The sequence below is a fragment of the Phocoena phocoena genome, chromosome 3 (genome assembly GCF_963924675.1).
Source record: "Phocoena phocoena chromosome 3, mPhoPho1.1, whole genome shotgun sequence".
In the NCBI taxonomy this organism is placed as follows: domain Eukaryota; kingdom Metazoa; phylum Chordata; class Mammalia; order Artiodactyla; family Phocoenidae; genus Phocoena; species Phocoena phocoena.
In genome coordinates, this window is record NC_089221.1 from 94,933,831 (window position 1) to 95,222,188 (window position 288,358).

At 39.6% G+C, this 288,358-nt stretch overlaps 2 protein-coding genes and 1 pseudogene across 3 annotated transcripts; 1 reads left to right on the forward strand and 2 right to left on the reverse strand.

Moving 5' to 3' along the window:
- Nucleotides 1-32,634: 32,634 nt before the first annotated feature.
- Nucleotides 32,635-88,206, reverse strand: PGGT1B (protein geranylgeranyltransferase type I subunit beta). The gene is made up of 9 exons (XM_065874550.1): nt 88,057-88,206; nt 80,056-80,174; nt 68,585-68,652; nt 64,688-64,839; nt 62,974-63,106; nt 50,004-50,049; nt 42,311-42,495; nt 36,693-36,801; nt 32,635-33,107 (listed from the first exon to the last, which is right to left on the reverse strand). The coding sequence occupies exons 1-9, from the start codon at nt 88,194-88,196 to the stop codon at nt 32,926-32,928; spliced, it is 1,134 nt and encodes a 377-aa protein (XP_065730622.1). The 5' UTR covers nt 88,197-88,206; the 3' UTR covers nt 32,635-32,925.
- A 3,410-nt stretch (nt 88,207-91,616) lies between these two features.
- CCDC112 (coiled-coil domain containing 112) lies at nt 91,617-122,032 on the reverse strand. Of its 2 annotated transcripts, XM_065874702.1 has the most exons (10): nt 121,764-122,032; nt 108,530-108,651; nt 104,801-104,922; nt 101,890-101,979; nt 99,314-99,389; nt 98,526-98,916; nt 94,980-95,393; nt 93,443-93,538; nt 92,441-92,559; nt 91,617-92,227 (listed from the first exon to the last, which is right to left on the reverse strand). In XM_065874702.1, the coding sequence occupies exons 1-10, from the start codon at nt 121,878-121,880 to the stop codon at nt 92,197-92,199; spliced, it is 1,578 nt and encodes a 525-aa protein (XP_065730774.1). In that variant the 5' UTR covers nt 121,881-122,032; the 3' UTR covers nt 91,617-92,196. The 2 variants fall into 2 exon arrangements, with proteins under 2 accessions (XP_065730774.1, XP_065730775.1); XM_065874703.1 differs by lacking the exons at nt 93,443-93,538; nt 108,530-108,651; nt 121,764-122,032 and having other exon boundaries at nt 92,197-92,227; nt 104,801-104,849.
- A 1,258-nt stretch (nt 122,033-123,290) lies between these two features.
- On the forward strand, nt 123,291-213,586 carry LOC136120218 (GTP:AMP phosphotransferase AK3, mitochondrial-like; annotated as a pseudogene).
- The last annotated feature ends 74,772 nt before the right edge of the window (nt 213,587-288,358 follow it).

A 288,358-nucleotide genomic window follows, 5' to 3' on the forward strand; every position in this document is an offset into this window, starting at 1 on the left:
CTTCTCTTGAGAAGAAAACTTGGCGGAACAAAGTCAGGACTACTCTATTCCTCCACTATAGGCAGTCTCTTATCTTTCTTGAAAAGGAGGAAAGTGATAAGGGCATGACCTTTTCTTTAAAAAAAAAAAAAGAGAGAGAGAGAGAAAGAAGAAAAGAAAAGAAATGCCAGCTATGATTAGATTAGACACAACTATAAGATTTACTGCAAGAATGAAACCATTTCCCTTAGGGGTTTTTCTTGTTTGCCTTTTCTTTGGGTCATTTTCTGATTTCTCTTCTCTGGTCCAGAAATCCAAAAGTATATAATGATTTCTTTCTTCTTTTTCCTGCACGTAAAGCTCCAATAATGTTGCTCCTTGACTCTTCTTCCACTAGAACTTTGCTCCTTCTTCAGTGTGTTACTTTTCTAAGTTGGTGCCGATCGCCTCTTAGAGCAAGCAGCAAAAGTTAATGTGTTGGGTGTTCACAGTTGGGCTCAGTAGGAGATAAGACAAAATCATAATGCTTCCTGTTTAGAAGCTTCTTGTCCTTCTCAAGTTCTCCAGAACCTTGTGTATGCCCTTTGCTTCCATAAGGAAAACTAAACAGAATTCAAGTAAGGTCTGTAGCATCCATGAATGCATTCCTCCCCAATATTAGCAATACTTGACAGATTGCCAGAAAGAGGTATTGCTTTAAAAGAGAGTTTTTCACACCCAGAAAGTATTTGGGCACATAATAAAAATCACGATGTTAGAGCCAAACTAGTCTTAAGTCAGGCATGACAAGCAGGAAGGAGGGAGAGACAAAGGAACAAAAAAAGCCAAATGTTTCCCCTTAAAAAGCTTACCCCCAAAACCCCATCCAATGACCTCCACTTACATCTCCCGTATGAGAACAAGGACATATGTCCACCCATAGTTACAAGGAAGGCTGGGAAGGTGATTATTTTACTCTGGGAACATTGCCACTCTAAACAAAATCAAGGATTTATTAGTGAGGAAGAAGAAGAAAGAGATACTGAGTAGGAAACTGTTGGTTTCTGCTACCCCTGGGGTAAGTCCATTCAGTTTCCTGAGTTTCTTTCTTCTTTATTTTCACTTTTTTGCCAGCACCACGCGGCATGTGGGATCTTAGTTCCCCGACCAGGGACTGAACCCGCCAGGGAAGTCCCAGTTTGCTGAGTTTCAATTTTCTCTTCTGTAAAATGACTGGTTTTGAACTAAATGGTCTCTAACCTCTTCCTCCTCTTAATGCTCATGTCTCCAATCTAAGGATCCCTTTACCATCCGGCAGCACTAGCTGCTCCTCTTTTCCCTGAATAAGTTGCTATTATAAAAGCTCTGTCCACCCGATCACTTGCTATTAGGAAATACTCCAGGCAAAATATGCTTAACAGTTGCCTGGATTCCCACCCAAGGCCAAGATGGGGCTGGGGGCAAGGGTCTTAGAATCAGCTGCTGTAGTGGCAAGAAGTGGAACTGCCCATAAGAGTCCAGATTGGTGCCCACAAGTTGGACACCGAACATTTACTCAGATGCCTGGTGGTATTTACCACTCTTTATTTAGTCACTGAGCGAATAGCACTATGGAACATTAAGAACCTTTCAAAGATGACAGGCATACAAAATGAAGACTGCATTAACATTTCCCTTGAAATTCTCTGTACAGACTTCAAAGACACAGGATCAGTCAGTAGGTGCCAAACAAAATTTGCTTTATTATTTCTCTTACTTCTAAGAACAAAATAAGATTAATATCATACAGATTAATATCTAACTTCATTCCCCATAGGAACCAAAATTAAGAAAAAAGTTAATTCACATTTCTCAAAAATAATAAAAGTAGCATGACAGATGCTGCTTCACAGGGAAATTCCCCACCTAAAAGAAAGATATTTAATAGAGGGATTACATGACGTGTGAATTTTTCACACTGAGAAGTCTAGCAATATTAAAGAGTCCCTCGCTGTGGGAAATCTAATTGTCAGTTTCCATCTAATGGAGAAAACTTTTCAATATAACTGCTTAATTGCCATGCGGATTCCTGAAATGACTCTAACCTATAGACAGCCACAGCTTTTGGCTTCATTTTCATCCATGACACCCTACTTTCTCCTCCTTATAGTAAACAACGTAACACAATAGTTTTAACAAATAACACAAAAAATACACATTCCAAGTTTTTCTTAGCTGTGGACACAAATAAATAATTGTACAAATTTAGAAGTTGAAAATCTATGATGATGAATGTTTAGCAGTTTAGGAGTTAGAGACTGGAATTAGTAATATAAAAATATCCTGGTTTTAATAAACCCTCATATTTACTTCAACAGTCTTTATTTCAAAAGTGGAAACATACAATGTAGCTTTCTGACACAAATGCATCCTAGCACCTATACGTAGAAAGGTCATTTAAAAAACCAAAAATTTTAACAGCTTTATTGAGGTATGATTTACATACCATAAAATTCACCAATTGTAAGTGTACAGTTTAGTAATTTTTATTAAATGATGGAGTTATGCAATCATCTCATAATCCAGTTCTAAAACATTGGAATATCTCTCCATTTATTGAGATTTTCTCTAATTTCTTTTAGCTGTGCTCTATAGTGTTCAGATATATTGCACTGCTTTTGTTAAATGCATTGCTAAGTATCATTATTGTGAATGGACTTGATTTCTTAATTTCATTTTTGGGCTGTTTATTGCTTGTACAGAGAAATGCAACTAATAATTGCATAATAAACTGTATCTTGCAATGTTGTAAAATTCATTAATCTGTAATTAAAGAAAGTTTTACTTTTTCCTTTCTAGTCTGTATGCCTTTATTTTTCTTGCCTTATAACTCTAGTTAGAACCTCCATTATAATACTGAATATAAGTGACAGGAGTTGACATCCTTGCCTCATTCCAATAGTAGCAGAGAAACAGTCCATCTTTAACCATTAAATATTGGTTTAACTACATTCCATAAATTTTGACACATTGTGGGTTTGTTTTTATTCATTTAGAAATATTTTCTAATTTTTCCTTGTGACAGGCTATCTAGAAATATGTTGTTTAATTTCCAAATTATTCCAAATTTCTAAATAGTTTTCCCATATTTCTTCCTGTTGATTTCTAATCTAATTCAGTTTTAAACAAATACCATTTTTAAAAATTATTTCAATGTTTTTAAAATATATCGAGGCTTTTTTATGGGCTAACATGGGAGTTAGCAAACCTTCTCTTACTGGGTGAGATATTAGTTAAACATTTAACACTTGCGGCAATACAGTCTTTTTGATGAAAGCACAGTCAACAATAGATAAACAAGCGGGTGAAGCTATGTTCCAATAAACATTTATTTACAAAACTAGGCAACTGAATAAGCACATGAAAAGGTGCTCAACCATCATCGGTCATTAGGGAAATGCAACCCAATACCACCTCATACCTACTGGGATGCTTATAATTTAAAAGAAATGGAAAATAAGTCTTCGTGATGATGTGGAGAAATTGGAAGCCTTGTACATAGCCGATGGGAATATAAAATGATGCAGTGCGAAACAGTTTAGTGGTACCTGAAGAAGTTAAACATAAGACTACCAGCAATTCCACTTCTAGGTAGATACTCAAAAGAACTGGAAGCAGGGACTCAAAGAGATACTTGTTTGTACACAAGTGTTCACTGCTGCATTTTTCACAATAAACAAAAGATATAAACAACCCAAGTGTTGATCAACACATGACTGGATAAACAAAATGTAATGGAATTTTTTTTCTACAATATGGAATGAACTTCTGATATATGGTACAATAGACCTTGAAAACATTAGGCTAAGTGAAATAAGCTAGACACAGAAGGACAAATACTATATAATTTTACTTATATAAGATGTCTACGATAGGCAACTTCATAGGGACAGAAAGTAGATTAGACAGACGGGAGGGAGAGGGGAATGGGGAGTTACTGTTTAATGGGTACAGAGATTATGCTGTGGATGATGAAAAATCTGGGGTATAGTTAATGGTGGCGGTTGCCCAACATTTTACAAATGTAAATAATGCCACTGAGCTGTACACTTAAACATGGTCTTAAAAAATTAAGTGTCTGGCTCTTGAGTTGTAGTTTACTGATTGTTTCCTAAAATATTATCTGTTTTGGGTAATATTCCATGTATGCTTAAAAGGCATGTGTATTCTTCTGTTGGGTGCAGCATTCCAGGGATCAGCGAGGTAAAGTTGGTTTTCCATGTCTTAGGTCTTTGTTCTTCTTCTGTTCCTCCTCTACTATATTCTTTTGTGTTAAACTTTTTTTAGTGAACCTATTTCATTCTTCTGTTGATTTTAACAAAATTACTACTTCTAAATAGTTACTCTAGGAATTATGATATAAATATTAACTGAGCACAATCTACTTTGGGTTAATACTGACTTAATACCAGTAAAATACAGCAACTTAACAATATAGTTCCAATCCTCCTCCTTCCACTGCCATACATATTATGTATGTATAACACCTATGTATGTTATAAACCCAAGAATACATTCTTATAATTATTGCTTTACACAATCTAAGACAAGATTGCTGTGTTTTTAAAGAAATTGAGAGGAGGAAAAAATATATGTACACAATTTATTTATTCACAGGTTATCATTTCTGGTACCTATCATTTCCTGCTATCTGTAGTCATTTCCTTTCATTCTGAAGACCTCCTTTAGTATATTTGTAAGACAATGTGTTAGCAATGTTTCTTCAGTCTTTTAATTAATCTGTAAATCCAAAATAATCACAATAAAATTACTTTCAGGATTTTCTAGAAACATGTCAAGTTACTTCTAAAATTAATTCAAAAGACCAGTGGGTACCACTCTGTACTCCAATGCAGGGGGCCCAGGTTTGATCTGTGGTCAGGGAACTAGATCCCACAGGCATGCCGCAACTAAGAGTTTGCATGCTGCAACCAAGAAGTCCGCATGCCACAACTAAACATGCCACAACAAAGATCCCACGTGCCACAACTAAGACCCGGTGCAGCCAAAATAAATAAATAATTTTTTTTTTAAAAAGAGAGAAATGCCAAGAGAGAGATTGGCCAAGACAATTTATAAAAGTACAATGCTGTAGCAAATACAAAAATGAAGCCATAATAATTAGAACAACTGGTATAAGAATAGATGAGTAGGTCAATAACACAGAATAGAAAATCTAGATTAAAACTTATGATTAGATTTTACATGATTTCTGTTGATTTACTAAGTAATAAAGGTGATATTTCAAATCAGTGATGAAAGGGAGGAGGTCGAGATGGCAGAGTAGGAGGATGTGGAACTCACCTTCCCCCACGAACACATCAAAAATACAACTACATGTGGAACAATTCTCACTGAAAACTAACTGGAGACTGGCAGAAGGACTGCTGTACAACCAAGCCTGTAAGAAAGCTACACACAGAATCAGATAGAAAGGGAAGAGAAAGAATCAGGTTGGGACCTGCACTCCTGGGAGAGGTCTCAGAGGAAAAAGGAGATTACACAGGTGGAGACTTGCCCTGGGAGTGAGTGGTTCAAGCCACATATTGGGCGCCTTGGCCCTGGGGTCCAACACAGGGAAGACAAGCCCCGTTGCCTGGTTGGAGGGCTGGTGGCACTAACAGGAGGGCTGTGGGAAGCCTGGACTCCACTTGTGAAGAGTGCGCGAACACTTGCTTGCTCTTGAAGCAGGGCAGAGACAGTAGATTGAGACGGCATACCACTGCCCCCGCATGTACCCCAGCCTGAGATGAGTGATAGCTCCAGCCACTTGCATCATGACACAGCTCTACACTAGGGCAAGGTCTGCCAAGGCCCAAGGAGAGAGCTCTGCAGTGAGACAAAAATGTGGCTGATGTGACGTCTGAGCAGGGTGGGGGCAGCCATTACTGGTGCTTACATAGGCAGCATATCAGAAGCAGTCTGGGTCTCTGACCCCAGCCGGACTGCCACAGGCCACACCCTGACTCATGCCAAGTGCCCACACTAGCCCCTCTTGCTCCAGCACTGCTTCCCTCTGGGGTGAGGGTACTGGTGCTGGGAGGGGCGAGAGCACACACTTAAAGGGGACAGAACCAGCTCAGACCCAACTCTCAAGATTTCTGTTCCAGTAACTTGGGACCAACCCCACCGCTGATAGGGTGATGATGGTCACAGAAAAGATGGGAAGACCTAGCTCACACCTGGCTCCAGCCCTAGCCGCTCCATCTCAAGCCCCACCTCCTACCATGGTGATAGCTACCAGCACACCCTGGGGAAAGATGTGACTCATGATCACATGAGATTCAGCTCCCCCCACCAAAGCCACTGGGCACACACAGACTGAGTGAGGATGCTCCCACATAAGGACACTCCTTCAAGACCACAATAGGTAACTGTTTCACCCAATTTCAGAGTGACAAAGTCAAACAAAATGAGAAGACAAAGGAGTTTGTCCCAATTGAAAGAGCAAGAGAAAATCCCTGGGAAAAAACAAAAAATGAAGCAGAAATAAACAATTTACCAGACAAAGAATTCAAAGAATTAGGAATAAAAATGCTAACTGAAGTATGGAAAAGGATAGATGAACACAATGAGAATTTTAACTAGGAACTAGAAAACATAAAGAAGTATAGGTCAGAGCTGAAGAATACAATAACTGAAATGAAAAACATACTAAAAGGAATTAACAGCAGACTAGGTGATACAGAAGAACTCATAAGTGATCTGGAAGACAGAATAATGGAAATCACCCAATCAACCACCAAAAGGAAAAACAAATTAAAAAAATGAGAACAGTTTAAGAGGCCCCTGGGACAACATCAAGTGTACCAACAATTGCATTATAGGGGTCCCAGAAGGAGAAGAGAAAGAGAAGGGAATTGAAAATGTATTTGATGAAACTATGGCTGAAAACTTCCCAAACGTGAAGAAGGAAAAAAATATCCAGGTATAGGAAACAGAGTGTCCCAAACTAGATGAACTCAACAGACCCACACCAAAACATATCATAATTAAAATGGCAAAAGTAAAAGAAAAGAGAGAATTCTAAAGGCAGCAAGAGAAAAACAAAGAATCACATACAAGGGAAACTCCAAAAGGCTATCAGCTGATTTTTCGGCAGGAAACGTTGCAGACCAGAAGGGAGTGGCATGATGTATTCAAAGAACTGAAAGGGAAAAATCTGCAACCTAGGATACCTTACCCAGCGAGATTATTATTTAGAATTGAAGGAGAGATAAAGAACTTCTCCGACAAGCAAAAACTAAAAGAGTTCATCAATGCTAAACCTACTCTAAAAGAAGTCTTAAAGGGTCTTCTATAGGAAAGGCAAATACATAGTAAAGGCTGAAGATCAACCACTTAAATAAGCTAGTATGAAAATTAAAAGCCAAAAAAATTATAAAATCAACTATAACTACAATAATTATTAAAAAGATAAACATGAAATTGTTAAATATGACATCAAAAACACAAAATGTTGGGGAGGGGAGTAAAAAAATGTAGATCTTTTAGAATGTTTGAACCTGAAGGACTACTTGTTTGAAACAAGTAGACATAGTTATAGGTCAACGTATATGAACCTCATGGTAACCACAAATCAAAAACCTACAACAGATACACAAAAACAGAGAGAAAGGAACACCAGCACACCACTAAAGAAAATCATCGAAACACAAAAGAAGAAACTAAAAGAAGAAAAAGAGAAGAAATACAGAAACAACCAGAAAGCAAGTAACAAAACAGCAATAAGTATGTAGCTATCAATAATTACTTTAAATATCAATGGACTAAATGCTCCAATCAAAAGATATTAGGTGGCTGATTGGATAAAAAAACAAGACCCATTTATATGCTGCTTGCAAGAGATTCACTTCAGAGCTAAATACATACACAGACTGAAAGTGAGGGGATGGAAAAAGATATTTCATGCAAATAGAAATGACAAGAAAGCAGGGGTAGCAATACTCATATCAGACTTTAAAACAAAGTTTATAACAAAAGAAAAGGAAAGGCATTAGGATCAATACAAAAAGAGGATATTACACTTGTTAACATATATGCACCTAGTACAGGAGCACCTAAATATGTAAAGCAAATATTAACAGACATAAAGGGAGAAAGTGACAATAATCCAATAACAGTGGACTATTAACACCCCACTTATATCAATGGTCAGATCATCCAGACAGAAACAGTGGTCTTGATACAATAGAACAGTTGGGCTTAAGAGCTATCTATCGGACATTCCATCCCCAAATGGCAGAATACACATTCTTTCAAAGTGCATATGGAACACTCTCCAGGATGGATCACATGCTAGGCCACAAAACAAGTCTCAACAAATTTAAGGTGAGAGAAATTATATCAAGCATTTTTTCAGACCACAACAGTCTTAAACTAGAAATCAATTACAGGGAGAAAAATGGGGAAAGCACAAACACCTGGAGACCAAACAACATGCTACTAAAAAAACCAATGGAACAATGAAGAAATCAAAGAGGAAATCCGAAAATGCCCCAAGACAAATGAAAATGGAAACACAATTTTCTAAAATCTATGGGATACAGTAAAAGCAGTTCTAAGAGGGAAGTTTATAGTGACATAGGCCTACCTCAAGAAATACCAAAAATCTCAAATAAACAGCCTAACCTAATTACAAAAAGAAGAACAAAGTCCAAAGTCCGCAGAAGGGAGGAAATAATAAAGATAAGAGAAGAAATAAATAGAATAGAGAACAACAACAACAAAAAAACAATTGAAAAGACCAATGAAATCAAGAACTAGTTTTGTGAAAGGATAAACAAAATTAATAAACCTTTAGCCAGGCTCATTAAGAAAAAGAGAGGATCCAAATAAACAAAATAAGAAATGAAAGAGGAGAAATAACGACAGATATCACAGAGATACAAAGAATATGAGAGACTACTACAAACAGCTCTATGTCCAAAAACTGGAAAACATAGAAGAAACACATGAAATGAACACATTTCTAGAAACATTCAGTTCTGAGACTGAATCAGAAAGAAAAAGAAATAGACAATCTGAACAGACAGATCATTAGCAGTGAAAATGAATTTGTAATTAAGAAAAAAAATCCCAGCAAACAAAAGCCAGGACCCGACAACTTCATAGGGGAATTCTATCAAACATATAAAGAAGAGCTAATGCCTAACCTTCTCAAACTATTCCAAAAAATTAAAGAGGATGGAACACTCCTAAATTCATTCTACAAGGTCACCATTACTTAATACCAAAACCAGACAAAAATGCTACCAAAAAAAAATTTACAAGCCAATATCTCCGATGAATAGAGATGCAGTAAATCTCAACAAAATATTAGCAAACCAAATTCAGCAATATATAAAAAGGATTATACATCATGATCCCACCAAAAAACTACTAGAGTTCATCAAGGAATTCAGTAAAGCTGCAGGATACAAAACTGATATACAGAAATCCATTGCTATTCTATACACTAAAAATGAACTATCAGAAAGAGAAAGCAAGAAAAAAATCCCATTTAAAATAGCATCAAAAAGAATAAAATACCTAGGAATAAACTTAACCAAGGAGATGAAAGACCTGAACTCTGAAAACTATAAAACACTGATGAAGGAAATTGAAGATGACACAGAGAAATGGAAAGATATCCCATGTTCTTGGATTAGAAGATTAATGTTGTTAAAATGTCCATTCTACCCAAACCAATCTACAGACTTAATGTAATCCCTATCAAAATACCCATGACATTTTTCGTGAAAGAAAAATATCTCTTTCATAGATGCCACTAATCTCATTCTTGAGGTCCTATCTTCTAATACCAAAGGTCACCAAAGGTCCTATCTTCTAACACCATCACACTGGGGTTTAGGATTTCAATATAAGAAGTTTTGAAGGGACACATACATTCAGTCTAAGGCTGAAGATTTTGTCTATTGATCTTGTTTCTGGTCACATTGTTGGGCTCTGTTACTATTTCTAATAGTTTGTTAGTTGATTCTCCTGGAATTAAAAAAAAATTATCTGAATACACATAGGTCATTTTTCTTATTTGTTGCCAATATTTAGAGATTTTTTTTTTCTTATTTTGTTATAACTTTCATTATAATGTTGGATAGCAGAAATGAAAACAATCATTCTAGATTTATTTCTGACTTTAATGGAAACCATTCAAATAATTCACCTTTGTAGCTGAGGATCTTGGGGGTTGAGGATTTGGGGTTAATAACACCCTTTATTGGGTTAAGAAGGTTTTTTCTATTCCTACTATGCTAAAAAGAATTTTTTTATTAGATATACATGTTGAAATTTATCAAATTCTTTTATGAGGCATCTATATATATGAATGTATGATTTTCATTTTTAATCTAGTAATAGAGTGAATTATATTAATTTTTTTCCAGTGTTGAACCTCTTCTGGGATAAATCCTGCTTGGTTATGATACATAAATCTATTAATACATTACTCAATCTGATGTACCAACATGTTCTTCAGCATTTTTGCTTTAATGTCCACATTTGTCCCAACTGTCACTTTCTGGTGGCCTAGGATTCTTCCTGTTCCCTTTATCTGCCCTGAGTCAGTAGCACATTTGAAGTCATTTCCGTTTTTAGGTAGTAGCTTTTCTCTGTTAACATTATTCCATCTGCTTTGCATATTTCAGGATTCCTTATAATAATTTCTGGCCCGCCCAGTGTATTCATTTCTGTTTTCTAGTACTACTATGAATTTAAAAAAAAAAAAAAGATCTGTCATTTCCACGAATTTGGAATGGGAGGGACAGAAGCCTTTGCATGGCTCTATCTTCTATCTTGTTCAAAACTCAAAATTGATGCCATTTTTATTTTTTATTTATTTATTTTTTTTGCGGTACGCGGGCCTCTCACTGTTGTGGCCTCTCCCGTTGCGGAGCACAGGCTCTGGACTCGCAGGCTCAGTGGCCATCCATGGCTCACAGGCCCAGCCGCTCCGTGGCATGTGGGATCTTCCTGGACCAGGGCACGAACCCATGTCCCCTGCATCGGCAGGCGGACTCTCAACCACTGCGCCACCAGGGAAGCCTTGATGCCATTTTTAGATTCTTGCTGGAACCTGATTATTTCTAGTACTTTTCAATCAGTTTAAATATCACCAGAAAACTAAGCACATCTACCTAACATTTTCTTCCCTTTCCATAATATGCTTTTTGGTTTAATTCCATAAAATGTTAACTGTTAGGAAGAAAGGCAGTAATACATTAGCCAGAGTTGTCTGTTATAGAGATATGTCACAATATGCCTTTCCTATGTGACTTTTCAACACCCATTTGGGATAATTTTTTTTTTTTACCATACAAATGCTATGGTTTATTTTCAGTATAGATCTGTATTAACCCTGAGAATGTGGGGCAATAGATCTCCATTTTTTTTTTTTAAGTTACAGCTACCTGAGATTTTATTTTTTTTATTTTGGGGGATAAATCCTTTAAATTTCTTCTTAGAATGAACCAACTTGGTCAGCTACCAACATTTGTTTTCTCCTCTGCATCAGAATAAGGATTTTTTTTTTTCTCCAAATGAAATGCTGGTTACCTCAGCAACATTAAGAAGAGTTTTCTTTTTAAGTCCCCTTTCCCTTGAGGTGAAAAGGATATTGTACTTTCTAGCAGTTTCTTTTCTTCAGAAGTTTATCACAGACAATCTTTGGCCCAAAGAGGGGGGCAAACTGCTTTGGGGTGGTTTGTTTAAGGACAGAGGATCAATTCTTGTCTCAGAGTTTCCCAAATTGCAAAGTTGGAACTGCGTGCACATATCCTAAATTCGTCCTCGGAGGACACTGTTATTTCTCTAGCAAGCAAGACTTGGCCCAGGAGGAAGCCTAGGATGGCCAACTCAGGCTATCTTAGGAGACTGCGGTCGTACAAGACATGCTGCTGGGCAGAGGCTGCACTGCCTGCATCCCACGTCCATTCACTGAGTCTTGATATGTATACCAACAACATTCATTCATTCATTAAATATGACTGACCGCCTACTGTGTGCCTGGCAGTGTTCTGGCAGTGCAGGTTCAGCAGTGAACAAGATAAACAAGATTCTTAAAATATAAATGTCCTTTTAATACCATGCTGTGTTTTGAAAGCTTCAATTTTGTATTAGATTTTTTGATGCTGAGGTAATATGATCTTGATAGGGAGGGCAGAACCTTTTTTTCCTGCAAGGTACACTGTGAAATGATATACCATTTCTTTCCTAGGAAATGAGATATGCAAAGAGATCATTGGTTTGTTTGTCATTAGATATGCTAGAACTATATTGGATAACCAGGTTTCTCTTAACTAAGGTCCTAACCACTAACCCCACCCCTATCCCCCAACCTGCTCACATTGGGGCATAATTCTTTGGCGGATGACACCTTCTATAGGTACGGGGAAGGAAGGGTTAAGAGAGAAAACTGCCTCTGATCAATACAGCTGCATCGTCATCATAAATAATTTAACCACATACTCCGTTTTTAGTTTCTTTGATCTGCTTCTATCATGATGCCTGGTTGTGTTACTGCCACAGAAGTTTGCTCTTTGCGAGGCTAAAGAATCTCCTTGCAGGACCTCAGTCATCCTCCTGGGGCAAAGGTCCACTTTGTATTATTCCTCCTGCCTCACAGCTCAGCATCGATGTTTTTTAACCATCCTGAAGGATCCTGAGTGCATTGTTTCTTTGAGATGTTACAAGCCAGGGATAAAGGGAGTTACTTATCAGTGTTGGAAATAAGATAAATGGGCTGGTTCTCATGACCATCTTCCTCTAATTCCTTGTTTATTTTAGAGGGTTGTTTGTTTTGTGAGAGTTAGGGGAGTGAAGATATAGGAGGAAGGAGAAGGGACCATTTTCAGGACCTGATATTCAGATCTGGTATTGGTTTTGGTGGCAGTGAGTGAGAAGATGGGGGTGTATTCTGAGGAAGAAATTAGTGTAAGATTATCATATAGCAGAGTTCATTGGCTCTGGCAAAAGTGATAAAGTGTGTCTTTGTTTTATTTTGCCACAAAGACATATTTTAAAAATCTCCTTCTTGTGTTACTGGTCCTCAACAAAGAACACAGCTCATATCTCCATTAATTTGAAGTTAAAAATGTTAACAACATCAATATTGGCCACTGGCTTATTGCTTAATCTAAGTATTTGCTAGGGCTTCGAGCACTGCTATTCTATTACAGAGGGGAGAAATATCTGGGAAGGAATTTGCAAAGTAGAAGAAAATGCTAAGAAAGGGATTCTATAAGCATCATACTATAAAAATAGTGTCGACTTTGAGCAGTAGGAAGGACAAGCTTTTGGCCAAGAAGCAGCCACATTTTCACCTACAAACTGGCCAGCCAAGGCAGAGGGAAGCTATGGTGTATGCTTAAAAGCCTTAAAAGAGCACCTTTTTCTGAATAAGATTAATGGCACAACGGGAAAGCACACTGATAATTGTATTTATTGACCTGTCTGCTGCTTTTCTGTAACTACGATATGTACTCCCTTCCCACAGAACATCTCCTTCAGAGTCTGGCTCTTCTTGCTACCTCAGTTCTCCTCAATGACTCGGCTTTACTTCAATCTGCTTCTTATTTGAATCCATAATTGAAATGGAGGGATCTGAGTCTTTTGTGATGTGAAACAGATATACTCTCTTTTAAGGGCTCAAACCACTTTTGCGGCCCCTTTCCTAATGCCCACACGTCTTCAACTACGTCCCAAAGCTCCCAGGAGCTCCGAGGTTCCCCCACAGACACTGCTGCCCATGTACTCTGGCAAAAGAAAACGGGGAATTCCATAGTTTGACTGGTGTGGCCCGTGTCAGAAGGTAATTACAATCAGTAACAAACTGAGAATAAACCGCAGCACCCCAAGCACAGCCTCACGCTCTGACTCTGAACTCCTATCTCTTCATTTACTGAGACATGCACAATTTTGAATTCTATCAGGGGAAACATTATTATGACATTTCCCATTATAGAAGATTCTACTATGATTTTCTTTCTAACATAATTTCTGGAACACAGTGACACTATAAGTACTTCCCTAGAGAAGTAGCAATATAGCTACATTAATATAAATGAGAAGAATATTTGCTGCAAATATATCTATTTTAGAATTCCGGCAGCTTGCTAGTGGGGAGCGCTGTATTTCACACAGGCATTTCATAGTATATTGTTTACTCTTAAAAAGGAAAATTGTTAATATTTATCTTCTAGTATCCTTTCATGTAAAGATTCACAGTACGCGTTTTACTATGTGTAATGTGTACCTAGCTGAAATCTTTCTATCTCATGATTCCAGAAGGAGTTTTAAGTTTCTTTTTTCAATATTCCAAATTTGGTTTACCTGTATGAAAAGAAGTACTTTCTGTTTAACTGTAAAAGTACTCACTGAGTAACAAACTCTGAATAATTTGTTACGTTACCCCATTATTTTGTTAACAATGAGACAAAAATGACTATCATATATAAAGTATCCAACACCTACTAAGCCCACAAATATATATTCAATGAATGAATGAACATATCTACCTTACAAATGGAGAAACTGAAGTCAAAAGAAAGGTTTTAGCCATAATCATGTATAACTCAAGAAATCCCCTGAAAATCTGATTCAAATATTCTTTTCCCTTCTTTTCTTAAAAGACAAGTGAAAGATCTAATAATGGACATTTACTCTTTGAAAGGGAAATCTGAGAGTAATGTTTTTTTGTGTGTGTGTGTGGTACGCGGGCCTCTCACTGTTGTGGCCTCTCCCGTTGTGGAGCACAGGCTCCGGACGCACAGGCTCAGCGGCCATGGCTCACGGGCCCAGCCGCTCCGCGGCATGTGGGATCTTCCTGGACCGGGCACGAACCCGTGTCCCCTGCATCGGCAGGCGGACTCTCAACCACTGCACCACCAGGGAAGCCCAGAGAGTAATGTTTTGTAGATAAAAAACCTTCAGATTAAAATTTCAAAATAAAAATAAGGAAGAAAATTATTTCATCTAAACACCACTTTTGTCTTTCTTTTAATTGTAAAATACTGAAAAGACCATTTAAATACTATGAAGTTACAGAGTCTCATCAATTATAACTCGAAATTGTGGATAAGAAAAAGCTGGAAATCTTCGTAAAGTTCTAACTTTTTAAAAATTGCATGTATCACCTTGTCTTTTCTAAATGACTACTGCAAGTGGGAAATAAAACCAGAAATACAGCCTTGTCTTCACCTGCTACCAGCACCACAGTTCTAGTCTGAAAAACTATTTTATGGCACTTCAGTCCAAAATTTATTTTCTCCCCCTTCTTTGTTACAAAACCTTGATTAATGTACTCAACTTAACAAACAAATGAACAAATAAAAAACAAGCAAAAACACAGCCTTCTTTGTAGCTAGGGGTAGCCAATGAGATGTCACTGGAAGTTGTTAGGTGGGGCTTCTGGGAAAGCCCTCTGCCCCCTCCTTCCTTCTCTTCTAACTGAAACACAGTTCTGAGGCCTGGCATTCCAATCCCCATCTTGGACTCCTGAGGAGAACCTGAGGATAGAAGTCACGCACTAGGACGGCTAGAGAAGAGAAAGAGATGAGCCCAAGTCTCTAGGAATCGTGGGGCTTCCATTCTAGCCTTGGACTACCTACCACCCACCTTCTTTCACTCAAGAGAAAATAAAACTCTAACTTGTTTAAACCATGTTATTTGAGTTTTCTGTTACATGCAACCAAATCTAGTCCCAACTGATAAAGCCACATTATAGCTATTTGACCTTTAGCTATTCATTTAACTTCTCTGTATTTCAGTTTATTCATCTATAAAAATGGGCACAATAATAGTCCTGGCTCAGAGAGTTGTTATAAGGATTAAATGAATTAACACATGTAAAGTGATTAGAATTGTAACCAGAGCAGACTGACCACTCAATGAATCCCATCTGTTACTATTATTCACTTGCACCATCTATAATATCATACCTGGAGTATAAATGTGAAGGGAGAGGGTGTGTGAAGAAACGAAATCACTGCATTTGTTTCTTGCCCCATTCTTCAGGGATGGAGACCTGAGCAAAGAGCAGAACAGAACCCTGATAATACGATAATGCACGCTTCTCAATTAAAATCACTTTACAGATTACCAAGCACCTTCACATAACTGAGCTCCTCTAAGCCTTACCAGAGCTCTGAGATGAGGGTGAACGTTGAAGCGTGTTTGTGTTGGCAGGTCATTAGCTGACTGGCTCGGTGGCCAGCGTCCAAGTTCACTGTTCCGGTGAGGGCCAGTTGGCTGGATTCCATTTCATAGCCCTCGATTGTACAGCATACTTAGCCGTGGTTAACTGCTCTCTGAACATGATTCCAAGTTTAAATCGTGTGGGAGAAGACATGAGGGAGTATAACTCAGCCATGCTGGAGAAACTGAAACTAAGTGTCTGCCTTCTCCACCAGCCAGCAGGTACATGTGGGTTGTAAGTGAGGCTTTTTTTTAAAAGAGAGATTTCCTGAATCTTTTGCAGAAATCTGACGTTTTTTTCAGCTAGTTTATTTAGAAAGCTTCTGAGCCTTAGGGTTTTTTTTTTTAAAGAATTTATTTATTTATTTATTTATTATTTTTGGCTGTGTTGGGTCTTCATTGCTACGCGCGGGCTTTCTCTAGTGACGGCGAGCGGGAGCTACTCTTCCTTGCAGTGCACGGGCTTCTCATCGCGGTGGATTCTTTTGTTGCAGAGCACAGGCTCTGGGCACGTGGGCTTCAGTAGTTGTGGCATGCGGGCTCAGTAGTTGTGGCTCGTGGGCTCTAGAGTGCTGGCTCAGTAGTTGTGGTGCACGGGCTTAGCTGCTCTGTGGCATGTGGGATCTTCCCAGACCAGGGCTCGAACCCATGTCCCCTGCATTTGGCAGGCAGATTCTTAACCACTGCACCACCAGGGAAGCCCGAGCCTTAGGGTTTTAACTTGAGAATGCCTCTCAGATTAGCTCCACTCTAATCTTAATATAATAATGGTAACAGCTGATATGTACTAAGGCACTCACTCTGAGTCAGCACTATTGTAAGCGCTTACTCCTACCATCCCATTTGATTCTCACAAAACTCTACAAGGTAGGTACTATTATATCCGCCCTTCAGAGAAGGTCATCCTAAGCCACAAACAGTGGAGTGACTTGCCCAGCATCACCGGGAGAGGCAGTGGCAGAGCCGGGAGAGGCAGTGGCAGAGCCAGGAGAGAGCCCATGCTCTTCGCCAGCACCTTTTATCTGTCTTAGAGTCATAAACTCTCCACTTTCTGTCTTTACACTCCAAGCTTCAGTCCCTGCGGAAGGAGGGCAGAGGTGTGATTCTTTGACCAAGTGCCTTTGATCGTGGCCATATTTTTATCACTTGTCATTCCGTATTCCACTCTCTCTCTCCTCACAAAGGATGGTAAACTCTCTCAGGCAGTGCTTCTACCAGATCAAATACCAGGATTGTACTGTTTTCTGTGCTGGGGGCACTTACTGCCTTTGGTTGGCCCTTCATCTGAGCTCACTATGAAAAGCCCATGAGAACCTCTGGTCTGCGGCTCCAAGTCAACTTCTCCAGGGAGATTTTTTTCTGAAGAGTCCATTCCTGCTAGTGATACCCAGTTGGGGAGAAGTATTTCCTGTAACACATGCAAGAACAGAACCTATTTCCTTGATCCTAATTGGCACTATCAATGTAATAACAGCGTTTTGGCACAGTCAGGGGGTGATAGGGAGGAAGTGACACAGAATTTTTAAAAATCAGAAAAGTATAAAAATGTACTTTACTTCTGTGATCTTCCTCCCAAAACCCATAACCCCAGTCTAATAATGAGAAAAACATCAAACAAATCCCAAAGGAAGAACATTCTACAAAATACCTGACCAGTACTCCTCAAAACTGTCAATGTTATGAAGAAAAGTCTGAAAAACTGTCACAGCCAAGAGGTGACATGATAACTAAATGTAATGTGGTATCTTGGATAGGATCCTGGAACAGAAAAACGACACCAGGCAAAACCTAATGAAATCTGAATAGAGTTAATAATGATAAGAATGCATTAATATTGGTTAATTAATTGTAGCAAATATACCCTGCTAATGTAAGATGTTAATAATATGGGGAACTGGGTGCAGAGTGTTTGGGAACTCTCTGTATTTATCTTTGCAATTTTTCTGTAAATCTAAAACTTCTAAAATAAAGTTTATTAAAAAACAAACATGGACAGTGTTGTCAAGTCCTATTGTATATGTAAAATTCTACTGGGCTGGCTGACATACTGTCCTCACATTTATAGAAACCCTGAACCCAACACTCCTCCTCTCCTCTGAAGAGCTTTGGGCAGTTTATAGAAAGAGACAACTCAGTTTTTGTACCAATCTACATGGCACATTTTATGATCCCCGTGTTATAGAGTAATGAGATCTGGCACATGCAATGGCTTGCTCAAGGTCACCAGGATGGGGGCACAGCTGGGTGTGGAGCCCTGTTTACCTTTCCTGGTACCACTGCAGGCTGGGCAGGGAAACCGGCTTAGATGAATTCAATTCCATTCAATTCAACCGACGTTAGCTAACACCTACTAGTATTGTGAGCACTGGGAATTTTAAACTGAATGAAATTCAGCTCCCTGCTCAAGGGCCATGTTGTGGTGCAGTGGGGAGAGACAAATACATCAAGAGTTATTTTCAATACAAGAAGCTAAGTGCCAAGCAGACATGTGGAGAGTGTTGAGGGAGCTGGGAGGAAAGGCTCCCCCAGACAGGAGGTGGCTATTTAGCCCTAGGAAAAATCTCAGCCTGAAGTGCAGGTGAGCCCTGATTAGGGAAAACGTGTTTCTTGGTTCCTTACGGCCCCTGCTGCATCCGATTTCTAACATCCCAAAGGCTCTTCTGAAAGTTCACTTAGTGGCAGGAGTGGGACTGCAACACTGAAGCCCATTTTCTGGCAGGGCATAAATCTTACATTCAGTGGCCCAGATCTTGTGAGAACATGAAAGGGCTTTGATATACACGAATAGCAAAATAGCAAAAAGAAGAAAAAAGGCAAAAAAAGTTACAGTCCAATTTACTCAGCTTCCTCCTGTGTCTGTGAGGTATAAATGAAGGGAGATCCGTGCAGGATTTTCTGGACTGTGAGGTATGTTGGCATTCCTAAGAGAGTGTGACAGCCTGAATTTTCTGTTTGTGCTTTTAGTGACTGATTAGCTAGTCGGGACGACCTAAATTAATGCTATTTTCTTATAACCTTTGATAGTGGGGCATAGGCATTTCTTCTGTAGGTTGTGAACCACTTCCTGGGCCCATTTCCCCCCTGTGGGAGATTTGAGGAGCCATGGTAACTCGTCACCAGTCCCCTAGGCCATGATCTGAGGCATTGTACAAAGCCCACTGGGCAAATGCAAGAGATTTTTTTCTTTCTTTTTAATAGTGAGTGTCTGAATTAAAGAAGCAATTTCCTAAACTGGAGGCTCCAAATCAGTTGTTTCTGCTAGTTTTATTCTGTATATTTTTGAAATTATTTGTTCCCTTTCCATGTTTTCTGAAGACGGCGAGCAGCCAGCTGTTGGGTCCTCTTCTGTCATTGCTTGGCCCTCTCTGGTGTCCTAGAAGTTCCTGCTCTCAAAGACGATGCCCACGTCATATCCTGAGAGAGTTAACATCCTTCCCCTCACACTCATTTTCCTAAACTCAGAAGAGAAGAGAAAAGAAACTCTATATGCTTGGCTTTGTTCAGCGGCTGGTGTGGTCTCACAGGCTGAAATTCCTTGGTAAATTACCCCAATGATTCTTCAGCCATCAGGGGGAAATTCGTCTTTTATAACATCTTCCTTTAATGAGTCTTCCTAACACCGTGAAATGACCTTAACACCCAGAAGAGGATTTTAAAAATGGTGCGTACGTGCCGCGGAGCGGCTGGGCCCGTGAGCCATGGCCACTGAGCCTGTGCATCCGGAGCCTGTGCTCCGCAATGGGAGAGGCCACAACAGTGAGAGGCTTGCGTACCGCAATAAATAAATAAATAAATAAATAAATTTAAAATGGTGTGTAGAAAAGGCTGGCTGAGGATGTGTGTGGACGTAAGTTCACCATACTTGGGGAAGAAAAAGGATACAAGAATGTGATTTTTAAAGTGGATGCAGACCAACTAGGAGTCAGGATTTTTTAGTGTTTTTAAGGAAAAAGTGATCAGTCTTTAGTGTTACATTTTTGGAAAATAAGCAATGAACAGTGATTTAGTAGACAGTAGTCATATCAGAAGATGTTTTTTATCTATAACTTATTTGATATGATTTAATTTCTCTTTTCAATAACTTTGTTGCATTTAAAGTATATTAAATTGTGCAAAGATAGAACATAATTTTACATCTGGCCTGAGGGATAAGAAATGGGTTTACATGCTATCCTGCATTTCATGAAACTGGCCACAAATCAGAGGAATAAAAACAGAAATATTTTGAAATGATTTATATATATAATATACACTACTGTTTTAGGAAAATTACTTTCCAGTAAAAATGGCCAAGATTCGCGGATTGATTTTTCCAATAAGCATGACTTTCATACCTACCATGTGCTGTGTCACAACTTAGAAATTCAAAAAAAAAAAAAGATGAATAAACCAAAGCTGCTGACAGCAAGCACTCACGGTCTGCCTGAGACAATGGACAGTAAACAGGTAATTACTGCCCAGCGTGCGAAGTTCTCTAGCAGAAGCCCATAAGCAGAACCAGGGAGCAACAGGGTGGGAGAAAGACAATAATGGGCCAGTGTCTTGCTTTGTCTAATTCAGCTGGGCAGGTGAAACTGGACTTTTAAGTTGACAGTTGAAGGATAAGAGTTCAGAAGGGCAGGTAGAGGACGTTCTAGGCTGAGAGGCGGTCTGCGCAAAGTCAAGAACGGAGAGAGCAGAGTGCCTTCAGGTATCACGGGTTGGGCAGAGGGGAATGACCAAAGGTGAGGCTGGAAAGGGAGGCAGGGCTTAGGTCTCCAGGGCCTGACACAGCATTATGCTAAGGAGATACATGTTACCCCGTGGACAGCACTTCTCAAACTTTAACGTTCACAAGACTCACTGGGGAGCTCATTAAAACAGATGCTGATTCTATGGGTCCGAGCGTTACCTTTTCTAACAAGTGCTAGGTGATGCTGCTGCTGCCGCAGTGAAGTGGTTTTCAGGCCTCACCGAGGTAGCAGATATTTGCCAATTCCAATAGCTGAAATGGATCACCTGTGTGCTAAGATATGCCACCTTTAATCCTTTGAGAGGAAGGGTTTGGGGTGGGACCTGGGCCAACAGAGCCTCTAGGATTGTGCCCATAAGCTGCCTCCTGGGCTGACTGTGGGTGCCCTATCATCTTTTCTATGTGTTCTATGATGTGAGGAGGGTGGAGAAGGCAAGCCAGTCCAAACAAGCAGCTCTACACTGTAAGAACCACGATCTGGTTTTCCACGGAGAAAACACAGTGCTGCAACAAATAGCCTGTTACCCGAAGCAGCTGAGACTGGTTGTCGGCGTGGCCCAGAGCCTTCCCTCCTCAAGCATTAAGTGTTAGGAGATTGAAATCTTGGTTCTAGTTCACCTCTGCAGGGGACTCAGTTCATCCAGGCTGTGGTGGTGTCTGCGGCAGCCCAGCTCTACCAAGCTCAACGTTTCCACAATGCAGGGGCAACAAAGAAGTGGTGGAAATGAGAATCTTGTTCTATGACTTTCCAGATATAATCGTTTATTTTTTATAAGTTATTTTAAGTCATTCCTTAGTCCTTTCTCAAATTATAACAGAGATGATTAAATTGGCCATTTTTCCTAATAACCGGTAACAGAATTCTGGAAAAGGAAAATGCCAGGCTGCGTAAAATAAATGAAAACTTGAATTTCTGCTGAGTTGATTGGTCTTGAGGTCACCATCATATGTAAGCGTGTGAATATAAACACATTCACACATATGTGGTTGCATGTGCAGGTCCTTTTATAGAAGCTGGTCACACATGTTGCCTCTGCAGAGGGCTGCAGAATGGGGGTTGGTGTGGGAGGAGAGTTCCTCATCAACAGTACCCTTTTTGTCCTGTTTAAAGTTTTTCTGATATAACTGCTTACCTTTAAAAAAAAAAGAGAAGACAGATGTCTCAGTGGTTGAAAAGCATGATGACACTTGCAGCACCCTTTAGTCTGCTGGTTTGGGCAGTAACACTTTCCTCCTGGGCCACCTCGTCTTGAAGCTCCTTTTGTTCTGTGTGTTTAAGGGGAAAAGATGAAAGTCATCAGGTCTCCTGAAGCTAAATTACCCAGAGCCTGAGTAATTTATTAAGGAACTAAACCTTTGAAATAAATTCCCCATAAGTCAGAATTTATTTCAATTGTGTCCACAGTTGACAGTTTCTGCCCTCTCTTCAGAAAACGGTGAAACATCATAGAAGTGAGATGTAAGATTACAAAATAAAAATGAACTGGAAGGAAAGACACATCTTTTTAACACAGGGAAACATCTTCATCGATGCCCTTCCTACCACCTTCTCTTTCCCAAACACACTATGACAGATCTCTGGGGAAAAGCATATTCCAGGTAGATGCCATACTGACTATTAACATTTAATGGATAACTTTCATTATGGTATTATATATTTATAAGCAGAGAAGAAGCATCGTGTCTTCCATAAACACTATGAGTATTAAACATACAAGTTATAACCCAGTTTGCAACCTGCTCTGACTTAAAATCTCATTTTAGTGAACTGGAGTGAGCTCTCTGAAGTCATTTAGACACTAAGGTAATACTGGTACATGCCTGTTGTAGAAATGAAAGCTGAAATAATTTGGTTTGGAGCTCTATGTTCTGTAATCTGTATTTCCTCTCCTCATAGAAGGTAGTACAATGTTTGGAAAAAACTTAGAAGTAGTGCTTCCTGAAACTCATTTGTCTACTTACATATTAATAGGCCTTCCACTTAGAAATTCTCCCTGCATTTTTAGGTTTCATCTAGGAGGGATTTAGAGATAAAATCTAAATATTTCAACGTAGTAATTAACATTGAGCCAGTCCCCACTTCCTCAATGTTTTCAATAAAAACATCTTCCTTCTCCAGTGTTGGACATAACCGCATCGAGCTAGGTCTGACAGAGAAAATCCAAGAGCTGCTGGGATCCTTACCTCTTTTGTTCTCTTCCAAATCTTCAGGCTTCTTAGTACTGAGGAACTTCTGGTGTTGGGCAGGGTGGGGCGGGGCCGCGTGGGGCGGGGCCGCGTGGGGAGGTACATACATATACTTTGCCTCCTAAAGACCCTGCTCCCAACCACCATTTAAGAGACATACATTTGTCAACCTGAAGTCACCTTAACCTCATCTACTCTCCATGTTAGAATGGACCTTTTGAGTTATTTAATACAGTGATTCTTAAACCTGGCTTCTCTTCAGAATTACCTGTGGAACTTAAAAAGATTCCTGTCTCTACCATAACCTCCTGAATGAAAAGCTTTGGAGGTGAGTCTCACCTTTTTAAAGTGCAGTTCTGAATTTGTTAATCCAAATTCTGAATGTATCTCTATAATATGAGAAAAAAATTTTGTATAACACAAACCATTATCACAACTAATAAAATTTAAAATAATTATTTAATATCACTAAATATCTAGTTCATATCAAATTTCCCTAGTCCTCTCAAAAACGTCTTTTGAAAGTTAGTTTGCTTAAATTAGGATCCAAGCCCAAGTCAGGTCCATGTGTTCCTATGTCTCTTACATTTCTTTTAATCTAGAACAGTCTACCTTATCCCTCTCCTTCCACTTCCTTATGCCATCGGCTTGTTGAAGAAACCAGATTTATCTTTAGGATGTGCTACCTCTGACACAGTTGGATGCTTCCTCGTGGTGCCATTTTATTTTTCCCATTTCACTGGTGAGATCTAGACATTAGCTCTAGCAGATTGATTAGCTTCAGTCTCTGCTGTTTTGGGCAAGGATACTTTGTAGCTAGTACTGTGTACCCCTCTCTGCATTAATCAGGAGGCTCTTACTGATTGCTCTCCTTTTAGAGACAGCAGAGTTGATTAGTGGATTCAGGTGCTGGCAGCATGAGCCTTCCTTATTTTTTTTTTTTTTTAGCGGTACTCGGGCCTCTCACTGTTGTGGCCTCTCCTGTTGCGGAGCACAGGCTCCCGACGTGCAGGCTCAGCGGCCATGGCTCACGGGCCCAGCCGCTCCGCGGCATGTGGGATCTTCCCGGACCGGGCCACGAACCCGTGTCCCCTGCATCAGCAGGCGGACTCTCAACCACTGTGCCACCAGGGAAGCCCAAGCCTTCCATTTTAACATTCTCCATCAACTTTTCTCCTAATGGTTTCTGTATCCACTGATGGTTTTAGCCTAGAATCTATGAGCATTTGCAAAATTATTCTTTTCTGCCATCATTCCTTTTACATTTAAACTGAGAATTTTTCTGAAAACTGGAACTTTCCCTCATCAACTAGGATGATTTGTTTACTCTGAAAATGCAGGTTGTTCAAGAACAGGCAATAGGAATGCTGACTTTTAGAGAAATGAGGTAATGCTCTAAAATAATGGTGTCTGTTTTCCTGTTTGACACTTCCCTGTCCAAACTGACTGTCATCTGAAAGTGAGTCTAGCTATGCACTGCCAGCCTGCAGTCCTCTGCTTCCTCCCTGGCTCCCAGCTGAGCTTACCTTCTCCAGGGCAGGGAGCTTACTGGTTCCATTCCAGCTTCACACAGCTCTGACGTTGCAGTCCTTTATCTTTCTCACATATGGATTCATTTATCAATTCCACTATTCGAAAAATATTATTTGTTGTGCATGTTTAAAGTTTTAAGCAGTCCAGTTACTGGTGGAGCCAGAATGTGACTAAGGAGATGTATATGTTAAGATTAACCCCTAATCCTCACATGCTCTAAAGCCAGCTCAAATGATCACACAATAAAGAGTTCGGTGATATGCAAATCAACTTCAAGGCAAGTCCCCTAGGCCTCACCTTCTTAAGATGGCCACCCCCTAAGCCCCCACTAAACAGAAATTCTAGAGTTGGCACTGAATCTAAACCTTATTCCACAGAACGGCTCTTCATCTATTTGAATATGATAAATATGGCCCATTTCTCCTTGCCCCCCTAGAAAGCCTGATCTTCCCACTTCTGACCTTTTTAATATGTAGTACCTTGAAACCAACAGTACACAGTGGTGTCATCACCTCCTTCATTTTAGCTGCCCTACTTCTATTAAAATGATACTTTGACAGGCAGGGATAGTAACTTTGAAAAACTGTTGATTTTTTTTGCCTTTGCATTTCTTGTTCCACCAGAGGCACTCATTTACCTTGAGAAGTTTAGCATATTACAGCAATGAGGAAGGGAGGGAATAAGCAGCTTTAGAGTTTGTAGCAAAATAAGAATCATAAAGCTAGCCTTTGTCATTTGAGAAAGGATTTTATAAATTAAACTGCAGTTTAAGGACTTCCCTGGTGGGGCAGTGGTTAAGAATCTGCCTGCCAATGCAGGGGACACAGGTTCCAGCCCTGCTCTGGGAGGATCCCACATGCCAATGAGCAACTAAGCCCGTGTGTCACAACTACTAAGCCTGCACTCTAGAGGCCGCGAGCCACAACTACTGAGCCTGTGTGCCACAGCTACTGAAGCCCATGCGCCTAGAGCCCGTGCTCCGCAACAAGAGAAGCCACCACAATGAGAAGCCCACGCACAGCAACAAAGACCCAATGCAGCCAAAAATAGATAAAAAACAAAAACAAAAAAAACCCCTCCAGTTAACATGTCAAGGCAATGGTAGAGAGAACTCAGAAAATGAAGAAAGTCCCTGCCACAAACAAAGGGGAGAAATCTTATTTACTCCCAGCCCTGGGAAAGTGTGGAAAGGATGAAAGAGATGGGCAGAGGAGAGGAGGTGCGTGGAATGCCTACTTGCAAGGTCTAGACAGGTGTGAAGGAAACTAAGGACATAGGGCCTGGTAGTCTGTCAGTACTGCCCTTAGATCCAGGCAAGAGCACCCCATTCCAATGCTCCCCATAAGACTGGTGGGTCCCCTTTCTAGAGCATGCCCCCAGCTACCAGAGATCATGGAATTCCCGTGTGAGCCCACTTCCAGGGCCTCCATGGGGTTCTCTTGGGTCCCTTTTGGACTGTGCTGCCAGGGTGTGTGTTCACACTTGGGTCCAAGGTGTGATGATGGAGCAGCTGCCTGGGGGAGGTGGAGATGACACAGAGCTTGTCAAGGTGTGAGAGGGGGCCTAGGGTGGGGAAAGAGGGCTGGCTACGCGCTGGGAACCCTGAGGAGGCCAAGATTTCTAGATCTGAGCCTGAGTTTCCTTTGAGATGCTTGATAGGGTGATGTTGGTAGGGTAGGAGGCTGGACACGTATGTGGGCGAAGATCACCTGACTCAGACTGTGTGGGGTAAAGAGAAGCTTGTGCTCAGATGGAGGAGGTGCAGGGGGGTGGAGAGAGATCAAGTGGGTGTGAAAGAGCCACCCCCTACACTCCCTCCAAGAAGAAGAATTGAATGTGGAATCTGTGGATCTCTCTAATGACTGCAGGGAGCCAGGGCTGGCAGGCTAGCAAATCAGGGAGAAATCCTTCCCCTTTGCCTGCTCTGCTCCAGCCCAGCAACACCGACTGCCAAATCATGGCCTGGGGTGGAAAATGAAGTTAATTGTGCATTTATGCTATTCACAATTATTTGGTATGACTTGCTTCCCCCCCCACCAAATCTGTTATATTTGTCAGTCTAGGAGGATAGAACATAATTTTCTGGTGTGATTTGTAACTCTTAAATATTTAGACATGTGGTACGTGAAGTGGCCTTCTGACCTGCTTCTCCAGGCTTCCTAGAAGAGGCTGCAGTCCTAGGAGAAATAGTTTTAGCTTACCTCTACACCCAGGGTGGCTCAGTACCATCAAGTGGAAGGGGAGGTTACTAGATAAATGAAATGACAGTGTTTCAGGAATAAAGACCTAGGAGCTTCTGCATAGGCCAAAGAGATGGGGTGGGGTGTGCGTGTGTGTGTGTGTGTGTGTGTGTGTGTGTGTGAAGGGGACAGGAGGGTGCAGATACAGTGTCACTAAAATCAGGGAGATTGGCGGTGGCCTGGGATTAGAGCAAAAAGGCCATAGCGCTGGGACTGTGCAACTGGTGGCAAATGGCAGCAACCCACCTGCAAAGGCCACACTAGACTGGCGGCAGACACCTTAGTAGACACCAGATCAGAGCAGCAACCTGCAACAGAGGCCCCCACGAACTGCCAGGAGGCACATATACTCAGCCATCAAGGAGCAAGAGAGAGAGAAAAAAACACTGATATCAGAAGAGACTGAGATTGTTAGCTGACAAATTTAAATGGCCCCGCTCCTTAGCCTCCGCTACCTCTTGATAGACGAAGATACGGGCAAATGAAGATTGGGTCCATTTGAGAAAATAAATGTCATATTTTCTTTGCATAGCTGAGCATTTATTACATTTCAACCCTATTACCACAGACTAAGGTCACATTAGCTTTTTTGGGGTGGGAGCAAAGAGCACACTGTTGAATCGCACTCAGCTTACTGTTAACTAAAACTTTAAAAAATTTACATTTCCAAATAACTATGGGGTTCTTACTTGCTTCTCCTGCCCAAGCTGCTTTTTCTAAATCAGTGATTAGTTCTCAAATTTCAGTGTGCATCAGAGCCATGTGAGGGCTTTCAAGAGTTTTAAGATTTTCTCATACAGGTTTTGGACCTCAAGTTTACATATACGTTTCTTGTTTTTTTTTTTCTTTTTTTGCAATCATAAAAGGGATCTTCTCTTCAAGAACATCTTCTAACTAGTTTAGGTTTATATACATATATAGTCTTTTATTCTTTTTAGTAAACATTTTTATTGAACTGTAATTATACGTACAGAAAAGTGCACAAATCATAAGTGTACAGCTTGATAAATATTCATAAAGTGAATGCACCTATGTAACCAGCACCTAAATTATGAAACAGAACATCGCCAGCACCACAGACTCTGCCTTGTACTCTTCCAGTCCCTGTGGAGCAAAAGAAACCAGTTGAAAACTAATGCGTCGATTATGATTCCACTTAAAGAAAGTTCAAAACCAGACATAACTGATGGTGATTTAAGTCATGATGGTGCTTACCTTTGAGGAGGGAGGTAGTGATTGAATGAGGGCACTAATTTCTGACACCATAGACAATTTTGCCCATTTTGAACTTCATCTAAATGGAATCAGAGTATGCACTCTTCTGTGTCTGGTGAAGGCTACTGATAGTTGTATGTTAGTTGTATGCAATTGCTACTTTACTAAGTTCTCTTATAGCTTTTCAACAAATTCCTTTGTGCTTTCCAGATATAAAATCATATTTTAAAAGTTTTCCTCTTCCTTTTCAATTCACGTCTTTGTTTTCTTTTGTCTCATTGACTAAATCCCCCAACACAAAGTTAAATAGTAGAGGAGATAGTGGGCCTTGTTCCTGACTTTAGTATCGACATTAAGATGCTGGCTTTTGGGCACAGGTACACTGTCAATGAATTACTCATCAATTTCTACTTATTGAGTGTATTTAACATAAATGTTAAATTTTGTCAAGTGTCTTTTCTGCAAAGATGGAGATAATCATATGATTTTTCTCCTTAACTCTTTTAATATGATATTAATGGATTGTCTAATAATATTCTTGCATTCCTATAATAAATCCAACTTACTCATGACTTAATATTTTTTGAAAGTGCTGTTGAATTGTTTGCTAATGTACTGTTAACATTTATGTACTGATATATTCATAAGTGAGAGCGGTCTATAATTTTCTCTTTGGTACAAACTTTGTCAGGTTTTAGAAACAATGCGTATCATGTTCACTTTACAAAATGAATTTAGAAGCCTTTTTTGTGTTTTTTGCCCTCAAGAGTCTCTTTATAGCCCCTGGAAATGTTTAAACAACATTAGGATTATTTAATCATGACAGTTTGGTAGAAATACCCTTGAAACAATCTGGGCCTGATTTTTTTTTTGTAAAGAGTCCATTTGTTTTGAATTTCTGTATCTACTTTGGTAATCTTGGCAATTGGCATTTTTCTAAGAAAGGTTATTATTTTCTAATTTATTATATAAAATTACTCAAAGTAGTGTTATAATTTTGAAAAATTTCCTGTTTTATGTTATCTCTCTCGTCATTTAAACTTTTGTGTTTTTGCTTCCTCCCTTTTTTTCTTGAAAAGATTGTCTGGTGGTTTGTCTATCTTGTCTTCCCTCCTTCCCCCTTTTAATTAATCCCTTCCTTCTACTTCCTTTTGGTTTGCTTTTTCCTCCAGTTTTTAAGACTCGATTGTGTAATTCTTAGTTTTTCTCATTTTTATTGATATTGCTCTAAAATTATAAATTTCCTGTCATAATGGCTTTTTTTTAAGTCAATAAATACTAGGTTTTCATCAGTCTTGTGGTCATGTCCTGCTGGTGTGCTTCCAATGTCTGTGGGGATATTGGGCTGCTTATTCTTTTATTCCTTAAAACAACTTTGAATGGGCTTTGACTGTAATCCTTCTCAGGTTTTGTTGTTTTTGGGTGAAATGAGTTTTCCTGTACTTTTAGGAGGAAGGGGTGCCCTAGGACGACTTTTCTTTGCTCTATGGCCCTAAAGTTCCTCTTTCATTTTCACAGTGATTTAAAAGATTATCTATGTCCACATATAATGTCTAGGTATATTGACTTTCCTTCCCAACATTTATCTGGACTCTCTCTTCTCTTTGTCCTATTGTACCTATCCTGTCCAATTTGGATTCTAATTCTAGCTAGGCTTTATCTCATTAGTCTTAAGATGTATACAGGACAGGGCCCAGACTGCTTTAGCACAATCATCAGACCATATCATATTGCTCTAACACTTACCTGCAAATGGGGACCTGTAGAACCCCTCCCAGTTTCAGCTTTTGTTCTCAGACTGGCCCACTGTACTTTCTAGTGAGAAACTGGGGGCAATGCTACAGTTCTATTCTCAAGGCTGTCAGAAACCAGCTGCCTGCCTTTCACTTCCTCCCACACAGATGCTGAAACTATGTTGGTCAGTGGTTTGTCCTTAAAAAACTGTATTCTAAAGTTCATGGGGACACCCTGTCATCTAGTTTTGTAGAATAGCTATTCTAGTTACTCTGGATTCGAATGGGGAGATTCAGAAACTACAGTGCTGCCATCATCTTCCTCGAGTTTAAACTGTGTGGGATCTCTATTACAGAAAAGAGAGGTTTTAAAAACAATTTTATGATGGTTATGACAAATTATAATTAGGAATTTACTTTATTTACTTAGTACTATGCTAAGTACTTTATATGTATTACCTCATTTGATCTTCAAACAATCTTGTGAGTTAGATTTTTCCCCCCTCATTTTATCAAAGGGGAAGTTAGGGTCCAAGATTACACTGGTGAACTGGCAGATCTAGGATTTAAACCCAAGTCATCTGACTCCAGAGCACCTCCTTACTATACTGACTCTCAAATATTATCAGGCCCAACAGTTTCAAACTATGTACCACTGTCGGCAAAACTTCTATTTGAATTTGAATATTTATAAATAATTATTTAAAGATCTAATTAAAATGTACACATATTATAGGTCAAATCTAAAAGCACTGTAGATGATAAATAGGTTGAATTGTGTTATACGACCTGATGAACCTTGTTTTCATGCATATGCTCAAAACAAGGCCTCTCCAACCATAGTCTAAAAAATACCATACTGGAGTTGGCCGTAGAGCATAGGGAACAGAGTTACTGAGACTTCATATTCCCCTTCTTATTCTATCACCACTGCTAAAGAACCAAGTATATATATGAAATAGTGCTTATAATTTATTTTATTAATACTTTCCTTGTAGGTAACTATTTAGAAAAAGTTGGGAATAGTTTCTCCACAATTCACAATGAGCTGGTATTCTTTTGGTCAATATGCTGCTGTGGAATGTGAACGTTCACTGGCCCATAAAGTTTCACAAGGAGGTCTCTCACGAGTATATCAATTAGAATCATATTATAATATATAATCTTATGCTATTAAATTACACAAGGAGTTAGAAAGTATTTAGTAGTTTTTTGAAATACTTTGATCTTGGAATTCTCGTTCATATGAATATGGTTACTATTACTAACTTTTTAAGCTTCCAACCACTAATGGCAATTCAGGAAAAAAAAAATGGGGGCTTTTTGAATAGTTCTAAAGCCATTAATATATGTCATTTTAACTCCTGATGTCTACGAAATGAGTTAGTTTGAGATGTAGATGTCTTAATTTGTCAGAATTTAAACTGGTACAAACTGGAATAACTCATGGAAGGATGACATCTATTGTTAGGCTTATTTTATCCCCACCATTAGAAAACTGATTTTATTTCTAATTAAAAAAAAAATTTTTTTTTGACTTTGGCAAATTGAGGTTTAAAACTAAGCATGCCAATAATAAATGAATCATTTCTCCAAGTATATACTAGGTCTCCTTTGGGAAGGACCATTGTTTAAGGATATTTTTTCTCCACTCTAGGAAAGAAATTAAAATAAAAATTTAAATATTACAATACCTAAACAGTGATATTAGTAACTTAGTTTTTATACTGATACTTGTAAAACTAACAGTCCAACATTTATTATCACCAAGACTTTAAATGAAACCCAGTCCCTCTGGTGAAGAGACTTCCTTCTCCATTTCAGCACTACTCTCATAACTTTGAACGTCATAGAGCAACAGTGACAGATGTAATTTATTGATAAATTGATTACTAATAAAAATGAGTTTTTATACTAATTCCTTTACAATTAGCTAGGTCACAGAATGAAGAAAACAAAACAAAGAAAAGCAAAACCCCAGTCCTTAACCCCTAAATGGTACATTTCCTTCCCACTTACCTGAAAATACAAAAATATGAATGACCGTGTATGGAGCTACACCATTAACTTTACTTGAGTGGTGCTATTTTTTTAACTTAAATGTTTACTTATTTCATTTGAAAAAATTAGAAAATCATCGGTTTGAAATTTGAGCAGCTAACACACTGGGGCAACAAACTAAAAATAAGAATCCAAATGGCTAAAAATAACTCAGTTATAAAAGTACAAGTATAATTTACAGTATCACATATCTCAGAAAAAGAAACAAAACCATTAAATGGCTTTCCTTCTAGATAAGACTGTTTTCTCTGCAGAAAGGAAACAAAAGGAACTAACGATTTGAGATTAAAATCAAACATAACTGTTATTTACCCCAGCAACATCTAAAATAAATGACATGCACAGCACAAAACTTCCCCATTCACAATCACATAGAGTTATATTACTTGTCCCTCAGTTACATAATAGTCTTCTTAAAACAATCTCCCTTTAGAAAATTATTGTATTAGTTAAGCCTATTCATTCTTGCTATGAAGTTAATTTCATTTGTATAGGCCACAAAAGTTTAATTGGCACATTTTACTTAAGTCAAAATAAGTCTTCTTTTTAAAAATTATGGGATCATCTGTTTTCAAAGAATAATCCCAGATACTTAATTCATTAAAGCAATGTTCTACCATCAGCAGTCAAGCTTTTTAAATGATCACTAAGTGTTCACCTGAAGATTATCAACGCTATGTGAACTGTAAACTTCTTTTGAAGATTTGTATTTATGATACAATTTTGTACTGAAGAGCTTTTTAAAAAGATAACCTTCATACATACAGTCAGTTTGCCTCAGAGAACTTAGAAATACAGTATATAAACATTTAAGAACCACAACAGAGTCCACTGTGGTTCAAACTTCAACAAAGATTTCCTTGAAACCTAGTACGAAGGTTACTGGCTCAAGACCATATACCAAAGTGACATCAGCACAAGATTCGATTGTAAGACTCTACCTCTCAAAAAAAAGAGCACACTTGGTTATACATGGCTTTTAACCTTGAGCTACAGTTAGGCTACAAATCCCCCCACCCTCCCAATCTAAAGTTAGTCATGTAGAGATGTGTACATTCTCTGAGCACTGTTTAGAGTCCTTGGTTTTCCAGCTCTGATGTAGATCTCGAAGGCGCTCAGAAGTCCGTGTGCTTACGTTCAGGGCAGGATGAACTTTACAAATGCCACTTTCCTCCATTAGTGACAGGCCACAAATTCCAAAGTATGCATGCAAAGCATCTGAAAATAAGGCAGTTTTATCACAACAGGCATTCTTATTTGTACAAAATATTTTAGCTACTTATCAGCCCATCACTACATTAAAAATAAATTTAGAAAAATACTAAATACAGTTTTTGAAATATTTGCTGTCTCAAACCCCAAATTTTAAAAAACCAGGTGATCAAAATCAGATGATACATTATTCAAGAAAACATCACTAACAAAGGAGAACAGTTCCTAGCTGAAGGAGTGACATTACCAACATCCTCTGTGATTAAAGAACAAAAAGGAAGAGTACCAGTGATATAAAAGACTTCTCACTCTAATGGGTTTTCCCTTTTGCTTACTATAGAATATGGAAACAAGGAGCTTTATATCATAAACAGAAATTTTTTCTTAAAAGTGAAAATAAACCTCAGAATCTAAGTAGCATTAGCCCTCCCCCCTAAGTTTTACCTCTGACAGTTCCTAAACCATATATGATGACAATACTATGTTAAATGAAAGAAGCTTAGGCAAAATAATCCATTCTGGAATGCTGTACCATATTTAATTTCCCTATTTCAGGTAATGTCAGTCATTCTAAAAATATATGACCTGACAATAAAAACAAACTCACACATTCTATTTGGTCATAATAATGTGAGTGTTCATACCATAACAATTCTTCTACAGTGGCCTCACTACTGTTTCCCATCTTTCAGGGGGGCAGCAACTTTCTTCCATTAAATGGCCACTGAAATCACAAGGCTGTTGCTTGCCTGAGAGCCTTATATGACTTCTGAAAGGGCTCAGAGCTCTGCAGTTATGGGAACGCTACAAAATGCAGATTTTGTAGCAGTCAAAATTTTTTTCTGTTTTTGAGTTCGTCATCATTTATGGTCTCATGAGCTATTAAAGTTCAAAACATCTTTTGTGTCAAAAGAATTAAAGAGAAAATTTTACTCACAGAAGTATCATTTATTTTTCAAAAAAGGAATGACAGATAGTTGTGCTTACTCAATGTTATTTGTGAAAAAGTTATTTCACCAATGAAGGTCCATGTTAATCCCCTTTTATGTCTTTTTCAGAGAATACTTAGGTTTCTTCTAGCTCATTTTCCTCTAATTTTCAGACCACAAAAAATAAACTTGATTTTTCCTATACTATTATAGTTTTCTTGCAGTTTTTCTAAAATTAAAAAGCAACATTAAATTTTATTGTACAAAAATAAGGAAACTTTTCTAGGAAAAGAATGCAACAGAAAATACACTTAGCATAAATAAAATAGGATCTTACACTTTCCAGTAATGTAAGAATAAATTTTTTTCCCAAAAGGATGTTTTGTAAAAGCTAATGAAATAGAAGTTAAATGTTTCAATCCTCAAAAACAAACAAAAAACCCTCTTTGTCTGTAGGTGATGACGTATTCAAGCACTTTAGAGTTGAAATATATATTTTCCTCATCATAAAACTTCATTTTTTCATAAGTTCTTCCTATAAATGTATATAAAATCTCTGTGTGTCAAATCTGCTACTAGATTGATTTATTAGAACCAAGAATAAGCTAATTTAAAAAACTCTTACTAAAATGATTTTTATAACAGCTCTGGGAACAGATCTTTTCCACATAAATTCAATTTATCATACAAAGACTTCCTATGCTCTGTAATGTACAGGAACTGAAGACATTGTAACATATCTATAAAAAATATTACATCCAAGTATTTACTCAAATGTTAAACAACTGATCTCTCTAGAAAAAAGCTCCAAGAATTTTCTTTTAAAAAAGCTACTGTAAAAAATCAAAATGTATCTCAATATGTTTATATAACAAATGCTTTTCAAGAGACTGTCATTTCCCTATTCCCATTATTTGTTAAAACAGTACATTATTTTTTAAAATAGTACCATGTACTGATTGAAAACAATGGAATCAATACCAAAAGAACTGTTATCTTGAGGCACTTTTCAAACATATTTATAGCTATGTGTTATAGATATCAAAATTTTAAAGTATTATTTTGCTTTAAAATTAAAAGCATTGTACATTTTTTAAAAAGAAGCATAGTTTGCATGAAAATACACGTAAATATGGATGTCAGGAAATATTCCTGCTCACTTCAGGTAAAAAAACATGATTCCATGAGCCCCTTATTTATACTTCAATTCAGGTACATATTCTGACCGTAACTGTTCTATGACAAGAGAGGAGGTGAAGAGGTTCTAGACTAATAATAAAAACCATGACACTACTGCAATGCTGCAAAAACAATCATTCCTTAAATCTAGTGTCATATATTTATAGCTAATACTTGGTCAATTTGCTTATCAAAAGTGTCAGTGTTCTGACTTATTTTTAACAAAGTCTTGAATTGAGTTTTTTGGAAGCTATAAATAGATTCATTTTGTTGGAGGTGAAACCTAAGGGGGAAGGGCAAGCAGCTTGGAGAACGATGCTAACGGTGGGAGAGGAGCCAAATCCTGGGAGGGCCTTGTGTGCAGTGCCAACTGACTCTGAGTGCTAAGAAAGTTTTTCAACAATTGTAACAGACTTAACAGAAGAGTTTAGATTAGAGCTTCTCTTTTGCATCAGAGATCCCTTTGGGAGTCTGAAAAGAGCTTTGGTCCCTTTCCTCTCATTTAAGCAAATGTACATACACACACACAGTGTCACTAGGAGGGGCACTGGACTAGAGGAAGACTGGTAAGACACTTTCAGAATCCTAGGCCTGAACTTGGGCCTAGTGCCACCAAAGTTTTGGGGCAGGGCAGAGCACAGAGATGATGAGCTGTGTTGGCAGGCTAGGCCTGAGGGGTCTGTAGACGGCATCCATGTAGTTACTGACTTTCTTATATTAGAGCATACAGCTTAGACTATGGCCTGTCTAGGTTTGGAAAATAGCAGAATTATCCACATATTTTGAAGAAATGTCATTATTTCTGAAGAACCCTTTTAAAAGTACTTATGAAATACAAGAATCCTCTGTTCTTCACATCTATACCTTTCCTGAGCTGGGAAAGCATGGAATATTGTATTGTCTGAATCTATTTGGTTCCTGAGTTTTAGAGAGTGAATGGTTTGAGAGTTCATATAGCAAAAGTATTCATCTAAAAAAATAACCTGAATCTGCCAAAATTCAGAGAATAAGAGTATGGACAGTAAGCGGCACCTGTATTCAGGATTTGAGATTTCTGATTTAATGACTTATGAAAAGAGTAAGAACTAGCTCCCTTTTGGATTTAAGAGTAATTTATTCTGCAGAGCTCAAGTGATAGCTAGTAATCCTAAAGATCTTGGATGAACCAATTCTATTTTGGACAGGGACCATTCAGACCATCTGCCTTACTGCTCGCAACAAGATGAAACACTGCTAAGTGAAATATATGGAAAAAAGGGCAAACTATACCAATACATCTTGATAATCAAATCCTTCCTTTACACCCCAAAGACCCTAAATCTACCGTAAACTTAAACAATTTACCTTTTTAAAAACATTATTTAAAGTAAGTTTACAACTGTGCCTATATTTTCTACCATATGCCCTTTCTGACAAAGATGCTTGAAGATCTACTCAAAAAATAAACAAAAGTTGCTCTGGATTTATACAAAAAGTAAATTACCTGGATGACTATCTGGCCACTTGGCAAATCCCCCTACGAGGCGATCTTGAGTTGATAAGATATAATTTCTATTTTTCTCGAAGTTAGTATACTGGAAAATTTTCAGAAGCTGAAATGACATTACAAATATAAATTTATTGACATAAAACTTTCATATTGACCTTTGGCTCAATTTTCAGATATATGTAATTTAAATATGCTTTTCTCTAATTAAGTAAGGCTCTCAGAGCAAGCCTAGGGGGCTTGAGCATTTAAAATTCTCAACCACATTAACTTTTTTTTTATCATCTTATCAAATATACTCTCCTTTTCTTGACCCACTCACTATTTCCTTCTTTTGAACCATACCCAACTGACTTCTCTGCATCACATTTAGCTACATTCAAAACACAACTTCCCAGTATGTTCAACTTCACCAGCTATTTTTAAAAGGGCAATTTAATTAACCTATATTCTAACTCTTATGACAGGCTTTTGAACTATTAGTTACAAATTGCTGGTAATGAAAACTAAAAATATTTCAAAAAAGAGCAACAAAAATTATTAACCACGTGCTAGAGACAGTTTTGTTTGAGAATAGTAAAAAATTAAAGCTCTTTAATTAGGAAAGATACAAGGTGAGACAAATACAATTTTAGCATAAAATAATTATGTAGCTTAAAGATTTAGGACATGTATTTGTCCTTTCTCTGAAGATCCCATTCAATAGAAAAAAATAAAGGATTGTCAAACTGTGAAGAGAACGGGGTCGGGGAGTGGTGAACAGTAGATAAGAAAGTTCAAGAAGTGTCACAAAGCAGCTGAAAGTGTGTCAATAAATCAGAGAGCCACGAAAGGTATTAATGATTAATAAAGAAGCATTATTTCTCAAAAAGAGAAACAAGACCAATAATAAGGTTATGGTACGAATAAGAAACCAACTTATTCATTCATTTGGTTTAATTAATAGAATATAAGCAGAGACTCTTTAGACTCCTGATGCTAGAAACATTTTTCATCAAGTGGCACATAGGTCATTACATAGAAAGAAAGAACAATAATCTTAACACTGTACTTGGTTTAGCAATAAAAAGTATTTATACAGCCCTAATATGTGATTACTGGTTTTCAAATTTTAAAATCAACCTAAAGGCAAAGCATAAAATATTTGATCACTGTTACTGAACAAAATATGAATGTCACCTAAGTTGATGTTGTAAAAGTAAAGGTAAACTGAAAGGTTTAGAAGGGAGAGGAAGAGAAATGGTTCAGAACTAAAAAAAATATATACCAGTAACAATATGCTGGAAAAAGGGGAGGCCAAATCTTCATTTTTTCATAGTTGGGAATATGTTTTCATAGCTGGGATAATGCCTGAAGGTGTTAAGTCAAGAAATCAGCATATTTAAAGTTATCCATAAGAATTAAAAATTTTAAAAAGGTTTAAAAGTAGTTGCCTTTAGAAAGTTGTCAAAGACCACCAAGGTCATATCAAAAAGACTCAAGAAACAACTTGAAGGGGCTCCTACTGGCTAAAGATGGGACAATTTGAGCATTAAAAAGAACAATGTAATGGACTAAAATGGATAAAATATATTAAAATCTATGAGTTCACAGTGATACTCAAAGGGTAAAAAAGAAAAAACCCTAAAACCCAATTATTTTATTGGAAAACTTTAGAGGATGCTAGGGAACCAACTCACTGACTGAATGAACATTATTAAAATTAAGAGAAAGAATCATCTGCCTTTCTCTGTATAACCATACCTTAAGTTAAAGTGAAATTCTTCTTTATAAAAGAATCCTAGTTAATAAATTTAGAGGGAATGATAGAATATCACCATACAGCAACCCCCAATGACATAATGGACCTAAGTAATGATCCTCAACAGCTGCTAAAACCATTCCGTAAGAAGATGATGAAGCTTTTATACATCGGCAACAAACAATCCAAAAGAAAACTAAGAAAGCAATTCCACTCATAACAGCTTCCAAAAGAATTTAAATACTTAGGAATAAACCTATCTAAGCAGGTGAAAGATCTGTATGCAAAAAACTACCAAACACTGGTGAAAGATTAAAGATCTGAATAAATGGATAAACATTCCATCATCATGGATAGGAAGATCTGACATTGTTAAGATGTCAACACTACTCAAAGCAATCTACAGATTCAATGTAAACTCTATCAAAATTTCAACAGCCTTTTCCCTAAGAAATGGTAAAGCCAATCCTTGAATTCACATGAAATTGCAAGGGGCCCTGAAGAGCCAAAACAATCTTTAAAAAGAAAAATGTCAAGAACTCATACTTCCTGACGTTGAAACTTATTACAAAGCTACAGTAATTAAAACAGTAAGGACCAATGCAATAGAATGGAGAGCCCAGAAATAAACAGATGATTTTCGACAAAGGTGCCAAGACAATTTAATGGGTAAAGAACTGTCTTTACAACAAATGGCATTGGGAAAGCTGGATGTCCACATGTAAAAGGATGAAGCCGAAGCTCTTGCTTTATACCATATACAAAAATCAGCTCAAAGTGGATCAAAGACCTAAGTTCAAGAACTAAAACTATAAAACCGTTGGAATAAAACATCGGGGAAAATCTTCGTAACATTGGATTTGGCAATGATTTCATGGAATAACAACCAAAAGCACGGGCAACAAAAGAAAAAATAGATAAATTGGACATTTCTCCAAAGAAGATACACAGGATGGCCAATAAGCACATCAAAAGGTGCTCGATATCACTAATCATTAGGGAAATGCAAATCAAAACCACAATGAGATGTCACCACATAGCCATTAGGATGGTATTATAAAAAAAAAAAAAAAAGAAAAAACAGGTATTGGTGAGAATGTAGAGAAATTGGAACCCTTATACATTGCTAGTGGGAATGTAAAATGGTGCAGCCACTGTGGAAAATAGTTTGGTGGTTTCTCAAAAAGTTGAACACGTAATTACCATGTAATACACTGATTCCACTCCTAGGTAATTATCCAGAAACAGATATTTATTTTACACCAGTGCTCACTGCCACCATATTTACAAGAGCCAAAATGTGAAAACAATCCAAGTGTCTATCAACAGATGAACAGAAAAACAAAATGTGGTATATACATAAAACAGGTATATTTACTCAACCATAAGAAGGAACGAAATTTTGATATATGTGACAAAATGGATGGAGCTTGAGAAATACAAGCCAGACACAGGACACAGTAGATTATATGATTCTACTTATATGATGTACCTAGAATAAGTAAATTCAGAGACAAAAAGTAGAATAGAGGTTAGCAGGGGCTGGAGGGATGGGAGAATGGGGAGTTACTGTTTAATGAGCACAGTTTATGTTTAGGATGATGAAAATGTTTGGGGTATAGACAGTGGTACTGGTTACACAACACTGTGCTTTGTACACTTATAAATAAACTTTATTACATTACGTATCTTTTAACACCATAAAAAAAAGTGAACAAAGAAGGCTCATGGGAAACTTTATAATGGATGAATCAGTTTTGACAACTCTGGAGCCCTTTGATCAAAAGGAGAGACAGCCAGAGATTATATTATATGCCTCTTGATGTGATGCAATAGGAAATATGTATCATCCTGACTTGATATTTAATGATAAGGAACTATGGCTGATTTCTTAGAAGTGATATTACAGTTCCATTTTTTAAAAAGCTCTTTTTGTTTAGCGATTATACTGAAAATTTTCCAGATAATATAAAAAATGGTATCTGGGATTTGCTTTAAAATATTAGTCAGTGAGGGTGAGGGAAGTGGATAAGTATATGGATGAATGAAGGCTGGCTTTGGGATGACAAGTGTTGAGATTGGTTGATGAACATATTAAGGGTTCATTATACACTATTCTCTCTTCTTTTGGGTATGTTTGAAATTTTTCATAATTATAAAAATTAATATGGTGCACCTGAGGAATGGCACTAGAAGTGAGGAGACAGAGACTACTGCCTTCATTTTAAATTGTTCTATTTTCCCAATTCATTTCAACCACATGTATGAATTTTGTTTAAGAGAAAAAATTAGGATATTATAGTAAGTCCCCACATACGAACCTTTAAGTTGTGAACATTCAAAGATGCGAACGTGCATTCACATGTCCAATCGCGTAAGTCAGTTCACATGTCTGGCGTACATTGTCACATGCGTGCATCCTCTACAAGTGGTTGTGCTTTTTGTGTACTCTACTGTACAGTACTGTATAGAGTACAGTAGTACAGTATCTTTATTTCAAGCTAGATCTGCAAGAGGACGACTTCATTGAATTCCTTGCTGTGCAACAGGAGAAATTTACTAATGAAGACCTGATGGAACTGGAGGCCCAGAGAAAGGATGAAGAGAAAGAGGAAGAAGTAGTAACTGAAGAACCGAAGAGATTCATGATGCAGGAAATGGCAAGGGGATTTTCTTTATTTGAGGAGACACTGTTAGTTTTTGAGGCACAGGACCCGAATGCAGAACGGTACACGAAGGTTGCAGCAGCCATTCAGAATGCAATCCAGTGCTAGCGTGTCATCTATGACGAGAAAAAAAGAGCTACTAACCAGACATCACTGGATCGTTTTTTCAAGAGGTTAGATAGAACTGAATCCAGCAAGGAACCAGAACCTGTGCCATCCACGTCAGGCATGAGTGAAATTGCAGCTTGCCCTCCATCTCCTGTTGCTGACGATCCTTTGGCTCTACCATCTCCCACCTCCTCTCCCTCCTCCAGTCAGTAACTCTTCTTGCCTGTTCACTTGATGCCAGCCCCTGTATGCCAGCTGTGGTACTGCACTATAGTACTTTTCAAAGTACTATACTGTAGGATTAAAAATGTTTTACTTTTTGTGTTTGTTTTTTACATATTATTTGTGTGAAAAGTATTATAAACCTATTACAGTACAGTACTATACAGCCGATTGTGTTAGTTGGGTACCTAGGCTAACTCTGTTTGACTTACAAACGCACTCTCGGAACGCAACCTGTTCATATGCAGGGGACTTACTGTGTATAGATGATGAACATAGACTTTTGTTAGATTCCTGAATATCAGGCCTAGGTGATATGTTTTAAAGGCAAAAAGGGCAATTTTAAGGTATTGAAAACTTGTGGGTACGCAATGGCTAATAAGCTTATGTATTTAGGTACATCAAAAGGTAGTAGAGATGGGGAAAATGTATGAACATATTAATCAGTACATTTCAGAAGGCTTATACAAATAAATTAATACAAAATAGAAAACCTTAGATGGTTTCTAAAGGAATGACCCATGGTTTACCTTTTAAGATTAAATTTTCCCCATAAACCCTTTACTGGTATGTTCAGACAGATCTCCTCACTAGACAGACCACCGATCAGTTTCAGGTAAAAGTTTTTTATGACATTACACCTACTTTCTTACATAGGTTCTGGGACACTTTATAAGAATAGAAATTTCTAAGTAGTACAACAGATAACTGAATTCTGTGGAAAAACCATACAGAGACTAGCTTTGCCAGAGCAACAGGAAAAACCTTTTGCCCTAAACCTAACAATATTTAATGAACATTACAAAGACCAAACCCTTTACGCACAGTTTTTTTATTAACAAAGAGTAAAGGTTTCTCATTTTTATTATTTCTCTTACCTTTAGAGTTGCTCCCACCCAAAAAGAATAACAGGTGTCAACAGGCTTATTAGGTCTTCCATGATAACCATTTTGTTGTCTCATTATACACCACCTCTTTATCCTGTTCAATTCTTTTTCTGAAAAAACTTCTTCTAGTTTACCCATCAGGCACAGTGATGCAATGCCACAAAAAGTTGATCCTCCTGTTAATTAAAACCACACAATACTTTAAACTTATTAGATGTCTAGGAAACTAATATGAAATGATTGAAGAAAAAAAGGGTTAAATAACTCTAGAAAATAGTGAAATAAAATTAAAAGACAATTAATTTTACTTTTATTTCACTATTTTATTTACCTTAATTTCACTATTTAAAATAACCACTAAGCACTGGAGTCTTCAATATGAACTTGATGAAATAGAAAAAAAATTAAAATAACTTAAGGCCGTAAGAACAATTTTTTAAATGAAAAAAGATTTAGAAAGTAGTTCAAAATTATATGGTTAATGGGAAAGTTGAAACTAAAATCTAGAACTCCTACTCCCTGTCTACTACTCTATCACCTGCGTCTGATTTTAATTCCCTTAAAGACAGTGTATTGATTATGGATTGAGGTTCCATCTGCCTAAAGCTACAGACTGATTTTCACATATAACATAAACTAGAAGCTTATATGTCAGCTTAAGAAATTTAAGGAAGAAAAGTTTCAGCCAAGGGCAAGAGTGTGTGTGTGTGTGTGTGTGTGTGTGTGTGTGTGTGTGTGTGTGTGTTGGGGATGGGGGTAGTATGGAGAAGAAAACTGTATCTGGAAGTAGATGCACAATACAGGTCCATGCTCACTATGGTAGACTGAGTAATGCCTCCCAGTGATATCCAGGTCCTAATCCCTGAACATGGGCATGCTACCTTATATGGCAAAAAGGACTCTGCAAATGTGATGTAAGTTAAGGATCTTGAGACGGGGAGATCATCCTGGATGGGGTGTACCCCAAGTGTAACCACAAGTGTCCCTATAAAAGGGGGGCAGAGGGAGATTAAACTACAATCAAAGAGGAGGCATTGTGACTATGGAAGCAGAGACTAAAGTGATGAGACAAGAAGTCAAAGAATGTCAGCAGCCACCAGAAGCTGAAAGAGACAAAGGAACAGATTATCCCCTGGAGCCTCCAGAAAAAACCTGCTCTGCTGACATCTTGATTTGAAGCCCTGTAAGATGCAGTTCAGACTTCTGGCCTCTGGAACTGTAAGAGAATAAATTTGTGTTGTTTTATACCCCTAAGTTTATTAAAATGTTATAGCATCAATAGAACCAATATAGTCACAAAGGTAATTACTTTCCTCGGGAAATGAAAAGTCAGTATTTTTCCATAAAGGAAAAAACAACAACAAAAAAACCCCCGCCACTTTCCATTGGCGTTTTCTGCTGTCAACTCCAAACAATTTGAAAATACTTATATTTCCAACTTATTACAACTTGACCTAGTGATTTTTATTAATTCCATCTCTTTAAATAGATTGTTCCTAATATGCCTCATCCTGTAACTTTCCTTCTGGTGTTACAAATCTTGGCTGTATTCTCTGGCAAAGGAAAAGTGAGCATTTTCTCTAGAAAATGCAAGGCAGCTATCACATTAAAAGAGTCACTGTCAAAAAATAAAAATAAATAAATAAAACGGTCACACTGTAAGAACTATTTAGTCTTCAGAATTTTTCCCAATGGAAAAAAAAAGGGAGATCTATGTTAGTCATGAGTGAATTAAAATAAAAGTAAAACAAATTTATCATAACCTTTTAGAATAATTTCTATTCAGCAACTATCAATCTTATTTCCCCTTCAATGACCTACTAGTTTCAATTTCTCTTTCATGAGAAGCTGGCCATGACTTCAGGTATTATTACATCATTAAATATAAAGCCTCTAAGAGAAAGTACATAATCTTTAAAACTATCTACCAAGAAATAAAGACACACTTAATTGTTACTCTCCAAAATAACTGTTTGGATTTTTTAAAGCAAACTGGCACAATTCAAAATAAAAATACTCTTTACTTTGCCCAAATGACCAGATTTTGAAAATGACAATTTCTGAAGTAAGCCTGGTCTCTGAGTAGCCAAACACAGTCATTACAAAGTCTATTCTTTAAGCTAAAATCCACTTATCAACATTTACAGAGGTTCCTGTGTAAACAATTTTAGAACACCAGTTCTAAAAATCTGGATTAAAAGTAGGATGTTAGAAGAGTGTTAGAGGCAGACAAAAACAGCAAGAAAAGACAGGTAACATTATGACAATAAGTACAGTAAGAAAAAGCAGGCACAAGAACTCAACTAGAATATCCTTTTGGGGCTAAATAGGATTAGGTCAATGATTCCTACAAGCTTCAAAAAACTTTGAGAATGTTACATCACTATATATATTAAAGTACAATTTAAGAATTCCTTCTCATAATAATGATCTGAATTCATCAAGAAAAGATGAAATTCTGTTCATTATGCTCTGGTTGAAGAAGGTTATGAAAATAACCTTCTGTATCGAAGGCATGTAAGAGTACGAGAATATTAAGGCACATACAAATAAGAGAAAGATTTCCACCTGAAATTGCTGAAAGTTTGCCACCTAAAGTGGAATGCTTCAGTTATATGGATAATTAATGTACACAGAATACCACTGTCATAAAAAAATCACAGCTGGGAGGGACTGGTTCTCTCTTTACAACCTACCCCAGTTCTTCCAGTTGCAGGGTAAAGGAGATGTTACTGACTCTGGTTCTGTTTGCTATGCTTTACTTATGTTTTAACTTATTGTTCCCATAAGGTTTTAAAGCTCGTTTTTAAGCATTCTCTTAGTATCTATTTGTATATACCAAATAATTTGAAAGAATCTATGTGCTCTGAAATGTGTAATTTAAGATGGTCAACAAACATACAGCTAAAGTAGAAAGCTAAGTAAACAGGTACACAAATAAGTACATCATTTTACTCTTAAACACCACATGAAAAAGGTAAAGTGAGGTAGATTCAAGGGAGTTGAATGCTTAGACGAAATCAGGCCAAGTAAAGTTTAATACTTCTCTTCTGGATTAAGGAGTAGAGATATTCTAAAAGAATCATGGAATCAAATGAATATATGTGAACTTTTACATTATGAATCTCAAGAGGAAAAGTAGTTTCAATCCTAGCGAAGTAGGAAAATCTAATTCTTCCAAAACACATGAACATTTTCCCCTAAAACTGTACTATCATAAAAGAATCACTAGGATAAACAGAATCACAACATTTGATAATCATGGCCTAGAAGGGTACAATGTGCCTATTTAGTTCTCGTGACAAATGGACTCCAGGCTAAGCAGGTGTTGGAGAACAGCAGTTGAGTTAAAAAGAAAAAGAAAACAGTATATTAAGTAGCATTTAGACTGCAGAATTAGGACAAAGAACACATGAAAAAACTTGATTAACATCAAACTGTAGCAGAAGTACATATTCTAAATTCAGCCTTCCCAGCTTTCGGACGCAGAGTGGAATACAGCATAACTAACTCATCGAATATGTACTGGACAACTACAATATTCAAGGGCATATGGAGTATGACATAAATAAGACACGATCAGCTTACAACCTAGCAGAGAAGGTAAACAGAAGTAAATGCTACGAACCAAGTATTACGGGAATACAGAAAAGGGAGAAATTGCTTAGGGCTGGGGGGACAAGAAACAATGAAAGATTTTACAAAGAATGTGACAGTGAAACTAAGCATAGAAAGATGGGTAAAATTTGAAGTTTAAGAAAAGGGAAATGAAGAGAAGTAAAGGGGAAGCATTTCAAGTATAGGAAAAAGAACATTAGTAAAGTCCAGGGGTGAGAAGGCATGTAAGAACATTTGGAGAATACATTTTCTCTGCAACCTAGAGCACATGGAAGGGATCTCTCACATTACAAAGCTAGGCTGGCACTGGACCACGGAGAACTACACGAAGAGATTTAAATATGGGCAGAATGGTACTGCTGAACAAGCATAGGGTTTCAGGACACTTACCTGATATGTGAGCCTAGGAGTTAAGTTACTTACCTTCTCTGGGTAAAACGACAATAATCACTGTAGTGGTTTTATACTGTGTTAACTTGGCTAAGCGAGAACTGTTTCCCAGAATCCCCTTCTTTATATGGTCTGAAGCTAGAGAAATCTGTGTGAGATCTCTAAGGTGGAAGTGAAGCAGTAGCCATTGCCCTGGTTGTGGGCACAGAAGGTAAGAGACAAGGGTAGAGGTGCTGTGAGAGTCTAGCTTGCCCTTATTCTCCCATATACTTGGAATCCAAGTTCTTTCTACTTCTTGCTCTAGTGACACCAGGCCCACGAATGGATATACAAACAACAGCCTTCCAGTTACATTCTGGCAGCTGGATGCACCTGGCTCTCCAGATTCCCCAACTTGTCCACCTGTGCCAGTGCCACAGGAGAGCTTGTCAGTGACTCTTTCCTGATCTACCTACTACCCCTTTCAGGGCCGTACTTCTCCATCTTCTTCCACAACCATGTAAAATCTTACTCCTATAATAAATTCCTAGTCTTTAATATTCATAGTGATTTTGCTTCTGATTGAATCTAACTAATACAAAGATGTCCACTCTCGGAGGGCTAGTGTGAGGATTAAGTGAGAATAACTGTTAGCTGGCACAGAGCAGCTGCTTAATAAATAAATTCTTTTCCTTTTAAGTCCGTAAAAGGTTATAAACTGGTGACTAATGGAGGACTGGTGTGACTGGCAAGTTAAGAACAACAACAAAAAACAGAACAGGAGATTAAACACCCCAAATTCTGGATTTCTGGCTCTGTGAAAAATCAGTAGATCAGAATAGTTCCACATTCCTGAGTAGCAAAAACAGACTTGGAAGGAAGGAAAGAGCAGAATGATGGTTTTTAAAAATGTGCAGCTTGAGAGATATAAAGGTGGCTAGCTCTGCCTGGCAGGCACACAGAAAGGCAGTATGCAGCTCAGAAGCAACAGTATAGATTTGGAAACAAAGTGTGGGTGCCATCACCCCAGGGATGATTGACAGGGAACCATCTGTTAGTTCATTTAACTATGTGCCACATGTTACAAGTGTGGGAGATAAAACAGTGAATAAAACAGGCCAAAACCTCTGATCTCATGAGGCATATATTATGTGGAGACAGACAATAAACAAATAAATAAAATAAAAGTGATATGGAGAAAAATAAAGCCAGAAAGGGGGACAGAGAATGGGGTATGTATCTGTGGTTGGTTTGCAATTCTAAACAGGAGGTGTGTTTGTGGGTGGTTTGCAATTTTAAAAAGGGGGCTTTTCCAAAAATATCATTTGAGCCAATACCTGAAGGATGTGAAGTGAAGCCAGGTGTTTGCTAGGGATGGGAGTGGAGGATTCTATATCGAAGGAAAAGCAAGTATAAGAGTCCTGATATTTAGAAAGATGAATGATCCAAAGAAAAGAAGAAAGTTGGACTAAGATAAAGAGGTGAGAGGAAGAAACAAAAATAGTGAAGGAGCCAGAAACAACTTGTCAGGAAGAAGAACAAGAGGAATTGATACTTCAAGAAAGAAGGGGGCGAGGCTAACAGCTTCATTTGCTTCAATAAATAGAAGATGAGGAATGAGAAAAAAACACTGGATTTGAAATGTAGACCATTCATGACTTTAAAAGAAATATTTCATTTAAGTTGCTGAATCTTACACAGAAAAATTAAAGAACAAGCCATTTGTGTAGAAGGGCAAATAGTATACCTGGACCACTATTCTAAAAAGATTAATAAAAGGAGAAAAAGGGAGAACACCATGACTTCAGAGTGCCCAATCTGCAAGACTATTTTTTAGAAAGAGGTTTCTCTTGCCAGTGTAGACAGTGATAAGATAGGGAAGGGAGGCTATACCAAAGCCTTCTAGAGTAGTACTTCTCAGCTTATCTAACCTCACAGCACACAAGAACATTAAAACGTCTGACATTTGCAGAACACACAGCGGTGACCTGAGGAGCGAGCTCCTGACACCTAAACGGGAGCTCTAGACACCTAGGTCTTGGCTGCTCCAAAGGCTCAGGCAGCAATAGCTTGGCATGCCTATAGCCCATTTGCAGCACACCCTGTACTGTGGCACCCGGAGTAGGAAGCCCTCCTCTCAGGCTTTAGACCTTAAATCTACCAAGACAAAAAGAGTGTAAAAGGAAGATGTAAGCTTTTTGGCATGAACCACAGCCCATCAATGATGATCTTGCTGGGTGTGATCCTACTCGAGTCATACTGACTCCAAATCACTACTTGTGTGACTCAGCAAGACTTCTTTTTCCATCAGAGAGTATCATGTTTGAGCGGCCCTCTCTGTTTCATATCCCAGAGAACGTAATCCCATCTTCTGGGGAACAACAGTGTTTGTTCCACAGGTCTCCTGCACTGCAAAGTATCTCCTCCGCCTGAGTGCCCATTAACATCCTTTACGATAGTAAGCCCAGACCTCGTCTTCTCAGAAATTCTTATAGATGCCAGATTTCCTCTTTGTGCAACTACAAGTATACCCCTCCTTACCAAGTGGTGATGACCAGTGACATAATTGCTACTGCCACCCCCAATCTCATATAGACATACACAAGAATTATGATGTCCTAATTATAGTATGGCTTCAGAGGAAAATCCAAGACAGTTTTCTATACGCCCCTTAGTGACACATATACTCTACAAATACCACCGAAGGAGGGAGTGAAAATGTCAGAGAGGGAAGAGATACCTGATAGGACAGGTCCTAGGGAAAGCACAAGGAATGTGTTTTAAAAAAATGTTTATACATGGTTTACAGTTTACAAACCAGTTTCCCTCATATCTCTAAAAATAATTTTAAAGAAAGATATAATTATTTCTACTCTGTTGATGAGGAAATCCTCAGAGAGATTAAGTAAGGGGCCTAAGCCACATAGCTAGTGTTAGGGCTGAGACCTGAATATTGACGTGTTCTTTCTACTCTATCGTGCTAGCAGAGGGATGGACACACAGGTGAGCACAAAAACACTGCTGTGATGAAGAGGAAACAAGGATTTCACTCAGAGAGCCTCCCGGATCTGGGCTCTTTTTAAAAAAAAAAAAAAAGGAGCAAGGAAGTACATTTACTTCTATACGATATATTCCACTTGAAAGAGTTCAGGCTATTGATGTTTTGACAAACTAAGTGACTATCACTCACTCTGGTTCTGCCAAAATTGAGGAAAAGTGTGAAAGGAGAGACTGTATTAAAGTACGTAGTGAACATATGCTATGTGGCAAAATGTTTTATCACTATGACTTAGGACAATTATATTAAGGAAGGTAAAAAAAATTTTTTCTTCACAAATTCATTGATTCATGTTTAATATTCTGTATCTAGCTTTTTAGTATTACACCAAAGAAGAAAACGTGCTGTTTTCTAACAATATTCTAAATCATCCCAAGATGTTTTCATGCAACTAACAGCTGAAATGATCACCAGAAAGTGCTGTTTGAACATTCTGGTCTGAATAATCTCTGAATGGTTACTGACCTAGGAGAGGCTCGAGTTGGCACAGCAGTGTCAATAGAGAGAAGTAGGAAAGAAGACAGTCAGGCTGCACCAAGAGTTGAGACAGACTTCTGAGGTCCTACATGTTGAAGATACCATGATGTTATTTGAAGGAACAAAAGAAACTACATGTCCATTTATTTTAAGATGCCTTACCATGAGATTCAAGTCCAGCTCCCTGTGCCAACCCATTGTCATAGGACTGAAAAAGAAAAATATGTTCAGTTTAATAGGGAAATAATAATAAATAAATAAGTTGTCATTATGCTAATTTTTTGCCTCTTGATCTAATTTTAGTTCTCCTTTATATTTTTCAAAATATGCACTCTTTCCCACAATGAAATAGATCTAGGCATTTTCAAGTACCTGCTCTTGTCTTATTCACCAAGCCAAATCAGTAAATGTATGCACTAGGCATATTCTGAGAATAGACTGTTCAAAGATGGCACCTACATATTTAATTTCTACCCAATAAGAAGCCCCAACCTTTATTCCTCTCCCACTTTCAAGAATATATAAATTTAAGGAAAATGTAAGGATTTTATACTCCTATAACATTATAAACACAAATCTATTTTGAGGCTTTTAGGTAGCCAATGATAATGGTGCCTGCCTAAATTTGAATCTCCCCACATATCCCACAAAATCAAAACAGGATAAGAACAATACAACTACATAAAACTGAAACCTTGTCAAAGCTAGAAGACATGCTCAAGCTTCAAATTTCCTGTCTATAGAAGAGAAACATCAAATCCCACACTCCTGACGTACTTTTGCAGAGAGCAAGGGCAATCTATGAAAACTTGAGAGGAAGAGAGAGGAGGGGTGCTAATGGCAGGTCTGAGATTACCTAAAATCACTAGCTTAAATCACTAGGAAAAGCCTGAGTGTGAAATACAGGCAATCCTTGCTTTGCACAGTTCCAATATACACAGATTCCAGGTACCCCCGCTTAGTTAGGTAACATAGTATGGTTCAAATTTCAGTAATAACAATATATTAACAGCTAGCAACTGCATAAAGTACAAACTTGCTGCTAGCTCCTCAGTCCACAAACCATTACGTACATAATAGATGTGTATCACAATCGGTGACCAATCACGTCACCTTTTTCAAAGTCTGTAGTAATTGGTCACTGCACATGTTTTTCAGTTCACACAGACAGCAAGGTATGTGGCTGTGCTGTCTCGTTGTCTTTTAGTGATAAACCCACATGATGTTTTAAAAACATAATCAAAAAAGGAGACTGGCTACCAAAGATGAAAGTGCAGTAAAGAAATGAAAAGCAGTTAACACTGAAAGTGAAATTGAGATCAAACAGAGTAATATAAGAAACAGCTATCATGACAGTGCTGGCTGATTGAGACTAGACATGCAGTCAGAAAAATCAAGTGAAGGCGAAATACCTACATAAATGAGGAAAGTGGCTCTGATGAAAAAGATGGAGATGTTCTAGAGAAGAGATGCTGGCAAAAACTTCACATAAAAGGAACTCTCAGATATTTCACAACAATGAAAATGCAAAGGACAGAATGTTGGAAGCTGATACAAACTTAGAAAGGAGTATGATCATTTACCAAGACAGAAAAGATGCCTGCTCCATATTATAAATTATATAACGAGAAGACAAACAGTGCTGTTCAAGCTACTATTGATGAATGTTTTTACACAGAAAACACTTTAATATTCAATATTGCTAATGTTTTAAATTATAATGTACTAATAAATAAACATTGGTTTTACCATTTAAAAATTCTGTGTACATTTATAACAGTAATAGTTTTTAATGTTTTGGCAAAAAATTATAAAGGTCACAGAACAACTGTCATTTTTCCCACTGATGATTAAAATCACTGTGCATCATTTCAGCCTGCAAGACCATCATTACAGTCTGGCACTACCAGGCAAAGTGAGGATGCCTGTACTGTAGGAGCTCTGGTAACACTGAACAGTGACTACAGAGAAAAGACTGAGGAGAGTGTGCAAGTCAAGATGGCAGCATTCAATGGGCATAAGTCTGGTGAAGATAGTTAAAAAAGGAAGGGAGAAGGGCCCACTGAAGACCAAATAAATGAAAACTCCAAAGAGCAAAATGCAAAAACCTGGGAAACAAAAGAGAACCTTTCTCCTACCAGAAAATCACAGAACTCACAAACCTTCCCCAATCACTAAACAAACAAAAAGACACTCTAAATTAAAGAAATCATACTTTGTTTCTCTGCACTGAAAAGAGGGCACTCTTAAACTAGGAATTCTTGTAAGAAAAAAAAAATCCACTAATGACTAAACAGAAAAAAACAAATCTACACAAAGTAACTCTGAGATGAAAACACAACAGTCAGAATGAAAACATCCCAGTATAGGAAAATCTGCCTTCACCTCCAAAAAATGGTGATAAAGCAAAGGAAAACTGTAATACAGCACCCCAAACTCAATTGCATATCCTCAAATAAGCATTCGGGAATATGAAAAGAGATTTACCGTTAAAAAATGAAAAGGATAAACAGTAGGAAGAAATAAAAATTAAATGATTTCAGGAAAACATAGTAAGGAACATTTAAGAAAGGCTGAAAACAGCAAAGAGAATACAAATGAGATAAAGAAGTAAAAAGGGTCAGAGAGAAAGTGGTTGAAATGAAAGATAAGCAAAGAAAGAAAACACACTAAACTGGAATACCTAAAGAAAAAGGAAAAATAATGGACTACAAGTAGGTGTCAGCAAACTGGGGACTACAGGTTAAATTTGGCCTGTGGCCTGGTTTTGTACAGTCCTAAAGTTAAGAAAATGGTCAAACTCATTCCTAATAAAATAAATGCAAATTAAAAACACTGAGATACCATTTTTCACCCATCACATTGGTAAAAATAAAAACTGTGTGAAAACACATTCTATTGGTGACACTGTGTGGACACAGGCACTCTCATACACTGGTGGGAATATAAATTGGTTCATACCTTTTGTAGAGAAAATGGGCAATATCTGATAAACTTTATGTATGCATTTACTTTTTTTATACAGCAGGTTCTTATTAGTTATCTATTTTATACATATTGGTGTATATATGTCATTTCCAATCTCCCAATTCACCATACCCTCCGCTTTCCCCCCTTGGTGTCCATACTTTTGTTCTCTACATCTGTATCCCTATTTCTGCCTTGCAAACTGGTTCATCTGTACCATTTTTCTAGATTCCACATATACGCGTTAATATACACTATTTGTTTTTCTCTTTCTGACTTCACTCTGCATGACAGTCTCTAGGTCCATCCATGTCTCTGCAAATGACCCAATTTCGTTCCTTTTTTATGGCTGAGTAATATTCCATTGTATGCATGTACCACATCTTCTTTATCCATTCGTCTGTCGATGGGCATTTAGGCTGCTTCCATAACCTGGCTATTGTAAACAGTGCTGCAATGAACACTGGGATGCATGTGTCTTTTTGAATTATAGCTATCTCTGGGTATATGCCCAGCAGTGGGATTGCTATGTCATATGGTAATTCTTTTTTTTTCCTTTATGTTTATTTTTTCATTTTGAAAAAAGCATAACATATGCTTTTTAAAAATTATTAAAATAAAACCCTAGAAAAGTATAACATATTTTTTAAAATTTATTTCATCAAAGGTATATACATTCATCATTTAGAAAGTTAAATGGTACTGAAAAATTTATAACAAAAATTTATAACAAAACAGTGATTCCCTGCATCATTCCTCACACTCCTCCAGTACCCTTTTCCAGAGGCAACCACTTTTCAGTATTTGGCCATTTCTTCTGGAGTATACATCTTGGTGCTTCCAAATAATATGCCTAGATCATACTGTTTTAAATTGTGACTTTTAGACATATTCTATCATTTATTATGGTAGATGAGCATCCAACTCTCTTACACCCCATTCCCCTCTGTTCCTGTGCCCCATGCTCCGAGGATACTACACTTTGCTTAAATCAACTTCTGTGATTATGTAACCTGTCTACGAAAATACAATTCACAGTTGAGCATTGTGGAGTATGGTTGTTTATTTTCTTATTTTTCCTAAAATTAACTGTTTCCTTTTCCCCCCATTTGTGTGTTTTACTTTGTAATGAGCATCTAATAGACACAGCTTCTGAGAGACACAGTCAACCACCATTAGACACCTACCAGTGTCTGCCTTTCTCTTGAACAGAGCCCCCCACTCCTCCATCCTTGTCCTATCTGGGTTGAGTGCTCTCCACACTGTTGCGGAGCTGTCATCTGGGGACTTTCCTTCACTATCAACCTTGGAACTTCCTATGTTTTTCACCTGACTTGGATTTCTTATCTCTTCTTCTTTCTTGGTTTACTCTTTTGTTTTGGTGGAGAACATCCTCTAGGAGTCAAGGTAAAGAAGGATCTTTCCTTTGTCCCAGTGTTATGAAATTTCACAGTAATGTTCCTGGGTTTTGAGCCTATTTTCATCCATTATAATGGGCCCTCAGTGGTCCTTTAAGGATATCTGGAAACTCAGATCTTTCCCTTCTGAGAAATCTTCTTGAACTTTTTTTTAACATCTTTATTGGAGTATAACTGCTTTACAATGTTGTGTTAGTTTCCGCTGTATAACAAAGTGAATCAGCTATACGTATACATATATCACCATATCTCCTCCCTCTAGAGTCTCCCTCCCACCCTCCCTATTCCACCCCTCTAGGTGGTCACAAAGCACTGACCTGCTCTCGCTGTGCTATGCAGCTGCTTCCCACTAGCTATTTTACATTTGGTAGTGTATATATGTCAATGCTACTCTCTCACGTCGACCTAGCTTACCCTTCCCCCTACCCGTGTCCTCAACTCAATTCTCTATATCTGCATCTTTTTTCCTGTCCTGCCCCTAGGGTCATAAGAAACATTTTTTTTTTTAGATTCCATATATATGTGTTAGCATACGGTAGTTGTTTTTCTCTTTCTTACTTCACTCTGTATGACAGACTCTAGGTCCATCTACCTCACTACAAATAACTCTATTTCATTTCCTTTTATGGCTGAGTAATATTCCATTGTATATATGTGCAACATCTGCTTCATCCATTCATCGGCTGATGGACACTTAGGTTGCTTCCATGTCCTGGCTATTGTAAATAGTGCGGCAATGAACATTGGGGTATGTCTCTTTTTGAATTATGGTTTTCTCAGGGTATATGCCCAGTAGTGGGACTGCTGGATCATATGGTAGTTCTATTTTTAGTTTTCTAAGGAACCTCCATACTGTTCTCCATAGCGGCTGTATCAATTTACATTCCCACCAACAGTGCAAGAGGGTTCCCTTTTCTCCACACCCTCTCCAGCACTTATTGTTTGTAGACTTTTTCATGATGGCCATTCTGACCGGTGTGAGGTGATACCTCATTGTAGTTTTGATTTGCATTTCTCTAATGATTAATGATGTTGATCAGCTTTTCATGTGCCTCTTGGCCATCTGTATGTCTTCCATGGAGAAATGTCTATTTAGGTCTTATGCCCATTTTTTGATTGGGGTGTTTGTTTTTTTAATATTGAGCTGCATGAGCTGTTTATATATTTTGCAGATTAATCGTCTGTCCATTGCTTCATTTGCAAATATGTTCTCCCATTCTGAGGGTTGTCTTTTCGTCTTGTTTATAGTTTCCTTTGCTGTGCAAAAGCTTTTAAGTTTCATTAGGTCCCATTTGTTTATTTTTGTTTTTATTTCCATTACTCTAGGAGGTGGGTGATAAAAGATCTTGCTGTGATTTATGTCGAAGTGTTCTTCCTATGTTTTCCTCTAAGAGTTTGATTGTGTCTGGCCTTACATTTAGGTCTTTAATCCATTTTGATTTTATTTTTGTGTATGGTGTTAGGGAGTGTTCTAATTTTATTTTTTTACATGTAGCTGTCCAGTTTCCCCAGCACCACTTACTGAAGGAATTGTCTCTTCTCCATTGTATAGCCTTGCTTCCTTTGTCATAGATTAGTTGACCATAGGTGCGTGGGTTAATCTCTGGGCTTTCTATCCTGTTCCATTGATCTATATTTCTGTTTTTGTGCCAGTACCATATTGTCTTCATTACTGTACCTCTGTGGTATAGTCTGAAGTCAGGGAGTCTGATTCCTCCAGCTTCGTTTATTTCCCTTGAGATTGCTTTGGCTGTTCGGGGTCTTTTTTGTCTCCATACAAATTTTAAGATTTTTTGTTCTAGTTCCACAAAAAATGCCATTGGTAGTTTGATAGGGATTGCATTGAATCTGTAGATTGCTTTGGGTAGTATAGTCATTTTCACAATATTGATTCTTCCAATCCAAGAACATGGTATCTCTCCATCTGCCTGTGTCATCTTTGATTCCTTTCATCACTGTCTTATTGTTTTCTGAGTACAGGTCTTTTACCTCCTTAGGTAGGTTTATTCCTAGGTATTTAATTTTTTTTGTGGCAATGATGAATGGGATCGCTTCCTTAATTTCTCTTTCTGATCTTTCGTTTTAGTGTCTAGGAATGCAAGAGATTTCTGTGCATTAATTTTGTACCTTGCAATTCCACCAAATTCATTGATTAGCTCTAGCAGTTTTCTGCTGGCATCTTCAGGATTTTCTGTGTATAGTATCATGTCATCTGCAAACAGTGACAGTTTTACTTCTTCTTTTCCAATTTGGATTCCTTTTATTTCTTTTTCTTCTCTGATTGCCGTGGCTAGGACTTCCAAAACTATGTTGAATAATAGTTGGCAAGAGTGGACATCCTTATCTTGTTCCTGATCTTAGAGGAAACGCTTTCAGTTTTTCACCATTGAGAATAATATTTGCTGCGGGTTTGTCGTATATGGCCTTTATTATGTTGAGGTATGTTCCCTCTATAACCACTTTCTAAAGAGTTTTTATCCTAAATGGTGTTGAATTTTGTCAAAAACTTTTTCTGCATCTATTGAGATGATCATATGGCTTTTATTCTTCAATCTGTTAACATGGCGTATCACATTGATTGATTTGCGTATGCTGAAGAATCCTTGCATCCCTGGGATAAATCCCACTGGATCATGGTGTATGATCCTTTTAATGTGTTGTTGGATTCTGTTTGCCAGTATTTTGTTGAGTGTTTTGCATCTATATTCCTCAGTGATATTGGTCTGTAATTTTTTTTGGTAGATCTCTGTCTAGTTTTGGTATCAGGGTGATGGTGGCCTAGTAGAATGAGTTTGGGAGTGCTCCTTCCTCTGCAATTTTTTGGAAGAGTTTGAGAAGGATGGGTGTTAGCTCTTCTCTAAATGTTTGATAGAATTCACCTGTGAAGCCATCTGGTCCTGGACTTTTGTTTGTTGGAAGATTTTTAATCACAGTTTCAATTTCATTACTTGTGATTGGTCTGTTCATATTTTCTATTTCTTCCTGGTTCAGTCTTGAAAGGTTGTACCTTTTGAAGAATTTGTCCATTTCTTCCAGATTGTCCATTTTATCGGCACAGAGTTGGTTGTAGCAGTCTTTTATGATGCTTTGTATTTCTGCAGTGTCCGTTGTAACTTCTTTTTCATTTCTAATTTTATTGATTTGCATCCTCTCCCTCTGTTTCTTTATGAGTCTGGCTGAAGTTTTATTAATTTTGTTTACCTTCTCAAAGAACCAGCTTTCAGATTTATTGATCTTTGCTACTGTTTTCTTTGTTTCAATTCCATGTATTTCTGCTCTGATGTTTATGATTTCTTTCCTTCTACTAACTTTGGGTTTTGTTTGTTCTTCTTTCTCTAGTTCCTTTAGGTGTAAGGTTAGATTGTTTATAGGTTTTGGATCATCGTGTTTTTGTTGTCATTTGTGTCTAAGTATTTTCTGATTTCTTCTTTGATTTCTTCAGTGATCTCTTGGTTATTTAGTACATATTGTTTAGCCTCCCTGTGTTTGTTTTTTATGGGTTTTTTTCCCTGTAATTTATTTCTAATCTCATAGCGTTGTGGTTGGAAAAGATGCTTGATATGATTTCAATTTTCTTAAATTTACCAAGGCTTTATTTGTGACCCAAGATGTGATCTATCCTTGAGAATGTTCCATGTGCACTTGAGAAGAAAGTGTAACCTGCTGTTTTCAGATGGAATGTCCTAAAGATATCAATGAAATCTATCTGGTATATTTTGTCACTTCAAGCTTGCGTTTCCCTATTAATTTTCTGTCTGGATGATCTGTCCATTAGTGTAACTGAGGTGTTAAAGTCCCCCACTATTATTGTGTTACTGTCGATTTCCTCTTTTATAGCTTTTAGCATCTACCTTATGTATTGAGGTGCTCCTATGTTGGGTACATATATGTTTATAATTGTTATTGTCTTCTTCTTGGATTTTGGTCCCTTGATCATTAGGTAGTGTCCTTTCTTGTCTTTTGTAACATTCATCAATTTAAAGTCTATTTTATGTGATATAAATATTGCTACTCCAGCTTTCTATTGATTTCCACTGCACGCAATATCTTTTTCCATCCTCTCACTTTCAGTCTGAATGTGTCCCTAGGTCTGATGTGAGTCTTTTGTAGACAGCATATATATGGATCTTGTTTTTCTATCCATTCAGTGAACCTGTGTCTTTTGGTTGGAGTATTTAATCCATTCACATTTAAGGTAATTATCAATGTGTATATTCCTATTTTCTTAATTGTTTTGGGTTTGTTTTTGTATGTCCCTTTTTTCTCTTGTGTTTCCCACTTAGAGAAGTTCCTTTAGCATTTGTTGTAGAGCTGGTTTGGTGGTGCTGAATTCTCTTAGCTTTTGCTTGTCTGTAAAGCTTTTGATTTCTCTGTCGAATCTGAATGAGATCTTTGCCAGGTAGAGTAATCTTGATTGTTGGTTGTTCCCTTTCATCACTTTAAAATATCCATGCCACTCCCTTCTGCCTTGTAGAGTTTCTGCTGAGAAATAAGCTGTTAATAACCTTATGGGAGTTCCCTTGTATGTTATTTGTCGTTTCTCCCTTGCTGCTTTTAATAGTTTTTGTTTGTCTTTAATTTATGGCAATTTGATTACTATGTGTCTCGGCATGTTTCTCTTTGGGTTTATCCTGCCTGGGACTCTGCGCTTCCCGGACTTGGGTGGCTATTTCCTTTCCCACATTAGGGAAGTTCTAGACTATAATCTCTTCAAATATTTTCGTGGGTCCTTTCTCTCTCTCTTCTCCTTCTGGGACCCCTATAATGCAAATATTGGTGCATTTAATGTTGTTCCAGAGGTCTCTTAGGCTGTCTTCATTTATTTTCATTCCTTTTTCTTTATTGTGTTCCGTGGCAATGAATTCCACCATTCTGTCTTCCAGGTCACTTATCCGTTCTTCTGCCTCAGTTATTCTGCTATTGATTCCTTCTAGTGTATTTTTCATTTCAGTTATTGTATTGCTCATCTCTGTTTGTTCTTTAATTCTTCTAGGTTGTTGTTAAACATTTCTTGCATCTTCTCGATCTTTGCCACCATCCTTTTTCTGAGGTCCTGGATCATCTTCACTCTCATTATTCTGAATTCTTTTTCTGGAAGGTTGCCTATCTCCACTTCATTTAATTGTTTTTCTGGGGTTTTATCTTGTTCCTTCATCTGGTACATAGTCCTCTGCCTTTTCATTTTGTCCATCTTTCTGTGTATGTGGTTTTTCGTTCCACAGGATGCAGGATTGTAGTTCTTGCTTCTGCTGTCTGACCTGTGGTGGATGAGGCTATCTAAGAGACTTGTGCAGGCTTCCTGATGGGAGGGATTGGTGGTGGGTAGAGGTGGGTTTTGCTCTGATGAGCAGAGCTCAGTTAAAACTTCAATCCACTTGTCTGCTGATGGGTGAGGCTGAGTTCCCTCCCTGTTGGTTGTTCAGCCTGAGGTGACCCTGCACTGGAGCCTACAGGCTCTTTGGTGGGGCTAATGGTGGACTCTGGGAGGGCTCATGCCAAGGAGTACTTCCCAGAACTTCTGCTGCCAGTGTCCTTGTCCCCACGGTGAGCCACAGCCTCCCCCCACCTCTGCAGGAGACCCTCCAACACTAGCAGGTAGGTCTGGTTCAGTCTCCTATGGGTCACTGCCCCTTCCCCCTGGGTCCTGATGTGCACACTACTTTGTGTGTGCCCTCCATGAGTGGAGTCTCTGTTACCCCCAGTCCTGTCAAAGTCCTGGCATCAAATCCCACTAGCCTTCAAAGTCTGATTCTCTGTGAATTCCTCCTCCCATTGCTGGACCCGTATGTTGGGAAGTCTGACATGGGGCTCAGAACCTTCACTCCAGTGGGTGGACTTCTGTGGTGTAATTGTTTTCCAGTTTGTGAGTCACCCACCCAGCAGTTATGGGATTTGATTTTACTGTGATTGTGCCCCTACCGTCTCGTTGCAGTTTCTCCTTTGTCTTTAGACGTGGGGTATCTTTTTTGGTGAGTTCCAGTGTCTTCCTGTCGATGACTGTTCAGCAGTTAGTTGTGATTCTGGTGCTCTCGCAAGAGGGAGTGAGTGCATGTCCTTCTATTCCGCCACCTTGAACCAATCCCTCCGTATGCATTTACTTTTTGATTAAGCAATTCCACTGCTAGGAATTTATTCTGAAGTTATATCCCCAACAATACATAAGTACACATGTATAAGGTATGAATTTCAACACTGTTCCCATTTGGAAAATACGTAGCCTATATACAGAAGAGTTGGAAAAAGCTATGACATGTGCACATGATGGAGTACTACAAAACTGTTAAAAAAGAAATGAGGAAAATTTCTATGACCTGATATAGAGTGGTTTTCAAGCTATATTGTTAAATGTAAAAAGCAAACTGAAAAAAGTACTCTTTTGAGTAAGAAAGCAGAAATAAAAATGTACATATCTGTTCATCAAAAAGAAGTACAGGGAGGCCTAACCAAAAACTAATGAGAACGTTTACCTACAGAGTGAATGGGAACAAGGTGGTAAACATGGGAGTTAGGAAGGGGGTGGAGATAGAAGGAACAGGAAGCCCTGTGAGTTACACATCTCTGAATATAACTTTTTGTATAGTTATGACTTTCAAAACCGAGTTAATATTTCACATATTAAAGAAATAAAATCAACAAAGTTGGGGGGAATCCTAAAATAGAATCCAAACAGAAACAAATAAACAACTTTATTTCAAATAAATTAACATAAACAAACTAAAGGTTGGGGGTGGAGGGAATAAAAGAAGTAACTCAAGTGTTTCTTAAATATAACATTTTGACTATATACCTTCAGGCGCTAAACAAAAAGAACCAATGCATTCTGGATAATAGTAGACAGGTTTGTCACTCTCTGAGAAGGGAGTTACAAATGAAAAAAGGAAGGTTAAAATGAACCTAGTGGTATTGGATTAAAATTTGAGGTATTAGTGTGAACTCACGGTTTTTGATTGATAGAGAAAAAGATATAGATGTGTATAAGTGTGTAAGGGGGATGTCTGCGTATACATATATACATTTCCTACCTCTGAGAGAGGGGCTAGAAGCAGTGATATCAATAAGTATCAATAAGCACATTTTGTGCCCAAATCGTGGTTTCTAAACATCACCCTCCAATAAGAACTAGAACTCCTTGAAGAAATGACCAATTTCAGAACTGAGGCTGGGAAATTAAACTATGAACCTGGAATATCTTGTACCAGAAGACAAGGAGGTGCTCAAAGAATGAAGGGGACATACCAAAAGGGCACAAGGGGTTTTTGCTGGCTGACAGGGTGAAGGGGTTTTTGCTGGCTGAATCTGGGACAGCATCAAAATAAATAATGATAGTTACAGATAATAACCCATTGAGTAAAACAAGAATCTAGAGTGCCTGTTTAAATTAAATAAATAAATTAAGTCGATAAAGGTGAAGGGAAAGCTTTCCATAACTGTAGAATTTTAACTGATAATTACAGAATGAATGATGGAGTTGGAAAATATCAATGCATACTAATACTAGTGGAAAAGTTTGATGAGGGACAGGATATTTATACAGTCTCCAAGTATCTCACCATGAGATACTAAATAATTACAAAGGGAAAAATGCTAACTTTACAGAGGAAAATCTGGCATACACCACCTTAACCAAGTGATTAAAGTTAACATCACCAATAATAGAGCAAATCAACATGTTGTATCTCCAAATACAATGCACTGAGAAGAACATGGTGTTATTTCTGCAATATTCATGCCAAAATGTATATCTCCCACTTTTGTCTATAACATAAATCTCCTTTCCTCTTAAAACTCCTTTTATAAAGCAGAAACTAACACACCACTGTAAAGCAATTATACTCCAATAAAGATGTTAAAACTCCTTTAAAGGTTTCGTCTTTCTGCCTCCACAGGCTTTTAAAAACCTGTGCTATTATAGATTCTATAAAATCTGATTCACATTCACACATTCAATTAAAAATAACTCCATTCCTCTAAGAACTTACATTTTTGTTCTGAAATATGGACTAGTAAAAGTTGAATTAACAGCCTAAAATATTCTAATCTATAAAAATTTCATATTTAGGAAGTAAAATAGACCTGGGAAGCAGCACTTCTATTTCTCTGGTTGTATATGAGAGACTAAAAAGTAGAGCAAAGGATAGTTCTGGCTGAGACTAAACTAAGTTTTCCTTACTATTGTTGATAAAAAGACTAAATTGTATTGTGTGAAAGAATAAAATTTCTACTTGATATTCTCCTTAAAATAAACCTTAGAGTAAAAAAAAAACCCACATAAAAGTATTAAGAAACCAAAAGTGATCCAAAAATCTACTGTCAGCCCAGTCAATCTTGCTAGTCAAAATAGCTTAAGGAACTCACACCTCACACCCAATACAGGAATAATCTCACCAAGGGCACTGTAATTCTCCTTTATGCTTGGCTGCGACTTCCCAATGATCCCTATTAAGATAGGTTATCAACATTTGCCTTTGAGATTTTACTATTTTTTGCTTCTAAGGCTGACTAATCTCTTTCTGCTAAAGACAGTTTCTTTGGACACAATCAGATTACATTTAAAATTTAATGGCTAAAGAGTCAAACTTCCCTTGAATATTATTCTTAAATGGCTATTCTGATATATGATGTACCCAGAAAGCAATCTTATTATCCTTATTTCCAAATTATTGCTAGAAGAGATGAGGCATGCCCCAGCCCCCATATATCAGCAGTAATAACTTAAAACAAAGAGTCAATTTATCAACATAACTCACCATACTTCTTCTAATATAGTTGATGGCTTTTTTCATATCCATGCCAGACCAGTTGTTGAGCATATAGCAAATACAGGAAGCACAGTATACAAATCGCATGTCATTTTCACTGCCTTCAGGTACTGCACAAAAACTGAAAATAATAACCATATGATTTACTGTACTATAATTTATTTTTTTGTAGGGGGGTTAGTTAGAAACACCTACTTCATGTCTTCACTCACAGAAAAAGCTATCACTAAATACAGATTTAAAAACCATATACTACTTGTATTATTCAATAAAGGACTATTAATTTGAATAATATAAAACTATCTCTAAATCAACACTGTACTCCCAAGTTCAATTTCTGGGTAGCTTAACATACTACCACAGTTACTCTTTCCCAGATGCCACCACTCAGAGTAAGTTTCTTTGCTCTCAGCCATGGAAAGCTATGGCACAGTGGCTTGAGAATTAATAGCAGAAAAAGTAGCAGGGCCCTATTGGGTAGTAAGAAATTCTCAAGCCCAAGTTCTGCTTATGTGAAATTTCTTCTCAATGTATATATAGATAACCATTAATTAACTGATCATATTGGTTTTTGTTTTTGTTTTTGTTTTTGTGGTACGCGGGCCTCTCACCATTGTGGCCTCTCCCGTTGCGGAGCACAGGCTCTGGACGCGCAGGCCCAGCAGCCACGGCTCACAGGCCCAGCCGCTCTGCGGCACATGGGATCCTCCCAGACCAGGGTATGAACCAGCGTCCCCTGCATTGGCAGGCGGACTCTCAACCACTGCGCCACCAGGGAAGCCCCGATCATATTGTTTTAATTTTCACATATTTAATTAGTTTTAGAGAAGTACATAATAGTTTGTATTTCATATCTATTCTTTTATTTATAAATAAGGATAAGATAGCAGTGACCAAAGACTATAATGAATTATTGAGAAATTAGTCACATGTACTTGCTGAGGTAAATATTTAGTTTTATAGTATTTCCAATTAATGTCAATTTACCTTATATGTTTCCACTAATTTTCCCCTCATCAACAGCAGTGTTTTTAAAATACTGACAGGAAAATAGACACAGCAGTAGATGGGCTACAGCAATAACAACGTGGCAGGATTTGTTTGCAAAGTCTTTTCTTTAGATAGCATCACTACTGCTTTATCACTTCCTAAACTTAAAAAAAATGTTTCACCTTAAAACTTTTTTTTTGTTAGACACACCACTCAAACCATCAAATATTAATGAACTCACTACTTTTTCTATCCTTTAATAATATCACAGAAACTACCTACACTAGACTATAATAATATTCTGTGTTCATCCCTTTTTCCCCCATCACTATGTCTTAAGGCATAAAAGTTTAGATTAAATGTATATCTGCTTCAAAATGTCCGTTTTTTTTACCCAGAATGTAAATTAAAGTAGATCCTAATCCTGAAACTATTAAACCATTTATTTATGGATCTATTATCGCCTTTAAAAAAAAGAAAAATGAACTAAGAAAAAATGGAATTGTTATTGTGATTACTTTTATTTTCATTCACATAAGAAATATTTCACTGATTAGGCACTTAAACCGTATGTATACAGTGAACTTTAGGTGGTTCTAATAAGAGTTTATGATAAACTCTACAATTCTAGTATAGTATTATATCTATTTTTAATTCCAAATAATTTTTCTTAAAAAAAAAAAAAAGACAAGTAACAAAGAATGACCCATACCTTCCATCTTCTAGCTGAAGGGCTCTCAAGCCTGCTAAGCAAGCTTCTTTATTTACTCGGCTTAGGTCATCTCCAAGAATAACTAAGCATGAAAGGCCAGTGTAGGTCATTGCTATGTGGCCACTATCATAAGGATGAGCTGTTCCAGGATTCTAGATTCAAAATTAATAATGTTAATTAGAAAACTGAAATGAGATCTTATTTCATTATGCAATTTGACAAGGTTTTAGTAAACAGTAAAATTAAATGTTGTTTATACTGATTTGCATAGACATCTGATAGAGACAAACAAAACTCAATTTCGTGTATGTCTCAACGTAAGTATTATTGAATACTTTCCAGGCTACGTAATTTTCAATTTTATCCTCAAGTTTATGGAAGTAGATTTGATATTCAAATAAGCCATATTATTTCAACTTCCTATTTGACCAACCATATCACTTATAATTTAAGTCTTATAAAGTTAGAAAAGCATGTAGAAATAATTATTTTTTATGCTGTGCAAATTCAAATTAAATACCACAGTAGTGATCACCATTTAAAAATCCTACAAAACAATACAGTTGAAAAACATTATTCTATTCTCATATGGTTTAATTATTTGAGTCTCTAATAATATTAACACTTAGAATGACAAAAAAATGCAAAGAAGAGCTCCAGATACTAATATTGAAAAATTCTCTAGAAATAAAACAATCTAATTTTTAAAGTTTAAATTACCAAATGAGTATGATTGCAAAAAGTCTTTTGTGAAGACTGTTAGACTAGTAATTGCCCAGGCAGAGCTGGGGAGTCAAACTAGGAAACTCATATAACCAGAATATTTATTAGATTAGTTTCACTGATTTGACTGTTTCAACAAAACTATCCACAGTTATCAAACATCTCTTAAGGTTTATAAAATATGTGACTCCTTGTAGGAAATCCTGTAGACTCTAGCTGGCACTGGCATAGATAAAATTAATTTAAAAACTTATTAAAGTAAAAGTAAAAATGTAAAACCAAGTAACTTTACATTCTGCAATACACAAAGCATTTAAAGTTTTATAATTATTTTCAAATAGCCAATCCTGTTTGGTTATTTTAAAAAGATGATTTCACTTAAAAAATGTAAAATTTCACATTGTACTATTTCTCAGTTTAAGAAAGTTTTAATTTTGATAGAATAAGAGTGTATTTTAAATTCATCTTTCTCACAGGATTTCCTTCTGTTTTAGTTTGGGCTCATCAATAATTGCTTCAAATACTAGAATAACTGCCCATAACATTAGAAAGTTAAAATGAAGCTTGTACCAAGATTTTGGTTAAAACAGACTCCTCTGCTTTCTACAATAAATGTTAACTTCTACACTACTGTAAGGCATCAAATCCTGGCTCTACTACTCACTGCTGCATTTTCTCATTCTGGAAAATGGAGATATTAGTACCTCTTTCACAGGGTTACTGTGAGGATTAAATAAAATTACTGTCTATACAGATGCTAGTTATCTTACTGATGATGATGCAAGTGCAAGGCAAATATCAAAAGGGCCACTACTTCTTTGGAGTCACAACTCAAGGGTCTTGAAACCACTAGTGACTTAATCAGAATACTTTGCTGCTCACTGACCTTCTGTAGTTCTTCACATAATAAGTTTGCAAAGGTGTTCAATATCCTCTATAATTTGAACTCACCCCACCTATCCAGCCTTACATATACAATTCCTTATATGGTCTCACAAATATGACAAGCAAATTTTCACTGTGGTATTTCTTTCATTCTGAGCTCCTCCTTAGAACTCAAGCTTTAATACTCCTGGATATCCTATTCCACATTTATAATTGCCTTCTTAGAAATCCTGTAACATTTCATTTTTTCGTACTCAAACTAAATATCTGCTATGTTAAAAACACTGTGGGGAATCCGAACAGAAATCAAATGTGGACCTTAACCTTGAAGGGAGAAGAGGGCTACTTGAATAAGTACACTACAAAGTAGAATGCTGTATGTGTCATGATGGAGATACAATAATACATGGATAAAGGATTGTTTTCTGCAGCAGAAGAGGAGCTTGGTTAGGTACAGATGAAGAGGCGGCGTTACAGGTAGAAGAAAAAGTAAAAGGAAAGCAGAGAAGGAAGATTCCAGGCTATGTAGTATGTGTTAAGGACAGTACATAATTTAATAGAGAATATGGGATTTGTTGAAGGAAAACAGTGAGAAAAGGGGGCTGAGAAGATCCATTAGTGTTTCTCAAAAAGTGTTCTATGGCCACTAAAGGTCCTGGACATGTTTCAGGTAAGTGAATGGCCCATAGGTGGTTTCAGACGAAAAAGCGAAGATACTATTTACATACTGTATTGAAAAATCATATGTGCCTCCTCAGATTCTCTTGGCTTCATCTGTCTCCTGGATTCTCAGCCACCACCCTAAGTGACAACTCCTTGTGGCCCTATATGATTCCAGCTAGAGTCTCTAGCTCCCTCTAGCACTCAAGATTCAGATTAATGCAACACAGAATGGAATGAGACCTAGCTTCCCCAGAAAATGCCAGGGTCTCGATGAATTAAGGGCCCAAAATGGGTTTCAGGAGACTCTGTGAATCAAAGGCAAAAAATGTTTTCTCCTTACATTTTATCGTTTTGTTTCGAAAATGCCTTGGAAGGGGGTGAGGGGAGTAAGGGGGCTGTCTCTTAAAAGTAATGTTATCAAAGAACTGTTTTACCCCAACAAGTTTAAGTATACATCTGTATAGGGTATGGTGCTGTATAATGGTCATTATTATCAGTGTCATGACTTTTAGATATCCTGTCCATTATGACTAAATGGAGAGCTACCTCTATTCAGGACTGGCTTAAGTTGGAAAGTATTATATGTATGGGGAAAAAGGACAATTTTTATGGATCCTTAGTTTCTAGATTCTCTGTTAAAAGCAACTGGCATACATGATTGGAGACACCTTAGCAAAGTCATATGACTTTGACACAGGCATGGGCAGAGGAAGAAAGTTGAAGCAGTGCCTCTATCAAATCATGTCACCTTTTCCAAAATCACTGCTATTTATTCCAAAATTTTGAAGCAGAGTATGGAAAAATTGGCAACATGTCATTTTTACCTTCAGCTTGGAAAGGGATATAAATCTTGATGTACTCAGTGTAGCCAGATATTGGCTTGTAACCATTATATAGGCAGACTGACCCCCATCAAGGAAAAAGTTTCTATTTTGTGAGGTCTCTTTCCACAAAATGATGAAGTTTTGCTCTGCCTTCTATTGTAGAAAAATATTTTATGCACAGATGAAACACCTACAAAAGTTTGTTTGGGGTCTGCTTCTTTGAAGAAGAAAAAAAGCTTCTCATATGTCAGGATTCACTGCTTTCTATACCTGCATGTGCTGGTACCAAAGCCTCTGCCTATAAGTCTGAAGAGAGTCTGCCTACCGTCAGGAAGGTCATCATAATTCATCACTACTTGGGTCTCCAATCACTGCTTAGCAAGAGCTTTCTCTTTCATTCCTAAGAAATGTGAACCAAATATAAAGTCCTTCTGTAACACATGGTTCATTGGTTTCTTAGAGAACAAGTATCATGTTCTTGAGTGATTTCCATTTTCTCCAAGAAATCACCAATAATTTTTACACACACACACACACACACACACACACACACGATAGTAAGAAAGACAATTTTTTAACAACAGGAATTTCTGTTCTTTTATATACTGTGCATTCTTCCAGAAGTAAGGTGGGTATAGCTTTCCCTTAAAAAGTTCTAGTTCATAACAGACAGTTTATTAGACAGTATTTAGCTACACTGAAACTTGGAGGCCTGGTTCTTTCTGTTACTTTCTTAGTTTTATTTCTTACTAAAATCTCTCCACTCCCTCTCCTCCTTCCTCCTAATGCAAAGAGAACTAACCTTTGATGGATTGAATGGAATACCCAGGTATGAAGAGCCTCGGAAACCACAGCGATTTAGATTTGATCCTGGAAAATAAAAATATGTACTTATTTTAAATGTACCTTATTTTTGTACAGATTCTAAAGCAGTTCAGTTATACAGTCTCTCAGAAACAGAGTATTTTAGTACCAAAGTTTTGTCACTGTCTCCATTTTCATGCTAGGCAACACTGAATGTCTGCTCTAGGAGCTTTATGGGAATTTCTTCATTTAATTTCCAAACCAGTCCAAACCAAAACAATGACCTCCTACCAGGTACCTTTAATTTAAGGCTAACTCACTGAGTACAAAATGCTTTCATACTTTTCCTAAATGACCATTTTCATGTCATCAACATATTCAACCCCTCATGTTACAGAACAGAAAGCAGAAGCCCAGATGTTAAGTGACATGTTCAAGGTAATAGCTGGTTAGCAACATAAAAGGATCTAGAAACCTAATGTCCCATCTAGTGCCTTTTTACTTTAACTCATGGCTTCTTTACAGGGGAGCAAGGTAAAGGTATAAACTGCTCTACAGTCACAGAAAATATATGTACTTTGTATTTTAGTATTAGACCTTCATTCTAAGTCCAACACTTTGCTTTGAAGTACAAAAGAACACTGCAAGTTAGCACTTAGTCTCTAGTTATTCAAACTGTGTTTACTCACACTGATAATTTTTCCTACCTAAAATTTTTTGAGATGTCAATGGAATATAACTGGGAACTTAACAAAGAAAATATCTACATCCATGAAAAGGGAACTCTTGTGACTACTGCTGGGAATGTAAATCGTTGCAGCCACTATGGAAAACAGTACGGAGGTTCCTCAAAATATTAAAAATAGAACCACCATGATCCAGCAACTTCACTTCTGGGTATATATATCCCCCCCAAAATGACATCATTATCTCAAAGAGATATCTGTACTCCCACGTTCATTGCAGCATTATTCACAACAGCCAAGACGTGAAAACGACCTAAGTGTCCAAAGATGGATGAATGGATAGAGAAAATGTGAGTTATATACAGATAAAACGTCATATGTGTTACACATACACAGACACAAACAGACACACACACACAAGGGAATATTATTCAGCCATCAAAAAGATGGAAATCCTGCCTTTTACAACAACATGAAGGAGGCTTGAGGGCATTATGCTAAGTGAAATAAACCAGACAGAGAAAGACATATAGTGTATGTTCTTACTTATATGTGTAATCTAAAAAAGCTGAACTCATAGAAATAGAGAGTAGAATAGTAGTTGTCAGGGCTGGCAGCAGAGATGTTGGCCAAAGGGTACAAACTTTTAACTATAAGATGAATAAGTTCTGGGGATTTAATGTTATGTACAGCATGGTGATTATAGTTAACAATACAGTACTGTATACCTGGAAGTTAAGACCTTAAATAATAAACCTTAAATGTTATCACCACACACACAAAAAGGCAATTATGTAAAGGGAATGGAGGTGTTAACTAACCTTATTGTGGTAATCATTTCACAGTATATATGTGTATCAAATAATCATGCTGTACACCTTAAATTTATATATGTCAATATTATCTCCAGAAAGCTGGAAAAAAAATTTAAAAATATCAATGAAAAAAATGGTCATACCCACAATAAGAAAATAATTATGGTTTTGAGAACTATTATAAAATCAGCATGATAAAAATAGAAGGTAGGAATGTAGTACCAACAGACTGTACATGCATTGCTAATAAAAAAAAAACCAAGTTGGGCTTCCCTGGTGGCGCAGTGGTTGAGAGTCCGCCTGCTGATGCAGGGGACACGGGTTCGTGCCCCGGTCCGGGAGGATCCCACATGCCGCGGAGTGGCTGGGCCCGTGAGCCTTGGCCGCTGAGCCTGTGCGTCCGGAGCCTGTGCTCCGCAACGGGAGAGGCCACAACAGTGAGAGGCCCGCGTACCGCAAAAAAAAAAAAAAACAAAAAAAACCAAGTTGACTTAAAAACAGGTTCCGAGGTGAGGAACTAGCTTCATATCTCTTATGACTGGTACATGACTAATCATAATAACTGGTTTTCAGGTACTATAAACTATTCAGCTTTATACACCCGAAATACTTAGAATAGTAGCTTATACATTAATTCTTTGAGTAATTTAGCAAACTATCCCTAAATTTAAAACTCTCCACCAAGCATCTTCCCCCATTAACAAAAAAATTATTTAAAAAAGAATGCTATCTAATGGTGATAACGATTTTGATGAACATGGTTCTTTTATCTTTGCTTAAGAATTTTAAATTGGTAAGCCATTTAAGACCTGCCAATATATAATGAGTTATACAAAGGCTCATACCTTCTGACTGGTAATGATGCACCTGAAAATCCACTCCAGTAACTTCAAATATGAGATGGTCATATGCACAGAAACACTCACTATAGTATTATGATGGTAAAAATTTTGAAGTGACACAAAAATCCAACAGGTTAAATATAACATACTATACTCAAAAGAACATTATACTGCTATGAAAAGTAATGATTAGGGAAAACTACATAGTAACATAGAGAAATATATATGCTCAAGTTAAAAGAAAAAGCAGGATACAAAAATATATGTGTATTATGTTTATAATTAGGCAAAGTGGGCTTATCATCAAAGCCTGGAAGAGAATAAATAAAATAATACTGTGTGGGAGAATATGAATAAAGGTGAATTTTGTTCTCTTTATTAGTCATTGTTGTCATCACAAATTACTACAAACTTAGCAACTTAAAAGAACACCCATTTATCATCTCACAGTTCTGTAAGGTCAGAAGTCCAAGGCAGGTCTCACCAGGCTAAAAATCAAAGTGTTGGTAGGGCTACATTCCTTATTAGAGACTCTGGGGAACAATCTGCCTCCAAGTTCATTCAAGTTATTTGGCAGAATCAAGTTCCTTATGGTTTTAAGACTAAGGTCTCCATTCCTTTGCTAGCTGTCAGCTGGGGGACCCCCTTAGCTCCTAAAGGGCACTCTTGCCATTTCTTGCATCTGGGCCCCTGTATCTCAGAATCAGCAATGGTGCTCAAATCCGCCTCATGCTTAGACTCTCTCTGGCTTCCCCTTCTGCAGCATCTCTCTTTTTCCCTCTTTAATCTGCAGTTCTCTGACTGACTCTTCTGCCTTCTTCTTTACTAAGGGCTTATGTGATTATACTGTGCCTGTATGTATAACACTCATCGACAATCTCCACATTTTAAGGTCAGCTAATTAGTAACCTTAACTTCACCTGCAAATTCTGTAGAACTCAGTGTTTGATTAAATAACCAGGGAACAGGAATTTTGGTGGGAGAGGGGGCAACATCTTTAGAATTCTGCCTAATACTCCTTCCAATACTCCAAATTGGATGTAACACTGTACTTTTAAAATCTAAAATTAAATTATCCCTTCCTTACCAAGCCATGGGTGCCTTTATCCTTTTATCGTCACTTGTTTTAATCCATCTTTAATTGGGCGAGGGGTAGCGTCAAAAGGTATATTTTCCTAGGCTCTATATTTGATCTGATGCCTAAAATGTTTTCCTATTATGACTTAAAATTTTTGCAAGCAGTTTTATTTCCTTCAGACTGCCTTTTTAAACATTATCCTTTCAAGCTACTGATTTGCTGATAGTTTTCTATGAAAATCAAATCCTATTTCTACTTTTGATGGAAGAAAGCTCTGATTCCATGTTTCAGGTCTGAGTTTATACTTCCCTTAGGAAGCCTTTCTGGAGCCCCCACTAAGTTAGTTAGGCTAACTAAGTAACTTAGTTAGCCTCTGTCAGCCTTACAGAGGCTGACATATAGTAGGGGTTTAATAAATATGTGTTTCTCAATGAAATTATTTCCTTAGAAATAAATGAATGGAATTTCTATTTGCTCATTTCTGTGTTTTTATATCACTTAAATTATTAACTTTTCTGAAAAGTAGCAGAAATATTGATGCTCAAAAATACCACATAAGGTTAGGAGCTGTGGCATGGACACTTGGAATCAAACTCAATAACCTATTCTCGCTAGCACTGTGTTCTATAGGCAAGTAACAACCTCTCTGAGCTGGTTCCCTCCATTTTTGAACTAGGAACAATAATATACTACAATCAATATTTAGCAGGGTTCTTCTAAAGGTTCAAGGGCATGTTTAGATGGTGTTCGGCACAGTGACTAAGGCTCAATAAATAGTAACCATTTAACATGAGCTAATAAGATGTTAGCAAAAGTGAAATAGGAGGAAATTAACAGCTTCTGTTACAATTTATCAAGGAAAGTTTCTTTAAAATAAAAATACCTTTTCTTCCATTTTCAAAATGGAGTACATATCATCATCTTAAAAAATTCATTAGGCCATTCTTTCTGGTTCCTGTCAAGATTTGTCGGCTATTGTGCGTTCTTTTATAATTCTAGTAAGCTTACCTATTCACGATAATTATTAAAATATAAACATGTAATTTATTCCAAATTTACAACTGCATGCAAATTCAGGATAGTTTAAACCCTCTTTGGAGGTTTTTAGATAGCGCCATCTAGTGTTCCTATTCAGTAGTAACGAAGCAAACAAAGTGTGATCTGGCTGACCAACAGAATCAAGTACAGTTTGGAAAAATATAGATGCTCTTGGGTCCTAACCTCGGCCCACATCAAAACTCTCACAGTAGGGCCTGAACAATCATATATAAGAAAGAAAAATAATCCCTTTCTGATACACAGTCAGAATTGAGAACCACTGATTTGGTGAATGCATACATAAAGTCAAACTAGTTTCCTTGTTTTATGGAAGCAGTCTAGATAGCTATGTATCAAAAAACCCCAGATTACTTTAAAAAAATGAAACTGGGTCTATGGAAAGAAAAGGAAAATAGCAAAAATGTGCATATGCAGATGGATATAATACATATATGTGTATTTATGTGTGAGCACGTAGAGGGATGTGTTATTAGAGAATATAACATGTTTAGCTATCAACCATAAGGAAAACAATCCCTTTATCTGCATGCTTGCACATGAAAGTCAATTATTAAGCTACAAGGCTGACTCCTGCTTGATGACTGCGTCATATCTCATTTACAACCTAGGATTTTACTACTAAGCTCAAATAAACACCAATTATATGTCAAGCATCACAAAGACAATGCATTTAGATATTCTCTAAAAAGCAAAGAAAATGATTATAAACCCGTAGAATGTAAAACTTTAATGAGTTTAAAAAGACATTTTAATCAGCAGAGTTATTTTGCTTTTCATAAGAAAATGTGTTTCCCCTCTTTTAGGAGAAAATTTTATTGTGAATGATAAAATAAAAATACATTAAAAATTATATTTAGGTGCTTCTAATAAAGGACAACTCTTGGGCTAAAATATCATATTACTAATGGTGGTCATGCTGCTTAAATATAGTTCAAAACTTGTTTTGGTCATGTTCTTAACTTTCTAATTCTCATTTTGAATGTTAGGTTTTTGCAATAAGCAAAGAGAATTCAAGAGAGGAATGTGGTGATTTAATGTAAAAATGGACGTTTATATTTTATGGCTATAGAAGTAATTCCTCACAGGTCTCAAGAAACACAAGGTTTCCTAGTAAAAGGACACACCTTACATAACTGTTTCAGGATGTCAAGAGAGACCCAGACAAGGTACATAAAATATTATATAATTTAAAAAGTGGGTTTTTTAAAATCTATTTTCTAAATTTCACAGATTAGTTTTAGAACAGGGCAATTAAACAGAAGGCAGGTGGGAGATTTTCTCTCATAGAGATTAGAAATTTAATAGTGTTTCATCCAACCAAATGGTAAACTGATTATTTGGAATTGCAGGTGGACTGTGAAAAGACCTGTAGTACAGCCTACCAGACATGTGACTAGGGGCAATTGGGGACATCAACCGACCAACCACTGTGAGACTATCTTTGCAAAAAGTTCTTGATCTACAATGCTTCCCAAACAGGTGCTCTATAATTTCTAAAATCTGCAACATGCTCAATTTAGCCACATGAAACTATACTTACATTTTCAGCATGTTGTTAAAAAAAAAGGTACAAGCTGATTGAGAAATCTACTAAAAAACTGAAATCATTAAACATTTTACCTTTTAATATTAAACCACCTTATCCACCATTCCAAACACTTAATTCTAATGTTTTATGAGCTCTGTTATGGAAGAGATAACAGATTTATTTTCCTTTATCACCATAAGACAGCCTCAGAGTTCTCATGAAAAAATCCATATCTTACAGAAAAACATACATGATAAACAGAGCATCTATTGCATGGGACTAGTATTAGAAAAACTGAAAATTAGAAACAGAAAACTGTATTCTAATTTTGCCCCTAGCATTAACTAGCTATATGACTATGGACAAATCATTACTCTCTCTGGATCTTAATATCCTCATTTGTAAAATGATGGACTATAATATTCCTTGTTTGGTTCTAGTTCCAAAATTCTCTGGTTGTGTCCCTGATCAGAGAGGGTAACAAAAAATTCCCAGCCTGATCCCTTGTGTTTCCTAAATACTTCCTGATATTGATGAGAAGGGCCCCAACTCTCCAATGGTCTGACCACACACTTATTACTAGGATACCACAGGGTCTTTACAACCCTGGAATTAAGTGGAAGGCCAGAGTTAATTGTGATTAAATATTCATAATGTACTTAAGTTCCATTCATGATAGTCTCCACTAGGACCCTATATACTTCACCAGTAAAGCAGCACTGGGGCCTGGAGTCAGAAGCCAGGGATTTCAGTCTGACTCTACTACTTTGCATCTGTGTATGGCCTCGGGCAAGTCTCTTAATCACTCTGCCTCTCATTTTCTTCTCCACTTCTGGGGAAGGCAGATTAGGAGAAGAACAAATTTGATGATGTCTTTGAAAATTACAAAATATTAAATAATGTACAGCATTGCTTCTGCCAGTAGCAAAATATGGATATTTGTGTATAATCATATAAATGGGTTTAGTTTTTATTTTTGTTGTGTTTTGAAGAGCGATTAAGCTAAAGTTTTTTAAGTTGAATTTTAATACAGAAACATATTTATTCTAAGCATTCAAACAATGCAGATATATAGAATAAAACTGAAGTACCTTATCCTGCCATCCCCTACCTCTGTTTTCATCTACTTCCCCCTCCACAAAGACTGTCTATGCACGCTTTCAGAGTTTTTCCTATACATTGATGTTAATAGATCAGTAAAACAAAACACCCCTGTACATACATGTTGGCATTTATCATTTAACTATATTTGATGAACAGTTTCATGTCGGTACATATATAGATCTACCTCAGTCACTTTACTACTGGGCTGTACTCTTTACTGAACCATAGTTCATTTAACTGTTTCACTTTTGGTGGATATTTATTTTGTTTCTAATTTCTTACTGTAACAAACAATGCCAAAACATTCTTCTATACAGATTTTTGCACACATGTATTAGTTTCCTGAGGTTAGTAACAACTTACCATAAATCTGGTGGCTTTAAACATCAGAAATTTATTCTCTCACAGTTCTGGAGCCCAGAAGTCCAAAATCAAGTTGTTAGCAGGGTTGGTTCCTTCTGGAGGCTCTAAGGGAAAATCCATTTTATGCCCCCTCTTAGTTTCTGGGTGGCTGTGGGGAGTCCTGATGTTCCTTACCATGGGGACCCATCACTCTAATCTCTGCATCTGCCTTCATATGGCCTTCCCCTCTGTGTCTCAAATCTCCCTCTCCTTTCTCTTGGAAGGACACTAGTCACTGATCTTGAGATCCTAACCTTAATTATACCTGCAAAGACCCTTATTCCAAATACGGTCATATCCTGAGGTTCTGGATGGGCATATATTTTGGGGGCCATTATTTAACTAATTACAACACACACAAGAATATGTGAGGATAAAAAGTTACACTGCTAAAATGCTCTTCCAAAGGCTGCAATAATTTTTACTTCCACCAAAAGAATATTAAAGTGCTCTTTTTCCCACATTCCTACAAACTTTTAAAAACTTTTTGCTAAATTGATTTGTTAGATAAAAAATGTTAACATCCTTGTTTCTATTGCATCTCCCTAACTTCTAGTATCCATTAATCCTCTTTTCATGTATTTAATGACTATCTGTACTTTTGCAAACTACCTATTCATAAATTTTGTCATTTTCTAAATGGCAATGTGTCTTTTTTTTATCGTTAACAATTCCTTATAGTTTGGATATTAATATTTTGTCTGGTATATATATTGGCACAATCTCCTCCAAGTCCATCAGTTATCCAACTTTATCTTTCCCTATATAACATATAAAAATATTTATTTAGTCAAATTTACCAAATTTTTCCTTTATGGTCTCTGGGTTTTGTTTAACACTTTTAAGATTTTTAAATTCCCTAAGATTTTATGTGATACCACAAAGTAGGACAAATACAGAGCTAAGAGTTACAGAAAGCATGTTCTATGCAGTCTGCAAATGTCTTATGAATGAGAAAATATTTGAGGAGCCAGAGGACGCTCTAGGCTAAACGTGAAAATAGAGAAAAGAAGAAAAGTAGGAAAAGGTGTAGGTAATTTAGCAGTCCAACAACTGTTGATAACACAAAAATGCTCTAGGCACCAAAAGGGAAAAGAAATGTAAGACTGACGCATTCACTGCCCTCCAGAAGTTTACAATTCAGATGTAAGCAAAAATATTTTAAGCAACAGTTAAGCAACAATGACTAAAAAAATTTAAAAATTAGCAATGGGCTTCAATCCAATGAAGTCCATGTAGTTGGAAGTACAATGGGAAAGAGAATTCTGATGGATCTTAAGAGATGGTGAGTACACCCTAATTCAAAAAAATTTTTAACTTTCATCAAAGTTAACTTTCATCAAGTAATGAACTTCTGCAAAGTAAACTCACCTGTATAACTAGCACTCAGCTCAAGAAAAAGTGCATGACCAGCAACCTAGAAGCCCCATCCTACTTCCTTCTTGTCACGCCCCAAAAGCTCAGATTCGTTTTACCTACATTTTCACTTTGTATTAATAGAATAATATACTATATACTTCTTTATCTCAAAACATGTTTGTGACATTCATCCAAATTTCTGCATGTAGGTCTAAATTGTTCTTTCCCATTACTGTATACTATTCCATTGTGTGAATTATAATATATCATTTATCTATTATACCAATGATGGGTAGTTTGTATATTCCTACTCTGGACTCCTGTGAAAAATACTGATATCAACATTCTAGTACATATCTTTTAGTGAATACATTTTTTCATTTCTGTTGGATACCTGCTAGGGAGTAGAACTGCTGGTTCATAGAATGTACATATGTTCAGTTTTAGTAAATACTGCTAAATAGTAGTTGTAAAATAGTAGTTACAGTTGTGCAACATTCTCATCAACATTTGATATTTTCCATTTTGGCCGTTCTAGTGAGTATGTAGCAAACACAATTATTAGGGATAATATGAAAGTCCAGATAACAGCAAAGCTCTCACAACAAAAGATCAAATAATGAGAAAAGTAAGAAGGCTTCAAAAAGAATATGGATATTAATTAGCTGGAGCTGGCAAACAGTCCTTAAAGGTAGATAAAAATATAAGAAAAGACAGAAAGTAGGAAGCATAGTGAATAAGTGACTAGTGTTCTGGTAACTGTAACCTATAGCATGAGTCTCTCACTAAAATGCTATGGTCCCTACATTTCTAGAGAGACAATAGCTATTTTATTCCAAGGAAATGACTATCATAAATAATTTTAAAAATAATATATATTTTAACAAAAACTTATAACAATAGCTTTCCTATGTACCACAGTGTATAATTTCATATCTGAATCAGTGAAATATATTTAAGAAAATACAATGTATAATTTGATTAGGACATGTATTTTTAGTAAATAAAAATTATACATAATCTATAACAAAACTACCTTACATCTGTCTAATATCTAAGTTTTTTAAAAGTTCCAGACTTTCACTTAAACTAGTGAAAAAAAAATCCTGATTAAAAAAGGAAAATACAAATTATTCCCATTTTGTAGGTGACTAGAACTGTGACCTCACTGCAGCCACAAGCTCTCAGGGAATGAGAACCATATCTTGTAATTTATCACAGCCCCTCTCCACAGGTTTAGCAGAGTACTGTTAGCAAAACATTCAATAAATCCTACTCACCAACATGTTAGAATCTATAACTACTCAGCAATATATCATATATGCTGCTTCATGTAGTTGGTGAAAAATGATTAGATATGTAATAAAATTCTGATAGATCTAAAAATGCTTAATCATTTTTTAACAAGAATTCATCAACAGGCACAGAATTTTTAAATTATGTATTAAAAAATACTACAGGGCTTCCCCGGTGGCGCAGTGGTTGAGAGAGTCCGCCTGCCGATGCAGGGGACACAGGTTCATGCCCCGGTCCGGGAAGATCCCACATGCCACGGAGCAGCTGGGCCCGTGAGCCATGGCCGCTGAGCCTGCGCCTCCGGAGCCTGTGCTCCACAACGGGAGAGGCCACAGCAGTGAGGCCTGCATACCGCAAAAAAAAAAAAAAAAAAACTACAAACTTCAAGAACAATAAAGTAGAAAGCCACAAACCATGTCCAACAGCATCTGCTAACAGATCAAAGCACTTTATTTCTAAATAAAGCTTTAGCTTATTATTTCCCCAAAGTTCACCTGGGTGAGATTTATACATGATTACTCCAACCAATGAACCACACAGTTAATTTATAAATGCTGACTCTTAAAAGAAAGGTAAGTAGTGACCACAGACAAAAATTGCATGATTTTCTGTGAGTTTATCTGCTTGCTCTAATTCAATTCAATGTTAGAATTTCTAACATTTATAAGTTAAATAGATATTAGGTATTTTACACTTAATGGAGTGAACAACAGAGTTTATAAAACTTGTGTGTATTTAGCTGATCAATAATTTATGAATTTTGAGAATTTATTTAATTGATAAAAATGTATAAAGTTTTAAGAAGCATAAAAATGACTGAAGTATAAATAAGAGCTCTAAGAAACCATTAAAGAAATACTAATGGAACTTTATAGAGGAAAAATGGCCAAGAGATTGGAATGAAACTTTTTGACAGCAACGAGTTTTTCACTGAAGAGACAAAAAGAATGGTTGGGAATGAAAAATAGAGTGAATGCTACAAAACTAATCAAACATAAATATGGACTACAATACTGCTCAGCAAGCAGTCGTGAGCATGGAAATATGCAACACAGCATGGTGTACAGCTGTGAATCTCCATCCAACCTTAGACATCGCTAAATTGTTCTCTCCAAAGATTAATGACTAACTAGACTTGGTCATCACTGTGTTTGAACAGAAAGGGAGTGTTACAAGGAAAACACAGATGAATAAAATATGTTAATAGTTTAGGAACAAATACTAAGATTTCCGAGTGCAACACATGTTATGCCAGGTACAACTAGTCACACTAAAAACAAAATGCTAAAAACTCACTCACTGTCTTCTGTGGGAAGGACCTGCAGGGAGTAAATCCACTCGATTATATCATCCTTGTTCACCACATCTAAGGAGTCCAACATATCCAGCCCAGAGAGCGCAAAAAATGCAATAGTCAATCTAAAAGAGAAAAATATAAAATTCCATCTTAACTATCAAACCAATGAAGTCTTTCTGGTTCAGAAAAATAATAAACTCATTCCAACTTTACAATAATTTAAACAATATTCCCAACTTGCAAAAGCCGAAAAAACCAATTTATTCTTATAAGTTAATAGTATCAATCAAACCTTTGTTTTAATTTTTAATAAAGGGACATTTAAGGGTTAAGAAATCAACCCTACTCATCTGAAGTATACATGAATTCACTGAAACCAGTTTATGAGCAACCTGAAGGCTAAAAGTAGATTTGAAAAAGAGAATTCCCTGCACCTAATCAGTATATATAAGGCCAAAAAGGTGGAAAATATATAAAAATCTCAATTCTCACTGATTTGCCAAGAGCAATTATGCTTGTAGCTGGTGCTTAATTCTTAAGGATGTTAGAATAAATCTATCATTATTCAAATTTGTTTATGAATAATGTGACCCCTTGGAAAAAATTTATAATGAATTTTGGGGAATAAGGAACACTTTTAAAAATGCAAATGCATTTCAGTTTCCATTTTCCTAGAGACGAACATTTTTCTTCATTCTTTTTCTTTTTTTTTCTTTTTGCTGTACACGGGCCTCTCACTGTTGTGGCCTCTCCCGTTGCGGAGCACAGGCTCTGGACGCGCAGGCTCAGCAGCCATGGCTCACGGGCCCAGCCGCTCCGTGGTATGTGGGATCTTCCTGGACCGGGGCACGAACCCGTGTCCCCTGCATCAGCAGGCGGACTCTCAACCACTGCGCCACCAGGGAAGCCCGAGACGAACATTTTTGATGAAATGGAACACTATAAAGCAATATCTTTCCCCTCCAAGATTGTGCACTAAATCAGAAATCTAAGCCTTGTGCTTTCGTATAAAAACTAGTCCCCTTAGTGGTAGCTTTTTACTTAAAGAGTTGGTTTCATATATTTCCTTTCCTGTTGAGATGCATTCTACAGTGTTTGATTGAGCATGGTTATCTCGTTTCCATATTCTAATAATTCTTATGAGTAACACTGATAAACTAATACTTCAAATTATGTGGTCTAAAATCTTCTAGCAGAGCCACTTGATGCATTCTATAACCTTCTAAACAGAGATTCCAAGAGAAAATTAAGCCTTAATGCCCTAAGGCAACCACTGTATATAATTAACTTCTCTGCATCTAGAATGGTATTACCAACTTTAGGGGAAATGAGAAAATAGTCACTCATTTTTTTAAAGGGTATAATTCTCTCTCTGATCCCTGGTTGAAAAGGCTGGCATCCATTAGATAACAGGAGGAGAAATCAGAGAGCAATTTAATTCCAACCAAAGCTTAAAGGCAAAAACTAAAACTGAGATACTGGTACACTCAAGAACAATACATTTTAGGGCTTCCCTGGTGGCGCAGTGGTTGAGAGTCCGTCTGCCGATGCAGGGCACACGGGTTCGTGCCCCAGTCCGGGAAGATCCCACATGCCACGGAGCGGCTGGGCCTGTGAGCCATGGCCACTGAGCCTGCACGTCCGGAGCCTGTGCTCCGCAATGGGAGAGGCCACAACAGTGAGAGGCCCGCATACAACAACAACAAAAAAAAATTAAGAAAAAAAGAACAATACATTTTAGGAAACTCACATTATCGAGAGAGCATTACTATGTATTAGGCACTGGGCTAGGAAATTTCTCATATATTATCTCAATTTAATTCTAACAACTCACTGAAATCCACTTGAATTAGGGAGGTGATTTATCTGGATAAGATCAGGAATAAATTAAGGACAGTGGAACACCTTTATGTGGGAAGCAGTAGTTCAGAGCCCAGATCTGCAATAAAATGAGCTAGCCTCAAATCCTAGGTTGGTCAATTTCTAGCCATATGTAATCTGGTTAGGTTACCAAACCTTTTCTAAGTCAGCTTCCTTATCTGTAAATCATTAAACTTCACACAGTTATTGTGCTTACCTGCTCAAAAGCAAGCACTAAATAAGTGGAAGCTATTATTATTAGTATTTCCCTGATTTGAAGGGACAGGACTAACTTACACTATACAGGCCTTTTCATTAGTTGGCAACTTCCACCATCCCCCCAACTGCTCTTCTCCAAAACAAAATATTTTAGACATGGGGAACATTTCTACCTAACAGTACTCACATGTGAAAATCACTGCTCTTGGTGCTAATTATGTTTCATGAGATAAGGTCTGCCTTGTGCATGCTATGCACTCAATTTACTGAATTACCTAACAAATAAAAGACCTGCAATACTACATCTAGCCCTCCTGGAGAGCTATCATAGGGTTCAGTTTGGCTGTAATCTATAAAGTGAATGACGACAGTCTGGTAAAATTAAGCACCTAATATTTTAGTTTATTAAATCATTATTACAGAGAAAAGCAAAAGGAAGAGATAAAAGTGAGGAACAACATGAGGTGTTGATAAAACAATCATCTTCCTGTTACTAAAACATGTTGTAAGAAAACATATCCAAAGGGCTATAAAAATAAGTAGGTATTATTTCCTAAGTTAAAAGCAGAAATTATCTAGTCCATCTCTTTTTCTAGTTCAAGATAAGAAAGTCCAAAGAATTCAAGTAACTTGAGATTTCAATGCTAGATAACCAATAAAAACTACTCAAGGAATTCTGAGCCCAAGGGGTGTTTCTCAAATGTGGTGCAATTAGAATCAGCTTAAAAACAAACAACTTAATACACCACCACCAAAACCAGGAGAGGCCTAGGCCTTACTCCACGACAAAGGTATCATAAATTCTAGATGGAAGGTAGGGTCTGGGACCTGGTGTTTGGGTAAGTGGGGACGGGGTGGAGGATGGGGAGCTTCCCAGATGATTCTAAAGGGCAGCCAGGCTTTAGAAGCACAGCGATTCTCCACTAGGGCAATACTGTTCCCCAGCGGACATTCTGAAGACAATTTTGGTTTTCACCACTAGGGAAGGGTACTATTTGGCATCTAGTTGGTGAAAGCCAGGGATGCTGCTAAATGTACTATGATGCACAAGACAGCCCCAGTCAACAAAGAAGTGTCTGGCCCAAAAGGTCTAGAAACTCTCCTCTAAAGTCATACTGTTATCTGTATATAAGAGATACCTGAATGATCTGTTTTTTTGTTTTACTTGCTCCACGGTATGGATGCAAACACCAGAATTCAGTCATCCGATGGTAAACTATTTTGAAGTCCTGCATACTTAACTATTAAAAGCTTCTCGAGGTCTAGCATTTTCAACTCAGAGCAGTTTAGACTAAGGTTTATAGGATTAACAACACTATAGTGAAAAGCCTGTTTATCAAGTTAAACACCCAGCAGTGGCTGGGAGACAGAACCAAGAAGTCAGTTTGGAGCAAACATCCAGACTTCCTCTAAGGATAATAAGAAAGTATTCCTCTTCTGACCACACTAGAGTTCTCAAGTAGTCCTAAAACACCGAGAGGGAGAGAATTAAATAAGTCACATGGAATAAAAAGGAATTCTGGGCTGTGGGCCTCTGGGAGAAATAATGTAGGGTTTTGTGGTGCCCAGCTGACTGCTGCTTGGGGCAGAGACTGCTAGGCAACCTGCCTTGGTTCAGGCATCTAGAGGGGTAATCTTGCCAATGCATGCACCTAAAATCAGGCCAGTGAAGTGATTTTTACTTTATTACTTCTTTGGAGAGCATCTGTCTGTTTTCTTCCTTTCTTCTTTTCCCTATAATTGAACTCTGAAAAACTGAACTAAGCCATGTCTTCCTGCCCCTTCTCCTCCTCCAGACAGTACATATAAAAAGTTTATCTTACTCGGATGAACAAGTAACATCCCCACCACCGCCCCTCCCCCCCCACCCCCACAATCAAGTTGCTTCACCAACAGATCAATTTGCAGGTAAACTAAATGATGTTTCTAAGTGCTACTACAGATAACATCCTCTTCCTTTCTAAATCTGCTCCTTTTGCCTCTTGTTCTCTAGACCAGTTGCTAGTTCCAACCCTAGAATTCTGGGACTCCTCCTTCTTTCTTCATCCCCTCCTTTCTATCCCTAATTTTGCTGTCCCAGCACTTGACTCCTGGACTATTGCAACAGCTTCCTAATTGGTGCCCCTGGTTCTGGTTTTGTCCCACTTGATACAATAACCAATCTCAAATCCAATGATCACTCTAAAATGCATATCTAACCAGAAAGATCCACTGCTTGGCAACTGCCCGTCACTTACATAATATCAAATTCCCAGGTTCTTGACATGGCAAAGAAAGCCTATGTCTACCTCTCCATACTAAATTCCTACCACACCTGCCTTACATTTTGAACAACTGTCAGAGAACTGACTGGTGTTTCCCCACTCAATACTCACTTATCTATCTTTATTGCCTTTATTTATTGTCCTTTTGCCTATAATCCACCCACCCACACAAAAACTCAACACATTCTTTAATATTTAGCTCCAGGGTTACTTCTTCCAGGAAGCCTCAGACTCTTCCTCGAGTCTCTCTTCAGGTTGATTAGGTGCTTCCGGAATGCCCTGTGAATATCACAATCACCGTGCAAACAATATCACCGTGGGCCAGGGGATCAGCAGCATCAGCCTCACCTGGGAGCCTGTCACAACTGCGGCATCTCAGACCCTACCCAGACCTATGTAACGAGAGCCTGCATTTTAACAAGATCCCCAGGTGATTCATATGCACATTAGAGCTGGGAAGCACTGTTGTATTAAATAATCTGTTTGTACTTTTGTTTCTCCTATTAGGCAAACCGTCTCAAACTTTAGTGTGCATCAGAACTACCTGGGATGCTTGTTATGAACCTGGACTCCCAGGCCCATACAGAAAGTCGAATGCAGTAGATCTGGGGAGGGGCTCAGGTATGTGTATTTTTATAAGTACTCTGTTATCACTGATGAAAAGCCTCCCTCACCAACACACTTCGAGAGACACACTGCCAGACTGTGATATACTTCAGATAATGGAGAGAACAAAAGGACAGAGAAGTTGCTGGCTGGTAGGCAGCTCAATGGTTACAACACAGGATACAAAGGGGATACGGAGGAAACCAGAATAGAAAGATTGTGAATGTCTTGGGGGCGGGGGGAAAAATCATCTAAACCCTTCCTCTAGAAGAGCTGGGTCTGTAAAAATAACATAAAAGAAAATGGTCAATATTTTGCTCCCCAATTTAAAAAGGCCTACTCTAATGCCCACTGCCCAAACACAAATGACAACAACATCACATAACCAAAAAGCTCTCTAAGCCACTCATGAAAAGAAACCTGTTAACTGACAAAGCTCACAATCCAAGGTCTATATTCACTTGAGTTAACTAGTAACCATCACTTTTCAGAAGTTAATATAAAAGAAAAACCTCGAGTGAATCAACAAACAGTATACCTTATAATTTTCATAAAGCCACCGCTATTAGAAAAATTAAAATTATTCTATTGATCGGGCTAAAAGAAACAGGGAAATAGAATAATTTTGTCAAAATGGTGGGTCAGAAAATAAGGGTCTAAACGTCTAGTTCAATATCAGCCTTCCTAGGAGTCAGCTGTTTCACATCTATCAGTAAAAAGAAATGAACACAGGAAAACCTGAATCATTGCTTTATACCTATCCCCATACCCAGATACATGGTAGCCCCTCAATAAATGCTTGTGGAATTGAACTATGATACTAGCTAAGAATTATGACTCAGTTAATACATTGTTTTATCTTAAAACTCTATTAGTAAAAATTTCGTGACCAGTCACCTTTGCTTAAAAAGTTGGAGGTTCTCCACAAGCGTCTTAAAGTCAATTATGAGTCACATACACCACAAAAGGACTTAATGCTGAACTAAGGAAAGTAAAGAATGTGAATCAGGAAAGAGAAAAATTGAAAAACTTTAAAAAAATCACCACAAAACCCAGTATGTGCATATTATCTTAAATGTGGTTATGAATTGAGCCATTAAAAAAAACCAAAATGATAAAACATACTTAAGTGACAAACATGAGGCATAAAAAGGATATAATTAATATCTCTTAAACTAGTGCAGTGTGATATTACATATCTATTATCTAATATACAATGCCTGGTGTAAATCCTAAGATCATACTAAGTTATTAAATCTATTGTTAAGTTAGTTGTTTAATCAGACAATTTATGCTGCGAGCAGGATTACAGTTTACTGCCAACACGCGTTAGTCTGTATGATTTTGTCCTTGCTGAATTTTATAGACCAAACACACTAGCATTTTGAAAATGCAACCACAGACCTGTGATAGCTACAAGCAAAGTTCAACTGTTTAACAGTCAAAATAGGATGGATGTTCTTCTTTATTCAAATGCTTTAAATTAACATAAAATTAATCCTCATAAAATATGTGATTTATCAATGTATTTCTAAACATCCCATATCATTACAATCAATGACTGAGTCTTGCAAATGTTAATTTAGATCGAGGTATGGGCTCTGCTAGTCAATCAATATACATAGATGGAGAAAGGAATATAAATGATGCTTCACTCTTTAGCAAAAATCTGCTCATCCTTCAGGGCTCAGCTCGGAATAGTTATTCAACAAATATGTCCGTATTGCCTTCTCTTATGCCAGATATTATTCAAGGTTCTAGTGCAATGCTGTCCAGTAGGACTTTTTGAGATGACGTAAATGTTGAGATAGAAACAAAAGCCACAGGCCAATGTGGTGACCGAGCACTTGAAAAGTGGTATCTACTGGAAACAGAGGAAGTGAATTTTTAATCTTATTTCATTTTAATTAATTCAAATTTAAATATCCAAATGTGGCTACCAAATTGGACAGGGCAGCCCTGGTATTACAGAGGTAAACAAGAAAGACAAAAATCCTGCCTTCATGAAGTCTACAATCCTGTGTGAAAGAAGGGTATCATCAATATATAATTTCAGGTGGTGACTGGAAGTAGTCTCCTTTGGAAAGGGTGATTAGGGAAGGTCTCTCTAAGGAAATCCGGGTTAGGAACCTGCCCTATTGAAACTGCCTGTACGTCTTGTTCAGCTGTCCTCCAGCACCTACCATAATAAATACTTTTGACCATGTATGCGAAAGTAATCTATAAAACTTCCGAAACTGAAGTGTTCAAAATACACCACAGACTCAGTTACGAAAATACGGAAAAGATCAGAGCAAAACCAACTGGCTCTCTCTTCCAAGCCAGTCCCATGAAGCTTTGGAGTCTCACTTCAAAACACAACAGTGCAAAGCAAAGATCGCCGCCTCCTTTCGTTATTCTCATCCCCAGACGTTTACTCTTAATGACTAACTCACAGTTTCTTAGCCTCTGCCAGATCACAGTCCTCAGACCACCCCAACTCACAATGCTATTGCAAATAAACTTTAACAGGCTGCTTCCAGCAACACTGCACCTCTTTCGCCAATCCTATCATTAGATTCCCGATTCCTGGAAAGTTCTTATCTACGCAAACCTTAGAGGCTCCCTACCGCTCCTATACACTGAACACCATACAGGCATTCAATTAAGAATTAATGACTTTATGGACGAAAGGGAAGCACTGGAGAGGCTATTTAGGTAAAATACGATGACAAACCCTTTGTCTTTTTCTGTTTATACTCGGAAGCGAGGCCAAGGGGCTCACAGGTTCGGAGCAGGGTAAAAAGGAAGCTCAAAGTTGAGACAAAAACATGGTTGAGAAGTGAAAAGGGCGAAACCTGTAGATTCCAAAAGCCCTCGACTTACAGCTCGCCCCAGCCCTCTCGCCGTAGCTCGCGGGAGCTAGGGTGACTGCAGCCCGGCCCGGGAGGGGAAGCAGTGCCGGGTGGGCGGTGGCGCAGCCCTCAGCGGGCGCCCACTTAGCCATCAGGCTCCGCAGCGCCTTTCCGGGGGGCCGGGCCCTGTGTCGGCCTTGCTGACTGTGGCCACCAGTTACCTGCTAGTCTCGAGCGAAGAGTAGCGCTCCGGCAAGACCTGGAGGCAGCGCTGGAAGAACCGCACGTGCCGGTCCCGTAGGAAATCCAGCCGCTCTCCCTCTCCACTCCCAGCCGGCCGCTCCTCCTCCGTGGCCGCCATGCTGCTACGGAAACGACGTCCGCCGCGACCCGGAAGCAGTTGGCTCGCGGCGCGAAGAAAACCCAAGGGGCAACACCTGGGGGTCGGGTGGGGAGGGCAAGTGCGCCCTCCGCTTCCCACTTCGGTGATTGAAGCTACACGCTGTCAACGGAAGGCCTTACGCGGCGCTTTCTCCCTCCCATTTCTCCGTAGGTAGCGCACGACCCCACCTTTTCTACTCTAAGCTCCAAAGGTTTGGAAACACCTCGCAAGCCTTGTAAAATTCAGCCCACAAATCCATAAATCCTTCCAGAACTTTTATCTTCGATATTTGGGAGGAAGTGCAAGGTCAGTAGCTTCAAGTTCGCTTTGAGAAAAGTAAGTCCCTAAAGAACATGAAGGTGGTACATATGAAAATGGAGATGGGCCAGTATAAATTTGCCAACAGACTCATTTTTGGAAGGCCACAGTTTTAAGCTGAATGGATGGAGAAACTCAATCTACAAATTAAATTATTTGGTTATGGGGATAACCAAATGCTTATTAAATAATTATCGACACACAGACACACACACACTCCCTGTTCACTCGCATGCGAGGATTTGTATCATTTGCTTTTACGGGACAAAGATTTTACTCCTTGAGTCAATGTGTCATCCAGCATCAATGTTGGATCAATTTGCAACGGAAAATATGCGCAACGTGTTCTCTACGCATATGCTAAAAAAATGAAATAACATAGGCTTCTAGCTTTTTTTTTCCTTCTTCAAAAAGAAGGATTTAAGTTGCTTCAACCATATATTCTTCCCTTTAAAAGTTTACGATTCAGTCTTGGGGGGAAAAAATCCACGCAAGGATCAGGCCTGAACTTGGTTTTTATAATCAACTAATAGAAGTTTGGGCATAATTTCAATTGTTAGCTTTCTTAGAAAATGTATTTCTTTTTTTTTTTTTTTTTTTTTTTTTTTATAAATAATTTTATTTTAGAACAGTAGTGGTATTTTTTTTTTTCAAATGTTGAGCCTTCTTTTAATTTATTTTTTTTTTATTTTTGGCTGTGTTGTGTTTTCATTTCTGTGCGAGGGCTTTCTCTAGTTGTGGCAAGCGGGGGCCACTCTTCATCGCGGTGGGCGGGCCTCTCACTGTCATGGCCTCTCTTGTTGCAGAGCACAGGCTCCAGACGCGCAGGCTCAGTTGTTGTGGCTCACGGGCCTAGTCGCTCCGCGGCATGTGGGATCTTCCCAGACCAGGGCTCGAACCCGTGTCCCCTGCATCGGCAGGCGGACTCTCAACCACTGCGCCACCAGGGAAGCCCGAAAATGTATTTCTTAAAAAACATACCATGTGGGCTGGAGTTATCCTAATTCACCAATCCAAAGCACCTTGCATAATGTTAGGTACTAGTAACTAATTATTCACAGGTACTCCTGCATGTCTTTAACAAATATTGCATTAACAACTGCCAGGTAGGGGCAGAGGGCTGTCCTTGGTGCTTCCCTACAAATACAGAGGCCAACAGTCCTTGCCCTTTAGGTATGCCCAGTTTAGAGGAGTTTTCACTCCATTATTACGATGAAGATCTTTCTCTCTCACTTACACATATACACCACAAAATGTCTGAAGATGTTCAAAGTGAAATTACATCACACACATATAACTTACTAGAATCAATTATGCACATTCTATATAAGCTCAGAAAGACAATCCTATTCAACCTGGCCCTTAAAGGGGAGCCAATATTTCATCTGATTCTCAGCCCAAGAACCACTAATCTGATCCAAATCTGGAGGAAATACTTCTATGGTGGACTCACTGAGAGATAATATACCTCCTAGGTAAGTAATCACCCACCTTTTCATGGGTGATTCTGACCATACAAGATTTTTGACATACATGTGACAGAATCTAACCCCCTACATAAAATGTCACTCTACATTATTATTATTAAGAAGTATAAATAGCATTATTTATTAAGAAGTATTATTACATTATTATTAAGAAGTATAAATAGCACAAGTCTTCAAAGTATAAGAAGTATACATTATTAAGAAGTATAAATAGCACAAGTCTTCAAAGTATAGGAATGATAGAGTATCTATAAAATTGAATACTATTTATCCATTAAATGATAATGTTTGAACTATACAGAAACAGAAAAATATGTGATGTAATGTTAAGCGATTACAGTGTAATACCTAAAATGTATTCTAAGACTACCTATTTAAAATATGTAGGTGTATTTCTGGAAGAAATTACCTTAGGGTAGTGGAATTATGGGTGCTTTATAACATTTTTCCTTTAGTGTTTTTTTCTAAATTTCTTATTAATATACTTTTTAATCTGGTAAAAGAAATGTTTATTTGACATCTCTTCTATGAGCCTGTAACTGTAGACATTATTAATTATGTTTATTCTACGTCCTTTATACAAAGGATCCATATGATAAATTCCTCGTTTATTTTATCAATAGATTCAGTTAGAAGGACTAGCTTCTTCAAAATACTTCCATAATTACTTTTATTAAAAAAAAACAAAACAAAAAATAAAACAAAAAGCTATAAGAACCATATCACCCAGTAAGCTTACCTTAGATACAGGAAACTAAAAGCTGTATTTGTGTACAACAAAAAGCAACACGTTAGAAAGTAATGTATAAGAAACCTTTACTTTTCTGTATCTTGTTGCTGTTCAATTCTGTTCTTAAATTTCCTTGTCCTGTTCTTTGTTTTATTTCTAAACTGCCTCAAATCATTTTAAAAAGTTAAGGAGAACAAGTACAATAAATGAAATGGGCATTCCTGATTAAGGATGTTTTATATTAATTCTCTCATTTTGCACCAATAATTGTATAATCAGAATTCAGTTTCCATAATTTGGAGGCCATCTACTTTGAATATTAACTTTGAAATATGAAAAGGTTTTGACTACTACTCATAGCAAATTTCTGAGTCATTTGACCTAAATGTATCAAATTACAATTAAAGATACTCTAATATAAAAGTTATAAGAAATGAGTTTCTATATTTATTATGTATATGATACCTTTCCTATAAGATGGGAACTAATTAAAGTTAGGAACTAAGATTTTTTTAATATGAAAAGTTGAGTCAAATTACGTTAAATTGTGTTTTCATTTACGAAAGTTTGGAAATTTTAAAATTAACTCTTTTGACCAAATATATTAGTCTAGCAATTTTAAAACATTTTAAATACCACTAAGAGAAATCATAGTATTCTAAAGCCAGCTCATTTCAGATAATGTTTCAAAACAGAAGATTTTCATATTTTGAGGCAAACAAAGCAGAAAAGAAAACTGCATCAGCCAAGAAGATGTGAAAGACACAAGATTTTATAAATGTGTGGAGTCCAGAAAGGCTGAAAGGAGATTTGGAATAGCTAAAGGAAACCAAAAAGATTAAATATAAATAATAGGGTATATATGAGATGAGAGGCATATTTTTAAAATAAATATTCTCTATATAAAACAAAGCATGCTTCAAACAAATACAAAATATTTGGTACACAAAAATGTAGTAACTGACAAATTACCAATTTGTTAAACTTAGAAAAAGTACCAACTTATTTCATAACTCAAAAAAAGAAACTTTACATTTTTGTTACTCAGGCTAATTTAGCTCCAAGTTATAAATCTTACAATTTTGGTTTAAAAATGTTACTCTAAGATTGTCTCAATTTATTTTGCTATGCAGTGACAAAAACAAAGTATCTTTCAAATGTTCTAAGTATTTAAATGAAATACTGTTTCTAACATAGACTTATTCAAGGAACTTTTACATCAATAATAGGCCAACTTGTACATTAATTACCCTCTTAGTATAAACAGGAAATACTAATGACAATGCCTCATGGAACTTAATACCTGCCAATTCACATGCAACACAATAATCAATCTGACTAGGCTAGTAATATTTCAAGAACACAGTTAGTCACTCTCTCCTATAACGGAATATGCTAACATTCTCATCAACTGAATGCCAATTTCATTATCCCATATTCTTTTCTAAACTCCTTGTCTCCAGGTTGGAATAGCCCTAAGGAGAAGAAGAAAAGAGCAATTACAAATATATAGGTTATTTTTTTAAAGTTCTGATTAAATGTTAACTTTAAAAAAGTATATAGATTTGTTTTATCAACTTTTTATTATAAAACACAATATACATACATAAACTGCATAAAATATATACAATTTATATGCAGTTTATTAAATTATTACAGAGTGAACACCCATTCTAACTCCTTTTTACCTATGTGGGATATGTAGAAGTGGCCCAGAGCCTGTTGGTCCTATCTTTTTGGTGCGTTCTTCCCAACCTTTGGTAGGTTTGTAAACTCTAGAGGGATCTCTACTAATGTTGTTTTCAACCTGTAATCAGAAGTAAAATGAGTGCCAGTTAATTTATATGAACTATTAAGTTTGTACTTGTAAGATCCTTAGTAACAGACAGCAGTTTTAAGGAAAATACTTGATATTCGCTAGACAGAAATAAAACCGTTTCAGTAAACTTATAATTGTGCTCATATAGCTAAAATAAAATTTGGATTATATCAATCTATTAACAAAGTGTTAATTTAGGGGTTTTTTCTAGTTCAATTATTTTTTTTTGCGGTACGCAGGCCTCTCACCGTTGTGGCCTCTCCCGTTGCAGAGCACAGGCTCCGGAGGCGCAGGCTCAGCGGCCATGGCTCACGGGCCCAGCCGCTCCACGGCATGTGGGATCTTCCCGGACCGGGGCACAAACCTGTGTCCCCTGCATTGGCAGGCGGTGGGAAGCCCAAGTTCAATTATTTTATTCTACTTCCACTGTTGTATTTTTTTCTATTTCTATCATGAGGGAAATGTAATGCAGCAAAGTATGATAGTGATATAGCCAGACGATAAATTTAAGATAAATAAACACCAGTAAGTCCTTTGTTTTATCCATGAGAGTCACCAGTATCTTTATGACTAATGAAATTAAACAATGCTCATAGCTGCTATAGGTCTAAAATATAGGCTCATATAGGAAGAATGAAGAAAAGAGTGAAGGAATTTAGGGTAAAAGAAAATGAGGTGCTTATAATGTGAAATGGTAGAATTCAAACAACAGCTGCTTAAGTTGTACCAGGTTATTTTTTGTAATATGTAAATAAATAAGTGTGAAATAAAGGAGATGGATAAAAAGAAAATGGATTTTATGTTTGTATCCTTACAAATCCATGAATTAGGATAATAACAATGAAAATAAATTAATCTCAGGACTGAGTACCTTTTCTTTTAATTTTGCCAGTTTTCTTTGTTTTTCTGCCTTTTCATCTTCCTTTGATTGTCTATCTAGAATTTTCAATTCAAGTTTATGTAAATCCTAAAAGACATATACCAACAAAAAAGATAACATTAAGAAATTAAAATTAGCTAGAATCTGTTTCAAAGTTTATTAAAGTAAACTTTAATAAAGTTTAAAGTAAAATTAAATTACCTTAAGTAGCAATACTCCTTTAATATCAACTTTTTCCAAAAAAGGTAAGAGCTTTATTTTCTGAATATAAATGTAATACATGCACATCCTTTCTGAATCACCTTCTTTAGGTGTTTCTTGTTTTATTTTATGGCTCAGTCTAAAACTGCCTTTTAATGGGTGAGTTAGCCTATTTTCACTTATCAATACAGATATGTCTGGTTTTAGACCTCTCATATATTTTCTGTATAACAGGTTTTCTTTTTTTTCCTAAGCCTTTAATTATGTGACCTGCTTGCCTTTTTGGGGAGTGGATCTTTTGTTATCTAGGGAGATTTTTATATATGAACCAAAAGAAATCCCACTAGTAATGTGTTTTTTTTCTATTATTTTTCTTTGTATTTCCTTTATTTTTTGCTTTATGAGTGTTGTTCCTATGTATTCTGATGCATATAACAATTCATAGCACTTACCTCTCATCTGTACTCTTTTTCATTTTAAAGTACCCTTCCTTGTCTTTTTTAATACATTTGGACTGAATTCCACCCTGTCTGATAATAAGATTGCAACTTCTTTCTTTGATTAGGATTTTTCTTATATACATTTGTTTAAAATCATCTATAATCCTCTCAGCAATAACCTTGATTCCTTTAAGTATATGTTGAGTATCTATAATGTGCTAGACCCTAGGGTAAAGGATGAACAAAAAGGGCAAAACCTCTGCCTTCATGGAGCTTACATTATGGTAGGGAGATGGACAGTGAACTAGTAAGTAAATCACCTATAGGGAAAAGCCAGCCAGTTTGGCAGAGAAAACAAGACATTCATGGCCTGGCCTGTGGCTACCTTTCCAGCCTTGTCTCCTGCTGGTTCCCATCTCCCAGTTGATGCCCTAAAAATACTGAAGTGTTTACAGTTTCCCCCACAAACTACTCTGTTACACTCCTCCAAGCTGCCCATTCATGTTCACTCTACTAAGAAAGATCTCCCCTTTCCTTCCCCTTTCTTCTCTTCCAAGACTCAACTCAAGTATCACCTTCTGCCTCACACTCACAGTTATGGTAAGCTCTCCTTCTTGCACATCCACCTCCGAAAGTTCTCTGTCCACACCTCAATCACCACACTGTTTACCATATTATACTGAAGTCCTCTATTTACACACCAGTCTTTCCCAGTAGACTATAATCTACTAGAAAGCAGGGAGCGTGGCCCACTTATTTTGGTGTACTAATGCTAGGTCCAGACCAGATATATAAGAAGGATTCAATTAATTTTTGCTGAACTGAACCTGGAAGTAATACCTCCATGTGTATCACTGAAAAATTATTTAGGAAATGTATTTACTCACTCTTTCTTGAAACCTGGAAATTTCATCAGCAGCGGTTTTTCTTTTTTCTGCCTTTTCTGTCTTTTCCCTAATCTCCTTTTCAAGTCTCAAAAATTCTTCCTGTTCTTTCTTCTGCTGAGTATAAGTTTCTAGCAGCAATTTTAGTTTACATTGGCGTTGACGTTCTTTCTGCTGCTTTTTCTCCTTCTCTTCCTCTTCTTTTAACTGGGAAGCATATTTCATTGACATTTCTATACTTTTCTGTTTTTTCCAAGCTTCAACTGCCAATTTCTGCTTCTTTCTTTGTTCTTCTTTTTGCTTTTGATTATCTTCCTGTTTATTATGAAAAAGCATTGGTATGTTCTCTGCTTTTCCCTTTAACTTGAAAATTTCCTCCTTTTTTTGCTGCTTTTTGGTTTTCCAATTCTGAATAGACTAAATGGTTAAAACATAGCAAGAAAAAATATTTTTAATAGCCAAAAGCATTTTATTTTTTATTTTTATTTGGCCACACTGTGCAGCATGCGGGGTCTTACTTCCCCAACCAGTGATTGAACCTGGGCCCCAGCAGTGAAAGAGCTGAGTCCTAACCACTGGACTGCCAGAAAATTCCCACCAAAAACATTTTAAAATACAACCTCAAATCCATCTTTCTTTCTAGAATAGTGATGCAGGATGCTAGTTGCTTAGTTTTTAAAAGTGTTTTTTTAAACCAATGCAGGTTTTTTCTATTTCTATTTGTAAAAAATTTAATGTATCTTTTAAAACACTGAATAATGGCTATTCTATCAGCCTTTCTCTTCCTCTTTTAATCCCCAGGTACACAAGGACAACACCTCATTAAGTATCTTCCTCCCCTTTACCTCCTTTTACCTCCTTCATTTGTGTTCAGGGGAAACATCCCTTTCCTCTGATCATTTCACTTCTGCTTCCAAATCCTCTTTCTAGGCTTAGAATCCTTTCTGAGTGACCTATCTCTGGTCAAAATATCAGAAGAGGAATTAAAAGTGGGGTAGTTGAGAGTATGTACTCTGAAGCCAGGTATTTGGGACCAAATCCTGGTTTTGCCATTTACTAGGTGTAACCTTGGACGAGCCGCTAAATGTCTCTGTCCTCATTTTGCTCATCTGTAAGTGGTAGGCAGCACTTCTCAAACAGGGTTGTTGTGAAGTTTAAATGAGTAAATGCCTGGCACATAGTGCTTCATAAGTGTAAAAAAAAAAAAAAGTAAAAAGTAAAATAGCTTCAGATCTTTATATATGGGTATGTAAAGATTATTTAAAATTCTAGCAGCCTTCTCTGCCATAAAGGAAACATCCACTGAATTACTTTCCCCTCAAGTTGGGAAATCATTTCCTCAACTTTCCTTATGGTCTATCATTCATTTTCATTAAATAAATCCTTATGCTATGTGTACTATACGCAAGACAATGTGACGGGAACCATAGAAGATTAAAACAATACCAAATGCCATCTAGTATAGTGCTACTCAAAGTACCGGTCCACAACAATATCAGGAATGCATGCCAGGATGTAAATCAGTGTACTGCTTCCTCAATGAGAAAGTTTTCTATGAAAAAACAGCCACCTGAACTAAACAGTGTACTTACTGGGTAGCTGATTCTCATGCAATCATGATAACTCACTGAAGACCAGAATAGTTTGCAAACTAACATCCAGTCCATGCACCAAGTTTGAGCAGCATTGCTTGAGGTGAGATATGTACATAAATACTAGAATACAGAATGTGCCATCGCACATCACACAAGACGTATAAACAAGTACTAGTGAAATTCTGAGCGGACTATTTATGTTTGAGTGAGCAGAAAGGAAGCAGCATCTGATCTGGGCAGATATGGGCAGGTTGATAGTGGAAGGGGGAAGAAAGAAGGAGGTTCCAAAAAGTGAGAACAAGATAAGCAAGGGTAGTTGGGCCAGAAAGTTCATGGAATGTCTGAAAATAAGTATGTTCATTTAGGCAAAACACAGGATATATTAAAGGAAGTGGGAGATAAAAATGGTAAATTTCCTACTCAACATTTTAAACTCAACAGATTTGAAACTGCATTCCTGGTGCTGTACCCCCAAACTTCCCTCTTCTCTTCCACCATGTCCTACTTCAGTAAATGACACCTCCACTTTCACACCCCCTCTTACCTCACCCCTACATCCAATCAATCATCGGATATCAGGAAACAGAGTGGCTGGGAATAAGAAGAGAAAGCCGGAATCCAGGTGGTTTACCTTCATTACAAGAAGCACTGTGTCTGTTCCTTTTCCCTAGAGAGGTGGTTCTCAAACTTTAGCTTGTTAACATAATAACCTAGAGTACTTGTTTAAACACAGATTTTGGGGCCCTGCCCCCAGAGTTGAGATTAGGTCTGGGGTTGGGGCCTGCTACATTCTAACAAGTTCCCAGGTGATGCTGACTTTGCTGGTCCACAGACCACTTTGCTGGCCTGTGGACCTCAAGTTTTCAGTATCGTGGAGAAAAAAATCCCAAATAATTCTTAATTGCTTGTTATTTTGAGTTTTTAAAAATGACTTATGTTTCAAAGTTTTTCTTAAAGTTTCAAGTCTCAGCCTTACGAACATTCAACTTATTTTGGACAGAAACAACTGCAACAACAAATGCCAGCTATTTCTTCTAAAACTTTAGACTACACGTGCAATCAAATATTTCTTTAATGCTCCTTAGGTATGTTGTTTGTTGAATTGTCATACCTTTCTTGTTAAACCAATCGAGTTAAAGTTTATCTAGCTGAAGTCTACAAAAAAGTGACTCAGACTTAAGACTATCTAAACCCATGGTTCTTGACCAGGGGCAATTTTTACCCTCCAGGGGACATCTGGTAATGTCTGGAAATAGTTTTGATAATCACAATTCAGGGGATGCTACCAGCATCTAATGGGTGGAGGTCAAGGATGCTGCTAACCATCCTACGATGCACAGGAGAGCCCCCAGAGCAAAGAATTATCCAGCCCAAATGGTCAACAATGCCAATGTTGAGAAATCCTGATCTAAACCAGAGCCAGAATAATATTTTTGCGAAAATGGAACTTTTTAGGTATTTGCTGCAATTAAGAGTTACCCCTTTACTCTGGTGTTGCCAAAATTTTGAGTCTTTTAAAATAAACAATGAGGCTGAAATGCCAAAACTAAAAGAAACTTTTGAGTCAAAGAGCTTTCTTTCTACTGCCTCTTTATTTTCTGTTGAAAATAATGTGGCCTCTGCTGGTAAGATGACTTTTATCAAAAGCCTGGGTAAATCTGCATTCCCCACACTTCTAGTGGACACAGAGGGTGTTGCCCACTGTCAGACGTTTTCTGACCCGCTGTATTATTTACTGGAGTAGATATGCTGGATGTTGAGGATGTCCAACTATAGTTCCACTAAAATGACTTCACTTCTCAATGCCTCAGTTTCACCCTCTATAAGATGGGGGGAAAAACTGTAACATACCTCATGGGGTTGTTGTAAAGTTAATAATACATGTTAAAGAGTTTAGCACAGTCCTAGAACACAAAAATATACAACAAATAATAGCTATTATCATTGTTATTACCTCTTTTTTCCTTTCTTCTAGGGCCAGAAATTTTTGATACCATTTCTCATGCTGTTGAACTTCATCCTGTGTTCTTCCAGGAAGGTGTTCAAGAACTTCTCCCATAAATGCTGGCTTCCCTTTATGCTTGTTTCTCACCTTTACAAAGTTCTGGTGATCATAATCATCCCAGCCCCCTTGTCGCCCTCCTGCTTGCTGAAGGAATTTTTCAAACTCTACCACTTCTTCTGGAAGAGTACTTGGTGTTACTTTGCCTACAGGAACTTTGCTCAACATTGCTCTGAAAGCTTTCTCTGTTTCTGAATTATCCAAAGCCCATGTGTCAATTTTTCTTGATATGGCACACAACTCATTATTAGTTGTCTTCTCTTCTTTAATAAGCTCTTCATAGCTAAGATTTTAAAAATAAAGTTTGAAAAATAAGATACAAACCAATCCATATTAACCCTTCATTTTTCTTCAAATTTTATTATTCCCAACTCTTTTGATGTCATCTTCTCCACTTTACATTATTAACATTTATAAATCTAAGCCTTAAAAGAGTTTCCTCAGAGAAAAAACAATCTTTCAAATTCTTATTTGAGATTTTATAGTGTCCAAATATAAATGAAAATTCTCTTCAAACATGAAAAGCAGTCTAAAGCCTAAAGCAAAAGAAAAGAGGTTTTATATTGCCTTTGCGTAAGACTAGTATTAAATACATAACAATAGTTTACATACAACAATCTAGTGAAGAGTTATTGAAAAAAAGGTAAATAATTGTATATTAAAATGTATTTAAAACATACATCAACCTCTGCTCTTCCTTAAAAGTGTTAATTGCATTTTCAATTTCTTCCATCATTTCTCTGAGCTTTTCAACAACTGTAAAAAGAAAAATAGGAAAAATTATGTCATATTTTATTATGACTAAGAATTAAAAATTAGGAAGAAAATTAGAATGTTCCCTTAATTTAAAAACATTTCTTAGGGGGCTTCCCTGGTGGCGCAGTGGTTGGGGGTCCGCCTGCCGGTGTGGGGGACACAGGTTCGTGCCCTGGTCTGGGGGGATCCCACATGCCGCAGTGCAGCTGGGCCCGTGCGCCATGGCCGCTGGGCCTGCGCGTCCGGAGCCTGTGCTCTGCAGCGGGGGAGGCCGCAGCGGTGAGAGGTCCGCGTACCGCAAAAATTATATATATATATATATATATATATATATATTAAAAAAACACATGTCTTAGCCTAAAGGATAAGAAAAAAATGTGCTTTTAAAAAGTGAATTTTTATGATTGCAGTTTTTTGTTTTTGTTTTCTTCTTTTTTGCGGTACGCGGGCTTCTCACCGCTGTGGCCTCTCCCATTGCAGAGCACAGGCTCCGGACGCGCAGGCTCAGCGGCCATGGCTCACGGGCCTAGCCACTCCGCGGCATGTGGGATCTTCCCGGACGGGGGTACGAACCTGCGTCCCCCGCATCGGCAGGCGGACTCTCAACCACTGCGCCACCAGGGAAGCCCCGATTGCAGTTTTTTGATTACAGATTTTTTCCTATGCACATATCTTAAATATTTTTCCCAAAAAAATATTTTATACCACATATATTTTTTTGTGACATGCACTTTTTCTTTAACAAAATGTTGTAGTTAACTTTCCATATCAATATACATATGGCTACTTCATTCTTTTTATGGCTACATGGTATTTCATTGTCTAATGCTACCCTAATTCATTTAATTAATTCTCCAACTGATGAACCTTTAAATAGATGCAATGCTGTAGTAACTATCTTTGCATACATATTTTTGCATGCTCAAATAAATATTTTTAATTTTTATTTTATATCAGAGTATAGTTGATTAACAATGTTGTGCTAGTTTCAGGTGTACAGCAAGGTGATTCAGTTATACATACACATGTATCTATTCTTTCTCAATTCTTTTCCCATTTAGGTTATTACAGAATATTGAGCAGTGTTCCCTGTGCTATACAGTAGGTCCTTGTTGGCTATCTATTTTAAACATAGCAGTGTGTACATGTCAATCCCAAACTCTAAGTCTATCCCTGCCACCTCAAATAAATACTTTCAGAGGATAACTGATAACCTTAAATGCTAAATCAAAAAAGTATGCCCACTTTACAGTATGCTAAATACTGTCACACTGTCCTTCAAAGAGGCTCTATCTCTTTACAGTTCTTGAGAGTGCTCCTTCCCATGTAATTCCAGCCAGTTCCAAAATAACCAAAAATTTATTGTCATTGATTTAATTGACATTTTTATAATAATTAATAAGCCTGACCACCTTTTCACATGTGTTTTGTGTTTCTTTTGCTATAATATGCAACTTACAATCTTTGCCCATTTTTCTGTTGCTCTAATTTGTAGGTACTCTTTACACATTATGGATATTAGCTTTTTAAGTTACACATATACTGCTAATATTTTCTTAATTTGTATTTCAACTTTGCTTATGGTTTTGAAGTATTTTTTAATAGTCAATTATGTCCACTTTTTTCTTTATGGTTTCTGATCTTTGTCATTCTTATAAATTATAATACAATTATAAAAATATTAACCCATGTTCCTTTCTAATATTTTAATGGTTTCATGTATTAATTTAATAAATAATAATTATATTTACTATTCTTTTATTGCTTACTATGTTATAAGCAGTGCCTAAATGCTTTATGTGCATTGTCTCACTTCATTCCTGCAACAACTCTATGAGTTAGGTTGTATGATTATCTCCATTTTAGAGCTAAGTAAATGAAAGCTCAAAGAGATCAGGTAACTTGCCTAAAATCACTTAACTGATAGTTCAAGGATTTGACCCAACATGTGTCTGATTCTTAAGTCCATACATCTTGAGCACTTTACTGCATTGCTTTGATCTCTCAGAAATGAATGTTGGCTTAAGCAAGGAGGTAAGGATACAATTTTGTTTTTCACAAATGACTAGAATTTGCCCCAATACTACTTAGCCATTCCCTTAGGTATTCGAAATGCCTCTGAAAGGCAATAATTTCAAAAAGCAAATGATGGGAAAACACTAGGCTAAGAATCAAGAAATCAGTCTTTTTTTCCTCTTCATCAGCTGAATCTGAATCTTTGCATACCACAGATTCTTCATCCTGTATGTGACACTATTACCTGTTCTGTCTACTTCATAATTTGTAAGAGTCTGATAGCATTTTAAAGATAAAAAAATACATAAACACCAGATATTACAGTTTTCTGATGTATCCTTATTAATCCCTAACCAAAAAGTAGGGCTTAGCTCCTCCATTAATGCCAAATAGAAAAATTCTTATTAGAAAAGTATAAACTTTTCTAATGAACAAAAGAAAAAACTAATACGTGAGAAAAAATATAAAATCTAAATTTACTTACAATCAGGTGTAGGCTTCACATCTTTTAACTGATGCTGAAGTTTCTTTACATTGTTGTGTATTTTGGCCAATTGTTGCTGGATTTTTACTCCTGTAAGGGAGAAGTATGTACTTTAAAATAACTCTATGACAAATGTGGTTCAGGATTCTTCACACAAGACTGATCACCACTATTTAATAAATGATAGTGAAGAGCAATTAAATAATGAACAAAAGATGGTTATTTGTAAGTGTCAAAACAGCCTGAACAAACTCTTGCTCTAACTAAACCATCTCTCAATTTCCTCTAATGTTTTAAAGCACAATAGGCTAAATCTTACTATAACCTGTGCCAAGGAAATGTCCTTGGAAATATTTTTTTAAACTCTAGAGACTGAGTTATTGGACACTCAAATACATGGATCAGTACCATAGGTTTAGTCATGTTTTGTTCTTTAACAGTTTTTTTCTTTCTCTTTTAATTTGTTATAATTTATGGACATAGATTTTAACCTCAACTACTTTGGAATATTAAAACTGTCTAACCAATATTAATTCTATGAATACTGACAAACTTCCTAGTGAGAATTAACTTCATCTAACCACAAACTCTAAGATGGGGCTGGTGACACCCACTGGTATCACAGTCATGGCCTTGAGGAGATGTCTCAGGTGCCATTTACTGGTATGTATGCTACAGGTTGCCAAGCTCAGCCAAAGGACCAGTCTGAAGTAAAGTGTTATGCCCACAATAAAAGCCTGAAGAACAGAAGAGGGTCTCAAAGCCATTTTCAGATGTTCCATATCAGCAGCAGGAAGACTGGATTCTTCTTTCATATTTTCTTTCTGAAGTTGTAATCTTACTTTAATATTTACTTAAATTATTAGGCTAAAGTCAAATATTCACATTCATATACCTATTCATATATAGTAATATTTTGTCATCTTTGGGTATTTTACTTATGCACCCCCCTTATTTTTTTGCAACTTTTCCACAAATGAACATGAGGCACCAAAAGGCTCTGTTCAAAAGTCCTTAAAAGCAATTATTTTTTAAAAAGTTTACCTTTAGGCTTGAAGCCAGTGCTAATATTAAAAACAAACCTCAAATATGTGTATGTGACTTTGGCTTGTTCTATTTTTTATTAAAATTCAAGTGTTCCATAAAAGTAGAAGCTTTATCCAATGTATTTTACAGAGTCTTACTGTTGAAACTTTAGGTCAAGAAACTTCCCTAGTAAAGTAATCAGGAAAGTGTTTTTTGTTGTTTTATTTTTGCCATAGTTTGATCAGCTACAGTGATACTGCTATAGGGCAAATGATCTTTTTATTTTTTTAATTAATTAATTTATTTACTATTTTTTTTGGCTGCGTTGGGTCTTCTTTGCTGTGCGTGGGTTTTGGTAGTTGTGGCTTGCGGGCTCTAGAGCACAGGCTCAGTAGTTGTGGCACACGGGCTCAGTTGCTCCGCGGCATGTGGGATCTTCCCGGACCAGGGCTCGAACCCATGTCCCCTGAATTGGCAGGCGGATTCTTAACCACTGAGCCACCAAGGAAGTCCGGGCAAATGATCTTTTATTAATTCATTTGGAACTGACATTCTGCACTGTAGGCAAACCATTCAAATACAATATTACATAAATTCAGGCTAAAATTGTGGCATGATATTTGATGTAAGGAATATGTATTTAGTACTCCTGAGCTGTAATATGTGAAGGGGAAATTTCTGTATCTTTATACTAACACAGTGCATTCCTTCTTCTCCTAGATAAAATAAACACAAAGTGTGAATAAAGAGAGGCAAAATTGTAGAAGAGAAATAAAATGATAAAAATAAAGTTGCCTTAAAGGGGGGAAAATCAAATAATTTAAAATGCACAGAATGGAGACACTCTACTTAATGGCATGACTGAGAGACAGAAAGATCAGCCTTGCTGTTGTCTGTAAAAGAACTGAGGGACATTAAGAAATATTAAACAAGGGATGCTTAGATTCCTTTATGAATCAAAGAGGAGAACTGGAAATTTGGCATTTATGTTAGGTCTTATCATTCCAACACAAGAGGCAGAATGATTCTTGCCACTATCTCACAAAAGATGACTTTTTAAAATAGCGCAATCTTACATTCTGAAAGGAAAAACTTATTAAAATATCCTTTTAATTGACTGTAAGGGAGTCCCATGAGCAGTATAATCTCTATATAATAAGTCTTAATATTTTATAAAGCTTAGTGGGTTGATAACCATTATTTTTCCTTTAATCAAAGCTAAGATGTTTTTATTATTATAACATAAGGACTTTGCAGCATATAAAATCTACTCTACAAGGAAACAAAGTATTCTTGTAGAATTCTTTTTTAAGGCCAACATTTAGTACACTGTTAACAATGATTAATATTCATAACAAACAACAGAACATATTCACTAAGGCACTTTCTTATATATTATTTCATCAGATGCACAGACAGCTCTACTTTGGTAGAAATGGTAGGTTTTATATCACAGACAAGTAAACTCCAGTTTAAGCAATTATGTGACTTGACCACTTCATACCACTAAGTACAGGCTCTGAATCTGTTGATGCTTACTTAGTCCGGGGCTCAGTCAGTAAGATCGTGGTGATGAGCTAAGATCAGACAGACCAGGAATCAATTTCCCTTCACTTTAAAAAAATTTAATAGCATTAATTGATTTGACAACCAGAAAACAAAACCCTCTTTTTCCTATTAAAATTAAAGAAATATACACAGAAAACAATCCAGTCAGAATAACTAGTGACCCCCAAAAATAAATACATACCCCTAAAAGATAAACTCATTACCAGCTAGAAAGTACCTTGATAGAGAAAATAACACAGTCAATGAACAAAGACAAAGCACAGAGCAAAACTATAACTTTATATCTCAGGTTTTGCTCATCATGAACTCAACTTACTGTCTGTTTTCCGGCTGTTAATCAATTTATTTTCCAATTCTTCCAGCATACTGTGTTCAATTCTGAAGTCACTTTTTTGGTTGTAGAAATGATTGTGTTTATCTTTTTCTATGTTAATAACTCTTTAGGGAAAGAAACAAATAGTGTAAATATGATTTAAGTATATTTTTAATTGTTTAAAATATGAAGATACTTACAATCTGTACTTTATATTTGGATTAATTCATCTAAGGATTCAAAATATAATTACTTGGATGAATAAGGCTAAGGAGTCAAAATAGTAGTTAGAAAACTGTTAAGTTCAACTAAAATCAAGAGTAATTTGAATTGTTACTTAAGTTACAAAATGTTAATTTAAGAAAGTTTAATCATAGACTTGCTTTGAAAACACATAAACTTTTGGCTATTGATTCCAACTCAATCTCACTGTGGGCTGAAAATTGTCACCACTGCTGATGGCTGCTTTCAACAGGAGATACTGTTAACTTTGTAGCATGAGCCAAGACATTTAACCTCTCCAGGCATGAACATCCTCATCAATAAAAAGTGAATAATAACAACTCACCACTACCCAACAGGGCTGTGATTAATATTGTATGAGATAATATATGTGAGGGATCTTTATACAGTAAAATGCACTATGGAAATGCAAGTTATTAATATTAGTAAAACTAAAACTTCAACGGCAAACAATCTAGGAATTTTCGTATATTTAAGGGATACTGTCTACATTTACTTCAAAGCTTCCTTCGTCTCATCCTTGCTCCTTGGCTTTAGTCCATCTACCTATTGGTAGGTAGGACTTTTAATGTTAGCTTGAACCCCGGGGTAAAAGAAGACAATTACCATCAAGAAACTTTTTTAGTTGGACACAGAAATTTACTTTCTCAACACCTGTTTTCTTTCTCCCACAAGGTGGAAATTAACATGACTTCTCCGCTAATCCTGAATTTAATGAGTGGTGGAGTATCTCTGGCCACTGACTTAATTTCATATAACCCGAGGGGCAACTATGTAAGGTAGAGTTTCCCAATCTTTTTCACTTGCCACACATAGAGAAAAATTTAATATCCATAAGGCATACTGGGGTAAACAGATGAGAATGGCACAGGCCCTACCTGGCTGCCCCAAAGGCTGAAGAGGTCATAACTTGCACGTATGTTGGGAAAGGAAGGAAGGGGTAGAACAGAGACGTCAAATAGATGTCAGTCTGCAGGTCAACTCTAACAGATTGAGGGTAGCTACTGGAGTCCTGCACTGAGGACTCCAGCCCATCTAGTCTCTGGTTGGGGTGGGGGAAGTTACTATGATCAAATAGAAATATTTGTCATGGACACAGGATATGCGACGACAGTAAGCATGTTTTGATATTCCTGGATTAGAAATATTAACCTATAAAGACATTCAAAATGTAATAATGGAGACAAATTGCCAAACATATGAAAAGGTGTTCAACCTCACTCATAATACGAGAAATGAATATTAAAACTATACCATGGTAACACTGTATACCTATCAGACTAGGGAAAAAAATCACAACTTTAAATAATATATTCTGATGATAAAACTGTGATGAAATGGGTCCTCTCATATATTGTTGGTGAAATCATAAATTGCCTATGGAGGACAATTTAGCAATATTCATCACATTTGCAAATTCATACACCTTTGACCCAGCATTTCTACTTCTAGGAATTGTTCCTAAAGATACACTCACACATGTGCAAAATAATGTGAACCTATGTGGAAACTGCAATTAATTCAGCATTATTTGTTATAACATGAGATTTACTATAACCTAAATGTCTATCACTAAGGGGCAGGTTAAATAAATGATGGTACACTCCTACAGTGGAATACAATGCAGTAGTACCATGTTCTATGTACTGATAAGAAAAGATCTCCAAGATACACTCTTTTTTAACAAAGGTTTTATACGAAAATGTTCGATATAGCCAAAAGTAGAGAATGGTAAACTGACTCCCCTCAGATAGCTTCATACAATATATACCTCATATCACTCTGACTCACTCAACAATTTTACCTTTTTCCTTCTTGGTTCAGCTACCTTTTCTTATCTTTTCTCTTCCTTTTTTGCTTAAGTATTCTCAAGTAAATCTACTACATTATATAGTTTCACCCCAACATACTTCAGTGTGCATTTCTAGAGATTATGGATACTTGACATATATAATTATAATGCCATTATCATGCCTGACAAAATCAATAATTCCTTGGTATCTAGGATATATTAAGTTAAAAAACAAAACAAGATGCAGAACAGTGTATACAGTATGCTACCATTTATATAAAAAAGGAACCATCTGAATATGTCTTTTTATTTCCTTATAAGTACATAAAATATCTCTGGAAGGATACACAAGAAACTAAAACTACTAGCTGAGGGGAAGGGAAGTGTTTGAATCAAAGACCTTCCACTGTAGACCCTTTGATATGAACTGATTTTTGAATTATGTGAATGTATAACCTATTCTGAAAATAAAACAATTATATTACAAATGGTGTTCTTTCCTTTGCATCCAATGAGAATTGTTGGATTCAATTTCAATGGATTTTTCTAATACTCTTTCAATGAGTTTTTCTAAAACCTTACAACAGATGAAGGAAGATTAATCAGAGTTACAAAACCTACACATACTGATAGACAAGGTATGTATCTATACTGGCATAATCTACTGGTGTGCTATATATATGGACATTAACCGCCTGGTGGATTACCCTATCTAGAGAGACACATGACCAGAATTCTTAACCTAGAGTCCAATTCTATCTAAGGTAATGCATTTTGGAAATTTTAAAAAATTTGTATTTTATCAAATTCTGAGTATTAAAAATATAAGAATTATACAAATACAGTGAGAATTCAATCTCACAAGACTACAGTACAGTCTAACTTTTCAAAATTCGCACAGTACACTTTTTATTGGTAGAATTTCTAAACAGACCCAACTGCCACTAATTCTGGTCCAGAGACTATTTCTTACAAATGACTCCTTTTCTCTTGGTTCCTTAGCAAACTGATACTGTATAAATTCAGAGCAGTGTTTGTACAAAGCCTCCAACTATAGGATAGGGTTGGGTGTTCTGAATACTAATTCTTTTATCTTTACTCATGATATTCATCATATCATATGGTGCTACTGATAATGTTAAACATTGAGTAAATATCACTGGTTATTTTGAAAATACGTATACACTAAAACTTAAAAGAAATGCCAACTTCTCAATTATTCTAGTCATAATGTGCAGGATGGATCTGAAAGGGCAGAGACCAAGGAAGGGAAACCAATGAAAAGGCCAATAAAAAAACCTCAGGGGTACAGCACAGACATTTCAGTAAAATTATTCACTCACTCAAAAAGATTTACTAAGTGCTCACCTTGGTAAGTAAAAATGTATTTAATCTGTTACTTGATATATGTGATCTAAAGAAATAACTTTTGTTTTTGTTGATATACACTGTCTCAAAATGGTAAAAATAAATAAATAAAATTTAAATAACTATACTTAAAATTAACTTTATACTAAATAGCTTATTATCATTTGTCTATTTCACACTTCTCACCTTTCTCTTGTTTTACATCTGAAAGACTAATGACTAGAATTTCATAACTTAGTGTGGGATTGGATAGAGTGGAGTAGAATTTTTATACTGTTCACCATAAAATGGCTAGTAATGTTATTTGAAGATAATGTTTTTATACTTACTGATTTTTAAATTTTTCTGCTGTACGTATGAATTCTGCTTTCTTAGTCCGACTAACGTTCTGCTTCCAGTTTTGAAGCTGAAAAGGACGAATTCCACCTGAAGTACCAAAACAGCCATCACTCTGAATAGAAAACAAAAATAAATTTATCCTCAATAATAAAAATGGTAGGAGATGAAGGTGGAATTATTTTCAGAGAAAAAACATCAATGATGGAGTTTCTCAGGGGATAATTTGGGGGGCAATCTTATTTAATTTTTAAAAATACATTTTGTGGAAGAAGGAATATCTATCTTAAAATGCTAAATTAGTAAGTAAGATATGTAAAGTCTTCAGGGATTTTCAGAAAAAGATCTAATTCTTTCATTCAATCAGTCATTTACCAATATGTATTGAACACTTATGATGTGACAGGTGCTGCACTAGAAACTAGGGAAACAATGATAGCCCATGATAATATGGGCCTTGACTTAAAGTCTAGTGAGGGGAACAGACTTAAAAAGAAAAGAGTAAAAAAGCAATAAATTAAAAACAAAAACACGGTAAGTGCTATTAAGGAAATAAACAATGTTGAGATGAAGATAATGGAGCAAAGCATTATTTTTTTTTCTTTTTTTTTTCAGTTAGAATGGCCACAGAAGGTCTATTTGAGGGGATGATGTTTAAGGAAGAATGGAGCCAGCCATGCCAAAAACTATAGGGAAAGGTGTGCCAGGCAGAGGGACTAGCACGTGCAAAAGCCCTAGAGCAGGAAAAACCTTGGCTAGTTAAAGCAGAGAAAAGGCAACTGTGACACGAGATTAGTAAAGTGCAGAGTAAAGTAGGAGATGAGGATACAGAGGTAGCCAAGTGGCACATCACCCCAGCATTTTAAGTCACTAGGGGAGTCTGGATTTTACTGAAGGGTTTAGAGTAGGAGAATGCCACAATACACTTAATTTTTTTTTTTGCAGTACGCAGGCCTCTCACTGCTGTGGCCTCTCCCATTGCGGAGCACAGGCTCCGGACGCACAGGCTCACGGGCCTAGCCACTCTGCGGCATGTGGGATCCTCTGGACCGGGACACGAACCCGTGTCCCCTGCATCGGCAGGCGGACCCTGTGCCACCAGGGAAGCCCATATACACTTAATTTTTAAAGGAAATCCTTCTGGCTATTTTTTTGGAGAATAAATTGATGGACGGTGGAGGAGGAGGTGAGGCAAGACTGGAAGCAGGAGAATCAATGAGGCAGGTGACACAGCAACACAGACAAGGAAAGATGGCGTTCAGGGCTACCAGGGTGATGGTGAAGATTAAAAGTAAGAAGACTAAATATATCTGGGAGGTATAACCAAGAGGAATTGCTGACAGCCTGGATGTGGGAGAAAAAGAAAAAAGGAAACAAGCCTTTAAATTTTGAGAAGCAAGCAAGAATAAAGTAATGAATTTAGGAAATACTTCTAAAATTGGGATATAATCCACTTACCATATAAAATGTATACATATAGTTTACAATTCAGTGGTTTTTAGTATATTCACAAAGTCGTGCAACTATCAACAGTATCTAGTACCAGAATATTTCCATCATACCAAAAAGAAACCCTGTACTCATTAAGCAGTCACTCCCCATACCCGTAGGCAGCCATTAACTATTTTCCAGCTCTTGATTTGCCTATTCTGGACAATTAATATAAACAGGATCATACAACATGCAACCTTTTCTGTCTGTTTCTTTCACTTAGTAAATTTTTTTAAATTTATTTAATGTATTTATTTTTTTTTTGGCTGCGTTGGGTTGTTGTTGCTGCTCGGTCTTTCTCTAGTTGTGGCGAGCAGGGGCTACTCTTTGTTGCGGTGCATGGGTTTCTCATCGCGGTGGCTTCTCTTGTTGCGGAGCACGGGCTCTAGGCGCGTGGGCTTCAGTAGTTGTGGCTCGCAGGCTCTAGAGCGCAGGCTCAGTAGTTGCAACGCACGGGCTTAGCTGCTCCATGGCATGTGGGATCTTCCTGGACCAGGGATTGAACCCATGTCCCCTGCGTTGGCAGGCAGACTCTCAACCACTGAGCCACCAGGGAAGTCCCTAGTATAATGTTTTTTAAGATTTATCCACGTTGTACCATGAATCTGTACTTCATTCCTTTTTATGGCTAAGTCATATTCCATACAGATCTAGCATATTTTGTTTATCTACTCATCAGTTAATGGACAATGGGATTACTTTCACTATTTGGTCAATATGAATAATGCTACTAAGAACACTTGTGTACAAGTTTAAGCATGAACATATGTTTTCAATTTTCTTGGATATATACCTAGCAGTGGAATTTCTGGATCATAGGTAACTCATTTTTACTTTCCCATTTAAAAATTTCATTTTTTTTTTTAAGCTGTAAGCCTTCTTATAAGTCCCTTATCAGATAAATGATCTGCAAATATTTTCATCAATTCTGAGTTGCCTTTTCACTTCCCTGATAATGTCTTCTGAAGCACAAAGGTTTTGAAAAAGTGCCAAACTGTTTTCCACACTGGCTGCACCATTTTACATTTCCACCAGCACTGTATGGGGGTTCCAGTTTCTTCACATCCTCACTGACACTTGTTATTGTCTATCTTTTTTTATTACAGTCATCCTAATAGATGTGAAATGGTATCTCACAGTGGTTTTTCGTTAGTCCATAATGACTAATGATACTGAGCATCTTTCCATGTATTTATTAGCTATTTCTTTGGAGGAATATCTACTTATCTCCTTCCCTATATTTAAAATTGGGTTGTGTTTTTATTTTTGAGTTGTAAGAGTTATTTATATATTTTAGATATGTCCTTATCAAAATATGATTTGTAAATATTTTCTCCCATTCTCTGAGCTGTCTTTTCACCTTCTTGATAATGTCATTTGAAGCACAGAGTTTTAAATTTTGCTGAAGTCCAATTTATTTTATCTTCAGCTGCTTGTGCATTAGATGTCATACAGAAGACACCATTACCTAATTAAAGGTCGTGAGGACTTACATCTAAGTTTTCTTCTAAGAGTTTTACAGTTTTATCTCTCACATTTAGGTTTCTAATCCATTTTGAGTTAATTTTTATATGTGGTGTGTGAGAGAAGTCCAACTTCACTCTTTTGTATGTGAATACACCATCTGTTGAAAAGACTATTCTTTCCTTATTGAACTATATTAGCACCCTTGTTGAAAATCAATTGCCCACAAATGTAAGGGTTTACTCTTAACTCTCACTGGTATGTCTATCCTTGTGCCAGTACCATACTGTTTGATTACTGTAGCTTCACAGTAAATTCTGAAATTAAGAAGTGGGAGTTCTCCAACTTTGTTCTTTATCAAGATTGTTTTGACTATTTTGGGTCCCTTCAATTTCCCATATGAATTTTAAGATCAGATTGACAGTTTCTGCAAAAAAAAACAAAAAAAGACAGCTGAGATACCGATAGGGATTGCATTGAATCTGTAAATCAATTCAGGGAGTACTGTCATCTCACGAATATTAAGTCTTCATATTCATGAACACAAAATGTTCGTTTAGGTAGGTTTTCTTTAATTTCTCTCAATGATGTTTCTGAGTTTTCGAAACATATGTTTCAAAAACTTAAACGTGTTGCACTTCTTTTGCTAAATTCACTCCTATGTATTTTATTCTTCGTTATACTATGGAATATTAAATTTTTTAATTGAAGTATAGTTGATTTACAGTATTGTGTTAGATGTACAGCAAAATGATTCTTACATTTTTTTCAGATTCTTTTCAATTATAGGTTATTACAAGATATTGAATATAGTTTCCTGTGCTATATAGTAAATCTCTGTTCTTTATCTATTTTATATATAGTGGTATGTATCCATTAATCCCATACTCCTAATTTATCCCTGCTCCCCCTCTTTCCCCTTTGGTAACCATACTTTTTTGTTGTTTTTGTTTTTTCTGTGAGTCTGTTTCTGTCTTGTAAAACTTGATCGGTATTATTTTTTAGATTCTGCATATAAGCGATATCATATACTATTTGGCTTTCTCTGTCTGACTTACTTCACTCAGTATGATAATCTGTAGGTCCATCTGTGTTGCTGCAAATGGCAATATTTCATTCTTTTTTATTGCTGAGTAATACTCCAAAATGGCACTATTTTCTTAATTTCATTTTTGAATGGTCCATTACTACTGTATAGAAGTACAACTGATTTTTGTACATTGCTCTTGTTTCCTGCAAGTTCCTGCAAACAGCTGAACTTGTTTATTAGCTCTAATAGTTTTTTTGGAGGATTAGTTAGGACTTTTTATATACAAGATCATGTCATCTGCAAATAAGGATAGTTTTATTTCTTCTTTTCCAATCTGAATGCTTTTTGTTTTTCTTGCCTAGTTGCCTGGCTAGAATCTCCAGTGAGTAAAGTGGTGAGAGTGGATATTCTTATCTTATTCCTGATCTTATGGGAAGTCTTCAATCTTTTGTCATTAAGTATTATGTTAGAGGTTGGTGTTTCATAGATGCCTTTACCAGGCAGAGGAGTTTCCCTCTATTGCTAACTTGTCAAATATTTTTATCACGAAAGAGTGCTGGATTTTTTCAGTTGCTGTTTCTGCATCTATTGAGATGATTATATGGTTTTTGTCCTTTATTCTATTAATATGTTCTATTATGTTGATTGATTTTCATATACCTGGAATAAATCCCAACTAATCATGGTGTAAAATCCTCCCCTATGTTGTTAGGTTTGGCTTGATAGTGTTTTGTTGAGAATCTTTGCATTTGTATGCATAAGAGATACTGATCTGTTATTTTCTTTCTTGTGATGTCTAATTTTGGTATCAAGGTAACAATGGCCTTATAGAATGAGTTGAGAAGTGTTCCCTTCTCTATTTTATGAAAGAAATTTGTTATCAACAAAAAAACCCCTGACATTTATATTTACCTCTACATTTGTCTTTATTATTATATATTACAAATATTATATTATTTTATATTTATAATATTACAAATATTTATAATATTACAAATATATTTATTATAATAATATATTATATTATCATACATTACCTTTATTATTATATACCTTTACATTATACTGACTTTTATATTTACCTCTATATTTACCTTTACCAGTACTCTTTATTGATATTATTCTTCACTTGGATTTGAATTATTACCTAGTATCTTTTTACTTTTGCTCGAAGGACTTCCTTTAGTATTCCTTGTAGGGCAGATATGCTGGCAATGAATCCTCTCAGTTTTTTAAAATCTGGGATTGTCTAAATTTCTCCATTTTTTTCACTAAAGATTTTTACATTTTACTTGAGAAATGTGTGTAGAGAATACAATTTTTAAAAATTTGTTCATTAGCTTATAAGTATAATATAATCTTGATCATATGGGGAAATTATGTTTAGCTGAGGAAAATATGCTCCAATTCTGAGAAGTACTATACAGTTGACCCTTGAAAAATACAGATTTGAAGCAGGTGCACTTATACACAGATTTTTTCCAATAAATATACTGGAAAAAATTTTGGAGATTTGTGACAATTTGAAAAAAACAGACGAATCACACAGCCTAGAAATATCAAAAAAATTAAGAAAAAGGTATGTCATGAATGCATGAAATATATGTAGATACTAGTCTATCCTGACATAGGCATAAGGTGAGTGATAGTCATATAAAATTAATAATGCGTTAGTTTTCTTACTGTTTTATAACTTTGCTTTCAAAGAATTACATTACCGTACAGTATGCTTTTCTCTCTTAATTGGAGAAAGAGCCTAGAAGCCTAACATCAGAGGTAAGTGGTTTTTGAAAAAAATGGAACAATGTTCCCAATGTTACATTATGAATATGATGATAATATTGTATGCCATAAAAATTTTATAATGATTCATTCATTGGTGTATAGGCTAGGCTATTGTGAAGCAAACATATCGACTATATTAGGCTACCATAAAGCAATCATATTGCTGCTCTTCATTATCAGTGCATGGACCATTATATTTGTAAATAAATATGAATTTCTTCTTCACATTATGTTTTCATTTTTGATGTCTAGTGTTAGTAATACATACAACATCTATAGTGTTTTGTATAAGACAATACTGATGTAGATACTGACTGGCAATTCATCTTACAAACAAATCATGTAAACTTACAGTATCGATAAGTACAGTACGGTACTGTTAATGTATTTTTGCCTCCTTATGATTCTCTTAGTAACATTTTACTTTCTCTAGCCTATTTAATTGTACCAATACAGTATAATGACTATATACAGTCATTATATGACTGTATACAATACAGTCATATTATATGACTGTATACAATACAGTATAACAAAATATGTGTTAACTGACCAAAAGATCAACAGTAGGCTATTAGTAGTTAGGTTTTTGAGGAGTCAAAAGCTATACATAGATTTCTGACTATGCAGGGGTTGGTGCCTCTAACCCTCGTGCTGTTTAAGGGTCAAGTACACTTACTTGTTCTAGTTATGTGAATTCCAGGGATGCGGACTTCTAGGAGAATTTACATGGGAGCCAATAGAGGACCTGTGCATATGTTTTCAATTTTCCATAGTCTACCATTATCCATTATATTTTACTGCCATTATATTTTGGGGACAATAGAGTGAAGATGTCCTTATAATTAGTGGCAGCAAATTTTGTAACCTAGGTTTCCATTTTATATGTTTTTTATGAAAAATAACTTGGCAAACAAGAAAGTCTTTGGGTTTTACTAGGCTGTAAGGGATAAAACTATATTTTTAACAAATCAACTCACTTAGAGCTTGAGTTAGCATGTTTCATTGGCAGAAACACTATGCTGGAAACAGAGCCTCTATTGAGATGTATATCTAATAACAGAAATTGAGGCAAATTATTTAATATCTTTAAGTCTCAACTTTATTTTTAAAGTTATTTTTATGAAAATATTTTATTAGATAAACTCCAAGCTCCCTTTGAATTCCAATTTCTTTTGATATTTAATTGAGATATAATTGACATATAACATTATATTAGTTTCAGATGTACAATATGATTCAATATTTGTATATATTGCAAAATGCTCACCACAAGTCTAGTTAGCATCCATTACCACAGTTACAAATTGTTTTCCTTGTGACGAGAACTTTTTAGATCTACTCTCTTAGCAACTACTGTTAACTAGTCACCATGCTGTACATTACATCCCCAGGACTTATTTATTTTATAACTAAGTTTGTACCTTTTGACTACCTTTATCCGTTTTGCCCAGCCCCTATCCCCTGCCTCTGACAACCATCAACCTGTTCTTTGTACCTATGAGTTTAATTTTTTTTTTTAGATTCCACATTTAAGTGAGATCATATGGTATTTGTCTTTCTCTGTCTGACTTATTTCATTTGACATAATGTCCTCAAGGTCCATCCACATTTTTGTAAATGGCAAGATTTCCTTCTTTTTATGGCTGAATAGTATTCCAGTGGTGTGTGTGTGTATAATATTTTCTTTATCCATTCATCATTAGTGGTCATAGGTTGCTTCCATTTCTTGGCTATTGTAAATAATGCTACAGTGAACACTGGGGTGCATGTATCTTTTCAAGTTAGTGTTTTCATTTCCTTCAGATAAATACCCAGAATTGGAATTGCTGGATCATATTGCAGTTCTATTTTTAATTATTTGAGGAACCCCCATACTGTTTTCCAGAGAGGCTAATCCAATTTATATCCCTACCAACAGTGCACAAGGGTTCACTTTTCTCCACATCCTCACCAACACTTGTTATTTCTTGTCCCTTTGATAACAGCTATTCTAAAATGTGCAGTTTTGATTTGCATTTCCCTGATGATTAATGATGCTGAGCATCTTTTCATGTACCTGTTGGTCATCTGTATGTCTTCTTGAGGAAAATGCCTATTCAGTTCCTTTGCCCATTTTCCAATCTGATTTTTTTTTTTTTTTTGCTATTGAGTTGTACAGGTATATACTTTGGATATTAACTCCTTATATGACTTGCAAATGTTTTCTCTCGTTCAGTAGGTTGTCTTTTCATTTTGTTGATGTTCCCTTTGCTGTGCAGAATCTTTTCAGTTTGATGTAGTCTCCTTCATTTTTAGACAATTATTTTTCTGGACACAGATTTCTTGGTTGAGAGTCCTTTTCTTTCAGCATTTTGACTATGTCTATCATTCCATGCCTTTGGAGTCCAAGGTTTCTGTTGAGAAACCAGTTTTTACTGAGGATCCCTTGTATGTGTTGAGTTGCTTCTCTGTTGATGCTTTCAAGATTTTCTTTTTGCCTTTGTCTTTTCTACAGTTTGATTATGACATGTCTAGGTATGGATCTCTTTGAGTTTATTCTACTTGGAGTTCACTGAGTTCCAACAATGTGTAGATTCATATTTCACCCATCATTTCTTCAAATATTCCTTTCCCCCCTTTTCTCTTTCCTCTCCTTCTGGGACTCTCATTAGCTGTGACACTTGATGGTATCTCACAGGTCTCTAAGGCTCTGTTCATTTTTCTTCATTCTTTTTTTCTTTCTGTTCCTCAGTCTGGATAATCTGAACTGACCTATCTTCTGCCAGCTCAAATCTAGTGTTGAGTCCCTCTAGTGAATTGAGTTCTTGTATTTTTTAACTCCAAAATTTCTATTTGATTCTTTTATTATAATTTTTCTCTTTATAGATATTTTCTATTTGGTGAGACACCATTCTCATAGTTTGTTTTATTTCTTTAGAAATGGTTTCCTTTAGATTTTTGAACATATTTAAAGTAGATGATTTAAAGTCTTTGTCTATTATGTCCAACGTTTGGTCATCTTAAGGGACAGTTTCTTTTTATTGTTCTTGTTTTTTTTAATTCTTCTGTGTGTGGACCATACTTTCTTGTTTCTTTGCACATCTCATAATTTGTCTATCAAATACTCAACACTTTAAATAATATAATGTGGCAACTCTGAAAATGAGATTCTTTCCCCTCTCCAAGGTTGTTTGTTGTCACTGTTTGTTTAGTCACTTTTCTGAACCAATTCGGTAAAGTCTGTATTCTTTGTTTGTGTGGCATTGAAATCCCTGTTTTGTTAGCTTAGTTGTCAGTGAACAATCGGTTGGTCAAAGATTTTCTTAGATGTCTTGAACCAATTAAGTCCCCAGTCTTTGCTGAGGTGGTCTAAGTACATGCTGGAGCATGCCATCAGTACCCGGGCAAGCAGTTTAAAACTCTACTTTAGCCTTCACTTCCTGTTGCACAGAGTTTCAAGACCAGCCAAAGGTGAGAGCTCAGGCCTTCTTAGGCCTTCTCTGGTTGCATTCATTTCCTATCACTACTATAACAAACTTACCAAAGATTAGTTTACCACAAACTTAGAGGCTTAAACAACACAAATTTACTCTCTTACAATTCTGGAGGTCAAGTCTAAAATTAAGGTGTTGGCAGGATTGTGTTCTTTCTGGAGATTCAGAGGAGAATCTATTACTTCCTTACCTTTTTTTCAGCTTTTAGAGGCTACCTTCATTCCTTGGTTCATGGCCCCTTCCTCACATAACTTCACCCTCTTGCTTCCACTGTTACCTCTCCTACTGGTTCTGATCCTCCTGCTTCCCTCTTACAAGGACCTTTGTGAATATATCAGCCCACCCAGATAAACTCCCCATCTAAAGATCCTCAATTTAATCATATCTGCAAAGTTCCTTTAATCATGTAAGGTCACATATTCACAGGTGCTGGGGATTAGGATGTGACTATCCTTGAGCGGGGAGGGGAATTCTGCACTCTACCACACACACACAGCCCTATTCATGTGTGTGATCTTCTAGAGGAAATCCATTTTGAGTAATCATTTAAAGTCAGAAAAGTAATGTGCTTATTACTGAAGGACCACTCCAGGCAGCCAAATGCCATAAAATACAAGTCATCACAGGAAGGTCATTAGAAACAAATCAAACAGAAGACACAGCTCTATCTTGGTACAAAACCAGAACATACACTAGGTGATACGGCTAGAGATACTTCAAAAAAATTATAATTCAGCTGCTGGAAAGATCAAGAGGGAAAGGGCATCTGAGAGGACAATCAAGAGATTCATGGTCTTCGGCCTTGAAAGGCAATGGCTGAGGAGAATTATGGACAAATAATATACAAGTATTAAAATGCACAGATAGGGTACATTATTTCTTTCCAAAATGAATGAGAAATTTATGGGATTCCACACTCTATGGAGGTTGTAAAATAAAACACAATATAAAATAGTTCTAAAACTTCAAAGATAATTATTCCAAAATAATTTAATGAAACAGTTACGGACTGAATTATCACCCCCCAAATTCACGGGTTGAGGCCCTAGATTTGGAGGAAGTAACTAAGGTTAAACGGGATCATAAGGATAGAGTCCTAATCCATTAGGACTGGTGTCTTTATAAAAAGAGGAAGAGGGCTTCCCTGGTGGCGCAGTGGTTGAGAGTCTGCCTGCCGATGCAGGGGACGTGGGTTCGTGTCCCGGTCCAGGAGGATCCCTCATGCCGCAGAGTGGCTGGGCCCCTGAGCCATGGCCGCTATGCCTGCACATCCGGACCCTATGCTCCACAGCGGGAGAGGCCACAACAGTGAGAGGCCCGCGTACCGCCAAAAAAAAAAAAAAAAAAAAAAAGAGGAAGAGACACCAGAAAAGTCTCTCTCTCTCTGCATATGCACATGTGAGGACACAGCAAGACGGTGACTCTCTACAAGCCAGAAACTAACCCTGACAGCACCTTGATCTTGGACTTCCCAGCCTGCAAAATGGTAAAAAAGTAAACTTCTGTCATTTAAGCCATTCAGTCTACGGTATTTTGTTATGGAAGCCCTAGCAGGCTAATATAGGAACTTTAGATATTTTGGCGGACATCTCTAATATCATGAGGAAAATTATCTCTTCTCAGGAAAACATTAGTTGGTTTCACTGTTAGAGTCAATAGGAATACTCATTCATGAAATCCTATGACAAATATCCAAGTTCAGTTCTAGGATGTAGAATTTGAGTGTATAGTGTGTATGTGTGTGTGTCTGTGTGTATGTGTATGTGGTATGTTGGGGGGAATACACAGAGGGATAACACATAGTTAAACTCCTCAAAAAGCACAATATGGTACAGTAGAGATTGTAATTGGTTTTTTTTAAACCCAAACACCCTTGAGAAATTCTACCTCACTACTGCTGTGACTGTCAGTCATGAGGCTCTGCCTTCCCTAAACTGGTGAGAGGGTATAAAGCAGGGTGTCTCAACCTCAGCACTACTGATATTTTTGACCAGGTAATTTTTTGTTTTGGGGGAGCTGTCCTTTGGCCTGTACCCACTAGATGCTAGCAGCACACACAAACACCCCACAGTCCACCTGCAGCTGTGACAACCAAAACTGTCTCCAGACATTGCTGAATGTGAGAAACCGATGTCACAGTTGAAACAGCTCCACAGGTGATTCTGATCCAACACCAAGGAAGGCAAACCTCTGAGAATCACTGTAGTCGGCAAGAGTGTGCATCAATAACAGTATTGGGCAACTTGTGAGAAATGCAAACCAGGAGGTTAAACATGGTTATAAGAATTTGGAGAACAAATCATTTTCAACTAAAGTAAGCCAGAGAGAGCCACCAAGAGGACTAAAACACTAGGGCCATACATTTTTAAAAAGATTTTAAAAGTATTTTAAATATATCTGAAAAAATTATATATCTATTATGTATTTTTCTGTATTTTATATTTTTTTCCTGAGACATTTGGGCCAGAGTTAGATAATAAAAAGAAATACAGAGGACGTGTGAGAAAATTTGTCTGAGGTGGAATTTCTTGAATTTCTTGAAACAGGTAAAGACACTGTATTTCCTTAGAGGAAGAAAATGATAGAAGCTGTCCTCAGCTCATAACAGCCTTCTTTCAGGTTTGGACTAATCCACAAATATTTAATGAGCATCTACTATGTTCCTGGACTAAAGAGGCACAGCTTTTGGTGCCGGGAATACAGTAGTGAATAAACTTCCAAAAGTTTCTTCCCTCATAGAGGGCAGGGTTTACATTCCCAGGCAGGGTGGAGAAAAATTTAAAAGTAAGCATAAAATATGTAATATATTATATGGTAATAAGTGCTATGGAGAAAAACAAAACCAGAAAAGACAACAGGGTGTGCTGGGTAGGGGGATTCAGTAAGGGGAGGTCAAGGAAAGAATCACTGAGCTGATGGCATTTGAACAAAGATATCTGAAGGCGGTGATGGTGCTGGCCATGAGACCATGAGGAAAGAGATTCCAAGCAGAGGGAACAGCAACTGCAAAAATCCTGAGAGAGGACTGTGCTCCACCTGTCTGAAGGACCACCAGGAAGCCAGTATGGCTGCAGCCGACTCAGAGCAGGGGACTGGGGATGAGGTGACAGGGAGGTGGTAGGGGCAGCTCAGAGGCCCTGTGGACCATGGTAAAAACGTTTGTTTTTACTCTGAGGGATCTGAGCAGACAAGTGTCATTACTGGACTCAATCACCTGACTGTTGATAATACTTGACGGAGGCAAGAGTGGAAGAATAGAAACCAATTAGGAAAGTATTTCTGCTGGGGGAGAAATGATGCTGTGGACCACCATGTGAAGTGGTGAGAAGAGTGGGATTCTGGACTTATTCCAAAGGTAGAACAGACAGGAACTGCCCATGCTCTGGGGTGTGGGCTGTGAGAGAAGGAGAGGTGCTCTTTGACCTGAGCATCTGGATCCAACAATTCTCCTTTGGGGGATCCTCTGGTCCTCACTGCAGAGAAACGGGTCCTGAGAAGATCTCTGGAAACACATCAGCCTCAGACCATCCCATGTTTGACTCCTCCTTGTGTTCCCAGCGCTGATACAATAATACAGCAGCCACCAGTCACTGGGCACCGAATCTCTCTCCAACCAAGCATTGTACCAGGGGCTTCCCAGACAATGTGCACGGCTCGGGAAGCTGCATATTATCAGTCCCAACGTTTCGATTAGAAACTGAGTCACCGAGAGGTTAAATATGTTCCTATCACACGCTAGGAAGAGGCAGAGCCAGCGTTTCCACCCAGATCTTCCTCCACTCCAAAACCTCAAGAGAGGCGGCTCCGTAAAAGCAGTTAAACGCACAAGCGAACAAAGCGAAACGCTGGCGTGTGCCAGGCCCCGAGCAAAGGGCTCCCGCCTCCCGGGACTGCGCTGCAGAGCACACCTGTTCAGCCTGGGGCCCCGTCCAGCCTCTGGCGCCTGCAGCCTCCCGGCCCACGTCTGCCTCCTCCATTTACCTGTTGCGGCACAGGCGTTGCTCCCACGCGGGTCCCGGTGGCCGCGCCCGCCCCGGCCACAGCCCCCGCTACAGCTGTGGCCGCCGCAGCCACCACGACCGTCGTCAGGGCGGCCATCTTTCCACGCCGAGCCGCTCGGTACGCTGCGGCCCCCCAGGCCTGGGGTGGAGGGGTTCGGGCGGGGGAAGATTCTGGCTCTGCCGGGGCGGCAGGGCTCCCCCGGCAGGGAGAACGCTGCCGAGATGTGGGGCGGGGCGGGAGCGCAGGGCGGGGCGGGAGCGCAGGGCGGGGCGGGAGTGCAGGGCGGAGGTGGGCCGCGGTGCAAGGAGGGGCGGGGTCGGCATCGGGGCGGGGCCCGAGCGCGGGCCGGAGCGCGGGCCGGTGGCGGGCTCGGCTTCGCTGTGCTCTGCGGCGCAGTTGCATTACAGTGCACGTTATCTACTCTCTATTTGGCAAAAAGTCTTTCTCCCCGGCCCCTGTCCCCTAACCACCGGGAAAATTCATTGTTTTTCACTGTCCTACTTAAATTTATTCGTGTTATATATAGATATATGATATACATAGATATCTATATATCCATAGAGAGATATACTTTACATAATAGAACTTCTTTCTAGGTTTCTACTAAGTTCTGGTGAAACTGAGTCTAAATTAAAAAACATTATTGATGAGCCTGAACAATATATTTCACATTTTCAAACAAAACAGAGCATGCCCTACACTATCAGATATCAGACGCAGGCATGTCACACTCCTAGGACTTGGCCATTTAGAAGAGAGACTCCAAAGATACAGTGTTGGGAAGGTTGAGAAAAGCCAGAGATGACTCCTGCAGTCAAGGCATTGGCAACCAGTGGCAATTCAGCTGATTTGTGGATGCACTGCGTTTTCCTCCTTTAAAGGAATGTATTCATCCATTCATCGATTCATTAATTCAATCAATATCCAGCTGCTACTATACGCCAGACCTTGAGAATTAACTGTTGAATTAGACACACACGTGAAGTTCCTTCTCTCCAAACTTCTACCAGGGAATTCAAACAAGTAAACAAACGGGGTGTTTATCGAGCACTTACTTTGTGCCAGTACTGTTCTAAACAATCTAGTGAAGTAGGTACAATTATCATTTTCATTTCACGGATAATGTTAAGTAACACAAGACCATATACAAGTAGGAACTGGGATATAAGCCTAGCTGGTCTAACTCCAGAGACCATCCTGGTAGAGATGTTAAACAGGCAGATGGAGCCCAGGAAAGAGACTAGAGTTAAATATATGAATTTGGTCTTCATCTCCAAGTAGAAAACATCTTAAAAAGTGAATGAGATTAGTCAGGGAGAGTATAAATTGAAGTCTGGGAACAGAGGCCTAGAGCCCTCCAACACAGATGACACAGACAGGAGGAGTTGACAGGAGAGGTCTGTGAGAAGGGAGGAAAGCCAGAATCCTATGGAAGAAAGTGTTTCAAGAATGATCAACTGTGTGGTCTGCTGCCCATAGGTTGAGTGACATGAAAACAGACAGCTGATGGTTGGATTTGACAATGAGGAGGCCACTGGCCACCCTGACAAGAGCACCGTCAGTGGGGTGGTGAGCCTGGCTGAGACAGCTGAGGAGATGATGAAGGTGAGGGGTGGAAATAATGTCTTTAGACAACTATTTTGATGATTCTGTGATGCAGGTGATCAGTGAAATGAGGTGGTAGCTTGAAGATGTGTGATCAAAGAAGATACATGTGGTGTGTGTGTGTGTGTATGTTTCAAGCTGGGGACTAGCGGAGGGCATCTGTACCTTGGAGTCTAGGTCACAGATGGAAAGTTTGGTCTCTAAGAGGGGCACCTGCTCTTCCTTACTGGAGGGTTGCAGCACGAGGTGGTTGGTAGATTTGGAGACAAAAGATGGGCTGCTCTCCTTTCCCCATGCACTAGAAGGAAGAGGGAAGCTTCCGGGTATTGAGAAGGTAAGACCTCTTTAACTTATGTACTTACCTTTCACCCAAAATGAGGTCTGTTGTCACAGCACTGTCTGAGTTCCTGTAACTGTTCGTCTAGAATAATCTGGTAGCCTCAAGGGAAAACAGTCAACCAATTACTTGAATTGAGTGGTCTCTGCCAGGGACAACACTGGATTGGATACTATAAGGGAATCTATTAATAGTAACAACACACAAGATGGCCACTAAAATTTTTACTGTTTTATTAGGACGAAAAATTCCAAAAAATGATTAAGAATCTCGTAAACAGAAAACCAGAGCAGGCCTTTGCAACGTGAAGATTAGGCAGCTGCCTGGGCCCTCACTTTGGGGCCCTTTCAGTGGCCAGAGCTACAGAATATATTCTCATTGTATAGTTTCATTTCTTACATTTTGTACCAGTTCTAACATTACATCAGAGGCTTGTCATTCCTTAATTTCTTTTATATGTGTATTTCTTTTCTCTTAAACACTAAAAATCTTGGTTCCTTAGAATATCAACATATTTACTTATTTGCTTTTTCTTGCAACAATTATGTAGTTTCAAATTACAATTCTGAAATTACCACTAACAGTAAACCTACTGAAAGAAGTTTGAGATCATTTTGTAGTTCTTTTTGCCCCTAAGAATATGTCCCGCACAGGATATTCAGTCAGAGTGTTGTGTTCAAGAGTTTACTGAAATTTCTCTTTTCTGGGTGGTAACAGAATCTATTTTTAGGTAGTCAGATTCTTTTGATTGTATTTGTCTTCACTTTTAGTGTTTCCTCTATTTTTTTTCTTTATGGTATCCTTTTTAAAAACTATGTAAAACATATGTAATGTATGTAAAGTCAAAATGATATGACATATTTAAGGAAATCTTGCCCCCAAACACACCCTCTCCATGGCCTTTTCAACTGATCCTCTATATGTGACCATTTTTTATTAATTTCTGGCTTGCTCTTTTACATTTCTTTTTGCAAAAATGAGTATATATATATGTGTTCTTATTTTTCCTTTTCTCTTACAAAAACATGTAGCATGTTGTATTATTTTGCTAGTGCTGCCATAACAAAGTATCACAAACTGGGTGGTTTAAAACAGTAGAAATGTATTCTCTCACAGTTCAGGAGGCCAGAAGTCCAAAATCAAGGTGGCGGCACAGTTGGTTCCTGAGTTCCTTCCTCTCCTGAGAGTGAGTTATCTGTTCCATGCCTCTCTCCCAGCACCTGTGGTCACTAGCACCCAGTAGTATTCCTTGGCTGGTGGAAGCATTACTCTAGTCATTGCCTGTATGGTTGGATGGCCTTCTCTCCTATGTGTCTGTGTCTCTGTGTCGAAATTTCCCTCTTCTTATGAGGACACCTGTCATTGGATTAGGGCTCTCCCTAATCCTGTATGACCTTATCTTTACTTTATTACATCTGTAAAGACCCTGTTTCCACATAAGGTCACATTCACAGGTACTGGGCATTAGGACTTCAGCATATCTCTTTAGAGGACACAATTCAACTCATAACACACATATAATACTCTACACCTTACATTTTTCACTTAACAATATATCTTACAACTCGCTTGATGTAAGTTCACAGAAATCTTCCTCATTTTTTTAATGGATGCATAATACTCTATTTTACTCAACCAGGCATCTATTGACAGATGTTTGGGTTATTTCCAGTCTTTTGCTGTGACAAGTATTGGGGAAGAAAAAATATTCCTCTACCTTTCTAGGTTCTTCTGAGAGTCTAATAATTAAATTGACATGACACAGATTAACAGGAGACAAATTTTAATTTCATACATATGGGAGTTCACAGAAACAGGAGACTCAAAGAAATGACCAAAGCAGGCAGCTTTTATACTTTTTAGACAAAGAAACAATTAATTTGTGAAGAACTGACAAAGACACTTAGGCTTGGGTATTAATTAGTGAAGAAACTAAGCGGAATTAGTTTACATAGCCTTTTCCACCCTGAATTTTCTATCCCTGGAGGTAAGAATGTCACTAAGTCTTGGTGCTCAGAGGTTGCCTTTCAGATGGGAAATTTATTCCTGCTTTCAGGCGGAAAGAGGGCAGGGTCAGGGAGTCCATCTTGCACTGGCTGTTTCTCAAGTAACTTGAACTCAAAGCAATCAATATGCCAAAGTAGCGTATTTTGGAGTGGCCTGCCCTGAACCCCATCACAAGTAATGATAAGTATTTCATATTTGGGGAAGTGTATCTTCAGTGGAATTGCTGAGTCAAGTGATAAATGCAAAGGCAATGTAGTTAGATATTGTTAAATTCCTTTCCATAGAAGTTGTACCATTTTGTACTCCAACTAGCAATGCCTGAGGGTGCCTGTTTCCTTATTATTTGCCATCACAGTATTTCTTCAAGTTTTTGTATTTTGGGCAATCTGAATAGGTGAAAAATGGTATCTCTCAGTAATTTTAATATACCTTTCTCTTGTTATGAATGAAGCCTCTTTTCGTAAGTTGAAGAATGTCAGTTTTTTCTTTAAACTGTTCACATCTTTCCCCAATGGTATTTAGTCTTCCTCTTCCCAGTTTCTTTTTTTTTTAATAGATCTTTATTGGAGTATAATTGCTTCACGATATTGTGCTAGTTTCTGTTGCACAACAAAGTGAATCAGCCATATGCATACACATGTCCCCATATCCCCTCCCTCTTGAGCCTCCCATCCATCCTCCCTATCCCACCCCTGTAGGTCATTGCAAAGCACTGAGCTGATCGCCCTGTGTTATGCGGCTGCTTCCCACTAGCCAACTATTTTACATTCGGTAGTGTATATCTGTCGCTTTGCCCTCCATCCCATGTCCTCAAGTCCATTTTCTATGTCTACCTCTTTATTCCTGCCCTGCAACTAGGTCCATCAGTGCCATTTTTTGTTTCTTAGATTCCATATATATGCATTAGCATATGGTATTTGCTCTTCTCTTTCTGACTTACTTCACTCTGTATGACAGACTCTAGGTCCATCCACCTCACTACAAATAATTCAATTTTGTTTCTGTTTATGGCTGAGTAACATTCCACTGTATATATGTACCACATCTTCTTTATCCATTCATCTGTCAATGGACATTTAGGTTGATTCCCTGTCCTGGCTATTGTAAACAGAGCTGCAATGAACATTGTGGTACATGACTCTTTTTGCATTATGGTTTTCTCAGGGTATATGCCCAGTAGTGCGATTGCTGGGTCATATGGTAGTTCTATTTTTAGTTTTTTAAGGAACCTCCATACTTTTTCCATAGTGGTTGTATCAATTTACATTCCCACCAACAGTGCAGGAGGGTTCCCTTTTCACCACACCCTTTCCAGCATTTATTGTTTCTAGATTTTTTGATAATGGTCATTCTGACCGGCGTGAGGTGATACCTCATTGTAGTTTTTATTTGCATTTCTCTAATAATTAGTGATGTTGAGCATCTTTTCATGTGCCTCTTGGCCATCTGTATGTCTTCCTTGGTGAAATGTCTATTTAGGACTTCTGCCCATTTTTTAACTGGATTGTTTGTTTTTCTGATATTGAGCTCCATGAGCTGTTTGTATATTTTGGAGATTAATCCTTTGCCTGTTTCATTTGCAAATATTTTCTCCCATTCTGAGGGTTGTCTTTTTGTCTTGTTTTTGGTTTCCTTTGCTGTGCAAAAGCTTTTAAGTTTAATTAAGTCCCATTTGTTTATTTTTGTTTTTATTTCCATTACTCTAGGAGGTGGGTCAAAAAAGATCTTGCTGTAGTTTATGTCAAAAAGTGTTTTTCCTATGTTTTCCTCTAAGAGTTTTATAATGTCTGGTCTTACATTTAAGTCTTTAAGCCATTTGGAGTTTATATTTGTGTACGGTCTTCCCAGTTTTTAAGAGCTCTTTATCAATTAGGTGATTGTTATATAATGTTTTCATATAAATTGAAAATATTTTCTTCTGGGTTTTTAATTTGTTTAGTGACTTTTGCTTTTTTTTTTGCTTTGAAAAGGTTCTTTCTATTTTTATGTAGTCAAGTTTGTCAATGTTTTAGTATTTTCTTTGATGCTTCTGGATTTGTAATCATAGTTGGAAAGGCTTTTCTCACTCCCAGTTTATAAAGAAATGAATCCCTGTGTTCTTGTACAGTTTTACTTTTTACATCTAGATATCTGGATAATTTGGATTTCATTCTGATATCCAGGATGAGATATGGATTCAATTTTACTTTTTCCCAAAAGGCTATCTAGTTATGCCAAAAATATTTATTTAAAACAGTATATTTCCCCAGTGATTGAGGTGTCACTTAACTTTTCACATATAATTGTTCTATTTTGAATTTTTTGTCTATTCTATCATTCTGTATATCTAGTTATGTATCAGTGAACATGCTTTTCTTATTTATAGGGAAATTATACAGTGTTTTAACATCTTACAGGGCTAGCTCCTCTCATTGTTCTTGTTTTTGGGTTTCCCTTCCTTTTCCTGCTTCCTCATTTCCCAAAAGAACTTTAGACTCAACAGTCTACTTTAAGAGAAAAATCTCAATATTTTTAATGGAATCACATTAAATTTCTTTATTAACTTGGGAAGAATTAACATAAGTATGATGTAGAGTTGCCCTACCCATAAACAAGGGATGCCTTTACATTTGTTCCAGTCTACTTTTGCATCTTTGAAGAGTAAACATTTTAAGCTTATTCCTAAGTTTAAAAAAAAATATTCTCTTGCAACTACAAGTGTGATTTCCGCTCCCTTGACATCATCTAGCTAGTTATTCTTCGGATATATGAAACTATTGATTTTTCTTTATTAGTTTTTTATGCTGCTACTTTAATCAATTCTCTTAATTTTGGTTTTATTTTTAGAATGATTATCTTAGAGTTTCCTTGTATTCTATTACATTATCTGCAAACAGAGATCATGTTATCGCTTTCTTTCCAGTTCTCACACTTCTTCCATACAGGAAGATGGAAGAAGGCTGTCAAACCTAAATGTCCATCAACAGAGGAATGGATAAAGAAGATGTGGTACACATATACAACAGAATATTACTCAGCCATAAAAAGGATTGAAATTGGGTCATTTGTAGAGATGTGGATGAACCCAGAGACTGTCATACAGAGTGAAGTAAGTCAGAAAGAGAAAAACAAATATCGTATATTAACACATATCTGTGGAATCTAGAAAAATGGTATAGGTGATCTTATTTGCAAAGCAGAAATACAGACACAGACATAGAGAACAAATGTATTCATACCAAGGGGGAAGGGGGGTGGGAGGAATTGGAAGATTGAGATTGATATATATACACTATTGATACTGTGTATAAAATAGATAACTAATAAGGACCTACTGTATAGCACGGGGAACTCTACTCAGTGCTCTGTGGTGACCTAAATGGGAAGGAAATCCAAAAAAGAGGGGATATATATATACGTATAGCTGATTCACTTTGCTGTACAGCAGAAACTAACACAACATCGTAAAGCAACTATACTCCAATAAAAATTAACTTAAAAAGAAAGGCTTTCAATTTGGGTTCCCCTGAAGTCAGATCATGAAACTAGGACTTAGAAGAGGCAAATATTTTGTTTTAATAATTATGTAGAGATCACTATTGCAAACTGAACAATGGTGAAGCAGTTATGATCCATCCCAAAGCTACATAATAATATGCTGAAAATGTGTGGAATTGCTCGACAGTTAGGCAAAATCAAATTGACTCTTATGCCTGGGCACCAGATTTATTCTTTTATATAGGCTTAATTATTAACAAAATATTTGTATTACTGTCTTAAATACACTAACAAATGGATAATTTTATGGTGAGCTATAGAATTCACCAGTATAAACTGACAGGTCTGGAATAAGGTTGCTTCATATTGACTTCTGAAATCAGAATAAAAGCTAATCAATAAGGGAACCCTCTTGCACTGTTGGTGGGAATGTAAACTGATACAGCCACTATGGAGAACAGTATGGAGGTTCCTTAAAAAACCAAAAATAGAATTACCATATGATCCAGCAATCCCACTACTGGGCATATATCCTGAGAAAACCATAATTCAAAAAGAGTCATGTACCACAATGTTCATTGCAGCTCTATTTACAATAGCCAGGACATGGAAACAACCTAAGCGTCGGTCGACAGATGAATGGATAAAGAAGATGTGGCATATATATATACAATGGAATATTACTCAGCCATAAAAAGAAACGAAACTGAGTTATTTGTAATGAGGTAGATGGACCTAGAGTCTGTCATACAGAGTGAAGTAAGTCAGAAAGAGAAAAGCAAATACCGTATGCTAACACATATATATGGAATCTAAAAAAAAAATGGTTATGAAGAACCTAGGGGCAGGATGGGAATAAAGATGCAGACCTACTAGAGAATGGACTTGAGGACATGGACGGGGGGAAGGGTAAGCTGGGACAAAGTGAGAGAGTGGCATGGACATATATACACTACCAACTGTAAAATCAATAGCTAGTGGGAAGCAGCCGCATAGCACAAGGAGATCAGCTTGGTGCTTTGTGACCACCTAGAGGGGTGGGATAGGGAGCGTGGGAGGGAGGGAGATGCAAGAGGGAAGAGATATGGGGATATATGTATACGTATAGCTTATTCACTTTGTTATAAAGCAGAAACTAACACACCATTGTAAAGCAATTATATCCAATAAAGATGTTAAAAAAAAAAAAAAGGATACCTCTTGATATCCCTAATGGAAAACAAAAAAGCTAATCAATATTACTTATGTAAGGGGTGATAACTTCCTCCACAATTTTTATTCTCAAATAAAAACAGTTGAACTTCCACTGACCTTTAAATGACTATCCCCATACAAAATGTTCAATTGTTTAAACTTAACTATATTTATAGAAACTGAAAAGAGAAAGTCGTGTAAAGACTTCCCAGTCTTTCAGCTCTTTTTTTATAGTTCCTCGGTAATATCAGAGTTCCCTAATCAGACACTCTCCAACAGATTGTCAGTTCCCTGATGGGGCAAAAATATTTATTGTTGAACAGTAACAACAACAACAGCCAAAGCAACAACAGTGAATCTTTACACCAAATGTAGCTGTTAAGACAATTTAAAGGTAGGTCTAGATAAAAGGAAAAAATGTGAATATTTACTTTAAAAATAATAATCCTTACTTTTGATGGCCTATCATGTGCCAAACACTCTTAACAACACACACAGCTACTCTTTGCTGTAAATAAATAAAGTTTGAGAATCTTAGTCAATAAACTTTCTAAGATAATACAGCTAGAATATGGCAGAGCCAAGCATCAAGCCTGGATCTGACTTAATAGTTAAAACTTATTTTCCTAAAGCAAAAAAAACCTCCAAGTCTATTTTTCTTCTTTTGAAAAGTAATTTTTTTCCTGGAGGCCAGTAGAAAATAAAGAAGATAATCACTTGTGTTTGAATGGATGTTGATTATTCTTTTGGAGGTAGTCCCAGGTTTACATCCTTCAGATCAGACTCAGGGAAATGAAAAATCTTCAGTATGGTTGACAGTTTTATGACTATACCACTTAGTCCCAATAGAGCACTTTTCCCTGAAAATTCAAACCCATTTGATGAACATGAACCTATCGTTAAAAAATTAATTTCAGAAGTTATCACAGGGTCATTCTTCTACAGTTAGATAGAAAATTAAACTCATATATCATCTATATATTCCCTTGGATTTATGGGAAAATTTTCAGGAACTCCTAGCTCACAGGAACAAAATAACTTCTCAATTAAGTATTTAAACTCTTGCTTGAGAATTTTAAATCAAAAACAGATCTCTGTATATAAATGTGGAAGTTAAGGAATTGTACATCATGAAAATGATAAAGAAAATATTACTGAATGGTTGGGACTTCTGTAATGTTTGAGATTTTTTACAATTATCATGTATTAATTTGAGCAGCTGTACCAGCTGCCTCCAGGCTTCCTTTTATGTGAGAAAAAGAACTATTTTTAAAACCAGTGCTTTTTGAATTTTTGTTACACATAGACTGAGATAAACTTAACATTTTAACACTAGCTGGTGCTTATAACACCAGTAAATGTCTAGTGATGGGCAGAATCTGGAGCACAGAGACACTGTATGGCTTGCTCATGTTGGAAGGAAAATCAACAAGCGTTAGGCCATGATCAGGGGAAGACTGTAGACACCAAACCAGGTTTCCAAGGACAGGGAAATACAAGGAAGTGCCATTCTGACTTGGGCATGGAAGTAGGCAGCACTGAAAGACTGCTCAGAGGGTGTTACACAACTGTCTGCAGGAAGTACTTGGTGGAAACCTCAGTGGAATCAAAAGAGAAAGAAAGAAAAAAGGAAAGGTTTTGGTTTTGTACAAATATGTAAAGCCAAGTGTGTGCCTGACCTGGCTATTGGTCAGTGTAAATGAATAAGACATAATGACTAGCTCTTGCAGATTTCTTTCCCCTGCCTATCAATATTTCTGCAAGGACTAGTTCTTAGCTGGGGAGGCAGGGATGTTCACTTTCTTGGCAGAGCTTGGGACTGTAGCTGTCAGACACCTATATCAGAATTGCTCTCCTTCTTTAAGGCTGCCAAGCCACAGGGAGACTACCTGGAGAAGGTCACAGACAAGGGGCTTTCAATAAAGAGTAGACTAGATGACAGATTTATAAGGTAATTCTACTTGACATATCCTGAACTCTATTCACTGAAAATAGGGACTATATTTTATAACACTCATGAAATATTCACAAAGATGACCATATATTTAGGCCACAAAAACCTCAATAAATGTCAAAAAGCAGAAATAATGCAGATATAATTTTCTGGTCACGAAAGAAATCAACTGAGAAGACAGAAAGACCCTATCACATAAAATTTTTAAAATCCTGAGTCAAAGAGGATATCAAAACTAAAATTGCAATTTAATTAGAAAACATTGGTAATATTACAAACCAATATCCAAGTAATACAGTTAAAGCCATCCTCAGCAGAAAATTAGCAGTTTCAGTAGTTACCTTAATGAATAAGAAAGAATAAAAATAAATGAACTAACCACCTAGCTGAAGAAGATAGGGGAAAAAATAATAATCAAAAACGGAAAAAAGGAGAAATGAATTAAGAAATGTGAAAGAAAAAAATAATAAAAACCAGAGGAATGATAATCCTAATGGATAAATTTAACCAGTTAAGACAGATTAACCACTAGCTAACCTGATCAAGAATTAAAATTAAGAAAGCACAAATATACATAATAAAAATACAAAGAAAAGAATCACAGGAGACTATTTTTTTCGATTATCTGCAAATAAATGTGAAGATCCAGATGAAATGAATCATTTTTCTAAGAAAACACCGTTTACTAAAGTTGGCAAATTAAAAATCTAAACATTAAATATTAAAAACCTAAGAAAAAGGAAAACATTGTTAAAATGGTAGGCTCCCAAAGAGCACCAGGCCCTGAGGGCTTCATAGGCTGATTTTAGGAAATTTTACAGAATAAACAGACTCTAATGCTTTTTAAACTGTTCCAGAGCAGAGACAAAAAGAGGAAAACTTCCGAATTCTAGTAACAGTAGCATACGTTTGTTACCAAAAACTGACAGCAATAACACGAAAAGCAAGCTACTGACAAAAGTCAGTTATAAATATTGATGCAGAAAATGTTTACCAAGTTTCAGCAAACTGAATCCAGCAACATCTTAGAAGAATTAAAAGAAAACTAGTTCCCCCCACTCCCAGTATCATAAGAATGATTCAGTTTCATTTCCCATGTTAGGAAGTGGTTGGGTACAGTTGGTTGGCTCACTCAGCATCTATTTCAGCCTCTTTTTAGTGTGCCATGTATACTGCAGAGGCTGGAAAGCTCAGAACCCTCATTTCCCAGGCTCCCTTGCAGCTAGGTTCCTCAATGTAAATTATGTTTTGCTAATCAGATACACTTGTGTGAAATTCGATTTCAGAACTCATTTAAATAGGGGAAGACATAGCAGCAAGGCACACATTTTGCTGGGACATATTATAGCAGACATAGTAAAACTCTGCAGCTGACAGTTCTAGCATTAGTTTTCTGATTCAGAGGTGACAGATAAGAAGGTGTGTTCTGGCAGCTAAGAATTCTGGTGGCAACTTCTCGTTCCCAGATCACATTAAGATGGTGTGTTCCTGGAGCTAACGGTGGGAACGTGACTTTCTACTGTGGCAGAGGGAGCAGCACTCTTGGTGGGCCAGTTCTACAGTGTGGATTCGGGAGTTATTTCTAGAGAGCTTGAACCTCTAGCTCTCCACTGATTTATAAGCAGTTCACTCCATGTATTAAATCCCTTTCTGTTTTCTGCAAGTGAACTCTGAATGATAAAACAGATTAAAAGAAAGAAAAAATGTACAATTTTCTTCAAATATGCGGGAAAGGCATTTGATAAATTTCAGTATCCATAATTAATTTTTAAAAATCTTCATAAAATAGGAAAGATCCATATTTCTTAAAAGCCAGCATTATGTTTAATGAGGAAACATTAGAAGTATTCCCATTAAAATCAACAGCAATACAAATATGTCTACAGTCACCACTATTATTTAGCATAACTCTAGAGGTTTAACCAATGCAATAAGACAAGAGAAAGATATAAGAGGTATAAACATTGGAAGAGAGGTACATTTATTACTATTTATAGATAATTGTATACCTGGAAAACCCAATAAACTCAATTAAAAATCTGTTGCAAACAGTATGAGGACTTACGAGATGGATGGGTATCAAATTAGTGTGCAAAATTTAATCGCTTTCATCTATACAAACAACCAGTTAGAAAACATCATGGATATGTCAATTACATCTCAAAGTTAAAAAAGAAAACATAATGGAAATAAAGACCAAAATTGCAACAGCAAAAAAGAAAATATCTAAAAATAAACTGAAACATAGTGCTTAACAAAGACAACATTTTAAATTAGTAACTCTTTCAGAGAGGACTTACACAAAAGGATAACTTTCATACCCATGCATGTCTGAAAATGCTTTTATTTTGCTCATACCTGAAGGAGAGCCTGATTTGGTAGTGGACTCTAGATAGAAAGAAATTTTCCCTCAGAATGTTGAAGATATTGTTCTCTTGTCTCTTTTATCCAGTATAGCCACTGAGAAGTCCAATAGCTATCTGATTCTTGTCCATCTGTAGCTAATCTCTTGCTTTAATTTTGAAGCTCTTTAAAAAAGCAAAAACAATAGCAAATCACTTTGTTATTTACTGTCAGAGGTTTGAGCAGAACTCAAAGCCTGCCAAATCCAGCAGAGCACTGGAGTGTTCTCTCCATTATATCTGATACCATAATGCTTACTTAATGCAGAAAATATAATGCCAAAAGTGTGAGCAAAATTAATCTTCAACCAATTCAGCTCATATTCTTTAATGATTTCCTCCCAAAGACATTTGAGAACCTCACCTTTCCTAAACTACAGAGAACTCTGCATTTCAGTTTTTATCCACCAGATGTCACCTGAGAAACAATAAACAACAGTGGGGAGTCTATATTTGATTCTTTGCAAAAGAATAATATTTTCATCTTTTATGCATAACAATTAGAAAGTTCTTGCTAGGATATACCAGCAGTAGGGATATGAAGGCACATACCAGTTAAAACCCAGACAGAAAAGTAAAAACATTTACTCTCATATTCAGATTCTCAAATATAGTCAACTGACATTCAAGTCTTTTAAATAGATTGAGTTTCCCAAATTTTATACTAAATATAAGAGTCCTTTTTAGTGAAAATTGTTAGAACAGCTTTTAATACTAATTTCTACATGATGTAAACAGTTAAAAAACTCAACTACTCATACTAGAATGTAAGCCAAAAGAATAGATACTAGTAACTCTGAAGTTCACAAACTCATTTTTACCAACAGTCTCATTCAGTCTTCGATAGTCTATTATCCCCGGGTGTGTGTGACGAGACTCCTTAAATGATCTACAAACCCTGTGTGATCTGGCCCTGACCACCGTTCTTGTTTCCCACTCTTTCTCTCCTGGTTCTCCAGCTACGCTGGGCCTCATTCAGATCCCCAAATGTGCCAAGTATCCCTTTGCCTATGTTAGCAGTGCAATCTAGAGTGAACCTCTAACCCTCCCTTTATCTTATTAGTCATGATCCTTCTGCACACGGTTTGAATGTCAGTTCCCAAGGAAGCCTTCTTTGGCCACCTCCACCCCTACCGAAATTTGGATCCCTTCCTTCATTAACAGTTGTCAGCATTTGATTTGATCTAGAGAGTAGCCTCCATGGGGCACCCATATATTTACCATCTAGTCATCAGCAGTGCTTAATAAATATAAATAAATTTATATTTACTTATTTATTTGTAAATAAATAATGTTTAAAATTTATTTAAAGAAAGAATTACTGAATATGGATTACAATGTTTGTACACCTCCCCTATTAGAATGCAAGTTCCATGAGGAATGAGCTTTGTTCTGCTCACTGTTGCATCCTTAGCCCAACACAAGCCCATTGCAGGCATCAATAAACATTTGTTAAATGGATCCATGAATAAATGAGTGAGTAGATATCTTCTACACAAAAAATTAGAACACATTTGGACACATATATGAAATGAGGATTAAGTTTAAGCAGGGCTGCCAAACACGGGAACAAATAAATGTCTTTTTTAACAGCTATTTTTGTCCACTGGCCAAGTGGTATGCAGATGAGAAAAACACTGGTTACCTATGAGGCAAGTTCTAGGTGAAATTACACTTCACTTATTTTTTTTAGTAGAAATTTTGTTTCTTATCACCCTCACTCACTCACTTAGGAACCAAGAAAAAATACAACACTAAATCCTTTCATAGGGTTTTCTTCTTTCCTGGAGAAATTACTGGAATTTGTCAAGTAGAACAGTGCAGTGCAATTATTGTCTATCTCTTAGGTGGGTGCAAGGGTGAAACAACTCTTCCACCCAGCCAAGGGCTTAGATGGGGGATTTTTCCAGGCACTGCCACAACATGGCACAGGGATCCTGAATGGAATTATTCAACCAGTTATTCCACATATATTAATCACATATTCAACAGCTATTTTTAAATTGAGTAATCATTATGTGCCAGTTATACTGATTTAAGCCAGGGCTGCAAAGACAAATGAGACATGGTCCTTGTCCCCAAGAAGCTTACTATCTTTTAGGAAAGACAGGCTTTTAGGGAAGACCAATAGCTGAAGTCCAGCATGGCCCACATAAATGCGATGTACAGGGTACCATAGGAATACACAGCTCAATGTAAATTAGATTTGGGTCGGGGGTCAAGACAGTTTCCTTAAAGAGGAGACACCCAAGATTAGTCTTCAAGGACAAGAAACATTTAACTGTAAAAATAAAGAAAAGGCAAACAGTTTTTTTTTTTTTTTAATAAATTTATTTTATTTATTTATTTTGGGCCGCGTTGGGTCTTCATTGCTGCACGCAGGCTTTCTCTAGCTGCAGTGAGCGGGGATTACTCTTCGTTGCAGAGCACGGGCTCTAGGCACATGGGCTCAGTAGTTGTGGCACGTGAGCTCTAGAGCTCAGGCTCAGTAGTTGTGGCACAAGGGCTTAGTTGCTCCACGGCATGTGGGATCTTCCCGGACCAGGGCTCGAATCCATGTCCCCTGCATTGGCAGGCAGATTCTTAACCAGTGCGCCACCAGGAAGCCCCAAATAGCTTGTTAGAAGAGAAAATAACCTGAGGGAGGGCGCAGAGAAATGAGACACTATGGCTTGTTTAGGGAATTAGAAGAGAGTTAACTAGAAGCTAGGAGACTCTCAATGACAAGTTAATGCCTCCACTCCCACTCTCACAACCCAACCTCCCGGTGAATTTTTCTTCCTTTCTTTCTTTCTTTTTTGTTTGTGCATGAGGAAAAAATAGAGACAGTAGAAAAGTTTTCAACATGAGTGACAGTTATGGCAAACGCAGGTTTTCAAATCAGCACGAGCTACTATTACTAGTTTTCTAGAGAAAATAATTGAAGCTGGTCTTAGAGGCCAGGCAAAGACTCTAGTGAGAATACACTGCAACTGCAAGAGATGCTCTTGTAGCCTGGGTTGCGAGAGACCAGAGCCTAAGGGAAAAGCTGATGAGCTGCCACTTTCTAGGGAGGTATAATCTCAGGGAAACAAGAGTGAGGGGGAAAGGAGTGAGGCAGAGGCAACGTGAGGGAGGCTTCAGTCAGCCTGTTGTTGGTAACGAGTATAGCTACTGCTCCATCTCATGCGATGTGTTCAGTAAGACCAGATAAGCTATTGGCTGCCATCTCAAGGCAGCCCATCAGGAGAAGGGAAGGGAAAGGAATTTATCTGTCAGCTCTTTCCCACTCCTCACTTGCCATTGGTCAACAGTGGGGCCTGTGGGGCATTAACTACCCTGGAAAGGCATGACTCAGTGTCTCCAGGCACCAAGGGGAAGCTGAGGTTATACTGCTTTACTGAAGTGGGCATTTGTCATGTTTTTTGGCTACTCATTATCTTTGGGCTTATGTTATATTTGGAGGATGTCCAAATATAGGGTCCAGGTTCTGTCAGTCAGACCCACTTGACTGAGAACTCCACGTGGAAGTGAAGAAGGTACCTCACGCAATCCATCATGGCAGGTGGAGGGAGAAGCAGCACCTTCAAGAGACCATGACCAGAGGTCCTGGCAGTAGCCTCTAGGGTCCACCACTGGGGGCAAGAGATGAGCTGCCTAGGCCTAGGGACAGTGAGGTATCCCCTAGGACCATCCTCCTATGTAAGCTGCATGTAGCTCCTGGTCTCAGAGCATCCATAGTTGATTCTCTGGCCCTCACCAGGATTCTGAGAACTACTTAAAACCTTTAATAAAAAAAATATTTTTCCCTTAAACTAGAATGTGTTTTGTTTTTGTTTTGTAAATCAAGGACCCTGAAGGATTCATGCAGCCTAAAAATAAATTTGGGGTTGTCTTTAAATTATGACATACTTCTAATCCTAGATTTGCTCATTTATGTGAAACATGTCTCATTAATTTCTATTACATATCCTATAATCAAAGAATTCTAGAATCATAGAAAGATCCTTTTAGAGACTATTATGTTTTATCACTCACCTTTGGCTTTGAGCAAATCTTCATATCACTCCCACACCCATGTGAGGGAACGGAGTTTCTCCTGAAATAAACAAACAAACAAAAAGGTAGTTTATACTAGCTGAAATGTCTTTGTGTCAGCCATGCAGTGAGTAGGGCTGAGAGGGCACTCTTGGGAAATTTTATTTATGTGAGAGACAGGTGAAGGGCCTGCAGGCTGTAACCTAATTTAGTCAAAAACTTCTGGTAGAAAAAAAACAGTGACCTATAAATCAGTAATTTTCCTGTAATGTCTAGTGAAATCAGGTCACTATTTCCAGTGCTAAGTTTGTCCCCTGGTCTCTTAGCATTTAAATATGTCACGAATTTCCTTTTGATATGGTTTATTAACAAATTTGTAGGAAAAACAAAAATTTAAGGCAAAACCCACAGTGAAGATCCATAGTGAAAACTATGTACTGGGACCAAATATCTTTGTCAGGCATTGTCAAAATAAGCCTGTCAAATGCCTGGAGTTTTGTCCAGGGGATCTGCGCAGTTCCCTTTAGGGAAATAGTCAAACAGCCCATAACGCTTTCTCGATTCAAATTCAAGTTCACCACACATTTCTCAACTGCGAGAGGTCCCAGTGAAGTGGCTGAGGGCTTATGGACTCTTGAGTCCGACCTAAATTTGAATCTAGATTCTCCCACTAACCTACTAGCTGTGCAAACCTTGGGCAAATTACTTCTCTGTTTCTGTCCATTTCCTTTACCTGTCTTGGTGGGCTGTCTGTGAGGTTTAAATGAGGTGATGGCTATAAAGCCCTCTACACATGGCAGAGACCCAGCAGTCAGCAAGTAAGGCCCTGAGTTTTCCTACACACGTGTGCTCCCCCTCAGAGACCCATCTCAGAGGAGCGCTCCATGGAGAACAGCAAAACGTATCACTCCATGAAAGACTGGTCTTTCTAATCCACCAAATAGATGAAAAGCTTTTTTTAATTTTATAACCTCCATTTACAAAATGCATTTAGTTACATAATTAGAGCAAATGCCCAATATTTAATTTGTTTCAGTAAAATCTGGGCCCAATCCTCTTTCAATTCAATAAAAATAAAATCCTACTGTAAGACACACTTCTCATCTGTCCCACTTTGAAATTCTCACTCAAATCTGTGTCTATGTGAAATTCTGAATTCTTGCTAGAATTAATGTTCCCTAAGTCTGCCCAGATCGATGTCCAATAATTTACATGAAGAATAGTAAAGCTTGGTCAAGACTATAACTCTTTCAGACAGTTTGCTTGACATTTAAAACTTCCAGTTTTAAATCTGAAATTAAATTTCTTTCTTGTTAATTGTTTGTCTGCCTTCGCTAGTATATAAGTCCTGTGAGAATCTAGAATTTCACCTGGTACATAATAGAAACTTAATAGGTCACTGTTGAATGAATGAATGCATGAATGGTGAATGAACCAGTAAGCTTTTTACCACACAACTAAAAAAATAGTATCTGGGCTAGAAAATAAGATCTGTACTAGGCTAAGCTTTTTTCATCTAAATGCACTGAGTTTTATAAGTAGTTTTAATTATTTTTAACTCTCCTCTCTTTTTCATTTCTAAAGTTAATCTAGAACCTTTCACATGTATGAACTGTGTACATTTTACCTTGTATGAAAATTTAAATATATTTTCAATGATAACACCCATGTGCTATTGACAAATGAACTAGACATGTTTGGTCCTAAGAGAGATTCCTGAAGAACGGATGCCTGCTCTCACAGCAGCCTTATTTTGCCAGTATAGATAATTTAAGGGGCTGTTTAGATCTCTCATTCTGGGTAGAATGTTTGTCTAATTTTGGTAGTAGTACAAAAGAACTTCTGTTAGAGGTCTTTCCAAGGGTTAATGACATCATTTCTTCCATATGACAATCCGGTTTTACTTTTTGTGAAAATATTACAGAACTACTCTCAGATACAAAATTGTTTTCCTGAATGGGCTTTTATGTGTTAATAACTTTTCATATTTTTTAAAAAACTGGAAATGGAACGGTTAACAAAAAGTTCAAAAAGTGTTTATAAGTGATTTTTGTTCTCTACTGAAAGAGGGACATGACCTTTTGACCACGATGCCAGAGGAAAAATTACCTGAAAGGAAAAATTACCTGCAGGCATTTAGGTGAACTCAACACTCAGGGACATTCCATTTGTCTGCTGGCTTTAAAGGCAGCTTGATGACGATTAACAAGGAGGAATGGAATTGCTAGGTAAAGCACAGTTCCATAGACTTTGTAAGAGGAAAAGTCCTGCCTAAATGGGAGGAGACAGGATGCATGTATCAGTAGATCACATTTCGAAAGCACATCCCAAAGAGCTCTGCTACTTTACTGCACTCCAACTACACCCTACTCTTTGACCTAAATTAATTTTCCCTAGAGAGTTATTTTTTTACCTCAGACGTTTTTGGTAAGTTGTGAGGTAAAAACCTTGCTGGCTCATTCATTCTTCATTGAACAACTATTCATTAAGCACCGATTATGTACAAGGGAAATTCCAGGCTATCACAGAGCCTGGATACTAGTGGTGAAGGACAGTTATCAAGTAAGCAAATACATAAGATCATTTCAGTTAGTGAGGAGGGCTACAAACAGAATGGAACAGGAAGATGTAATGGAGAATGTGAGTGGGTGATCTTGAGAGAAAATTGGTTGGGGAAGTGCCATTTGAGCTGAGACCCGCAACATAAGCAGGAACCAGCCCTGTGGAGATGTGGGACACAGGTTTCCAGGCAGAGAGAAGAGAGAGGAAAGCAAGTACAAACAGCTCAGGCAGGAGCCTCTGGACGTGCTGGGAGGGAAAGAAAGCTTATGTGATGTGTCCAAGTGAGCAAGGGGGAGACTGGTGGCAGATCGAGGTCAGAGAAGTAGCAGTGTAAGATCGTAGAATTCTGACTTTATGCTAGAAAGAAGTTGGTGGAAGATTTTAGTCAAGGGAGGGATGTAACCTGCTCTGTGTTGTCAAAGATGGAGCTACATGCTATGTGACAAGTGGATCTATTTTAGCTCTATAATTTGGGCTGATCCCAATTCATCCAGGAGTTCTACTGGGGTCAGTGTTACTTTTATTTTCTATTTTTTGCAAATCCAGATTAGCTTCTGCTGTTTCTCCTTATTATCTTTAGACTTGACCTCCAGAAACAGCAGGGCCTTCTAGGTGATGACCTCTCCTAGCACCAGAGAACATGACCATCATGACCTAGTATAGGAGAAAATCAGTCCATTGCCTCATGCTTTCCTAGCAAACACATTTGTTTGTCTGACCTGGAAAAGCTATGCTGCAACTCTGCCAAAAACCAAGAATTTTTGACAGGTCAGCTATACTAGATTAATTAGAGTGACTGTAGTTTTCCCTGAAAGTATAAACCAGTTCTACCAGGTGACTGCCCTCAGGACACAGGCCTAAAACATGGCTAGCTGTATAGGTTTTCTAAGTGAGAGACTTCAGAATTATGACTGAAGGATAAATTACTTGAAGTATGAACTGTGCCAGCCCTCAATGGATGGCACAAGCCTGTTCTCCAAGACTTCAGGGTCAACTTTAACAATAACAGTGACAATAGTCACCACTTCCTGAGCACTTAGTTTTCGCCAAGCATTCATCCAACTCAGGTGTTGGCAAACTTTTGTAAAGGACCAGACAGAAAGTGTTTTCAGTTTGTGGGCCATCTGGTCTTGTTGCTAGCAGAGCTCAACTTTGCTGCTGTAGTAAGACGGCAGCTACAGGTAATACGGAAGGAACGAGTCTGGCTGTGTTCCAGCGAAACTTAATTTTCCTGAACAGGGGTGGGGCCAGATGTGGCCCACAGGACACAGCTTGACGGCTCCTGATCTAAATGACTTACTGATGACCCATGGTCTAAGTGACTTACATGTACTAACTTATTTGATCCTCAAAACACTCTATAGCCTTTAATTTACAAATGAACCGTGGCACAGAGGGGCCAGGTAACTGGCTTGGATGGCACAGCTCATCCCTTGCAGAGCTGAAGTTCACACCCACACAGAGTGACTCCAGGCACTGAGCACAAAGGCACCTCAAGTGTGCCATGGCCAGGACTAGCCCTGCGCTCAGTCGTCTACAGACTTCATCAAAGTTTACAAGTTACCTGGATTCTTTATAAGATGCCTACACCTCATAGGACTGTGAAAGAACAAAAGGCTGGGGGACGGAATGAACCGAACAGTACAATGCTCGCATCAGCACAGTGCTTCGGAGGAGTGGTCAAGTCACTCCACATTTCTGTGTCCTTGTCCTTCTGATGTAATATTTGAGGGGTACCAGGGGTCTCTGGGTTACTGAGGACACCTGTGCCTGGATATGTGTGATCATCTTGGCAGTTCACAGAACTGTAGTATTAGCAGCCTAAGAGTTCTGTACTTCTGTTTTTTCCCCTACATATTTCATGTGACTATTGTGAAGATCAAATAAAAGGGAAAGAAATATAGAGAGCTGTGGAGAATAAAGGATTTCTGGGATAACAGAAATTCGGTAGCATAACCTATACACCCAGTGAGACATTTTCTGCTTCATTTTATTTCTCTAAAAATATGGATAAGTATGTGTGCTCTTTAATAGCCGTGCTGGGGAACGCGCCTGGATTTTTAAGAGATTAATAGACATATCTGGAGTTAGATACATGGGGAGGTCTTAAATACCCTCTACCCAGTTTACTCCAACTGTATCATCTGCACAGCTATAGTTCGATACCAAAGCCAGGAGACTGACATTGGTAGAATACACAGAGCTTATTCGGTTTCACCAGCTTCACATGCCCTTGTGTGTGTGTGTGTGTATGTGTGTGTGCACAGCTCTATGCAATTTTATCATACGTGTAGATGAACGTAACCACCACCACAGTCAAGACACAAAACTGTTTCCTCAACACAAGGCTGCCTCATGCTACTCTTTTATAGCTATGCCCTCCCTCCTTAACCCCTGGCAACCAGTAATCTGTTCTCCATCATTCTAATTTTGTCATTTCAAGAACGTTACACAAATGGAGTCATACAGTATGTAGTATCATATATTTTGAGATTGGCTTTTTTACTCAGCCTAATTCCTGTTGTGTGTAACAATAGTTGGGTTTTTTATTGCTGAGTATGGATGGATGACAGTTTGTTTAAGCATTTAGCCACTGCAGGACACTTGGGTTGTTACCAGTTTGGGGCTATTGTGGATAAATCTGCAGTGAATATTCATGTACAAATTTTTGTGTAAACGTAAGTTTTCATTTCTCTGGGATAAATGCCCCAAAGTACAATTGCTGGGTCATGTGGTAAGTGCGTGTTTAGTATTAAAGAAACTACCCAACAGTATTCTGGAGTAACTCTACCATTTTATTCCTATTTGTTTTTAAAGCATACATTAAATAAGAAAACTCCTTTGTTATTCAATATTAGCTACAATGTTTATGATTCATATTTAAAAAACTTAAACCGTTTACTTTGCCACCTCATAAATTACAAAGTTAACCTTATATCAGATCTATTTTTAACTTAAATTCCACCCAATGATGGAAGAGAATGTAATCCTCTTCATGTCCCTACTACTGAATACACTTTACACAGTTCATCTTTATTGATGTTTACCTCTCTAATCTTATAAAAACAAGACAGTCTCTGCAGCACTCAAGAACATGTTTTTCTCCTCTTTTTACAAGAGGACAGTATAAAGCAAAGAGTATAAAGCAAAAAGATTCTTCCAATATCCTGTAGTTTAAGAGCAGAAAATATAAGGTCTTATTGAGTTGACTTAAAAGTACATTTAAAAAAACCCAGAAGAAGTTGATTTTTATCCCTTTTTTTCCTTTACATTTTCATGTAGGTAGACCAAAAGATCAAACAGGAGAAACTTCTTTTTCTAAAAAAAAAATCAAAAGTAAAGGTAGAAGTAAAGGTAGCATTCTGTATATAAAGAACAAACAGAAATGAGGGCAGCCGAGGTGACACAATTTCATGGACTGCAGAAGAAAAAAGAGTCAATGATCTCAGCTGCAATATTAATGACTCAACTGATAGGTTTTTGTTGAGAACCCATGATATGCCAGACACTGCGCTAGGTATTGTAGGGAAATGGAAGTTTAAAAATATAGGATAAGAAGTATAATGCCATCCAAACACTTCCTGTCCAGCTGGGAGACACACGGTCCCACATGAAGAGACTGGAGAGTGAAATAGAACAACATATACTTAATGGTAATAGCTGGCACTTACACTGATTGTGGGCCAAACACTGGGCAGAGAGCTTTGCATGTTACTCGTTACTCAATCCTCACAACAACCCTATGAGGATGCTGCCATCACTCCCATCTTACAGATGAGGAAACTGAGGCTTGGAGAGTTAGTGAAAATATCACATGTCATTTACCACAGTCTGATTTTCTATGTTTACTGAAAATGTCCCTCTCATGTACATTATCCTTCCTGCCCCAAGAATGGAGTGCAGAGATCCCCTCTCTACAAATGTGTGTCCTGAGCTGGGATGTGGCTGTAGGGCACAATCTCCTTTGGCCAGACGAGGCACTGAGACTCATTCATATCAGTCACTGCATATTGAACTCACCTGAGCTTCAGGAAGCAGGAGTTAGAGCCCAGATCTTTCCCATTCCAGAGAGCTTTTTCTCCTTCACTGTTGTTTTCTATCTTTCTTTTGGCCACAGAACCCCACTTTCAAACATTTTACACTGAAGAAAAGGAAAAACTAATTGCTTTGCTTGAAGAACAGGGTTGGGGAGGGGCCAGAGCCCCATCTGCTCTCACCAATTCCCTCCACTGGAGGCCTCCGAGGGGCTCATACTGAAGCAGTTACTATATGAAGCCCTGCTGACTTTTGACTCTCCTTTGAACAGAAGAGGCACAGAAGTATTACCCTGTTGGCTTCAACGGAGTGAGAGTCCTGGTGAGAAGAGAAATGGCACCCAGACGAGCAGATGAAAGAGCCTCCCCCTCACTATGTGGGACTTGGAAGGCCCTGGTGCCCACAGAGTCCTGCTTCACCTGCCCCTCACCTGCTTGCTGACGCCAGGATGCCACAGTTACAGCACCAATGATCAAATGCAGGTACTTTTAAAGGGGTAAAAGTTTAAGCTACTGTCAGTTATTTGCACCTAAATCTAACAAAGAACCAAAGTTTTTTAACAGGTAGGCGACAGAAGAAAATGCAGAGAAAGAAGAAAAAGATTGCTCAAACTGGGAAGCCGGGCGCTAAAAAAAATCTCTTTACTTCACAACGTTGCTGAGATCCAGCCCTGAGTGTGGAGTTTGTGGCCAGAAACCTTCCTGCCAACCGAAGCAGGTGAAATCCTGTCACAGCAGACGCAGCTCAGGGCACAAAGCAGCTGAACAAAGCATTTGCTTGGACTCCCGTACAGGACTTTTAAGCAGACAGAATACAAATGCTCAGATTTGAGAATTTGATATGAAACATGAGGTCATTTAGCTGCTCTTCAAAACAAGCAAATCTTTTAAAGTAGATTTTTACGGCTTCCAAAATTATTGTGTTCTTTGGAGGCTTTCTTTCCTACTTTGGCACCATGTGGTTTTCTTTTGATTTCTTAAATTAAAAGAAAATGATAAATATATTCAACATTTAAAAAATAAGTCCCAAATTATACATTTTCAAGAGAGGGAACTTTCACCCTTGCATTTCTTATGTGAGTCTTTGATACTCTGCCAGGATTTGACTTTGAGCCATTAATCCATTAGGATGATATAAAAATCTATGTCCTCTGCCCCCATGACCCACACATTCAACCAAAAAAAAAACTAGCGTGACAGATGATGTTTCACAGAGCCCACTGGCAAATTTCAGGGTCAGAGATTTCCAAAAGAGGAAAATTTCCTAGAGAGTTTCTATGTAAAGATTCTTAGCAAGTCTTTCCCTTGTGACAGTTCTGAACCACTCATCTTCCTTTATGCAGAACTGAAAGATCAGAACAAGATGTCAGACTGAGCACACATACCTACCTCTCTAAATCTTTTCAATTAACAGGATACATATTTTAAAAATAAATAATAAAGTCATTCTAAAAAACAAGGACTGCCACTAATGGACTAGACATTTTGAAAATTCCCTGAAAGACAGCGAGAAGACAGGGCTGGCTGATAGAGGACGCTGCTGGAGAGGGCAAGTGTTCCCGGATCACAGATGCTGGGTCCCAGATACGGGGACACGAGGGTCCCACAACGCTGGGAGTACATAGTGGTACAAGCATTACTGATGTAAACGTGGCGGTATGGGTCAAACATTTTAAATGTGCGTGATTTTCAAACCAGAAATTAAACATCTAGCTAGTTTCCTTAGAAAAATACAAATATATACGTGCCCAAAGAATACAAAGATATTCATTATGGTAATGATGGAGTTACGATATACGCGTGTGATATATTCACAATAGTGGAGAAAAAAACTGTACTGACATGTAACTATCATGTACTAGTATGTAAAGGTCTCCATGACATTGTGCTAAGTTTTTTAAAAGTTTTTTAAAAGTAGTAAAACAACCCATAAAACCTAATTCCACTTACATTAAAATTTTCAATGGACATTCTTCTATCTGTAGATCTATAAATATATATGTGTATTTATACAAATGGATATAAAATCATCTGGAAGGATATATAGCAAACTGCTAGCCATGATTGTCTTCTTCTTCTATATACCTCTATATACTTTGAACTTTTAAGACAAATTAGAATATATTCTTGTTTTATGTAAATTTTGTAAACATTCAAGGTTTGAGAACAAAGAGGAAACCAGATATTTCAAACATCCAAGGCACCAGATTTAATGAAGTGCTAATTAGTAGTTCATTAGTCAAGTAAACATACAACTTCTCACTGTGCTTATTTTGAGTCTCACAGCTTTTAAAAATTGGTGTGATAGAAGTTACAGCTAGGCAGGGATAGAGTTCTGGCTCTCACTAGGCCTCCGTGGGTACTTCCCTGGCTGGGAGGGGTTGGAAGTCCCTTGCTCCAGATACTGACTGGGGAGGGAGGGAGTCTCATTACCACTGGGTGGTGGTGACTGACTCCCTGACGCCACCCCGGGGAGGAAGGAGGAGGAGTGCCTTGTTACTGACCCTGCCAGGCCCCTGCATGCTCTCACCCGACATCTCACCTGACACCGCCAAGGGAGGGGCCTGTTACTGTCTGACAGGGATGGCTTCCAACCTGGCCTTTTCTGACACCATCTCCTTCCAGCCTGATGCGGGTGGAAGTCTAGGCTCCCCACTTAACTTTCGCTGGGTGTCTGGCTAGAGGAGAGTGGTTATTATCTAAAGGCTTTCTGTCTTACTAGGCTGCCCTTTTCCGGGTCCTTTGGTTAGAGAGTGCTGGCTTTTGTTGGGCTTTTTTTTTTTTTTTTTTTTGCTATATGCCGGCCTCTCACTGTTGTGGAGCACAGGCTCTGGACCCGCAGGCCCAGCGGCCATGGCTCACGGGCCCAGCTGCTCCGTGGCACGTGGGATCTTCCTGGACCGGGGCACGAACCTGTGTCCCCTGCATCGGCAGGTGGACTCTCAACCACTGCGCCACCAGGGAAGTGTTAGGCTTTTTTTGTGTCTGCAATCACTGGCTTTTCTGGGTGGCTAGCTTCTTTAGCTCCAAGTCAGGGAAAAAGGAGGCAGAAGGAGAACCCAGAGAATTAAACACCAAGTTGTTCCGTGGGTTCCTCTGTCCATGGACGGTCTGCCTTCTCTCTCCACCTTTCAGATTATTTTAATTTTTGTTTTTATATATAATGTCTAGGGTTCTTAGTTGCACTTAGTGGGAGGAATAGAGAAAAGTATGTCTACTCCATCTTTCTAGAAGTGGAAGTCCACTTTTTCCTCTTAAAATGTTCCCTAGGGGTCTTCCCTGGTGGCGCAGTGGTTGAGAGTCCGCCTGCCGATGCAGGGGACACGGGTTCGTGCCCCGGTCCGGGAGGATCCCACATGCCGTGGAGCAGCTGGGCCCGTGAGCCATGGCCGCTAAGCCTGCGCGTCCAGAGCCTGTGCTCCGCAACGGGAGAGGCCACAACAGCGAGAGGCCCGCGTACCGCAAAAAAAAAAAAAAAAAAGTTCTCTACTTTAATTTACAAAAAAAAACATGTTTACTCTGACAAGTGAAACAATAAAAGTATGTATAAGGAAAACAGTAATATAAACTCTGCCTCCATTACCCCCCTATTTCTACCCCCCTTTCCAAGAAAACCAATGTTCGTGACCTGGGGTGTATTCTTTTCACCTATTTTTTCCATGTTACTGCAAACATACGTAAACGTAAGTATGCACTTTTGTTTCTCTAAAAGTGGTTTTCTACTTGTCAAAGATAAGCAAGCTTTGCATTATGTTGAAGTTTAGAAATTACTGGAAACACTATTATGAAAGAACAGTGGAGGGGATATAAGCAAAGTGAACTGCTGTCGAAAATCGCAGAAGATACTCTGTGCTTTCATCGTGTGGGAGAAAAACAGAGGAGAAGAGAAAGGAAAAAGAGAAAGGAAGACAATATCTAGCGATTTTTCTGAGAGTTTATATATATAACTGAAGTGATTAAAACAGGTATAATTTACATACTCTTCTGCCCCTGCAATCTGATCCTGGGATACACTGAAGAAGGGGCTGCCCAGTGAGTGGACTACAGGAAAGATGCCCGTGAGTGTCGCTCGCTGTGTGAGTGCCCAGGGGCCACGCTGGACCAGGCCCTAACAGAAGTGTGTCTTCCTTCTCTCAGGTGAGCACCTCCCACTGCCACCCCCGGGGCCTTGAGGGTCCTGTTTGCTCACGGGAGAAAACCCCTCCATCTGCACCAAATCCTCACAGCTCAGGACCTCCGTCCAACCAGAGGGGCGGTGGAGGGGAGCTCTGGCACCTGTGCTTTAGGGAATGAGGCTGAGTAGGCTCAAGACCACAGAGCCAGGACAGAAGACAGTGGCCTCCCTCCCCACCAACACGTGTGATGGGAGTCCTGACACCTAAAGGGGAAATGAAACTTTTCCCTTTTCTCAGAGACAGTCTGCTCGGCACGCTGTCAATTGATCTTTAGAGTCCTGTGGCTTCAGGAAAGAAGGAGACCTGTTTTCCAGAGCCCAGGTCTGAGGGGGCTCACGTAACATTATTGTCAGCTTCCTCTGAGGGTTCTCCAGCTGGGGGTGAGGCTGGTCCTCCCGACTCTGAGTGACAGCAGCAGTGCCTCCTCTTCCCCACTTTTATTCAAGTCACATGGTCCACTGAAGGTCTGGCCAGGAGAATGGGGGTTGACTGCACACTGTTGGTTAATCTTCTTGTTTAGGTAGTGGCTAACGGCAGAGATTCTACAGCCATACTGCCTGCATTCCAATCCTGGCTCCAAGCCTTGTGAACTATGACCTTGGGCCAAGTCATCTATCCTTTCTCCTCCTTGATTTACTTCTTCGTAAAGTGGATATAATAAACATAGCCCTGACATGAGGATGAAGTATTTAAATTGGAACAAGGCCAGGCACATGATAAGCGCTCCTAAAGTATCAGCTGGTTATTGTCATCTGGTTTTCTCAAACCCAGTGCTTTTCAAAAACGCACAGAGAAATTGTGATGCATCTTAAAGATGCAGTTACGGCTTTCTGTGTTTCATCAATCTCCTTTGATAATTTCTGTACAGAGGGAATAAGAAGTGAGACAAGTCAGTGACCACGGTGGAAAGGGTTGGGGAAGTGATCTCTGAACAGTGAGTCTGAGAGTGGGAGGGAAGAGATGGACAGATAGCTGGACAGCTATATCTAAGTAAGGGCAAGGGAAAAGAGGTATGCACAGTAATCACAGTTGTCTTACAGATTGAAAATAATTGGTAAACGGTGTTCTGTTTCATTTAAAAATACTGTAGGAAAGCTTTTGGATCAGCATCTCTCATAGCATCTACCACGTCCTTTGTGATAGAATTTGGGAAGGTGGTGGAGGAAAGCTTTTCTTTCCTAGGAAGGTGTTGGGGTGTGATGTTGCCTACGTAAGAGACAGAGAAGAAAGGTTCTTCTCCCTTCTCTGGGCTGTAGATCAGCTTCCTCCTCCTGGTGAAGAAAGTCAACCATTCCAGTTCACTGTGTCCATGCTCACCTCCAAATTTAGGGTGGCCTAGAGATTTCAGGCCTCCAGGTCACAAAACTCCTCTCAAATAATGACCCGATAAAGAGGAACACTGTGTTCAGTTTTGTATCTCTGAGTGTTGCCTTTTTATTTGATTTGATGATTTTTACTCCTCCTTTAAATACAGCCAGGTTAATTGGGTGTACTGTTTGAAGCCAGGCTCAAAACAGGAGCAATTAAATTCATTAGACCTTTGAGAGATAAATTAAAATATACTTTTTTTTTTCAAGAAATGGTACAACAGCTTGAAACCTGATTCACAGTTACCTTCCAATGTTCTCAATATTATGAGATGATCTAGGCGTTCAATCTTACAAAACTATTTACACCTCACTGTCCTGAAGCAAAGGAACTTCTGCTGCTGACCCTGTTCCAGGGATCTGTATGGATTTGAATAATGAATAGGGAAGTTCCTGCAGGAACACAGAGTCTCTGTCACAGAAATCTTTCATTTCTTAGAAACAGCCAGCTGGGAACAGGCCACAACACCCCACTTGTCCCCAGGCCTGTGTTATAGGGAAAAACTGACAGCCACCCCCCATCAGGTATTTCCATGTGCAATACGATACCATGGAAGAGTACGGAGTATTTATTATCAATTTTATCCTCATATGATTTTTCTCTTCTCAAGTTCAGCAGATGTTAACATAATTAGAACGTGAGGGTCTGTTTTCGTTACTGAAAACATATAAACCACTTCTGTATTTAGCTGTATAATAACCTGAATCCTCACTGACCAACCACATTAATGGATGGTGTTCTTTTTCCTTAATAAAAACCCTTTTCATTACTCTTTGATACCCTTTTTCTTTCATGTGTTTCTGTACCCTTAAAGTAAGAAAATTTCTCCATTTCTCTTCTCTCAAACCAAGACAGAGTCTCCTAATCAGTGGAAAATTCACTTTTTATTTGTAGTGTCAACTCTAGGTTTGACAAATAAGTGCTCTGGGGTGGAAATAGAAGAGTTGCCCTCCCTCACCCTACTTGGTCTTCTCTACCACTGTTTTATATACCTCATTCCACAAAGCAAATTTTTATGGTGTAATATAGTAAAAGAGAAATAGAAGTAAGTAATATTAGATAGATAATTGAGCCCAAAACAGTTTGGTACGTTTGAGGAAATATTTCTCAAAGTGTGGTCCACGCATCCCTGACACCAGAAGAATCCCCTGGAGACTTTGTTAAAAGTGCAGATTACTGGGCACCACCTCAGACTTATTCATTCAAAACTTTTGTGGATGGGGCCTGGGAATTCTGCATTTTTGACAATCTCCCCGAGTGATCCTGATGCTCACTAAAATTTATGGACTTTAAGATGTGCTGAACGAACTGCTCCTTCTAGACCCCAAAAGTGTCAGTTGATAACCACTTGGAGAAAATACCTGGTCCTTAAAATACAACAGAGAGAAAAAGAAAGAATAAATAATTATTGAATGTGTAAAATGTGCCAGAGACGGTGCTAGTTAGAAATTTATAAACATAATTTATTTAAATATTACAACTTCTTGTTGAGGTGTTGATTAGTTTACAGTCAAAAAGTGGAACCATTCCACTCCTGGGTACATATCCCCCCCAAAACCCCAAGACACTAATTCAAGGTACATGCACCCCCATGATCATAGCAGCGATGTTTACAATTGCCAAGATATGGAAGCAACCTAAGTGTCCATCAACAGATGAATGGATGAAGAAAATGTGATGTGTATATATATGTATAAAAAAGAATAAAAATTTGCAGCAACATGGGTGGACTTGGAGGGTATTATGCTTAGTGAAATAGGTCAGACAAAGACAATAATGTGTGATATCACTTACATGTGGAATCTAAAAAATAAAACAAACTAGTGAATATAAGAAAAAAAAGAGAGACAGATATAGACAGGGAAGGGGGGAGGGGAAAGACAGGGATAGGGGATTAAGAGATATAAACTACTATGCATAAAATAAATGAGCTACGAGGATATATTGTACAGCACAGGGAATACAGCCAATATTTTATAATAACTATAAATGGAATATAACCTTGAAAATTGTGAGTCACTATGTTGTACACCTGAAACTTATACAACATGGTGTATCAACGATAAATCAATTTAAAAAAGTGGAACCAGAATGCATAAAGAATATTCTGAAATTTAACTACTGCATCTGACACCCATCTTCTGGAGTTGGGAACAGGCTCTATGACCGCACAGAGTACAGGAAATGGACAGATGAACATTACCCAGAGACACCTCATGGTGGCCTGGAGGTGGCACTGAGTCTCTGGGATGCCTCATCATTTAGATGACCAGTCTACACTCATCATGTGTAGTTGGTTTATAAAATGGCTTTTGTCCCACATGTATGAGGAATATGGATGGAGAACAGGATATATATATATTTTCATATATCATTAAGACTATCATCACTAAAATTTTTTCAACAAGTATATCAGCTACCATTTACTGACAATGTATACTGGACTCTATGCTAAAGAGTAAATTTTCAGAATTTACTCTTCATAATGGCCCTATGAGGTAGGTGCTATTATTATATATACTTTCCAGTTAAGAAGCAAAAATGTGAAACTTGTGGACACTCACAAAGCTAGTCAGCAGCAGAGGCTGGGATGTCTTGTTTGATTCCAAAGTCCACTGGAGTCCTACACGCTGGAATTGATGAAGCAAAGTTCAGCTTATGTTGTGATACTTGAGGGGAGAGCCAGTGTTGCTATACATCTAGAGAAAATTTTATCTCTCTTTGTATATGGCTAAATAACAGAATTGAGTAGCTATGGATCACTTCCTGTTGTACATTCTTAGCCCTTCTCTCTTTTCCCAGACAACCCCAATCCCCCTTTCTCCATATACTTCCAAGACCTTAAATGTCCACTTAATATATTTATTTACTTTTCCTTCTTTTTTCTTTTGAATTTTCTTTTATTTTTTAATACAGCAGGTTCTTATTAGTTTTCCATTTTATACATATTAGTGTATATACGTCAATCCCAATCTCCCAATTCATCACACCACCACCACCGACCCATGCCACTTTCCCCTCTTGGTGTCCATAAGTTTGTCCTCTACATCTGTGTCTCTACTTCTGCCCTGCAAACCGGTTCATCTGTACCATTTTTCTAGATTCCACATATATGCGTTAATATACGATATTTGTTTTTCTCTTGCTGACTTACTTCACTCTGTATGACAGTCTCTAGATCCATCCACATCTCTACAAATGCCTCAATTTTGTTCCTTTTTATGGCTGAGTATATTCCACTGTATATATGTACCACATCTTCTTTATCCATTCGTCTGTCAATGGGCATTTAGGGTGCTTCCAGGACCTGGCTATTGTAAATAGTGCTACAATGAACAATGGGGTACATGTGTCTTTTTGAATTATGGTTTCCTCTGGGTATATACCCAGTAGTGGGATTGCTGGGTCACATGGTAATTCTCTTTTTAGTTTTTTAAGGAACCTCCATACTGTCCTCCATAGGGGCTGTATCAATTTACATTCCCACCGACAGTGCAAGAGGGTTCCCTTTTCTCCACACCCTCTCCAGCATTTGTTGTTTGTAGATTTTCTGATGATGGCCACTCTAATTGGTGTGAGGTGATACCTCACTGTAGTTTTGATTTGTATTTCTCTAATAATTAATGATGTTGAGCAGCTTTTCATATGCTTCTTGGCCATCTGTATGGCTTCTTTGGAGAAATGTCTATTTAGGTCTCCTGCCCATATTTGGATTAGGTTGTTTGTTTTCTTAATATTGAGCTGTATGAGCTGTTTATATATTTTGGAGATTAATCCTTTGTCAGTTGATTCGTTTGTAAATATTTTCTCCCATTCTGAGGGTTGTCTTTTCATACTGTTTACAGTTTCCTTTGTTGTGCAAAAGCTTTGAAGTTTCAGTAGGTCCCATTTGTTTATTTTTGTTTTTATTTCCATTACTCTAGGAGGTGGATTAAAAAATATCTTGCTGTGATTTATGTCTAACAGTGTTCTTCCTATGTTTTCCTCTAAGAGTTTTATAGTGTCTGGTCTTACATTTAGGTCTCTCATCCATTTTGAGTTTATTTTTGTGTGTGGTGTTAGGGAGTATTCTAATTTCATTCTTTTACATGTAGCTGTCCAGTTTTCCCAGCACCACTTACTGAAGAGACTGTCTTTTCTCCGTTGTATATCCTTGCCTCCTTTGTCATATATTAGTTGACCACAGGTGCATGGGTTTATCTCTGAGCTTTCTATCCTGTTCCATTGATCTCTATTTCTGTTTTTGTGCCAGTACCATATTGTCTTGATTACTGTAGCTTTGTAGTATAGTCTGAAGTCAGGGAGTCTGATTCCTCCAGCTCCTTTTTTTCCCCTCAAGACCTCTTTGGCTATTCGGCATCTTTTCTGTCTCCATACAAATTAAAAAATTTTTTGTTCTAGTTCTGTAAAAAATACCATTGGTAATTTGATAGGGATTGCAATGAATCTGTAGATTGCTTTGGGTAGTATAGTCATTTTCACAATATTGATTCTTCCAGTCCAAAAACACAGTATATCTCTCCATCTGTTTGTATCATCTTTAATTTCTTTCATCAGTGTCTTATAGTTTTCTGCACAGAGGTCTTCTGTCTCCCTAGGTAGGTTTATTCCTAGGAATTTTATTCTTTTTCTTGCAATGGTAAATGGGAGTGTTTCCTTAATTTCTCTTTCAGATTTTTCATCATTAGTGTATAGGAATGCAAGAGATTTCTGTGCATTAATTTTGTATCCTTCAACTTTACCAAATTCATTGATTGGCTCTAGTAGTTTTCTGGTAGCATCTTTAGGATTCTATATGTATAGTATCATGTCATCTGCAAACAGTGACGGTTTTACTTCTTCTTTTCCAATTTGTATTCCTTTTATTTCTTTTTCTTCTCTGATTGCTGTGGTTAGGATTTTCAAAACTATGTTGAATAATAGTGGTGACAGTGGACATCCTTGTCTTGTTCCTGATCTTAGAGGGAATGCTTTCAGTTTTTCACCACGGAGAATAATGTTTGCTGTGGGTTTGTCATATATGGCCTTTATTAAGTGGAGGTAGGTTCCCTCTATGCCCACTTTCTGGAGAGTTTTTATCCTAAACAGGTGCTGAATTTTGTAAAAGCTTTTTCTGTGTCTATTGAGATGATCATATGATTTTTCTTCTTCATTGTGTTAATATGGTGTATCACAATGATTTATTTGCATATACTGAAGAATCCTTGCATCCCTGGGACAAATCCCTCTTGATCATGGTGTATGATCCTTTTCATGTGCTGTTGGATTCTGTTTGCTAGTATTTTGTTGAGGATTTTTGCATCTATATTCATCAGTGATATTGGTCTTTAATTTTCTTTTTTTGTAGTATCTTTGTCTGGTTTTGGTGTCAGGGTGATGGTGGCCTCATAGAATGAGTTTGGGAGTGTTCCTTCCTCTGCAATTTTTTGGAAGAGTTTGAGAAGGATGGGTATTAGCTCTTCTCTAAATGTTTGATAGAATTCACCTGTGAAGCCATCTGGTCCTGGAGTTTTGTTTGTTGGAAGATTTTTAATCACTTTTTCCATTTTAATCACTTTTCGATTTTTCAATTTCATTACTTGTGATTGGTCTGTTCATATTTTCTATTTCTTCCTGGTTCAGTCTTGGAAGGTTATACCTTTCAAGAATTTGTCTGTTTCTTCCAGGTTGTCCATTTTATTGGCACAGAGTTGCTTGTAGTGGTCTCTTAGGATGCTTTGTATTTCTGTGGTGTCTATTGTAACACCTCCTTTTTCATTTCTAATTTTATTGATTTGAGTCCTCTCCCTCTTTTTCTTGAAGAGTCTGGCTAATGGTTTATCAATTTTGTTCATCTTCTCCAAGAACCAGCTTTTAGTTTTAATGATCTTTGCTATTGTTTTCTTTGTTTCTATTTCATTTATTTCTGCTCTGATCTTTATGATTTCTTTCCTTCTACTAACTTTTGGTTCTGTTTGTTCTTCTTTCTCTAGTACCTTTAGGTGTAAGGTTAGATGGTTTATTTGAGATGTTTGTTGTTTCTTGAGGTAGGATTGTATTGCTATAAAATTCCCTCTTAAAACTGCTTTTGCTGCATCCCACAAGTTTTGGATCGTAGTGTTTTCATTGTCATTTGTCTCTAGGTATTTTTTGATTTCCTCTCTGATTTCTTCAGTGATCTCTTGGTTATTTAGTAACATAGTGTTTAGCCTCCATGTGTTTGTGTTTTTTACGTTTTTTCCTATAATTGATTCCTAACCTCATAGCACTGTGGTCAGAAAAGATGCTAGATATGATTTCAATTTTCTTCAATTTACTGAGGCTTGATTTGTGACACAAGATGTGATCAATCCTGGAGAATGTTCCATGTGCACTTGAGACGAAAGTGTGATCTGCTGTTTTTGGATGGAATGTCCTATAAATATCAATTAAATCTATCTGGTCTATTATGTCATTTAAAGATTGTGTTTCATTATTAATTTTCTGTTTGGATGATCTGTCCATTGGTGTAAGTGAGGTGTTAAAGTCCCCCACTGTGATTTTGTTACTGTCGAATTCCTCTTCTACAGCTCTTAGCAGTTGCCTTATGTACTGAGCTGCTCCTATGTGGGGTGCATATATATTTATAATTGTTACATCTTCTTCTTGGATTGATCCCTTGATCATTATGCAGTGTCCTTCCTTGTCTCTTGTAACAATCTTTAAAGTCTATTTTATCTGATATGAGTATTGTTACTCCAGCTTTCTTTTGATTTCCATTTTCATGGAATATCTTTTTCCATCCCCTCACTTTCAGTCTGTATGTGTCCCTAGGTCTGAAGTGGGTCTCTTGTAGACATCATAGATATGGATCATGTTTTTGTATCCACTCAGTGAGCCTGTGTCTTTTGCTTGGAGCATTTAATCCATTCACGTTTAAGGTAATTATCCATATGTATGTTCCTATTACCATTTTCTTAATTGTTATGGGTTTGTTTTTGAGGTCCTTTTCTTGTCTTGTGTTTCCCACTTAGAGAAGTTCCTTTAGCATTTGTTGTAGAGCTGTTGGTGGTGCTGAATTCTCTTAGCTTTTGCTTGTCTGTAAAGCTTTTGATTTCTTCATCAAATCTGAATGAGATCCTTGCCGGGTCGAGTAATCTTGATTGTAGGTTCTTCCCTTTCATCACTTTAAGTATGTCATGCCACTCCCTTCTGGCTTGAAGAGTTTCTGCTGCGAATCAGCTGTTAACCTTATGGGAGTTCCCTTGTATGTCATTCTTCCCTTGCTGGTTTCAATAATTTTTCTTTGTCTTTAATTTTTGCCAATTTGATTACTATGTCTCTCAGCATGTTTCTCCTTGGGTTTATCCTGTATGGGACTCTCTGCGCTTCCTGGACTTCGGTGGCTATTTCCTTTTCCACGTTAGGGGAGTTTTCAACTACAATCTCTTCAAATATTTTCTCGGGTCCTTTCTCTCTCTCTTTTCCTTCTGGGACCCCTATTATACGAATGTTGGTGCATTTAATGTTGTCCCAGCGATCTCTTAGGCTGTCTTCATTTCTTTTCATCCTTTTTTTAAATTCTGTTCCACAGCAGTAAATTCCACCATTCTATCTTCCAGGTCACTTATCCATTCTTCTGCCTCAGTTATTCTGCTATTGATTCCTTCTAGTGTATTTTTCATTTCAGTTATTGTATTGTTCATCTCTGTTTGTTCTTTAATTCTTCTAGGTCTTTGTTTAACATTTTTTGCATCTTTGCCTCCATTCTTTTGCCGAGGTCCTGGATCATCTTCCCTATCGTCATTCTGAATTCTTTTTCTGGAAGGTTGTCTATCTCCACTTCATTCAGTTGTTTTTCTGGGGTTTTATCTTGTTCTTTCATCTGGTACATAGCCCTCTGCCTTTTCATCTTTTCTGTCTTTCTGTGAATGTAGTTTTTCTTCCACAGGCTGAAGGACTGTAGTTCTTCTTGCTTCTGCTGTCTGCCCTCTGGTGGATCAGGCTATCTAAGAGGGTTGTGCAAGTTTCCTGATGGGAGGGACTGGTGGTGGGTAGAGGTAGCTGTTGCTCTGGTGGACAGAGCTCAGTAAAACTTTAATCTGCTTGTCTGCTGATGGGTGGGGCTGGGTTCTCTCCCTCTTGGTTGTTTGGCCTGAGGGAACCCAACACTGGATCCTACCGGGGCTCTTTGGTGGAGCTAATGGTGGACTCTGGGAGGGCTCACACCAAGGAGTATTTCCCAGAACTTCTGCTGCCAGTGTCCTTGTCCTCATGGTGAGACACAGCCACCCCCAGCCTCTGCAGGAGACCCTCCAACACTAGCAGGCAGGTCTGGTTCAGTCTCCTATGGGGTCACTGCTCCTTCCCCTGGGTCCCTGATGCACACACTACTTTGTGTGTGCCCTCCAAGAGTGGAGTCTCTGTTTCCCCTAGTCCTGTCGAAGTCCTGCAGTCAAATCCCGCTAGCCTTCAAGGTCTGATTCTCTGGGAATTCCTCCTCCTGTTGCTGGACCCCTCAGTTGGGAAGCCTGACGTGGTGCCCAGAACCTTCACTCCAGTGGGTGGACTTCTGTGGTATAAGTGTTCTCCAGTTTGTGAGTCACCCACCCAGCAGTTATGGGATTTGATTTTATTGTGATTTCGCCCCTCTTACCACCTCATTGTGGCTTCTCCTTTGTCTTTGGGCGTGGGGTATCCTTTTGGTGACTTCCAGTGTCTTCCTGTCGATGATTGTTCAGCAGTTAGTTGTGATTCCAGTGCTCTCACAAGACAGAGTGAGAGCACATCCTTCTACTCTGCCATCTTGAACCAATGCCTGTCCACTTAATTTAAAGTGAGGAGACATTATCTTGTTGCAGATGAGAGTTGTGCTGGGTTTTACAGGGATATGGTAGAATTTATACTAACCTGTGTTATTTTTAAGGCATTCCAGTTAGAGCTGCCCAGTTATCAGTGTACACTAAACTGTGAGTGGACATGGATAATGATTATACATAATAAGTTTCACTTCATCTATTCAGACTTCTCATATAAGGGCCCAGGAACATTTGGTCCCCCACCAACATATTATACACATGGCAAATCTTACATTAAAAGAATATTAGTCAAATGCTTCAAGTAAGAAAAATTAAACTTGTCTGCTAAGGAAAAATATTTAAACTTTTTTACCCATTTACCAGCAAACAACTGTTGGGAGATAATTCTCCACAGGGACTCTTGAATTTCTGCATGTCTTGTGAATAGTGGCACAGGCTGCTTTTGTTCTTATATATCTTTTCAAGAATGTTTATACAGAGAACAGCCTTGGAAGACAAAGATCATGTCTCCCTCTGGAGCAAAGAACAGGCATGCTTACTGCCTTTATAAAATATTTGGCTTCCCTAAGCTCAGAGTTTCTCCCTTATAATGTCACTCACTGCATTTCGAGGTGTCACCTGGCCTTCTTAGAATCACCACGTGGGAACTGGGGCTCAAGGAACTGGAACAGAAAATGATACTCTGGCTACTGTTAATGCCAGGAGTGAAAAAGTTCTTTATTTCTGACCTAGAGGTGTTGTATCTTTGGCCAAGATCCATTAAACTATGGCAGGCTAACTTGTTAAGCTTGCAAATGGTGTGAAATCTCAGACTCTTAAGAGTCCTTGACAACAGCAAATCATTATTATTGTTTGTATTGTTGGTAACTATTTTTTGAGCACCTAATGTGAATCAATGAACAAAACTCTATTCTAAGTAATGTACCATATGACCTCATTTAATCCCTACTACCTTGTAAAGTAGATAACATTAACACCATTCTATAGCTGATGATACTGAGACTAAAAGAGCAGGCACTGATGGCTGCCTTTCTATTAGCCATTTCCCCCTTCTCAATTATATTCTGACTTTTATTCTGATATCCACCCCTTTTGCACCCAGCAAGGAAGTCATCCCTTCCTCTAACTTTAAGGGTGAGCCTATCCCATTTTTCCATTTTTGAACTTTATTCTAAGCTAATAAGGGCATGACATTCCCCTAGCCATAGAAACTGGTTAGAAAATGAACACATTATCCAGTATGGGAAAAGGGAAATGGGGGACAGTGAACTAGGGAACTTCTGAGAAAGAAGTTTTCTTGCTCGTACACAAAGCCATAGGGAAAGATAGACTCTCTTCCTCCAAATGGTGATATGTGCCAGCAGGGTAATCAGAATGAATGCTGGACATAATACTGAAGCAGGGTCTGGAGTTCCCTGTTGTGCCCTATATCACCCCCTTAGGTGCTAGACTGTGGGAAAGTCCTGGGGTGTGATGCTGCAGCAGCTGGATGTTGGGGGCACTTAGCAGGTACTTATCAACTGGTACCAAAATACTCTAATACATTAATAACTGGTAAGGCTATACTAGGATGTTCAAGTATGATGCCTGAAACTGCTACATCCATCCCCTACCAGTCAGAGGAAGAAGCTCACACAGAGGAGGGCAGAGCCGGAACAGTCACAGAGGGATGGCGAGAGAGCCCCTGACAGCTGCCCTCTCTAGACTTTTTCAATTGAAAGACTACAGATTCCTTTTTCATCTAAGCTAGTTTCAATCTGGATTTCAGTTACCTGCAGTCAAAAGCATCCACAGAAACATTAAGTAACTACTGGGTTGGCCAAAAGGTTTGTTCGGTTTTTTCCGTAAGATGGCTCTAGTAGGGCTTAGTTGTCTTTAACTTCATTTGAAACAATTTTGTTCAATTGTATTGTGACAGCTGTCATATCAGCGTGCATTTAAAAAAAAACTTATCGAAACTGGTGAATTTTTGTGTAGCCATTTTAATATTGAAGATGGAAGAAAAAAGCAACATCTTTGGCATATTATGCTTTATTATTTCAAGAAAGGTAAAAACACAATGGAAATGCAAAAAGAAGCTTTGGGTAGTGTATGGAGAAGGCGCTGTGACTGATCGAACATGTTAAAAGTGGTTTGTTAAGTTTCATGCTGGAGGTTCCTTACTGGACGATGCTCCACCGTCGGGTAGACCAGCTGAAGTTGATAGCAATCAAATTGAGACATTAACTGAGAACAATCAATGTTATACCATGCGGGAGATAGCCAACATACTCAAAATATCCAAATCAAGTGTTGAAAATGCTTTTGCACCAGCTTGGTTATGTTCATTGCTTTGATGTTTGGATTCCACATAAGTTAAGTGAAAATACCCTTCTTGACTGTATTTCCACATGTGATTTTCTACTTAAATGTAATGAAAATGTCCCATTTTTAAAATAAATTGTGACGGGCGATGAAAAGTGGATACTGTACAATAATGTGGGGTGGAAGAGATCGTGGGGCAAGCGAAATGAACCACCACTAACCACACCAAAGGCTGGTCTTCATCCAAAGAAGGTGATGTTGTGTATATGGTGGGATGTGAAGGGAGTCCTCTATTATGAGCTCCTTCCAGAAAACCAAACGATTCATTCCAACAAGTACTGCCCCAAATTAGACCAATTGAAAGTAGCACTTGAAGAAAAGCATCCAGAATCAGTCAACAGAAAACGCATGATCTTCCATCAGGATAACGCAAGACCGCATCTTTCTTTGACGACCAGGCAAAAACTGTTACAGCTTGGCTGGGAAGTTCTGATTCATCCACTGTATTCACCAGACATTGCACCTTCGGATTTCCGTTTATTTCGGTCTTTACAAAATTCTCTTAATGGAAAAAATTTCAATTCCCTGGAAGACTGTAAAAGGTACCTAGAACAGCTCTTTGCTCAAAAAGATAAAAGGTTTTGGGAAGATGGAATTATGAAGTTGCCTCAAAAATGGCAGAAGGTAGTGGAAAAAAAGGGTAAATACATTGTTCAATAAAGTTCTTGGTGAAAATTTAAAATGTGTCTTTTATTTTTACTTAAAAACCGAAGGCACTTTTTGGCCAAACCAATACTTGGAGGGCTCAGAGTAAGTAAATAGCCACACTAGAACTGAAAAGTGTGGCTTTTGTCTGTCTGGCTTAAATGTCCCTGCTTTTTCTGATGCATCATGATGCTCCCAAGTATCAAATAAATATGAAGAAGTTATCTGCACACTGCAAAGGCTGCATTCAAATTTTAGTTACTAAGAACTCCAAGAAAAATGCAAAAGTAGTATCAGTGTTAACCCTTCTGTATATCATTGAGAGTTCTCCCCACTCCTATTAGGAAACGTACCGATATAGCCTAATAATAATAATATTAACATAGAGAAAAAATATATAATAAAATATATCTGATGTTCAGATTATTTACTGGTGGTAGATCTGACAGCTCAAGTCAGACTAGATAACCAGAAACCTGTTCCAGTAAAGGCCTTTCACATTAACAACATCTTGAGAGCACACCTGAGCACGTTCTAGATTAATCCCATGATCTTTTGAACATTGTCATTAGTATGTCACATCATCATTAACATCTCCTAGATTTACTTTTTTTTTCATCTCACAGTCACCCCAAAGTCCAAAAATTAACCACTGTTCTGGAAAAAAAAATGACTTGGACTGTTCATATTTCTTTGCTCAATCAAGAATCCATGTAAATGGGGACTCTCCTGGTGGCGCAGTGGTTAAGCATCACCTGACAATGCAGGGTACACGGGTTCGAGCCCAGGTCCAGGAAGATCCCAAATGATGCAGAGCAACTAAGCCTGTGCGTCACAACTACAGAGTCTGCGCTCTAGAGCCTGTGCGCCACAACTACTGAGCCTGCGTGCCACAGCTTCTGAAGCCCACGTGCCTAGAGCCCATGCTCCACAACGAGAAGCCACCGCAATAAGAAGCCCACGCACCACAATGAAGAGTAGCCCCCACTCACCGCAACTAGAAAAGCCCGCTCACAGCAACGAAGACTCAATACAGCCAAAAATAAATAAATAAATTTGTAAGAAAGAAAAAAAAAGGATCCATGTAAATGAATACTATACATTTGCATCTAGCTTAATTAATGGTCTTTGACAGTGTTTTCTGGTAATCTAATATATATACTTCTTAAAATAAAATATTTGTACATATTTAGAGCTCACTTACTCATAAAATGTTAAGTTAGAAAGCTCTTAAAGACTTCCAGTTCAAACTTTCTTATTTTATATGTGAGAAAACTGTGGCATGGAGAGGTTAAGTGGTGAAGGCAGGCCACTTTAAAAATATCCTAATTTTAGCGAGCCATTGTCCTTTAAATGCATATTTGATTTTTTTTTTTTTTGGAAATACGCAAAGTCACTCAGTGTGACATGTGAATAAAAGACAGGGAGTGGGACATAGATCAAGTTGAATTAACATGTAACCTTGTAAAATATGAGTAATGAGTCTGTGATTTTGATATGGTAGATCCAAGTATAACTTAAAGACAATGTTTTTAAACTATATTAAACAAAGAGAACATTATTTAGAATGGGGCCAAAACCTCACAGGGTTACACCGAATTTGGAACTATATTGCTAATTTTCAAAATATTTGGAAAATTTTTTCTTTTGATGATCTACTTCTCACTCAATTCCACTGTGGTAGGAGAACATACTCTAAATGACTTCAGTACCTTAATATGTGTTGAGGTGTCCTTTATGAGCTGACATACATTCAATTTATGTAAATGTCCCATGTGCCCTTAAAAGAGTGTGCATTCTGTTGTCTTTAAGTGGAGTACTCTGGATATCAATTAGATCAAGTGCGTTAGTTGTATTGTTTAGATCTTCTATATCTAGTGAAGCTACCTCTGCTTTTTCTATCAATTACTGAGAGATATGAAATTTCTCATTATAATTATATATTAATTCATTTCTCTTTTTAGTTATGTCCATTTTTGCTTTGTATAATTTGAAGTTATATTATTAGCTGAATTCAAATTTAGAATTTGCTCTATCTCTTTGGTGGAATGACCCTTTATCATTTTGACATAGTCCTTTGTATTAATCTGAATCCAATCAGTGGGTTAAACAGTAGACGTTTAATAAAGTTAATAGGCTTAATAAACAATTATTATACCCTGATAAGAGTGACTACAAAGTATAAGGAAAATCTACATGGTATCCTACATCTGAGAGAGTACTCAAGAAAGGACAAACATGGAAGGAGTTCAGACCTTGCTGGAGAAGGTGTAGCTTAGATTACTGTATAGCAGAGGAGTTCACTGGTTTCGCCCAGGCCGGAGCTGGTCTGCAGTCACTGGGTAAGCAGGAAGCAACTCTTTGGAATGCAGGTGGAGGTAGGGGATCAGCAACTGGAGATGAGGGTGTGCAGAGGGAGCAGGGCCTTGATGGGAGCCCCAAGGCAAGGTGTGGGTGGCCTGCAGAGGAAATCAGAGTGCCAGTGTGGGCAGGAGGCCTTGGAGGAGCTGGTTTCCACACTGAGAGGATCACAGAGAGGTTATCAACTACATTTCTGTACATCTGTCTGAAATAATTTTCCCTTTGTCTGAAAAACTTTTAATATTTCTTTCAGTTCAGGTCTGTTGATGACAGATTCTCTCAGATTTTATTTGTCTGGAAATTACTGTTTTGCCTTCATCTTTGGAGAATATATCTGCTAGGTAGAAACTTCTAGGTTGACAACTGTTTTATTTTAGCACTTTAAAGATGCCATTACATTGCCTTCTGACTTCCACCATCTCTCTTCTGCCATATCTTCATATCTTCCAATGTGACCTAACTTGTCAGTCTTGTTATTCTTTTGAAGGCAGTGCCTTATTTTTCTAGCTTCCTTTTCTTCTCCTCCTCCCCCTTCCCCTCCTCCTCCTCCTTCTTCTTCAAGGTGTTCTCTCTGTCACTTTTAGCAGTGTTACAATGATGTGCCTCATTGTGGTTTTCTTTGTATTTATCCCTTTAGGGGCTTGGAAAGCTGATTGAGTTTGTGGATGGATTTTTTTTTTTATATCACTTTGGAAAAATTCTTGGCTATTATCTTTTCAAATATTTTTTCTACCTTATTTCTTCTCTTTTTCCCTAGGAGTCCAACTGCACTCATGTTAGATCTTTTTACCTTACTGAATGTGTATCTTCATCATGTCTCATATGTTTAATCTGGGTTTTTTAAAACATATTAATTTAGTTTGTACCTGATAATTTCAATAGCTGGGTCATCTGTAGGTCTCTTTCTATTGCCTATTTCTTTTCTTTCAGTCCTGTTTCCTGGTATGCCTGGAATTTTTTAAAAGTAAATGCTGGACACTGAGTTTGAAAAATTGTGGAGGCTTTGGAGAATGCCATATACCTCCAGAGAAGGATTTACACTATTCTCTAAGGCACGTACTTTGCTAGGCTTTGGGAAAACAGAAGTGAATAGAACAGGTAAAATCTCTGCCTTCATGGAGTTTACATGCAGTGGGGACAATAGACAATAACATGAAAAAAATAATAATAAAGAAAGCAGTGATAAAGAATATAAAGAGAAGTAAAAGGATAGAGGTTAAAGGGTGGACATTTAGACAGGGTGATCAGAAGGTGACATATGAACTAAGGTTGTATAAAGTGATGGGGAGCGACATGAAAGTATTTATGGAAAGGGTGATCCAAGCAGACAGAAAAACAAATGCAAAGGCCCTAAGGCAGTGGAGCGCTTGCCTGGTTCAAGGAATAGCAAGGAAGCCAGTGTGGCTACAGGGGAGTGATCAGTGGGAAGAGTGGTGGAAGATGTTGCCGGAGAAGTACATAGAGGCTATATACTACAACCGTGGAGCCCAGAGGAAGAACTTTGGATTTTATTCTGTGTACGATAGATAGCCACTGAAGGATTTTGAGGAAAGAGATGATGTGATCTGATTTAGATTTTAAAAGGATCATTCTGCCTGATGTGTCTGGAATAGACTGCAGCAAGGCAAGAGTGTCACTAGGGAGGCCAGTTAGGGGGCCAGAATTATAGGGATCTATGCCAGGGCTGACGGAGGCTTGGTCTGGAGAAGTAGCGGTGGATGTCAGGAGAAGCAGTTGGATCTGGAATGTATTTCTGAAGGTAGAGGCAGCAGATTCCAATGATGGCTTTGATGGAAGTTCTGCAGAAGTGGGTTTCTTGCCACTTGCACAGGCCATGCAAAATAAATACTCATGTTTGCACCTAGTTTTATAGCCTTTTCCTTAATGAGAACCCTCCACCAATTTGTGAGATTCATTTACACAAAACCTGACTCTGTTCCTGGGGTCGGAGAGAAAAAGAAAGTAAAATATGGTAGCTCTTAGGTTTTGGCCAGAGTGACAGGTGGTATGGTAGCGACACTCTGAGCCATGGTACCCTGGGAAAAGAATAGTTTGGAGGGGATGTAGAATTCTATTCTGGACATACTAAATAAAGTTTAAACTCCTCACACTGGCACTCAAGATCTCATTCTACTCACAAAAGCTCTTCTCCCACTGCCACCTTGGCTTGTGTTTGTGAAACTTTTCAGGTTTGAATGTTCCGTCCTGTTCTTTCTCTATTTTTTCTTGAAATTTTACGCATTCTGCAAGGTTTAATATAAATGAAAGCTTTTCTGTAAGAGTTGACTTCCTCCTCCATGTTCCAGGGATGGAAAACTGGAAGTCCACAGCAGGTCCTCAGTAGTCTTTAAATTCAGTGTGAATGTTTTAGACTGAACAAGCATCCTCCCGTTGGCTTGGTCACCCCTACTGCCTTGGTTGCAATCACTCATTTCTGTTTCTTGCTTAGATCCTTTGCCATTTGAGTTTATGAACCATGACCTTCTCAAATCATTTTGCTTGCATCCCTTCTATAGCAGTTACACACTGGGTCCTTTATTAACAGCAGCAGCAGTTTGGTCACAGAAAGTTTTGCACATTTTCATAGTATTCCGTTTTCCTGATTATTTTCCTCTTTTATTCTTTTTCTCTGTTGTTACATTTTTTTCCCTTATGGAAAATTTAGGGCTGCAGAAATAGAATGCAAGGGTAGAGGAAAAGACTGCCATCCAAACTGACTGCTGATTTTATTTGACCTGATTTCAAATTGCTCTCTCAGTTTGTTTTGTGATGAAGCAAATATTTCACACTAATGCCACCTGAATAAAAGGTAAACTTTACCTTTTACTAGGCTAAGGCTATGTGGAACAGGTCAGTTTAATTTTAATTAAAAATGAAGGATTAAATAAATATTTAAATCATGAAATGTTTGAACAGTTTTTATTAAGAAAATCTACTCCTAAGTCCAACCCTTAGGTCAGACCTTAGGGAACAAGAATAAAGTGAATCCACCCTTTATCAGGATAATGTTTTAAAACCTATTTGCAGTTTACAAATACAGAAAGGCAGCAAAGTCCACAGGCAGGGCAGCTTTCACAGAGAAGGGCTGTGGCAAAACCAGATGCCTTACTACTTGTTTCATTTAGCAGTTGTAATACATATCCTTGCCAGTTTGTTTTGTTCCCACTTAATTCCCAACGTCCCATCTTCTTCCTAATGGAAAATCAGCTTTGAAAAACTGCTCACCAAATTGCCTTCAGTGAGTCAAAATTTCATAATGTAGCCCTGACTGATGGAGTCCTTTGCTAGATTTTGCTAAGTTACCCCTGGGAAGCAGTCAGTGGAGAGAGGAGGAAAAAATGCACAGGGATATTAACTGACATGATAGACCGTTCCTGCTCAGTGTGTTATAAAATCAGAGTGAGGCTGTAACAATCAAGCTTTGATTTTCTTCCCATTTCTCTGACCTTTCAGAAATTCTCTCCAAGGAAGTGTTTTGAAGTATCTAGATGGAAAGCATTATGCAAACTCAAGGTGTCCAACTCATATGTGGTCTGTGCATAGGGAAGAAGGAGGGTTTTTCTGTGTGCTTCATGGAAGAGACGGGAGTATCCTTCTAACCCTACCTACCCCGCTTGCATATCTGACTTGGGTTATGGCTGCTCCTTTACACAGTCTCTGAGCTGTATGCTGCATGGAGCCATGGCCAAGTGTGCATAAGGCACAGCTGTCTCTGCCCCATAGTTCTGACACCTCCTCAGAAGACTCATGGTTCTATACCCTTCTCCAGAGCTCTCATTCCAGGCAATGAAATTGAAGATACATACGTAGAAGGAATCTTTTCAGTTACTTCATGGCCAAAGGGCAAGATAGTGACAAAGCTTAGCCTCATGCAGAATGCAGGGAGCCTCTTCCCACTAGAAGGGCTGCCATCTTGGGCAGAATGGAGGCAACACGTAAGGTGCTTCTCCGTGAGATTCACCTCCCTAAGTGTGGGGAACCCACCACAGCCACCAAAGCACAGGGTGCCCACACCGTGTTGTCAAGGGGAAAGACACCTGCCCTTCTCAGAGCAGACCTACAGAGTCCAATGATGGGGGCAGGGCCCAAGGATGGAGTTGACTACACTGCCATTCTCTGCTCATACTGGGCTGCTGGGATGCTCCTCAGCAACCAATTTCTGCATCTCCGAGGGGGGAGCCATGGGTACTGAGGAAGGGTTTTCTCTCCTTCACACTCAGGAGGCCATACTGCTCCTTCCTTCCTGAAGTTAAAAAAGAATTTCCTGTGTGTGTGTGTGTGTGTGTGTATAAGTGTGTATACACACATACATACATATATATACAAATATATATTGAAATACATATTGGACATTGAATATATATTATATACATATCGAACACAATATGTATTGTACAAATATATGTTATATATGTACATATACATGCATGTGTGTATGTGTGCATACCTGATGGATCCTGATTTGCATTCCTGTCCATCGCCAGAGAAAAAATTAACCTTCTTTTCTTCAACAGACAATAGGGTACTCAAATAAAACAAGATGATGATATACTAAGATCTAACTCAGCCTTTCTCAAGCAGAGTTCTATGAGAGAATTATTCCCTACTGCCCTAAAACATGCATATATATAATGAACTAATTCTGCTCTCTGCTTATCCAGTGGTGCTAGTAATGAATTATCTTGTCTCTATGCATACAGAATTGTACTAGTTATATGTCATTCTTAGTACCACGCTTGGGAGAATTTAGAAATAGTTACATAATTTTCTGTGCCCTCTCCTCTACTAAAAGTCTTGGTCCTGCCTTTCCCTGCTTAGAAGGTAGAAAAAGTAAGCAGTAGGAGTGGAAAGATGCAAAAGAAAGAACACATCTCTCTGCACTGCCGAAGCTGACTTGGCACTCTCCTCCTCTCCCCTCTCGCCTCCGCCCTCCCTCGCCCAGAGGGTGGCAAGGCATTTGCTTAGACAGGAGGCACCAGAATGGAGGTGCATTTGCAACATCCGAAAGCACATGTTGGAAGCGTTCCAATTTGGCTGAAAGTGGAGTGTGTCAGATGCATTCACTTAGGGAGACACTTAAAACCATCAATTTATACAGCAATATAAAATGTATTTCATTTTGTAATATGTGCAAAAACTGCCTAGGTAGTCAAAACAATCTAATAACAAAGATCTGAAGAACAGCTTTAAAATCTGATATATTATTTATGTTTCAAGGGAATAGTGTTTTCTTCATTTTATGCACCTGACTTTCAGCAGCCCTGTCTGACTGGCGGTTGAGAGACTGAACTCATGTTTATCATTACTAAACAGCTCATTCCTTCAACATGTATTATGGGCTTCCCTGGTGGTGCAGTGGTTAAGAATCCGCCTTCCAGTGCAGGGGACACAGGTTTGAGCCCAGGTCCGCGAAGATCCCACATGCTGCGGAGCAGCTAGGCCTGTGCGCCACAACTACTGAGCACACGTGCCACAACTACTGAAGCCTGCGTGCCTAGAGCCCGTGCTCCACAACAGGAGAAGCCACTGCAATGAGAAACCCACGCACCACAACGAAGAGTGGCCCCCGCTCGTCGCCGCTAGAGAAAGCCCGCGCGCAGCAACGAAGACCCAATGCCGCCAAAATAAATAAATAAAAATAATAAAGTTCCCTTTAAAAAAAAAACATTATGCAGCTCCTGTGCCAGGTACTACGGACTAAGTGGAACTGTATAAATAATGGTAGCCTAAAGATAATTATAATAGTAATAGAACACTAATAGTTGTTTTTTGCCTCCCTAGAATTCATTTTCCCTCCTCCAACAGCTCCTGACTCCCACTGCAGATGTGCCCCTTGTCCCGTGAGGTTCCTTCCCTTGGTTCTAAGGACAGAACACATGACTCAGGCGTAAGCCACTGAATGTACTGCATATTCGTCTATCTACAATGATTGGTTCAGAAATGAGCACATGACCTAAACTAGTCCAATCAGAATAAATTTCATGACTTGTTCAAAAGCTACCATAAAAGACCTCTTTTGAGCTGGACTTGAACCTGAGAAAATGTAAGGCTAGAGCTGCCCCAGCAATCTTGTCACTACTTAGCCTGGAGCTAAATGGAGACTAAGAATGAAGTCAGAACACTAGGCAGCAAAGTAAAGAAATAGAGGGAAACTGAGTCCTAATGGCATGGCTGAAGCACTAAATCCAGCCTTGTCTGAAGCTGGCCCAGACTCTGGGCCTTTTACCTTCCTGTACAAAGCAATACTTGTAACACTGTGCTGGTAGGTTTTTAACATATATAGATGTAACATATAGTATTTAATGACAGTAAAAGACAAAAGAGGGCAGAAGGAATGGAACTATAGTGGAGCAAAGTTTCTGCGTTTCATTGGAATTAATCTGAAGTAGATTGCGATAAATTAAAAAGCACATTATAATCTTGACAGCAACCACTAAAATAAAATAGTAAAGGAAAATTAATAGAGGAACTGAAAAAAAAAGAATAAATGTACTTTTTGTTGTAAGCCAACTATAGTTTGGTTCTATGTCACTTGAAACTAAGAAACAACTAACTCATACAAATGATAATGCTGCTAATAATAAGACCAGGATAATGGGGAGAAGCCCATGAAAACCTTATGTGACAGGGAAGATAATATTAGACAATAGGACCCTATAGATCTTATAGGAACCTTGTCTTGACAGAAGCAAAGCAGAAATTAGTGAACTAAGATCCAGGGAAACATAGTTTAGAACTTTTGGCTCATTCTGTTAATCAAATGGAATTAACCTTGGCCCCAATGAGGTACATGAAACAAAAACTATACACCAGACCCTAGACCACTCATGCTCCAGAAAAGCAGGATGCTTTCCTAGTCAAGCTTGGAGAAGCCCCAGGATGAACAGACTGTTTTTTTTTAAAGCTAGATTCAGAAGCTTTGTGCAACCAATAGAGGTATTTCTGTCAGGTACTGGCTACTAAGAGTGCCTGTTGCCCTAAGCAATAATGTCAAATGGTAAATAAGAAAAACAATCTTTAATAAGAGTCAGAGGTATTAGAGATCAGAGACAAAGCACACTTTCTTACATCCCTGAAGCATAGCCACAAGGAAGGATTATTTAGTGTGAAAGTATACAGACTATTATTTGGGCAGCCACTATGTCAAATCAAGTTGTGTTTAGACGTATTCCCAGTTTCTAACCACTATAACGAAATTCAGAAGTGCTGTCCCTCTTCCTTAACGCCACACTCATGTATCATGTACCTCAGGGAAAGGCCTGGAGCTTAGCAGTTTATTTACTATCTTTTCCATTTACTTTTTTTTTTTTTTTTTTTTTTTTGCGGTATGCGGGCCTCTCACTGTTGTGGCCTCTCCCGTTGCGGAGCACAGGCTCCGGACACGCAGGCCCAGCGGCCATGGCTCACGGACCCAGCCGCTCCGCGGCATGTGGGATCCTCCCGGACCGGGGCACGAACCCGTGTCCCCTGCATTGGCAGGCGGACTCTCCACCGCTGCGCCACCAGGGAAGCCCTCCATTTACTTTTTTTTAATTCCAAAGCTTTGCTAGCTAGGAGACTGTTGATCAGTTTCTTCACCTGATAGATTTTCCCAAGTAATGAAAGAAGGCAAAAACTGGAAGAGAACTTTTCTGTTGAATTCTAAAACTCTAAAAGGGCTTCAAATTGCACTGCATTATTTGCCACAAAATAGAGATTAAGACCTTGTGTGAAGTGGGTGGGGGACCCTCTCCACTGAGAAGTTAGTACTTTTCTTTAAAGACCATACTATTGTATATTTTGTGTATTATTCCATGGACAGCCAATCTTACTCCTGAAGAATGGGCACTTTTCCTTTTAAAATCCATATTGCCGATACAAACAACTCATGCAGCTCAACATCAAAAAAAAAAACCCAATCAAAAATTGCGCAGAAGACCTACATAGATATCTCTCCAAAGAAGACATACAGATGGACAACAAGCACATGAAAAGATGCTCAATATCGCTAATTATTAGAGAAATGCGAATCAAAACTACAGTGAGATACCACCTCACACCGATTAGAATGGGCATCATCAGAAAGTCTACTAATAATAAATGCTGGAGAGGGTGTGGAGAAAAAAATAACCCTCCTACACTGCTGGTGGGAATGTAAATTGATACAACCACTATGGAAAACAGGATGGAGGTTCTTCAAAAAACTAAAAACAGAATTACCATATGATCCAGCAATCCCACTCCTGGGCATATATCTGGAGAAAACTCTAATTCAAAAAGATACATGCACTGCAATGTTCACTGCAGCACTGTTCACAACAACCAAGACATGGAAGTAACTTAAATATCCACCAACAGATGAACAGATAAAGAAGACGTGCTGTACTTACACAGTGGAATATTACTCAGCCATAAGAAAGAGTGAAATGTTGCCATTTGCAGCAATATGGATGGACCTAGAGATGATCATATGAAGTGAACTCAGACAGAGAAAGACCACTATCATATGATATCACTTACATGTGGAATCTAAAAAATTATACAAATGAACTTGCTTACAAAACAGAAATAGACTAACACACATAGAAAACAAACTTATGGCTACCAAAGGGGAAGGGAGGGAGGGATAAATTGAGAGTTTACCTATATAAAATAGGTAAACAAGAAGGACCTACTGTATAGCACAGGGAACTGTATTCAACATCTTGTAATAACCTATAATGGAAAAGCATCTGAAAAAGAATACATATATTTACACACATATGTATAACTGAATCACTTTGCTGTACACCTGAAACACTGTAAATCAACTATACTTCAATAAAAATTAAAAATAAAAAACATATTGCTGAATGTTTTCTACATTATTTTCTGACAGTACCTATCCCCTCAAGGGTAGCCTGACAGATTGTATTTTCCATAGGTGGCCACAAATATATCTCTGGCCATAGCAGCCTGACCTTGCCACTCTCACTTTAAGAACTAGAGTTCATTTCTCCGTTTCTCCACCCGCCTTGGACCTAGGCAGGCCCTGTGACTACTTTGACCAATGACCAACAGAACACGAAGTTACACATCAATTCCAGGTGTAGCCCTAAAGTGTTAATTTCCTGCCTCTTGGAATCCAGCTATCATGTATAACTGCTCTGAGATTAGTATGCTGTGAAAAGCCCGAAGCCACAAGGAGAGACCCTGGAGGATGAGAACCATGTAAAAAGAGACAACAAGGAGCCAGACATGCAAATGAAGAAACCACCTTGGGCAACCAACTCAGTCCAGCCTTCAGATAATTCCAGTGCCAGCCATTATCTAACTACAACCGCAAAAGAGCATCCAAGGTGGAATCACCTACCTGAGTCCACTCAACCCCCAGAACCATGTAAGAGAGTAATAATTGTTTTAAGCTACTAAGATTTGGGGGTGGTTTGTTAAATGCAGCAATAGATATCTGGAAAAGACAGGTAATTTGCTGATCTGGGTATCCCTTAAAGTGTAGTAGATGAGGCAAATGTTTAAAAAAATAATAACATTTTAATAATAATAACTACCATATCAGCTAGAGTTTTTCATAGCAAGCAACACAAGCTAATTCTGGCTGAGTTAAGAAGACAAGTTTTTCTTTTCTTCTTTTTTTTTTTTGTGGTACATGGGCCTCTCACTGTTGTGGCCTCTCCCGTTGTGGAGCCCGGATGTGCAGGCTCAGCGGCCATGGCTCATGGGCCCAGCCGCTCCGTGGCATGTGGGATCTTCCCGGACTGGGGCAAGAACCCGTGTCCCCTGCATCGGCAGGCAGACTCTCAACCACTGCACCATCAGGGAAGCCCTCTTTTTTTCCTTTTTTAATTTTTGGCTGCGTTGGGTCTTTGTTGCTGCGTGCAGGCTTTCTCTAGTTGCAGCGAGTGGGGGCCACTCTTGGTTGCAGTGTGCAGGTTTCTCATTGCGGTGGCTTCTCTTGTCGTGCAGCACGGGCTCTAGGCGCGCGGGCTTCAGTAGTTGTGGCACGTGAGCTCAGTAGTTGTGGCTCGCGGACTCTACAACACAGGCTTAGTAGCTGTGGTGCATGGGCTTAGTTGCTCTGCGTCATGTGGGATCTTCCCAGACCAGGGCTCGAACCCGTGTCCCCTGCATTGGCAGGCAGATTCCCAACCACTGTGCCACCAGGGAAGCCCAACAGACAAGTTTTTTGAAAACACAGTGGGCAAGTCATGAATCATAGGAAGGTCTGAAGATCTAGCTCCAGGCTAAGCAGGAAATAAGAACACCAAAGCTGCGGCCCAAAACCATTCTGGGGAGGAAATCATTGACATCATTACCACAGAAATGATGGTAAACCTGGCTCCTTGGTTTTAGTGCCACTCTCTCTCACATCAGTCTTGTCATGGGTGGCTATGACTGGCAGAGCCTGAGGCATAGGCCTCTGCCCTTGCTGCAAGGGGGCTGAGCAAATGACTGAGCATTCAGCATTTTCAGACTCTATACTGAGAGGTAGTCTTTGTCGCCATCAAAGTCATAAGGGTAAGGGTGACTTCTACAAAAACAGAAGTTTAAATGAAAATGAGTGACAAGAGTTCTCCACTGCTACCAGGAACCAAAACATGTGTGTATATATTTATATGTGTGGTGTACTTGCACTATGCAATTTCTGCTTTATTATAATATTTGTCTTCCTGATAAACCCAGCATTCTATAAAATTAATACTAAAATTAGTTTTCATATCAAAACTAACAGGGCTTATAGGAAAAATAGTATTAGGAGCACACCTCTTAAAATCTATACAAATTTGTAACTAGAGCATCAACATAAATAATAACAATCCTAATAAAAATATTTGTACAGGAAAAAAAAGTGAAGTTCCTGATAAAGAAGTACTACAATAAATCTAAAATTTTTACTTAAAATAATTAAAAAGTGAATGTACCTTAAGGGAAGGGGTACAAGGGAGTGTGAGGCTGCTGAGTTATGGCAGCAAGGGCAACATGCCCAAAGGTTGGGGGAAACTATGCAACAAACACTTTCTAGACAGAGCAGCGGATTGAACTCAGCCAAAAAAATAAGGGATGCCTAGACATCGTGGACAATACTGTATTCCTCACACTTGCCATGTTCGGCTGTGTAGATACACCCTGTGATGAGCTGCTGGTATCCATGGAGGAAAACATTAGAATGCTAGTGAAATTCATCAGGACTTCCGTGTTAGACTGTCATTGTTCCACTCTGTACCAATCATGTATGAGCTCATTCATGTTTGCAGAAGCCTGGCTGTAGCAGAACATGAATGTTCTCTGTGTGTGTGTGTGCGTGTGCGTGCGCACGCACGCACGCACATGTGAGAGAGAGAGAGAATTCACACAACCTTTGCAAACCAGGTGTTATTGTTATTCTCATTTCATAAATGAGAAAGTGGAGGCTCAGAATAACAAATCTGACCTAGTTCAAACAGATGTAAGTGTTAAGCTGAGATCTGAAGCTTTTACTTTCAGGTTTTAAGATCTACTCTCTTTCCACCTTGTCTTGTCATTTACTAGGAAACCAGCTTCCACATTTAGAAATTCAGACCTACATCTCCAAGTTGGTAAGCAGTCATGACCCTGTTGAGACTGGACTTGCACAGTCAGTATTGTCTTTGAAATTAAAGATTGGTGCCAGTTGATTTTTCTACAAGGTGAAGACTTGGTTCCTTGGACCCTCCAGTAACTCAGCCTCAGCCTGTTCAGGTAACTTTCCATTGTCCCGCTTTCACTCGACGGTTAGCATTCAGATGATCATTTTAGAAGTACAACTAAATTTTCCAAGAAGAGTTTCTAATCTCTTTGAACAATCTGATACTTTTCTTGCAGAACAAAGACTTCTCACTTCTCACTGAGATTAAGCAAGAGAAAATATTTCTGCTGTAAGCACAGATTTCTGCTCCTTTCTCTACCTCTGCTTCAAACTGCTGCATAAACCAACTAGCTGAAGAAATATAAATGCCTGAGTGGGAACCTGTCAAGGAGAGGATACAGTCAGTCTCCTGAGGCTGAAGGACTCTACCAAATATTCTGAAGCTGACAACACTTCAAGGATGAGGTTTATCAAATCAGGGGCTGAGATGTGCACAAGGAATGAGATGTTAAATGGACACAAACTGGCAACCAGATTCAAAATCCTTCGAGAATGTTAACCTCCCAGCCAGGTCTGGATTTAAAGAGAATTGTTAACCCACACTTCCTGACGACAGCTATACAGCTGAGTTAGGTTCCTAAGAGGGGATGTGGGATATTAAGGCTGGATAGACCCCCACCATTTAGCAAATAAGAGCCACGAATCATTTAGTGCATTACTTCTGCATTGCAGTAAACATCCGATCCCAGAATTGATGTCCCTTCTTAACATTTAATCTGCTGCTCTTAGAGCAGTGAGTCTCATCATTAGTGTGCAGAGAATCACCCAGAGGGCTTGTTCAAACAACATTTCAGCCCCATCTCCAAACGTTTCAGATTCTGTAGGTCTGGGGTAAACCTGGAGAAACTGCATTTCTAAAAGTTCCCAGGTGATGCTGTGAAGACTACCATCCTAGAGAAAGCCTGGGCACCAGACCGAATGCAGCCCCGTTTTGTCCCAAGGGGCAACTCTGAGGTTAACTTTCCTTAAGCTTCTTAGAAATCAGTGGGTTTGCAAAGAAATCATATTTTTCAAAAGTCATCCATATTTCTTTGCATGTGAGATGTCCATCTCTGTCTTAAAGAAGTTCTTTTGGTTTTGATTATTTTGAAAGACAGAGAAAGAACAGATCTATTACCAGTGACTCAGAAAAACACTTATCCTGCTTAAGTGAGTAATAACAGGCCTAACATGTTTTTCATTGTGTATGTGTGTTTCACAGAGAAAATGTGTTTTACTGGTGCACACTGTATATTCAAGTATATAAAATCATTAATAAAAGCACCTCATAAGAATTCTATACAGTACTCTTGCCTTACCTATCCTTTTTTTTCTGAAGTATTTTAAAGCAAATATCATGTACCTTATCATTTCACCCCTACAAACTTTAAAACCCATGGCTTTTAAAACTATGGACGTTTTCTCACATAACTGCAATGCCAACATCATAATCAACAAAATTCATGATAATTCCTTGCTACTTAATGGCAGTCCATATTCAAGTTTCCATGATTACCTCAAATATTCTCTCCACAGTTTGTTATAATCAGGATCCAAATAAGATCCATATGTTACATTAGGTTATTTTGTCCCTTAAGTATCTTTTAATACAGAGCAGATCCTTCTCCTTCTCCATCTTCTCCTTTTCCTTCTTTCTCTTACCTGTTAATCCCAATGATGTGTTGAAAAAAACAAGGCCAACTGTCTTGTAGAATGTTCCATGACCTGCCTTTGACTGTTTGGTTCCTGATAGGATCATTTAACTTTGTTCCTCTACAGGTTAGACTTACAGGATTGATTGAATTTAGGTTAAACTTTTTTGGCAAGAATATGTCATAGGTGATGCTGTGTATTTCCTAGCGCACAATACCAGGGGACACATGTATGGTTGTCCTACCCTTACAGATGTCAAGTTTCATCAGGTAGGGTTGGTGTATCTTGATTACTCCTTTGTAAAATTTCCCATCAACATTTTGTCTAATGGTTTCATCCACTGATGGTCACACAGGGAGGGCTTCTGCATCCTGGGATAGATACCAAAAGGCTGAAATCAGACCCTCTTTCATTGCTGCTGCCACCCCCTTTCCTCTCCCTTGCCTCTGCAGAGTGTAGTGTAGGGGAGCTGAGGTCACTCAGCTCAGGACAGTGGGAGTGCTCTGGAGCTGGAGTGCTCCCCTTTTGGCAGGGAATTTTCCAGCTCATTCTGAACTTCCCATAGGCACTGCTTTAAATGTTCCAAGATGGTGGGCAGTGTCATGGAAGGGAGAATGTTTAAGCTCCAAGTGTTTTCTCATAGTATTTACTAGAACCGTGTAAAGTGGGTGAGGTCTCCACAGCTGTCTGTTTACTTCACATGCTTTGCATGTCAAGAAAGTACTTCTGTGCAGAGAATCTTACAGCCACATTCTTACGTGCTCAGGCAGAGTATTTCATGGTTCTCAGCATGCACTTGGAGACTCTGCACTTCTCTCTTCAAGGCATAGTGGCCTCTCCCTTTCCATTTCTTTCATTTCCTTAACAACAAAAGGGCTAATGTTTCTGTTATTTTTCATTTCAAAAATTCCAGGCTACTTTATGTCAATTTTATGTCATGGTGTTAATTCTCATTAAACTCATCAAAGGGTTAAAGAAGCACCCCATTTGCTTTTAGTGTTTTTTATTTGGGGTCACCCCAACTATTTCTGGAAGACAGAACCGGGTGTATAGAAAGATGGTCAGACCTAGACCAAATACTGAGTAGAGGAAACATATCTTGGCCATGACCTTTGGCCCTCTACCCTTCCTCCCTCACCTCTTCCCTCACCACTAAATGTTTGTTAGCTGCAAGTAATGCTGCTTTGATTCTCCACTCTCATCACCGAGGCAGAGAACTGGAGTTTTTTGTTTTCCTTTCCATCTGCACTGCACACACTGAAGCACAGTAGTTTCCAATAAGCAAACTGGGCACAAAAATAACCTCCCCCAAATGAGTGGGTTGGTTGCCTGGAAGGGAGTGATACGTAGGAGGCCTGTCACAAGAAGGAAAATACTATCTTACAGGGCAGAAGTCAATCTACACGCAAAGAGAATGAAGAAGGAAAGCTTCTGTCATGTTTACATGGACTGAAGGAGAATGCCTCTGGGGCCCAGAGCGTTAGATCCTCGATTCCTTTTCTGCTCAGTGTCTCCTTCCCACCCCCCGGAAAAGAATCCTAACTTTCCAACTCGCCCAGGCATAACCTCAGGCGAGGATGATGGTAGGAAAGAAGATGGCGGGGTCAAGTGGAAGAGGAGGGCTTACTCTCAGGATCTTGGGTCCTTCTCCCTAACCTCCTTCCTGGGGTTCTTGAACGTCTGACCTCCAACTTGAACTGGACTGTTACTCTCCGGGCCTTGGCAGGATCAGGCTGGGCCCAAATAATGCTGAAGGCCTACCCCTTCTTCACGCCTGGACTGAGGGCCACCCCTTCTTCTTCCCTGAGTCCTTGGAGATTTCTGGTTGTTCTTTCTCCTCAGTAACAGCAGTCATCTTTTTATTTAAGACCTGAGGGGCTGCTTTACCTCTGGGAGAGGCTAGAGAGCTCTAGAGAAGACAGTGGCAGTCTGGGGTCAGGCTCGGGCAGTGAGAGTTGTTTCCTTGCCCTCAGCCCATTCTGCAGGGTGCTGGGTGCAGGGGGTCATGCTCTGGAGAAGCAGAGAGACTGGCTCCCAGCAAGGCCCTAGATGCTCTGATCTTCTTCTCTTCTACTCACTCTGGACTCCTCTCTTTCCTGCTTTAGATGATTTTTGCCCTTGCCTGCTCCATGAAAAGACAAACCTCCTCCAAGGAGCACTGTGAACCCAGGCTGTTGCAGCCTCCCCATACATTCCCCACACCGCATCACCCTTGAGGGGGACGGGGAGAAGTACCACCTACTCAGTGACTTCCTTGGGGTAGGACTGAGCCTTGGGACCATCTGACAAGCCTGGAATCCAAATGACACTTCAGGAACTCACTGGGCCTGAATTTGGAATTGCACAGAGCACCTCACACAGAGCCTGCAGCCTGGAGGCCGAGTGTTTGCTGAGCTACGAGGGCAGCTAACAACCTTGCCAGGGCCTACCTCACTGGAGGAAATGGATTTGTTGCTATGGCAAAGTTGAACTGTCTTTTTGACTATGAATTGTTACGTGAGTCTATCAAGAAACGCCAAGCTACTTCCAGCGGATCGTTTTCTTTCGTCTGCCCTGAAACCTCCAGGAGATAAAATAAAAGACCTCAGCATTCTCTACAGCTTGACTGATATAAATTGTCATGCACAACCTGCTTTCAAGCAGCTGCTGCAGCTGCATGATGCTATGTAGGCACAGGACTGGAGAGCAGGCTCTAAACAAAAAGAGAGCCATGCCTGCTCCGCCCCCTCCCTCCTGGCCAGGTCTGTGGGTCTGTCCGGTGGTGGGGCTGTCTTTGCGGACCCTGCCCCGTAACTGGGAGGGACCCGGCAAGCCTGGCATGGGTGCAGACGAAGACATGGCAGGGCAGCTGCCCACTGGCATCCTCTGCACTGCCCTCCACCCCCCACCTGGTGTAGGAAGTAAAGATCAAACTGAAAGGGAGGGAGGCGTGGAGGCAGGAGCTGGTGGAGTGGTGGGAAGCACGTGAACAGGGGCTGAAAGGGCCGTGTGGCTGACAGGGTCTTGCTGCTCCGGCCAGGTTTCAGGCCTGAGCCTCTGAGATGGGAGAGGTGAGTTCAAGAAATTGGTCCACCAGGGACCTCCCGGCCCCTCGTAACATCAATAGGTGAGAGCTCTCCCAGAGATCTCCATCTGAACGCTAAGACCCAGCTCCACTCAATGACCAGCAAGTTACAGTGCTGGAGGCTCCATGCCAAACAACTAGCAAGATAGGAACACAACACCACCCATTAGCAGAGAGGCTGCCTAAAATCATAATAAGGTCACAGATACCCCAAAACACACCACTGGATGCAGTACTGCCCACCAGGAAGACAAGATCCAGCCTCATCCACCAGAACACAGGCACCAGCCCCCTCCACCAGGAAGGCTACCCAACCCACTGAACCAACCTTACCCACTGAACCCAACTATGAACCTGCAGCCTGTGAAAAGGAGACCCCCAAAACAGTAAGCTAAGCAAAATGAGGAGACAGAGAAATACGCAGCAGATGAAGGAGCAAGGTAAAAACCCACCAGACCAAACAAATGAGGAGGAAAAAGGCAGTCTACCTGAAAAAGAATTCAGAGTAAAGATAGTAAAGATGAACCAAAATCTTGGAAATAGAATGGAGAAAATACAAGAAACGTTTAACAAGGACCTAGAAGAACTAAAGAGCAAACAAACAATGATCAACAACACAATAAATGAAATTAAAACTTCTCTAGAAGGAATCAATAACAGAATAACTGAGGCAGAAGAACAGAGAAGACCTGGAAGATAAAATAGTGGAAATAACTACCACAGAGCAGAATAAAGAAAAAAGAATGAAAAGAATTGAGGACAGTCTCAGAGACCTCTGAGACAACATTAAACACACCAACATTCGGATTATAGGGGTCCCAGAAAAAGAAGAGAAAAAGAAAGGGACTGAGAAAATATTTGAAGAGATTGTAGTTGAAAACTTCCCTAATATGGTAAAGGAAATAGTCAATCAAGTCCAGGAAGCGCAGAGAGTCCCATACAGGTTAATTCCAAAGAGAAACACACCAAGACACATATTAATCAAGCTATCAAAAATTAAGTACAAAGAAAGAATATTCAAAGCAGCAAGGGAAAAGCAACAAATAACATACAAGGGAACTCCCATAAGGTTAACAGTTGATCTTTCAGCAGAAACTCTGCAAGCCAAAAGGGTGTGGCAGGACGTATTTAAAGTGATGAAAGGGAAAAACCTACAACCAAGATTACTCTACCCAGCAAGGGTCTCATTCAGATTTGACAGAGAAATTAAAACCTTTACAGACAAGCAAAAGCTAAGAGAATTCAGCACCACCAAACCAGCTTTACAACAAATGCTAAAGGAACTTCTATAGGCAGGAAACACAAGAGAAGAAAAATACCTACAAAAACAAACCCAAAACAAGAAAATGGTAATAGGAACATACATATCGATAATTACCTTAAATGTAAATGGATTAAATGCTCCAACCAAAAGACACAGACTGGCTAAATGGATACAAAATAAGACCCATATATATGCTGTCTACAAGGGACCCACTTGAGACATAGGGACACATACAAACTGAAAGTGAAGGGCTAGAAAAAGATATTCCATGCAAACGGAAATCAAAAGAAAGTTGGAGTAGCAATTATCTATGAGACAAAATAGACTTTAAAATAAAGACCATTACAAGAGACAAAGAAGGACACTACATAATGATAAATGGATCAATCCAAGAAGAAGATATAACAATTGAAAACATTTATGCACCCAACATAGGAGCACCTCAATACATAAGGCAAATGCTAACAGACAAAAAAGGGGAAATCGACAGTAACACAATCATACTAGGGGACTTTAACACCCCACTTTCACCAATGGACAGATCATCCAAAATGAAAATAAATAAGGAAACACAAGCTTTAAATGCCACATTAAACAAGATGGACTTAATTGATATTTATAAGACTTTCCATCCAAAAACAACAGAATATACTTTCTTCTCAAGTGCTCATGGAACATTCCCCAGGATAGATCATATCTTGGGTCACAAACCAAGCCTTGGTAAATTTAAGAAAATCAAAATCATATCAAGTATCTTTTCTGACCTCAACACTATAAGACTACATATCAAATACAGGAAAAAAACTATAAAAAATACAAACACATGGAGCCTAAACAATAACTACTAAATAACCAAGAGATCACTGAAGAAATCAAAGAGGAAATCAAAAAATACCTAGAAACAAATGACAATGAAAATATGATGACCAAAAACCTATGGGATGCCGCAAAAGCAGTTCTAAGAGGCAAGTTTATAGCAATACAATCCTACTATAAGAAACAAGAAACATCTGAAATAAACAACCTAACATTACACCTAAAGCAATTATAGAAAGAAGAACAAAAAAACCCCAAAGTGAGCAGAAGGAAAGAAATCATAAAGATCAGATCAGAAATAAATGAAACAGAAATGAAGGAAACAATAGCAAATATCAACAAAACTAAAAGCTGGTTCTCTGAGAAGATAAACAAAATTGATAAACCATTAGCCAGATTCATGAAGAAAAACAGGGAAAAAACTCAGATCAATAGAATTAGAAATGAAAAAGGAGAAGTAACAACCGACACTGCAGAAACACAAAAGATCATGAGACATTACTACAAGCAACTCTATGCCAATAAAATGGACAACCTGGAAGAAATGGACAAATTCTTAGAAAAGCACAACCTTCCTATACTGAAACAGGAAGGAATAGAAAATATAAACAGACCAATCACAAGCACTGAAATTGAAACTGTGATTAAAAATCTTCCAACAAACAAAAGCCCAGGACCAGATGGAGTCACAGGCGAATTCTATCAAACATTTAGAGAAGAGCTAACACCTATCCTTCTCAAACTCTTCCAAAATATAGCAGAGGGAAGAACACTTCCAAACTCATTCTACAAAGCCACCATCACCCTGATGCCAAAACCAGAAAAAGATGTCACAAAAAAAGAAAACTACAGGCCAGTAACACTGATGAACACAGATGCAGAAATCCTCAACAAAATACTAGCAAACAGAATCCAACAGGACATTAAAAGGATCATACACCATGATCAAGTGGGGTTTATCCCAGGAATGCAAGGATTCTTCAGTATATGCAAATCAAGCAATGTTACACACCATATTAACAAACTGAAGGATAAAAATCATATGATCATCTCAATAGATGCAGGAAAAGCTTTCAACAAAATTCAACACCAATTTATGATAAAAACCCTCCAGAAAGTAGGCATAGAGGGAACTTAACTCAACATAATAAAGGCCATATACAACAAACTGACAGCCAACAACGTTCTCAATGGTGAAAAACAGAAACCATTTCCACTAGTATCAAGAACAAGACAAGGTTGCCCACTCTCATCACTATTATTTAACATAGCTTTGGAAGTTTTAGCCACAGCAATCAGAGAGGAAAAAGAAATAAAAGGAATCCAAATTGGAAAAGAAGAAGTAAAACTGTCACTGTTTGCAGATGACATGATACCATACATAGAAAATCCTAAAGATGCTACCAGAAAACTACTAGAGCTAATCAATGAATTTGGTAAAGCAGCAGGATACTAAATTAATGCACAGAAATCTCTTGCAATCCTATACACTAATGATGAAAAACCTGCAAGAGAAATTAAGGAAACATTCTCATTTACCACTGCAACAAAAAGAATAAAATACCTAGGAATAAACCTACTTAAGGAGACAAAAGACATGTATGCAGAAAACTATAAGACACTGATGAAAGAAATTCAAGATGATACAAACACATATATACACTACCAAATGTAAAACCGATAGCTAGTGGGAAGCAGCTGCATAACACAGGGAGATCAGCTCAGTGCTTTGTGACCACCTAGAGGGGTGGGATAGGGAGGGTGGGAGGGAGGGAGACGCAAAAGGGAAGAGATATGGGGATATATTTATATGTATAGCTGATTCACTTTGTTATAAATCAGAAACTAAGACACCATTGTAAAGCAACTATACTCCAATAAAGATGTTTAAAAATAAATAAATAAATAAAACTAAAGTGAAAAAAAAAAAGGATGATACAAACAGATGGAGAGATATACCATGTTCTTGGATTGGAAGAATCAACACTGGGAAAATGACTATACTACCCAAAGCAATCTACAGATTCAGTGCAATCCCTATCAAACTACCAGTGGCATTTTTCACAGAACGAGAACAAAAAATTTCACAGTTTGTATGGAAACACAAAAGACCCTGAAAGGCCAAAGCAATCTGGAGAAAGAAAAATGGAGCTGGAGGAATCAGGCTCCCTGAATTCAGACTATACTACAAAGTTACAGTAATCAAGACAGTATGGAACTGGCACAAAAACAGAAATATCGATCAGTGGAACAGGATAGAAAGCCCAGAGATAAACCCACACACCTATGGTCAACTAATCTGTGACAGAGGAGGCAAGGATATACAATGGAGAAAAGACAGTCTCTTCAATAAGTGGTGCTGGGAAAACTGGACAGCTACATGTAAAAGAATGAAATTAGAACACTCCCTAACACCATACACAAAAGTAAACTCAAAATGGATTAAAGACCTAAATGTAAAGCCAGACACTATAAAACTCTTAGAGGAAAACATAGAACACTCTCTGACATAAATCACAGCAAGATCCTTTTTGACCCACCTCCTAGAGAAAGGGAAATAAAAATAAACAAATGGGACCTACTGAAACTTCAAAGCTTTTGCACAGCAAAGGAAACCTTAAACAAGACAAAAAGACAACCCTCAGAATGGGAGAAAATATTTGCAAATGAAGCAACTGACAAAGCATTAACCTCCAAAATATACAAGCAGCTCATGCAGCTCAATATCAAAAAAACAAACAACCCAATCCAAAAATTGGCAGAAGACCTAAATAGACATTTCTCCAAAGAAGATATACAGATTGACAACAAACACATGAAAGGATGGTCAACATCACTAATCATTAAAGAAATGCAAATCAAAACTACAATGAGGTATCACCTCACACCAGTCAGAATGGCCATCATCAAAAAATCTACAAACAATAAATGCTGGAGAGGGTGTGGAGAAAAGGAAACCCTCTTGCACAGTTGGTGGGAATGTAAATTGATACAGCCACTATGGAGAACAGTATGGAGGTTCCTTAAAAAACTAAAAATAGAACTACCATATGACCCAGCAATCCCACTACTGGGCATATACCCTGAGAAAACCATAATTCAAAAAGAGTCATGTACCCCAATGTTCATTGTAGCTCTATTTACAATAGCCAGGACATGGAAGCAACCTAAGTGTCTATCGACAGATGAATGGATAAAGAAGATGTGGCACATATATACAATGAAATATTACTCAGCCACAACAAGAAACAAAACTGAGTTATTTGTAGTGAGGTGGATGGACCTAGAGTCTGTCATACAGAGTGAAGTAAGTCAGAAAGAGAAAAACAAATACCATATGCTAATACATATATATGGAATCTATAAAAAAAAAATAGGTTCTGAAGTACCTAGAGGCAGGACAGGAATAAAGATGCTGATGTAGAGCATGGAGTTAAGGACACAGGTAGGGGGAAGGGTAAGCTGGGACGAAGTGAGAGAGTGGCATGGACACACATACACTACCAAATGTAAAACAGATAGCTAGTGGGAAGCAGCCGCATAGCACAGGGAGATCAGCTTGGTATTTTGTGACCACCTAGAGGGGTGGGATAGGGAGGGAGGGAGGGAGGCTCAAGAGGGAGGGGACATGGGGATATATGTGTACATATAGCTGACTAAAGCAATTATACTCCAATAAAGATGTTTAAAAAAAAAAAAAATAGAGCTCTGGGCAAGTGGCACAGATGTTGGCCCCTGTCTGAAATGGGTGGACTCATATACTACAGGGATGTTTAGTTTTAATTTTCTCAAAAAAAAATATCCTAAGGTTGACCTAGACTGTTAAAATACCCGATTAATAAGTAAAACTTCCACTCGATTCTATACTGTTCCCACCATGGCTGGGGAGATGGAGGACAGGCAAGGGCAGAGTATGTATAGACTGGAAACTAATTGAAAGGATACTGTATGGAAATTCTATAATTTTCTTGAGAGTAATATTTCTAAGCAGTGGGGAAAAGATGGATCATTCAATATTCAATAGGCCAACAATGGCAACAGAAAGGAAAATGAATGTCTACCTTACTCCTAGTAAGTAGCAGATGTCAAATATTTAAATATTTTTAAATGAAACCATGAAAGCACTTGAAGAAAATATGAAATATTTTCAATTTCAATATTGGAATAAAGAAGGTCTTTCTACATACAGATGGCCAACAGGCACATGAAAAGATGCTCACCATCGCAAATTATTAGAGAAATGCATATGAAAATCACAATGAGGTTCCACCTCACACTGATCAGATTGGCCATCATTAAAAAGTCTACAAATAACAAATGCTGGAGAGGGAGTGGAGAAAAAAGAACCCTCCTACACTGTTGGAGAGAATGTAAGTTGGTGCAGCCACTGTGGAAAACAGTATGGAGAGTCCTCAGAAAACTAAAAATAGAATTACCATAAGATCCAGCAATCTCACTCCTGGGCACATATCCGGACAAAACTCTAATTCAAAAAGATACATGCACCCCTATGTTCATAGCAGCGCTATTGAAAGTAACCAAGACACAGACACAACCTAAATGTCCACTGACAGTTGAATGGATAAAGAAGATGTGGTACATATATACAACTACTCAGCCATAAAAAAGAATGAAATAATGCCATTTGCACCAACATGGATGGACCTAGAGATTATCATACTAAGTGAAGTAAGTCAGAAAGACAAATACCATATGGTATCACTTATATGTGGAATCTAAAATATGACACAAATGAACCTATCTATGAAACAGAAACAGAATCATGGACACAGAGAACAGACTGGTAGTTGCCAAGGCGGGGGAGGTTGGGGGAGGGATGGAGTGGGAGTTTGGGGTTAGCAGATGTAAGCTTTTATATATATAATGGATAAACAATAAGGTCCTACTATATATCATAGAGAACTATATTTGATATCCTATGATAAACCTTAATGAAAAAGAATATAAAAGAAGAATGTATATATATAGGTATAACTGAATCACTTTGCTGTACAGCAGTAATCAACACAACATTGTAAATCAACTATACCTCAATAAAAATTTTTTTTAAAAAGGTCTTCTAAGGAAGACACAAAACCTAGAAACAAACATTCAAAGGATCATACACCATGATCAAGAGGGATTTGTCCCAGGGATGCAAGGATTCTTCAGTATATGCAAATCAATCAATGTGATACACCATATTAACAAACTGAAGGAGAAAAACCATATGGTCATCTCAATAGATGCAGAGAAAGCTTTCGACAAAATTCAACACCCATTTATGATAAAAGCCCTGCAGAAAGTAGGCATAGAGGGAACTTTCCTCAACATAATAAAGGCCATATATGACAAACACACAGCCAACATCATCCTCAATGGTGAAAAACTGAAAGCATTTCCACCAAGATCAGGAACACGACAAGTTTGCGTACACTCACCACTCTTATTCAACATAGTTTTGGAAGTTTTAGCCACAGCAATCAGAGAGGAAAAGGAAATAAAAGGAATCCAAATCAGAAAAGAAGTAAAGCTGTCACTGTTTGCAGATGACATGATAATCTACACAGAGAAGCCTAAAGATGCTACCAGAAAACCACTAGAGCTAATCAATGAATTTGGTAAAGTAGCAGGATACAAAATTAATGCACATAAATCTCTGGCATTCCTATACACTAATGATGAAAAATCTAAAAGTGAAATCAAGAAAACACTCCCATTTACCATTGCAACAAAAAGAATAAAATATCTAGGAATAAACCTACCTAAGGAGACAAAAGACCTGTATGCAGAAAATTATAAGACACTGATGAAAGAAATTAAAGATGATACAAATAGATGGAGAGATATACCATGTCCTTGGATTGGAAGAATCAACATTGTGAAAATGACTATACTACCCAAAGCAATCTACAGATTCAATGCAATCCCTATCAAACTACCACTGGCATTTTTCACAGAACTAGAACAAAAAATTTCACAATTTGTATGGAAACACAAAAGACCCCGAATAGCTAAAGCAATCTTGAGAAAGTAAAACGGAGCTGGAGGAATCAGGCTCCCTGACTTCAGACTATACTACAAAGCTACAGTAATCAAGACAGTATGGTACTGGCACAAAAACAGAAAGATAGATGAATGGAACAGGATAAAAAGCCTAGAGATAAACCCACGCACATGTGGTCACCTTATTTTTGATAAAGGAGGCAGGAATGTACAGTGAAGAAAGGACAGCCTCTTCAATAAGTGGTGCTGGGAAAACTGGACAGGTACATGTAAAAGTATGAGATTAGATCACTCCCTAACACCATACACAAAAATAAGCTCAAAATGGATTAAAGACCTAAATGTAAGGCCAGAAACTATCAAACTCTTAGAGGAAACCATAGGCAGAACACTCTATGACATAAATCACAGCAAGATCCTTTTTGACCCACCTCCTAGAGAAACGGAAATAAAAATAAAAATAAACAAATGGGACCTAATGAAACTTCAAAGCTTTTGCACAGCAAAGGAAACCATAAACAAGACCAAAAGACAACCCTCAGAATGGGAGAAAGTATTTGCAAATGAAGCAAGTGACAAAGGATTAATCTCCAAAATTTATAAGCAGCTCATGCAGCTCAATAACAAAAAAACAAACAACCCAACGCAAAAATGCGTAGAAGACCTAAACAGACATTTCTCCAAAGAAGATATACAGACTGCCAGCAAACACATGAAAGAATGCTCAACATCATTAGAGAAATGCAAATCAAAACTACAATGAGATATCATCTCACACCAGTCAGAATGGCCATCATCAAAAAATCTAGAAACAATAAATGCTGGAGAGGGTGTGGAGAAAAGGGAACACTCTTGCACTGCTGGTGGGAATGTGATTTGGTACAGCCATTGTGGAGAACAGTATGGAGGTTCCTTAAAAGACTACAAATAGAACTACAATATGACCCAGCAATCCCACTACTGGGCATATACCCTGAGACAACCGTAATTCAAAAAGAGTCATGTACCAAAATGTTCATTGTAGCTCTATTTACAATAGCTCGGAGATGGAAACAACCTAAGAGTCCATCATCGGATGAATGGATAAAGAAGATGTGGCACACATATACAATGGAATATTACTCAGCCATAAAAAGAAACGAAATTGAGCTATTTGTAATGAGGTGGATGGACCTAGAGTCTGTCATACAGAGTGAAGTACGTCAGAAAGAGAAAGACAAATACTGTATGCTAATAAATATATGTGGAATTTAAGAAAAAAAAAATGTCACGAAGAACCTAGAGGTAAGACAGGCATAAAGACACAGACCTACTAGAGAACAGACTTGAGGATATGGGGAGGGGGAAGAGTGATCTGTGACAAAGCGAGAGAGAGGTATGGACATATATACACTACCAAACGTAAGGTAGACAGCTAGTGGAAAGCAGCCGCATAGCACAGGGAGATCAGCTTGGTGCTTTGTGACCACCTAGAGGGGTGGCATAGGGAGGGTGGGAGGGAGGGAGTCGCAAGAGGGAAGAGATATGGGAACATATGTATATGTATAACTGATTCACTTTGCTATAAAGCAGAAACTAACACAGCATTGTAAAGCAATTATACTCCAATAAAGATGTAAAAAAAAAAAAAAGATGTGCGATGAAGACTAAGTGACTGTGGGAATTATGATCTCTAGCACATCGTAAATACTATAAATCTTGATCATGTAAAAATAATGACATGACAAACAAAATCCAGAAGACAGAGGAAAGAGATGTGGGAAGATAGTGATAATTCAAATTACCAAGTTTCTCATTGCAGAGTGAGCTCATTGTCTGTCAAATTTGAAGCATACAGTTAAAAAATAAATGTGCCAGTCTCTTAATGGTTTACATAATCTCTTTCCCTCTCCTGCTTTTCTTTTTCTATAATCAACTTTCCTACCTTTATAGGGATCATTCAGGAACTAATATTGCTCATGGTAAAGAAACAGTTACCCAAAGTTCATCAATCCTTCAGGTACTCAGGGTCATGGCACGTGACTGTGTATGCTCTGCACTACACAGCACTAACAGGTGCCTTTCACAGGGGCTGTAACGTGGATGGGCCCCTGCAGTTGTTCAGCACTCACTTGCACAACTGTACATGGCCACCCAAGTTTACTATAGTTTTCTTTTCTTCTAATATTCAAGTATAGTTAAGGTTAATACTTTTCCATTAAACATAGTATATATAAAATGATCCCACTGAACACAAGTATTTTTCTTTAATCTGGTACTTAGAATGCAGGTTTAGGAGTCATGCTGCCTAGGTTTGACCACTGGCTCGCTTTGTGATTCTGGGCAAATGACTTAGCCTCTCTGTGTCCCAGCTCCTTCATCCATAAAATAGAATGATTACAGCCCAAGTGGTAGTTGTGAAGATTTAATGAAGTAATCCACGTAAATTGCTTAATCTGTGAAACTAAGAAGATGAGTTGGCAGCCAAACATGTTCAACTTGACTGTAAGGAGAGAAACCAAATGAAGGGCTCTGGTCCTGCTTTGTGATCCCAGAGGGGTGGCTCATTTGATTTTAGTTCAGCAGAGAATTCTGCCCACCTCAGGGATGTGCCTTTGTTCCAATTTCCCATGGTTTAGAGTTGGCAATAAGACTACTTGGGTATGAACCTTTTAAATGTCCATCAAACGTGACCCGAAGAATAAAGCTTGTGCATGTTTTGCTTTTCTAGAAAAAAAAGAAGCCCAGGTTTTAAAGACTGTGCATAGAAGCTATTACAGTACAGCTTTCAGCAACCTTAATAAGTAAATTCTAATTTTTAACATTTGTAAATTGCTTTGAAGAGTTTTAGTGCTGGTGGCCTGTTGTCATTGATTTACAAATTTGATAACCAAACTGGGTGTTTGGTGAATTGTGACTTCCCTTCTGTGGGCTGCACAGGACTCTGTTGTAGCTTCTTCACTGTATTAAGCTCATTCGTCACCAAGAAAAAGTGACAGGAATGTAAACAGCAGATTGTCGACAACGCCTTAACCAATATCATAAAGCACTTTCTGCGAACATTACTTATTGTTTAGACCAGGGAACACAAATTTATTTTGTTTTGAGGAGAACAGACGTTCATTAAGGAAGATACTGTGCAGGATATCATCAAAACCCAATATCTTCCTACCTAAAATTCAAACGAGCCTCACAAAATTAAACGCTTTGTGAGTTTTCAAATCCCTAATTGGTGTTGGGCCCTCACAGAAACCCACACTTGCGTTTATGCAGAATTAATGCAGCTGGCAATCTCTGCTGGGTACACCACTCAGATTCACTACAGCTTTCTAGATGGTTCCCTCTAGCATCTTCCTTTGGCCGGTCATCGGCCCTTCCCAGCCATGCACCAAGGGGGCCCAGCACATGCACGTTCGTGAGAGGTATCTTAATATATTTTTCAGAAAAAACAACAATAACAACCACACCTAATCCTGTAAAGCTGAGTTCTGCTTCCTTCTGATTTCCTATGGATTCCCTTTCTGTATCTACACTTGTGTACCTCTCTCATCAGTTTGCTCAAGACTCCAAGTTATAGCACAGGACTGCAGGCTGCCCATATTCTAACACTCTCCCACCTCCTTTTTGAGGACTTAACATTTAAAAATAGATTTTACTTGTTTCTTTTTTAAAAATACCTACAATATTCACATGGTTTAAAATTCAAAAGTTACAAAAGCACATACAGTGAACTTTCCCTTCTTCACCTGACTCCCCAGATGCCCGGTTCCCTTCCTCAGAGGCATTCTATGCTGTCATTTTCTTGCATGTTCTTCCAGAGCTACTATATATTTAGTTTCTCCCTTGCTTTTTCAACTGACATAAATATACTCTACACAAAATTCTTGTTTCTGCACTTGACAATGTGTATGCACTCTATGAAGAATGGTCTATCCGGGAACAATGTCTCTCTTCTGACAGCTTCAGGAGATGCCCACGTGGACTAGGAGGGAAAATGGTCTATGTCTCAACCACAGAGGTAAGTGCAGTCACCTCCTCTAAGTGTGGGGAGACAGACACACACCTTACATCCTCTTCAAGACTGAAGGTAACAAGGCAACTTCTCAATGCCGAGCCAGCACTGGATACTGAGTAGGTCTAAACAGATATTTGCCAACTTATCAATAACCAAAAATGTTGAACCTATAGAATTAAGGAATAAACATATTGCAGAACTGGTAAAAGCTGTTTAGAACCCATTAAAAGGCGTTCGTGGTAAAAACAAGTTTGTTTAGTACCTTTTTCTCAAGGCAAGTGTACACGCACACACACATATGCACTAGCCATGGGGCAAGGGCCCAGGGTCCAGCAGGACTGGCAGAAGGTGTGACCAAGAGCAGCAGGGAGGAGAGGTAACCCTAGGCATGAGTGCAAACCAGAGCACATGGAAGGTGACAAGGGCAGGTCACCAAGCACCAGGGCTGAAGGGCAAGAGTGAGGCCAGAAACTGCAGGTGAGGCAAAAGCTACGATGCCAAGAAGGTCGAGAACTAGAGAGGAATAGCAGAGAGGGTAAGAGAAGTGTTCAGGAGATAGGATGGGAACCAAGGAAGGGCGCTGAGGAGTTTGCTCCCATGGCTGTCTAGCTGGGGAAGAGCCTGGCCAGCTCACCCGAGAGCACCAGACCAAGCCCGTGTCTGGGCAAACCACACGTTTTGTCTGTTTGTTTGTTTGTTTCTGTCATTGTTGTTGTTTTTTAATTAATTAATTAATTTATTTTTGGCTGCGTTGGGTCTTCGTTGCTATGTGCAGGTTTTCTCTAGTTGCATGGAGTGGGGGCTACTCTTCATTGTAGTGTGCAGGCTTCTCATTGCGGTGGCTTCTCTTGTTGTGGAGCATGTGCTCTAGGCGTGCAGTCTTCAGCAGTTGTGGCATGTGGGCTCAGCAGTTGTGGCTCGCAGGCTCTAGAGCACAGGCTCAGTAGTTGTGGCACACAGGCTTAGTTGCTCTGTGGCATGTAGGATCTTCCCGGACTAGGGAGCGAACCCATGTCCCCTGCATTGGCAGGCAGATTCTTAACCACTGCACCACCAGGGAAGTCCCAAACCACACAGTTTAAAAGGAACAGCTGCACACTTGGTGTGTTCTTCAAAGCCCCCCCAGACGCCCACTTGAATTCAATCCATTTAACAATTATCCAAGAACAGTCTCCTTGTTCTAAACTGTACACACGGTAGGATCAAGAATTCAGTGAGAGCTTTTCCCTCCTTTTAAAGACGATTAAAACAACTGGAACAAAAACAACAAAAAGACTTTGATATAAGGCCCTTAGAGGTTATAGATCATGTCTGATTATGGCCATGAACTAATTAGCTGAACAGGGATTTACATTTTCTTTGATGACTTAAGAAGTTCTTCAGGCTACTTTCATTAAGGGGCTATCAAAATCAGACCAAAACATCAGGGAGCCCATATTCAAGCCTGTCACCAGGCCTGGAGAGAGCAAAGGGTCTGGAATTCCCAGGCAAAGTATTTCCCATCAACATTTTCCCTCCAGAGGAGTTCTGCCTGTAGCTCCATTTTAGCATGTCTCGGGGAGGGCTTCTCCAACAGGACAACCCCATTGACTCAGAACCCAGACAAGCAGAAGACTCAAACAACCGGAAGTAGTTCCCTAAGCACGTCCTTTTGCAAAAAAGTAGCACCAGTCCAGAATCAGATACTGAGGACATAGTCACGAGACAGGTTCAGGGCATATGTTGGGCCCAACAGTTTACATCTTCTAACCTGTCGGACTGCACAGTGATAATGACAGCAATGAGGTCCTCGAAGATCCTAAAGCTCTTGTAAATTGACAAAGCAAGGGTAAACTCATTTTACTTGCTTCGGTGTCAATGCATTTCGCCGAATTCTAGTTCTCTGAAAGTTGGTCACCTGAGTATAACCATGATAAATAACTCGGTAAGGCAGAGTGATTAATCACAACACACCAGATCCCTATCAGGCCAACTAAAGAGCAGTTTACCAAATCCAGAAGTACACTACAAAATCACCACTGCCAGAGACAGAGATCTGCTTTCCCACTGGAGAATATTAAGCTCAGAGCTAACCCACACTCCAAAAACAAGTATCTTTATATTTCTGGTGTGTAAATTCAGCAGTGGCCCTCTCTGCAACAAACTGCTGTGACTTGAGGCCAAGGAAGAGTAAACCACCCTCTCGTGAAATCTTGCTCCAGTGGACAAAGCTTAAAAGCTTATTACAGAACAGCTGAGGTTTCATGGACTACATCAAAAGTCCTTCTACCTAGAAACCTTGCTCAGTTTACCTTGTGCACTGTCAGCCCCCTCATCAGTCACTGCTGGCTAGACACTGGGGGACCCGACAAGTGAGAAGCCTGTGGCTTTGTGTGCTTCCCACGTGCCCACAGACCACGGGCCCTAAGCTCTGCTTGCTGACCCCACTCCCCACCCCCGGTCCTCAACCCAAGCAACTCACTCCCGGTGTTGCCACCAGCCCATAAATACATACCTCCCTCTACTGTCTTGGGTATCTGCTCTCAGGCATCACTGAAGTAGCCATAGCGGTTTATTTCTAGGTAATTCTCCTAGACTTAATTCATGTTAAGCTACCTTATTATTTTGAATGCGAATCTGTATTTTAGATATTTTTCAAAAATACATTTCTTTCCTCTTCATTCTTTCACATCTATCCACTACCTATTGCTTCAAAGAATTAGCAGATTAATTAGACCATAAAGAGGATTCGTGGGGATGTGACAAAGGGCGATGTGACCGAGGGCAAAGACCAAATGCCTCACCATCATCACCACCACCATTATTATTAACTTCCTCCTCCTAAAGAAGAAAAGCTAACACTTTGGTGCCAGGGCCTATGCCAGGCTCTTCAAGGGCATCACCTTACTGAATTCTTTTAGTTGTTCCTGGAGGGAACAGCTGTTATAGTCTCCATCGTGTAGATGAGGAAACTGAGGCTTTGATAGATTGACTTGTCCAAGAACACACATCTAGAAAGCATCAGAGTCGGAACAGTCAGACTCCAGGACCTGGGCTCTTAGCTACTAGGCAATACTGCCTCCCGTTGTGGCTGGTCAAACTCTTACAAAGACCACTCTAAGGCCCTTAAGAGGGCAGTCCCATGTTCAGACAGGAAGCACAGCTAAGGCTTTCTTAATCCAGCTGTAGTGCAGCAGATGACTGAATGGCCTTATGCAAATCAAATTTTTAAAAATCAAATCCTATTCTAAATTCACCAGGGAAGCTTGCTTTAGTTCTTCACAAAGAGAAGAAAAATGTGATTATTGCAATACAATTAGTTCCAAATGATCTATCTGGTGAGCTTTAATTTTTATGGATATGACTACCTTAGAGTTGGGTTCAACTGCTGGTCCCTGACCCCCCTTAGCCCCAATTCACCCCCTGCTGACAATGTAGGTAACTTGTAATCCAGACAGAAGAGAGAGAAAACCTACATCCCCAGTGGCCAAAAACTGCTGGCCAGAGGGTAGAGTGGCAGGAATCAGTGTTCCTTTGCAGGGAGAAGGGGGAGGAGGAGAAGGAGGTAGCCTGAAACACGCATGAAAGCAGCCTTGCACGATGGCTAATTAATTCCTCAGTTAGCCCACTACATATTGCTCAGCTCCAGCAGCAAAATGAACTCAGCGGTGCCGTGAGTCAGAGACCCTTCATGAAGCTGTTTGAAATCCCCTGAGGAAAACAAGAGAGTCAATAAATATCATCATGTCATGTGTCCATGCTGCTTCTCCTGCAGATGAAATCAGCGGTGTGTAGCTCGAATCTTACCATAATTCCATCAGCACTGTGCTGGATCTGGAAGGCGGGGCCTCAGCTCCAGAACTGCTGTCAGCAGACACTCCTCATCCACTGGCACCATCAGAGATGCCTCAGCTGCAGAAAGCCACTTTGCCCAAGGTCATGTCCTTCCCAGAGGAAGCCCACATCCAGTCACTGATGGAGGAAGGGTTGTTTACAAAGGCCCAGCCACAATGGCCCAAACTGGGACAACTCTGACAGGCTGTTTCAGATCCAGAGCTCTCCATGGGGTTGACGGAGGCTGCGGACCTGCACGGCCACTCAACTTCTCCCTCTGATCCGCCTTCCCTCTCCCATAGGTGTTGATCCCAGGAATGGGATCTAATAAACATCCTTCACACTACACTCCACCTCAGAGTCTACCTACCAAAGAACCCAGCTTGTAACAACATCTACACAAACTATTATAAAACAAAAGTTATTATATTAAGTGGAAGGGCCTTACGTTTATTGTCTATAAAATCTTGGAAGCTAGGGCCTCCCTGGTGGTGCAGTGGTTGAGAGTCTGCCTGCCGATGCAGGGCACACGGGTTCGTGCCCCGATCTGGGAAGATCCCACATGCCGCAGAGCGGCTGGGCCCGTGAGCCATGGCCACTGAGCCTGCGCGTCCGGAGCCTGTGCTCCGCAACGGGAGAGGCCACAACAGTGAAAAAAAAAAAAAAAAAAAAAAAATCTTGGAAGCTAGAACTAGAGTTAACTGAGAATTTGTGTTTCCTCTTTTGATGGTGTCAATATTAGCAAGAATGACTGCTTACTATTTTAAATAAGGCACAACTTATTTATCAGCCCATTTTTCTTCTATGGGAAGTTCATCTGTGGATAAAACTATTTGGATCTACTTTACTTTTACTTGGTAGGTGTAAAAGATTGCAAAAACGATTACAATTCTTCCCCTTCCTGTACCTGAGCCTTTAGCAACGTGACTGCAACCTTTCCCATCAACAGGCAGGCGAGCCCTTGCATCCGGAGTACCCCTGTGACTTGCTTTGACTAACAGAATGTGGTGGAAATGATGCTGTGCAGTTCCAAGGCAGTCCCTTGAAGAGGCCTTGAACAATTCTGCTCTCTCTCAGATCCCTATCCAGACACCATGTGAAAAAGCCTAAGTTAGCCAGCTGGAAGGTAAGGAGACCACGTAAAGCAGTGACAAGCTGACCAACCTGGAACCACTCTACAGTTCCCAGCCAACCCAGCAGACTCACGACTGAGCCTTCCCAGACCAGAAGAACTGCCCAGCAAAGCTCAGTCCAAAGTACTGATCCACAAAATTCTTAGCCACACAAACTGCTATTGTTTTAACCCACAGCTATGGAGGCAGTTTACTATGTGGCAAAAGCTATCTGATAAAATAGAGTAGCTAGTGGTTATCTCCAAGATTGATTCTGGAAAATGAACTTTTAGGCATATTGGTCCATTTCCAAAAAACCTGACAACCAACATCACTGTTTTTCTCTCCCATCTCCCTTTGTCCTTCTTCCAAGACACGGATCGGAGTCAATGATATTGAGTAGATGGGACGAAATACAGGAAAAATTCTATATGGGTGCAGTTAAGATTTCACTACAAATCGCTCAAGAAAAGACTGCATAGTCTAAGAAATGAACTTTCAACCAATTATATAGGAACAGATTTGTGGTTAGGTTGGATGTTTGAGAACCATGATTCTGAAAGTCCCTATGTAGCCCGCTGTCTAATGTTCCTCTGTCCTATGGACACAAAAGTGGGGAATTGTAACAGACTCCCTTAGAGAACCTTTAGGAACCCTGCAGCTTCCCTTGCCTGCTATGGATTACAGCAAGTATAGAAAGAAAGAATATCTCTACTTTTCCAGTAATAGAATAAACAGTCTTAGAGCTTTTTTAAAAAAAAAATTATTTCAGAGCTTGACATTGTATTGTTTCTATATCTAGTACAAAATGTTTGCTGGCGCTGCAGCCATTTCCTAGAAAAAAGTCTCGCTGGTCTCTGGCCCAGGTCCTGACATAAACCTGGGTCTCTTTCTGATGCTGTGATCGCCCAGATAAATTTGCGCCGAGCAGCTGTTTCCAACTGCTGCCTTGACACAGAGCGAGGGGTGCATTCCTCTGATACCTGGTGCCCGTGGTTTGCTGAGTCATAGTTAAGACTTCAGAAATCAGACTCTCTTTACCTCAATCTCCAAAGCAAAATTTCCTACAAATTCAATGTTAGTTCATATAGGAACTTTAAATCTCTGAAAAACCCTTCACTTTCTGATACTTTTTATTTCTCCAACCTTGACTTTTAGAATGCATCTGCATTAATGCAGCCACTTCCTGCTACCACCAGCCAGAAGAAGCAGCTAAAAGAGACAGAGCGTTCACATGCCTGGGAGGTGGTAGCCACCTGTTGACTCACCGTGTGGACACTCAGGACCTTCCACGTGGGCAGCTGGCCCTGGGCAGATATACATTAGTGTGTATGCGCTAGCAAGGTACCCAGAAGGTCCTACGAGCAGGTCCCATTAAATCTTCCTAAATTAGGGCCTGACCTCTCAATAACCTCTTTATATTTGCATGAGTCCAGCTGCACGGTCACACTGTCATTTTTATGACAGGGTTTTTGCTTAGAGAAAGATAAGGACGTGAATGACAGTGGCCTCACGTTCGTCAGCAGCTAGAATGTTAGGAAGAACTGAAACGTGTGGTTTCTCTTCCTAACAAACTCCCTTTAGGTATTTTCTACCCCACTCCGTCCATGCACATACCCTCATTCACAAATACAGGGCTGTCGGTGTTGGGGGGGGGGGACTGCGGACACAGGTGTGGGTACATTCGTGTGACATAGTCTCCCTCCTTTCCTTTACGGGGAGATAAAATCTGATCAAGATGAACATCTAGTGTGGTCTTCAAGGAGAAAGTTTCAGGATAGCCCAAGGCATGTGGGCGTGTTTGTGTCTGTGTATAAGGCGGAAGGGGAACCCCATCAGCTTTACCTGTGGGCTAAGGTGACAATGGAGAACGCAGACATGCATCCTCCTAACTCCTCTGAAACAGTTCCACACGGGACCCCTCCAGCTAATGAATGTGCAAGTATCTAGTGAGCTCGTAAGACCACGTCTGTTAATTCAAGAACTGCTAACAATGTCAGGGGACGCTTCATAATCATGTTATGCATTTCTGAACTTTGTTACATGTTTTAAAGTAAAACATAGAGTTTCTACAATTATAACTTTTAAACAGATGTTCAGTATTTTGAAGCTAATAAAGGCTGGACAAGTGCTTATAAGAATTCTATGCATTTCTAGGTGTCTTACAGCGGGAAAATAATCCTGTGCAGTTTGAGCATTTAGGTCCTTAAACAAAGGTTTTAAGTTTTAAGAAGTGTAAAAAAACAGATGAACTATATGTAAGAACTGTTTATGAAAGATTAAACGTCAAAGAGAGCGTGAAACAAATAAAACTACACAAATGAAGAGAGGAAAGGAAGATGAATTCAGTAAGAAGAATGCAAAAATAAGAGTTCAGTAGAAAGGATGGTTAAAAATGTGTAGAATAAATATAAGACTTATGAAAACAATCTTGGGCTGAAATTAAAAAGAGAAACCCAAGAGTAAATAAACAGGAGTACTGCAAAGTAAGGCTTTGGGGACAAGAGTTAAATGCAATAATATTTTATTAGTAAACACTAACGTTTTCTCAAAGAGTGTATGTAATTCTGGGAAGAGCTATATTGAATGCACAGAACTCTCAAGGTGTCTAGTCACCTGTGTAAGCATATGTGTTGTAGCAGCAGCTGCTGGGGTCACCATCTTTGAATGGCTTAGTCACTGGCCAGTCAGGAACCTCAGTACAGAGGGCCTAGTCACTGCTTAATTGGCTATGGCTGTGTTTAAACACTTTGTTCTCATGTTGTTACAATAACAAAAATAATAGCAACTGTTTAAATATATTTTTCATACCTAAGCTTTATTGAGAGCTTACTATTCTCTAGGCCCTTTTCCAACCTCTTCACATGTAATATGGCATTGATCCTACTAGAACTATATTATCCTAATCTACAAACAAGGGATCTGAGACAGAGTTACTAGTCTCAAACTCAGATTAGCCTTTACCACTCTTCAAATGTCAGAGCTAAATTTATGGAGTAACATGAAGCGTAAAACTGCACCAAAGGCCTGGGATGCTCAATGCCAGAGCTTCGCGGCTTGTTCCCGAACCACACCGGGCCATGCGGCACTGCAGTTTTCTACATCCACCTCCACTGTTTCCAAAGGGAGCCTGTGAGGTGCCTCACAGTCACCTGAGCCCTGGACATAGAGCTGGAGTCGCACAGGTTTATGGCCAACAGTAGGCACTACCCTTAATCCAAGCTAGCTAAGGAACTGAATGACCTTGTTTACTGAAACGTCTCATTAACTGCGCAAGGCAGTACAATGGCTAAGAACGAAAGAGGGGCTGCTGTAGAGTCGGGCCTAGGTTCAAATCTAAGTCTACCACTTACAAGTAAGATTATGGGCAAGTAATTTACCATCTTTAAGCTTCTGTTTCCTCCTACACTGCAAAAAGATAAACAGAATTAGGTTTTACCTGCAGTATGAAGAATTTAAGCGAAAAATCCATAGACTCAGGTTTCCTAGAGTCAGCATTTCTAACACCTAGAAGGGTTTGCCAGGAAGGTTACAGAATTCCCTTTTCCATGAACCTTCAAAACTCACAGCCTCATGAGTCACAGGAGTTTCAGTGAGACCTTCCCCCCTTCGGAGGGCAGTACTGGTGGTCTGTGAAGAAGCCACAGGTGGTCCCTCTGGTCTCTTCATATCAGTATTAATGATAGTCTTTTGCTTTTAACCTATTTGCTTGACAAAAGATAATTTTTACCTAATGTAATCACCATCTCGTTTGCCCACATTCCAAGCTTTATTAAAATAGATTAGAAAATGAAGATATTTCTGTTTGAAAATTATCAGCCACGTCTGTTTCAAGATAGCAGAGAGCCCCCAGTCAAACTTCAGATGTGTCTGACACTCTATCAATGAGCCAAAATGTATCAAAACCAATTACTTCCAAGCATCAATGAAATAAGTAAGCAGAGAGACAGATGTAAAATGAGGAACGGTTACATTAAACACAGAACATAATCATCTTTTGTGCCTGAGAATTAAATTTGATTAACTTAGGTCTAGTCTATGTTTGTGGTAGGCAGAAAATAGAAAGATGGGTAAACAAACATAGAACGTACGATTGTGGGTTTTAGGCACCTGTGATGAGAGAGTCTGCCTGAGTGAATGAATGAATCAGGCAGCTGCCAGTTCCACTTGGAGACATTGCTAGAGAAGGTCAGCTCGGTGTTTCTGCTCCAGGGCACACCAGACCCAGGAAAGAGTTGCCTAACAGTACAGAAGTAGATACGGATTCATTCCATCTATGGCGAGGGCCCACCACACGACCTCCGGAACGTATCACACTACCTGAAACTGCCTGTAACGGAGGAACGTTCCATACGAGCAAGTGAGCAACTCTGAAAACTCATTCCATTATTCCACAATGATGGTGTCCTACACATGCAAGTCTTGGGCCGTGCTGGGGATACGATGGTGAACAAGACCTAATCCTTGCTCTCAGGACACTTAAGGTTAAAAAACACAACTACAGAAGAAGTCACAATCAAGTATAATGAGAATCACGATAGGGGAAGTAGAAGAGGGGTATGATAGGAACCCTAACATAGTCTAGGGGTCTTGCTAAAAAGAAATAAAGCCAGACACCAGTTAAAGGTAGTAAAGGCAGATTTTATTCGGTAACTACTGCAGTAGGGGAAAAACTGAGCTCAATTCCAAAGCCAGTATAGACAGATAGGGGTTCACAGCCAACAAGCAGAGTGAGGGGGGTCAGTGGATGGAAAACTACTAAGAGGACACTTCAAGGGTTAGGGATTCTTGCTAAATTGGCCTAACAGGATTTTTACTAACGGCAGGCCAGGGACTTAGACATCAAGGGTGGGGAATGAGGAACTTGATGAGATATCAAAGGTGGTCAGACATCAAGGAAGGAAGGGGGGATTCTCACTAAACTGTCTTAGCAGGATTCTTGCGAAAACTGGCCTCAGCAGGCTAAGGACAGGACCCAAGGACAAGGTCTAGTCAAAAAAAGGGCTCAGAGGAGGCTGTCTAAAGTTTGGTCAAGAAGAAAGTCTTTGTCAGAGTTCTTGTTGCACAAAAAGGAGTATTTCAGCTACAAACTGAAAGCCGACTGAAGTCGGATTAGGGCATATCCTTGGAAGAGAGAAGAGCACGCGTGAAGGCCTCAGAGTTCGGGGAGCACAGTGCATTTGGGAAAGTGAAAGAAACTGGTTATGACTGGTCAATAAAGTTTGAGGCAAAGAGGGTAGGAAGTGAGACTAGAGGCATAAGCAAAAAAGAGCTTTGGGGGTTTTGTAAATCTTGTTAGAAGCTCAGATTTTGTCCTACGGTCAATGGGGAAGACTGAGCTGGGGGAGTAATATGACTTGATTTATCTAGCCTGCAGAGTGGAAGGAAGAGAGACTGGAGGGGGCAAGACTGGGGGCAGGGAGTCCAGCTGAGCACGTGCTGCAGTAATTTGGGTGTGAGTTAATATAACTTGGATGAGAGTGGTGGCATGGAGCTAGAGAGAAATAGAAGAATTAAGTTCTTTAGGAAATAAGAATAATAGGACTTCGGGCATGAGTTAGTGGGAGAGAGAAAGGTAGGAGTCAAGAACAACTCCCAGGTTTCTGACTTTGGCAAGTGGATGGCTACTGAAGTTAGGAACGCTGGTGGAAGAACAGCTTGTGGGAAAAGGTTAGTTTGAAACATATCGAGTTTGAGTCATAAGACATTTGAGTTTGGAGCTCAGGTGTTGAAACCCAATTACCTTCAGTCCTATAGTGCCTTGCACTGTCTCTAGAGGGCTGATGGGGCCACCTCCAGTCATCCTCACTGATTATCAGGTACTTGGTCTGAAGACTCACCTACACTGGGGAAGGTGGGAAGGTGGGAAGTCAGGAGACAGATGTTGGAGAAAGGGGTAGCCAGATAGAAAGAATAAGGAGAGGGACAGCCAGTAGAAAGAGAATGTAGGAAACATCAAAAAGGGTAATTAGCTCCTGTTTTCCCTCTCACCTTTCTGGAAGCCACCCCAGCCCTGGCCCAGCTTCTAAGATCAAGGTTAGGAGGTATCTTTCACCTTCCACAAATTCACACACCATGGGGAGGATTAACAGTCTGCAGGAAACTTTTCCACAAACAATCCAATTTATAAAGTGATTTGGAGACAAATTACTGGTTAAGATTAAGATGCCTTCCCATATGCCTGCTTCAACCTGGATAGACCTCAGAAACATAAAGCTGAATGAAGAAAGCAAGTTGCACAATGAAACATAAATATGGAAAATCCTTTTATGGATACACACATATATGTAAAAACATGGTTAATTGTTACCTGAAGGGAAGGAGGAAGAAGAATGGGCTAACGAAGAAATGCAAAGGAGACTTCAACCATATCTGTAACAATTTTTAAAAATCTATTTAAAATAAAGATCTGAAGCATATTTGGCAAAATGTTAACATTTGCTGAATCTGGGAGTCTGGCATACATATTTATTAAAATATCTCATTAAAATGGCTGTATGGAATCTTTCTTATGCAAGAGTTCCAAATAATATAAGTAGATACTCTCCTTCCAGGAGGTAGAGCCTAACCCCATCCTTCCCAAGGGTAGGCTAGACTCAGTTCCTAAGGCTAGACATAGTAGGGGAAGGGATAAGTAGTGACTGTACAGTGGAGAAACCTGGCAGACACCACCTTGGCCAAGCAAAAAGGTTTAATTATCACCAGAGATGTCAGGTGGTATCACGTACCCCTGATATCATGCGACAAGAAGAGCACTTTAACCCTTTGGTATCCTTTCCAGAAACGTATAATCATGTGAAAAACAAAAGACAAACCCATTCTATGGGATACCTTGCCAAGTACTCCTCAAGACTGTCAAAGTCACAAAAAACAAGGAAAGATGAGGAAACTGTCGCAGACAAGAGGAGACTGAGGAGATATGACAATTAAATGTAATGTGGTTGCCTGAACTGGAATCTGGAAGACAAAGAGGACATTAATCCAAAAGGTGGTGAAATTCAAATAAAGTCTGGAGTTTAGTTAATACAATGTACCAAGGTTTGTTTCTCAGTTGCAACAAATGTATGGTGGTTATGTAAGATGTTAACAACAGGGGAAACTGGAGGATGAGGCATAGGAAAACTCTGTACTACTTACGCAACTTTTCTGTAAATCTAACATTATTCCATCAAAAAAAGTTTATTTTTTAAAGAATGACTGTATGTCATCAAGAACCCTCCAACTCAAAATGAAGCCAATGAGGGCTTCCCTGGTGGCACAGTGGTTGAGAGTCCGCCTGCCGATGCAGGGGACGCGGGTTCGCGCCCCGGTCCGGGAGGATCCCACATGCCGCGAAGCGGCTGGGTCCGTGAGTCATGGCCGCTGAGCCTGCGTGTCCGGAGCCTGTGCTCCACAGCAGGAGAGGCCACAACAGTGAGAGGCCCGCATACAGAAAAAAAAAAAAAGTGAAGCCAATGAGAAATCACCTGTACCTTTCGGAGTCGCAGCACATTATGAAAGTACAGTGGTACCTTATTTCCCAACCCAAATCAAGAAGGGAGTGCACCATGGGGTCAATTTTTCAGAAAATTGAAACTAACACTTCAATCACAAAAAATATTACTTTCAGCAATTTTTTTTGATGGCAAGCCTTCAAATTAGATGATAAAGTTCCCTGCCCTCTGAGCAGAGAACAGTAAGTGTAACTGAATCCTTTCTGGGTTAATCAGGGTCACCGGTGTGAACGTCTGTTATTACATCATACCAAGCTTTCAGTTTTCTTTACTGAGTCATGGAATTGGAAATGCAGAGGCCATCTCTCCACACCTAAGGAATGACTAAGGAGAGGCCAAAAATGATGGATGTGGATTAAGAATATGCCAGGTGTTTGCGTAACCACAGGTGAGCCAGCACGGAGTAGAAAGCATCTTCCACCCTCTTAAATAAGCAATTTAGCTGGAGAGCAGCTAGCAGCTGATTTCCCCTTTCTGTGCCTTTTCATGGTTTGTAACGCAATTTCTGTAGTTTGCTGAATGCAAAGCGTATCCTCTGGACAACTGAAGACCCCAATAATCCTTACTTATCTCATGCCAGGCCTGGGAGGCAGGTGGAGGTGAGGGGTAAACTCATTGATATTTTCAGGAGGGAGTTTAAATTGTGACCCTTTCCAGCTCTACTTAGGGAATATCTTCTTTATGATGTATACCATGGGGAATTATTTGGCTTCTATTACATGTAGGAGTGTCTAATAAAACCAAAGAAAGCAGTATGACATGAGTCTTGGTGACAGGTCGCCAGAGAAGCAGAGGAGGGGGATTAAAATCCTGACTTCCCACCAAGTCTTTTCTGTTATCCTCTTTCAGGGATGTACACCTGCCTGGGCTTTCTCCGTGGAAAGACCATGTCTCCCTGGAGCCCAACCATGGCCCACCTGCACCGCCCAGTCAAGAGATGGGCCCCTCCTCTGGAAAATGGATTTCACCCAGCTCTCTGTCCCAGCTTGTCATTCAGTCAACCCCCGAACCTTTCCTTACTCTTACATGAAGACAGGATTGCCAGTGCCTTCCTAGGGTATCCTTCCCTTGAATGACTTCTGCAACTAGAATGTAATCCCCTTAAGTACTGCAGGCTCTATTTCCTGCCTAAATCACCTTGTTCAACGTCAGATGAGCTGAGTGCTTATGCAATAAATCTCTCCAAGTAACCAGGTGAGGCACCAGGTGACAAGTGCCACGAAGAGGAGATATTTAAAGAGCAATGGGAGTGTTCAAGAAGCTTACTATGCAATGTCCACTTTGACACTTGTTTGTTGAAGACAGGATTTGAGCTTCGGTCAGCATCACAGATATAAATAAGCTAGGCTGAGGCCAGAGGTTTGGACCTGAAACTGTCAGCTAACTAATCTTAAACAAAAGATATCTTAATGTCCACACTCTGTCTCCCTTGCTCTAGGAAAGTATGCAAAGATCTGTACTCATTTAGGGCAGAGTTTCTCCCCTTCAGTACTATTCACGTTTGGGGCCTGATAATCCTTCGTTGTGGAGGGCTGTCCTGTGCTTAGCAAATTCAAACACAGCGTTCCCAGTTAAATTTGAATTTCAGATAACCAGCAAGTTTTTTTTAGTATATGTACATCCCACGCAATATTAATAGCATCTCTGGCCTCTATCCATCGGAGACCAGCAGCACTGCCACCGTCCATCCCCAAGTTGTGACAACCTAAAATATCACCAGACATTGTTAAATGTCCCTTGGGGGGCAAAGCTGTCCCTGCTTGAGAACCACTAATTCAGGGTAACACATCAGAAGCCTACAGATCTGAACGTCTCTATCTTAGCTCCCAGAAATACTGTGTCTGGTAAAGTATCGGTGAATGAATTAGCCATGTGAGACATTCCTCAGCATGACTTACCGAAGTACTCATTTTGAAAACGTTACTTATTCTGCTTTTTAATGTCCCTTTGGGATCAGCTCCCTTTAGGTTTCCTTGTCAGGTAGACTCTTGGCTCTCTTTCAGAATTAGCAGGCTCAGTTTGATCAGATAATGTAAATTATGAAAACTACCATCTTTCCCTTTTTCCTTAACTGCTAGAAAGCTTAGGGGTAAATGTAATGCTTAGTTGCAGAAACCATCAAAGCTCATGTGGCTAAATATTTTCTTTTTTAAAACAAACATCTGCATAACGGCTTTTATATGCCACGTATATTTTAAATGCTCTACGAATACTACCTTCTTGAAATCATTCTTTCACTATAACAGCCTTGTGGATAAGTACTATTATTATCCTCCCTTTGCAGGTAATAAACTGAGGTCATTTCTTTTTCATATTGCTATGAATTATTTCCTCCTCATCGTCATCCTTATTTTATAGGCCCCTTCAGATTCTGTTTAAAAGTCAATGGGGCAGAAATTATTGTACCACACACCTCCACCACCGCAGGTCCTCTCAGCCTCCCATCTCTTGTTCCAAATACCACCATGGCTACCAGTTCCAACTACTTGCAGGTACACTTCTCAGAGCCCAGCCTCGTGCCCAGGCCACACCCCTCTCATCTCTCATCCTGGGCCTCCCTGTTCACACTGAGATGTGGGACACAAGGGATCTTGCCCCAGAGCCCAGAACTGTACAACCCATAATTACAGAGGAATAAACCCCTTGTGGTCAAGGTGTTGCCAAACAGGAGCCAGAAACTGGTAGATAAATTCATTCTCTTTTTCTTCATTCCAGAAAGACTGAGATGCAGCTTTTCAGAGGCTGCTTCTTTAAGACAGAGCAACCAGGAGCACTGGGGGGCGACCAGCTCAGTTACGCCTGCTCCAGTTTCTCTCCCTCCTTCCCTGCCTCACTCCTGTGTCTCTCAGGTCTCTGGCTTCTGCTCCTCGGCACTGTACCTCCTAACAAGCAGCAGCAACATGTCCTTGTCTGGCTCTGCTTTCTAAGGAATCAGACTAAGACAAGTATACATAATTATAAACAAAATCACACTGAATGGAAATTTACCTAGTTATTTCCATTAACTTCAGTCACTAATATTTCTTGTGGTCCAGTTGGAATACAATCGTGGAACAACTATCCCTAGCAGGACTTTAAGGGCCTACGCCATCATCTTTACAGCTGAGGATACCAAGACCCAGAGAGGGAAGGGGATTGTTCAAGATCACATTCCCTGTTACTGGCGTGTGAATACAGTACAAACATTGATTTAGTGCCCACGGTGTCAAATTTCCACATAAATGATTGTACTCTGTGCTCGAACATTCGGTAATTAGTATTATTGTCCTCACTGTATGTACAAGAAACAGAGGGCCAGAAAAAGTGAAATGAAGTGTTTAAGGTCACAACTTTAGCAAATGGAAGAATCAGGTTTACATCAAGCCTCCAAACTCCACACATCTAGTTCTTTCCCCAACTGTTTCCCAGAGGTAGGAATGTAGGCCCTGGCTGTCCTGGGAACTGGGTGGAAAACCATGATGGACCTTGCAGGAAAACAGGCTTTCAACTCAAGTCCTAGCCCTGCCACTTAATAGCTTTGTGACCTTAAGTTACTTCATTTTTCTGAGCCTTGATTTTTAATTCTGAAAGTGGAGATCCTAACGTCTACTCAGAGTGTGGCTATGAAGAGGAAATGAGATAACATACGTAAATCTCCCACCGCAGTGCCTGTACACAGTAAGTGCTTAATAAATGTTGGCCAGTATCAGTTCTGTGGAATCAAAGATGGCTCCCAAACACAATATTAGCTTCTCTTTTGTAAGTGCTTATTAAGTGTCACACATGGTGCTAAGCATTTCCTATAGAAGAAGGAATCCCTTCTAACCGTCCCAGCCTCAGAGAGGGAAGGAATCGATGAAGGGGAGTGTCTATTAGTCAGTCAAGTTTGCCCTCGTTGAACTTTGCCCTATCTGTGTAACAGTTTTAAAACAAATTTATAGCTTAGTTTTGTCCTAAGCAAGAACACTGTGAAGTATTAGGTTGGATGTGCTAGCTATATTTTTATGCACATTAAAACATACATACTCTTCATTATAATTTAAAAGTGTTATTATTTAACATACTCAAGAAAAAATATGAGATAGAACAAGGTTAGCAAAAGGTTGATCACTGTTGAAACTAGAGTACATGGGGCTACACCACTACCTCTCTAATTTTAGGTATCTGTGAAATTTTCATAATAAAATAGTTTTAAAAATAAAATAAAACACAATTATCAAGCCTGGAGGTGGGGGAGGGGGATGTTCTTTCACAGAGACCTAAACTTATCTCACATTCTCCAGAGAAGCAACTGTCACACCTTGGGAAACACTGGCCCATAATACCCGTGAGAAGGTCATGGCACAGGGACAGACACTCAGCCTTCTTTCTATCTCATAGGCTGCATCCTCTGTGCTTAGAACAACTGGTCACACAGATAAATGCCTGATTAAAGTTTGCTGAGTCAACGAATGAATGATTAGTACCATAAAAACCGGCATAATCTGAAGAGCCCCTGCTGTTTTTCTTTTACTGCTATGCCATTTGGATTCCATTACTGTGAAAAATACCTAGGAAGTTTCCATAAACTTCCACAGTCACATCTGGTTGGCACTGGATGCGTTTTGCTAAATGAGGTCAAATGTATTGTCTGATATTACTTGGCTACTACTAGTTTATATGTATTTGGTCAAAGAACCTCTTACCAGATGCTATTAAGAGTAAGTTTTAAAACGCTTTGTCACTTACCAGCAGGCCAACACCGACTGTGTCTGCTCTAAGCTGCTCTGGGACACATCCTCTCCCACTCACACCTATAGCCAAGTGAACCCTACCACACTCCACAGATACTCCTCTGAAATATTCTGTGATCAGAGGCTGGTACCAAATTAGATATCTCAGTTAAAGGCTGAACACACTAGAAGGCTAAATCTATCTAGTAGGATGGAAAGGCCTTGGCAGGATCACGTTTTATGTATATAATTAGTTATCCTAAAAGACAGTCATAGTGTGCTTTATTGTGCAAAGCAGTTAGTATTATGCAAACTACTGTTTCAAGTGATAACATGATTTTTTTTTCCTTTGCTGGAAGATATGAGCTAAATTTCTATTAAATATCCATATACCTTTTGAAACACCTTATGTATTCAGTGTAACTCTTTTGAATATAGCAACAATAGAAGAGATTATATGACTAACTTAAATATCTAAAATAGCAAAAACTATTTTTTCTTTAAGTCTGAGAAATTAGAGCAGCAGTTCTACTTTGCTACCATAAAATAAAAATACAGAAATTAGGTTTCCAATCCCAAAATCTTTTTTCTGGAAATAGCTTTCTCTCTTGCTCACAGAATGAGAACAAGCCATCACATCATTTTTATGGATCTTTTTCAGAAATGAAGTGGCTCAAGAATGGTTAGAGGGACTTCCCTGGTGGAGCTGTGGTTAAGAATCTGCCTGCCAACGCAGGGGACACGGGTTGGAGCCCTGGTCTGGGAAGACCCCACATGCCGTGGAGCAGCTAAGCCCATGTGGCACAACTACTAAGCCTGCGCTCTAGAGCCCGCAAGCCACAACTACTGAGCCCACGGGCCACAATTTCTGAAGCCTGTGCGCCTAGAGCCCGTGCTCCGCAGCAAGAGAAGCCACTGCAATGAGAAGCCTGCACACCACAATGAAGAGTAGCCCCCGCTCACTGCAACTAGAGAAAAGCCCGCATGCAGCAACGAAGACCCAACGCAGCCATAAATAAATAAATAAATAAATTTATTTTTAAAAAATGGTTAGAGAAGGAAGCGGATGCAGGATTGGTGGCTCAGCAGCCTCTAATTAGAGTAGCGCCATATGATGCACAGTCTGATACTGTATTAAGCCAGTGCACTTGGACCACCTGAGACAAAGCTGAGGATCTGTTTCACATCTTGTTGAGTAAACCAAACCCCAAGTATTTTCCAGGGAAGTGATTAGAAGGTAATTGTCACTTTTAAAATTCTACATGGAAATAAAGTGCAAATGGTCCACAAACAAATGAAAAGATGCTCAATCTCACTTGTATTGAAGAAATTAAAATTAAAATAGTACTTTCTCACCTCTTTGTTGGTCTATTGACATAGCCTTCTAACTGCTCTCCTTCTTGAAGATGGAGCAATCATCTAAAAACAAAAATCAAGTCATGTCTTTCCACTGCTTGAAACCCAGCTTCCCAGTTCACTTAATAGTTATATTTAAACATAAATTACATCTTTCTTTAACCTAAATTGTATCATTCTGCAACTTTTTGCATTTACAATGTCTTAGAAATCTTTTCATGTTAACACATAAAGATCTGTCTTTTTAGCTGCTGCATTAATATTCCATAGTATGGCTAAGGTTCACTTAGCTATTCTCGAATTAATGAACAGATACATTGTTAATAATTTTTTGCTGTTATAAATAAGGCTGAAATGAACATCCTATACCCTTCTTGTCACTTGAGAGTGTTTTTCCAAGGAAGATACTGAGAAGAAATTTTTTTTAAAAATGGCCACTGCCAAGTTGCCTTCCAAACCAGCTGTGGGGGCACCCCACCAGCAGGAGTGTGAGACCTACTTACACCTTTGCCAACATTTGCTTCTAGATGTTCTGAACTGTCCCGCTGTCTAGTTCCGTGACTTGTATCATTCTTTAATTCCAGAAATTCTTGTCTTTAATAATCTCTTTAAGTACTGTATCCCTCCCTCCTCTCCTTTTCCACCTGTGAAAGGTGGAACTTTTGAATCTACACTTTGTTTCTTCATTTTCCTTTCATACCTCCCACCTCTTCCGCCCTTCACACTGCATTGCGGGAGAATTCCTTGACTCAATCTTACCACTCACGCATACGCTCTTCTTCCGTAGCATCTGTCCGTTTCCACGTGGGTTACGCCCTCTCGCCCTCTGCGCTTCTTCGTGGCTCCACCCCCGACGTCAGGCCGCCCAGACTGGGAGCGAGCGCGCAGGCGCAGCTGGCGTCCAACCAGGAGCCCAACCATTGGCTCGGCCCTGGCCTCACTCAGCAGCCATGGGAGGGTCAAGGCAGTTTTAAGCTCCGTGATCGTGGGCACCCCGGGCTCCGGCAAGAGCACCCTGGCGCTGCGCATCATCAAACACTTCCAGCTGAAGAAGTTCTCCGGCGGGGACGTGCTCTGAGACAACATGCTGAGGGACACAGAATGCTGGCCAACATTTTCATGGCCCAGGGGAAGCTCATCCCAGAAGACCTCATGACTCGGCTTATCCTCCAGGAGCTGAAAAACTTCACCCAGTATAACTGGCTGTTGTGTGGTTTCCCCAGGACACTCACACAGGCTGAAGCCCTGGATAGAGTTTATCAGGTACACCTGGTGATGAACCTGAACGTGCCCTTTGAGGTCATCCGGCAACGCCTCACAGCTCGCTGGATTCATCCAGCCAGTGGCTGCGGCTACAACCTCGAATTTAACCCTCCCAAAGCAGTCGACGTGGATGATGTGACTGGAGAGCCTCTCATTCAGCGTGTGGATGATAAACCAGAAACACTTATCAAGAGAATGAAGGTTTACTAAGACCAAACAAAACTGGTCCTGGAATATTACGAGAAAAAGGGAGTGTTGGAAACATTTTCTGGAACAGAAACCAATCAGATCTGGGCCTGTATGCATGCTTTCCTGCAAACAAAAGTCCCACAGAGACACCAAAAACCTCAATTACCCCACAAGGAAAAATCCTTGTGATTAGCAAGATGAGCAGAACTCTTCCTTTCTTCACATGAAGTTCCTTGTTCTAAGACCCCACTATGAATGAATTCTTTGAAAATTATATTAGTTTCACTTCTGTGGATTTTATTCGGGATACTAAGGATATGCCAAATGAGTCTGATAGTAAGATTTGCCTTTTGGGGACTTTCCTGGTGGCGCAGTGGTTAAGAATCTGCCTGCCAATGCAGGGGACACGGGTTCGAGCCCTGGTCCAGGAAGATCCCACATGCCACGGAGTAACTAAGCCCATGCGCCACAACTACTGAGCCCAAGTGCCACAACGACTGAAGCCCACGGGCCTAGAGCCTGTGCTCCGCAACAGGAGAAGTCACTGCAAGAAGAAGCCTGCACACCTCAACAAAGAGTAGCCCCCGCCTCCGCAACTAGAGAAAGACTGCACGCAGCAACAAAGACCCAACACAGCCAAAAATAATTAATTAAAAAAAAGGTTTTTTTTTTAAATTGTCTAGTGTGTTTTATCCAGCTGTCTTCTGGAGTGTGCAATTCAGAAACATTAAAAATGTCTAAACTTTAAAAAATTCTTATAGACCAAAAGTACAAGAGCAACTGGTAGTAATCTAACTTGTGTTCAGTAAGAATAAGTGATTGGTAAGGTTTCATATTTTTCTGGAAAAGTAAAAAATTAACATTATACTAATTTGCAGAAAGTATTTCATCAGAAGCTTTTGTGTAGCCAGATACCAAAAAAGACATTTCTAGCACAGGGGATGTGGTTTTGTGAGATGCTACCACTATAAAATTCCAGATAAAAATAACTGGATTTACCAATCCACTGCAGAATGCGAGTTTACTGCTGTCTTTAAGAAACCTATAAGGAGGCCGTATGAGCTATATTACTTTTGTTGTTAAACATACCTTCAGTTTACTCAGAATTTTCAATTTGCTATAAAAAAAATTTAGGAAAGTGTTACTTCAATATGATTTATTTTCTTTTGAAAATACGTGTTCACTGAAGGATATAACATGTTAGAAACTGACATTGTAAGTTCTTGTACAAGCACCAAAACTGAATGCATTTTCTTTAATGGAAAATGTAATTGACGTCTTATGTTTTCAGATGTTACTCAAGTTAAGAAACGTGTTTTAAGGGACTTCCCTGGAGGCACAGTTGTTAACACTGTGCGCTTCCCCTACTGGGGGCATTGGTTCAATCCCTGGTTGGGGAACTAAGATCCCACATCCCACATCCCATGCAGCCAAAAAAAAAAGTGTTTTATGATCTACTTGACAGTTCTCTTTTTGATCTCTATGCCTTGGTGAGTAACAAAGTATTTTAAAAAGAAGAATGAATAGAAGAAAACTTGTGATACTGCATAAAATAAGATACTGTTTCATTAGGAAATAGAAATAGATTAAGCATGCCTGGTGGGAAATTTCCTTGACAGAAATAACCATCATAATTAGAAAACAGATGTGGCAATAGAAAGGCTTTATATGACAGGACCAGGAAAGTAATTGAATTTGCTGAAGGTAGAGTTCTTTATTCCTGATCAAAGAAGTTGATACCTGCTGGCGTTCGCTGACATCCTATCTTAAGGGGAAAAAATCTTGCCAGTGTGTGTAATCTGAGAATGAGTGCTTATGTACTGTGCCCTGGAGTAGTGGGGCAATATGAGAAATGGAGGAGAAACCAGACTATATCTTAAATGGTATATTTATTTTTATTTTAGTTGGTGCTAAATCAAATGAAACAAGTCCTTGTACAAGCTATTACTAACTGCCTTTGAAAAATTCAGCCCATCTTACTCCAGGCACTTCAAATACAAATACCAGCAAGTGTTTCTTATGTATTTGAGGGGAAAACTTATTTTTCTTTCTTTTGATTTTATTTTTCATTCATTGTCAATTTTTCAAAATGGACCAAGCCTTTTAAAAAGAATTACAGAAAACATTTCATTCTTTAAAATACTTTCTATAATGTCTTATTTGAATATTGTTATACGCTTTCCAAAAAGTAAACTTACGAACTATCACTAGTCACTAGGTCATAAGACATCATTAGTCTTTAATAAAATTAAATTTCAGGAAAAATATCAGTTTCATCTGCTTATTCAGTTTTTTATTATAAGGACCAAATTTTACTCTCCATGACCTCCAGTTGATTTACTTGCGACTGCTCTATCTTCACACATCTATCAGAAAAATCGACGTATGCTTATTCTTCATTCCTGCTTTGCTTGCTCTATCACTTATCTTGCTTGGGTGTTGTTAGTTCATCCATCTTGTTGAGTTTGTAATCTTTTGTAGCGTTGGTCTTCTTCGTATGTGTGGTGATCTTGTCTCTGTGATCTATATGGTTGAGATTCTCCATTAAATTGCATTGTCTGTCAATGAGTAGTCATCTTCTTGGGGAGATTGCTGTTCTAAATTGTCCTCTGGCCTTTTCTAAGGGACAGTGAAGAAGGAAAAGCCACTGGGTGAGATTTCTCTGGGGTGTTCAGGTCTGGTGCCCAATTCCCCTCCTCATGACACAGAGCCATATCCATCTAATTTGGGCTCCCTGGCCATGACTCCGACCTGGAGGCTGACACTTTGTCACTGCTGTTTGGCTCAAGAGCAGATGGAAAGGCATCAGTAGAGGATGAACTGATGGCCCCTCCTGCAGCAGTGCCCCAAGGACCGAAGTGTTGATTGTCCTTGTTACCCTCCTGCTTCGGGTGTCTGCCACATTTGGGGATGGAGTCTTGGTGCTCCTTCACCTTTTTGGCACTCGTCTTCTGTACACAGTTTAGATTGGGCTCTGCGTTTTTGCATCAATCCAGTGTATATCCCATACTTTAGGATTTATCCTGGTTTCTGGTTCACTGAAAGTTTCACTTCTTACTAAGGCCCTTGCTGCAGGGATGAAGATGCCGGATGATATACTTCGTCCACCACCCTGAAATGGAACAACATTTCCTTGTCCACCCTCAAAATTCATAAGTCATCAGGCCTAGAGCTATGGCTTTCAACTCTGGCTGCACGTTCGAATCAGCTGGGAGCTTTAAGACAGAACATTGACACCCTGGATATTTTTATTTGGTTATCATGGGTAGAGGCCATGGTTATTGCTATGTCTGCTGTATTTTCAAAGCTCCCTGGCTTTTGTGAACCACTACCTTCAAGCAGCAGAGCTGACTTCCTCTGAGAGGGCAAGCCTTCTAAACAGTTTTCTACAGAGACTCAGAACCACCTGGCAGTCTCACCGGCTGGAACATTCATCACGAAAGGCTCTGCCCTCCTTGTCGTACTTTTTTCTCCCACACATGGAAATATTGAAGCAATGGATATTTTATCATTAGTCATCACCATGGATAACTAACACTTTTCATTTTAGCTGTTGTTTATCAAGCGCCACATCAAATGTCACTCTAGTTACTGATTTTTGAAAGCTTGCTTACGTAAATATCTTTTCCTGTGTGGCCAGTGGGTCGAGTTCTGATATCTCTATTGTATTTAAACTCAGCTGAAGATGCTCATTTTTCAAGTATGCAGGTTGTGAAACCCACTTGCAATGAAATCATGATATATTTGTTTGATGTCTTCTAGTCTACAATAGCTTTTGTTTAGTTCTAACTAAAAATCTGGGAAAAAGCCAATTAAATGGATTCTGAAGATGAAGTAACCCAAAACAATGCATTTCTCTAAAAAACAGCTAAATTTTCTATTAATAATCGACATAAACTGAAATGGGAACATGTTTATGTGCAATTGTGGGATGTCGTTATTCTCCAATTAGGCCTATGATCATGGTCTTGTGAGATCCTTGCACATTTTTGATGGTTGACCATCTAGACAGCTTTACAGTGATGCCTTCTCCAGCAAGGAATAGGAAAACACCAGGTATGCAGAATGAAATGAGTTCGAATAGAGCGCAGGTGGGGAGTAGGTATTAGGGAGAAGAAAAGATGGGGGATGTGTGTAAGAGAACTTTGAATATTATAACACAGTAGCACTGCTCTCCTTTCAGCAAGCTGAGAAAATCTTCATAATGTCAGGAGATTGGAAAAAAAATATTCAAAATTGGTGGTGGTGGTGGAGGACTCCAAAGGGGGTAGGATTACTTACAGGCAATGAGAATGTGTGTTTAGTAAAGAGGATGTCAGGCCACGTGGATACAGAATTTGGCTACTGTCAAACTATAAGGCTTTGGGAATTTATCAGATATCCCACTGAGCCACTGTTGCATGGATGGCAAAAACCCACCCAATTATGATTATGGGTATGAGAAGAAGTCATGAGGTGAAAGAAACGAGGAGGAAGCAAAGTTAGATGTTGACTGGAAAGACACTGGGGGGCGAATGGGAAATTGTTACTAGGCGGGACATCGAATTGGAGGGTGGAATAAATGAGAAGAAAATCTTTAGAACTAAGAAAGAAATTAGAAAATATTGGCAAGAGAATTGACAGAACTGTGATAGGAAAAAAAAAGAACAGACCCCCCACTCAGAGGGAACGAGCTGTAGTTCTGCCTTCTCAATATTTTTTTTCTCCTTATAAAAAAAGTAAAACAATGCCTACTATATCCCTTGAGCACTGGGACATTGATAAGAACCATTAACTCAGGTAAGGAAAGAGGTCCAAGTAAATTACTTTGAAGCAAATGAAGTCTTAATGGGGCTTTCACCTAGCAAGAATACGACTCACTTCCTGGCATTATTACCATTTGGAATGGCCATTTCATGGGGGTCTAACAGGTGGAAACGTTGCATGCAATATGTCTCCAAATGTGATCATTTCAGAAATCATCTGAGAACTGGTGAAAAGCTTTAGCAAGTTTAACAATCCTAAAATCTTCCTTTACTTAGTCTCCATGATATTGCTCTCAAAAGTTAACAAATTTAAGCAATAAGGCAATCAGATGACATATCTGTATGTACTGGGAGCCTGGGCTCAGAGGTAGCCTTTACGAGTGACGACAAGGTGAGACTCAGGCTGTATATAACTACCATCTGACAGCAAAGTTTTCAACTATATTGTAGTTTGCTAGTAGCTCTCTTGTTGCTTAAAACGTCTTCCCAAAATGCAGTAGGGAGGGACCCTCAGGACCTGAAATCTTACCCGGAAGCTGTAGTGACTCCTGAGTCCCAAAGAGATGCCATGGGCCAGCCAATGCTTGCTGCTCCCACAGTTGTGGGCACCAGGGGAGGGAAAATGTCAAGTTCTCAAAAAACAAACTAAAACAAAATATAATTTAAAAAACAAATTAACACAAACAAAAATAACAAAAAAAGCGGCAACACATAAGAAAAATGTGAGTCCCTTTCAGGGACACTGTCCTTCTGTTTGGATGACTTTCTGCTCCTGGTCTCTTGTTGGATATGCTATTGTCTTTGCCTTAAGCAGAGTTTGCCTTAAGTCATGATTTGCAGTGTCAAGAAAGTACAAAAGCCCTCCTATTGTCCACAGGGCCTTCCACTTCTGATGATGGTCACTAAAAGGGGGACACATTCTTCTAATATTTCACAGTTAACTGTAAGGCTTAGAATCATCTCGGAAGACTTAACACAGTGACTAATACTTATTCTAGGATAAAAATGAGGGATATAAGAGGGCTGAGAGAGTGACGGTTGCCTACAGCATGGATGGTGGTGATATGGGATGCGAAAGCTAAGAGCGAGGTCAAGAAAATGGTACAGAAAGGGAAGTTGAAGGATAACCTTCTGCCACGTATCTGCCTAGGGCAAGGCGGGGTGGAAAGCAAGTATTTTTGTTAGTCCAGCAAACCTTCCTCCTCGCCCCCTACAGAGTGATCTCTAAAGGTTTTCTCTGACACAACAGGCACCTGCCACATGTAATCCTTGGAAATTACTAGCTTTTCTTGCACCAGTATTTGCAATATTTCTAAACAACTACTTCCCCTCCTCCTTGCACTGCAGAAAAGGTGTCCATTCCGTGCCCTGATGCATTACAACTGCAGATTGCCTGGAGTTTGCTCATCACCACGTGGCCTTTTCAAATCAGAAGGCTCCTTTCCTCAGGTCTCACATGGGATTGCTCATAGTCACGTGATGACCCTTTCAATGATCTAACATGGAATAGCCGGCTGAGCAGGAAGGGCCATGGGTAGCCTTAGAACTAAGCCAACTGTCCTGTATCAGCCTGAGCTATTGGTTAAACGTTCACATGACCAACATGAGAACATGTTCATACAAGTGTGTGGAGCAGGGGAGGGTTCCTCATCTCCAAACACATGTTCTAAAAGTGTGAAAATCCCTAGCGTGCCTCAGTCTTCAGCTCCATTAGTGAGCTTGCGCATTCTTAGGGAACCACACACTGTAGAGTTTATTAGGAAAGCCCAGCCACAAGTATGCGCCTGCCTCACGTCCAGACATTTGGTAAAATCCACTTGCTCTCACCTCCCTAAAGACACAGCACACAGCTGTATGTGGGGATCACCAGGGCCAAGCTGAACCAGTCAGCTCAGTGGGTTTGTATGCTCAATCCGACCCTTACGATAGCCAAAAAGGAGCCCCACCAAGCCTTTGCATGAGGGGTCACACTCTCCCTGGGAATAAACTCGACGAGTCCTGTTGTCTTTGAACTGCCCTGCCCACACTCAACACCTATTTTAGACAGCACATGACTGACTCACGGAAGAGAGCACAGTACTGCACGATGGCTTTAAAGCATGTTGCACACCCATTTCCTTGGGCAACAGCCCCAAAACACACAGGTCTCTGAGTGCCGACAGTGAGCACCCTTTCCTCTCCTGGCATCTATACACAGACGCAGTGAGTGAGGTCACCAAAATTCCGCAAAAAACAAGCAAACATCTAAAACTATCTCCTGAACATACAAGTTGACAACTTGAGCGAGAAGGTAGGGGCAAAAAAAAAAAGTCATTTATAGCTTGATGTCTCCATGACATAGTTAGCTATGCCCAGGTGCTGGGGTGGGGTGAAGCCTGAAAGAATCCACATTAACAGGGGTTCAGAGGCCGCCAAGGAGGTGTGTGGAGGACCTTTTTAGAGGGGCCAATGGCTCCAGGTGAAGGCATGGAAATGAAGTGCCATACACTCCAGTTCCCTTCCCCATGGCATCTTGCCTCCGCTAGATTAATGCTCAGAAGTTGTTTTACTGAAAGCTCGTTTGGCAGCTGGGTCTGAAACCCACTCAACTTTGCCTAAGTTGTGTATTGTGTGAGGGTAGCAGAGAGAAGAGAGAGTGCTCACTCTATGTATGAAAAAGTCTTGGGAATTCAGGATAACTACTAAATTAGACCTCAGAAGGGACAGGAACTGGGATTCCTGAGAAACCCTCCACAGCCAGAGCTGAGCTCCCTTACTTAGCACAGGGGTCACAGGCTCCAAAGCCTATGGGGGTCCACACACATGAATCAGTGGGTCTAAAACAGAAAAGTGCTTGTCACTCAGGTTCAGGGTCCCCAGTGCAGCAAGTGGTCGCCCTGGTGCCCCAGCTTACGTTCCATGTATCTGTTTCCTTATGTTCCTCAAGCATGTTGGCAGTTCTAGCTATGTCTCCGATTTCAGAAAGAGTAATTCAGTTGGTTCCTGGCTTGGTTAGGGGCTATTCCTGGTCCAGTCCCATGGTGGGTAGGATGGCCCTTTCCAATAGTTGTAGGTGAGGAAGTATGTGTGGCGGGTCAACTGGGTTACCTTTGTTGACATTTCCAGATCTTGCTTCCTCTTTGGGTCATGTTCTGGAACTGAGAAGGTGGCACAGGGTTTGTCTAACCTGGACTTCCTGAACCGTCCTCAGTAAAAGGAATGAGGAATGACCAGAAGCTCTGTGAAAACTTCCCAGTATGCTCAGAGGTGGAATCTAACTGACAGGTCTGTGGCTGGCGCTTCTCCCCTGGGCATCACCTGAGCTGTTCCTGCAGCCAAAATTGAATCCTTTCTCTTCTTTCTTCACATTTCCAAACTATACCACTCCTCCTTACTAGTAATGTTTGTTTGGAAATAGGTCTATGCCTGATGACCTTTCCTGTAGGAAGAGTTCCAGAATATTCTCTCCCCAGTAAGGAAGAAAATTGGCAGGTGAGCTACTTGTCTTCACCCAGTTCTCATGTTCTAACATGGTGAAAGGGCTGGCAGTACTGCATTTTTCTCTGCTTGCTTGGTTCAGCCACATCATTTGCCTTCTGATCCAGCATTTTCCAAGTCTCTGTAGACTCCACTCAATCTGTGTATTAAGAAAGGCAACATTTCTCGGTCTTACAAAGATTTATTTTCAAACATGCCATTTCTGGAAGGTGGCACCAATGTTCTTTACTGCTTTTTCTACCCACCCACAGCAGAGCAGAGAAGAGCCCCCTGATTTGGGGGCAGAACTCCTGAGTGTGAGTCCAGCTCTCCCTTTACTCACTGCTTTGAAAGTCTTTAATTAGAGGCAATAATGGAACAATGGCAATAATAAAACAGGCTGACTCCTTAGGATTATTCTTCTAATATTCTACCTTTCTGAGGAAAATCCTAGACCAGAAATTCATCCAGGCGTGGAGAATACCTCTAAGAACACATTTATATTTTCTAGTCCCAGTCTGTTTTCAACCCCAATACTTGGGATAACTACAAGACACCCAAAAACTCTAGAGCAAGCCCCAAAGCCTTGGTTGTAGTCTGGGAGCCTGTGATCTCTAACATTTCCAAGAAGGATCATATACTGGGGGTACATTGGTAGTCCCCCTTCTCCGTTTCATTTACTACTGGAAAAAACTTGAAGCTAGGCAATCTATGCCAGTGTAGGGGGTATTTAATTGCCTGTCAGCTATCTCCTCCTGCCGCTGATAGATAACAACACACTAATTTTCCCTTGAAATTCCCCTCCCATTCCCCAGTCTGCTGTAACTGGCTCCAGGACTGGGTACCAGGTCTGGGCCTAGAAGATCACAGGGGCAGTGACTGGCTCAGAGATGGGCATGTGTCCCAAACTGAGCAGTGAAAATGGGCCCTGACATTGTTAGAAATACAGAGAAAAAGGTATTTGACCCCAGGATTGCTAAACTGGTAGATGGAACCCCTTGGTAACCCTTTACCAACATGTAGGGAATGCCTGACTGTTCATGAAACTAACACTGAGGAAAGCAGGGCTGAGGGAAAAAGGCAGTGACAAAAGTCCTTCACGTACTGTTGAGAGCCCTGGATCTAACTGTGCCGGAAATCACCCACCAAACTTTCAGGCATGGATTTCAAAACCAAACTGGTTGGGACCAATACACCTGGTCTAGTGTCAAATTCCTAGACCCCTCATTTCCCCCGTGTTCCTCCCTTCATCTCTCAGACTTTATCAACTCATATTAATCTATGTGAGAATCCATCCCTGAAGCAACCGTGGAACTTGCCATTCTTTAGACATGAGTTTTCTTGATCATCCTATGGTAATCCCTTCCGGTTCACGGGGTTGCCAAGGTTCAGATTTTATCACTAAAGTATGTGGTCAGGAACTAAGGTTATTTCCCGTAGAAATAACTGTCCTAAAATTGAAAACATCAATTGAGCAGCTCTTGTGGGCTTCGCAGGGCCTTGAGATCCCTTGGAAACAAATGTCACCTCTTCTGCCATCTGCCTCGTGGCACATGGCTGTCTTGCTGCTGTGTTCCCATCCTGCTCTCCTAAGCAGAGCTCTGATGCTGCGGGAAAGTGTCACAATAAACCTTTGCCTTTACTTGAAGCCTAAGTAAATAAACTCCTGGACATGTGCCAACTCCTGTCGGAGCACACGTGACCTCATTCATCTGCAACAAACAAACAACCTGGTGAAACCCACTTGGAGGCCACTGAGAGTTCCCAGGACTGTGTGTTCAGGCAGAGTATCTGTTTCTGTCCCGGCACTGGTGGACAGAATCCTCAACCAGCTCAGCCATTCCTGGGGAGATGCTTTCCTGTGTTCTGGTCTCCCCGATCCTCTGCATGGGCCTTGGGAAGACCAGATCCTTGGTCAGTAATATTACATATTTATGGAAGGAGGAGAGCGGGGAAAGGAGAGGAAGGTGAGGAGTGGGAGTAAAAGAGAGGGAGAAAGAGGGATAGAAGAACAGTGTCAGGGAGATGGGAGGGGGACAATAATACCTTTTTTTTTCTGGTACGTGGGCCTCTCACTGCTGTGGCCTCTCCTGCTGTGGAGCACAGGCTCCGGACGCGCAGGCTCAGTGGCCATGGCTCATGGGCCCAGCCGCTCCGCGGCATGTGGGATCTTCCCAGACCGGGGCACGAACCCGTGTCCCCTGTATCAGCAGGCAGACTCTCAACCACTGTGCCACCAGGGAAGCCCAATAATACCTTTATTGTAACCATTTAAATTAGTACAGACTGAAATCAGTCTATACCTTAAATATTAAGATAATGATACTGAAGGAAATTTAATGAGTCAAACTCTTTGTGCTATTAATTTATAAAATTAGGCTTGGAGAGAATGTGTGCTATTGGAAGTAATTCTTTTATTAATATAAAGAAAGACTGTAGAGAGAAAATTCAATCTGTACAAAAATATATACAGTGACAAATAAAAGCCTCTCCCCACACCAACTCCCTGGTCCTCTCTTCCATCAGTTAGCACATTTTTATTTCCTTCTAGGTGAAAAAAATATATACATATATATATATGGTTATACATATACCATATATAAAAATGATATACATACATATATAACATTATACCATATATATGTATACAGATACATATATACATAATATATGTATATATAATTTTTATATATGGTATATAATTCAGTTTTTCAATTCAATTTATATATATAATTCATATATATGGTACAATAAAATATAGTAAATAGATAAAACATACATATAATTATATAAAATCATATATAATTTATATATGGTATAATAAAATATAGTAATTAAATATATAATAATATAATTTATATTTATATGATATAATTTACACAAGAGATCAAACTACACATGCTTCTTTGTAACTTACTCATTTTCACTGAATGATAAGGACTGAGGCTCTTTCACGGCAACACAGATCTCACTGTTCGACTGGCTCCCTGATAACCCACTAAAGGCTTGTTTGTGTACCCAGTGCCCATGCGTGGATGCTTAGGTTGCTTGTAGTGTTTGCTCTTGCAAACAATACTATATCTCGGTGCATATCTACAGGGTGAAATCCTGACTGGAATTGCTGAATAAACAACTCTATACACTTTTATTTTTAATTAATGTTTTCTTTATTAACAATAAACAATCTGTTACTTGTATTAATTAGCATTTAGGCTCTTTGCATCTAATTAAAAATCTAGAGTAATTTTGGCTCAACCACATGAAAGTATATTTTCACTTTGAAAAACAAGTCCAGAGACAGGAAGTTCAGAGAGTCATCAGTGACCTAGGCTCCTTCTTTCTCTCTGCTCTGCCACACTGGATATGTGACTTCCAGTTTCAGTGGTCCTCCATAGTTACTGGAGCTCTACACCTCACACCTGCATTCCAGGCAGCAAGAAAAAGAGAGGGAAGAAAAGAGGGACACACCTCCTAGATGAGTCAGCTCCCTTTAAAGAGCCTTCCAGAAAGTTCCACATAATGTTTCTTTTTTTTTCTTTGATAATTGGGGTATAGTTGCTTTAAAATGTTGTGTTACTTTCCCTGTACAATGAAGTGAATCAGCTATATGTATACATACATCCCCTCCCTCTTGGACCTCCCTCCCGCTGCCCCCCCATCCCACCCATCTAGGTGACCACAGAGCACCCAGCTGAGCTCCCTGCGCTATACAGCAGGTTCCCACTAGCTCTCTGTTTTACACATCCACATAACATTTCTGCTTACATCTCATTGACCAGAACTAAATCACATGGCCACACCTGATAACAAGGAGGCTGGGAAATGTTTAGGCAGCAATGAAGCCTGCCAAACAATTAGGGTTCAGCTTCTAAGGAAGGAAAAGAGAAAGGGGGCAACTAGCTTCTCCCACACATCATTACTCATCTTGATAAATTCCAAAATGCTTCTTCTTTTCAATTTTTAGCAGAAAGAGCTGGATACATACATTTAAAACAAACAAAAAAGCTCCTCTACAACACCCACCTTCTTGTGGCTCTGTTTCATCTCTCTATTAAAGTGGGCATTTGGATGTCTTCATCCTAGAGCAACAGCAATGTTCATCCATACAAGCAGAGCAGACATGTAGCTCTGAAAAGTTTCTGGCACATGGCACTAGCAGCTGTCATCACAAGGAAGGCCTTGGCGCCGTGTATAATGAGTCCCCATGAAACCATCATCCAGCTCTAACAAAATTCAACTCAGAGACAATCTCTTTTCAGCTAATTCCTTCCCACTCCCCCATATTTTTTGAAGAAAACTCCAGTCATATGATTTCATCTATAAATATCTCAGCATATATCTCTAAAAGATATAGACTCTTAAAAAAATACCACAATGCCATTATCACGTGTAAAAATAACAACTCCTTAATACAAAAAGTCAGTGTTCAACTTTCCAAGTCTCATAATTAATAATTTGCTTAACAAGAAAAGGGAACCCTCTTGCACTGTTGGTGGGAATGTAAATTGATACAGCCACTGTGGAGAACAGTATGGAGGTTCCTTAAAAAACTACAAATAGAACTACCATATGACCCAGCAATCCCACTACTGGGCATATACCCTGAGAAAACCATAATTCAAAAAGAGTCATGTACCAAAATGTTCATTGCAGCTCTATTTACAATAGCCCAGAGATGGAAACAACCTAAGTGTCCACCATCGGATGAATGGATAAAGAAGATGTGGCACATATATACAATGGAATATTACTCAGCCATAAAAAGAAACGAAATTGAGCTATTTGTAATGAGGTGGATGGACCTAGAGTCTGTCTTACAGAGTGAAGTAAGTCAGAAAGAGAGAGACAAATACCGTATGCTAACACATATATATGGAATTAAAGAAAAAAATGTCATGAAGAACCTAGGGGTAAGACAGGAATAAAGATGCAGACCTACTAGAGAATGGACTTGAGGATATGGGGAGCGGGAAGGGTAAGCTGTGACAAAGCGAGAGAGAGGCATGGACATATATACACTACCAAACGTAAGGTAGATAGCTAGTGGGAAGCAGCCGCATAGCACAGGGAGATCAGCTCAGTGTTTGTGACCACCTAGAGGGGTGGGATAGGGAGGGTGGGAGGGAGGGAGACGCAAGAGGGAAGAGATGTGGGAACATATGTATATGTATAACTGATTCATTTTGTTGTAAAGCAGAAACTAACACAGCATTGTAAAGCAATTATACGCCAATAAAGATGTTAAAATAAATAAATAAATAAATAAATGAAGAGACTTAAACATATTTACCAATTGCAATGCAGGGGCCTTACTTGGATTCTTTTTTTTGTTTTTTACATCTTTATTGGCGTATAATTGCTTTACAATGCTGTGTTAGTTTCTGCTTTACAACAAAATGAATCAGTTATACATATACATATGTTCCCACATCTCTTCCCTCTTGCGTCTCCCTCCCTCCCACCCTCCCTATCCCACCCCTCTAGGTGGTCACAAACACTGAGCTGATCTCCCTGTGCTATGCGGCTGCTTCCCACTAGCTATCTATTTTTAAGTCTCTTTTAATTTGGAGGTTTCCAGCATAATTACTGGAGCTCTCCATCTCTTGTTTTTTACAATTAAAATAAACTTATTATGGAAAATTTAAAACACATATAAAAGCCTGTAGGCATTTCAGTTAGCAGCCGGTGGTCTAACTAGTACTCAAATCTGTCACCTTTTCTGCATCCCCAGCCCCCATCCCCCACCCCAGCCACCCACCCTGGTCAAGGCCACCATCATCTCTTCCTGGACCACTGCGATGGCCTCCCAATGGGCATTCCCAGGCACCCATCCATCTTCCACCTGGCACAAATTTTATCTTGCACCCCTCTGCTTAAATAGAGTAAAATAATATCATTCACAAAAAACTTATATTTTTTTCTTGCGTGGTTCAAAAACTTGTCTCCGAAAGCAATTTCCAAGATGTGCCCTCCAAAAATGTTGGGTGCTCACCTGACTATATAATATCAGATATCAAGTGGTGCAACTGTTCAGACAGAATCGCTCTGGGCCTTGGTGCGTGCACTCTCTCTGCTAACCCTAGGGCTTCAGGAATGCCCTGGGGCTCATTAAAGTCCAGCTTCCTGGGTCACCTTCTCTATTCTTTCCTGCTGTCAGATAGCACTTTCCTGATTTGGTTTCTGCCTTCTGGAGTTTTCCTTGCCCGCATGCCTCAGTGTCCCTGCTTTCAGCCTGCCTTGGGTGCTAGTTTTTTAACCTCTGTTCCTAGATCCCAGCTTGGCTCTCCCCTTCCTAGCTTTGGACCTACACCGTTTCAAAACTGTCATTTCCAATAGACGATACACACTTACTCCACCAACACACACACACACACACACACACCACACACCCATCACCACCAGCAAAGACATGAGTTCAAATAATTTCTCCTTAATTGGCCACATTATCACCATACCTCGTATCTCCTTCTGTCTTGAAGGAATTAATCATGTAGTGAGGTAGTGAAATGGATAAATGCATGCATGATAGAAACACCCCTCCCCACGACCTGAATATAATAACAAATGTCCAGTCCAACACGGGGATCTGGTATTTATTCGGCTAACAGAGGTCCCCCAGGATGTTGAATGATCATAATTTACTGTATAATATATTATATACAATGTGCATCCAAACATAAGTTTAGGTGGGTGGCAAAGATGAAATCATACAGTCTTGTTTCGGCAGACTCACTGGATAAATCATACTTCTAAAATCCTGGGGTTGAATCAGTGCAGTAGCCAAAGGAGGGATGACAACAAGAGGAACAGAGTTACTTTTCAAGTTTGTTCACGCTCTGCTTTCTTCCTCTGCTCTGCTCCCAAATGTTCTTGGCGTATCTGTACAAAATGATCTCCTAAAATAATTTTCCCTCTAGCAGTCTCTGTGTCTGCTCCCTTCAATGGAGTAAACGAATATCTTCTCAGTGACTACCCTTTAGCTGAACTTTCTGCCTTCCAGAAATAGAGCTTGGCTCTGGTCAGCTAACCCTGTGCCCTGCAAACTGCCCCAGCAGGGAGGGGCAGGCTGCTGTAACATGTCTTATGTAAGACCCTCCCGGGTGGCACAGAGCCCAACAGAAGCAGGACTGTGCCAGGCAGCGCCTCCCAGCTGGCCCAGCACTCCCCGACCCCATCATGTGAGCTACCGGCTGCTCAGGGTGGCTAATTTTATCTCTTGTTATTTCCACTAGATCTCTGGCTGCTCCTTTACTAGGGAATCTGGGGGAAGGTATCCTTCTACCTGTTAAGTCCAGATCAAGAAAGAACAAATGTCTTGAACTGGCCAGAGAACTAGGACTGAAACCCAGTTCCCCCTTCAAGCAGTTGGAACGGCACATTTCAAGGGACTGTCTGTGCTGCAGGCCCCATGGATGTTGGTTATTTAGGCACAGAATCTCTTTGAACTAGAGGGGACCTTAGTAAGAGAGACTGTCTAGTGCTACTCTCTCATAACTGTAGCTAAAGGACATCAAGGTAAGTGTCTAACAGACATTTCTACCTCCCCAGGAGCCCTTGCACGGAGGGAGGAAGGAGGGAGCTGGGAGAACAGCTGAAATGCACGTTTCTCCTCCAGTTCAGACAAAAGGCTTAATAGAGAGACTCGGGAAACAATAGGAAACCTGAGATATGGAGGTCACCTCCAGTTCTACTTTTCCATTCTATTCCTAGTTCCCATTTCTATGGAAAATCAGGGGAGGTGATTCTACAGATAACATTGTAAGTGCCATATCCAGTGAAGGCACATGTAGTTGAAAAGACAGGTGATCTGAAAAAATATTTTTCTCCAATGGATTCACTCAGCCCTGTGCTTCATTTATCCGTGCTATCTTTGGTAGGTTATTTTTAAATGCAGAAAAGGAGAAGGTCATTCACACCGACACGCAGTCTCACTGTCATAATCCGAGCCACCAGGCCTTGCCAAAGGAAACTGACCACAGATCCCTTCCCCTGCAGGCCCAGACGGCAGCTCTGAGAGCAAGATGCCCTTCTGGAACCGGCAGCAAAGTCCTGCCCCTCTTACTCAATTGTCTTGAGCCTGTTTAGTTATGGAGCAACTTCCAGTGATGTCTTCACCTGCACATGTTAGAATGGCTCCTTTAATCCACGTATAGTATCTACATATGCAGAATTAAGACTTCCCTTTAGACACCACATTTCAGAAACAACTCTTTAGAGGGACCTACAATTCACTGAAAAAAAAAAATGACAAACAAGGCTAGAATCAGTGCAGATACGTGTTTAACAACTGGCTCTACAGAGAAATAAACTCTAATTTGTAGTGTTTGCCATTTTCCACACTGTTAATACTCCCACCTTGGCCAAGATCAAGCTAATCTAACTTGACCGAATGTAGAGTTGGAAGGAGATGCACACAACTGGCTCCTGAAGGCAGATGCGAGCCAGTGCAAGGTGGCATCAGCACGTCACTGGCTGGAATGGTCAACAACAAATCACTTCTGTCCCTTCCAGAGCATCTCTCTTTTCCTACACCAGTATAGAACTACTGGTTTTGTTTACTTTACCTCTGTCCCCCCAAAAGGACCAAATCAGGCCCTTTTTGGATCACTGTTGTGTCTTGGTCTCTTAACTGCTCAGAACTGACTCAATCATCACTTTGGGATTCTGCTAAAGTCCAGACAACTTTGGGCTGACTTGATAAGAATCTGTAGAACCCGGAGAAGCAGAACAGTACAATGACTGAGAATAGGATTTAGCATCTAAACAAAGTGGTTTCAAAGTCAATTCTATCATGAAGATAAGCTAGGAGAACAACCCAATCAAAAAATGGGCAGAAGGGCTTCCCTGGTGGTGCAGTGGTTGAGAGTCTGCCTGCCGATGCAAGGGACACGGGTTTGTGCCCTGGTCCGGGAAGATCCCACATGCTGAAGAGCGGCTGGGCCTGTGAGCCATAGCCGCTGAGCCTGCGTGTCTGCAGCCTGTGCTCCGCGACGGGAGAGGCCACAACAGTGAGAGGCCCGTGTACCGCAAAAAAAAAAAAAAAAATGGGCAGAAGATCTAAAAAGACATTTCTCTAAAGAAGATACACAGATGGCCAAGAGGCACTTGAAAAGATGCTCAACATCACTAATTATTAAAGAAATGCAAATCAAAACTACAATGAGGTATCACCTCACACTGGTCAGAATGGCCAACATCAAGAAGTCTACAAATAAAAAATGCTGGAGAGGGTGCAAAGAAAAAAGAACCCTCCTACACTGTTGGTGAGAATGTAAATTAGTACAACCACTACAGAGAACAGTATGGAGGTTCCTTAAAAAACTACAAATAGAATTACCATATGACCCAGCAATCCCACTACTGGGCATATACCCTGAGAAAACCAAAATTCATGTACCAAAATGTTCATTGCAGCTCTATTTACAATAGCCCGGAGATGGAAAGAACCTAAGCGCCCATCATCGGACAAATGGATAAAGAAGATGTGGCACATATACACAATGGAATATTACTCAGCCTTAAAAAGAAATGAAATTGAGCTATTTGTAATGAGATGGATAGACCTAGAGTCTGTCATACAGAGTGAAGTAAGTCAGAAAGAAAAAGACAAATACCGTATGCTAACACATATATATGGAATTTAAGGGAAAAAAATGTCATGAAGAACCTAGGGATAAGACAGGAATAGAGGCGCAGACCTACTGGAGAATGGACTTGAGGATATGGGGAGGGGGAAGGGTGAGTTTTGACAGGGCGAGAGAGAGTCATGGACATATACACACTAACAAACGTAGTAAGGTAGATAGCTAGGGGGAAGCAGCCGCAAGGCACAGGGATTTTAGCTCGGGGCTTTGGGACAGCCTGGAGGGGTGGGATGGGGAGAGTGGGAGGGAGGGAGACGCAAGAGGGAAGACACATGGGAGCATATGTATATGTACAGCTGATTCACTTTGTTATAAAGCAGAAACTAACACACCATTGTAAAGCAATTATACCCCAATAAAGATGTTAAAAAAAAAACTACAATGAGGTATCACCTCACACTGGTCAGAATGGCCAACATCAAGAAGTCTACAAATAAAAAATGCTGGAGAGGGTGCAAAGAAAAAAGAACCCTCCTACACTGTTGGTGAGAATGTAAATTAGTACAACCACTACAGAGAACAGTATGGAGGTTCCTTAAAAAACTAAAAATAGAGCTACCATATGATCCTGCGATCCCACTCCTGGACATATATCTGGAGAAAAACGTAATTCAAAAAGATACGTGCACCCCAATGTTCACAGCAGCACTATTTACAAGACATGGAAGCAACCTAAGTATCCATCAACAGATGAATGGACAAAGAAGATGTGGTGTATATATCCAGTGGAATATTACTCAGCCATAAAAAAGAATGAAATAATGCCATTTGCAGCAACATGGATGGATCTAGAGATTATCACACTTAGTGAAATAAGTCAGACAGAGAAAGACAAATATCATATGATATTGCTTATATGTGGAATCTAAAAAAATGATACAAATGAACTTATTTACAAAACAGAAATGGACTCACAGACTTAGCAAACAAACTTATGGTTACAAAAGGCAGGGGAGGGATCAACTAGGAGTTTGGAATTAAAATATACACACTAGGGGCTTCCCTGGTGGCGCAGTGGTTGAGAGTCCGCCTGCCGATGCAGGGGACACGGGTTCGTGCCCCGGTCCGGGAAGATCCCACATGCCACGGAGCAGCTAGGCCCGTGAGCCACGGCCACTGAGCCTGCACGTCCAGAGCCTGTGCTCCGCAACGGGAGAGGCCACAACAGTGAGAGGCCCGTGTACAGAAAAAAAAAAAAAATATATATATATATATACACACTACTATATATAAAAAAGATAAACAACAAGAACCTAGTGTATAGCACAGGGAACTATATTCAATATCTTGTAATAACCAATAATAGAAAAGAATCTGAAAAAATATATATATATAACTGAATTGCTTTGTTGCACATCTGAAACTAACACACCATTGTAAATTAACCATATTTAAATAATATTTTTTAATTAAAAAAATTTTAAGGTACACTAGGAGATTTAGGGTCTCATGACCTCTCCTAACCTCTCTAAATTGGAAAAAATATATATATATAACAAGTTCATTGGGAAGCTGTGAAAGTCAAGCAAGCAAACGTATATAGCACATTTACCTCAGCATCGGGCACATGGCGCTCCAAAAATCATAACTATGATTATCATTATTGCTGTTACTTGCCCTGGTGTCTACCTCAGCCCTGTCACTGCCTCGCTAGTCTATGGAGCCCCCTCCTGAGAAGAGATCAGGGCACCTGCTTCTTGTGCAGCTGCCAGGAGCCACCAAACAGGAATCTCAGGAGTCTCACAAGGCAAGAGGGCCCTAGGGTGGGACGACAGGGTATCAGCCCCTGCGGTCCCATAGCCAGGCATTTTCTGTTTAGAAGAAAGAGTGCAACAGACATTTCCAGCAGGAAGGCCACCGTCAATAAACAGAGGGCCTTTGGAAGTGGACACAGTAGGCCTGAGCTGCCAACTACCCCAGCCTGAAGTTGGCTGCTGGGTAGGAGGCTTTCCCTGTACTCACCAGTCCTCCAGGCCTGCTCTTTACCTAATCCTGCCTCTCCACCCTCAGCCCAGGCTCTTCCCCCCATCATCCCTGTGCTGAAATTCCCCTGCCCTGCTTCCTCCCTAGGCCGACCACAGAGGCAGAAACATCTTTCAAAGCTGATCACATTCCTTCTATTTATGTGTCACTGTACAGTTTTCAAACTCTTTTACATCCATATGTATTTTGACCTTATCAAAAGCTACTGAGCAAGACAGGGCTGATCTTATTACCCTCCCTTCACACTTATAAAGAAATAGTGTCCCAGAGAGGCGAGTGACTTGGCCAAAAGTAGGACAATGTTCGTGGCAGAGCTGGCCCACCCTTGGCTTCAGGTCTCCCTCTACACCTAGTCTTTACACTAGGATTCTAACCAAAAGCCAGTTTTCCCTTATCAAGCCCCAAGCTGGACAGCAGCCCCATCCTAATACCTGCATCCCTAGGATAATGAATTCTCTTACCTCTCCCTAGTCTGTGTCTGAACAATCTGTTCCTATATTACCTTTGGCCAAAGTATCTTTCTGAGCTTGACTAGTTGTATGTGATGAGAGCAGAGCTGAGGCCCCTATACTTCCCTAAATGGACTCTTAGCCTTGTGAGTTATATAAAGGCTCTGGAATTCTCAAAGGAAAATCATTAAACACTAGAGCTGGGAAGGACTTGAGGGATGACCTAGCCCAGCTTCTCATGGCACTAACAAGCAAATGAAGGCAGACAGCTTGAGGGATGTGGACCAAATTTCCAGACTGGTTAGCCAGTGGCCGAAGGGAGCCTAGGCCCTAGGTATCCTGACTCCTTGTATACTGCTCTTTCACCTTAGGTCAAGGCTGTTTCTTGATCTTCTAATCGTTTTCTGAAGACTTGGGATTTTCCGTTGTTTTTTAGGAAGGCATTGAAAAAACAAAGGAGGCAAGGTTGTAAACCCAAATGTGGAAAACAGATACAAGCGTTTCCTTTACCAATGCAAGATGCTGCTGTTTCTTTACTCATTATGCCCAATGCAAGGAAGATCAGAAGATGTCAACTAAAGTAAATGACATTTTATACATAAAGCACTACACCTTTAAACATTCTGTGGTATTTTTCTTTAAATATATGTGAAACCTAATTCCTAAACGATGAGATTTCCTTGTTCAAATGAGACCAAGTGTCTGAATGAGTGGTATAAACACCATGCTCAGAATGTCTTGGAATTCCTTTGGAATTTTCTTCAGAATTTCTTTAGCATTTTCTTTAGAGTCTTTGCATGTCTTCAGTGAAATGATCCTACATCTTGGTGAAACTGGATTCTTAGCACCTTCTCTAGCAAAGGCCACTGAAAAAAGACTCCATTGTGCACCTTCGTCTCTCCACTGTGGTGATTCAGAGAATGTAGACCATTTATGTGAACCTGAGTATTCTTCCAGCTAGGAGAAAACCAACCGTCTTAGAAAATCTGTTGTGCTTTAGGAGAGAGACTCAGCTATACTTGCTTTCAGGATCAAGAGAGCAAATCAGTCTCCCTTCAAGACCCAGATAAATAGTTCCAGTGAGGTTTGGTACAAAGTCCCCTTCCTCCCCGCCCCGCCCCAGTCTTCTGGACTGCTTGCCGATACCAAAATTTTCTTTTAAAAATGGTAAGGCTGAGACTTGGCGTGGAGAGAGATTATCAAAGTAGTGAAACCTTTCATTCTGCAATAAAAGATTTTTTTTTTAATTAAAGGTTGAGTAATCTAGTTAAGGGAGCGAGTAAGCCTTCACATAAACAAATTGTGTACATGATTTTCAGATCTTCCCTTGGTTTGGACAGTATGGAAAGCTGGCAAAAACAGAGAGTGTGAAATACCTTCAAGAGAAGGAAGGATGTCCATGGATGGTGGGAGAAAAGCCCTCGAAGGCTCAACCAGGACAAAATGTAATAACAGAGAGGAGTTTTTGTCATAAAACCAATGAAGCATAAGCTCAGATTTCCTCAATTGCAAAAGGCTCCTTCTAAGGCTCTCTAGCTAATTTATGTTTATAAATTTATTTTTTTCTCAAATAAGCCCCCTTCTCCCGATTAAATATTCAGCCCCACAAAATCTGGGTGAGCCCCTGAGTGTGCCAGGTAGAGATTCTGTAACAGAGTTACATGTGTAGGCCAGGCTGATGTGGGTCCTGGATGGAAATGCTCAGAGTTGCCTCTTCCATTTCAATGTGCAAGAAGGACCACATCTCTCTATTTTCTGTGAATCAACCTGATTGCCACCTGGAAGCACCACTCTGCTGGGCAGCTATGCACGCACACACACACACACACACACACACACACACACACACGCTCCTGAGGATGGCTGCTCTGTCCATACTGGAGGCACAGAAGTTGCTGCCAAGACCAAGAACCTCAGAGCCTGTGTCCCCATGCCCTCAGGCACATCATACAGCCACCTTCCTTGAGGATTAGCCACTTCCTTGGGCTCCATTGACAGGGAAGAACAAATCTGACTCCATACTAGATCTCCTTCTTTTACTTTAATCTTTGTATTCTGCTGCCTTTGCTACAAGTTAATCACTAATGGGATGCTGCCTATAGCTTAAAGTATACATAATGGCCCATCTCCCCGAACCCTGCCTCCCAAGCCTGAGTGTCAAGCTAAAATACTTTGGTTTCGCTCACAGGAAACATCCTGACCAAGTTCACCTGTGAAGAGCTGCAGGAAGGAAGAAATTAACACATTCCCTCTGGAGTCTGGCTGGACCAGGAAATATTTGCAACAACTTATCACCTTTTTTTACCTTATCTCTTCAACCCCCCCCTCTTTGCTCTATAAAAGAAAGTAGCACCCAAAAACAGGCAATCTGGCTCTCTGGGACACTAGTCCACCATCTTCTTGGTCTGCTGGCTTTCTGAAAAAAGCTGCTATTCCTTGTCCCAATGCCTTGTCCTGCTGTGTGGTGAGCAGTATGAGCTTGGACTCGACAACACCCCTGAACCAAACGACGGGCACACTTCCCCCTCCAGAAACCCACTGACCTCCTTCCTCTTCTGCTACAAGAGAACCTCCTCTTCACTAAGCAGCTTCCTTCAAGGCACTTGCTTCTTCTCTTTTCTGTTCTTTTAAGATCATTGTTTTGGTCTACTCTACCCAGAGTCTGAGGATGAACAAACCAAATGCATGGGTACAAGGCCCTGATCAGCAAACACTCCCAAGAAGAGAGGAGACTTTATGTTGGGTCCCTTTAGTGTAGACAAAAAAGGGAGAGTGGAAAGAAAACAGTACATTTTCCATGTTAAAATAGAATGATTGTTTCTATAAGTCGGTCACATGCCGCAGGTCTTGCCTCCTCATGTCTCTAATGGCTGGGAGAAAAGGCTGTTATAAGCCAGAAGAGAAAGCCCTTTTTGAATTTAGATGGGGTGTAGAAGATACTACAGGTTGCATACAAAGGAGTGCTCATTTCTAGGCTTGATCCCCGGGCCAGGGAAAAACTGCCTAAGGGAGTACCCAGCGCTTTACATGGTTGGCCCAGCTCTAAACCAGGTTTGTTTCTCCCCCTCATATTTAAGAGTCAATATTTGCAAAAGTACCGCAAATATCACTTCAAGGAAATGTTATTAATGTGTTCCCGTGGCCTCGTTTTTATTGTTTGCTTATTGTTTTTCTACTCCAGGTTCATTATAAGGAATCTTATCAGGTGGTTTGCAGCTTGGGGTAGAATGGTTCACTGCTGAGCAAAGAGCCACACAGGCCCCCCTGAAAGCCAGACCTGACCAAGTAAACCCTGGCCTCTTCTTGGTCCCTTCATCAGCAGGATTGCCCCAGTCCCAAAGGGCAGGAGAACTGGCTGTGGGTATTTACGCAGCTTGTGGGCAACAGAGGTCCGGCCATACGGTAAACAGTTCAATAGAAAGAAATGTACACTCTCTGTGTGAATTAGACTCAGTTCTCTTATTATTTTTGCTTGTTTGTTTGTTTGGTTTTGGTGCACGGCTTCCTGATCGCTTGAATCCATTTCACATTAATGGAACAAGTAAGTGCGTAAAGGTTTCTTACGCTCAAAGATGCGATGAATCAGATCTTTGGAAAAGAGTGAGCCTCTCCTAGGGTTCTTCCCCAGGGCTTTGTGAACTCTGCGATACAAATCTACCTGAGCATCTACACTCCTGAGGATTGTCGCTTCCAGTTCAGGTCTGTGTGCCTTAAAGTTGCCAAAACAACACTCTTGCTAATGATGTTTTAAATTCCCCTAATGTTACCCAACTTTTGCTAAGCACAAATGAGGAATTGAATAAATAGGCCTCTCTTGATTCCACCTCTCTGTATTCAGCTTGTAACTAGAATACCCAAGACGAGAAATTACTCCTGAATCAACCTGCTGATTCTTGCCACTTCAAGCATACCTGAGCTTTCTATCGCTATCATTGTATTGTATCTCTAGGACCCACTGGTGCCTGTCTCTTTATTGAATTGTCTGACATTTTTAAGGCTTTAGCAACAGTACCACCAAATTTTACCAGGATGTTTACCATCAGTTACTCATCTTAATAGGCCTATAGGGCAGGGGCGTGTGAACACCGGCATTTTACGGACCAGGAAACATACTCCTGATGACACAAAGGGAATCTGAGGCACTTCTATGCACTTCCATGATCGGACTTCTAGATATTCAGGGCTATACGTTACCTGAGACAAAAGTACGTGGATTTCCATCATTTTATGAGTGACCCATTATTCAAAGCACCACCTTCTCTAAAAAGCCTTTCTGAGCCACTCCAGTCCACAGCGACTCTTTCCTAGAGCACCCCGCCCCAACCACCTCCTGAAACCCTAACACACATTTTATTTGTATGTTATGTTGGTCTTTAAACACATCCTCTTTACATGATCAATCATTTTCAATGGTTCACAAAACCTTCCCTCTGGAATATTACCTCCTTAAGGACACTCTTGTTTGTATTCCTCTACCACCCCTAGCACCATGCTGATTCCCAGATGGGGCTGAGAATGCACTGCCTGTGACCACCACTAGCCTGGATGGCTAACTGAGGACGATAAATTGACATAAAAGTGAACCAGGATGTGCTCCTCAGCTTGACCCGAAAAGGACACATAGATAACGCCTCCCAGGTACTGCCTGCCCAGCGGTCTCCTCTGAGCCAAGCAGGTAACAGCCACTGGCTCCCTACAGCCCTTGCAGGAATCTTGCTGGGTAGATTCCACCTGTGAACTGCCCTCTTCGTCTCTCGAGTTCATGCAGAAAAGTCTCAGGAGCTAACGTTGAAATGAGACTGTCAGAATACCCTGGGGAACTTGGCAGCAAAGACAGAGCTCAGTAACAGCCTGCCTCCTGTGTTCAAACCAGCAAGCCTAAGAGTAAATCCACCTGTCTACCCAGCAAGCTCCCCACTTAATCTGATCACCTGGAGAAAACCAAAAACACATTGACTTAAAAGACAAAAACAGGCAAAAAAGTTCAACATAGAACATTTGGGAAATGAAGAAAAGAGCACAAAGTTATAAAATTATCCATTATCTCACCACCCAGAAATAAATACCATTAACATGTTGGTATATTTCTTTCTAGTCTTTTTTTTCCTCATGTGACTGAAATTGTAGTTTTGCAACCTGATTCACTTAGCAGTAACATTTCACTTAGCATTTCTCATGTTATTAAAAATTCCAAAAGCATGATGTTAATGGCTTCATAATATTTCCTATCACAGAGGTACTCTGACAATTTAGTCAGGCTTCTATTACTGTTCTGTTCACATGTCATGTTAATGTTACTAGAGGGTGGGACTGGGAAACCTGCCCAAATCATTGCACTTAAGTCCTTTTTAGGAAACAAATAGACCCACTTCCTGTTGGAGAAAATAACTAGAATTTCTCATGACAAATCTGTTTTCCAACTATATAAAAATGGCCAGTGTGACTGACCCTACTGATGTCCTTTCCCCCATATTTCTCTTGATCTATTCACCTGCAAGATGTTAGACCCATTCCTCGCCCCGTGACAGCTTCTCATCTAAAGCACTAAGGCTTTCTCCTTTTCTGCCTGGAAGTTTTTTTCAGGATTCAAAGCCCCCAGGGGCAATTCTCAACCAACAGAGCAGAGTTGATGGATAAGTACTCCCAACTTCCTTGACCCTCCCTGGGAAAGTTGTAAAGCTCATTCTACTCACTTACTTGAAGGTTCCTGGTAGGACTGGGCCGCAGTTGCCTGCAGTGGTAATCCACTTATTACTGGCTTTCGTCCCATTTTCCTAGTCCCAGCCCTTCAGAGATGCTTTCTGGGATCTGGCTAAATAACTGGCTAACCTCAGCCTTGTCTCCAGGTCTGGTTGGGGGGAGACCAAACAAAAACTGTCATCTAAAATCTTATATGAAAAAGAATATAGAGGCAGGAAATCCCAATATTTTGCAATTGGCCGATAAACTACTGCTATTAATCACTCACTCTATGTGGAAAATACAAAAGTTTGCATCACTAACATAAGACTGTCTGAAACCTCCTTCCTTTCTGAGCCATCTTAACTCCCTTCCAACCTCTTTGAAATTTCTCTCCATGATTTTGAGTGTAAATAAAACCCCAGTCCCCATTTCTTCAGTGGCCATTCTTTAGAACACACACATTGTTTGTCTCTAGGGCTATTTAGAAATCGGCCCTGTCACCTTCAGTGGTTGCTCTGCAAAGAATCTGTAGACACATAATTTGAAATGTCAGTCCATTTAAACAGACCAAAGTGCCTGCTAAATCCAACCCATAGGCTCATAGTCTTTGTTTATACAGCTGTGGCTTGATCTAAACCTACAGCAGCAGTCAAGTAAACATAAATAATTCACGGAGGAGTGCTTGAGGCCAATTCATGAAGCAATGAATGTTTTAAATAAGTTAGAAAGCCAAAGGGTCTTTGAAACCTCAAACTGTTTACAAAAGAATTGAGACTCCTCTTTCTACATAAAATAATGCAAACCTTTCACACATTTCTAGAACATTCTTTACTAAGAAGTATTTTTAGCCCAATGATTAAAGAGTCTATGGCCCATCCCTTTCCCCCCATCTTTGGACACTCATTTCCCAAGCTGGTAAACCTTTTTCTTCTCCAGTTCTTGTTTTTATGCTATTTAGCACTTAGAGACAGATTAAAACCTCCAGACGCTAAATTATGATTCATTTCCCATTCCCTACTGATACATAGTTGAAAACTAACACAATTCTAAATCACAAAATTAGTAGAATGACAACAAAGTTCTAGTATTTCCTATTGTGCATATTTTCATACTTTTTTGAAATATCAAACATATTTCAAAAACTATTTACTTTCTGGCATCCTAACCCTAGGCTGACCCTACTGCCATCCTAACCCATCCTAACCCTACTGCCTATTCAGTAACGCCATCAGTGACACACCCGAGATTACAGACCATTCTGCAGCACAGAATTATGAACTGAAAAGCTGGCTGAAGTCCCAAGTCACATATTCAACTATACCCAATATACATAATAGCCAAAGGATTAAAAGATGCTCCAAATTTGGCCCTCTGGTTAGTATTCAGACAGACGGTAAATTTATTTTACAAAAAAGTGGCAAATCTTACCAAGGGTGGTTATTGGGATGCCACAGCCCCATCAAAGGAGGGTATTACCAGTAAAAATCAAATTAATCTACATATCACCAAACAAATGTCCCCAGGTTTTTCTACCAGCTACTGAAAACAAATTAAAATAGCCACTAGACAGGCCTGGCAGCACAGCCAATGTATCAGCACTCATGCTGGCCAAAAACCTCAGCGGGGTTTGACGTCCGGGAGGTGAATGGGAGCAGACTGCAAATAATTCAAGGGGTCTGATGTTAAAGCTCCACGTCTTAGGGCTCTTTTAGTCGACAGGGAGAAAAACCCAACTCCAACTAGCACAAGGAAAGAAAGGAGGAGGGGAGGTTATGGTTTATGTACATGGGGACCCCTGGGTCTTCAGCAAAGTCAGGGGACTTTGGGCAAGCCTGAATCCAGGGGCTCGAACGGTGCCACTGGGGCAGCGCTCCTGCCTTTCTTCCCTCAGCTCTGGTTGCCTGGAACACTGGGGTCATTGCACAGACTGGAGCCTCTTCTTCATCACTTCAGTAAGATTTGGGGCTGTCCCTGTGTGGTTCAGCTTGCATTGCTTGCCCTAGTCTTGGTCTCAGGCTATTTTGGCCAAGGCTGGGGTTACTTCCAGCCATAAATCTGGAGGTAGGGCTGCCCACATACACATGAACTGAAAATGAGAAGGGGTGATTCTGCAAGAGATGCTGGGTAAGCAAGAAAAGGTGTTTACCATTATGCCTTATCCCTCGTTCATATCATATGTTGACTGAAAATAGCAACTATGTCCTGCATCTTCCTGCTCAAAGCAGCTGGCAGAGACCCTCAGCTCTAGCAGGCACTCAACTCCATTTGTTGATTGATTGACTCCAGCAGAACAATAAAAAACCAGGGGGTTTGCTCTGAGCAAAGGCCATGCATGGCAGTCTGCAAAGACAAAGGACCTCACCAAAGGGCAGAGCTTAATCACACAGGTTTTAATGAGTCTCCAGCATTTTAACTTCAAACAGGAAGCCCGAACAGGCTAGGAGATTTGACTCTATCTAAACTAGATACCCAACACCCCAGAACATTTTTGAGAGGTGAACTTGTGGCTGGTCCTGTGTATTAGGGGAACTGGGTAGCTCCTTACACAAAATTTTGACAATTTCACAAGCACTTTTAAGTCCCTACTTTCTCACCAGCCGAACAACCAAAGCGCGTGTGGTAGAGCATTACAGAAAAAAACATTAGGGTGGGTTCTAGTCACCACGCTGCTATTCATAAAGATGTGTGATTCTAAGCAAACCACTCGGTCTCTCTGAGCATTAGCTGCCTCGTCTATAAAACAGTGAATTTGTTCTCTTTAAGTTCTGGCATTCTAGAATCCACAACTCACTGAGCTCTGTAACAGGGCAGTGGCTCCTAACCTTGACTGCCCATTAGAAATAGCTTGAGAGATTTAAAAATAACCCTGATGCCTAGGCCACAATTCAGACCAATTAGATGCAAATTTCTGGTGATAGGAGCAGGCCTCAATATGTATTTTAAATCTCCCCCAGGTGATTCCAGGTGATTTGCAGCCAAGGTTAAGAACCACTATCCTGTTTCATTCTGCAATCTTCTGGAAGAGCAAGCTGAAAGGGGTGAAAAATGAGAACCAACAAAGCACAGCTCCCAGAGACCCCGTCTGCAGCCATTGTGGCCCTGCAGCTAGTGGCATCTGCAATGAGCATTTCACTTACTGCTTAGAAATTACTGTCTTTTACTGATGTGCCTAGTGCCATCTGGCACTCAGCATATTCCAGGGCAGGTTTCCAAAATTAGGGTATTATTATTTTTGGTGAATTCTTAGTACCAATGGTTTACCTAAAACTATTCCAGCCAAAGGATATTTTTCACTCTTAAGAGAATAGAAAACTTCAAGGTACCTCCCATGTTGCATAATGAACTAAGAAATGAGAGACACCCGAGCGATAGTTTAATCATTTTCCTCCTCTTATGTAATAACAAATGTTTTTGTTCAATTACATGAATCATCAGATTCGCTCTAACATCAGAATGCATTGAAAAGCAGGGGGAACTATATGCTTGGCAATTAGCTGCTTTTTAAGAGAAAAAAAATCAAAATCAGTTGAGCTTTCTATGGTTCAATAATACTAACCAGCATTTATGTCACTTTCAGTGATAGATTGGTCTGTTTCACTAAACCTTTTTTCCTAGGAAAAAATTGCTATACAATTTCATGATTCACATCCATACCTCCTGCCACATAATCGCATGTTCCATACAAGCCTGCCTCCTACGTGCAAGGGCTTGCTTTTCACTTCTGCTGTTTGTTCCTTCTTCTCTCTGCTTTGTGAGCTCTGATGCCCTTTGAAAGTAGCAAGTTGGAAATAACTTCGGTTGAAGTTTCAGGAAGTTACCTTGCATTCATGAAACGCTATTCACTTAAAAGACTTCTTAAAATATATCTGACACAGGATTCTTAAAAAATGACATAAATGAAGTCAATGGAAAGTGAGCCCTCTTCACTCCTCCCTTTTAAAAAAGGAAACATTTTGGTGATTAAATAAAAACAAATGCCTCAGTTGACCACATTTAGCTTTATTTATTTTCTTCAAAGAGGCTCAAACTCATGAGACCCATTTTCTTCTTTGGGTAGGGAGGTCCCTGGGTGTAAAGGGGGGCTTGTGCTTATTTTATATGGCTTCAAACTCAGTATTTCCTACACTTCAGGGTAGATTGCACTTCTATGGGAATGTTCAAAACCTACCTCTTCTACAAAACCCTTTCTAGAGTGGTTTCTCACAATAATTCAGATTTTGGCTTCTCTTAATTAATCACATTGTCTGATAACACCAGACTCCACTCCCACATAGGAACCCTTGCCTGGGGTTGAGAAGACATCACTCCTTTTCAAAGGAACCTGGGTCCCTCATTCACCATTGTCTCTGTCTCTCCTACTTCACTCACTTCAGTTACCATTTTTTCTCTGAAAGTTTTAAGAAGTTTGTATTAGTAAGGGTTTTCCAAAGAAAGAGAACCTCATGGGGCAGATAAAGATACAGATAGATATCCTGTATCTATCTACCTACCTACCTACCTACCTACCTATCTACACACACATATACATACATACAGGGAGGAGCGGAGAGATATATTCATTGATTTTAACGGCCTTGTTCACATGACTGTGGGGACTGTCAAGTCCAAAATTTGTAGGAAGGCTGGCAGGCTAGAAATTGAGGTAAGAGTTGATCTTGAAGTCTTGAGTCCAAAATCTAGAAACTCAGGCAAGGTTTCTATGTTGCTGTCCGGAGGCACAATTCCTTCTTCTTTGGGAAACCCCAGTCTTCACTCTTAAGGCCTTCAACTGATTGGATAAAGCCCACCCAAACCACTGAGGGTAACATGTTTTACTTAAAGTCTACTGATTGTAAGTATTAACCACAACTTTAAAAATGCCTTCACAGCAACATCCAGACTGGTGTTTGACAAATAATTCAGCACCATAGCCTAACCAAGTTAACAAGTAAAATTAACCATCACAGAGATGCAGCAGAGAGCAGGGCCCCTTTCTCAGAAATACAATGTTAATGCACCCCTCATTTCCCCTCAACTCTCCTTCTTCCTTAACCAGGGGGGCCGATATCTAGTCCTGAAACCAGAGAGCTGCAAATTCCCCCAAAGTTATTGATGATATTCTAAGAAATCTTTGCTCTGCTTCAGCAGCCCTTCCCTGAGGCCATACATACTGCAAGGCTGAGCTGCCTGTATGGTGGAAAGGCCTGGGGTACAAGCACATGTGGGAAACCACATCCTCAAGTAGTATTTCAGAATACCACCTGCCCCCATTACATTCCATCAGTATTCAGTGCTGTTTCAGCTGTGCCCTGTTTTTTCCTTTCCTGCCCAAATTATAGAAAATTTCCTTTATGGCTTGTTGCTAATTCTTCATCACCCACTTACCCTTAAATGTTTTTGCACCCTGACTTCTGCTTTTCACCCCCACCCAACTGAAGCCATGCATTAGAGAGTTCTTGATGACTCATTAGTTATCAGATTCTCTTGGGTCCACACTGCCTTTGACTCTCAGCTGCAATTGGGGCTGTTACTATGCATTCCTTTTTGGCTTTTTTTCCCCTGACTCTTTATCTGAAGGAGAATCTCTAACTGACATCCTAAGCACAGTACTCCCCAAAGTTTTTCTTCAACTGGGCTCTCTTCTCCTCCACCACTCCTTAACAATCTCATCTACCCCCAAATGTCATCACTGTGATAAAGAAGACTCCAAAACATGTATCTCTAGCTGCAACCTCTCTCATAAGCTCTAAGCTAATAATTTTTCCCATATTCACAACCTCTTCACCTAGCTGTCCCTCTGGTACCTAAATCTCAATATGTCAAAAAGTCATTGTTTGAATAAAAAACCAAGGACCTACAAAATGATGCTATAATAGACACACTTTACAGTGAAAGACACATATAGATTGAAAGTGAGCGAATGGAAAAAGATATTTCATGCAAATGGAAACCACAAGAAAGCAGAGGTAGCAATACTCATATCAGACAAAACAGACTTCAAAACAAAGTCCATTAAGAAAGACAAAGTAGGACACCATATAATGATAAAGTAATCAATACAAGAAGAGGATATTACACTCATTAACACATATGCCCCCAATATAGAAGCACCTAAATGTTGGGTTGGCCAGAAGGTTCATTCGGTTTCTCTGTAAGATGGCTCTAGTAGGGCTTAGTTGTCTTTAACTTCATTCGAAACAATTTTGTTAGACTGTATTGTGACAGCTGTCACATCAATGTGCATTTAAAAAAAAACTTATCAAAATTGGTGAATATTGGTGTAGCCATTTTAATATTGAAAATGGAAGAAGAAAGCAACATTTTCTGCATATTATGCTTTATTATTTCAAGAAAGGTAAAAATGCAACTGAAACACACAAAAAGATTTATGCAGTATATGGAGAATGTGCTGTGACTCATTGAACATGTCAAAAGTGTTTTGCAAAGTTTCTTGCTGGAGATCTCTCACTGGACGATGCTCCACAGTCGGTAGCCCAGTTGAAGTTGCTAGCGATCAAATCGAGACATTAATTGAGAACAATCAATGACATACTCCAAATATCCAAATCAAGTGTTGAAAATCATTTGCACCATCCTGGCTATGTTCATCACTTTGACGTTTAGCTTCCACATAAGATAAGCAAAAATAACCTTCTTGACCATATTTCTGCATGCAATTCTCTACTTAAATGTAATGAAAACGTTCCATTTTTAAAACAAATTGTGACAGGTGATGAAAAGTAGATAAACTGTACAATAACGTGGAATGGAAGAGATCGTGAGGCAAGTGAAATGAATCACCACCAACCACACCAAAGGCCGGTCTTCATCCAAAGAAGGTGATGTTGTGTATATGGTGGGATTGGAAGGGAGTCCTCTATTATGAGCTCCTTCCAGAAAACCAAATGATTCATTCCAAAAAGTACTGTTCCCAATTAGACCAACTAAAATCAGCACTCGACAAAAAGCATCCAGAATTTGTCAACAGAAAACGCGTAATCTTCCATCAGGGTAACGCAAGACTGCATGTTTCTTTGATGACCAGGCAAAAACTGTTACAGCTTGGCTGGGAAGTTCTGATTCATCTGCCGTATTCACCAGATATTGCACCTTTCGATTTCTATTTATTCAGGTCTTTACAAAATTCTCTTAATGGAAAAAATTTCAATTTTTTTGAAAAATGGAAGACTGTAAAAGGCACCTGCAACCATTCTTTGCTCAAAAAGATAAAAAGTTTTGTGAAGATGGAATTATGAAGTTTCCTGAAAAATGGCAGAAAGTAGTGGAACAAAAGGGTGAATACATTGTTCATTATAGTTCTCGGTGAAAATGAAAAACTGTTTTATTTTTACTTAAAAACTGAAGACACTTTTTGGCCAACCCAATATATAAAATAAACACTAACAGACATAAAGGGAGAAAGTGATAAGAATACAATCAGAGTAGGAGATTTTAACATCTCACTGACATCAATGGGCAGACTTTCCAGACAGAAAATCAATAAGGCAGCAGAGATCCTAAATGACACATTAGAACAGTTCGACTTAATTGATATCTACGGAACACTACATCCAAAAAAAGCAGAATACACATTATTTTAAAGTGCACATGGAACATTCTCTAGGATAGACCACACATTAGGACACAAAATAAGCCTCAACAAATTTAAGAGGATAGAATTTATTTCAAGTGTCTTTACTGACCACAATGGTATGAAACTAGAAATCAACCACAGAAATAAAAATGGGGAGAAAAACCAATCACATGGAGACTAAACAAAATGCTACTAATAAAAAACAATGAGTCAATGATGAAATCAAAGAGGAAATCAGAAAATACCTCAAGACAAATGACAATGAAAATACAACCTTACAAAATCTATGGGATGCAGCAAAAGCAGTTCTAAGACGGAAGTTCATAGCAATACAGGCCTTCCTCGAGAAATAAGAAAAATTGCAAATAAACAACCTAACTTACCACCTTAAAGAATTAGAGAAAGAAGAACAAACAACCAAAGTCAGCAGAAGGAAGGAAATGATATAGATCAGAGAGAAAATAAATAAAATAGAGATCAAAAAACTAACAGAAAGGATCAATAAAACCAAGAGCTGGTTTTTTGAAAAGATAAACAAAATTGACAAACCTCTAGCTAGGGTCACCAAGAAGATACGACAGATGACCCAAATGAACAAAATAAGGAATTAAAGAGGAGAAATAACAACTGATACCACAGAAATACAAAAAATCATAAGAAAATACTATGAACAGTTAAATGTCGACAAATTAGACAATCTACAAGAAATGGGCACGTTTCTAGAAACGTTCAGCCTGCCAAAATTAAGCCAAGAAGAAACAGATAATTTGAACAGACCAACCACTAGAAGTGAAATAGAAGCTCTAATTAAAAAAAAACAAACAAAAAAAACTCCCTGCAAACAAAAGTCCAAGACTAGACGTCTTCACTAGGGAATTCTACCAAAAATACAAAGAAGAATTTATACCTATCCTTCTCAAACTATTCCAAAAGAATGAAGAGGAGGGAAAGCTCCCAAAGTCATCCTATGACACCACTATCACCCTGACCAAAACCAGAGAAAGACATTACCAAAACAGAAAATTACAGGCCAATATCTTTGATGAATATACATGCCAAACTCCTCAACAAATAGTAGCAAACCTAATCCAACAATACATAGAAAGGATCATACACCACAATCAAGTTGGATTCATTCCAGAGTCACAAGGATGGTTCAACATACATAAATCAATGTGATAAATCACATTAACAAACAAACAAAAAAGACAAAAAACACATGATCATTTCAACAGATGCAGAAAAAGCATTTGATAAAATTCAACATTCACTCATGATAAAAATTCACACCAAGTGGGTATAGAGGGTACATAACATAATAAAACCCACTTATGACAAACCCACAGCCAACATAATATTAAGTGGTAAAAAGCTGAAATCCTTCCCACTAAATTCTGGAACAAGAGAAGGATGCCCACTATCATCACTTCTATTCAACATAGTATTGGAAGTCCCAGCCACAGCAATCAGACAAGAAAAAGAAATAAAAGGTATCCAAATTGGAAGGGAAGAGGTAAATTTATCATTACATGCAGATGACATGATAGTCTATATCGAAAACTCTAATGACTCCACACAAAAATATTAAAACTAATAAATGAATTCAGCAAGGTAGCAGGATACAAGATTATTAGATTGAAATGTGTTGCATTTCTTTTTTTTAAATCTTTTCTACATACAATGCTTGGCATTTTTAAATTTTATTTATTTATTTTTGGCTGTGTTGGGTCTTCATTGCTGTGCACAGGCTTTCTCTAGTTGCGGTGAGTGGGGGTGACTCTTTGTTGCAGTGTGCAGGCTTCTCACTGTGGTGGCTTCTCTTGTTGCAGAGCATGGGCTCTAGGCACATGGGCTTCCATAGTTGTGGCACACAGGCTCAGCAGTTTGGCTCGCAGGCTCTAGAACGCAGGCTCAGTAGTTGTGGTGCACAGGCTTAGTTGTTCTGCGGCATGTGGGATCTTCCCAGACCAGGGCTCGAACCCATGTCCCCTGCATTGGCAGATGGATTCTTAACCACTGTGCCACCAGGGAAGTCCTGAAATCTGTTGCATTTCTTTACACTAACAATGAAATCTCAGAAGGAGAAAGTAAAAAAACCAATCCCATTTAAAACTGCATTAAAAAAAAAAACAAAATACCTAGGAATAAACCTAACCAAGGAGATGAAAGACCTATATGCTGAAAACTACAAAACATTGATAAAGGAAGCTGAAGATGATGCAAAGGGATGTATCTCATGCTCTTAGACTGTAACAATTAATATCGTCAAAATGGCCATACTACCCAAAGCAGTCTACAGATTTACCCTACCAAGTTACTGTTGACATTTTTCACAGATCTAGAACAAATAATCCTAAAACTTATATGTAACCACAAAAGACCCAGAATTGCCAAAGCAATCCTGAGGGAAAATAATAAAGGTGGAGGCATAACTCTCCTAGACTTCAGACAATACTATAAAGTTACAGTAATCAAAACAGCATGGTACTGGCACAAAGACATATATATCAATGCAACAGAATAGAGAGCCCAGAAATAAATCCACACACCTATGATCAATTAATCTATGACAAAGGAGACATGAATATACAATGGAGAAAAGACAGTCTCTTCAGCAAGTGGTGTTGGGAAAGCTGGATAGCTTCATGTAAATCAGTGAAATGAGAACTCCCTCACACCATATATAAAAAAAAAATTCAAAATGGTTTAAAGACCTAAATATGAGACATGACACCATTAAACTCCTAGAAGAGAACATAGGCAAAACATTTTTAGACATAAATCATAGCAATGTTTTCTTAGCTCATTCTCCCAAGGCAAAATAAATAAAAGCAAAAATAAACAAATGGGACCTAATCAAACTTACAAGCTTTTGCAGAGCAAAGGAAACCATAAACAAAATGAAAAGACATCTTATGGAATGGGAGAAAATACTTGCAAACAATGTGACCAAGGAGGGCTTAATATCCAAAATACACAAACAGCTCATACAACTCAATAACAACAACAAAAACAAACCAATCAAAAAATGAGCAGAAGACCTAAATAGGTATTTCTCCAAAGAAGATATCCAGATGGACTAACAGCACATGAAAAAATGTTCAACATCATTAACTTTTAGAGAAATGCAAATCAAAGCCACAATAAGGTATCACACAGGTCAGCATGGCTAACAACAAAAAGTCTGCAAGTAATAAATGCTGGAGAGGGTGTGGAGAAAAAGGAACCTTCCCACACTGTTGGTGGGAATGTAAATTAATGCAGGCACTATGAAGAACAGTATGGAGGTTCCTTAAAAAACTAAAAATAGAGTTACCATATGATCCAGCAATCCCACTCCTGGGCATATATCTGGAAAAGATGAAAACTCTAATTCAAAGAGATACATGCACCCCAATATTCACAGCAGCACTATTAACAATAGCCAAGATATGGAAACAACCTAAATACCCATCAACAAATGACTGGTTTAAGAAGATACATGTATCTACACAATGGAATACTACTCAGCCACAAGAAAGAATGACGGACCTAGAGATGATCGTACGAAGTGAAGTAAGTCAGACAGAGAAAGACAAATATTATACAATATCACTTATACATGGAATCTAAAAAATAATACAAATGAATCTATATACAAACCAGACTCACAGACATAGAAAACAAACTTACGGTTACCAAAGGGGAAAGGGGGTGGAAGAGGGATAAATTAGGAGAATGGGATTAACAGACAGCTGACTGAAAAATGGCAGAAGGTACTGGAGCAAAAGGGTGAATACACTGTTCAATAAAGTTCTTGGTGAAAATGAAAAGTGTCTTTTATTTTTACTTAAAAACCAAAGGAACTTTTTGGCCAACCCAATACTATCTATAAAATAGATAAGCAACAAGGATTTACTATATCACACAGGGAACAATATTCAATGTCTTGCAATAACCTATAATGGAAAATAATCTGAAAGAAAATATATATATATATATAAAACTGAATCACTTTGTTGTATACCTTAAACTAACACAATACTGTAAATCAACTATACTTCAATAAATTTTTTTAAAGTTATCTCTTTGCCAAAAAATTGTGTGTTTGTGTGTGTGTGTTTGTGTGTGTGTCTATGTGTGTGTGTGTTTGTGTGTGTCTATGTGTTTGTGTGTTTGTGTGTGTCTATGTGTTTGTGTGTGTGTCTGTGTGTTTGTGTGTCTTTGTGTTTGTGTGTGTCTATGTGTTTGTGTGTTTGTGTGTGTGCCTATGTGTTTGTGTGTGTGTCTGTGTGTTTGTGTGTGTGTCTTTGTGTTTGTGTGTGTCTATGTGTTTGTGTGTCTATGTGTTTGTGTGTGTGCATCTATGTGTTTGTGTGTCTATGTGTTTGTGTGTGTGTGTTTATGTGTGTGTTTGTCTATGTGTTTGTGTGTGTGTGTGTCTATGTGTTTATGCGTGTGTGTGTGTGTGTGTGTGTGTGTGCGTACTCCTGGTACTGAACCCACTATGAATGTACCATATTTTCCAAGTACTCAGGTGCCAACTCTAGCAGTATTTTCTGACCACTGTCTTGCCTTGGCCCCCACAGCCACTTCATTTCCAAGCACTATTTATTCCATCACCATGTTGTCTTGAGTCTCTCACACACTGTTCCTTCTCTTTATGTTCTCACTGCCACCATCCTGGTGAAGGTTCCTCATGGCTCATCTCCTCTTTCACAATAGCCACCTCACTCCACCAGCAAATGAGCCTCCTTAATGTTCCTAAACATAGCTGGTTTCTCACTCACCACACCTTTGCTCAGGTCATTTCCTCTGCAATCCCCTTTCAGGAAGTTACCCTTGAACCCATAGACTTTGCTCTGCCATTTTACCATATTGCCTTGTAGCAATTTGTGCACCTCTGATTTTTCATTATGACCTTAATTCATCTTGGAAGCCCCTGTAGAGGTAAAGAGTTTACAATCTGAAAGGACAAATAAGCTATATTCACCAATATAAAGTGTTGTTCACAGAAGGTGCTTCATAGATATTTGTAGCAAGAAGAAATATGTGTTAATCTTGTTTCCCCTCTAAAATTTAAACTAAAGGTTTAAATTTGCCTTATACTGTTCTATTCCCACTCCCATTCCAAGCCCTGGATAGTGTGGGACACAGAGATCTCAATAAGACTCTGTTACTTGAGGGGCTCATGGACTTTAATAAAAGACCTGGAAAAAACAACCCTGCCCTGAGCCAGGAAAATATCTCAACTAGAGACAGCAAACTGGTGGCCACATACTGATTGCAAACACATTTTGATGGTCCTCATAAGGTTTTAAACATTTTTAAATTAGTTTCTTAACATGCAATAAATCAGAAGTGTGCATGCAAAAGCTGGATTTCCAGCTTCTCTCGAAAAACAGTGACATTTAGCAACACTGGACCTATATTCCCCACTGGCTGACGCTTGGCTGGAGCTGATTCATGTGCCCCCTTTGGGACAGGGCCTAGAGACTCCAATTAGCCACACTTCCTTCTCACCCTATTTAAAGAACCAGCCTGATCCCAACAGACACAGGATTTTGAAACCCCTGATCTAAATCATTCAGGACCATAACTTCATTCTGTAGCCCACCTACCAGTCAGGTTCTTCCTAAGAGAACATGCTAAGGGGTTTTCCAGATTTCACACTGACCTCCATCTCCAGGCTGATCCATGAAGGTCCATCTAAGAGGGGCCAGTGGAGCCATTCCCTACACCAATTAATGCCTGTGACCTCATTTCGTTTCCTTCGGCCTTTCTTCTCCTTTGTTTCAAGTGAAAGGAAGCCAAAATTCTAAACAAAAACAAGCTTTCCACCTCACTCTCCTTAAAGAACAAAGTAGAGCAACGACTGCCAACCCATCTCAAGTGCAAGTACCTCCACAGAACAAACAGCAGCCGTTTGACATGGCCCAGAGGCCATGGGACCGCAGGGGAAAATGAAGGGACTTTCCCAAGTTCAGCAAGGATTCAGCACTAGCGGCTCCGGAAGTGTTTTTAGATAAAATGTGAAAGTTCCAGAAGCTATCTGGTTATTTTTTTATAAAGCAAATATTTAGGGACTCCCAGGAATCCTCCAGATAATTAATGGAATTTACCCTTTTTCATCCAGTTACCTCGTTCACTGCAGACTCAAGTCTCCATAACTGAACAAGACAGTATGGTCTGTGAACAGACTGAACTCCTTTGACCGTTTATCTTGGCAGAAACTCCAAGGATGAATATGAAATGTCAGTTGCTGGGTGGCACCCCAGCTAAGATGAAAAGTGAAACAGGGTAAGTCTTCAGCTGGAAGTGTGTGTTCAATTAATGTGTCGTCAAATTCCTCAAGTTTTACTGTAATCTGATTCACCCACAGCTATTTTTTCTGAGGGAAAATTTATATATATACATAAACACACACTGTACATACATTGGTTAAGATTTGATGCTTCTCTACTTCCACCACTTTGCAAAAACACAATTAGATGCGTCAGGAGCATGTTACCTAGGTTGTTGTTAATGCAAACAGGGAGTGAGATGCTGTCACCTTCCCAGGTGCCTCAAGTCTAAAGAAGCAGGGGGTTTTCTGGTGAAAAGTCTTTCCTTAGACTGATTTGTGACCAGAAATGTACCTAATACAGATTCCTAGACATGTGTTATTATGAGGAACTACCACCATGCAGCTGGACCGGCACTGGAGGGACTAAAGGTCACCAATTTAATTCACCAGCGCCTCTGCCCCCCGCATGTGCAGGGGCAGCGGACCTGCCAGGACCCCTCCTGTGGCTGGGAGCCGGGGCGCTGCGCAGACTCAGGCCAGCCTGTCGGAGGTGCCGGCAATGGCCGTGGGCGGGCTCCGGCAGCCCCAGACAAAGGCCCAGCTCCCACGTGCACTTTCCTGGTGACAGCAGTGACGATAATAAAAAAAAAATAATACAAGCATGCCCAGTTCCGGGCTACTGTGGCATTGACAGTCAGCTGAGGCTCCTTGCTTCAGAAACACTGGCTAAATGCTAGCCTACGTGGGGGCTTGCTCAGCACCCCGACCTCCTCCCCCCGAGGCACCCACACCCCACATCACTCGGTGCCACGCTGTCCTCTCTGGCTGGGAAGTCTTGCCTCCTGCCATTTCTCCTTCCCACCCCTGTGTGTCCGCTCAGGCCCTGCCAGTCCAGAGCTCCCAAGCTGCAGCCGCGGGGAGGCTGGATCCTGCCTGCAGGAAGCGTTTGTCCACCTGCAGAGTGTTCTGTCGGCTGTTTTGCACTCAGCCACTCACTCCACATGACCCGCAGGTGAGTGTCCCCCCTCCAACGTCAACACCTGGCTCCCTGCTTCACTTGCTCCTGTCTTGAAGGTGAGCGCAGCACCCCGCCCCCATCCCTTCAACACCTGGCTCCGAGGTCCTGACTCAGCACCTTCAGCCACTCCTGACTCGTCCCCACGGGCTCCGGCTCCTCCGTCACTGTCGTACCACATGACCTTAATCTTGCTAAGAGCGTAGCGTCTGTTTCTTCTCAGTCTTTTTTGTCAACATGTGCTTTGCTTCCTTCCTGTTGGAAACAGGGAGCTCCTTGAAGGCACGGACTGCAGGTATTTTCACACAGGGTGTTTTTAAGGGGCATTATGGCAGTACCAGGGAGAAGATTCGGTGGGCTAGGAGACAGGAAGAGACAGGGACACAGAGGGCAAGAACCAGCTCATCTCTTTTCATAACGTCCTTCACAACGTTCAAAAGAGATTCAGGCTACCCATTCCTCAGGTAAGATACTGAGGCCCACAGGCTGATGAAATCAACCACAGACCACGTGTGGGTAGGACCCAGCTCTGAGCCTAGACTTTCAACACAGAGCTCTCTCTATTAAGCTGTGTTGTCTGCCTTTGACCTATCTAGATATTTCCCTAGATGCAAGAAGAACCAAAAGAAATATTTCTTCTATGTGGATAAAGGACGAAAACTGAGGAACCAGTGAAGACTTCCCTTTCTGTCATTCATGGTGGAGACAAATGAAAAGTGGAGCAATTCAGCCAAATTAAGCCACTTTGCTCGGCAAAGCCCCACTTGCTTTGCGTGCTTCTATTACACCCGTAGGAAGAGGCCAGAGGCTCCTGTGTGCTCCACACGGTCCCCCAGCACTTACCGAGCGCTCCCGGGTGCTGTGTGCTAAGCGCATGGTTCAAAATTCCTAACGAATGACGCCGACTTGGAGACTTTGTGAGGTGTGAAATGCAAGGCTATTTTGCCTAGCAGGAAAAAGCTGCTATTTTTCTACCTTATTTTAACTGCTCTAGGAAAATGGTAAGAATGACAAAATTACTCCCACACCTGTCCCCTCCCCTCAGTGAAGGGGAGGTGGGGCAGGAGAAGCGATGTGACCATCAGGGCTTCCTGCCAGCTCTGCTGCTAAAGGCTGAACTCATTTTAATTTTGTCAAGTAAAATGAAGACATAGGAGGTTTCTTGAATTGAATCTGTACCAATAAGAAGAGGAGAAGACAGGGTCCGTGTTAGGAGGGAGGGGGTTTAAGGTGCAGTTGAATTGTTCAATCGCCCCTGGGCAGGGCCAGGGCAGTCAGGCACTTGGTCACTGGTGAGTGGAAAACTTGATGCCCTGGGACGGTTTGAGGTCTCCAACATCACCCTGATAACAGAACAGAGCCGTTGGTGCGAAGACCTGGCTCTCAGAAGCCAGGCTTCATTCCAGGCGAGGCCAGGACCAGAGGCAGAGCTGGCATCCGAATGTCCACTAATTCCTCCAGTGGTGTTATCTTGGTGCCACAGGACTCAGGCAAGCCAGAGCAAAGCAGGAAGATGATGACCTGAGAATTCCAAAGGGTGAGGCCCTGAATTCCACGAAATCCCAAAGTTATTACAACAACCTTGGGCAGCTTCTCAATCCTCCAAGCAATCACTCTGCTCCTGCCCAGCTCAGGACATGCCTTACTTTTTATCACATCTACATTTGGGGTGACACATTCTCCCCTGACTGGCTCCTGTTAGGTAACAGTTTGTTCCAATGACTTGATGAGATGCCCAGCTGATGGCTCAAGGATTAAGGATTTAGATTCTGTTCAAGTTCACATATCTCTAGGAAGCCCCACTCTTGTCTGGCTGGTAGCGGGAAAGTTTCTTGAATTTAATTATTTGATTAGACAATCCATTAATGTGCTTCAAAACTCAAAATGATATAAAATGTTCCCATTGAAAAATCTAACGTTCTCTTACCCACCATCACCCCATCCATCCCATTCTCTACCCCACAAAGTAACCATTTTACTAGTTCCTCAGCATGCTTCCGGTGTTCCTTTATGCAAATACAACCAAATATGAAAGTATACTCATTCCCCATCCTTTACACAAAATGTAGCCAATATACACTGTTTTGCATTTTTGCTGGCAATCATTCTCTCTTAGTTTACTGAGAACTTCCTCAGTCATTTTTGTAGCTGTGTAGTGTTTATCTGGTTCCATCACAATTCATTTAACTGGTCCTTGGTAGATGGTCCCTTAGATTGTGTACAGTCTTTGCTATTACAAAACAGAGCTGCAATGGAAACCCTTGGACATACATCCTGTTATATATGCAAATCTATGTGTAGGAAAATTCCCAGCAGTGAGATTGCTGGATCCTAGGATCAATGCGTTTGTAATTTTGAGGGATATAACTCAACTGTCTTCCACACAGCTGGCCTGTGTGCCCCTCACAAGCATCGTGGGAAAGTGCCTGTTTGGTGGGATAAATGTTTGAGGAGAGCCGGTTCCCTATGCAGGGACGGCTCTGAAGATACTCTGTGAGAGAGAGGTGAGAGGCGGCAGACTGTTCTGTGTTGTACTAAGTGGTACCCAGAAGTACACTGGAATGAGGTTCAGAAATGCCAAATCCACTGGAGTCACCACAGGGCTCAGAAAGTGCCCTGCAGCATGGGTGCCTTTGGGAAAAGAACTTGAACAACTGCTTTAGACCCTAAGTTGAAGAACTCAAAAAAGATCTGATGCCCTCAAGACCAGTTTTTGTAGGATGAAATAATGCCATTTGCAGCAATATGGATGGACGTAGAGATTATCATACTAAGTGAAATAAGTCAGACAGCGAAAGACAAATATCCTATGATATCACTTATATGTGGAATCTAAAAAAATGATACAAATGAACTTATTTATAAAACAGAAACAGACTCACAGACATAGAAAACAAATTTATGGTTACCAAAGGGCTTTTCTGAAAGGGAGGAGGGGTAAATTAGGAGTTGGGGGTTAGCAGATACAAACTACTATAAATAAAATACAAAAACAACAAGGTCCTACTGTATAGCACAGGGAACTATAGTCAATATCCTATAATATACCATAATGGAAAAGAATCTGAAAAAGAATATATATATATGTATATATATATATATACACATATATATACACAGCTGAATCATTTTGCTGTATACCAGAAACAAACATAACATTGTAAATCAACTACACTTCAATTAAAAAAAAAAAAAGGACCAGTTTTTGAGCTTATGAGCCTTTCAGCATCCGTGGCTCGAGCGCTGGTGAATGGCAGGAGGGCTGTTGGGGGTTAGGGATCATGTTCTCCTTTCACCTCTGCCTGGCTGTGACTACCTCACTCTCCCTGGGCAATATGTTCAGCGATTCTTGTCCTGCATCCCTCTCTAGGGAATCAGATCATGTGGACGGAATCCCCTCACCAACTGTAAAGTGCTCTCCAATGTGGGAGTTATTCTAACTGGAAGACGGTGTCCAGTCAGAATGCTGAGGACACTGGATCAGGCAGGGCAAACGAATGAGAAGTAGGTTATGAGAAACTGAGTCACCCAGGTCCCTAGCGTATAACCTGGGTCAGCTGTGGAGAAGACATGAGCCAGTCTGTTCTACACACTGCACACAAGGGCTCTGATTAGAAATTCTCGGATTCCTTCCCCAACACTGCTTGGCCTTTGACAAGTTTAGCATGGACAGGAGGAGGACATTCTGTTTCTTCAGTGTCAGAGGCTGACTCATTTCCCTCTTCTCTGCAATAAGCACAAAGGCCAAAGGCAGTCCCTCCACCCAGAGACAGCAAACAGCTCTGAAAGCGGTGTCCTTCCAGATCAGCGGTAGGGAAAATATATCTATGAATATTCATCCACTACTCATTTAGGAGTGTTCTGTGTAAAGACCCTTTGAAAGCTGATGAGAACTGGCATAAAAGGGTTTGATGAATTCCTGAGTCAGATGGCCCCTTCCCCAGAACACGTGCAATGGCTGTCACAGAGAGCGGGTTTACAAAGAAAATGTTTCTGCAGATGTCTGGGCTTGCACTGCAGCAGCCTCCCACTTTCAAGCAAGCATAAAACAGATGCTGGGATTGGGCTGGGCCCTGAGGAACTAAGCCACAGATCTCAAAACCAAACTAAACATCAGCTCCCTGAGGGAACTTCGTCAATGCTCATAATTTCTAAGATGTCAGGTCTGAGGATGGGGGACCTCTATCCGTAAATGTCTCCCTTCCCTGTCCCCTTACTCAGCTCCCACCATCCTAGACAGATCATCTCAGACCCTCCTGCCTCCTGGTGAGGGCTTCCCTGACTGCTCCATCCCACAGGGATGCTTCATTCTGCAGTCACAGAACTGCCTGTAAGTACCTCCCACGAGGAAATGTATTACACACCCCGCCATCTTGTCAGTCTCCTTGCATCGTTGGCCTGCTTTAGTCATGATCTTCATGACCATTATTTCACTTTCTATATGCTCTTTCCCTGTTTATTCATTCCCACACTTATTTTCATGCAACAAACATGTATTGAGCATATAACACGTACCTTGACTAAGTGCTAAAGATTCAAAGATAATGATAAAGATAATAATGATAATAATAATGATGATTATGTAACAACACAATGGTAACAACCACCACCACCGTAATAACAATACTTACTGAGTACTATACTCCAGCTTCTGGGCTATACTCTTACTTCATTTAATTCTCACAACCACCCTTGGAAGGAAGGTTTATAATTATCCCCATTTGGGAACTATATTCAGTATCCTGTGATAAACCATCATGAAAAAGATTATGAAAATGAATATGTATATGTATAGCTGAATCACTTTGCTGTACAGCAGAAACTAACACAACATTGTAAATCAACGATACTTCAATAAATTTTTTTTAGAAAAGAAAGAAAAAAAACAAAAAAATCTGGACTGAAAATATATATTTATAATTATCCCCATTTTACGGATGAGGAAACTGAGGCTCAGAAAGGCTAATTAATTTGCCTGAGGCTGGAAGCAACCTAAAAGTCCATCAACAGAAGAATGGATAAAGAAGATGTGGTGCATATATACAATGGAATATTACTCAGCCATTAAAAAGAACAAATTAATGCCATTTGAAACAACATGGATGGACCTAGAGACTGTCATTCTGAGTGAAGTAAGTCAGACACAGAAAGACAGATATCAGATGATATCGCTTATATGTGGAATCTAAAAATAAGGGTACAAATGAACTTATTTACAAAACAGAAATAGAGCAACACATGCAGAAAACAAACCTATGGTTACCAGGGGATGGGGGAGGGAGGGATAAATTGGGCGATTGGGATTGACACATACACACTACTATATATAAAACAGATAACTAATAAGGACCTACAGTATAGCACAGGGGACTCTACTCAATACTCTGTAATGGCCTACATGGGAAAAGAATCTAAAAACAAAAGTGGATATATGTATAACAGATTCACTTTGCTGTACACCTGAAACTAACACAACATGGTAAATCAATACATGCCCATAAAAATTGTTTTTTGATTTGCCTGAGGCTATACAGCTAGTATATGATAAAGTAGTTAGTAAATCCTCAAAAAGCTCCTGACTTTGTGAAGAAAGAGACCCCTTTTAAAATCTACCTATCTGAGATAGTCTGTGCCCTATACACAAATTATGGTTAGTTCGCGCTCCATGCAGGTTTTCTGAGGAACTCTGAATTCCTGCCACAACTAACTGCTCTCCTTATTCATGGTTTTAGGCCCCTTTCACATTTACAGCACATGTTTCTTTCATGTGTTCCTTTTCTCACATGTTTTATTTTTTCCCCCAAAAGAAAACAGGATAACTTTACATAGCAGACCCTGTTAAGTCCTAACCAACATTTACCTGGCTGCCCCCTTTCCAACAGCACCCAAATTTTGTTCACTCTCCCCCAAGGATCCGTGCATTTCAAGGAAGGTCTGAGCCTCTGGGAATGGGTTTAGGATGAACATGTAAACCAATACAATAAAACACAGAGGAAGACGGCCAAGGAGGCTTCTTGGAATTTTTTTTTTTTTTTCAGCTCTTAAAAAGAGATGAGTGGGGACTTCCCTGGTGGTCCAGTGGTTAAGACTCCATGCTACCACTGCAGGGGGCATGGGTTCAATCCCTGGTCAGGGAACTAAGATCCCATGTGCCATATGGCATGGCCAAAAAAATATTTTTTTTAATATTTTTAAAAATTTCAAAAAATTAAAAAAAAAAACGAGATGAGAGAGAGCAAACAAGAGTGCCCTTTTTCCTACCTCTGCACATGACTGACTGTGTGTGAAGCTGGAACTATGGCAGCCACCTTGAGACCAGGGGAGCCAGACAAGCCAACACACTGAAGTCGGGAAGAACCTGGGTCTTTGATGACACTGTTGAATAGCCAAATTAGCCAAGTCTGGAGTGGTCCTTCTGCTAGATTTCTTATTAAGCGAGATCATAAATCCCACTACTGTCCCAGCCTTGTTGCATACCACTATGCTCTCTGCTAGCAATGGCCATGCACAGTGATGCCCCCCCCAAAGAGGACGGCAGGGTAACAAACACATCTCGCTACCCTACAGCTGTCCACAGTCAGCTACAGTCTCCACTGCCCTGTGCTGCCTACCAGCTCCCTTGCTCTGGTTCCCAGTGCAGCGCTCAGCCCCTAAGGGTAAGGAGCACACCTGATCACATGAGCCTCACTTCTCTCTAAGGCTTCAGATGCCCTGCCCCTTGCTCTCTGGGTCCATCAGAGGACATAGAGGTGGGGTGGCACCTGGAGACAATGCTGAGAAAACTGTACAGATTGGAATCCAGGACTGAGTAGAGAAAAGTCCACATCAACAGTGAGGAAGTCTCAAGGAAAAGAGAAATGAGACTTTCTAACAGTACCTGTGCCAACAAGTTTGCAGAATTGCAGGGGCAGAATAAGGCATGTGAAGGGGGAGGAGACATGAAATGATAACATTCATTTGTTTTGTAGAAGATACCATTTATTGAGCATTTACTACATGTCAAACTGTGCTAAACAATTAATAGATACAATCTCCTTTTCTCCTTACTCTTTCTCCTTTTTGCTTTCCCTGTGAGGTATAGAGATTTCACTGTCTCTATTCCAGAGAGGAATGTTGAGGAGATTATGAAACTTTCCCAACTCCATGCTGCTGGTAAATGGCAGAGCCAGGATTCAAACTGGCTTCAGCTTGTCTGAAAGCCCATGCTCCACAAACAACCACCATGTACTGAAACCGAACAGGACGCCGTGGGGCTCCTGGGCACAGAAGCCTTTCCATGTCCCCCATTTCTTGTAGGGAACAGCCTCCATGACCCTCCCTGAGTTTCAAAGAACAGGTGCTAATCTGGGAAGGGAGAAGATGCAGAGACGAGGGAGGACCAGCCAAGAAATAACAGTGCAGCCTCGGGGCAGGTCCTGGTTCTGCCTGAGGGATACACATAACAATATCTTTAAGGTCTTTATAGAATTACAACCTAACAAAATGGAAGGTGTCAGCATTCTTCATACTGGAGAAGACCAGAGAAGCTCATCAAGAAGATTACTTGAGACAAGATTAAAGAAATGCAGGCCCTGCACACACCCCACCCTTGAACCATTGCTGTAAAACTCCTCATCAAATCCTCTGGGCTTGGGACAGTTGGGGCAGGAGCACACCGTGTCCCTCTTTGCCTGGCAAAGCAATAAAGCTATTCGTTTCTGCTTCATCCAAAACTCTGTCTCTGAGATTCGATTCAGCACTGGTGCACAGAGGCTGAGCTTTCAGCATCAGTACTGCGTCATTCATTCCTTGTTTTTTTTTTTTTTTGCGGTACGCGGGCCTCTCACTGTTGCGGGTTCTCCCATTGCGGAGCACCGGCTCCGGACAAGCAGGCTCAGCGGCCATGGCTCACGGGCCCAGCCGCTCCGCGGCATGTGGGATCTTCCCGGACCGGGGCACGAACCCGTGTCCCCTGCGTTGGCAGGCGGACTCTCAACCACTGCGCCACCAGCGAAGCCCCATTCCTTGTTTTAATAAGAATTTTCCGAGCACCAACACTAAGAAAGCCAAGACTTGGGCTAAACACTAAAGATACAAAGACAAGTAAGACACAGTCTCTGTCCTTAGGGAATTTACAGGCCAGCAGGGGCACAGCTATATCACCATCTCTGTATAGTACCATGGAAAGACCCCAGGCATGATGGAGCACAAAAGGGGCAGAGAGTCCAGAGGAGGAGTCCTGGAGGCAATGACACCTCCTCGATTTTAAACAAAAGTTAAGCATAGCTAAGGGCTCAGGACGGGGCAGTGCTGCATAGGGGGGAAACAGCAAAGGCATGGCTGGAAGTGACGTGAGATGGCTCAAGGCTGGAGGTGATCTGGGAACTGCTGGAGACAGTTTGGCTCATCACAGTGAGGGGAAGGGGACCATACAGTGAAGGTGAGTAGAGGCCAGGGATGCTGCTAAACATCCTACAGCGCACAGCACAGCCCACAGTGAAGAATTATCTGGCCTAATTATCCAGCCAAAAATCAGGTCGAGGGCTTCCCTGGTGGCGCAGTGGTTGAGGGTCCGCCTGGCGATGCAGGGGACACGGGTTCGTGCCCCGGTCCGGGAAGATCCCACAGACCGCGGAGCGGCTGGGCCCGTGAGCCATGGCCGCTGAGCCTGCGCATCCGGAGCCTGTGCTCCGCAACGGGAGAAGCCACAAAAGTGAGAGGCCCGCGTACCACACACAAAAAAAAAAAGCAGGTCGAGAAACTCTGCTTTAGATTTTTAACTTAGTCCAGCCCTAGTCATTTTGCAAAGACTGAGGCCCTAAGAACTAAGTCATCTTGACTCTAAGAAGCCCAGGTCAGGCAGGACTTGCCGTTGGCAGCTAAGACCTGGCACCAGTGGAGCCTGGTGGCCTTACCGTGAGTGCTTCGGGCTCTGGAGTCAGACTGCTTGGGCTTGAATTCCATATCTGCCTCTTACCATTGGGTGACTCTGAGCGAATCACTGGACCTCTCCATGTTTTAGTCTCCTCATCTGTAAGATGCAGATACAGTAGCACTTAAGAGGTAGGGTAGTTGTTCTAGTTGTTCATTGCTGAATACAAAGTACTCAGAAGGTAGGGGCTTAGAACAGTCATTTTAGTTTGCTCACAAGATTGTAGGTCAGTAAATCAACTATACTTCAGTTTAAAAAAAAAAAAAGATCATGGGTCAGGAATTTAAGCAGGCTCAGCTGGGCAGTTCTCAGATCCAAGTGGTGTCACTTGGCGTGGCAGGATTCAAGATGGCTTTTTCTCTCCCAGGTCTGGTGCCTCATCAGGAAAAGCTCGAGGCTGGCTTCACCTGGCCCCTGTCCTTCTCCTTGTGGTCTCAGGGGCCCTCCCCATGGTTTCTCTGGCAGAGTAGACAAAGCTCTTTACGTGGTGTCTGGCCCCCCTAGAGTGTTCCAAAAGACAGCTCAGAACGGGCCCGTCAGCATTTCTGCCATATTCTATGGATCAAAGCAATTATGGGGCCCATCCAGATTCAAGAGGAGGGGACATGGACCCCAGTTCTCAGCAGGAAAAGTATCAAAGAATTTGTGGCCATCCTTAATCTACCTCAATGGCTGCGGGAATTAAATGTGTTGGTACACATAAAACACTTAGTTCTAGCATGACACAAGCTGTGTTTTTAATGCACGTTTGCTGTCAATGCTATAACTTTATTAGTAGCAGTACATTCAAAAGCCTTGCTGGCAAGATCAGGGAAGCAGCACCTTTCACAGTTGACTGTCCACCTCCCTCCACAACCCTTCAGATAAACGGTGGTTCGTCTTAGAAAGAGGAAGGTGTAACTCTGACCTGATACCTCCACCCAGCACAGTGACCCTGGCCATGACCTGATGTGGCTCCCGAGGGTGACTTCCAGGTAAACTTGAGGGTGGCACCCTGGCCTGGGGCCAGTATAGAACACCAGCTGGTTCACCCATCTGCTACACTGACTCACCCCAGGTCTGTGCTGACCACATCTGGATGCGATCACCTTCTTTGCAGGACACTCTCTTCCATGAATCCCAAGTAAAGCCTTCAGGAAAAAGGAAGACTGCATTTTCCAACTGTGCCTGTTGTCCTTTATGGCAAATATTTCCTATCTCTTCCTCCCCATCAAGAAGAATCTATGGCATCGAGCATGCATGCATGCATTCACTCATTCACACATTTAACAAACACTTATTAAGCGCCTACTGTATACCAAGCACTGAGCTAGACCCTGGGAGTACAGACTGAACAAGATAGAAAACCTTTGCCAACATGATGCTACTATTTTCAATGGAGGAGCCAGATAATCAACAAGTGAGATACAGATTCTGATCACTGCTCTAAATGAAACAATGTGACATGATAGAAGGGAAATGGAGGAGTCTCTTTTACATAGTCTCTTTTACAAGGGCCCTTTGAGGAGGTGATATTGAGTTTGGACCTAAGAAATGAAAGTATGCCAACCTCTCAAAACTCTAGGGAAGAGAATTGTCAGCAATACGGACACCAAAGGCAAAGATGCTGAGGTGATAAAGGGCTTAATGCATCCCAGGTCCAAGGTGAGTGTAGAGAGGAGAATGGGCTGTGGTAAGGTTCAAGTCTAGGCAGTGATCAGATCCTGCAGGACACATGAGCCTGGAAACTCAACTCAAATCCAAACTTAAAAGGGAATTGATTGGCTCAACTGAAATGTAAAGGCATCACATGGGACTGGACTGGCCTCAAACAGAGTCAACAGGACGTGGCCTTTCTCCATCTCTCAGTCATCTTTGTTCTGAGTTGGGTTTAGCTCAGGAATCCTCTCCCAATGGATGGGTTTCTGTAGCTCCAGACACACATCTTCTTTACAGCCAGCAATCCCCAACGTTCTAGCAAAAGACCTGGACTTCAGTCTTACTGGATAAACTCAGGAGACGTGCTAATCTCTGAGCCAATCACTGTGACACAGGGCAAAAATATGCTGATTGTCCATACTAGAGTTACATGCTGCCCCCTGACACAGGGAGTAGAGTGGAGTCAGCCCACCCAGACCACTCACAGTAAGAATGAAGGCAGGAGTCATGCTCCCAAAGAGAAATGGAGAAGCAGCTATCAAAAGAAGGTACATGGATGCTGGGCAGGCATGGGGGTGGAGGAGGTATCTATAAAGCAGGGCTATGGTCAACCATGGTAAGGAGTTGGGATTTTATGCTAAGAGCCCTGCAAAGCCATCAAAGGATTTTAAGAAGGGAGTGGTCTGCTGGCATTTGACTGGGCAGAGAAAGGGTTCCAAGTAGCAAAACTTGGAAGGGTTGAAATTAGTGGGTATTACAGAATGACATGCAGGGGGAGGTTGGTGCCTTGAGCTTGGGTACTTGGGTGATAGCAGTGAGAGTCAGAAAAATGTGGACAGATTTGAGATTCTCCTGTGGAAGAGCTGACATCTACTGTGGAAGGAGTCGAGGTGGGGAAGTAAGTGAAAAAAGAAGTCAAGCATGATTCCCAGGGTTTTGGCTTGATACCTGGGTGAAGCGTGATCCCATTGACCAAGAGGGCAAAGACATGGGAGGTGGGAGGATGGGGACAAGTCAGGAAGGTAAACCCAAGAGTGCCATTGTGGCTGTGTTCGATTTGAGACTCCTGTGGGATTATCAGTTGGAGATGTTGAGTAGGTGGTTGGACAAACAAGTCTGGAACATAGAGGAAAGGTCTGTGCTGGAGTTATAAATCCAGGACTCAGTATATGGACATTATTTAATTAAAGACTGAATGAGTTCACCCAGGGGACCATGAATATAGAAAGAAGGAGGGGGGCATTCATACTATTTCCCCAACAAATTTTCACTCTGCTCAAACCAATCTACTTAGGATCTAAGCAAATATGGGCTCTCCCACCTTTGGACTTGTGTGTGTGTGTGTGTGTGTGTGCACGTGTGTGCCACTCCCTCTGCCTGCAATGACTTCCTCTCACTCCCCTGTCCCCCTAAACACTCATTCTTGAAGCATTAGTTCAAATCTACTCTCTGCAGGAATCCTTGCCTCATTATCTGCATTGCATATATCAGTCTCTTTGCTTCCTCTAACTTTGATTCTTCACCATACATTTAGCATTTACAAAACACTGTCTTTGTGTTCTGTGTATATGACCTATTTCCCCCAAATCGACTACAGGCTCTTAGAAGGCAGCCTTGCAAGCCTTTGTACTCCCAACACCTGATTGCCCAGAAAAGAGTTAAAACAAAGATCTGTGTTGATCCAGAATACTCCTACTTTCTTTCGGTAGTTTCTGTTCCAGTGGCTGGGAATTCATCTCAAATTCCTACCCTCGGGGAGACAGCAGCTCAGCCAAGAGTGCCCCAATCAAAGCCCTAAGAATGAGATAGCAATTGTTCAGTGCTTTAAAATCCTTATGGCACATATAGTCTTGTGTCCAATAAAGAGGATGTGAGTCAATCCATATTGAAAAGAAACAGATGAAAGTAGTTTCCCACCGAGGAAAACCAAAGAATTCAAATGAATGCCTGTGAACCACTTCCCACTATTTCTGCATCTATCCCTGAATAATAGTCCCCTTATTTGGAACACATCTCCTGTGTTCGTACGCATTTAACACTCCCTCCTCCCTTCCCAGCCCCGGTTTCATACCTTACAGCCTAAGGTCATTCCAAGAGGTCTCCAGGCAGTTAAACTGGATTCTCCAGCGCCTGCCAGCACCAGGGACTGGGGAGAGCCCCACATTTTCTCTCTTCTGGTTGTACTTGCGAAAGACCTCCCCATCCCGCCTCTCTGCCAAACTACCCCTCGGTTCTCTAGGTGTATTTGTCTCAACTTATTACCCCAACGGCCTCCGGCTCTTCCAGGTGCCCTCCACCTGGGCTCTCCCTGCTCAACTACCCACAGCAGAGCTCTTCAATTAGGCAAACCACCCTCTAACCCCCAAGTTCTCTTTAAAGGTGCAGCAAGCACAACCACAAGTTGTGGATGCCAGTGGCTGTGACCACACGGTATCAAATCGAGCAGGTCTGACTCACTTTTCCAAAGCAGTCTTTTACTGCTCATTGAGTCATATCTGCCTGTTTTCCAGAGGTCACATTATTTTCCCTTTTTGACTCATGTTTCACTTCAAAACTAGTGTAACCTGAACCTGCTTTGCCTCTGGGAGCAGCAGCTGCACTCAGCCCCCAGGGCTCAGCCTGCAGAGGCTGCGCTGTGGAAAAGGACCCCGCTAGCAACCAGATATGTGATTGCCATTTGTCTGGGTCGAAAATGGCCGAACGCTGACAATTTCATATGGTTCAACCTGCCATGAGCTTGCTGCTCAGGTATCTGGGAGATCAGTGTCCAATTGGCTGGAGTACTGGGTACAGAGATGGTGGAACCTCAGAGTTGACTTTTATTTAAATCATCAAAGAATCAAGGAATGCCAGCACCCTGCCAGATGCTTTCAATGCTGGGAGATTTTCTTGACTCTGAGCTAGTTGAACAAATCTAATGTAAGAGCTAGGATAACAATGCAGCTAGGAGCCTAGACTCAGGGGAGAGATTTCCTGGGTTCAAACCCCAGCTCTGCTATTCACCAGCCCTGTGACCATGAACAAGTTTGTTAGATTGTCTGAGTCTCAGTTTTCTCGTCTATGACGTGGGATAATACAGGGTTGTTGTGAGAACCAAATAGGTGTGAAGTGAATAGGTGTGACATTCTTAGCACACTGAAGTGTTAACTATCATTAACTTGATTTAAGACAGGTGGTGTGGCCAAGAGACCCCCCCCCCCACCCCCACCCCCCCACCCCACCCCACCCCCACCCTGTGGACAGAAATTAGAACCCCAGCAATGGAAAGTCAGCCTCCCCTTCCTGGGCAGCACCGTATGGCAGCCAGGACACCCCTTGGGAAGCTTGAGGATGGTGGATGTCACCACCCAGGAGACCTCAGCAATCCAGTGGCCTTGCATCCTTCCTTCCAGGTGCTTCAAGGGAAGGGTAGAGAATTTTATAGTCACCGAGAGCAGAAGTAACTCACACATGCCCTGCAGTCCCCAACAGAAGAGAGATGACAGGAGATGAAAAGGGAGGGGAATACAACTACCACACGCCGAGAAGTAGACACGCTTGTTCTGGTGGGAAACGGAAGCATCGCTTGAATTCAGTGTTTACTTAGTAACTCAGATTAATGAGGACAAAGACGTGGTAAGGAAAATGATTAAAAAATGTCCTACAGGCTTTCCCATAACCACTTCCGTGTATATTATCTGACTAAATCCACACAAAAAAAACCTGTCAGTTAGGCAAAGCCAGCATTCTATTGATATTTAAAGGGGAGGAACTGAAGGATCAGGGAGCTTAAATGACCTACTTGAGCCTACCTGGTAGGTGATGGACTTGAGATCTGAGTCCCTTAAAGGCAGGGCCATGTTTATCTTTCTCTTCTGAAGGACTAAGTTCACGTTTATTGAGCAACTGAATGACCGAATGGACTGTGTCTCGAACACAGGCTCACATTCTCAGGCTAGTCTAGGTTCTCAGGCTAATGGCTCTGATGCTTATGCTTTGTGGAGTCCCAGACACGCAGTTGGGCAGGAATCAGGGGCATCTAAAGGAGGCAAAGGGAAAGGGTTTCAAAAGTTTGTGCTAGGGGACTTCCCTGGTAGGGCAGTGGTTAAGAATCCACCTGCCAATGCAGGGGACACAGGTTTGATCCCTGGTCCTGGAAGATCCCACATGCTGCGGAGCAACTAAGCCTGTGCACCACAACTGCTGAGCCTGAGCTCTAGAGCCCACGAGCCACAACTACTGAGCCCATGCACCACAACGACTGAAGCCTGCACGCCTAGAGCCCATGCTCCACAACGAGAGAAGCCACCACAATGAGAAGCGCACACACAGCAATGAAGAGTAGAGAAAGCCTGCGCATAGCAACGAAGACCCAACACATCAAAAATAAATAAATTAATTAATTTTTAAAAAAGTTTGTGCTAGAACAGATTAGGTATCTCATATACATAATCAGCATAAAAATTCCCCTTCTCCATAACCCTCATGACAAGTGAGACTGTCCACCCACATTTGGCAGGCTGCCATTTAGAACACATTTGCATATATATATCACATTTGCATATAAATATATCACATCTCATTAGTGACATATCTGGAAGAGCACTTACCTCAAAAGGGTGTTTGAATGAACATCTTTCCTTCGTGGATCTTTGAAGGAAAGGTAGGGAAATATGAGGTTGGGAACTGAACAGCCTCAGGCCTTGCTCTGGGCTTTCCCTTCATGTAAGGGATGTTCCTCCTCCATTCCAATGCAGTGGAGATTTCAATTCTAAGTGTTCAAGCCCTGCTCTTTTCCAAAGAGTTTTCTGGAGTTCTGATATGTTGGAAGAATGAGGAGAAAAAGTGTTTCTCCAAGTGGAGCATGTTTGATGAAGGACTAGGGAGTGTGGAGGCATCACAGCTGCCTGGAAGATAGATGGGCCCTGTGCTATCTGCCGTTAACTGGTGGCAAGTACAGTGATAAACATAGGAATGTCATGCTCACGTGCTTCCTGGTGCTGGTGACAGATGATGCTTGCTCCCAAGAGACAAATATTTGCAGCTTTTATTTGCCAGTTCTATCGTCAGTGATTCTAACCTCTCTATGATGAGTAGAGAAAGTCCTCAGGGTATAAGTAAATGGAATTTATCTTCACTCTTTTGAATCCTTTAGAATTTCCTCATCATCTCGAGACTTCCCTGGTGGTGCAGTGGTTAAGAATCCGCCTGCCAATGCCAGGGACGTACGTGGGTTTGAGCCCTGGTCCGGGAAGATCCCACATGCCGCAGAGCAACTAAGCCCATGCACCACAACTACTGAGCCTGCGCTCTAGAGCTTGCGAGCCACAACTACTGAGCCCGCATGCCACAACTACTGAAGTCCGTACACCTAGAGCCCGTGGTCCGCAACAACAGAAGCCACTGCAGTGAGAAGCCTGCACACCAAAACAAAGATAGCCCCTGCTCACTGCAACTAGAAAAAGCCCACGTGCAGCAATGAAGACCCAATGCAGCCAAAAATAAATAAATTTATTTTTTAAAAAAAAGAATTTCCTCATTACTTTTTTGAAACATTGCCCACCATGTGGAGTAGGGTATGTGTTTGTGTGTTCACCTCATTCTGCAACGTAAGGAAAGTTTATTCTTTCATTTACTTGATGGCTTCTTCCCTCTATTCTCTCTGTTCTTTCCTTGCAAAACTCTTATTAGAAGGCTGTTGGAATTGCTGGATCTGTTTTCCAAGTCTCTTAACTCTTCCCTCCTATATTTCCTCTTTGTCCTTTTGTACTATGTTCTGGGTCAGTTTTTCAGTCAACCTTCAAGCTCACAAATTTGCTTTTCCTTTGTGTCACTTGTGCTCCTCATCAGAGGAATATTTTAGTAATAAAACTAACATAAAGAAAACTGTGGAAACTTGAAGAAGGTCATAATGATCAAAATAAATGGAGAGACTCACCACGTTCTTGAATAGGAAGACACAGTAACATAGAATTGACAATTCTCAAATTAACCTATAAATCCAAAGCAATTTTAGTAAAACCACAGGAGAATTGTTTTTAATAGACAAGCCATCTAAAGTTAATTGGGATATGTTTTAAGAATAAAGATTTTTATCTCCTTTCCTGCTTTGAACTCCACTGATTGATAATAAAGGAACTACAACAACAAAAAGAAAGTAGAAAAAATATAAATATTGATTATTTATAAAAATATATTTACTTATGTATTTAATATCTTTAAATATATAATATTACATATATATATATTCTATACATTTTTTTCCAAACAGCGGTTTTAGTTGACCTGAATGGGAGGACTGGTCTAGGCTGTCATTAGCAGACTTGAAAGTCCTCCAGTTGCTTTTTAAAAGAAGGAATGGGGTTAGTATTGTAGAGTTCTTACCCTTCTGAAAATGTGTGACAAAGAGAATAAAGACAGAAACAGACAAGAGAATTCAATGCAGTTTCGGAAGACAGACCAGATGGAGGAGAGGTAAGTGACTGATCATAGCAGAGGAAGCAATGGTCTGTCACCTGGAGGGGCATGACCACTAGTAATGAGTCAAGTCACCCCAGTGGGAAACCTGAGATGCTCAGCTTTGGAGACTGCAGGTACACTGAAGGGCTGGGTTGCAGTCAGGAGCCAAAAAAAAGCTGTTGTTCAAAATTTGTTTATGGAGTAATCATACCTTTCCCTCACCTCACACAGTCAGGTTACTAATTTCCCAGACTGGTGATTAAAAAGTTATTTTCTATATAACGTAATGGGAAAGGCTGAGACTTAGGGTTACCCAGATGGAGCAGTAGTGGGGAGGCAACATGGAAGTCTGCAAAAGAAATGGTTGAATTACATAGTTACCTTTCCCCAAATTGCCCTCCATAAGCTGACAGGCACATAAAGAACAGCAGAAGATTCTTTTTCAACAAGCTAAATGGCCCTAAAGAAAAAGCTTCCAGTTTTCTTTTCCCTTCCTCCCTCCCTCCCTCTTTCTCTCTTTCTTATGAACCCCCTGTTCAATCACCCCTAAACGGGCCCCACAGGTTCACTCGTCCTGCCCACTCACTCAGGGCCCCCAAACACTATTTAGAGGCTCACTCTTAAATATGAACAGAGTGCCAAGGCTCTCAAACAACTGAGTAAAACCTCTAGGATGAAAGAGAAAAACCAATGCAAGAATAAAGGGAAAAAAACATCTACAGGAAACAAACAGAAGAGGATATAAGATTTAAAAATCCACAATTGTAGGGAAATAAGATATTGTATCCTTACACCCAGAAATAGAGGTTATGTAAAAGGATAAATCAAAGAAGAAGAAATACAGTTTTCTTCTGGAAATAAAAATTTAATCAAAATAAAACATTCAATAGAAAAGTTCTAGAATAAAGTTGAGGAAATCTTTTAAGAACTAGCACAAAAGAGCACTAAAATTTAGGAAAGAAAAGATAATTAAGGTAGAGGATGAATGCAAGGGGTCTATCACCCAACCAAAATGATTTCTTTAAAAAGAGAAGAGAGAAAATCGAGAGATGGGAAATATGAAAGTAATATGGCAAAAACATTTCCTAGCAGTAAAAAGTAAAAATCTCCAGATTGAAAGTGCCTCTTTCATGCCCAAGAAAATGAATGGAATGAGACCCATACCAAAGTACATAAACTGAGATGTGAGAGTTCTGGGGGAAAAGAGAAGATCCTAATGGTTCCCAAAAGGAAAAAAAAAAAGTCATTGACAAGGAAACAGGCATCAGGTAGGACAAGGATTATTCAACAGCTACGGTGAGTGTTAGAGATCAATGAATGTTACGGATCAGTAAGACAGCGCCTTCAAATAAGTGAAAGAAAACTAAGTTTCAACCTAGACTTCAAATCGCAGCCAAGTCATCACTGCACAGACTGGATAAAATCACATATTTTCAGAAGGGTAAGAACTCTACAATACTAACCCCGTTCCTTCTTTTAAAAAGCAACTGGAGGACTTTCAAGTCTGCTAATGATAGCCTAGACCAGTCCTCCCATTCAGGTCAACTAAAACCGCTGTATGGAAAAAAATGTATAGAATATATATATATTTTATATATATATATGTAATATTATATATTTAAAGATATTAAATACATAAGTAAATATATTTTTATAAATAATCAATATTTATATTTTTTCTTAAAAGCATCAAAGAGCTTATAAGATGGCAAAGGATTACCATGCCAAAATGTGAATGCCATACCAAGCACTCAAAGCTGTTTTGACGTGATCAGGAAGAAACAGCTGCACCATGGGGCTGGGGTATTTGGCAGCCTCGCTGGGCAAACCAGATAAAAGGGCCTGCCAGGTAGAGAGTCTGATAAATACCCACACATTAAGTTGAGGTCCTGAAGGGCTTTACTCTTAGAGCAGAGCTTCCCAAACTTGTCTGCATGTTAGAATCATGGAGAGCTTTTAAAAATTCCAAAGTGCAGGCCACACCACAGACCAATTAAATCACAGTCTCTAGGGGTGGGACACAGGCATCCGTGTATTCTGAAGCTTCCCAGGTGGTTCCAGTGTGCAGATGAGTTTGGGAACCACAACTATAGGAGAAAGACTGAATTGGAAATAACACTGTTCCCGCATGGATGACTCAGGCAATCTCAGGTCTGGAAGTTCAAACAGGTGGTCCCAGGGTGTCGGGAGCAAATGAGAATTCTCTGCGGAGGTGTATATTTTCATCCTGGGCCTCAGATTAGTTCTACAAATAAAACTTCAAACTCAATATTGAGTATAAGTCTCTATGGCTGAGAATCGGGGGGGGATAAAAGACAACAGACATAAACCCACAAAGACATGAAGACTTCAGATAGTGAAAGTATTGGGCACAGACTCCAAAACCATGTTTCCTGTCTTAAAAGGTAAAAAGCGGGGCTTCTCTGGTGGCGCAGTGGTTAAGAATCTGCCTGCCAATGCAGGGGACACAGGTTCGAGCCCTGGTGCGGGAAGATCCCACATGCCACGGAGCAACTAAGCCGGTGCACGACAACTACAAAAGCCTGTGCTCTAGAGCCTGCAAGCCACAACTACTGAGCCTGTGTGCTGCAACTACTGAAGCCCGTGTGCCTAGAGCCCGTGCTTCACAACACGAGAAGTCACTTCCACGAGAAGCCCGCGCACTGCAACGAAGAGTAGCCCCCGCTCACCACAACTAGAGAAAGACTGCGCACTGCAACGAAGACCCAACACAGCCAAAAATAAAAAATAAATAAAATAAATTAAAATAAAAGGTAAAAAGAAAAGCTTGAAAACTTCAGTTGGGCAGTGAAAACTAAGAAGTGACTTTGATTTGAAAAAGAATCAAGTAGAAATTCTAGTAATAAAAAATACAATATTCATAATTAAGAATTTAATGGACAGGTTTAACAGTAGATCATATACAGCCAAAGACTAGGGAACTGGAATATAAATTAGAATAAAGTATCCAGAATGCATTCATGGAAAGACCAAAAGGATGAGAGAGAAAACAGAAGAGAAGATAAAAAAACATCGAGTAGGCATTGACAAACTTTTGCCTGAAATGTCAGATAGTAAATACTTTAGGCTATGTAGGTCTTACTATGTCTGTTGCAACTACTCACATCTGCCACTGCAGCTTGAAAGAAAAAGGTAAACAAATAAGCATGACTATATTCAAAATTTACTTACAAAAATAGGTGGCTGACTCATAGGCCATAGTTTGTCCACACTTAACATAGAATTAAAAGATCTAAAGTATGCTATGTCTCCAATTAGGCCTCAGAGGAAAATAGAGAGGAATAGGGTAAAGGCAGTAATTGAAGGAAAAAATCGCTGAGAATTTTCAAGAATTCATGAAAGACAGCAATTCACAAATTCAAGAGTCCAATAAGTCCCCAGGATAAATATCTAAATATCCACATTTTGGTTTGTAAGAAAAAGCAAAAAGAAAGAGAAAATCTTAAACGAAGCTTGAGAAGAAGATTACCCTCAAAGGAGTGACAGAGTGACAGCTGACTTCTCAATGTCAAAAAATAAATGATAAAGAGCCAGAACACAGGGGAATGTTATCTTCAATATACTAAGAGAGAAAAAAAAAGCACCTACCTAGAATTCTATACTCCACAAAAATGTATTTCAAAAATGAAGGCAACACAAAGACATTACTGGACAAGTAAAAATGTAGAATGTAGAGTTTGCCTTCTGTAAATCTGCACCTAAGGATATCCTAGAGGATGCACTTCAGACATAAGGAAAAGTGATCATAGGCAGAAGGCAAAGTTGAGGGGGAGGGAGAGGAAAGCAAAGAAAATGATAAATATGTGAGTAAATCTAAATGAATATTGACTTCGTAGAACAATGACTATTATGCCTTATGGTACTGTAAATACAGAAAGAATTGAAAAAAATAGTAATAATAGTGTGCAATTTGGGAAGTTAGTAATTAATACGAAAGTGTTTGTGCTGTCTAGGAGGAGGGTAAAGGTATGAATTAACATTTACGAAGTCAAGAATGCATACTGTAATTCCTAGGACAACTACCAAGAGAAAAGAAACAGGGTGCAACTTCCAAACTAGTAGAGGGGAAAACGTCAGACTAGTACAATCAATCAAATAAAAAAGAAGGCAAAGAAAGAGAGGGGGAAAACATAGAACAGCTGACACAATAGAAAGTACAAAATAAAAAGGCAGATTTAAACACAAGGTACAGTAAATACATTCAATGCAGATTAACTAATTGCTCCAGTTAAAAAACTAAGTTTGCCTATCTAGACCAAAAAACAAACCAATAAAGAAATCCCAAATGTATGCTATTTAAAAGTAACTTATCAGGAGTTCCCTGGTGATCTAGTGATCAGGATTCAGCACTTTCACTGCCATGGCCCAGGTTCAACTCTGGTTGGGAACTCCCTCAGGCTACGTGGTGTGGCCAAAAAAACCAAAAAACCGTGTGGCCAATAAACATCATTGGCTATATACGCAAAGAATTTAAAAAATAAAATAGGGACTTCCCTGTTGGCACAGTGGTTAAGAATCAGCCTGCCAATGCAGGGGACACGGGTTAGATCCTTGGTCAGGGAAGATCCCACATGCCGCAGAGCAACTAAGCCCATGCACCACAACTACCAAGCCTGCCCTCTAGAGCCCAAAAGCCACAACTACTGAGCCCATGTGCTGCAACTACTGAAGCCTGTGTGCCTAGAGGCCATGCTTCAAAACAAGAGAAGCCACTGCCATGAGAAACCCGCACACTGCAACGAAGAGTAGCCCCCGCTCGCCACAACTAGAGAAAGCCCACGCAAAGCAAAGAAGACCCAACACAGCCAAAAAACAAAGATAAAAATAAGTTAACAAATAAAATTAAATTAAAAAAATACAAAATAAAATAAAAGTAACATATCTAAAACATAACCATACAGAAATGTTGACAACTGGAAAATATACTCCAACAAAATGAGAAAATAATTTAAAAAGAGAAAGAAATGGGATTAAGGAAATAGGGAACTGGAATAGGAAGACAGAAGATTCTGAGAAGAAAGCTTCCAGGTAAAAGGAGGGCATTGATAAACTAATGCTTCTGAGCATAGGGGCGGGGTGAGGTGGAAATCTGCTGATAGGTTTATGGTACCTCTGATTGAATATTTGGAAAAATTTAGATATAGATTTATAAAAAATTACACAAGTAAAAACAGAAGCAATGAGTAACTCCAAAAAAAAAAAAGGATTTCATTTATATAAGAAAGGAAATGCAATCATAATATACTAGTTGATTCTGCGATTAAAAAGTGTTTGCCCATTCTTAATGGCCATCATTAAAAAGTCTACAAATAACAAATGCTGGAGGGGGTCTGGAGAAAAGGGAACCCTCCTACACTGTTGGTGAGAATGTAAGTTGGTGCAGCCACTGTGGAAAACAGTATGGAGGTTCCTCAGAAAACTAAAAATAGAATTACCATGTGATCCAGCAATCCCACTCGTGGGCATACATCCAGACAAAACTATAATTCAGATAGATACATGCACCCCTATGTTCACAGCAGCACTATTCACAATAGCCAAGACATGGAAACAACCTAAATGTCCACTGACAGATGAATGGATAAAGAAGATGTGGTACATGGATACAATGGAATACTACTCAGCCATAAAAAGGAATGAATATGGATGCAACTAGAGATTATCATACTAAGTGAAGTAAGTCAGAAAAAGAAAGACAAATACAATACCGTATCATATCACTTATATGTGGAAATCTAAAATATGACACAAATGAATTTATCTACAAAACAGAAACAGACTCAGACATAGAGAAAAGACTTGTGGTTGCCAAGGGTGGGGGGATGGAGTGGGAGGTTGGGGTTAGTAGATGCAAACTACTATACATAGAATGGATAAATAACAAGGTTCTACTGTATAGTACAGGGAACTATATTCAATATCCTGTGATAAACTATAATGGAAAGAATATTTTAAAAAATGTGTGTGTGTATATATATATAAAACTGAATCATTTTGCTGTACAACAGAAATTAACACAACATTGTAAAACAACTATACTTCAGTTTTTTAAGAAAGTGTTCGCCTATTCTTAATGCAAACACTAATTATTGATTTAACCAAAACTTCTGTTATACTCTGTTGAGCAGAAGAAGGAATGGAGTAAGAGAGAGGAATACTTATTAATAGATGCCAATAAATGATGTTTAAAAGTGATAATTAAAGAATTAGCAGTATAATCATATTACTTAGAAATATAAAGATTAATGCTAGAAATATCAGCTAAAAGAAGTAAAAGGACCTCTCAGGACAAGGAATGAAGAGTTGAAGAGTAGCAGGACAAATGTAGTTTGTAATTATAATCCTCCTCATCTTATTTAGCTTTTAAATTATACACATGTATTATTTTGTTAAAATTTTAAACAGATGAAAATATTTTTTAAAAAAAGAAAATAAAAGCAAATAAGAGGAATTTTTCCTACCAGATAAAAATTTAAATGAAAGCTAGGTATCAGAATACATCATAAATTATATATGTTAAACAGTACTTGGCACAGAAATAGACAAATAGATTAATGAAACAGAATAAAAGTCCAGACAGATTCACATTCATATGGGAATTCAAGTCAAGAAAAAAGCAGCATTTCAAGTCAGTAGAGAAGCATTTATTTGATGATCTGCTGAGACACCTGTCAATCATTTAGGAAATTGCTGTTAGATCCCTGTCTCACACCATACACAGACATAAATTTCAGACAGATTGAAAAGCTAAATGCAAAAACCAAAATTTTAAAAAGAGAATGAGATATTACCTATATGTACTGACTTTGAAAAAGGCCTATAAAATATTTTTAGGTGAAAAAAGAAAATGGTAGTATAATATAATTAGTGATTCCATTTTTTCAAGTAAAAATATATGTGAGTGAGTTTGTAAGTGTGTGTTGTGTGTGTAATGAAAAGGGTCTGGAACATGCACCAAATTGTTTATATCAGTGACTAGATTTTCATAGCGGTGATAACAGGCGGGATTATATTTCTCAAAAATGTGGCAAAATTATGGATGATTATTACTTTCCTTTTTTTCATTTTTCAAATAAAAAATGTCAAAAGGAAAAATTTTAAATATTTTAAAGTAAACTTTTAATCTTAAACTTTAAATATATCCATCTTTTACCAGGGAACTTGTAAAAACTGTGTTTATACATAAAGCCTACAAGAATAAGTGCATATATTTATATCTGCTAAAGCTTCTTCGATCTTTAATTTTTTAAAAAACTTTATTGAGCCTTTCTAAATAGGAAACGTTCTCTTTAAGTAACATTTATTGAATGATTATAATGTGCGGTTCATAGAACTAGTTATAGCATGTAAGTTGTCATAACACCCCGGGTTCAATATGGCAAATTTTCTACAGAAAATTGCAAGCCAAATTAAAAGAGGAAAATACTCCTTCTACATTATGACATGAAATGACTTCAGAACTCAAAGACAATAATGGCAATTTTTAAATTGACTCCTGTACTGTAGAGAAACTGAAAAAATGGAGATTAAAAAAAAAAAAGCATCCCTATATATTATCAATGGCAAGAACTACAAAGGAAGAGATGCATTAGGAGAAATTTTTCTGGAAGCATTTAATTTAAACTAAATCCTGCTTGTCCCAATCGTTTTTAAGCCCCAATAGTAAGATGTTTTTTCTGTTTCTCTGTAAGGTACAAAGCAGATCAACAAAATCAAATTGAAAGCAATAGAGAAAAAAACAAAGACAATTAGAGTTTTTACATTATCTTGGAAAACCCGCATGGATATTTGACACCTTGAGGAGCATCAAGTCTACACCTTGACCTCTATATCCCACCTCAAAGTCCTTTCCATCTCTTGCCATCATTTACTCAAAGACTGATTGAATGCCTGCTCTTTGCCAGGCACTGGACACTGCACTGGGGATGTGACAACCTCAAGCTGCTGTTAGCAGAGGGAGTGGGAGAGATGGATAAGCCAACAGGCAATTACAATTCAGAACTCAAATGCCAGCCTGGAGGTGCGTGCAGAGTGTGAGGAAGTCTGGAGCTCAGACTGCTTCCCACAGATGTCCACCGTCTCCCCAAAGAGAAGCCACAGGAAGGAAGAGAAGAGCAACAAAATCTAAAAGCATTTTCACTTGTGACTGCAAAGTAAATGCCCTGTTACAGTCACTCAGACAGGAAAGTGTGAAATGGACGTGAGGGTGAGTAAAGGAGCCAGAGCCAGGCTGTGTAGACCAAGGTAGAAGGTCCTTCGTGGGCTGGACAGGACCAGTGCCCCCAGCACCCGCCCCTCCCCTTCTCACCTGGCCCCTGGTCCCTGTCCTTCCTGGTGCTGCTGTCGTCCTGCTGCCACTTGTCCTGCTGCCTCCGGAGAGGCTGCTGTAGGCTGTGCACAGCTATGTTCTTCCGGAGATGCCCCCGCACACCCCATCTCCACTCCCTCCCTCCCCCGCTGGCCCCTCCACTCAGCTCTCACGGGAGGGGGCAATTCTTCCCCACCCACCCCCCTACCCCCGGTGTTTTCTATGCCCAGCCCTGCCCTGCCCTTCATTCTCCACACACAACAAATGCCGGGGCAGTGACAACTAAGATCTACACATAGCCACCAGAGATAATGGATGTGTACAATTCAGGGAACAGCTTCCAGGAAGTGCCAAGACTCAGATCCCCCCTCAGGGTCCCTTACATCCCTCTCCCGCTCAGGGCCCAGCCTCTGCCATTGGGGCAGGGAAGTGCTCCAGGCCTCTCCCGCCTCAGAGTCCAGGGAGGGCGGATCTTCTCTTATATTGCCTCTCACTGCCCAAAGAGAGGGAGAACCATTGGTCCTGCTCCACACCTGATGTCCCAGTGCCATTACTGGTAGGTCCCCTTCCACTGCCCAAACAGCTTTAGTTTGGATGTTAAGTTTCATAGTCACCTTGACTAGGAATAATCTACTCTAAGACTGACAGTGAGAATACCCATTCCTTTCCAGAAAATCCCATCCCCAGAACCAAGGGAATGATCAGGCCCTGTGGGACCGGACAACAGTCAGACTCCAATTGCCTGCAAGTAGTACATTTACCAAAATCTGGCTCATTCAGTCTTACATATCATGCGTGGGACATGAGCCATCCTATCCAGGTTTGCATTACGACAAGATCAACACTGTCCCTTTCCAGTCACCCTTCCAGTGACAGGTGAGTGCTAGGCTCATTAGGAGTCCAAATGAACTTTCAAGTCTGGCCTTGTCACAGGCCAGTCAGACTACAAGCCACTTGTCCATAGGACGGTTCGCCCAGCACGGTTCACCTTCAACGGCAGGACCTCCGGATGTAGGAGGACTGAGACATTTTAGCAGATATACAAGCACCTAAATATACAATTAAACCACGCACCCACCTACTAACTCTATTGGGAGATGGAGACTAATATCAGCTCAGAAGTGAAAATCTTTCTGTCTGCAACATTTGGTGTGAACGGCAATATCCAATATCTGATCAGCAAGCTTACGCTACCTGCAGGAAGGTGATGCAGATCAGATCAGAGAGGAAACTGGCCTTTGCAAGCCATTCACCCTCAGACCCAATCAAATGGAGTCAGGACGTGACAGGAAGAAGCTATAAAAGAGCAGGTACCTGGATGGTCTGGGGTCTACTTACCATGTTTTTCCCCTTTACTACTCACTTCAATGTTTATATGGCACGTGTGGATTCTGCTCCTGCTTTCGAAGCCTCCTAGCACATGAGACGATTGTCACACAAGGAACACTGATTATGTCTGGGCTGCTCAAGTGTCTCACAGGCTGTGAGTGGCTGAGTTTTCAACACTACCTGGCACCCAGCTCACACCAGATTTAATAACTGTAATGCCAGCCTAGAGTGGCATACAGCTATCCTGTGGGTATGAAACACTCCAACTTGCCCCGTATGTCTAAATCTGTATGGAGTTTCTCATTTTCTAAATTGAGTCAGAAAATTTGGACCTGAATTCTAATTCTAGCTTCTCCTCTAAATAGCTCACATCTACTCCCGAGGCCTCAGGATCCTCAAGTGGAAAATATAATGGTTGGCCTCGGAAGCCACTAACGTCCCTTCCTGCTCTGTCATTCTGTGGGACTGCACTTCTGGTGCCAGTTGTCATCTGGTTGTTGGACCTCAAAAAACATTCTCCGGGCCTCAGTTTCCTCATTTGTTAAAGTGGTGCCAATACAGTGAGCACCTCACAGGGAGGTTATGGGCTTTAAGTGGGACAGTGTACAGGGCAACATGCAGGAAATGAATGCATACGGTAGGAACTCAATAAATGTTAGTTTGCACTCTCCCAGATTCTCCATCTGTGAAAGCTGAATGATACCTGCCAGTCTATCCTGTGAAAATTTAAATGAGCTATGGAGAAAGATGGAAGGTACTTGGAATTAAGAAAAGCATATGCGAAAAAGAAAAGAAAAGCATATGCAAATGGAAGGAATTATTATTATGCAAATATGGACGGAAATCAGTTTCAGAGCAGTAGCAGATTTGATGTACCTGATTAATTTATTAAACAAACTACAAGCATAAATATCTGAAAACTAAAAACCATCTGCTTTAAAGCCCTGGGTTCATCTCAGATGAGACTGAAAGACAGAGGGCGAAGGAGGAAGCTCAGAAGGTTCCAGGGCTTCTAAGGCCCTGAAGCCAGGCCAGGAGGGAAGCTGAGGTGGGGGTGATGGTGACAGAGTGACTGTTGAAGGAGAGGAGGTGCCGAGGCCAAGGCACACCTGGGAACAGAAGTGATGACGGCTGAAGCAGAGGGGTCGCTGCAGAACTGCTCACTGTGGCTTATGGAGCATTTTGGCTCTTGTTAACATGAGGAAATTCAGCTTCCCTTGTTAGGAAAAAGGGCAAGAGATTTTACCTAGGAGAGGAATCACCACAAGAAACAGTGTGCCTGCTTCAGCTCAGAGGCCTTGCAGAGACTGAGCTCTCAGGCCCGCAGGCAGTGGGTCTTCTCCTGGGTCTGTTCAGATGGAAGCAGAAGCTGTGGGCTGCTCAGAGAGATACAAAGCTCTGGGCAGGAATCTGGGCTTAGCTGTGGGGTATTTTTTTTACCATTTTATTTCTAAAAAAAAAAAATCTCAAACATACAGCACAGCTGAAAGCACTTTCCAGGGAACACTGGCATAATCCTATCTGGATTCTATCTTGATTGTTTTGCTATACTACTTTCTTGATCACATCTATCCCTCTATCCATCCATTACTCCATGTTAATTTTGGTGCATTTCGAAGTGACCTACAGGCCTCAATACCTTTTCCCCTAAATACTTCAGCATGCATACTATTAACTGGAGCTCAATAATTTTTTTTACAGATCTTTCCTTCTGATATAAAATTGACATACTATGAAATGCACAAATACTAAGATAATAGGTGCTGTGTTTTGACAAATACATGCACCTGGGTGACCCAAACCCCTATCAAGATGTAGAACATCCAGTCACCCCAAGTTGGCTACAGATTTGTTACATGACCTTGGACAAGACCCTGTTTACCTTTGATTTCAGCATGTCCCAAACTTTTCTGATCACAGAACTCTTTTTCCAAATTCCAAGTTCCAAAATCTGTCTTAAACAATTCAGCCTACTAGATGGAATGTTAAATACCATTCAAGCCCCCATATTACAGTTGAAGAAATCTGAGAACTGGAGACGTTACTTATCCTAGATCCCTAAGCTGGTAGCACAATTAGGACAGGAAATTAAAATGTATTGAGCAACCTCTCCAAACCAGGAAATATATTAGGTGCTGGGTTGATGTAAAGATGAAATACAATTACATATGTGAAGTGTCTTGCATTATGTCTGGAGCAAGCAGACACCAAAAATCATTAGTGCTTTTCTCCTCTGTTCCATACTAACATTTTAATATGTTCACATGGCTAAGATAGTAAATGCACATCCTTCACCTCATTCCATTATAGTAATAACCCATGAGGGAGGTGGGGGAGGCATTTTTATCCACGCTTTGCAGGAGATTATATAGCTTGTCCTGATCATCATTAGTAAATGATGGTGGTACCAGGACTTAAACTGAGTCTCCTGACCCTAAATAATTTCAGACGAGAGACTTAGGAGCTTTGTCCATGTTCTCCCGGGCCATCTGGGACTAGAGTGGAAGGGGAATTTGGAAATGCTAAGAAGGCTATGTTTGGTTCCAAGTGACAGAAACCCAACTTGAACTCACTAAAGAAGAGTTCAGTGGTTCTTATAATAGAAAGTCTCTCCCTCTCTCTTTCTCTCTCTCTCCCCCCACCCCCAAACCCTGCCTCCAATTTCCTCTTGTCTTGGCTCCATTCTCCGGCAACACCACCCTCATGGAGGTGGGATGGCCACCAGAAAGTCTTGGTTTACATTCACCCAGGTTAGCAATCTCAAAAGAAAAAGAGAACTTTCTTTTGTTATATCAGGCAAAAATCCAAGGATTGAGTTTACTGAACTAACTTGTTTCATGTGCCCATTCTTGAAACAATTATTATTATCTTTTTTTAAAAGGATGGAATCTACTACTCCTATTACTGGGGGTAGGGTCAGCTCCTCCCACAGCCTGAAAGAGAGGGAGGATGTGTCCTCCAGGAAAATCAACATGCTGTTATCAGAGGAAACGGGAAATGGACGATGGATGCTGGGCAGCAAAATCTAGTCAACAAAAATAAGTTTAACAAAACTACTGGGTGGGGGCTTCCCTGGTAGCACAGTGGTTAGGAATCCCCCTGCCAACACAGGGGACACGGGTTCGAGCCCTGGGCCGGGAAGATCCCATATGCCACGGAGCAACTAAGCCCGTGTGCCACAACTACTGAGCCCATGTGCCACAACTACTGAAGCCCACACGCCTAGAGCCTGTGCTCCGCAACAAGAGAAGCCACCACAATGAGAGGCCTGCGTACCACAACTAGAGAAAAGCCCGTGCACAGCAACGAAGACCCAATGCAGCCCAAAATAAATTTATTAAGAAAAAGAACAAAAACAACTACTGGGTGACCAGGATCAACTTACACTGTTGAGAGTGGGTTAATCAGAGCTCTCCTGGAACTGTCCAAGCCCAGGCTTTAGAGGTTTTCATGGAGGTTTCACTATGTAGGCACAACTGATCAAATCATGGGCTACTGGTGATTGAACTCAATTTCTAACCCCTCACTCTCCCCCGAAGAATGTGTGGGCAGGGGCTGACAGTTCCAACCCTCTAATCACCTGTTCGGTCTTTCTGGCCACTAGCCCCATCCTGAAACTATCTAGGACCCCCCCTCATAGCTCAAGAGTCAACCCATTAGCATAAACTTAGGTAAGGTTGAAAGGACCTCATTATAAATAAAAAAAAACACTCCTAACACAAGGTCCAGTGGAAGCTCTTGTCAACTAAGAAAATGCCGAACACTTCCCCATTCCATAATTTAATAAAGTGTTCAGAGTTAAAAGGTCAATGCATTCATGTATTGTGCTTTCCAGGAACTTCACCTGATCTCTCACAGAAATCTTCAGTGCTTAAGCCCAGGGATACAACAGATGTATGAGGTCCACTCCAAACCCTCCCCAGGAAGGTCCCCAAGCAACTCTGGTCTGTTCCCCCTTCCCCAAAGAGGACAGGGGCTGTGTCCTGCCCCATTGCAGCACTCCCTTACTTCCCTCAGAGATTTTCAGGCATCAGTGAAATTATAAAATAACTTTTCCCCTGGCAAGGGTGGGGGGCTTTGGTTTTGTTTTCCAAGGGAATCACTATAATTGTCAGCATTTTGAATGCCAGGCCTCGAGGGCAATATTTCTGCTCACAGGAGCCTTCTCATCATCACCATTCCTACTGTGAGGGGGTATGAAAGGTAGGATGTGAAAAGGGATTGGCCCACAGCTTCTCTTTTTCTAAGCACAGAGGACAGAAATAAGAAAAATTGTGGCAAAGATTGGAAGAGGTCAGCAAAGTTCCTCTGGACCCCAGCCTTCATTTTGCCTCCCTCCCCTATAGTCCTTCCTTTCTCCTTTGACAGGGTCCCGCCAGCTTCCTCCTTTCTGCCCCCCAGGAAGGAGACAGGGAAAGGAAGGACAGAGAGAAGACAGAGCCCAGGGAAGCTTGGCACCGTGGAGCCAAAGGAAATCCAGGAATTGAGGAGTGAGAACCAGGACGAGAGACTTTTGAGTGAGTTGATGTTGATATCGATCAAACACGAAAATGGGGGAATTCCTGGTGGTCCAGTGCTTTCACTGCGGTGGCCCAGGTTCAATCCCTGTCCAGGGAACTAAGATCCCGGAAGCTGCACAGCATGGCCAAAAAAACCCCAAAAAATAAAAACATGAAAAGGGGATCAGAGACAATTACTGAAAAACAAATTACAGATTCTTCAAAACTCACTAAGTGGGAAGAGTTTAGCCAGATACGATTGATACTAATTAGAAAGTCCTCCTGTTCTCTAATCCCAACATAGACTCAAATTGGTCTTGATATCACTGTACCATCCCAACCACCATCACCTGGACTCCACATCAACCCTTGTTCCATCTTGTTCAGTCTTTCTAATGACAGCCAGAGGGCACTTCTTAAAACACGAATTGAGGGGCTTCCCTGGTGGCGCAGTGGTTGAGAGTCCGCCTGCCGATGCAGGGGACACAGGTTCATGCCCCGGTCCGGTAAGATCCCACATGCCGCGGAGCGGCTGGGCCCGTGAGCCATGGCCGCTGAGCCTGCGCATCCGGAGCCTGTGCTCCGCAACGGGAGAGGCCATAGCAGTGAGAGGCCCACGTAATGCAAAAAACAAAAAAACAGGAATTGAGTCATGTAACTCCCGTGCTTAAATCTTTCAACTGTTTCCAAGTCCCCTTAAAATCAAATCCAAAATCCTTATCATGACTTAAAAAGCTCCACATCACCTAGCCTCTACCAACTCATATCTTATTGATCTCCTTCCTTCCACTGCGCACTGGCCACCAAACTTTCAGTTTCTCAAGATACCAGGAAACTACCCCAAGACCTTGACTCATGCTGTTACTGCTTCCTGGAAAACTTTCCTGCTCTCCTCCACACCAGCTCCCGTTCATTGATAAGACTTCAGAGTTCTCTGTTAAAGCCCCCATCTCAATCTCAATTAGGTTCCCCATGTTGCAATGTCTATCAAATAAAGTCAAAGTGTAAATGGAGAATAGCTTAGAACTCTATTAATATATTCCGGAAAAGATATATCAGTTTGTAGATATGAAAGGATTCAATTGGTTGGTGGGAAAGACTAGTCCTAGGATACGTAGATAGTTTAGCCTGGACAGCATTAACTTACTTAAATTCTTCAAGTTCCACCAAATTTTTCTCCATTTTCCCATTCATTCACCTGATCCTCCTGGGGGAGACAGAGCATCAAAGAAGTTGAGAGTGGGGAAGAATGTTGTGTAACAAGAAGTGTACTGAGATGGGGATCGGAAATCTGGACTCCATTCCCCTCTCTGCCAGCAATTAGTGTAAATTGGGGCAAGTCAAATCTGCACTCTGGGCCTTAGTCTCCTAAACTCTGATAATAATCTCTAAGATTCCTTCTAGCTTTTGTCTTTCAAGATACTAGGCTATCTGGATTAAATCCCCCCTTAACTCAATAATTTCTCCTAAAGTGCTCTAATATAAACATACTCCTCTTAGCTTAGACATGAGTGATATAGAACTCTGCTTCCCAAGGCATTCACTCCTTCTTTGTCGACCTGTGGTCTTAGAATCTGCCTCTCTGTAATTTCCTCTCATTAATCTTAGTGCACCAGAATAATCCAGAACAAGAGAATTTATCTGGCCCCATGACAGTGTTTAAAATGTAAAGATATTATCCTGGCCTCCATTTTCCAAGTTAAACCTCTCCACTTCCTTTCACTCTGTATATAAATGCTTTCCAGACACCTCAACATCCTTCTTGCCTATACCGGTCCTCTCTAGTTTATGAATGTCCATCTTAACACTTAGTTCCCAAAACTAAATTGTATATCCTTGCTGTGATCTCAGCAGATAGCTCTAAGAGTATCATCAGTGATCCAGGAAGAATACTTCTCCAAGTATTTTGGTTTGATTAGCAACAAAACAAAAGCAAGCATTGGCTATCAATATGGCTGTTGATTTATTGTTTAAACCATCTACATTATACTACTGCTTTTCATAGTAGTGGTTCCAGCTGAGCCTGAACTGGGATTCAGAGGCTGAGATTATCTGATGAACTGGTTCTAATGGTGACTCATAGGCAGTGACCATTCTGCATGAGGTGATTTTCATGGAGGAAATAGCTTGTGGAGAGGACTTGGTGCCAGAGTGCCTGGATGAAAATGAGAAACGAGGATATAGGTGTCTATCAAAATTGTGGCCTTCATGATGTCTTAGACCTCTGGAGAGTCGGGCTGGAAATGATACCAAGGTACACACAAGAGAGTGTCAGAGATTGGGGGAGGTGGAGCTACTCATTTCTGGTCATGACCTAGAGGAGTCTGATGTGGTGAATACTGAAGGAAACATGGCCCTTGCATTGTCTGTCTCTGGGAGGGAACTTGGGGTTCTCTTGGAACACCCCAGCAGGCAGTAAGCAACAGACAACAGTGGGGGAGGGGAACCTGCTCCTTGGGTAGCATGTGGTAACCTCCTGAGGAACCCAAGAAAAGCTTAAGGGCACTGTGAAGGTGAACTGAAATCCGGTCTCAGGCACTGCCAGGGAAATCCGAGCTAGGGAAGTTGAATTACTACTGGTAATGAGAGCTCATTGGGACCAAAAAACTGATGAAGCAAAGAAATTTGGGTTCTCTTAATATCAACAGTTGATGCAATCTCTTTCATGTTAATGTAAATCTAGAGCATCCAAGACTTTTGTGAAAAATTCCCAAGTGAGGCCATATCTGCTGGTTTACATACTATATTTTGAGTAACAAGAAATTAGAATATATGGCCACAGATCCTCTAAAAAAGTAGTGTCAGACAGAGAAGTCTCCTGAACCTGTAGTATAATAAGTTGGCGTCATTGCTCTTAGCTGAGTTTCTATCTTTCTAAATCCTCTGACACTTTTTCCTAGTTGCTAAGAATGAACCTTTGCTCCCAACATTTTCGCCATCTTTGTGTGGTCCCTGAAAATAAAGAGAGAAAACCCACTTGCAAAGGAAATGCCTGGGAATCGAAG

What these genes read in the sequence shown, in the direction of transcription:
- PGGT1B (XM_065874550.1), bottom strand. Translation starts at nt 88,196, where the DNA reads ATGGCGGCCACGGAGGAGGAGCGGCCGGCTGGGAGTGGAGAGGGAGAG. An exon ending in TCTTCGCTCGAGACTAGCAG is followed by an intron (nt 80,175 to 88,056) that starts GTAACTGGTGGC and finishes TTTCTCTTTTAG; the next exon opens with ATTGACTATTGCATTTTTTG. An exon ending in ACTATATTAGAAGAAGTATG is followed by an intron (nt 50,050 to 62,973) that starts GTGAGTTATGTT and finishes TTTCTTTTTCAG; the next exon opens with TCCTATGACAATGGGTTGGC.
- CCDC112 (XM_065874702.1), bottom strand. Translation starts at nt 121,880, where the DNA reads ATGGCCGCCCTGACGACGGTCGTGGTGGCTGCGGCGGCCACAGCTGTA. An exon ending in CAACGCCTGTGCCGCAACAG is followed by an intron (nt 108,652 to 121,763) that starts GTAAATGGAGGA and finishes TTTTCTATTCAG; the next exon opens with AGTGATGGCTGTTTTGGTAC. An exon ending in TGTGAAGCCTACACCTGATT is followed by an intron (nt 99,390 to 101,889) that starts GTAAGTAAATTT and finishes TTCTTTTTACAG; the next exon opens with TTGTTGAAAAGCTCAGAGAA.